The following is a 245831-nucleotide window of genomic DNA, read 5'->3' on the forward strand; positions in this document are numbered from 1 at the left end:
GGATCCTACAGAAGCTCACCTAAAATCATCAGAAGAAGAAGGAAGCGTTCTGAGAAATTTAGTTGACAGTATCTAAGACTATAAATAGGCTTTTAGGAAGCCTGAAAGCTCCTATAGCTTTGCTTGTTATTTTAAAATGTTAATGTCATTTTAGAGCTCATGAAAGACATGAGATTGCTGGTGAAGACCTGTCTAGCCACATATAGGATCAGCAAGAAATTCAGGTTCTTCCATCCCATTCAGCCTTGCCATGAAAAAAAGACCGGCTCATGGTAATTTTTGGTCTTTATTAACAGTTTAGCCTCCAGGCTCCCTGATGGCCTATGTTTAGTTTGAGCCCTGCTTTGTGATACTGATATGTGTTACCCGGAAACTAGACTGATATCAGCCATTTATTTCTTTCTTCTTATTTTACACCATATTGTTTAGAAAATAATAATAATAAGCTGCAGTGCCACAAGAAGAACAGAGGTTGAATTTACAGAATCTCCCACTATGCCTCTAGTTAGTATGTCTGCATAGAACAGCTCAAAAAGGATGCTTCAGAAAAGCATGGATCTTTTACATCGTCTCTATGCACTGGACAGTGAGATCAGCACTTCAGGCTGACAGTTTCTAACGAATTCCTCTTGTGTCTTCTTGACTCCTTGTTCCTTCTTGACTCTTTGTATCTTGTTTCCTTGTGGCTTCATCCACCATTCAGTGCCCCTCCCCAGAACCACACACTGAGACCCTGACTGGCTATGGTCTAGTTATTTGCAGGTTTTTACCCTTTACTGTAAAATTTGTTCATATTAATTCCAGATAAAAGGAAATATATATACATATATATATTATTTGGGGATAATATGGGGGGTTTTGTATTATTTTTTTTCTTCAGCTTTTATAATTAAAAAGCAACCTAAGTTGTTTTCTGGGTTGGATGAGTCAGATTGAGCTGATAATCATTAACACTGCATTAGAATACTCCATTAAAAAAATAATAATAATAAAGTACTTCTTGTAAACATCCGATTTAAAAAAATAAATAAATAATAATGATAAGAAGAACAACACAGGTTAGAAGCTGACAGAAATTATTAACAATAAGGTCTTTCGCATAGAAATAGGCTTATTACCATGCAGTGGCAGCAGCTGGCAGGAGCCTGGCTTCATGCCAGCAAACTGTGTCATCTTTCCACCTAACTCCAGGAAAAACACCAGCAAGACAGGGTTGCATTCGCTTCTCAGTCTCTGCGTTCTATGCTGTCACTGACCCCGGCAGCAGTCCCGTTCATGTGTGTAAAGAGTATGTTTCTAAAAGGGGAAAAAAAAACCTGTCAGTTTTGCCTTTTCAGCTTGTAGACCTGTGAGCAAGGATTGTGGGCTGCTTTGAAAAGATAGAAGCAGAAGGGTAGGGGGATGTGTTATATTATGTCTTTGAAAGCTAGCAGGGGCCACTCAGGAAGGAAAGAATAAATTAAGTGCAGCTACATAGAGATCTTAGTTCAAATCGGGGTTGCTACAGTTTGGGGGAGGAGAGAGCGTTGTTTGGTTCTCGTTGTTGTTTTTTAGTCAGCATAAACTTACCCTCTGCATGATGCACGGCACAGTGTTCAGGTCCTGAGTCTGCCCACACTCAGATGTTGAATCACACTTGTGGTTTGCTGAGATCTGGTGTTCTTTGCTTCCTCTTATTTTTTTCTTTGCCCAGGACTTTTCCATGTGATTGCACTGTAGAAAGTGCGCCACAGATTACATGGACCTCAATCAGGTTACAAGGAGAGAGCACAAGTCTGCATTTAGGAAACCATCTTCGGTCCCGATAGGAATGACTTCAAACATTTGACCTTCAAACGTTTTTGTTATTGACTTGGTAAAATGTAGGATCAGATGCTGCAAATGTCAAGGCTGTTCACTTTGCTGGGAGACAAAAATACTCATAATTAAAATAAAAACTGAAGCAAAAGAACCCCAAACATTCACTACTTTGCAGGATCAGGCTTGAGGTGTGGAAAGCACAATGTTAGCAACCTGCCGCTGTAACAGTGATTTCTGCATTTATTCTAAAAGGCCAAATTATGTAAGATTTTGCCAACTGTAGTTAAATGAGGGTGAAAAATACTGGCTGTAAAAGAGGTGAGTGAAACGGCCTGTGAGGCTTTATGGGGAACACAAAAATCACTACTGAAATCATGATCACCCTTATGGCTGAAAACAATGACCTTTGCTGAAAAACTCAAAGGTCTGGAGCACAGTGCTCGCTGCCTAGTCCGATTTCAAGTCAATCGAAGGAAGCAAAATACAAAGGGAGAGGTCATATTGACTTAGTGCAACAGTCTTAATGAATCTGGCTCTCCCTTTTGCATTTCCAGTTGAAACATGAACTCAGTGGCTCGTTCCCTTCCTCCGTGTGCTGTTTCAAAATACACGGGTAGAGGGAATAAGCTTTTGCTCAGCTTGATCCCTGAATAGCAGTGTGCTTAAACAGAGCCTGAAAAGCAGTCTTTTTATTTTTAGCAGCAGTATTTTCTAAAAGGAGCTGTTGTTGACAAGAAAAGCCACTCATATTTGAATACGAAACACTTACAGCACTTTAAGTGCGAGGGGAAAGGTAAGCAATTCTATCCAAAGCATTTGGAAGTCACAATCAATAAAGAAGGGACCGTGAAGGATTTCTGGACAGGAAATATTTATTTACTTCTCCAAAACAATTGCCCTGTGCAGACCCAGAGTATTTGTTTGCATGGCTGCAGCTCATAGGTGCAGCAGTCACGAACCAGCACCCAGCTGTATAAAGCAGTGCACAAATGCAGATCAGAAAGACAGGCTCAAATCTAAGAGAAGAGATGACAGATGTATGCAGACAGGTAGCTGGAGGACTACAAGAAAACAAGGTGAGGTTATAATGTTTGAGTTCTTACTGCAAAACAAAACTAAACAATACAATACAAAAAATACTGAAAGTTAAAAGGATAATATTTATTTGTATGTTTTTAAAGCTGCTGCTCCCTCCTCCAGCTCCAGTACTGCCACAATGTCCAAATGAAATAAATTCACCTCTTAATAATACCTGAGCAGCAGAAGTAGCCAAGGGTAGAAGTCTAGGTAAAGACAAATGGTTAAAGTTAGTAAGTACTTAAAAACCACGACAAGCAGGCCTTAAAATGGGAAGTGTCAGGCAAGCTCTTAATAACAGGTAATGCTACCAGCCCCACCTATAATTGCTGTATTTTGCTCCCCACCCTCCAAATGTCACTTCGTTTCCATCAATTGCAGCTTTTCTCTGGGCACAGATGGTGCCTTAGCAATGTCTGCACACTGCCTCACAAAAAATGGGGTGACTTTTCCCTCTGAACCTCTCAGTATGAAATGACAAGAGCACAAATAATAGCAATAATAAGGAAAAAGGAGGTCCAGCTCTGCTCACATCTAGCTGCGCCGATGCTATCATATCCACAGTACGGTTTGAGGGAACCTTGAAAGCCTGCAATGTAGAGGGAAAAACGTACTGAAAGGAATACATTTACCGTGCATCATACAGTCCCCATTAGGAGATTTTTATGATCATATTATTATGTGCTTTGTCTTCAAACAGAGACTTCGCTGGCTTTTTCACCCATAAGCAAGAAAAAATACTCGGCATATTTGTTATCGGTCTCTTAGTTCAGATTTTCTCTCTGATGTACAGCTGCTTCATTTTGGTTCTCCATTCCAACAAGACATATTATTGTCACCTTTCCTGTAACAATTTCCATATGCTGCTGGAACTAGACAACAGTCAAGAATATTACTATGAATCTGAGAGAGGTGCTTGTTTAGAAGGGTTTTAGATGTGTAGAGATGGTCGAATAGTTGTGTTTTGACATTATTTTACACCAAGTGGATTAGAGGATTTTTGTGAATTATATCGGTGCTTAATAACCAGATAAATATATTCTTTTTCAGACTGCTTGCTCCAGCTATTTGGAGGGGCTCAACGACCACACAAATCACTTGCAAGCTGTTCCCACTTGCTGAGTGGGTATGAGATGCTTTTTTCAATATCTGATGAACGATGAGGAAATAATAAGGAATTTTAAAAACAAATCTATGGGATGAGTTTACAAATAAATACAGGCTTGTGAGACAAGTTGAGGAAGCTTTTGAGAGACAGTGCCCCAGTGAATGAGCTCCTGTGTACTTGTAATAATGTAACACACAAATCACAGTAAACCAAGCGTGATGCTTTGATTCGCAAAAATATGCAAGAATATCCTTTCAACTATCCGATCAGTTCTATAGCGAGCCCTCACGCTACCAAAAGGTCAGACTCCGAAAGGGTTAAGTATTGACTGACAAGAGGATGAAAGGAAAAGCAACAGAATGTAGGTGTATAAAGGTCTTGGGGGACATTCCTAAAAGTCAGCATCGGTTTTTACATTTCTTGCACAGGAGCAGATATGAATTTCAAATAATGAATAGACTTGAATCGTCTGTACTTTTCAGAAGTGTGAAACTCATATTTAACTGTGTCCGTGCTGAACACTTTTCTCCTGTTTTCTCCTTACGCTTTCATTCATTTGAGAATTCATACCCAAATTCATCAGTTTTACTCCTTCTCACCCATTTTCTCCTGCACAGAAAAGACCCTGGCACTACATCTACAGCCATTAGCTGCATAACGCAGCTGCAAAGAAACAAACACAGGTGATAACTATTAGTTACCCAGAGGTGACAGTATGTTAGAAACAAAGGAGTCTGAGAGCAAACAAAAATAACAGGTGCCACAAAAAAAAATGGCTTGCAGCCCAAATGCATCAGGCAAATGCAAGGGGCTGGGAAGCTGGACAGGGCATGCTGCATGTTGCATGTTGCAACAGAGCTGTGGTGGGGATGATGGCACCGTGGTAGGGCTCTCTGTGGTGGTGGCCCAACAGCAGACTCGAAGGGTGAGGGGGCGAATCAAACAGGCCCCTGGCAATCTGTGCTCCGTTCTCCTTATTTAGGGGCAGGATGTTTTAGGAAGGGAGAGTCTGCTGGCAACCTGATCCTCCCTCCGGTTGTGGGGATCTTCAAAGGAGATGGTGCTGGCAGCTGACATCCCCCCCTGCTCCTGCTGCCTTTTTTTTTCCCCATTCACTCTGCAGATGCCTCCCCCGACAGACCTCTGACCAGCTCCTTCTTCCTCCTCGCAGATTGAGTGTGTTCCTGTGTGAGGTTTTCCTACTGCATGCCATGTCCTTGGTGCGTGAAGCTGCACAGACCACCTTCAAAAAAAACAGTAACTTGAAATGTTGCACAGCCTCTAAATGGGAGCAGGAGCCTGGCAGTTGAGAATGGTGATGGCAAACACATTGATATTGTGAGGATAAAAGAAATGACTTCTGAGAAGGAGCTCGCTGCAATCTACCCCTGGTGCTCCCCAACATATGATAGTGGCTTCATCCCTGCCCCATAGCACTTCACACACACAATGATAAATACATCAGCTGGCAAGTTGTCAGTGACCTTTCCCCAGCTGTGTTTCTAGAGGGCAAAGTTGGCACTGGCCTATGCCCACTTGTGTTTCCAGAGGCCTGGGTGCCAAGAATTATGCCCTTTGCCTAAAGAACCTTTGCAAGCCATCCCTGTATGGTTGAGGTACAGGGAGAGTTTGACTTTCCCAACCCTGCAGAAAGGCAGAAGAGCTTGAAAACCGTGAATCCATCTCCCAACCCCAAACCTCCAGCCATGCAACTCCCATACAATGAGACGTGGCACAGTGCTTTGCTGGGTGGCTGCAGGGACTGTGGGGTGACACGTGTACCAGTGTGTGTGTGCTGCCATCCCACCAGTCCCACAACTGCTGTCTGACCAACTTCACTAAACGATGTTGCTGTAGAAAGCAGTATCTAGCCCTTGGAATGGTTTCAGTCAAACCACACTTATCTGTCAGCACGCGTGAGGAGAAAGGTGGGTGGAAGGAAAAAGGCAAAGCCAGCACAGCAGCAAATATTGACATAAAACAATAGCAAAACATTATTGTAAAACCCACACAAATGAACGGGTGAGTCTGTGGATAAGCACAGCCCAGGCGAGTGCTTCAGACTCATGCGTTAATGTTATGTTTCCAGGGCTAAAGAATGCACTTGGAAAAACACAGCCTGTGTAAGCACAGTATGCAGAAACTGTGATGAGGGAAATTCAATAAGAAGTGTCACTTACAGTCATGCAGCAGGGCAGATATTACTATGCATAATAAAGTGCGAACAGGCTCGGTCTTTGTTTTTTGTTTGTTTGTCTGCCTGGAATTTTTTTATGGCTGTTTATTTTGTTGCCTTTTGTTTTGTTCTGTTTGGTTGTTGCAGCTGTTTCTTGTTGGTTTGTTTTTTTTTTTTTTGATTATTTATTTTTATCTGGGGAGCTTCACTGGGAAGCTTTAACTCTCAGCAAACTCCTTCTCGATCCGGTGCTGGGAACCTGGCAGGATGCGGCCCACATTTAACATTCACACTAATGCTTAACCTTGAGTCACAGTAGCCCACATTAAAAAAAAAAAGTCTTTGCTTAGTCATACAGCAATCAAAAGTAGCCAGTTGCATCGCCTGCATTGCGCATGCTGGTGTACACTTAACTACCTGCTTTCCTCCTGAGATGGCTGAAATTTCACTTCCTTTATTTCTTTTTTTTTTTTTTTTTTCCTTTGTTTGTCAGAATGTTTTATAATGGAAAAGTAAATAGCTTGTTTCCATTTTTTCCCCTATTACATAAATCAAAAGGTATAATATGTCTAAAATAATTTGCGTGCTTTTCAGAATAAAGCTGTACATAATTCCCTCCATGTTATGTCTTTCTGTGTAAAGTCTCTTTTCTCAAGCTGCTTTTTTCCTGTACTGGGCTAGGGCAGAAGCAGGCAGTGCTGCCCATCCTCCAGGCCTTGGTATCAAGGCTTTGGTCAGCTGTGATACCTCTGTTTCCCTTCAGAATACCAAGCAAGCCATAGTTCTGGGTTGACAGAGACTGTATGGAGCATTCCACTGGCTGCCTAAATACTCCCAAACCTGCTTCTCAGTCCTGCCGCAGCTTTGATTTATATTTTCCTGTCCCATATGATAAGGTCCCAATAACCCAAGTATGGTGGGTGCTGAGGTACTCCAGAAGCAGGATCCAGTTGGATGAACAAATCAAGACACTGACCCAAACAGTGTTCCTCAAGGGCTACTTCTGAGTAATGGCACTCACCTTTTATTCCTTTAGCCAGGTTGTACCATTGGGTTTGGATCAAATTCCCCTACCAAAGTCACCTGTCAGCAAAATATGATCACCCCTTGAGAAGAGGAATGGCATGACAGTGAAATAGTGGCACAACACATCTCTTTAGGTGGGGGGGGCTGAGCATACAGAACTACTCATTCATGGCATCAGCATTACTTCAGGTGAAAGGTAATACTGGGCTGTGCAAATACAGGCACAGGAGTTTGCGAAAGCACATTTTCCCTCCCCGTGCTTCACATGCAGAAATGCTGTACTATTTACTCATTTGGATGATGACTAGGAGACACATTACCATAAGCATTATGGAGATGAATGCCTCGAATTTAGGAATTCATGTCCCAGTTGTTACTCCGAGAAAATAGCTGTGGACATGGATGGAAGCTTAGCTCAACTAACAGCGTAAAAATAAGATCTTGGGAGCAGATGTGAGTGAAGCCACAGAAACAAAACAGGAGCGTGATACAGAAGTAGCAACAAAAACAAAACAATTTTCACTAGCGCTGCATTACCATCTTTCGTTAATGGGTTATATGTTTTCTTTTTCAGGCAAAAGGGATTTGAGACATGCAAATTCTAGCATAAGGCTGTGTTGAGCAACTATGCACTTGCAGGTGAGTAATCCTACTGACCTCTTCCTTATGTGAGCTCGGTACAGTCACTGGCAGCACTGGGCTGAGTGCACCATCTGTACCTTGCCTTGCTGGAGCACAGAAGCTTCTCCTGGGGCTCCCATCACTGCAAAGCCACTCCGATATACAGCAAGTGTGTCCTGGGAAAGGAACTGGCTTGATTAGTTCTCAGCCTACACACCATACCTTTTTCTTTTTCTTTTTCTTTTCCTTTTTCTTTTTCTTTTTCTTTTTCTTTTTCTTTTTCTTTTTCTTTTTCTTTTTCTTTTTCTTTTCCTTTTCCTTTTCCTTTTCCTTTTCCTTTTCCTTTTTCTTTCTCTTTTCTTTTTTAAGATCACAGAAAGAACATTTCAGTGTTACTCTATGAGAATGATCGATCTTTTGAAACGCGCGCGTTCTCTGATTACATTTGAAAAACATTTTTTAAAAAATGAAAAAAAAAAATGAAACTAAAAGATGAAAAATGAGCAGTGTGTATTCTAGCAATGAAAAAACAAAACAAAACAAAACAAACAAAAAAAAAAACAAAACAGAAAAATTAGCACAGTTGAGCCCTTAAATCTCCTTTTTGCCAGGTTTCTGACATTGAGGTCTGAAAAGAGGAAAAGGAGAAAAACCACCTTGCTAGTTCATCCACACTAGCGTGCAGATGAGAGCAGCTCACTGGGCTTTACATGACTTCTTATCTTCGTAGTCTGGAGAATGCTGCAAGATGCTACGGGTGCCTGTCGGTGAGGCAACTCAGAACTGGCTCCACAAGCACTGTGTTTACCAGAGAAAACAGTAAAAATCTCTGCTCAGTTCACTGCACATTGCACAAGCCAAATGGCAAAGAGATGTAGTTTTTTTCTGTGCTCCGAAGTAAATGGCAGTGCCAACACATACAAGTGTGCATCTGTTACTAATGAGGTGTTTACAGCCCCTGCCTCGCCAATTGCATGTATGCAATACCTCAGCCCATCTTCACCTACAGGGCTCTGGATAAGGGACAATAGGTGCAAATGAACATACGGACATGCATTATCTCCTCCAGCTTGGACACGACTGGAAACCTCTTTAAATATTTTTAAATGCCGCAGCTCGCTACCAGGGCTTTAAAATCCTTTCTCCCACTCTTTGCTGATGGTTAAAATGTTCTGGGGATGGGACAAGATGTTTATAATCGCAGGACATTTCACTCTGCACTTTGTTTTAGCGTGTGGGGGGAATAATAATTGTATTCAGACTTGAAATGGCTTGGGTTACGCAGTTCAGAGCACAAACACCTGCAGCAAATTAATTTGTTGTAGCACATTTATTATCTCATAGCTTCTCTTTAGGCTGCAGCTGTTGCTATTATGTTAATAATGTTTTTTATCACCACTGTATACAACAGGTTATGGTAATACAGAAATTTTGGGGCGAGAGGTGTTTCTTTCTTAATGTTATTTCTCAGGAAAAAAAAAAAAAAGAAAGATGGGGAGAATATAACACGTAAGCATTGATCAGGCATTTAGCTCTGCGTTTATTAGCTGATTTGAAAGAGAATGGGCAAGAGAAATTAGAAAAGAGTAACAATAGACAAAGATGGCGCGTGCAGAATTTGCGAAAGCAAAAAAAAAGAAGAAGAGGTGGAAAAAGAAAGAAAGAAAGAAAGAAAAGACCGAACACCGCAGTGCTGGGGTGGTGAGTGTTCGGGTGGGGGCGGGGAAAATGCTGCAGTTTTCGTGAAATAATAAGGTGGAAAAAAAGGCATACAAAGAGTAGGTTTTTCATTGTCTGTAAAATATAAACACAGATGAATTCTGTCTTTGGTTTGTTCATGCTTTTCACTCTGCACAGCAGGGATGTTCTTAAGAAGTTGCCCTCTGCGAAATTTCACTAAATGGAAACCGTGGACCCTGCATGATGCGATTATAATCACACCAGCCATTCTTTTTACATAATTTTTTGTTTAAAATCCAGTAATGCTTCTTGTTTTTAAAACATATATCTATATCTCTACGTGCATCTAAACCGGTGCTGGTTTACGTCCCCTCAGCAAAGCGCAAGCTGGAGCTATAACTGGCTGTATCCCATCCACGAATCTCAATGGACTCAAAAACAATATGAAAATTTTTAGCTGACAAGAACATGTCTGCTGCCTGCAGTCACTGCAATAGCTCACCATGTTGCCTACTAACCAAAAGATCAAAAATTATCGATTTCATGGCGCTGCGTGCTTTGGATAGAAAAGCTACTTTAAAATTTGCATTATTTAAGAAACGAATTAAGAGAAAAGACCTGTGTTTTAGAGCACTTTGGAAGGCAAAAAATGGCTTTATGTTTTAATCTGATCAATGATTTACTATAATTCTATTATTTTTAGCAGCTGGGGTCTGGAAATGATTTTTTTTTTGCCGATGAATTTAGGATTTTGCCGCAGTATACATCTGCAGTCCCAGAATCCTCTGGTAAGATAATCCCTCCTGCGATGGGGAAACGCCTTTAACCTTTTCGTGAATGAAAAATCTGCAACCATTTTGAAATAAAAAGGGGGAAAGAATGATGATTTCTAGGAGCCGGAATGAAATTTACTGTGAATCGAAAGGACAATGAAAGGAAAACATACTGTAGTCGCGTTGTGTCGGTGGAGCTTCTAGCCGTTGTCTCCATCGCTCAAACCCTTTCTTCCATGGTGTCCGTGTATACGCCTGGAGAATGGCGTTACCCGTACTGCACGTGGGCAAGAGATGGAGAACCACGATCGGAGACAGATGGAGCTTCCTTGCCAGGAGTGCAGAAATGCTACAACTGCCATTCTGCAGACCACAAGGAAAATTTTGACTGCAAGTCATTGATTTTGACCAGTGGGTTCTCAGGACTACCAGGCTGCATTAGGATAGCCAAGTACCCAGGTAGTGAGAGGTGCTTACAGACCGAAAGGGAAGAGGAAATTTTCTGAGGCATAAAGAAAATGCAGAGCCCGAGTCCATGCACAGCCTGGTTGGAGATTTGTTCAAATGAATCTCCAGCCCCGATATTGTCGTATTTTCAGACCACGCAGTAATTAAGAAAGATTGGTCTGTACAGAAAAAACAACAACAACAACAAAAAACCCAACAACAACAACAAAAACCAGGCCTTAATAATTTATTATCTTATGTTTTATGACTCCCTATTAGAATGAATTACTCAGAATTAGTGGCCTAAAGCTATCAAAAGAAACATTATCAACTATCTTTTAAAAAACAGATTTCTACAACTCTATACAGCTCTCTAGTTAAAGCACAGACAATTAAAGGGTTACGAGCCTGAGAATCAGTGGTTTCTTGTGGCCAAAGTTTGATTAGGAGAAAAGGCGGCAGGTGTCACACCTCTGCTGCTGCCATTGTTTCCCCTTTGCAGCCAGCTTTCCTGCAGGGGTGGCTGAGCACCACTGCCATTGTTTTAAGTTAGGAATAGGAGACCCAGAACGATTACAACAGGCACACGGAGAGATTCCAAATGAAAACTCAGGAGCTGAGAAATTCTTGTCAATGACAACATTTTTACGAGGACCGATATTGTAGATTTCTGTTTACCTTGATCATGCACTCAGTTTTGAATATGAAACCGGTCTGGTATTCATTTGTTTGGTTAGTAGTAATTAAAGTATATGTGTTGGTAGATGCAGTGCTTCATGTTTATTCTGTTCCACTGCGTCTGCTGCTTAATATGCCAGTAATCAGATATTCTGATGAGTAATGCCTCAGCTGCTAAATCAGCTGGAGACTTTTTCCATTTCTGAAGCATACCTGATATATAAAGTCAAACTGTTGTAGACGTTCACATGCACTGAATTAAATATATATATATATTATATCAAATTGATGACCAATGATAATTCTATTTCCATGCTTGAAATATTCAGAGTACTCCAATTTATGTCAATACAACCAGATGTTTTCATCAGCATCTTCTACACTAGCTTACTAATATTTTCAGTGTCTCTCTTTCCTTCCAAGTGACCCAGAGCTATACATAGTCTGATTTCTTTTTTTCCCATATTTAGAGAAGAGGGAATTTTAACAAGTACTATTTTGAATTTGGCTATTCCTCTCCCTATAGAATATTTTTATCTTTTTCTTCATTAAAACTGACCCTGAGTGGCACGACTATTTGTTTAACAGAGCAAAAGCACGCGTATTAATAAACTGCGGTTCTCAAGTATATGGCAGGAGCTACATCGATTAGTCTCGTATCTCAAAGAGTGCTTAAATATTGCAGACATCTCTGTTCTTTTCCACTTCGTGCCTGTACGAAAGAGAAAACGTGCTGCTTTTTCTTTTTAACATGCTACAACTTTACTTTGCTGGAAGAAGGTTTCTTTTATTTATTTTTTCCTCCTTTATTCATTTATTTCTTTTTTAGAGAGGATCAGAATGATGTAATTATTATTTGTTTTGCTGACAAGTGAACGTATACACTTTATCAGTGTCTGAAAACAAATATCTGTGGTTGATTCTAGAGCACGTTCATAAGAATATGCGCAGTCAGAAGCCAGTAACGCGTGTGTTTTTAAGATCCTAACAGGAAATCAAAGATTCAGGCCCAGAGCCCTGGATGTTTCTCCATAATTGGTAATTTTGCTTTGTCCTTACATTAGGCTACGGCCACTCATTTGTTACCACGTTTCTTATAAACACAGCCAAGCGCGAGGATTTCAGAGGGAAAGGTGACCAACTAAGTTTACCTTTAGCTGTTTGTTATTTTTAATGGGCTTCCTGCTTTCTACAGTGTTAGAAGTTGACGCTCCAAAAGCAGCGCTAAGGATGTTTAAAAAAGAAAAAGAAGAAAGAAAGAGAGGGGGAAAAAAAAGGCTATAACAAAAAGATTTAAATCATTATCTTTTAAAATTTAACCATGAAGCTCTCCTTTGCACTGAGGATTTCTTACTGCAGGGATACACAATGGACACGTTAGAAGACTGCTTGACCTTTTGAAAAAAAAATATATGTCTGCAGCATACTCGTCTAGCATATAGTCACCAAAACAAACCTATTAAAGTATAAAAGAGCTCTAAGGAAACTCCTGATGCTGCATATTCACCCCCAGTGCTTCTTGGAGCGGGGGGAGAAGAGCAGAGGAGGAAGAATAACTGGGATGTTTGTGAATGCTCATGGAAGCTCCACGCTACGATATCCAATATAACATCTACTCTTCTATTTTTGATACCGGACCGTAAAATACTATTTTTAAAAAATCACAAAATGTCTATCAGAGAATTTTAAAATTGAATGAAATCACATGATAGAGTTAATTAAAGCGACACCATTTCCAGCAATTAAGATATTAGTTTCCCTGGTGTAGGTTTGTGGGGTTATTTTTTTAAGCCACGTTTTAGAAAATGGTTAGCTCCCTAACAGCTACCAGTTTCAAAGCTGAAATTAACCAAATTTCTATCACCAGTGTGCCTAGATCTGAAAGCAGCCTAATTATTCCGCAGTGAAACAAATGCAGATTAAAATGACAATGACCCACGCAAGACTAAAACTGAAAATTCGACAAGAATCTAGCACTATGCGCTATAGGTGTTCTGATTTTAGATATCTAAGTATACGTAAAGCTGCATGTTTAAAACCTGTTTGTAAAAAGGCTAGTTCCAGTAGTCCTCACCAGGTCAAAAGAAAAGCGGTCCATGGTTCAGGGGCCAGAAGATGCTTGCCATACCCCTCCCGCTCCTGCAGAATCCAGGCTCCAAAAGCCCCATCCTTGTGGACCTCAGGGGGTGGGATGGCACACAAAGAGGCTCTGAAAGGTATCTGGGACCATGCAGTGAATGCATCAAGGGCGTCTGACTGATTCTACTGTTGTTATCAAGTACCCAATGGAATTGCTTATAGCGAATTTGGCAGTAATACCCTATAGAAGGAGCACTTTGTACTTATATAGTAACTTTGATCCAGGCATCTAAAAGGAGGGGTCTGTCATGATTGCTATAGAGGGCGAAACAGAGGCAGACAAGATTTTCCCAAGATTGCACAGGGAAGTGGCTGCAAAACGGAGGTGGACAAAGAAAGTAACTCTTTCCCCCATGCCTGTTTTTAACACCCCAAACTAAACTCTAGAACATTTTCTTGTACCACAACTGGAGTCAAACTTCTGGAGTCAAGAACAGCACGCTCCTTCTGCCCATTGCTGCACACTTCCATGGCACCAAGCACCACTCGATAATTCCCCTGGAAGGTGACCAGTGTTCACAGCCTGCTGGCTCTGCACTGCCAGCGTTGGCTTTGCCAGCTCTTGCCGCCTCGGTGCCCTCATTCTTACCCTCCTTTTGGCCTGCGGAGCCAAAACAGGCATCTGCCCTGAGAGAAAACACTGCAACAAACGAAGCTGGATGCCTTGGACCTCCAACTTCAGGGATGTCCAGGCAACATTTCACCTCTTACAGTGGGGACCTGCGGGTGCCCAGAGGCTGACAGGGAGACACCGCTGCACGCCCTGCAACAGAACAGGAAGGAATCAAAGACGATTATTATTAGAGTAACTACTTCGAGAGCCATTTTAATGGGACAAGCCTCCCTGCCCTGTACGGGGTGCGGCCCCACAGGGATGGGAAGGGTGCCCGGGCCGCCTGGGAGGTTGGGGCGTGTCCTGCGTACAGCAAACCCCCTTATTTTTTATTTTCACCACAGGGAAGAATCCCATTTTAAAAAAGCACCGATGGGAGCAAGTTGACGTGCAAATCGCTGTAGAAGAAATCTGTCGGCGTCACTATGCGGGCAGCAAACTTAGAGCCCCGGTCCCACCGCCCCGCAGCCCGCGCTGAGGCGCCGAGGCAGGGCCGCGCCCCGCGAGGCCGCGCACGCTGAGAGGAGGCAGCCCCGGTGCGTTCCCGTGGTGAGGAGCGGGGCTGGGGGCTGCTCGCTTCTTTCGTGAAACACAAATAAATTGCACAACGAGACACTTGTCTTTAGCAGCCGCTTCCTGGAGAAAAACGCGAGGCGCGTTTCCGCCGACGCCAGCGGAGTCAGCCCCCACCCCCCCCCCGCCCCAGCTAGGCTGTGTGAATCGGGGGCGTGCGTTGCGAAACGTGCTTAAAAGCCAGGAAAAATATGTATATACTGAAAATAATCATCTCCGTACAAACAGGCGGTGCAAGGACTCAACCTCCAGGCTGATCCCCGCGGCCGCACCCCTCAAGCAGAACTTCTCTCGCTCGTTCCCTTCTCCCCCACCTCCAGAGCCCAGCGTCCCAACCGCCGCCGCCGCCCGCCCCTTCCCTCCTTCCCTCCCCCTCGCTCGCTCGCTCCCTCCCTCCCTCAGGCGGCTGCTGCTGCCGCCTCGGCCTTCCCCCCCGCTCTCTGCCGCTGCTGTGCCGCTTCCCTCCGCCGTCTCCCTCCGCCCTGGGAGCCGGGCACTATTTCTCCTCCCCCTGCCCTGTGCGCTGGGTGCCTGTGGAATGCTGCGCGCTGGGCCCGGCCTCGGCGGCAGGATACATCCATCCCAGCGCTCGCTATAAGAGCCTGCTTGTGAGCGCCGCCATTTTAAGCCTCTCTCCCGGTTCGGCGCTGGGAGTAGCAAGCAGCGGCGCTCGGGGACTACCGCCGCCGCCGCCTCGCACGGTTGCTACACGGGAGGCAGCGGCGGGGGACACAGCCGGGAGCGAGCTGAGCGAGGAGGAGGGCGGTACGAGGAAGGAGTGACGGATCCGGCCGGGATCGCCCGGGCGGCAGCAGCAGCAGCCGGAGCCCGAGGGGACGCTACGCTCTCGCCTCCGTGCCACGGTAGTGCCGCTTCATCCGGTGGGACCTCGGGGCGAGCCCTTCCCTCAGCGGGGAGCGGGAACGAGGGGGCTTCGCTTGGGAGGGTGGGGGGCTTTGGGTGGGGGGGGCGGAAGGGGTCGGGACAGCTGCGGGAGGCGGCAACTGCGGCCCCCGGGGCCTCTCGGGAAGCGCGTCCCGGGGCGCGGGGCGAGGCTCGGCGGGCCTGGGGCTTCTCGGAAGGGTTTTTCGGTTCTCGGGGAGTCCCCGAGCCGCCGTCGTGGTGGTAGCGGGGTGGGGGGCGGAGAGCCGTGGGTTCGTTCGTACCGAGTGTAATTAACTAATCACGGGCGCTGCAGACTGCAGGAGGTAGCTGATCTACTGCCGCGTGGGTTTTCGGTCTTACTTGCGTGTCTGTGATTGCCGGAGGGCTTACGCTGTTCATGGGGGTCCGCGAAGTGCGGTCGTAGCGTCAATTTGTGACACCCTGCAACCGGGGGTCCCATCTGGGGACCACGGTTACCCCCAACTAAGGCGCTTCGAAACAACTTGGCAGTCGCTCCCAGCAGTGTTTGGGGCACTCATTTCCGACTCCCCGTGAAACGGGAGACCCGGGTGTGCCCGTTCCTGAAAAGCCGTCTTTTGTGCACACGGTCGGTTGCTCCTGGGGCAAGTTTCTCAAAAAGCTCCCCAAATCTTGGGTTATTCTCTAGCTGAAACTCGCAGCAGGACGTCGTGCAGTTGATTGGATTCTCTTTTCCCAGAAGAGATACCAGCGGTAGAGGTTTCTGGGAAGGGAGGACAGGCTGTGAAGGTACCTCGGGCGGGCTGTGACTTCGAGAGCAGCGGTGTTGATCTTTGCAGTCGGCTTTTACTTCTTGATCTCTTTCTCGTGGAGCGGCCATTGTTCTGACACTCGGTACGTTCCAGACATCTGTGGTCCTCCCATCCCCCAAAGTATGCAGTGGTGAATGGAAAGAGGCCGGGCTGGTATGCTGAGGTCGGGGGAAGGAAATCAAGGAGGGGTTTTAGTAAAACAGGATCTTTGTGTGCTCGGAATAGGGCAAGGGCAGGCTAGGAAACTACCTGGACGTGTCACTATTTCCTTCATTCTAAGTTCAGAATTACAGAAGATAAACTCTTCCTTTAACAAATTTGCTTCTGAACGGCAGGAAGGTCCTCCTGCAAGCCTTTAAAACTGCAGTGAGGATGAAGCTCATTGGTGTTTGTAAGGTTAAGTTATAACGTGAATTTCAATAACTGACAATGCAGGAGCCTAATGTTAATCTTGCACCCTTTATAAAAGATGCTGACAGCTGCAGTTATGTCTGTTGCAGAATGGCTGGTATTGCTGGAAATGAGCTGCTGAAGTGTTCAGGAAAAGTCTTAAACCTCTCTAAATTCAGCCACCACAAGATGAATTAGATCAAGTGCTGGGCTCTTCTGGAGCCCTAAGGAAATATCACTGTTCTGTGGCTGTTAGTTCATAAATTTGTTTAGTTACGAACTGATAGACACGAGAACGTTTGTGTTGATCTGTTTAGCTGCTTCATTTCAGAGTGTAGGGAAGAAATCAGTAAAAACACCCTGATGGAAGGACAATGCAGGAGAGCTTGTAAAAACAAGGGCTTGCTGTAAAGCAAAGCTTGATAGGGGGAAAAAGTCGACCCATTCTTCAAATGTAGCCTTCTGTTACATCTCCTGCAAACCAGGCTTCCTGTTCTTACCAAAGCAATAAATGGGTTGGGCTGCTTGCCTGGTACGTTCTCATGAATGCTTGCATGTTGCTGTAACTGCCTGGTGTGTCAGTAACCAGCTTATCAAATCTCAGTCCTGAAACCTCACTGCCCTTCAGAGATGAGGCTTTCTTTGTATGGTGAATGTTGGTTTTCATGACTTAACACCAACAGAAATTTGTGTTTAGTTTTTCAGAGCGCAGTACTTAAGTGAATTCATTTGTAAAGGAGAAAAGTCAGTTTTGGTGGCCTTCTAAATGACATTTGGAGTAGAGAGGCACATAGCAAGAAGGGAACAGGAAGCGGCAATTGTAACCATCCGTCTTTTGTGAATGGAAGTCTGATTGTGCTGTCTGGAACTTACGAATAAAGATGTTTCTGTGGAATACTGTCTGGTAGGCAGATTAGTGTGCAAACACAGCAGTAATCAGAATCACTCCTGTTAACTCAGTTAAAGCTGGTAACACAGGGCTTGCGGTGATGATGGCAGCAAAACTTGTTCTGTAACTCTGGCAGACTGCGTACTGCGGCAGGAAAATCAGGACTGACCTTACTTATCTTAAACATCGTATACTTCATAGGGCCTGATAAGACTTGGTGAGAAACTATGCAGGCAGCTGGGACTTGTGCACGGCTCCTCAAGCATGTGCCTGCAAATCCTGAGTCTCCTGCCTTTCTGGGTGGCTCTGCAGGAGCTCCAGCTTAGCTGTGGCACCGTGCTAATTCTGCAGACTGCGTGGCACTGAGTATTGCATGCAACTTCCTTGTCTGTTCAGGCAAAATGACTCCTGGTAAAAGAGGGCAGGGCACTATTGCTGGCTGACTTTTTGGCTAAGCATTAGAAGGCTTGTTTTGGGGGTGCTTTGTTGTGCGATGTACCCACTGAATTGGTTAGAGTTACCAATGTGAGTAGCTTGACTGGTTAATTTTAATGTCTATCTCTGATACTATATTCTGAGCTAGAATTTTCTCTAGGCTGTGTTGGGACTATAGTTAATATACTTCTGCTGTGTGGCCTGTGTTGTCTCTTATGGGATGAGGAAGCAAATAGCCAGAAGTTTGTTTTTTTGCACTGACATAAAATTCATGTGCAAGAGAGAACTTCTAATGCCTTTTGCTGGTACTGCGTGGAACCCCACTCTGATAGTGTGAGCAGGTGAGAAGTACTCGCAGGTTAACTTGGGTTTGATTCAAAAGCAAAATGTGTTCCATGCTTCCCTCATCTTGAGAGGTATAGGTGCAGAAGTTTCTATGTAGCTTTAGTTGCAGGAGCTTTTAACATTTAACACATTTCTGTTTGCTTAAGAAGAAAACCCTTATTGACTCACTATGACAGAAATGGAATGTTCATTCTGCTGGTGAGATGAACTCTGAGTTCTAAGGAATAAATTGATCCATTGAAAGGCTGAAAGAGTTAATCTAGTATCCTAGACTCCTGCTTTTAAAAGATAGCATGAGCTAGCTGGAACTCACTGGAGCTGGCAAATGCCACACGTGTGGTTTAAAGGTGTTTGCTGGAACTAGCATTTGTAGGTTGACTTGCTGTGCTAAATAGATTTGTATAAATTGGAGAAGTTTGCCAACTCCGCAGCAAATGTAGCAAGTATTCCTGTATTGTCCTGGCAACAGTTCAGGTGCCCTCCAGTGGTCAAAACTCTAAACATCCTAGAGGTGCTGATAAGTGCTGTTACATCGTCAGTTTGTGCTAATTAAAAGTGAGCTGAGTGTAAGTGTGTTTGCTTCGGCAGTGCTTGTTGCAGTGTTGTAAATACTTGTCTGTTCTGACAGATGGGCTGAGGCCACCAGTGCATCTGTGCACTTTCACAAGTTTCACTGGTGTCAGTGCAATTATGACTAATCGCACTGGTTTCTTAAACCTGAGGTTAATGTTTAACATCCATATTTGGGGCTGGCTATGCAGCTGCGGCCAAAGGAGAAACTAGATTATGGTTGGATACTTTGGGAAGAGAGATACAGTGACAAGTTAGAAAGTATTTGTCTGGAAATAAGTTACACTCTCTGCATAAGAAACTTCTGTAATACAGTGTCAGTCTTATTATTGATACATGCTATCATTAACTGTGCAATTACTGTGTGTTTTTTACATTCTGGGTAAGAAGTTTGAGAGCTGACAGTGGGCTGTTACTCAGCTGCTTTAGTGTTAAATGAAATGTGATGTGATTGTCAGATTTCTTGTAGACTGTCTCTAAATGGTTGTCATGGCAGGCTTATTTTCTGTCTGCGACTACTTAAGACTTAAAGAGGATGTTTTGTCCTGGCTGCTGCTCTTTCCACTGAGGGATTCTTAATTGATAAAAGCAGAGGTATGTAGACCAGAATCTACAAATTGTGCAAGCCGTTTAGTTGTACTGCTTGCAGACTTTGCTATGGGCAAAAATGCTGGCCTGTTCCAAACTGAGGAAGGCAGGGGTACACAATGTTAGATGACAATTGCATTCCTCAGATTCAAGGAGGTGACTTTCTAATCCGTGATACGACTTCTTAGTGCTTTGTCTGGTTGTGGAAGTACTCCAGCGTAATGAATGCTGCATGAAGGCCCGCATCAGAACTGGTGAGCACGTTGAGTCTGTTGCTGAGCAGAAGTGACTAAGTAACTGTTTTGAGGTTACAGGCATGAATCTGTGGTGCTTAGTTGATTTAAACAATGAAGACAGAGTAATTGGGTTGATAATGCAAGTTCATAACTAGATTAAGTTCATAAACTTGGAACTGTCATAGCAGTCCTTTAATGCTAGGCTTCAAACGGTTGCCACATGGTTGGTGTACATGCTATGTGAAAGCTAACTTTTTTTTCTGTGCTGGATGTGTAACACTCAATAAGTAGTTGATGCAGTCTCTTCCATCCTATCCTAAATGTTAAGATTATCATCAGCTCCTCTTGGACAGAGGAGTAAGAGGCATAGATACTTGAGCTAATGTGGACTACTGTATTAAATTATAGTATTTTGCTAGTGCTGCAGTGTACTTGCCAATGTAATGCTCTCTAAGTCATTGCTTTCAAGCATGAACTGATGATTTCAACAATCAGCTTGATCACAGCTGTTGCTTCTGTCTCTTGGAGACAACAAAAGTCTTTATAGAACACAAATGAAATCCCAGTGCGCAGTGTAGCTTTGAGAAGGTTGCTTTGGCTGTTCCATTTGTAGGTCTTGTTAGAAACTGTTGCTGTGCTTTCCATGATTTTTTTGAACACAAAAGATGTTAACAGACCTCCTGCAGAATAACTGTGCTGTGGATCCTAACACACTGTAACTTCACCCAAGTGATAAAATCCAGTGCTATCAGATTCAAGGTACTGCAGCAGAAACATTCCTTTAAGTGTCAAAGTTTGTGGACTGGGGAGGTGCTGTCTTTGCACTGTCAGTTACATGGCAGGGCATATATGCAGGCTTTCCAGTAGCATGTGGAGTTTCAAAGTTCATCTTTTAAAGTGATCTTTTCGGCTCAGTGCCCTGATAAGCTGAGTTATCTGTTGATACAGTTGCCTTTTGAGATTGGTCTAATGCTATTCAAGCTCCCATTTTTACGTGTTTGGACTTATCTTAAGTGTTTGTTGGCTGACCAGTAGCTCTTAGACCAGTGTGGTGTTCATTTACTGGAACTTTTAATGGGTTGTTTTTAAAAGGGTGCTTAAACCTTACTGGTTGTGAAGACTGACTAACTGAACAAATTGCTTGGGCCCCTATGCTGTGTCTGTTGCCTAGAAGTGTTGCTCTTCAGATCCATTCAGCTGAAAGCCAGTTTGGCAGTGGGAGCTCACTAAGTCTGTTCTTGATGCATTCCCATTGCCTAAAGCCCCAGTCAGTGGCTGAAATTGTTCCTTCTGGGTGGCATTCTTCCTTTAGGGGGGTGAGGAGAAAGCACTGAGTGCTACACTGTAGTCTTAGCTGCACTCAGAGCTTGATGTGCTGTCGCAGTTAATCCTTTGACAAGCTGGGTGGGATGTGATTCTTCACCAGCTTGCTGCCTCTTTTAGAGGGGAAAGGTATAGCTGGTGTGAGTGTCCTGTGCCATCAGATAATTAGCGCTGTATCTGGCTGTATGTGCAGCTTTCCTGCTCCTCTGTGTGAACATAAGGCTGCATGGATTCAGGGAGGAGCCTCTTTTTCTGGCCTTGTGATCTGAGTCTTTCACTGCTTTTTTTTTTTTTTAAGTCTTAACCTAGTTCTTAGCCTAGTCAAGACAGCTAGATGCCTTGACTTGAGCTCTGTTAAGCACTTGTAATTAACTTCCTTAGAGAAATAGAGCAAGAACAGAAATATTTGCCCGCTGTGTGCTTTAGGTAATGAGCATATGCATAGAAACTCAGTGCTCTTAATTGACCTTAGATTGCTGAGATGACTGAAAATAGAGTAGCATAACACCTCATTTTGTGGTGGGGCATCACATGAACTCCTACAAGAGTTAGTGTCTAGAGGCCAACCTGCTTTTGGCAGAGGGATACAGTAAAAAGCAGAGAACTTCTAGTGAGCATTAGCTGATCTTTGTGTATGTCAGGTACCCCTTTCCCATTTTAATACTGCCCGTGGGTTACTTGAGCTTGTTTGTTACCTCTTTCAACATGTATTAAGGATATGTAAAACTTGACAATGTCAAACTCTTTTGAGGGAGGTCACTGAAACAGATACTACTTGGGTTTCTTAACTTCCTGATGCTTACCTGAAGAAATGGGCCCTGAAGAACAATTTTCTTCAGACTTAATGTTTTGTGTAGTCTGTGTTCAGAGTCAAACTTGTTGTGATCTGATGATTGAAATCAGAAACAAAACATCACCAATGGCAACTTCTTCCTCTGTGTAGGCATCAGCAGAATGTGTTGTCAGAGGTATTAGAGCTGGATGGTCCTGCTATTGCATTTACATGCAATATTGAGTTTATCAGTGGATTGAAGTATCATGTGTGTGCCCCGGTGGCGCAGCGGTAGAATTCCCGTCTGCAACACCAGGGGGCCCGGGTTCGAATCCCCCCTGTGGAGCAGGGGGTAGAAGTGCCGCTCTGCTACACAGAGGGCTCGAATCCCGGGAGTTGGACTCGATGATCTCTAAGGTCCCTTCCAACTCGCACAATACTATGATACTATGATAATACTATGATATGATCATTCCTTAGTAATGGGTGGGAATGATTAGAGTTCATGAATGCATTTGCTTTGAAGGCTAGGGTTGGTAAGGTGGGTTCAGTGCAGTTATGTGCTGCAGAAGGAAAGTTAGGTTTCCTGTCACTTGGTAGCTCTCAGTTGTGTTTTTTCTTAAGCTGTTGCCATAGTTGAGGTTGCTGCATCTTAGCTACTTAACTACCAAGGCTGCTGTGACTCATGGCATGACATTTCTTGGGGGGATTGTGTGCTGGATGAGAGTTTCTACCACCTAAACAGAAAGACAGTTCATGTGTTCTAGGGCTATGAAGATGCATTTTCCTTTTCACAGCAGTAAAAAAGGAATGGTGTTTCCCCATGCTGTATCATTTGACCTGTTTATTTTTGACGTCACTTATTAAGTTACTTCTGTTTACTTAAGATGTCTTCAAATGACCCATAACAAAACATTTTCACCTGGTATTAAATCAGCCTGCTTGAATGACCTGAATCAAGTCAAATTAATATCCTGACTCCCAATATGGATAAGGGTAAATGTTAACTTCACTATCCCAGATTTAGTCTGTGAGAACAAAGTAGTCTGTTGCTTTGTTTAAATGTGATTACTTACAGCCCTGAACTGCTGTTAGAGGCAGTTTTTCATTGAGATCCATAGCAGTTTTTGTCTGTCTGGGTCCTTAAACTGCTGGTAGGAGGAACAATTTGAAAAACTGAGGTTTTTCAGTTCAGAAGCCGCTGCTGATACGTGACAAATGTGGCTTTAATCAAGTCCTGCCAGTACTTGGCTGTGACTCAAACTGATCTGTTTGTTGCAAGCAGTTACCACAAAGATGGTTACTCTTAGAATTGTCAGGGTGACTGAGGTCTGCAAGTGTCGCTGCCTCACACAGTGTGGGGGTGCATTTACTACTTGGTTTGTGGATATGGAATGTATTTGAAGGAAATTGTGTTGTGGTTGTTTTTTGTTTAACTTTTAAAAGGATGTTTCATGCTAAGGATTTCCATTAAATAACTTAACTTTGTTATCTGTTCCTGCTCTGAAATAAAGATCTACTCATTGAGAATCAAGTCTGTAAACCCAGCTGTCATTCTTACAATGAGCTTCTGAAATTCCTTAAACTACACACAACCTGTACCCCTGGGATTTCTTACTGACCTAAGAGAGCACCTCATACATTAAAACTACCACCCCCAGAACTCAGTGGAAGCCAGAAATTGCCCAAGTTAAATTTTTTGTGTCCTCTTTGAAAGGATAAGGGAGAAGAGGATTTTTCCTCCTGTTGGGATTGGGAATAATGAGAAACTTAAGGCTCCAAATATGAGTTGAAATTCTTTTACTTTGAAAGATACCAAATGAAATCCATGTAGATTGAGAAGACTCAGACTTCCAGGGCACATGTCAGTTTCCCAGGCATCTCCCTTACTCTGAAGTTTCAAGTTGAATGCCAGTATCCAAGTGTTATTCCTTTCCACAATTGTTTTTTCCTGTAGCTATTTAAATCAGTTCTTAAACCAGATTTTTAAAGAGAATCATAGAATCTCTCAGGTTGGAGAAGACCTTAAAAGATCATCAAGTCCATCTGTAACTTAACCATACTACCCTAACTCTAACATCCCTCTGCTCAATCATGTCTCTGAGCACCGCATCTAAATGGATCTTAAACACATTCAGGGATGGACAAAGCAGGTAAACTGATGGGATTCCCCCTATGGAGGAGGAAGAAACAAGTTTCAACTTGTTCTAGGCTTCCTGTTCATCAGTTCAGTGCTATTACAAATCAGTACTGAAGTGTGTATCTCAGTTGGATCGTGTCTCTGTTCTACTAAAAGCAGTAGAAATAGTCCTGCCTGCTGCAAGGTTGTGTAGTTGAAGTTAAAACTAGTGAAGTGTGGGCCTGCTTTTCCTTGATAAAAATAAAAACTGGAGGAAAGAGTGAAGAAGTATTTTCATGCTTAATCTGGTAAAAGAGGCAGATCACAAAATTAGACCTAAAGAAAGCTTCCAGGAGAAAACTGTTAGCACATGTACTTCTTCACTTGTATGTAGGTGTGAGCCGTGATTTTTAACGGCTGCAATTTCATTATGAGATGAGGATTTGCTTGTTCTAAGAAAGTCTTTGTGACATTTGGTGCTGATGGTTAACTTAAAGATGCAGCTCTGTAGCCTGTCCTAGATGAGATGCAGTTTGGGAGAGCATGGGCAGTATGCTTTAAATAGATCAGCTGATGGGGATACGTCAGACTTCCTTTCCCATGTGAGGCTTTCCAAAATGCTGCTTTCAAACAAAAGATTTCTGGGAGACTTCAAACCTTTGGTATTCAGCTTGAGCTGTTACCCAGTTTGTAAGTTATTACATCTGTCAGGTGTAATTGGAGTCAATTTTAATGAAGGCTTTCTGTTAAGATTAAGGCAATAACCTTGAAAGAAGGTGGAAATATACTGGCTGCAAATACGAGCTGTTATGTAGGCTTGCAGATTGACAGTGAAAATGAATTTATTTTAGATAAAGTGCAGAAAAGGTGCAAATGGTGTTGTCTTAATGTAGCAGGCAGGTAAATACCAGGCTGGTACTTGCCTCTTGCAGCAGGCTTTTCTCCTAATGCTCTCCATATGTAAGACAGCAGAAGTAAACAATGTTGTGTGCTTTGTATCCTGGTGGATCTGCTTCTCTTTATGAAGAGAATTAGGTTTCATTGGAGCTGATCTATTGTTTACCTCCTTGACACACACTGTCCTTGAAAATCAGAAGTTGATACTGAAGCTTTATTGATCGTTAAAATATTCCTTATCTTTATTCCTTGAGAACAGAGAAACTTTATTACTCTTCCATATTACGAGCTATCAATTTCAAGTTAAGCTTGTTCTGCTCATGGAAGATTTCAAATGCATGCATGGGACTGAGGGTGCCTGGTGTGGTGCAGTGCCTTCTTAATACTCTTTGTATGAGAAATGTGGTACGTACTCATTATAAAAGTCCATCTAAAGCTGGAGCTGATGGTGCTTGCTAAATGAATTGATGTTGTCCCGGGGGAAGTTCATAAGAGGCTAATAGAACTAAACCTTAGTAATGCCATGTGGATATTTGTTGTGCATAACATAATACTTGGAGGAATTCAGGCCTGAATTTTGAGCACTAGGCACTCCTTAAAACTAGTGAGGGCTACAGCAGTTGGCTATGGTGCAACATTTGTCTTTGAAATGCAGTAAATCCTTTTTCTTCATGATGATTCAGATCCATGTTACTGACTTTGACAATGTAATGTTTCTAGTCCTGCCTCCTTCAGGAAACCTGAGGAGGAGCTCGACATAAAGGAGCTTTAAGATCTTTGTAGGGTTGGGGTTTTTCTCTTTGTTCACCTTTCCCTCAATGTTCCACTTCCTGTCAGGAGAGGTAACAGCACAAACCTTTGCACCTCGGCTGGGGTTGTTGCTGTCAGAGGCAGCAGCTGGCCTTAGTGATACACACTAGGAGGAGTCAGCAGCTTGTCTGGGCTCTGTTCTACCCCCTGGTAAGAAGAGAAGGGAGTGGGAAGCGAGATACTGAAGAACGTTCAGTTGCAGAAACCCTAAAAGCAATCAGAATGTACTGCTTTTCCCTGGCTGGCTTTAATCTGTGGTTATTTTTAACTTTGAGGATTAAATCCAATTTCACATCTAAATTAGGAATGCAGGATGGAATTGCTGGGGGGCTTTATGGTTGTATGAAATGCAGATTAGGAAGTTAGAAACTTTGAGGTGCGGCAAGCAGGCTGATCTAAGGTCAGTGCTTCAAAGTCACACTGTATCTGACTGATAACGCACTTCTGAACACTGCACTGTTCTCACTGCTCACCTGCAGGTGTTCTTCAGCTTCATTTTTAGATGTTATTGCCATGCAGTGCCCGGTGTGCTCTGTTGGATTGGTACCACTGCTCATTTGATTTCTTTAGGATGTTGAAAGTGAACCATTTCGGATTGCAGTTGCTGTAAATGAGCTGCCTTCCTTTGTGCAGAATTCAACAGTAGAAGGAAGTGACGTGCATTTCCCAGAGCTCCCTATTGCGTATTTGAATGTGAGGTGGTACTGACTGTCTTGGTGCTCTTGGCTGTTCATCTACTGGTGTGTCAACTTTGGAACTAATCTGGTGATCGTTTTCTTATTAGCAAAGCAGGAAAGAAAGCTTAAAATCAGCATAGATTTTTTTGTGCAAAGGATCTCGGGCGTAACAGATTACCTTCAGTACTCTTCTGCTTCTTCATGGAAGGTGTTAGTGGGACTGGCATGGTAACACATGAGGCTTGCGAGGTGCTATCAGGATGTTGTATTGGTGAAGTGATAGTTTGAGTTAGTTTCCCTTTCTTTACCAGTGCTTACTCCCGAACTTTTAGCGGCATCTGGAAAGAATTGCTTTGCAGCATTTGAGGTAGTGGCGGGGAGAAGGATGTGGAATGCATGAAGCAGACTGAAGCGGCTCGTCTCCTCCAGGCTTCAGTAGGATCCATTTGGAAACATCAGCGTTTCCAACTGCTTAGCAGCATATTTACTGTATGTTGTGCTGTATCTTAAATCAGCTCCGTGCTGTTTATCTGCTACAGAGGCAAATCTGCTGTCCATTTTAAGAGCCTGAATAGGGATGCTGCCAAAAATGGTGGGAGCGATAAGTCAAGACAGGCAGAACTGGTGTTTGTGCAGCAGAGTAGTGAGTTTGCTCAGGAGCTGCTTGGGGTATCCTGCAAGTAGCTCAGACAGTGAAACACAGCCTTTCCTCAGCATTGCGTAGTCTATTTACTGAGAGCCCTGAAACTGCAGGCATGTCTTCTATTGAATTACCATTTTCTAAAAGCTGCTCCTGAAGGGAATCCTTAAACTGCTAAGTCTGTCTTTGTACAGACTTTATACAAATACAGCGTCAGATGGACTTTGTTCTCCTGACACAGTGCAGCAGACCTGTCCCTGCCTTTACTTCATTGTCTAGGAATGTTTTGATCAGCAGAGCTCTAACACCGAGCGCAGACTGAAAGCTGATTGCTGGAAGAGATAGTTTTGCTCTCTTCACTAGTTACCACTACAAATGTTTCTATTTGGCTAACTTCCAGAACAGGCTGTCATTGGCCCTGTGTTAGTGCTGGAAAAAAACCACTACAATAAAACTGATATAGACTAGTAACAGAAAAACCCCTAAAACAATGGTGTTGGACTGCAGGGGGAAGGGGTGCAAATGAAAAGCATGACAGCTCTGACTGACCCATTGTGAAGCAGCAGCCTCGAGTTTCTCCTTCAGTGTTAATGAGGAGACAGCTACAATTGTATGGTACAAGTACTTTGGTAGTGTTTGGTGATATGAAATGGTGGCGCATATGTGATTTGGTACAGCATTTAATCATAGCTCAGCCTTCCATGCTTTGGATTTCAGGAAAAAAAATAGTTAATGTGTGCAAGCAAGAATTCTTGATTTTTGAAGACTGGTTCCGTTTCCTATTTTAAGTTCACAAAAGAGTGTTTTATATAGAGAGAAACCTTTCTTCTTGTGGTACAGGAAGTGAGGTAGGAGGTTCAGTTACGAATTTTTCTATCACTGAAATGATAGTAGATTGCCTTAAATGGTCATTAAGCTTCCTTGGCACAGATCCTTATTGTAGCCCCATATCAAGCAGTTTTGCTAATATCTTCAGAGTGGTTTTCTGAGAAGGGAACAAGCAATTCCAGTGTTTAGCTTTTGTCTCTGCAGCACATCTAGGCCGTGTAATGTAATGTCTGTACTTCATCTTACACGAGGATAGAGAAGTAAAAAATGGCTCTATCATGGTCATTTTTCACTTGTTTTTCTCTTGCGGCTTTAAGGAAGTGAATGTATCTTACATATAGCCTGCCAGGAAAAGTCTACGTGATATATCTCATTCTTCTGTGTCCATAGGGGGGTTGCTAATTAGCACTGAATATACTCACTTTATCAGTGATGTGGCAATACGTGCTTAGCTTTAGCTTGCAGTTCTACTGTCAAGATATGAAATCCTGTCTTACTAGCTCTGATTAGTGTTTAATAAGTTCTAATCTTGCTCTTTTTTAGAGTCTCTGAAAGGCAGCAGGAAAGAGTTCTGGGAGCACAGCAAGGAACATGGCAACCCAAGGTATATAATTTATTGCGCTTAATTTTTTATTAGACCCTACCAGTTGTAATAAAGAAGAGTTAATCTGGCTCCTTACTTTCCTTTTTAACTTTAAGTTGCTTGAATGGAATAATGCCTACTGTACTGCAGCAATTAATACCTTACCACAGTAACTTAAGCCTGCAAAAAGAGGTTTGTCATCGTAAATGTTTTGAATCACTTAAGTATGGCCAGGTACCTAATCATACGATGTGGAAAGGAAGCCTTTAAGCAGCAGACTAAGTCATAACAACAGTGATTGCTCTGTATGCTAGTCAGGCTTATAGATGTCTGCACTGTTTTGATATAACGCCTCCATTTAAAATGGCTGTCTCACTTTCTGTGCTACACTCAGCTGGGCTGAGGTAGTTGTTTATAATTCTTGATTTTACTGTAAAATCCTAGTTGTTTCTTGAAGGACTGATACATGCTGCGACTAAACTAAATTGTTCAATGATTTCTTACAGCTGACTTGATGGAGTTGGATATGGCCATGGAGCCAGACAGAAAAGCTGCAGTCAGTCATTGGCAGCAGCAGTCATATCTGGACTCTGGTATCCATTCCGGTGCCACAACAACTGCTCCCTCTTTGAGTGGCAAAGGAAATCCTGAAGAGGAAGATGTGGACACAACTCAAGTCCTGTATGAGTGGGAGCAAGGGTTCTCTCAGTCCTTTACCCAGGAGCAAGTTGCTGGTAAGGCCTTCTGTACTACACCAGCTTGTTTAGATATGCAGCTTAATAATACAGAAAATTAAATACTGAATCATTATTAATCTAGAAGAATGTTATTCCTGTTTGAGATAAAGACATACTTACCTTGTTTTTCAGATATTGATGGCCAGTATGCAATGACTAGAGCTCAGAGAGTGCGTGCAGCTATGTTCCCTGAAACACTGGATGAAGGAATGCAAATCCCATCCACACAATTTGATGCTGCCCATCCAACTAATGTGCAGCGCCTGGCTGAGCCATCTCAGATGCTAAAACATGCTGTTGTTAATTTGATAAACTATCAGGATGATGCTGAACTTGCAACTCGTGCAATTCCAGAACTGACCAAACTGTTGAATGATGAGGACCAGGTAAGTATTCTGTATTTTGTTAACTATGGTCTAATGTGCCTACAGGGATTCTTTGATGTCCTTATACTAAAAGCTTTCTTTACCTACTCCTGTAGGTGGTGGTAAACAAGGCTGCGGTTATGGTTCATCAGCTATCCAAAAAGGAAGCATCTCGCCATGCTATTATGAGGTCTCCTCAAATGGTATCTGCAATTGTACGTACCATGCAAAATACAAATGATGTGGAAACGGCCCGTTGTACTGCAGGCACACTACACAATCTCTCACATCACCGTGAAGGCTTGTTGGCAATCTTCAAATCAGGAGGCATCCCCGCATTGGTTAAAATGCTTGGGTATGTGGATTGTTGAGACAGTAGTTTGTGTCTTTGAGCTGTTGCTGGTAGACGCAGATATCATCAAGCTTTTCCTTTTATAGGTCTCCAGTGGATTCTGTGTTGTTCTATGCCATTACAACTCTTCACAATCTCCTGTTACATCAGGAAGGAGCTAAAATGGCTGTCCGTCTGGCTGGAGGGCTGCAAAAAATGGTTGCCCTGCTCAACAAGACAAATGTTAAATTCTTGGCCATCACGACAGACTGTCTTCAGATTTTAGCCTATGGCAATCAAGAAAGTAAGGTAAGTGCTTCAGCTCTTGAAGCTCTTCTAGATGAGCATGCTTGCTAATGATGGCCTTAAAAGATCTCGTGTACTGATGCCTTTTTCTGAAACCCGTGTCAAGCTAAGGATCTTGACAATTGCTGAGCAGTTTGCCAGTCAGTCCTGGCTATGAAAGAAGGATGCATTGGTGGAAGTATTCATGGTCACGCAGCAAGACTTTACAGAACTGGCCATTAGTAGTTGTGAACAGCTTTTTTTAGAGATCTATAGCACATGGTTTGTGCAAGCCAGCCTACTCACATGACCAGGAAGTGACAGATAAGTGCTATATTTCTACTGTCTTTTAGCTGATTATTCTGGCAAGTGGTGGACCCCAAGCTCTAGTAAACATAATGAGGACCTATACTTATGAGAAACTATTGTGGACCACAAGTAGGGTGCTGAAGGTGTTGTCAGTCTGCTCCAGCAACAAACCTGCTATTGTTGAGGCTGGTAAGTATGTTCCTTGTACTTCTTTTCTATTTAAAAAAATAAAGGTATCCCGGACTTCAGAATCAGTACATTCCATACTAACCAGAACAGAAGCTGCCAGCATTTGGAATTAAACACAGTTGGTCTTTTGATTTCTAACTAGTTCTAGAGGCCTTAAGTATTTTATTAAGTCTGCTGTGTTATTAGCATGTGCCTTCATGGCCGAATGTTGTCAGAATTGTCTCCTTAGAACGAACATACATTTTAAGTCAATGTCACAAAGCGAGTCACAGCTTTTTTTCTTCCTATGTAATGAAAGGTTGGGGTCTAGGCATATTGGGATACTAATCCAAAGAAAGAACCAGAAGGTTGTTAGATGTTGTGAGAAAAATTATTCCATTTACAAGATGAGTAACGGTGTGTGACAAACATGTACCATTATCTTCTAGGTGGGATGCAAGCTTTAGGACTCCACCTTACAGATCCAAGCCAGCGCCTTGTCCAGAACTGTCTCTGGACTCTGAGAAATCTGTCAGATGCAGCAACCAAGCAGGTAAGTGGGCCGGCCTTCTAAGGGATCAGGATCAAAAGCCAACATAATGGAAAAGGAAAGAGACTAAATATTCTTCTTTTTGCAGGAGGGGATGGAAGGCCTTCTAGGAACTCTTGTTCAGCTTTTAGGATCAGATGATATTAATGTTGTGACTTGTGCTGCCGGAATCCTTTCTAACCTTACTTGCAACAATTACAAAAACAAGATGATGGTCTGCCAGGTTGGTGGCATTGAGGCTCTTGTGCGCACAGTTCTTCGGGCTGGAGACAGGGAAGACATCACAGAACCTGCTATTTGTGCGCTCCGTCACCTCACCAGCAGACATCAGGAAGCTGAAATGGCTCAAAATGCAGTTCGTCTCCATTATGGACTCCCAGTGGTGGTTAAACTGTTGCACCCACCATCACACTGGCCTTTGATCAAGGTAAATAAATTATGGTTGATGTCTGTCAGTGCTGAAAATCAGTGCTTTTTTAAAATATAACATTAGCTGAGAAAAATACTGTGTTTCCAAGGCATTGGAGAATGTAACTCTCCTGATGGAGAGGATACTTCAAATGAGCAACTTTCAAGTTGTTTCTTACAGAGATCCAACTGTTTGGGACCATCTGATTTAATAACAAACATACGCAGTGCTAAATAGCAAACACACCCCTTATGCTCTCTTATTCCTCATCTCCTTTCTGAACTGCAGGCTACTGTTGGATTGATTCGCAATCTCGCTCTCTGCCCTGCAAACCATGCCCCTCTGCGTGAGCAAGGTGCCATCCCACGGCTAGTTCAGCTGCTGGTTAGAGCACATCAAGATACCCAGCGACGTACTTCCATGGGTGGGACGCAACAGCAGTTTGTGGTAAGTGGCCACCAGAGCTACAATTACCTAAGTAGCTATTGTTTTAATATTTGCTCTGGTTCATATTAGTCTGTGCAATCTGGTAGTATGTTGATTATGCTAATCATTCTGCCTTGGCCGATCTAAAATGTTTCTGAATGCTACAGTTAGTAGAAATACTGGTTTTGCCTACCCTGGCAAAGAGAGTAGTTTGTTATGAGGGAGTTCCATCCTTGTTGGAACTATGGGTTTTGGAATGTCATCACAGCTTAATGTATATTTTTTCATGCTTAGAGCTGTATGAGTACAGCGAAATTGTCCAGGCTCCATAATTAACATACCTGGTTAGTGTGGCAGGATCAGTCTTGATTTTTCCCTTCCTCTGTTAGACACGCTGACAAAGGGGAAGTTACATTAGCATAGGCAAATAGAAGCAATACCTCCTAGTACAGGACTGCAGTAAATACTTGCAAAGGCAAGCCAGGCAGGGCCTCTTCATCACTGATTAGCACTTTTGAACTTAGGAAACAGCCAAGCTAATTCAGCTTGGGGAAAAAACAACAGTGTTGTCAGATGTTAAGTTTATAATGAACTGGAAAAAAAAAAAAAGAGAACACAAGGAGATGTGCCATGGAGGTGCTTCACTTACTGAATTTATCTGGATAAACTAGGCCAGGACTTGGCAGGGATGGTTAAGTTTGAAGGCCAGCAATAGGCAGTGGGTATTGAGGCAGCTGGGGGAGGGATGTGTGTGCAGGAGACTGGCTGATTCTTTGATAATGATCAGCTTGTTGACGGTTCTTTTAGAAGATAATGTTCAATATTTCAGCTGAAATACTTTTTCTTTCCCTGACTTAGGAGGGTGTGCGCATGGAGGAAATCGTAGAGGGCTGCACTGGAGCCCTGCATATTCTTGCACGTGATGTTCACAATCGAATTGTTATCAGGGGTCTAAATACCATTCCACTATTTGTGCAGGTAAGCTGGAGCTCAAGAAAATGCTGTAATACATACTAGTATAACTGCTCCAATGCCTTGTTGGTAGAACTGTTAATTTGCATTGTACTAAAGTTCTTTTCAAGCAGAAGAGTTAAAATAAACCCTTGTTTTGATTGCAGTTGTTGTACTCCCCCATTGAGAATATCCAGAGAGTAGCTGCAGGTGTACTTTGTGAACTTGCTCAAGACAAAGAAGCAGCTGAAGCAATTGAAGCTGAAGGTGCAACTGCCCCTTTAACAGAACTACTCCATTCTAGGAATGAGGGTGTTGGTAAGTGAACTTAAAATTAAGTTTCACACTTACTGGAAAAACTGAAGAATTAATGTTGACTAAATTCACTTTATGTTTTTAATAGCAACATACGCAGCTGCAGTGCTGTTCAGAATGTCTGAGGACAAACCACAAGACTACAAGAAGCGACTTTCAGTTGAACTGACAAGCTCTTTGTTCCGGACTGAGCCAATGGCTTGGAATGAGGTGAGTTGTCCTTGTGTGAATGGTACCTTGGGGAGACTTTAAAGTCTCTCCTCCTTCCAGTAGTGAAGTGTAGATGCCATCAGCAGTATGGATTCAGTTTTACACATGTCTGTAGCTTCCTTACTCTCTACATGTTCATGTTCAGTGAATGTGTGCTCATAGGTTTGTAGAAAGTGATGCAAGCTTCAAATGTGTACTCTTGTCCTAGGGCAGAAGTTTATATGTAAACAGGTGAGACTGACAGTCTTGGGAATCCATTGCATAGGGCAAGAAACCTCTCTAGAACTACAGACTTGCTCAAGTAGAATAATGAGCGAGTAGCCTTAGAGCTGCTACTTTGGTGCTTTCTTTTCAGATATGAAGAGTCTAAAGTTTCTAAGTCTCATTCTGCTCTGTGTGTAAGAACTCTGTAGGTCTCTGTGCTGCTTCTCATTTGAAAGGACAGCTCAGCAGTAATCTTTAGGAATTCCAACCAGTTATTGCAGGTTGTCTAAACCTGATGAACTGAAGATAGGTTACAAGCATAACCATAACACTATCCTGTAAGGACTCTTAGTTAGCAGACTCTGTAGGACTAAGAAGCTTGGTGTGGGTATGCCACTTTATGTTCTCATTAACCGAGAACTGAGCTCTCAGACTTGGAAGTATTTGCAAGCTATGACATGAAGCTTTTTCATGCTTATAGGCCAGTACAGTGAATTGAGACTGAAAACTGCCAGTGGGGAATGTTTCACTAAATCTGTCTTCCCCCATATACTTATTTAAGTCTTACCTTAATAATAGGTAGTAGCCTTTGGTTTGTAGTATTTCAGTGCTCACCTCTGATTTCCTGAAGTCTGTATCTATCTAACGTGTTATCATGAGAAATCAAAGCAAAAATGGTGCATCTCTTTGAAATACAGGTTGTTTCATTACACTACAGACATGCAATTCTGTAATTTGACAAACCAGGGGAAGTGCATTGGGAACTAAAAATGCTGTTGCTAGCTCAGGAATCTCTGTCCAGCTGACTTGTAGAGACTGGGTGGGTGTACCAAGATAGTGCTCCTTGAGCTGCCCCTTCCTATTTGTTCCCAAACAAAAGCCTTGTTCCAAGTGTCTAAATGGGGCTGTTAGACAGTGCAGATGCTTGCGTAAAAAGACATTTCCAGTTCACAGAAGTGTCACTCTGGAGCGTGCAGTGCGGAAGAGTTGGTTAAAAAGAAAAGGATTTATGGCAAGCTTTAGAATTTCTTAAATTCAGTTACTAATGTTGGCCCAAAGACCTGACATGAAAACTGTTCTGTATCTTTTTGTGCACATCTAGACAGCGGATCTTGGACTTGACATTGGTGCCCAGGGAGAACCTCTTGGATACCGCCCAGATGGTATGTCTGTTCCATTCCCCTTGACTAAGCTAAGTTGAATAAAGTCAAGTCATTGACTGTAAAGGAGAACTGCAAATGGCTGAAGAGTAAATTACTCCTCAGCAAGATATTGCAAACTGACAGGCAGATGGGGAGCTGCCAGTTCAAATAAGCAGTTTCTGCAACACCTCTGGCTGCACCGAAATGGGAGCCATATGAATGTGTAAAATTGGTGTCGCTTGTCTGAGTCTTCCAAGAGAATCTCCTGCTGAGCTGCTGTTTCCAGAAATCTTTTAAATCCTTTACAGATGGACTTGACAATTCCAGAAGTGCAGTTTTTCTTTAAAACAAATGTTGGTATTGTGTATTTATTAGTCTTTAAGTGCCAGTAGACTGAAGTCTATCGCTATGGGTTCTGAGCTATTTTTGACCAGCCTTTCAGAAGAAAGTCTGCAGCCTTGTAGCCCGGTTTTGCTGTAGTATTGTTGAATTTCAGTACTGTTGATTGTGCAGACTAATGGCTTGGCTGGAATCTGCTCGTGCTTCTGACTGCAGTGTGCTTTGTCTGCAGAATCACACGGGAAGGCTGTTTCAAATGATGGAATAGCCATTAAGGGTACGCAACAGATCGTTTTGAACTTGGCTGAACTAGAAATACAATTAGATGGCTACAACAATCTTCTCACACACATACTTGCAGCTTCTGATGCATCTAACATCGGTTAACATTATGCTCTTTTTCCCTCTGCCACCTTTAACTTTCTTAGATCCTAGCTACCGTTCTTTCCACTCTGGCGGATACGGTCAGGATGCCTTGGGTATGGACCCTATGATGGAACATGAAATGGGTGGCCACCACCCTGGTGCTGACTACCCAGTTGATGGTCTGCCAGATCTTGGCCATGCCCAGGACCTTATGGATGGGCTGCCTCCAGGTGACAGTAATCAGTTGGCCTGGTTCGATACTGACCTGTAAATCATCCTTTAGGTAAGAAGCTCCAATTGTGAATTTAAAAACAAAACAAAAAGAGAAACAAATCACTGGACTCAGGACATGGTTGGCAGGGAGGGAATGGCTTAAATGGGTCCCAATGTGACAGAATACTGAGGGGGAGGGGAAAAAAAAAGCTCTGGAGACGCGCATCAGTTTGGATTGTAGGAGTGTATGATTTTCTGCCGTGAGGTGTGGAAGTAAGTAACCGTAATGTCTTGAGCATCACCAGCTTCACGCAGTCTTTATGTTAAAATACTTTTTACTGAGGAACACTGACATTTTTTTTCTCTTTTCCTTTTTTTCAGCTGTATCATCTGAATGAACTTGCATTGATTGGCCTGTAGAGTTGCTGAGAGGGCTCGAGGGGTGGGCTAGTATCTCAGAAAGTGCCTGACACACTAACCAAGCTGAGTTTCCTATGGGAACAATTGAAGTAAACTTTTTGTTCTGGTCCTTTTTGGTCGAGGAGTAATAATACAAATGGATTTTGGGAGTGATTCAAGAAACGAGGAATGCACAAGAATGAATTGCAAGATGGAATTTATCAAACCCTAGCCTTGCTTGTTAAAAAATTGATTATTTTTTTTAAATCTCTGTAATGGTACTGACCTTTGCTTGCTTTGAAAGTAGCCTTTCTTTTCGCAGTAATTGTCGTTAGGGTTTTTTTTTTTAAGTCTCTCGTAGTATTAAGTTATAGTGAATATGCTACAGCAGTTTCTAATTTTTAAGGATTGAGTAAAGGTGTAGAACACTAATTCATAATCGCTCTAACTGTATTCTGAATAAAGTGTAACATTGTGTAGCCTTTTTGTATAAAAAAACAAACTAGACAAATAGAAATGGTCCAATTAGTTTCCTTTTTAATATGCTTAAAATAAGCAGGTGGATCTATTTCATGTTTTTGATCAAAAAACTTTATCTGGGATATGTCTGGGTAGGGGCCAGTAAGAACTGTTTATTTGGAACCTTGTATTGGACAGTTTACCAGTTGCCTTTTATCCCAAAGTTATTGTAGCCTGCTGTGATACAGATGCTTCACGAGAAAAAATGCAGTTATAAAATGGTTCAAGATTAAAGTAAACTTTTAATTCGCTCTGTGTCAAGTTATTTCAGACTGTGCTGACAGGATCTCTCCAAAACCTGTTCTCAAATTGCGCAATGCTTTTGCTACTTCAAAGGCAGAAACCAAGAACTGCTCCCCTTCTCCATCCTGCTTGGGGGCTGCTCTGTCCTTTAGAGCTCACAGTTAGAAACATAGAGGCTTCCTCCCACACTATATTTTTCCCCTTGAACAGCTGCTGCTCTGCTGCAGGATCCTCAGCAATGCAGCTATGCTTAGTGTAGTGTGCAGGAGAAGGTTCTTCACTTATAAGTGCTTTAACTAGCTTTAACTCAGCCTGAGAGAGGTGAGCTGCATGCAGGTCCTTCTCTAGAGGCAGCACCTGTGCTGTTCTAATCTATAGACTGTGCACATCTGCACTCTACAGCTGTCACAGGCCTCTGCCCAAAGCAGCAGCTTGCCAGCAGAAGATCATAAGGGGAAAAAGCTATAAAGGAACACAGTTCATGATAGGGAACACAGCTCGTGATAGGATCCCAAGGAGATGAGAGTGTAGTAAGCTACAAAAGAGTGCACTCCTTCACTTCACAAACTGCAGCTATGCTGAGGTCTCATTGAGTATCTTGTGCATTAGTAGATTATTATTATGAAACGCTTCACCAAATAATGTTAGGGATTTCTTTCCTTTTTGAAACCCCCAGCTCTAATTCCAGCTGTCAAGCTTTGAAAAAGGACTAGGTACAGTGACAGTAAAGGTTATGTAAGAAAGCAATTCCAGTGGAAAGTACGAGGTGAAGTCAGGCTGTTTACCTTGTTCTGTTGGCTTGCCTCCCCACTTGGAGAACAGGCTGTCCAAGGGTGGGTGGTATCAGCAACCCAGGAAGGTCCCTGCCTTCTAGGTGAGGCAGCAACACGTAGTTGTTCTGACACACCAGTGTCATGAAGGAAGTACTGGGCTTAGCTCACTCCAGCGATGTGGCAATGAAGGGGATTTCATTTCTCACACGCTGTGACATCTACCAGTTCTAGAGAACTACTGCTGGATTTTATCATGTGGATGTGGCATGTGCACACACTGCAAAGTATTTTTAGTAAAGAGGTATTGTCTAATGCATGTCACCAAACATAAGACAACCCCTTAAACTGACCAGCCGAGGCCCTCAGCTGATCAACAAGACATACACAAGCATTTCTAACACCTTAAAATAGTGAAACTAAGCTGTTTATTTGATTTACACTTCTCACACTCTGGCTATCAGGTACTCGCGCTACGTCACGCAATGCCAGCAAGGTGAAATAGAAATCATGAATTCACCCAGAAAGAGCTTGAAAAAAGGCTGTTCTTTCTGCAGAAGCCAAAGCCGTGCCTGTGCTCGGACACTGGCTGGCTGGCTGAGTTAGGTCTGCTCTGCTTGTGTGAAGATGTTGATTCAGGACAGCGCTGAGCATCACACCCAGCTGTGCGTTTCAGTGGCTGGTCAGAAGCAGTTCACTTGGTCAGCTTTGGATTTTCAGGTGCCACTGTTCTCAGAATTTCAGATGCCAGGGATGCAACAGCAACATCAGCGTGAGAGCTAGGAATTAAACAGAGTGACAGACAGCTCTTACATATTCACAAGGGAAAACTTGTTCAAATCCCACATTTGTCATTATCGATGCTGGAAAATTCTCAGCATTGCCCATGGAGTAACTTTAACCCCGTTTTCCTGTTGAGCAGGAACACACAACTAGTGGTTTTGTCCTGCAGCACGTCTTGTGTAAAAATGAGTTCCAGTTTGAATTCACAGTAACTGCTGCCTTGCTCAGTCTCCTCCGTGAACGAGAAGATAGATAAAATCTATCCTGTCCCCATGGATCATACGCACGCACGCACAGCTTGACAGGAAAATGACTCCACTTCTGCTTTCTCCCATACAGAAACAAGCAGGTTTTTTAACAGGCTGCCATCCTTCATTATTAACTCAGGAAGTACAGCAGTAGCCCAGCTTGCAGCTTCCCTTGTTGCTAATGGCAAACATCCGCTGACACCTCATCTTCTGGGGAACACAAAACTGCCCATGAAATCCTGGTAATCGTTACACAGCATAAACCAATTTCTGACCAGAACACTCAGTTGAAAAAAACGTGTTGGCAACTGAGAAATGCACTGCTAAAATCCCACATTTTGAAGTTCAGATTGAATTCTACCTCCCTATTAAGCTGATGGGCTGGTTACATACCAACCAGCTGCCTGTTCTGACTAGCCAAGAATACGTAACAGAGTTTGGCAAGAGGGAACTGTACAAGGTGGTGGGAGAGCACCGAGAGCAGCTTGCTGCCCAGCTGTGCCTGTGCCCTGTAATGGCACTGCTTGCTTGTTGTCTTCCTTCCGCTGCGCTGAAAGAGGAGAAACCGGTCTGTGAAAAACAAGCGAAGCAAAAACACGCCTCACCCACTCTGCCCTAGTGATGGCATGTGGGTGGCAGGGCCTGGGAGTTCAGACTGCTCGTGTTTCCAACTCAGCCTCAAGTTCAGAAAGGCTTCTGACCAGGGTTCAAAGCACAGGTGAGAAGAGGAGGCTGAAGTGAGTAGGTGACAGGGGATACTCTAGGGAAGATGGCACATGAGCGGGAGTTTGTGGAGATGGCATAAGTCCATAATGTCTATATACAAAACGGCCAGTTGGCTAACGTTGACTGAGCATGCTAACATTTTCCTGTCTATTCTGTAGGCCATTTCTCCATGCTTGAGTCCTTCACAGCCCCCCAAGATGCAGGCTAGATCCCTCCCAGGCTCCTCAGCAGGTGAACGGACAGGGACGTGCACCCCTCAAAGAATGGGAGGAGGGAAAATGAAATCCATGAGCTCCTGGGAGCCTTCCTGCCACTGCTACAGGCAGAGGAGCCTGACCTGTCCTAATAATATCAGAACACTACGATTTGGTCTCCTGAGCATCTTGCGTCAAACGAGAGAGACTGCTGCTTATTTTGGACTCCATAGCATGTGGTTTTCGGAGTACAGAAATGTGCAGATAGATAGATAACAATTAGAGGAAGTCAGAGAGGCAGACTCGGAGCCAGCTGGTGGATGGGCTGTGCAGTGCATCTAGTGCTGAAATGCAACGAAAGAGATTGAAAACGTGTTCTAAAACAAGACAAAAAACTTCCTTCCCTACTGTCACACTGCTGTCATCTTCAGTGGCGATGCCAGTGTCTCCCTTAGGGAGCGCTGTCATTTTATGTTAGTTGGATAATTTACCATATCATACAAAAAACGTGAGTCAGCGGCTGAGGGAGACTCAGGCTGTTCAGGATGGGCCTGGTGTGTCCCAGCACACAGCTCCTCACACTCACCACTTCCCGATCATTCCCTTTCTATTGACATCCCTGCTCCCAGCGCAAGGTGACATCAAAGAGTCAGCCCAGACCACCGTCTGTGTTTGGGAGCACAAAGAGTACAAAGAGCACTGCACAGACCGACTGTTTCAAGAACTGATCTATAAAATACAATCTCTGACTTATTTTGACCAGGAGCAAAATGCAGCTTAATGACAGAAAACAGCAATTCGTTCATCTGTATATCCAAGGGGGGATTAGGTGAGGGAAAGTCCAATAGAGAGCAGCTGAGGCCTCCCAGTGCTGCTGGGACCAGCACCTCTGTTCCTGCAGAGGAAGCCCTGGCAGTGCCCGCAGCCTTGTGCCTTTGCTGGGAAGCCACAGGTATTTGCAAACAAAAGCATCTCTGTTCATTAGCTGCATATTTAGAAGAAAAATAATAATAACAATAATAAAAAATAAATCAGTTTGCAAGCATATCAGTTTGGTTACTTTAAAACAGGGCACAACTACCGCATTGTGCATCTCGCCCACTGTGCCAAGAAACACGGGCCAGTATCCGGTTATAAAAGAGACTGATTGTTTGAAATGAAATAAAGTAAAAAAAAACAACAACCACCACCCAGTTCAACATGACAGATGTGCACCAGCACGGGCTGGCGGTGCAGCTGACTGTGGCCAGACACAGCTGGGATCAAAGCGGGCCACAGATCTGCCACAGAGCCCTGATGGAAGGGGCCAAGGGTGGAAACCTGAGGGGCCTCTACTGCAGGAGGCGATGCCGGGAGAAGTCATGGCAGACAGGAGGCGGAGAGCTCCCATCCTGAAAGCCCCCGAAGCCTGAGGGGACGCACCTGGTGGGCTGGGCCAGGCTCTGCAGAGTGCAGAGCAGAGCATCACCATCACTCTTCAGGCTCTCCGAGCGCTTCTCGTTTGAAGTTATCTGGAACGAAAAGAAAGAGGGCTTATCAAAGGCAGAGAAAGAAATTCCTCTCTGTCATTTTCTGCGGGATAGGGAAGAAGGAAACAAGTTACAGCATTTGTTACCCTTGTAAATGGAATGTGACATTAAAGAGACCCGAGAGAAAAGTCCCTTTTACTAAACAAGGCTGAAGTTTAGGCGCAGGCTGTCCAAAATGTCGCAGCTTAATTAACAAAATCCGTTCTTTTTCTGAGCGCCTGTATATGTGTGAGTTCACACATCACAGTCCGCCGACCCTGATTTCATTCTTAGGACCACTGCAAATACAAACCGCATTGATTCTGAACTCCAGGGGGACCCTGGGAAAAACCAGCCAAGCCTGTACCAGTCTTAACATCAGGACACGTAGGATTTTCTCTGGTTGAAAGTCACTGCAGTGGTAACAGCTGTATTTCAGTTGTTTCTTGCCGCTCACCGTTCATTAGGAATATTGCCTGCTTAGGGCTGTCTCCTACAGAGCACACTATGAATGACCCAGCCTGTATGTCCTTCAGTATCAAGAACATCATCAGTTCCTGCTTGCAAAGGTAAGTAAATATTGGCCAAACAGAAAGGAAAAGGAGAGGATCAGAGCAGCTGGTTATTTTGATACCGAAGGAGTTAATGCCTGAAACAACAAATTCTAATCCCAAAATCTGGCAAGGACTTTTAAGCTTTAGCATGCCATGGCTGGTCCTATTTACCATTGATCAAGCAACAAGTCTTTGAGTCTCCCTCTTAAATTACCTGAGAAGCTGTACTTAGAGCTGCCATTCCCACCATTTATCAGCAGCGATTCTCAAACACTACAGCTGTAATCAGAACATCCTGTTGTTAGCAGGAATAGGGATCTGTCTGCAGTACACTAAAATCTATCTTGTGCACTGGGGAAAAAAAAAAGAACAGTGACCTCATTACCTAAGTATAAATCATTAGTAAGTTCTGATTACATGTTATTGGGCATTTTTACTCTCCTGAGGTCATTTCTGAACCCTTTGATGTATATTTCAGCAATCCATCATATTTCAGTAATCCATTTGTCTTGAATTCAAATCCCAAAGCTGCAAAAGATATTTTGTAATCCGAGTTCCGAATCTCAGGACCAAGGCACACAGCTGTACCAGTACGGCTGCTGAGAGAGGGAACTGCTCCAACCAAAAGACACAGCTGTTCCTTCCCAACGCGGGCTCCTAGCCTCTGCTAAACACTTCCAACCAACTCTGAGGTACCCCTCATGCTCATCCCCCCCCATTTACCCCACATACTTGAAGGAGAAGAGGTCACAGGAGAACAGTCACTGAAACCTGGGTCACGCTTCATGGAGTTAAGATGTCAAATACAGGCTACTGGTATCTCTAGTTCTAATAAACTATAATGCTTAGGTGCTGAAATCTGTATCACCTCCGTGGCATTACGCATCAACCATTCAAAACACGTTCCATTATAAAACCTTATACCAGTTTTTGTTTTGTTTTGTTTTCTTTTTCTCCTGATTCTGAAACACTCTACTTCAATTAATGAGTTATTCTTATGGAATTATAGGATCTGACTACAAGTTTGCCTGTGTTGCAGCATGCCTTGCGCCATTATCATCCTAGAATCACAGAATGGTTTGGGTTGGAAGGGACCTTAAAGCCCACTCAGCTTCAACTCCCTGCTATGGGCAGGGCTGCCAACCAGCAAGGTCAGGCTGCCCAGAGCTCTATCCAGCCTGGCCTTGAGCGCCTCCAGGGATGGGGCACCACAGCTTCTCTTGGCAGCTGTGCCAGGGCCTCACCACCCTCCAAATAAAGAATTTATTCCTAATATCTAGCCTAAATCTCCCCTATCTAGAAAACACTGCAGTGATGCATTGCCAGCAGTGCAGGTGGCACCCCAAGGCAGGAAGTGGATCAGCAGCACTCTGCAGACCTCTCAACATATTAAAAGATTGCTCAGTTTTTTGTCTTCATTTTGTTCCGCAGATAAAAATCAATTAACACATCAAGCTGTCAGCAATCAAACTTTTAGGAGCCACATGTTCTTTTCATGTATTTCATTGACTTTTTCTCCTTCCCAGCACTTCTGTATCCTTCATGCACACCAGTTAGAATATTAACAACTGCTTTAATAATCTCTTGTAACAATGCTGATTTGTTAGGGCTGGCTATAACACATACTTGATCACATAATCAATAGCTGTTCCATTAACTTCAAATGTAATTAAATCTCAGTTTAGTCGCACACTCACTGCAATTTTAAAAGAATTTCAGAAGGACTTTTCCTTTATTAAGCTAATAATCATTCTGAAGCTTTCCTTTCCTCAGTTCTATTCAGCAAGGATGAGTCATAAAGAATTCCATAATTGATACATAAAGATCACTATTTACTTACACTTGAGAGAAGCTGTCCAGGTATTGCGGGGCTGCTGAGGGTGAGTGCAGGAAAGGAGACAGCATGAAGCACTCAAAGGAATCATAGAATCATAGAATTATCCAGGTTGGAAAAGACCTTGAAGATCATCAAGTCCAACCGCAGCCTAACCAGTACCCCATCTCTAAGAAAAAAAAAAAAAAAAAAAAAAAAAAAACAAAAAAAAACCCAACCTCTGCTAAATCATATCCCTGAGTACCACATCCAAACGGCTCTTAAACACATCCAGGGATGGCGATTCAACCACCTCCCTGGGGAGCCCATTCCAGTACCTAACCACCCTTTCTGTAAAGAAATTCTTCCTAATATCCAACCTGAACTTGCCCTGGCGCAACTTGAGGCCATTTCCCCTCGTCCTGTCACTTGTCACTAGTGAGAAGAGACCTGCCCCACTCTCACTGTAAGAACCTTTCAGGTACTGGAAGACGGCAATAAGGTCTCCCCTCAGTCTCCTCTTCCTCAGGCTAAACAGCCCCAGCTTCCTTAGCCTCTCCTCATAGGGCTGATTCTCCAAGCCCTTCACGAGCCTCGTTGCCCTTCTCTGGACCTGCTCCAGTACCTCCATATCTTTCTTGTGCTGAGGTGCCCAAAACTGGACACAGTACTCGAGGTGAGGCCTCACCAATGCCGAGTACAGGGGCAGGATGACTTCCTTAGTCCTGCTCAGCACACCATTCTTGATACAAGCCAGGATGCCGTTGGCCTTCTTGGCCACCCGGGCACACTGTCGGCTCATGTTCAGCCGTGCATCAATCAGTACCCCCAGGTCCATTTCCTCCACACAGTCCTCCAGCCACTCCGCCCCAAGTCTATAGCGCTGCCTGGGGTTGTTGTGGCCGAAGTGCAGGACTCGGCATTTGGCCTTGTTAAACCTCATTCCATTGGCTTCAGCCCAGCTCTCCAGCCTGTCCAGATCCCTCTGTAGGGCCTCGCTACCCCCAGGCAGATCCACACTCCCAGCCAATTTAGTGTCATCTGCGAACTTACTGAGAGCGCACTCAATGCCCCCATCGAGGTCATCAATAAAGATGTTGAAGAGGACAGGCCCCAGCACCGACCCCTGGGGAACACCACTTGTGACCGGTCGCCAGCTGGATTTAACTCCATTTACCACCACTCTCTGAGCCCGGCCCTCCAGCCAGCTCCTTACCCAGCCGAGAGTGTACCCATCCAAGCCACGGGCTGCCAGCTTCTGCAGGAGAATAGCATGGGAGACAGTGTCGAAGGCTTTACTGAAGTCCAGGTAGACCACATCAACAGCCTTTCCCTCATCCAGCAGATGGGTCACTAGATCATAGAAGGAGATCAGGTTGGTCAAACAGGACCTGCCCTTCATGAACCCATGCTGGCTAGGCCTGATCCCCCGGTCATCCCGCACATGCCGCGTGATCTCCCTCAAGACTATCTGTTCCATAACCTTCCCTGGAACCGAGGTCAGGCTAACAGGCCTGTAGTTCCCTGGATCCTCCTTACAACCCTTCTTGTAAATGGGAGTCACGTCAGCAAGCCTCCAGTCTTCTGGGACCTCACCAGTCAACAAGGAGAGCTGGTAGATGATGGAAAGCGGCTCGGCTACCACCTCTGCCAGTTCCCTCAGCACTCTCGGGTGGATCTCATCCGGCCCCATGGACTTGTGGCAGTCCAGCTGGAATAGTAAGTCTCTGACCGTTTCTTCCAGAATCACAGGGGGGCTAGCGTGCTCCCCAGCCGAGACTACCAGGTCAGAGAGAGGAGTACCCTGAGGATAACTGGTCTGACCTTTAAAGACAGACGTAAAGAAGGCATTCAGAACCTCCGCCTTTTCCTTATCCTCAGTGGTCACATTCCCAGCCTCATCCAGTAAAGAGTGGATATTCTCCTTTGTCCTCCTCTTACTGTTAATGTACTTATAAAAGAGTTTGTTATTCCTTTTCACCCCGGCGGCCAGGTTAAATTCGAGCTGGGCTTTTGCCTTTCTGATTTCACTCCTACATATCCTAACGACTTCCTTGAATTCATTCTCAGTTGCCCGTCCCTCCTTCCACAGGCGGTAGATTTTCTTTTTCTCTCGGAGCCTCAAGAACAGCTCCCTCTTCATCCACCCCAGAAGAATGCTTCTGTGGCACTGAGGGACACGGTTAGCAGGCATGGTGGTGATGGGTAGGTGATTAGACTAGATAGTCTTAGAGATCTTTTCCAGCCTTAATGATTCTGTGACTCGATGATTTTTTGCTAACGAATTGAGAAATGTTCGATTCTCGTCCTAAGAAACTTCTACAACTCAGTTCTCAAGAAAACATGGAAACCTAAGAGAATTACTTTTCTTAAGGCCTCTGGTTTTACCATACTTCCCCTGATTAGTCATAGCTCACAATTATTGTTTCTCAGAACTGAGTTAAAAATGACCCTGCAGTAAGCTGCGCTGTCACCATTTTGAAGAGGAAGGTATCATTACAGAGTCACAGAATACCCCGAGCTGGAAGGGACCCATAAGGATCATCAATAATTCTTCTGCAGACCCTGTGAAGCAATGGCACACAGACAAAATCAGGCCACTTCATAAATGTTCTTTCACATAAACTTGGCTTTCTTTCCCAAATGTGGTTCGATGTTTAAATCTCAAAGTGATGCTTCTTACTTCTGCCTCAAGCTTTAATGCAGTTAAGCCATTTATCTTGCAGAATCAATTAGCTGAGTTTCTCACTCAGCTTTGCTAGCGATGGGAGCAACCACTGATAGTGCATGGGCTGGTTTACCAAACACCAGATATTCACAGGTTTAGCATCACAGTGACAACAGCACGTGCCCAAGCACTGCATGTCGCAGAGGTCCGTAGGTCCTTTCTGTGAATGGTAGCTGTAGCTTTGGCTCATGCTGCAGACAGAATAACCACATTACTTTCCTGTGCATTAGCCGAGGTCCTATGTAGGACATGAACAAACTGAACGAATGACATGGAAATGCAGCGTTGTCAAAGCATCACCGTAGCCAATGTGACAGGCCGGTGAGTAAGTGAATGGAATGGCATCACTGGAAATAGGGCTGGAGAAGAAAATCTCCCTGTGCTGCTGATCGCTTGTGCCCATCTCAGGGCATTTAAAACTTTTTCTTCCAGTCTGACTCCAGCTATTTGCAGGCAGTGCAGGAATCAAACAAAGTGCATTCCTTGGTTTGTCATTCACCATTTGTGGACAGTAACACTCAGACACTGCCTCTTTCAGAGGAGTGCTGTAACCAAGAATATGCTCAAGGAGGGATCAGTGGATGTGGGAGAGCTCACGAAGGTGGCCGCACAGTGCTGATGCTCACCATGATGTATGGGATCTCATATTAAGGACTGAGCACCTTTCTGACATCCACCCCATCAGAGCAGGCTTCCTTGCTACTCTTCTCTCTACAAACGGTTCTACCGCAGAGAGACAGACGGAATGCATGTGGGAAGAACAAATCAAGTCAGACGAGTTATATTTACGTTACTAATTGCCAACTCATCTGAACAGACCTGAGCAATGTTGCTGGACCATAAAAACAAGAAATGAAAGTTACAAATGCATGAGTGTTCCAGGTGTGCTTTGGCAAGCACTACTACAGGCAGGGACTGCAGACACAAAGACGCTGTGGCCTTCAGATCCTGCAAATACATGTGAAAACAAGCAGGTATCTGTGACAAAAAAAAAAAACAACACCCTACATTAGATAGTTTAACTCTGATTTTAGAATTCAAAAATCCTTTTTTTTTTTTTTTTTTTCTTCTTTATGAATAAAATTCTTGTTCCACTGAAGTCAGCAGCAAGCTCCATTTGACTTTGATAAGGCCAAGATTTCACTCAGCGTGTTTTGTTGTCTTGTAATTCGTAGATGTGCAGGTTTATTCCAAGCTCAAAGCAGTTTCCACTGCTAACTTGCAGACAGCCGGGCTCCAGGCAGGCTGAGCACACTGCCTCAAGGGCCTGCTGCTCCCCTTCTATCACTGTTAATTGATTTTGGAACTGAGGTCGGAATTGGATGATCTTTGAGGTCCCTTCCAACCCAAGCCATTCTACAACTATGATTTTGAGTGTTCCTCGATGCCTTACACTTTGATGCTATTTTCGGCCCTACAATGTATGCATAAGGCACACGAAGGCACGCTCCATGACTGCTGCAAAGTTATAAAACTACCCACTCTGAGGGCAAAGCCTAAGCACTAGAGAAGCCTTATAAAACTCCAGGGTAATTAGTGAACTGAAGTGTGCTCCCAGCCTTGTGTGAGTTTTTTATATTCTTAGTGGTGGTGGTGCTAACAGTGCTCTCAACTAATTTTCAGAAAATACAGAATGCCTTTATAACCCAGGAAATAGACACTATCACAGCTTCTATCCTCTGCAACTGAGTTCAGAATATGTGACTTAGTGGAGTTGGACAGGGCAATCTCTTTACATCCATTAGAACCAGTTGGCCACAGCGACTCCATCAGCAAAAGTAACCCACAGTCCTGTCCAGCAAATGGTAGCTCCAAGATGCCAGAGAAGACTTCCACATAGTGTTATAGGGTTATGTCACACGTAGAATCATAGTAACATTAATGTTGGAAAAGACCACCAAGATCATGTAGCCCAACCCCAACCCATCCCCACCAACCACATCCCTCACTGCCACATCTACACATTTCTTGAACACCTCCAGGGACGGTGACTCCACCACTTCCCTGGGCAGCTTGTTCCAATATGCACGGCCTGTTCCACAGTGCTCATTAGAAAGCCCAACATCAACATGACATTAAAAATAAGCACTTGCCACTGTGTTGCTGGTGACCTCATCCACAAATACAGGCTCATCCATCATCTGCACGCTGACGGCTCCACAAGGTATCACTTCAGAATAATTTCAGTCTGCCCAAACATTCCCTGCTGGCCCCAAACATCAGCTTTAGCAAAAAGGGCCACGGACAGAGCTTGTACACTCTGTCAAGTCCCTCATAGATCTCACTGTATCTGAAGAGACACCTGCTGGTTTCATATGAATTCCCCCATACAATAGAGGAGGCATCTACCATTTATATTTTCCCGTGAAACCACAAAACAGTCTGACTACACAGTTTGGAGTTATACCCAAACTTGATGGATATATGCTCCACAAGTTTGGGACGGACTCCTTTTCTGGACATAGCAGTGAATACAACTGACCCCAGATCTTTCACTACCATATTTCATGCTATGGTGGTTCAAAATAATTTTGAATGTTTCTATGCTTGTGTGGGTAAGAACCTTTACTACAGATAGCTCATCTTCTCACTATTAGGAAAAACAGTGACACCCAGAATATATTGGAAAGTGCTGACCTTTAAATAGCAATTACTACACAGGAAAAGTATGCAAGCAACCAAGCAAGTACCAATTTCATAAATGCTTACACATATCCAAGGACGCAAACACTTGAGCAGTCATGCCTGTGATGCATAAAGGAACTGACTAAATCCCTATGAACTGCCAAGCACTTACAACTCACTGGAGAAATCTGAGTTTTAATGCATAATCTCAAAAAATAAAAATATAATAAATAAAAGAAACCCAAGAACAACAACCAATAAAGCTGGTCCTGCTTTGAAGTGCTCCTCATAAAAATAAAGACTACTACGCCATCATGAAGCCAAATTCATATGAGTGGACACTGTCAAACTGTCCTTGTACAGACCTGTTGGTGCAATTCAGGCTTCCCCTGGGCAGAATCCTTTTGTAGCACTAACTTTTGCTGAGGATGAAGCAGAAGAGCTTTGTGCTCACATTGGTTATCATCTGGATACAGTATCCCAACAACTAAAAACCGGTACAACCTGACTTTGAGTTTTAGATTTACCATTCCAAGAATAGAAGGAATACCATGAGCTATATTAAAAATAAGATAGAATATGAAAAATGGATACTCAAAGAATAAAAAGATCAACAAAATCTTAAAAATCATTACGGACTATGAGTTTAAGCTAAATATTAAAGCATTAAACATTAATTCCTTCATAATCTTTATAGGCTTAGTTTCTATGGACACATAAAACTTGGGACATAAAGCCCTTGAGTTTTTCTTTTAGTACCAAAAATGGATAGTCCTTTGCACAATGTAAAAAGACAAAACATAGGTCTGGAGAGGTTTTATTAGAGGAGAAAAGCACCATTATTTTTATGTTTTGTATAAAAAGCAACGGGATACGTAAATGACTGAACCGGGATATAAGTCTCTAAACCATCTATTTCTGAGGAAAATGATGCTTTATGTAATGGTTCTATTTGCATAACATTGTAAAAACGGTCATAAAAACAAATGAACTTCTAAAATCTGTCTGCACATTGTCATGTGACAGATGGCTCTGGCTGCCTGGCAGAAAGCAAACAGCTACCTACTTGGTCCTCTCTGACCTCAAATGGAATCATTTTGGTCTATCCACTTTTTCTATTTGTTTGGTTGTTGTTTTGTTTGGTTTTTTTTTAAATGAGTACAGTTGAATTTAGGTGTCTTTACAGCAGCTGGTAAGTCATGCATGTGCAATTACAGAGAAGAGGTCAAAAGGAAGGAATAGCAATGAGCCCAACAGATCACACGGCTGAGCAATCTCAACAGAATTGCTCTATGTAAAATTACAGTGCGCCAAAACACCAAATGAATCCAGCAATGCTTCTGTGCCCACAGAAACAACAAATTTGGTCTCCGTAGCAAAAAACAACAACAGCAAAACAACAGTGATAGTCACTGGGAATTATGCTAGCCTTGAATGATGAATCAAATAAACAGGTAGCAGGTTTCAGAATGTTTGGCTTCACTGTACAATCAGAAGGAAAACATCTGTCTGTGTGAAAACAGAGTGCAGTTCTCGCCTCTGACCATGACAGTTCTGCTTTCTGGATGGCTCCTGTATCTATTCCTAACCATACTGGGCTCCCAGCATCCCGACATCAGCACAGCTAATCCCTAGAGATGGCTCTCAGAAAGTGAACACATTTCCAAAGAAGGAGGCAAGAAACTTTTCACAGGAACACAAGCCCAGAGCTTTCCAGCCGCTGCAATGAATGCTTCTCCTTCTTGCTGCTCTCTGAAGAGCAGGTTCCATACTTGATTTCCCTTGTTATAAGAGATCATCCAGTACAGACTGACTGAACACTTTAATGTCAGTCATGAAAGATCACCAAAATGGCAGCCCAACTCCGCACCCAAGGCAGACACCCACGTTTCCAGACTTGCGCTACTCATTCCAAACAAGCAGACTAAATAGAATTAATGCCTCCATATGCCAACTTGCAAGTAAGAGCTTACATCAGAGGTCAACGCTGCTCACTGCAGTTCCCCCTGCAGAAGAGCACAAGTTCTCTGTCAATCACATTCTGGATGTCATCAATATTAGCCATTTTGTTCCGTTTGGACTCCATACACTTCACTCTGAGTACTGCCGGTTTAGTGCTATCAAGCAGCTAGTGATCTCATAATTTCATACCCAATTTCCTCTTCATATCTCAGCCCACAGGTATCCACACTTGGCTTGATGACCACATTCATCAGTCATGAATAGATTCCTGAGAAGCTTTCCTGTGTCAGTTCACTACGTTCCAGGTTCTTGCAGTTTATGTATGAAAGAAATCCTTGCAGCAGCCCCCAACATAATACCATCTTCCTGTTCTTTATAGTCATATTTCAAGATACAGAAAAATGTAAACACTGCAACTGCACAACAAAAGGGCCCTAAGACAAGGTTGAATGATTTAGAGCAGAAACTTGCAAAGAAAGGATAAATCACCTTTTTTTTACTCTCAGTACAGTGCTTTACAGTCACCTTAATCTCTTCTTATCAGCTGACATTTCCAACACATGCAAGAAGTGCTCTTATTATGCTAGGGAGCAAAAAGGATCAAGCTCTTCAACCTGGCAGTCTTCTATCACCAACAAAAGTGAAACGATACAGCAACTGAAGGTCCAACATGATGTCATTAACCAGTGACATGAATGGTAATATACTGTACTACTGTTGATAAAAGATGTCATGGAAGACCAAGGTTCATTTTATTTAAGGACAAACTCAAGCTGCTGGTAACTCATCCCTGACAGTTTAAAAAGAAAGGCAGCACATGACAACTCTGCATAAACACTTGATGGCAGATGGATGAAGGGAGGGGCTGTGCATGCAGCTCATGGGCATGGGGGATATTTCCTTCTGGTGTCACTGCCCAGCTGTGATCACCTAAGTGGGAGAAAATAAGGAAGTATCTATTGCAGTGTCAACAAATGAATAAAGAAATTATAAACTAGCTACTTAAACTGCTCTTCCTCATCACACAGAAGTCTGTCTGGTACTGAGTTATCACAGATACTTATCTTCTGCATTGTGTATTCAAACAAATTTTAGCTAAATTTAAGCCATGCAATTGAGTAAATAATCAATCACAAGCACTTGAGTTTAAACAGTTTAAGAAATTACCAAGCACTTAGCTAGAATGTGACATCCACATACACACCCACTAAGTTGGCTAACTTAACTTAAACTACCACTGATGGTGATTCACAATAACCCATTGCATTCCATGCTGCGAAAGACTTGGGAACAGCAATCAGCTGTACTGTATCAGGCAAGAGAGAATGAATTTCCAAGCAAGGGGACAACAGCTCCTTCGACATCTGTGCCTTGAGTGTACTGTGATGGAAGTTCTTATTTTGAAAGCTCTGTAAATGTTAAAGTTCTGAGCTACCAGCAGAGGAAAGACACTAGTACAACATTTTCAGTGCACCTTTATGTTTATAAAACACATTCAAATTGGAATTAGTTATGTCATCCAATAGTAACACAGTCCATGGGACTTGACAAATGAGTCTTGCTGGGTTTGGCTGCCATGTCTTTTGTTTGTTTGTTTGTTTATTAAATGGTAAAAGCCACTGCCCTGGCTGACTGCCACATTTCATTGTCAGTGGTTCTTGTCCCTGGAGCAGGAACAGGAGAATAAGATCCCTTCCTATCTCACCGTGAGCTCACAGATCTTTGCCACTTAAAAGTTGGAGATTAAGAGGCAGAAAACTAAGAAGACAAAGCTTTCTTGGTGAAGAAACAAGTGCACAACAAAGGGAGAATCTTGCCTTCCATAGACACAAATGGTGCAGAACTGCCAAACTAAAAAGCCTTTTTTTCCTATAGAAAGGAAACAGTTTAATTTGGATAGGAGAACATTCACTGGAAGACAAACCGATCGTTTCTCTTTGTAACTGTAATACAACAAAGACTGACATCATCATTTTGATGCTTATCTTGAACAAGCAGCCTGGAAGGCAATGTCTAATAAGAAAAAAATTTAGGAAGTGACTTTTATGTAAAATTGCCAAGCAAGTCCTATTGAAAAGTATAATAAATATGAGCCCAGCTGCTGCGGCTCAACATTAACCAGCTTTGTGATGCATTGTTTGTTTGGCCATGAGATGCTTGCTGAGACAAGTTAAACTTCAATCTTGAGTTGTAATATTAAGTCTTTCAGGGGGAAAATTCTTCTTTGTAGTTTTTGTTATCTCAAAATACGTTATATTTGAGTATCAGCAGATGAACAAACATTCGCTTATTTTACACATGCGTCGGCTTTTTGCTTTTATCTCGTGTGTGAAATTGGTGCTCAAGAAATGGATACCACTGGCTAAAAGCAATCCTAATGAATGCAGGGGTTCTGAGAAACTTCGCCCACGCAGATCAGGCGGTGACCCTTACGCTCAGCTTACAGCGCTGCCACTGCTGCAGCCTTGGCTTCAGCTGAATAGACAATCCTATCGAACTGTGTACAAAAGGCTGCCGACGGCACAGCTTTCAGCTATGATCTAATCAGGATGTGAACTGGGTATTTTCCCCCTCGTTTTCTTTGTGACTATGAGAAGAAAGTCGTCAAGTATTATTATCACTGCTAATACACACAGTATCCAAACACAGGATCCAAATACAGCATTTAGAATGTTATAAAGCAGTTTGTTTTCTCCCAGGGGTTCATAGATAAAATCCTCCAAACACTTTTGCTGATGGGCAGCTAATTACATCATTGTTTTCAGTTTGATCTTACACAACTCCTATGAACAAGGTGTGCCTTAAAATTAGACGGTGCGGTCCATTTGCTTAACCTGATTAGGTTGATAATTTAAATATTAACACTGTTACGGAAACGAAAGCAGGCATCCTCATTAAAAAGAAGTCATATACGCTCATGTTGTGCTCTTTTAAGAAGACAAGACTTCATGTTTTCAGACTGCAAATGAACATCTGGATCTCTGCCACACGATAATGCCTTTTGCTCCCATACCCACAGTGGCAGTCAATTTGATAACTTTGTCCTCCAGGACAAGGTAACTAACTGAGTCACGCTGCAAACTTAATCATGTCACAATACAAAGCCGATACGATGATCTCATCATTTTTCCAGGTAAAGTAATAAACTCAACTTCCTATTTACACTGGAAAAAATCTAACTTTCGGCAAATATCTCGCAAAGGCCCTGACCATAAAGTACACAGAATAAGTAATGTGATAGGCACGCTGTTAAGGAAAATATTCATGTAAGCTAAATAGTGGAGTTTTGAAGTTTAATCAGATCTACGATCCTTTCTGGAAAGGTTAAGGTACCTGGAAGTTACACTGATGTCAGGTTAAAAATAATTTCATAGATTAAAGAAAAGATTTATTGCTCTATTTCAAGCACTCAAGCCAATCTAAATTAGTTCATTTTGAAGCATGCAGAAACAAAATCTAAAATGACTAACCCTGACTTAAAAAGAATACCTGTCTAATCAAAGCCCCTAGCTCACCTGCTGGAGGTTTTTTGTTGTTGTTGGGGTTTTTTTTAAGATCTAGCAGGGAAAGTTTAATCTTCTAAGAGTTGCTGATTGCTTCTAAAGATTTGAAGAATGATTGAGATTATCATTCTAAAACAGCACCCAGGGGAACTGGGTGGATCAAGGGATTGTTAATGAGATATCAAGTCTCTCACATCCACACTGCTGATTTAAATTCAATCCAAGACAAGGATCACCCATCTGGTGGTCATCTGATGATCTGCAAGAGAGGTGATATTCTTGCTCTTACATGTCTTAAGAACACTGAACTGCCAGTGAATTTGACAGTTTGCAGTGAAACCAGGGAATGAGCTGACAATGAGAATAATTAAATTAACTTTTTGTCCCTCAAAATAGTAACATAAAACAAGGCACTGGCTTGCTGGATCAGATTTAGATCACAGTTACTTTCCTTAAACTGCTCATAATATGCATTTCAGACTCAAAGGCTACTTAGGGAAAATTGAAATGAAGTATTTCAGTAAGGTAAAAATTACTAAGTTCCAGGGTAGACATACTGGGTTTTAATGACTTATAATTTACAGAGAAGCCATCACTAGATGAGAATGAGTCAGACAGCTTCCCATTATGGTTTTCTGAAGGAGTAGTCATTATCACATGTCAGCTGCTCATAATGTAGCACTCTTCAGTCTTCGCTCATTTCATAAAAGCAAACTAATCATTTCCAAACATTTATTTACCAGTGAATTTAGATTCTTGCTTCACTTATAGATTATAGTAAATATATCATTTTAAAATACTTAACTAATCACAGCTGTTCTACATATCTTTGCTCAAACTATTTGCAACTCCTAATACTATGATTCTTCATTTATTAATGGGACTTACTCAGAACAGATGAAATGCATGACATATATTACTCTTTCCTGACTACTGGACTGGGTCAGACTAAGAGTCCACCTCCCAGGCCTAAAGCTCTTTGCTTCCAGTACATGACATGGCTACTCATTTCAAATGGCTACAATGGAAACCAAGCCCACAGCAAGCACATGGAGATGGACTGACTTACCTGCGTATGAATCAGTGGGTTGGGCACACACTAATTGATGCAGCAGGAGTAGAGACTCTTCCCTCAGTCAGCCTTCTTCCTTTCCCCCCTTCTCTCCCAAAAATACTCCTGCCACCCCTTAAGCCAAGGCCCTTCTCCCAGCAGGAACCTTCCTCTCAGCTCTATGGCAATTACTTCCCACCTGTAGGTCAGGAAACCACCAAAGCATGGAATGGGAAAGGCTAGAGAAGTCCTTTGTTGAGTCTTCCAAAGGATCCCTCTACTGACTTCACTGCTCTAATAGGGATGCCTGTCTCTTTCTTTGATAAGCCCCAAGAAAAATCCAGAAAAAAAATGCCCCTTAGTCCAGGAAGAGGTTAATACTCTTCTAAATACTCTCTATATACTGAAAGGCACTGACCATCCACAGGTGTCTCCGTTACCCCTCCACAAGTCCACCACAAGCTCATGTAGGTTCTAAAATGTCACCCTACAGCAGGTTTTCATAGCAGGCCAAAGCTACCCAGCATAGCAAGACAAGTTTCTTAGTCAGGGGTGAAGAGCAACACCACAGGGTGTGAAAGAGGACGCCTTGCAGGAAGATACTGGTGATTTTCCTTCTGATTCTTTCCTACTCTCTTCCTCTTGTGCACTCCCTGACAGCTTCTGCTCACCCCTGGTTTTGCTGGCCCTTGCTCTGTAGGCACACACATACTTGTCTTAGAGGACATACTCCATACTTGTCTTAGGGGATGAAAATGGCAAGCATAATTCACAGGACGGAAATGGGGGACAAGGTTCCTTCACATTATTACAGAATTAACACTGCCATCAACACTTCTCTCAGTGTTCTTGGGGAAGCCTTGGGTACAGTACTCTGTGAAATGGCTGGTGAGAACATAGAGCTGACTGTTTGTGGCCAAATTCACAAGGTTTGGCAAGTGCCCAAATAAAGAGAATCCATGAAGAGAAGGTCTACAGAGGAAGCCCTTTTGTGTCATATTTCCTGTGGTCTGTAAGAGGGGTGCCACCCTCTGCCAGGAAGCAGCTAATGTGCGTCTTGGTACCCTTCTATGCACAGTCTGGAAACCCTGCCCACGGCTTGGGGGGTTGTAACTAGAGGATCTTTGAGGTTTCTTCCAACCCAAGTCATTCTATGATTCTATGATTCTCCAATTCCTCAGTCACGAGCGGGATGTTTGATCAGAGAAATGTGCCCCAGGACAAGGGGTCTTCCTGGAGCCAGACTTTGCCCTCTCTTTCCTGTCCTTCTGTACCCACTAGGATGGGTAAGGCAGGTGCCTTCAGGCTCAAAACATACTGCACCAGAAGCCAACTTGCCACAACTAAGTAGCCTTTTTCACAGTACTACAGTAGGCGGACTGGCATACACTTTTGCTGCATGCCAGCACCTTTCCAACAAGAATAAGGCTTATTTTTCTTCATATCATGCGAGTGAAAATTTCCAAAAGGCCTTTACAAAGTCCACGTTCTCTGACAAGGTATTGTAAAAAATGACAGTAGGCTAGTCCTTGCCAAAATTAAAAGCCAGTGACCACTACAGAAAACAAACAGCAGTCCAAGAGAGGTACTGACCAAGCCAGAGGGAAGCTTCTTACCCACTTCTGGTCCCATGGACACTTCTTAGACAAGTATAATACAAGCTCCAAAGTTCGTATAGTTAGGGTGATTTTTCTCTACATACGTTATTCAGTATCTGTCATTACTGATACGATACTGAATGTTATCTGCAATTCTGTCATCCATTCAAACAGTATTTTGTCTGCAACTCTTCACAGTCAGTCTTATTTTTAAATAACTCTCTATTATTAAAAACCTTTGTCACGTTGCTGTTCATCTCTTTACTTGGGCAATTTATGAACACATTCCATAGCAAAGATCTTGGTGGGTTTACGATAGTAATTCACATTTATGGTGAAAAAATAACCATTTATTATTTCCTATCATTTAAGCTGTTATCAATCTTGAAAAGAGCTTTGTTCTTTCCTACAGCAGCTTAGTTGCTTTAGGAGAGACCTTATGGAAAGCCTTTTAATAATCCAAGTCTACAATATCAAATAGATCACAACTCTACACAAGCTACTGAGTCACTTGGAGGATCTGAAGAAATATGAAATTCGTTACAGATGTGATACTGACTATTACTTAAGGTGTCATATTTACCTTTTGTTTACCTGCCCTTTCTTATTATCTTACCTACCAGTCCTGTCTTTGAAAAGTCAAAGAGTTAATTGTTTTCAGATCCCTGGAGATTTATTGAAAATTTTAGTATAAATGATGATTTTACTTGATAGGTCCTTATACATAAAAAAATGATTGAGATGATAAAACTCTGTAACTGTTATTAGCAAAGATCAGAAACTCTGTGAAGTGAAATTTGTGGCATAAGACTATCCCTCTTCAGAGGAATACTTCCTATGTCAGCATACAAGATGCATCTTTGATACAAAGACTTATCAGTTTCTCAAAGCTTTGTAGATAGCAATAAATGGCTACTTTCATTGCTGACAATGTATTTTTTCATTTGATGAACTGATACACCATTAAAAAGGACTGTCTATGACCACGAAGAATGGCACTCTTGTCTCTATAATAAGACAATTATTTGAAAAATATACACATCAGGATACAAACCGGATAACTGACCGTGATAGTTAACTCAATAATCAAATTGCTAGAAATACACAAACAAAACCCAAAATTATCTCTTCCTCAATGTTTATAGACATAATAATTCCATAAAATATAGAAAACTACAGTCATTTGGAAGTCCTCTTCTGGACATCATGCCTGGAGGTAAGCCATCTCATCACCTTGAAATGGTTTCTTACGATTTCTCTTGAAATCCGCTCTGGATAAAACTCCTGCAGATAAGACAGTAATTAGTGATTGTGTCTGTTCGTTATCACTTTTCCATTAAAAATTTTTGCATGCCAGAGGGACTATCCTAAGACGTGACACTCAGTGACACTCCCTATGAGGCACAGCTTCTGAATTGGCTCATAAAAGTCAAAATGAGAAAAGATTTTGAAGAGCACGTTCCCATGCATTTGTAGCGCATTTATGACAAGCACACAAGCATAACTAACACATCTAGCTTTTGAGTCTGAGAACAAATTGTGGGTGTATGAGTTATTGCTTAATGAGAGTACCACTGAGAAGTACTTTAAAAAAGGATAATAAGGCAGTGCAGAGGACTAAGATTCATGAAACTATTTATGAGAAGAGGATAATTTTGTAATGGGTGTGGACTGTGGGAGTTTTCTGACTGGATGCTCAAAGCCAAGAAAAAAACAACCCTTTCCTCTTTTTCTAAGTGAAACAAAATCATCTCCTAAAGACATCGGGTAAATGGAAAAACTGTTGCTGCTATAAGACATGCAAGTACATTTAAACTAGGATATTACAACATTTAATAAGCAGAAATCCCAGTTAGGAGTTTAGAGAGGGATACAGAATAAGAAATGTAAAACTATAAAGTGCTGCGGATGTATCTGAAAACACAACCACAATACTCATGAGAACACTGTGCTTACAGAGCTAATAGAGGAAAATTTGCATAATTAAAAGGCACTGATAATTTTCGTAATGCAGGTGTAGCAGTAAGAACATCACTGCGTTGTAATTAGGAGAATTACATGTCAGTCTCATTTTAAATTGGACTCAGAAACTTCAGACATGTTAGTGGCATTTATATGAGTAAAAGTTACCGGAACAACCATATTTAAAACACTAATGGGCAACTAACCTTTAGTTCATTAGCTGAAAAAAAGAAGACGGTCAAAAGTATGCTGCTAACCAACACTTGAAGGAAAAAGAAATTTCTCTAGACACTCTTTGATGATGTGGGACTGGAAGTGCTAAATTAGGGAAAATGTCAAAGAGTGGCTGGGGTGTGGAAACAGAGGGCTGGCTGGCACACAGCAAAAAGTGCAAAAATCAGACTGTTAACAAAGAAGACTCATGGGTGAGGCTGCCCCAAGAATAAGCTGGAAGCTGGCAGTGGGGAGGGAAGAGGAATCTGGCTGAAGGCAGTTATGGCCTTATGGCCTTCATCTTTTTATTTCGCAAAAATGGGATCTGGAAAATCGAGGCACAGATGGAACTGAATTTGGTGAGGGATATGAAATAACAAAAAAGAGTTTATTTAGATACACTGAGCAGAAGAGACAGGCAAAGGAGCATGAACCCCTCTGATAAGGGGAAAAGGGAGAGTCGGTCTCCTCAGTCATAGAGAAGGCTGAGGTACTTAACCAGTTCTCAGCTCATTTTCCATGGCCAATGAGGCTTCCCATGCCTGCTGTGTCCCTGAGCAGGGGCTGGGGAAGCAAAGTCCTCCCAGCATATGAGCAGAGCAATTCTGAGACTACGTCATGAAGCTAAATGTGTACAAGTCTATTGGGCAAATAACGCGCAGCGCAGGGTTCTGAAGGAACTGGCTGATGTGGCTGCAAAGTTGCTCTCCATCGTATTTGAAAGATCATATCCATCAGGCAAAGTCCCCCTGTGACTGGAAGAAGAGAAACTTCACTCCCATATTCAAGAAAGGGAGAAAGGAAGACCTGGAGAACTACAGGATGATGAGACTTACATATGTGCCTGAAAAGATCATGGAGTGCTGCGCTTAGGTTGTAGCAATCCCAGACTGAAGTACAAACTGAATGGAGAGAACTCATTGAGAGCAGCATTGAAGAGAAGGACTTGGGGGTCCTGGTGGACAAAAAGCTGGACATGAACCAGTAGAGCGCACTTACAGCCCAGAAGGCCAACTGCATCCTTGTCTGTATCAAAAGATGGGTGGCCAGAAAAGCAAGGGAGGTGATTCTTCCCCTCTACTGTGCCCTCATGAGGCCCCATCTGGAGTACTGGGTCCAAGCATGGGGCCCCAGTACAGCAAGGATGTGGACCTGTTGGTACAGATCCAAAGGAGGGCCACAAAGATGATCAAAGGGCTGGAGCACCTTTCCTATGACAATAGGTTGAGAGAGCTGGGCTTGTTCAGCTTTGAGAAGAAAAGGCTTCAGGGAGACCTCACTGTGGCCTTCAGTACTCGAAGGAAGCTTACAAGCACAAGGAAGACTGACATTTTATAAGCTCTGATAGTTGCAGGACAAGGAGGAATGGCTTTAAACTAAAAGAGAAAAAATTTAGGTTAAGGTGTTACGAAAAAATTTTTTACTCAGAGGATAGTGAGGAACTGGCACAGGCTGCCCAGTCCCATCTACATAGGCATTCAAAACCAGGTTGGAAGGCATCCTGGGCAGCTTACTCTAGTGGTTGGCAACCTTGCTCATGGCAGGGCAGCTGTAACTATATGATCTTTAAGGTCTTCTCCAAGCTAAGCCAAACTGTGATACTATGATTCTATGAAAAAAAGGACTGATTACTGGTTAGGGTTATCATCAGAGTAACACATTCCATGGAGAGCAGGCAGAATTTAAAATAGGATGGCACAGTTGGGAAAGGATTATCCAGTGGATAGGGAACACCAGCTCACTGGCTCACAGCTTTTCCTTTCTCTCCTTACTTAGGATGAACTCAGATCTTGGAAACTGAGACACTGCCTATGTTCAGGTTTGCTTCTATGGCTGACTTACAGAAGGTAACATTTCTTTACATCCCCTCTTCATAAAAGCCTGTAGCAACAGATGGATTTTGCAGCACAATCAACAACTTCTGACCATCAAACTAATGGGGAACAGACCAGAGACTACAGCAATATCAGCACTGGGAAAACCTAATTAAAAATGGCATTCATATTTAATCAGTGTTCCACTATTGCACAAGGACAGAGGCAGCACCTGATGTGCCCAAGGTATGTTCAAATCAATAAATGAAACTTCAGTCAGGCAGTTTGTAATGTGGCCAAGTGGTCAGGAAAACCAGTCACTTGCATTCAACAGCAGAGGTCATCGAGCAGTGAAACCAGTGCTGCCTCTGAAGCACCGCATGGCCCCTAAGCTGAAAGGCAGAGGTGAAATGTCTCTGAAAATCAGTATTTTCTATTTGGTTTCACTAGTCAGGCTGAGGTTACTTAGTGCCTTTGACAGTAACATTGAACCTGATACACACACACGCTGACTTTTAGATATGAATTCTATGTATTCACAGATCTATTCATATTCATATAAAGCCCAAAACACCAGTTATGGAAGTAGTAATTTCAGTTATTATGTAATTGATAAATAATTTTGTTATTTAAATTGCAGAATTATTTTGTACCTTGGCTATAATACCCCATACTTTTCTAAATATGCCTCACAGGAAGTTTTCCCCATCTTAACAAAATTTGGAGATACTTTTTAACTCTACTGAAAGCACTTAGTCACATTTCCAGCTGCAGACTTTTAAACAGGAGCACGGAACACACATATGTGAGAAGGGAATCACACATTTTAAAGAGCTGGCTAAAAGTTGGCGCTTTGAATTTTGCCCTAGTTGTTGATTTGATTCCATGAGACCACGAAGAAGACCAACCAGTGGGAATTAAAACATTAGATCACAATAAATCAACAGACATGAAAACATTAGCTCAGGCATTAAATTTACATTTTCCAGACCATTGGCTCTTGTGACCCAGAATATACTGGGAAATGTGAAGTTCTGCTGTCAGTTCTGTAGCTCAGTTTCACTTTAGCCTAAAGCAGCAATTGTAAACTGCAGATTCTGGCTTCATTCTCTTGCCCCACACTGTATCATACTTGGTTTTAGGCATGTAGGTTTTGGTATGTAGGAGTGGGGAAGATGAGGACCTTGCTCAGCCTCAGAGGGGGCTGATGCACTGTTTAAATGGTAACAGCAGCTGCTGGGGGACCATAAAATCAGCCACAGAGCTGCAGGAAGCTTTAGCACACTGGGTGAGATGGGAAGTTTCAGACATTTCATTTTCTAATGTGGAAGAAATTTTTAACAAGCATATATTGAGCTGCCACTTGTAGAAACCATTTCAAGCTTCTAAAAAACTCAAACAAAAAAGAAGCTTCAAGGTATGGCAAAAAATGCATCACCAGAACAAAAGTCAAGTTCTTGACATGAGCAATAACTTTTCAGAAAGGTAGCTTAAAAAAGAAGTCATCAGAAGCTTTAAAACTATAAGCAGGTGATAGTGATAGTATCTCTTGGTAATCTTCCAGGAAACTACAGAATAGCTTAGGAAAATTTAAACCTGAGGCAGAAACTTAGAATGAAAAATCAGAGCACAGTCACTCCAAAGTTATAGTTACACAACTGCTACACAACTGTACTAGCCAGAAAATGTTAATAATAAGCAACCATACATGTCACATTGGGTACTGACTATGCCAGAGAGGAAAAGAAGATATTTTGCTATATTTTGGCTAACCTGCTTTTAGCATGCTCTCTCTCCCTAGTATCACCGCCACATTCCACTAACTCTGTGCTGCAGTACATGCTTTCCATGGCTTGCTTTTTTTTCTCTCCTCTGTCTCCATATTATTTCAGACATCACACTAGAATAACACCGGCAACCAATGTTTAAACGCGTTCACCGCTATCACAGTTTCAATAGCAGTGCACAAAGGCTGTGGTGTTGCATCCTACCCACTGCCATTCAGTCTGCTCAGCTCCACCACACTGCCCTAGTAGGACGCACACATAAAAGTCCTTTTTGATATCTGAAGTGAACAACAGCTCTCTCAGACCTCTAACTTCACCTCTCTTGCAGAAAATTCAGATAAAGAAAAGTCAACATAACAAGCAAGTTTGTGGTGGGAACATTGCCCAGGCACTAAAGAATATTTAATGTTCTCAAGCAATAACAAGTTACGGAACATTTGTAGTAATAGAAACAGAACATGATAAAAATACAGACAGGTTTTGGAGTGTTCCTGTAATAAATTACCACCTATCTGTGATCAAACATCATTAATGTAAGAATATTCTACAGACAAAACTTCAAATCCATTCTCACTTCAGCTGGCATTGACATAACGAGGCCTTGCCCCACAAATCATAGAATCATAGAATCATAGAATTACTCAGGTTGGAAAAGACCTTGAAGATCATCAAGTCCAGCCGCAGCCTAACCAGTAGCCTATCTCTTAAAAAACAACCACAAAACAATACCACAACAACAAACCTCTGCTAAATCATATCCCTGAGTACCACATCCAAATGGCTCTTAAACACATCCAGGGATGGCGATTCAACCACCTCCTTGGGGAGCCCATTCCAGTACCTAACTACCCTTTCTGTAAAGAAGTTCTTCCTAATATCCAACCTAAACTTGCCCTGGCGCAACTTGAGGCCATTTCCCCTCGTCCTGTCACAAGTCAGTAGTGAGAAGAGACCTGCCCCACTCTCACTGTAAGAACCTTTCAGGTACTGGAAGACGGCAATAAGGTCTCCCCTCAGCCTCCTCTTCCTCAGACTAAACAGCAAACAAATAGAACACATGCCCTTTATGTGACATACAGTGAAGGTCAACAGGTCTTCTGATAAATGGGGATGGTAAGGGAGCTGTAACCTTTCAATATACAAAAGGTGAAGTCTGTAGCATTTCTTTTTCATTCAGGGTAGCCATGGATCCAGCTTAGGGGGTCTGTGCGTTGAGCCTAAAGCCTGGCTATTAGAAGTAAGATAGTGCACATCAAACTGGTCACTCAGGTAATCATAAACTGTGTCCTTTGCTCTCTCTACAAGAGGTCTTACAGTGTTAAGCAGCACAGGGCAAGAGTAAAGATTCCTCCTCTTAAAGAGATGAAGAGAGGTTTCTCTCCTGATGGAAAGTTAGAGGACATCCGGGTTGCCTGAGCTACATCTGCACTTTTCCATGAGGCTACTCAAGGGTGGGAGCTCTAAAAGCATCCTCACACACACTGTGTGGATACTGTGCTACTGGAGGTTAGGAGTTCTCCTTGTAGCTTCAGTTTTGCTGGGGCTAAGTGGAAGAAGCATCACTTTCAGAAGTTACAGATGAATGCCCAGGTGGCCACCCCTCACCAATCCATCCAAGCAATGCTGAGGCACGGGATTCTGCCTTCTCAAGACTCTCTAACCAGATTGTTTTCCTTTGGGATCAAGTTACTCATATGATGATAATGAGTTTCTTGAAGAAATTTTAAACAATAAAACAGTTATTGCAGTTCCTGAGATACTGGATAGGTTTTAAAGTCATAGAATAAGCTTGATTTAGTACAGAAACTTTCTGCACTGGATTTACTTTTAAAAATAGCAAAATTAAATCCACAGAGACTTCATCCAGTAAACAGAAACAGATATTCTTTCTCCTCAGAAATCATATCCATTAATGTTAAATCACACACCAGAGAACTAAATCAAATATTAACTTTAGTCAAATATTTAAACCTATACTGAGCAGGAAAAAGTGTGATCTACTCATGTTAGTGGCTTGTTCTGTAATACATAAATTTCACTAACGAAAGCAAGCAATTCACTTTAGTCATTCATTCATTCCCCTAAACAACAGACTTCTAATTTTGTCAAGATAAATGAAGGAGTAGGGCTACAATTCTTGTGGGGTAAATTTAATAACCTGTTATAGTAATTTTTGATTTTGAACCACTGTGCCCTACAACATAGGTATTGGCATTCAGCATGATGTCAAGTGTTTATTTTTGCCCTATTAAGGACTCTTAAGTAAGGATGACAGAGCACAAAAGAGCACATTCTGAAAGGTTTCCTTCTCTTGACCTGCATCATTCAGGAACAATTCTAACAAACTAAAGCCATCCACACATCAAAAACTTCTGGTAGAACTATGTAGCTTAAGTGGGACTTTCCAAAGCATCCTTTTCACTGTAAAAGATCATTTTACCTATTCTACTTAGGGTAATTGGAATCAGGATGGGAATATGTTTTATTAGGTAAATAAAATATCTTAATACTGCCTCAGTAAAAACAGAAACTGGGCAGGTAACTCACATTTCTATAACAGCCTCTACTACTATTATTTCCACTGAACCAGCGGTCAAAGGTCTGTCCCACAAGAACAGGGCCACAGCCTGCAAGGTGAGGTACAGATATATATAGCAAGCAATCTCAGACCAGTCAATAAGTATGGAAAACAAACAAACAAAACAGTACTGGAGAGTAGAAGCAAAATGCTGTATCAAAATAACCTTTGTAATTAGGTTAGGAACACACTCAAAGTCAGTTCCACAGATAACTAAGCCAGAGCAACTGAGTGATGCAGCATCTATTGTTTGTGTTCACAGGCAAGTCACCACTGCACAAGGTACGATGATACACATCATTGCACCTTGGCACTTTTACTGGAAAAAGCCTATTCCTGACTGTCCTTTACAACAGCTTTGACATCAGCAGAATGATTCTTAGTTTACTCTAGCCAGGTGAGCGTCAGACTCTATATGCTATTTTCCCCTATTTCATCAGTAACATGTTTTAACAAGTCAGGTGTTAGAGGATCAGATGACTCTGGGAGAATGGAAGGTTAACAACCAAACAAAGCAACAACAACAATGAAAACACAACAAAAACAGTTTCAGTGTTGAAGGATAACAGGTATTTGAATGATAAGATTGCCACCATTAGTTTCAAATATAAAAATCCCTAATTTGCAGCAGGACTGAAAAAACATCAGAGATCATACTTTAAAAAATGTCCAAAGATGGCTGCTCTCTCCAAGCAAGAATGAAACTAAAAAGCAGAAACTAGGTATAGACACACCACAAAACAGAAAAGATAACTGAGAAGTGCAGACTTCCAACAAGCCATGGAACCATTATCACACACTCTCTTGTAAAGCTGTAAGTCCTTCAGATCATATTTCTCCATCAGTGACCTGAAAATGAGTCACCATCAAGACCTAACTCCAAACAATATCACCTGCCCACTAACCAGACAAAAGTGACTACCAATTTCACTCAAAACCAACTGTTCATTCTGAAATTTATCACGTGCACATAGGCTGTCCAGGGAGGTGGTGGAGTCACCATGCCTGGAGGCGTTCAAGAAACAGCACTGGTCAAAGACACAGTCAGTGGGCATGGTGGGAATGGATCAGTGGTTGGACTAGGTGATCTTAGTGGTCTTTTCTAACCTTAATGGTTCTGTGACCCTGTGAAAGCCAGGCTCTGTGTAGGAGGCAGAAACAATAGAGGGCAAGTGTGCGGGGAAATTCATATTCTGACATGTCACCCCTACTAATTACCAAGCAAAAACAGAGGGTCCTATTTAAGTGCACTATGACAGAATGTACCACTGAGCTATAGTTACATTACAGAGCTGTACAGTGAGGCAGGCAGTGCAGAAGGGTCTGATGGCTCAGTGAGCACAAAGCAGCTGCTTCAGCTGCCAACCATCCATCCCCCAGCCCTTGCTGTTTCCTGTGGGGAAGACACACAAAAGTGGGAGTTTCAAAGGCAGCCACAGTCCTACAGCTCTGGTTACTGCTTTGAGATGTGTTTGCTCGCTTCCAGTTACACAGCAAGTTGATTCTTCATAATTTAGATTTTAATTTACTTTAAAACTCTTGCCTTCAATATAGTTAATGAGTGCAATAACAGTACAAAACGCGTATTAGTCAGCCAGGACACCCACGCCCTGGGTGTGTTATAGCCCTCGGCAGCGCTGCTGCCCCAGCACACCTCGGTGTATGCGCACTGGCTGACAAAAACACACCTTGTTGTGTGTTACTGCTTACATAAGACAGGACTTAGCAGATGTAACTGTATATTAATGACACGCCTTGATACATTGTTAAACTGGAAACCGTGGCTGTGCTCCATCAGAGGTTTAGGTGTGTGCTGTATTACAGGGAGCAAAATTAATTAAGAAATACTGTGTTCTTACTGGCAGACGCTGAGAGATACGCTGGGAAAGAGACGGTGCTCCTTGCTGACCTACATCAAGCCAGGTCTGGGCCACCCCACAGAGCTTAATGCCTCTCGGACACGGTCCCTGTCCTGATATGAGCTGCAGTGGCACAATTCACATGGATGGGATGCCCATCCTCAGTGGGCTGCAGGCTCTCCATCACTGTGACACAGCCTGGGCAGGAGACGCTGCCCAAGGGGCCTATCCCTGTGTCCAGAGAACATCCCTATCTTGTGCAATCGGAGGGTGAGAAATGAGGGAAGGGCCCTGGCCAGCTCCTCCCGTCCCTGTTTCCTAGTTTGCTGAGGGCTTCCACTCAGCCCCTGCTGGCACCAGGGAGGCGGCAGGAGCTCGGCTGGGCCTCCCCCCTGACGCCAGCCCACACACAGGGCTGGTTGGAAGCCATCACAAAACCAGATCGTTAACAATGCTGGCAACAGCCTTCCCACAGACACGGTTATCCCGACGAGAAGTTGCCTTGCCCCAGTGACTTCTTTCATCTGAAAAACAGAGTTAAGGTGGCTCTACGCTGCATGGTAGAGGGGGAGGTTTCCCCAAAAAGCTCTGCTGGAAACTGCACCAAAGTCTTTAGTACAGCAGGGCTGGCTTCAACAAAGCTGTGCCAAGTGACGTCAGCAGATGATCCAGTCACTGCTGTTTTAATTCTGATTCATTGCCTCAGTTTTCGATATCTTACACTTTTTCTCAGGACACCAACTAAGATCTTCCTTTCTTTATAATTTTTCCCCTTTAATGCTTCAAGCTTCCTCACCAGGAACGTTTTACTTCCAGCCTCCATCAGCTATCCCACCGGCCCCTGTGCAAGAAGTAAGGTGTTAATTAGGGTGTTAATGGCTACACAAACACCTTTTTTTCTTTTTCTTTTTCACTTCAAGGAAGAATCGGAGCCTGCTGGAAACTCGGCATCCCTCACAGAAGTGTTAGACTGCATAAAACATTTAACAAATCACACCTCTGTTAGTCAGCACAGGATGTAGGTAGTCTTTGGCTTCCAGCAGCTCCGAACTATAATTCTTTTGTTTCTTTCTTTTTTTCTTCCCCTCTTTTCACCTTTTATTTGGAACTATTTTGTTGTGAAAAACGAGCTACAGCTTTTCCTGCTGTCTTTAAATGGCAGAGTATATTTTTAATCTTTAACATTCCATGCCAGAGTGTGTCTTCATAAGGAAAAGTGCTACGTTAGCGCTGGAAGCAGAGCGTGGTTTCACAAGGCAGCTGAGCCAACCTTGCATCCTGCTGCTGCTGAATGAGGCTTCCTTCCTGCTGAGCTTCCCAGTGCCAGTCCACAGTTGTGCTGGCTCTGGCACTTGTCTGATACCTCTGGGAGTTCCACTCACTCACAGTACTGACGGGAAACTCTCCACTTTTATTTTGCCAGGTTTACATTCTGCCAGTTGGGTGAGCTGAACCATATGGAAGGGGAGCAGTATAAAAGAGTGGGGGAAGTAGTGGATAGCATGTACCTGGGACACCTTTCCTTCTGACACCAGCAAGCCGCTAAAATGGCTGGGGCATCTTGTGAAACCTCACCCTACAGGCATGGCTTTACTAAATCTCCTGATACAAATTAAGTTTGCTATTACAGAAAGTAATCAGAAAGTAGTCATCTGCTTTCACATTATACCGTTTCAGCTGTCTGAAGTGGCAGAGAACTACCAGGGGTGGAAGGTGTTTTTCTCAGGTCAGCAGCTTGCACTGACACTGCTTCTGCTCACGTTGGGGTAGAAGGTGACATAAGACAACAGCAAAACTACATGGCAGAGCTAGGACAGAAGAAAAGAGCCAAGGAGATGAGTGAGCCCACTCCATTTTGGCTGTGGTATGACCTTATGACTTGCAAAATCACACCTAGCAAAAAATATATACATAGGCTGCTCCAAAACTAATGCCTCTTGTTTATTTCCATGGAAAATACAACAGGTACAAAGAGCACAAGAACACTATTTGATGGAGAAAATTCTCAGCTACAAAAGGCTATTCTTTAACACTGACACCACTATTACCTATGCATTTTCACCCGCAATAAACAAGAGTCTGCCTGCCATGCTCATAAAAATCTGCACTGGTGGAGATGACCCACTGTTGCCACCACTGCAATGCACCAGCCACCACTTCACTGTGCTTCAGATGTACTTCCATACCAGACACCATTTTGTCAGACTGCTGTACAGGAACCTGTGTTACTGTTCTCTCAGCCCGATGAGTTAATTGTGACCATTCTTTGTACATTTTAGCACAGAATCAGCAGGGCTAGCTCAAATCACCCGCAGCCAGAGAATATTTTGGTTGTTATCTAAACATAATTTTTGTAGACACCAGGTGGATAAAAAGCCTTACTTCCAATCCTGCAACCAGAGCTCAGTGAATAAGCCCCAGTAAGGGCTTGGCATCACACCATGCTGAATGCAACAGGCATACCGTAGAGTTTGTCTTCTTAAACCAGAAACCTCTGTAAGAGCAGTGCGATGAGACCTTGGAGTAGTGTGACCTTTGTAGCCCAGCCTCACCTGGACACTTTGCTCAAATGGACAGAGGAGTATTTTTCCATTACATCTACTCAAAACATATTCATATGTTTGGCTTTTGATTACTCAAACCCAGTTTTTGTTTTTACAGAAGCCTACAGAAAAGATATTACAAAAAAGCTTCAGATTCAATTTACATAAATATCTGGAGTCATAAACAAGACAGGGAGTTCATGATGCCTGGATACATTAAGAATACAATCTTACGACCTGTTTCAGCTGGGGCTGCTGACCTCTCCTATGAAAAGCAGCTGAAATTCTGTAAGTTCACAGCTGAACTCTGGTTCACATTTAATTCAAACTTTAACTAATAAATCTGGATCATTACCTCATCCTTACTTTTAACTACTACTAATAAGAAACTTTATGGACGGTTACACCAGACAAATTATTAAATATTTCAGCTATTTTCTAAGTGAAATGAAATTTATATGTGTTTCTCTGGTCTCCATCTCCTCTCAGAGAAATGAATGTACCTCTCTGTACTGGTCTTACTTTATTTCAACAACCTGATAACTCATCTGTTCTCATCTTCTCAGGATTCAGAATAAATCAGTACGGGCTCTTAATCGACTCTTTCCTAAAGAATACCGTCTTCCCAGATCTAATCTCTTTGAGTAACTAAACCCTTCAGGTCTTTGAATCATTCTGGTTTTGTAATATTTTCCTGTAATAAGAAAACCAAGACGCACACAGTGCCTCCCGTAACTCACATTCTGACATCTGTATTGATGCAGGGTAAACTGCCAGTGTTGTATTTGGACTAGATTGTTCATAGACATGTGCGTATTTCACTTCTGAAGTTACAGAATTGTTGATGTTTCTTAAGAAATTATTGCTCACTGAAACACTAAGTTAAGAAAAAACATCGAAGGGGAAGGAGGGAAAATAAATTCTCTCTGAAAGAAGGTAATTACGCAGCTAAATGTTATCTGCAGAGAGAAAGAAGATCCTAAGCATCAGTGAGCCTTGTCAGAGCTGCTTTAATGTGCCTGATTTTTCAGAAACACTAACCCACAATTTCTTGACATCATAAATTACAAGCTTCTGAGAAGAGTACATTTTAGGTACAGCTTGTCATGCACACGAAGTCCTTGCTGACTGAACAGAAAGACGTTTCTAATGCTAATAGAATAGGCTGAAACAATCCTTACAAAATATGTCGCATAAAAATGCCCCAAAATTAACCTACTGTTCTACAGAGTACTCACTGCAGCTCCAACTGTGGTTCCACCTTAGTTCCCAGTGTCCATTATTAACTCCACCAGGAGGGCATAAATAATTGGCAAAACAAAGCAAGAACAAGAGAAAGTCTTCAGGATCCCAGAGCTATGGAAAAGATCCAGTTTGATCCAAGAGGATGGAAAGTGATTAGCCCAAATATTTTGACTAGAACTAAGTACAGGCAGGCTGGTAGCGATGGACAAGGAGAAGGCTGAGGTACTCAACATCTTCTTTGTCTCAGTCTTCACTGGCAACTGCTCTTCATACTCCCTTGAGTGAATGGGTCAGAAGGTAGAAACTGGGGGAGCAATATTCCTTCCAGTGAAGAACAGGTTTGCTACTAGCTGAGAAACCTGAATGAGTGAGTGCTGAAGGAATTAGCTGATGTAGTCATTGAGCCACCCTCAATGATTTCTGAAAAGTCCCTGGTGTCTGGATAAAAGGGAATGTTGCACCCATTCTTAAGAAGGGTAGAAAGGATGACCCAGGGAACTACTGCTCTGACAGTCTAACTTCCATGCCAGGTAAGGTCATGGAGCAGATACTGGATATGAGATTGTACACCTAGAGTAGTGTCAGGCTCAGTGTCTGGATGGAGATCAGTCATGAGTGGTGTCCCTCAGGGGTCTGCTCTGGGACAAACACTCTTTAATATCTTCATCAGTGACATCAACAGTGGGATCAAGTGTACCCTCAGCAAGTTTGCAGGTGTTTGCAGACACTCTTTAGTAGGGTTTGTTGTGACAAAAGGGGGGGAAATGGTTTCAAAGTGAAAGAGAGGAGATTTAGATTAGATACAAGGAAAAAGTTATTTACAGCAATAAAGGTGGTGAGGCAGTGCAGCAGGCTGCCCAGAGAGGTGGTGGATGCCCTTTGTCTTTGGAGACATCCAAGGTCAGACTGGACAGGGCTCTGAGCAACCTGATATATCTTGGGGTATCCCTGTTCATTGCAGGGGAGTTGGACTAGACAGCCTTTAAGGGTCTCTTCCTGTTCTAAAGATTCTATGATTCTAAATACTAATACTTCGGTGGCTTCCAGAACGAAATATGATTAATGGAGTTTAAAACCAAATATTAGAGAAGGAAAATAGATTTCAAGTTGTTATGCAAACCAGACATTTTCTATGCAAATTCAGTCACCAAACGTCTATATTCTGAATTTTAAAAACACAACTTAATGTCTTGAATGTAAATGGCTTTGTTTTTTGTTTGTTTGTTTTCTGGATGTTGTGCTAAATTACTGTGTGTGTATGCAGTGTGTGGGTGGGAGAGATTGGCACAGAGGGACACGTTCCTGTAAAAAAAAAAAATGTTTAAGGGCATGACTAAGAATAAGAATATGGCACTTTCAGTAAAATGGAACTAATACTGTTTGTAAACATATCAATGTGCAAATGAAGAGGCATTTCTTATTAAGTGGCAAAAACATTTGATTCAGCCTACAGTCGGCTGGTGTAACTGGCCCCAGTCTCATCTCTCTCTTATTTCGAAGCGCTGATATTCTCTCCACTGGGAGAGTGCCTCACAAGTCAGTACGGATAATCTTCAGACTGGTCATCTGAACACATCCTCACTGTTAAGTCCTACGCATATTCCATTATTTAATAAAGTTTATCTTAGACATAGTGATCAAAAAGGTTGTCTCCTGTAATTCCTATTCTACTAAGCAACACAACAGCTGTTGAAGGTCTTTTATATTTATACAATATGCTAGATCTACTATATTTCTCAGTTTTACACATCTGCAACACAGAATAATGAGAGATAGATAGAGACTCACAATGCTTTGCTAAACATGGGAGGTTTTACTGAAACCACTCCATAGTGGCTCACTGCAGCCCTGACTTTTTCTTGCTAGTACAAAGTAGTATTTTTCTATGTATCTGAAAATTAGAAATGCCGAGCTTGGGGCCTAAATGGGCAAGACAGCAGGCAAACCCAAAATCTACTAACTTCAATAGTATGCAGGAGTTCCCCACACCTGGCATTTTTGCAGTAACACAGTATAGCTTTCAAGCATGCACAAACTGCTGCAGCCCTGCAATGTCACTGGATTACTTGACTTGACTTGTATCTCTCAGTCTAGTGAAAGTAGGAAGTGCTTCAGTAAATAAGAACCCCAATTCATGCTGCATCTGTACCTTGGAGGATCATTATGTAGTTAATTTTAGAAAATAACAGCAGAGCTCTGCTACCAAAAAGCTGTGAAAAATATTTTCTCACCATATCTATGCAACTACAGCTCAATACACAAATTATCTCTTGTTTGCATCTCAGTTTTCACACTGAGATGAAGACATTTCAGCCCGAAATCTACTTGTAAGAGACAACGATATTATTGTTCTGTGGTGCATAGAATTTGTTGTATGCCTGACCTGGAATAATTTTTAACTTTACATCCCATGAAATACGCACTGAGACCTGCCCGCTGTAATAGCGTTATTTCATTCTGCAGGAAGACACCAAACCAGAAAGGAGTGTAGAGGACTGTGCTAACATTTGCTGACCTTTTGAAGTTTATTGCAACCACATTTTTTCTATTTCCTTGAGATAACGGCACTATAGATCAGCACATGCATTTGATCTCAGTGGTCACTTTGAGTGTAACAGAAGGTTAGTTCCAATCAATTTAATCTCCTTCCACACCAACAGTCTTCTAATAATTGAACTGAGAAAACTTACTGTCCTACAGTATATATAAGGAATGCTGTTCTATACACACCTGTTTAACACCTGTCTGTATGCCTCTTTTCCATTCATCTGTATTCTTCTACATTGCTCTTTAGTATAGCATTATTTTGCATGCTGAGTTTACAGGATTAGGATTCAGGAATTAGATTTTGATACTACCACTGCCTGTCTTGGGTAAAGCAACCAAAAATGCTCAAATATAATATTCTGACCATTTCAGAACAACCAGCATAAACCTCATTAAGTAATGCTAAAAATGAATTTGTTGCCTCAAGATGATGGTGTCTTTTGAAAATCCTAAGGCTCTCAAGGCAAAAAATAAAGTAAAAAACACTTGGAAGTGACATTAACAGAAAGCAAATCAGTTTCATTGGTAAAATGATCAAACCCAAAAACTACCTGCAAAAAAAAATAAAATTAAAAAAAAAATTGACAAATGAGCATGCTTCCAACACACAAGGCTGTCCTTTTGTAGTATAGTACAAGACTTGGAGGGGTCTGAAACCAGTGATGGTTTGGGCCTCACCCAAATTTGGAATTTTACAAGAAAAAGATCTGAAATCTTGGCTTAGATTCCATTTGTCACCAAAAAGTCACACCAAGTGTCTGCTCCACACAATAATTCTTCTCATTCAGTTTTGCCTCTCCTTTAGCCTTCACATTATCTCCCTCTGTGCACAGCAGAAATATGGTCTGCTTTTTGGTGGTCCTGTGTGGAGCCAGCAGATGGACCTGATGATCTTTATGGGTCCCTTCTAACTTGATTCCAGGAATATAAAACCACCAATCCTGACCTATTAAAAACATCTCAAAAGTCATTCCAAGCACAGCGCATTAATTGTAATTATCAACCAGAACAAAATCTTGTGAGATGCTTCAACGACTTCCAGCATAACCAAATGCACACTCACCACCCTGACCCAATGAGAAAAGAGAAAAATATCCTATCACTTGTAAAACTTAAACTGCAGAACGGCCAGCAGCATGTAACAACAAAGCAGTCCAAGAGCACAGTCCATGTCACTCCTAGCAAGTTATGTGCACAACTGAAGGCATGCTATCTCATGTGTACACAGGGAGTAGACAGCTGGATGCTGTGTTACGATTCCAGATGTGCTGCTTTCATAGTTTTCTGTTTCCAGGAGGAGATTAAAATATGCTCATATATTCTCATAATAGTTGTCTTGAACACCCCTAGAAAAGATTCTTTATCTACTTCTCTCCTCAAAGCTTTTTAATAGAGTGTCCTTTCTTCTCAGGCGGCTGAGCAGCAGCACTCCTGCCAATTTCTCTAGAATCTAATTCAACAAAAACACAAGGTGTGGCAGTCTGAAAAACGCTCTGCAGCAGCAGCAGGCCCTGACTTATGTTTTGACACCGCTGCCCCAAGGAAAAGGTAATGTGCAAGGTCTGTGGGCTTGGAGGAGAGATGAGAGCTCCCTTCCTTGCATCCTGCACCGTGCATCGCCATCTATTGTTGGGATCAGTCAGCGTGCGCACCGGAGCTGGAAGTAGTTGAAGGCTGTAATAAATACTTTGATATTTTATGTTGAAAGGCAAGAAGAAACCATCTTCACTGATTTACCAAAGGGTGAAAGCTGACTGAACAAGTCTGCATATGACCTTGAGCAGGGCAGACAGGTGGTTTCAAACGATTACCTCAATTAAACACTGACATTCTACAGAGATGCCTTTCTGATAACTGGCTGAATGATACCACAGGGAAATTTTATCCTGCCAGAAAGCCAGTGACCTCTCCAGTTTCTACTTGCAAAGATATATCTGCACTTGAATAATGTTACATTTTGCATGGAAACTGCCAACAACAAAAAAAAAAGAATAATAAAATGAAGACTTTCTTATAAAAAGAGACTTTTTTTGGATTAACAATGGAAATAAGGGGAAGAGTTTGAATATTATTACAGATCCACCTAATTATTAATGTAGATTAGCTGGTGAAGTGTGTTCTCCTTGATATAACAAGCCCAATAACATCAACAAAACAAAATCAACCAAACCCAGGGCTTTGAAAGCCCCAGTATTAGCACACTGTTTATAAACAACAGCTCGCTTTCAATTTGACTCATTTTCGTTAGGGATAAAGGTTTAAAACAACTAAAAATGAAAGATTAAAACTTTAGTGCTAAAACTTTTTCCCTCTAAGGCCACTTCATTTGCCTGGTCCCTTTCACTTCCTGCTCTTTTTCTTTATTCAATAAACCAGTGTTAGTTGAATATAAATAAAAATCTGATTCATTATTTAGGAAGGCAGATTCGACAGCTTCAGATGTATGTTCTCATTTTTTTCCTTTCCATACAGTGGTGCTCAGCCTCTCTTTTTTTCAGTTGATTCAGTGCTGTGAGGTCAATTAGGTAGATAGACAGGATTACCTTAAATATTTTTCAAGTATGGATTACAACATTACAACTGTAATTCTTCCCTTCAAAATTAGAAAGAAACTGAACTGAAAAAAAATATAAACAGCTACAAAACGATGCATTTCCTCTCTTGAAACTTCTAATGCTTGCAAGAATGTAGTTTACTGAACAGACACCACTTTCAGTAAAAGAGGAACATTATATAGATTTATAAATGACCACTGAAAATCAGTTTTGGGACTCATGTCACATTCTACCAATGTTTGTTTCTATTTCCTCAATAGCTGTAGGAAACGAAATGCTGCTTTTGAGTTTTACTACCTGTTCCCAAGTTTGAACCAGTTCTGCATCTTAAATTAGCCCAAGCATTATAGAATAGAATCAGACTTTGGCTGTGATATGACAGCACATAGCCTCCCTCTCCAACAAAGCTCCAAATCTGCACGTAACTGAAGGCAGAGTTTCTTGGGAGATATGCACAAACTCATAACGCAGTACTGCTCTGCGCTCTCTCCTTCATTACTACCATATTTGAGTGCAAGCACACCCAACATCAGCCATATTTGACAGCAGAGGTACACTTTGGAGGGTTAAACATAATTCACTGTAATAAAATAAAAATATTAAAGAAAATAGATGGATTCCACTGAGAAGTAAAAGATAGGTGTGTATCATGACTTAGCTGATGCTATTTAAAATTCAAGCTTGCAAGAACTACATCTAAATCACACTGTGTTTCACTAACACTGTCCAGTTGCTTTTCTCCTTTTGAAAACCACGGGGTGCAGTTGCGCTCCTTGGATATTGTGCTTATCTCATTTCTGTACACTGAAGGACAGCAAAAGTCCCTCCCAAATAACTGCTATCCAAGGTTAAGATCAAATGCTTCTGTATAGAGATGCTTCACTTTTCTTTTTTCTTGCCTCTCCTCTTTTTTCATTCTTTTCCTTAGATCTCAGTTAGTTTTAACCCTATGATTAAACTGCCATTAGTAAGTGACTTCTATAACACTAAAAGTAGGGGGTTTTAAGCCTCAGTTTTCAAACGTGAAAACATAAGAACATTTGTGGCTTCTTCCTTTGCAGCTTCACAGGAGTGCATAATGATTATTATGAGCTATTCCATGTTTTCAAATTAATAGCCAGCTTTAAGCAAAAGCTGAAAAGGTAAAAATGCCATTAGAGGGCAAACCGCTGAGTGTTGCTCACTTAGAAGCTTCTGCCCAGTGGTCTGGGGGACCAGAGATAAATTAGGAAAGTGCCATAAGGAGACGACTATGTACTGCATAGTATAATTCTAGTAAGTTACTGACAACTGCCGCCACTTAAATAGAAACACCAGAACTTCTGCCATTAGAATATCAAGGTATTCTTCAATAAATTATTTTATATAAATGAAATAATAATTGAAATAATAATCCGTTTAAATCAATGTCAATGATATCACATTGAGGTAAAAAGAACTGATAGGATTATGTCATTAACGTCACAAGTGATAAATCCAAATCACATTCACAAGCAATGCTTGGCATTTAAGCTGAATTTACATGCTTCATAAAGAGCAGCAAGACCTTATGGTACGTTGGAAACTTTTCTCCAAAGGGAATAACAGCAGAAGTAAGAAGAAGCAGATATATACAACTTTCTTCAACTCCCGCCCCCCACACAAAAAAATAGGGTAATTTAAACGCTACATACTTCCTAAGCAAATAATAGTTCATAATTTTTCCATAAATGATGGTTGTGGGGCTGGGGGAACTGTGCAAAAGACCTTCTGACAGACATCAGCAAGCTGAAGATGAGAAATATTGCTTTCTATTAGGACAGCCACAGGAAATCAATTAAGCACAGGTCTCCCTCTCCAAATTAACAAACCTGACGCCTGTGCTTAAGGTCTGAATTTTGATGGTGACCAAAGTCCTTGTTCGTTCTTCCTGCTTCTGCTCCACAAAACCAGGCTATGAAAAGGCAAAATGTTCAAATTCATGGGCTATAATTCTACTTTTATGCACAGCGATGACTGTGAGAAATTAAATCCCTCAGACAGAAATACGGCGGCTGAAACAGACATGCAGTCAGCAAGAAGGCTGTGTCAGTCACTACCCACCTTTTCAGAAAGTTCACACAATATCAAGGCATGCAAATAATGACAGAAGAAATCTACGAAATGCCTGTGACCAGCAATTTCTCTAACTGTTTTGGAGAGCAATGCAAACCATATTAACACAAGCTAATCGCACTGGTTGTCCCCTCTGCATGCTGAGGATAGAATGGCCTAATTTCACTCCTTCACTTCATTTCAGAGTGCTCCAGATCCTTCTTTTATGTGTTTCTAAAAGAACTTGCTCATGGCTTCTCTATGCTGGACCACATCTCTAGGCCAGGAAGAAACAGAGGCCCTGACTCTTCCTCCTTTTCCCTCAGGATGCAGTGTGTCAGCAGGGCACTAAAGACAGATGAACCTTTTGCTTTTTTCTCTGTAGGTTCTGAAATACACCCCATCCAACTACAGGAGCTGGAAAAGGCTGCGACCTCTCCATACGGCATACCTAAAAGCCAGGGGCCATGAAGCAGCTGACCCTAAACAGCAGGAGTACCAATCCCAAAAATCCTTATACACATGAACAAAGACCAACTATCAGCCTGCAAAAATCACCTTGTAGAATGACAGGTTTAGGAAAGAAATGCATGCGTTCTGCTTCTCACAAGTCTCAAGTTGTTTATTTTTAGAGCTACCAAAATTGTCCATTAAAATGAGAAAAATGATCTACATAAATCACCTTAGGAGCTATTCACAAACAACACATACTGCAAGAAATTTATGTGCATATATATATGTGTGTGTATATAAAATAAAGAGATGGAACAAGAAGGTTTTTGTATAACGTATATAAAATGTATATATATAATTTCTTATAGACTTCCAGATCTAATTCTTCAACAAAGATGGTACCAGATATATTTTTCTTAGTGTGTAGTGTAATCAAACTGGTTTAGACATCTTGAATAATGAAGACACTGCTACTATTATTATAATGTCATATAAAAGTAGGTAAGCAGCTGTAGTCTAATAAACACACAGCTGAACAAAGGAAACTGCTGACAAGTTGCAATCTTGTTTTAATGTAAATTCTCATGTGTTCACATCATATTTTAATTGTACACAACAATAAATAAGCTTCTGTCACTAGCAGTTTCTCGTAAGTGGGCTAATGCTAATTACCCCTCTATTTACAACCACATGCTTTTAGTGAAAAGATTAATGTCAGGGAAAAAAAAAAACCCAACATGAAAATAATGAGATTTGCAAGTCATTTGACTGGCAGAAAATATTAGTTTTCTTCAATTGATTTTACTAGTTTTATATGAAAGCTGCGACAACTCTTTCATAAAACACCTCAATATTTCAAGCATTAGATCTAGTAATCTATTAATTATGTAAGAAATGTATAACCTGTTTCCCTAACTTTCTCTCCAGGATTGCTGCGCTGATGAACTGAGGTTCAAGATGTGCCACTCCAGCACCATCTCTGAATTTAAGAGCTAGTCTTACATCTGGAAGTATGTAATTAAACACAGACAACAGTTTCCTGTTTAGTCTGTCCTTTGTTCTACAACCAGCACCTGTCCTGAAAGCAAAGGGGTGGAATTGAATTCCTTCAAGCAGAAAAAATGGCACCCACTGACATTCTCCAATGCTTGTTGAACATTTATGGAGTCCAAACATTGGATATAAGTACATGAGGCAGTGGGTGGTGTGTTTCAGTAGTGGCAAGAGTGGGTCACCTCCACTGATACAGATTTTTCTCAGTGAGGCATGCAAGGTCTTGTGCATCACTGGTGGCAGTGCATAGCTAATGGTGGTGACTATGCCAAATAACAGTGCTTCATAGCTGAGAACTTACTCTACCATAAAGTGCTCTTCTGCTTTTTGTATCTGTTTTTGTATCTGTTCCATGGAAATAAATAAGAGGCATTATTTTTGGAGTGACTTACATATCACTGAATCTTCTGGACATGGCTTCAATTAAAGTTGCCAGAACTTCTCTAATCTCACTAATAATGTGACTATGGCTAGAAAATGTCTCTAAGAAGACCTCATCCAATGATGATGCTATAACACATGGTTGTTCCAGTGTCTCTTCCCTCCCCCCCCCCCAGTCTTCCTAAATACATAAGATCTTAATAGAGCACAATCCCTGCTATGGACATTATAAAATAGAAGTCCAGATCTGATCACTTCTTCACAGGGGCTGGAAGTAGCACTCATGCCCACTGCAGGGCAGAGGAACAGAAAGGTACACAAGGAACACTACCATTTCCAGTCTCCCTGCTGGAACAGAGACATTGCAAGCTGAAACCCGTTAAGTTGCAGGGAGGGGAGAGCTGGGCCAAAGCAACACTGCTGTGGGGACAGGCTGTGCACAGCGGAGCACAAGATTGCTATCATTCTAAAATCAGAAGCTGTACCAGCCTCAAAATCAATCATGTCCCATATTGCTTGGAAATCTCATTCAGAACTTCAGTACCGCCCATGGTATTTAGTCTGTTTATCATTGCTTTGTATCTCACACCTCTAATAGTTTCCAGGCATTGCTTTCTCTCCTCCTCACATAGACGCATTCAGCAGTAGTCAGTGTTGCTCCTTACACATTCCACTCCACAGCCCTCTGCACCCTGACTTACTCCCAGGTGTCCCAGAGTCATTAACTCACTGTCAGAGTGATTACATTTGCATTCTACTTTCTCATCCAAGTCAAACTAAAAGTTTCATCATTTTCGAAGTCCCTGAAGTGCTTTACAAGCTATTAGGCAACAGCTGAACAGAACAAGCTTGGCAGATTTACGTTTGCTTTCTATTATTTTCTAGTAGAGATAGACCAATTTGGTTTGCCTCTTTTCAAAGCCATTTGAACTCTGTGGACGAAAAGATTGAATAGATCATTATTAGGTTCATCATCCATCTAAAAGAGTTTGTTAAAAAGGGAGTTAAACAAAAGACCCAAATGCAGGGTATAAAAACAAGCAAATGAACAAACAAAAAAAAACCAGAAATGAATACTTTTTGTCAGGATTCAAAAGAGCCAAAAATTTGGGACGGGAAAAAAGAGCAACTTTCTGTAGGCCTGATATTGAGGAGTCAGTAATCAGCGCCTTCAAGGAAATTCTATTTCCTCTGGAATCTCTAGAAAGGAATTAAGGTATTTCAAATCCTATCTGTCTTAGAAACTTTTAACTGTTACATAAATGGAAATGCTGAAAGTAAGAGAAGTTATCATTTAATGAGAAAATTGTAGAGGATTACAAAAAAGTGTATATGCTGAAAGGTGTACACTCACAAGCACACAGCAGTATGCTAATGTAATTACGTACTCTTGAGATCATAAATAGTTATGCAAAATTAAAGTATGAAACTGCAAGAAGGGGAAGAGGATCTTGTAGGAGCCTGCAGTGGTCAAAATTAAGATGGGAATAGATCTTAACATTCTTGCTCCTGCACACTTCGACATCAATTCCCACAAAGCTTTCCAGTCTCATTTAACTGAGAAAGAAAAAAACAAAAACCATGCCCAAGCCTCAAGAAAGGTCAGGAGCATCTGGTTCAGGAACTGAGCAAAGAATCAAAAACATGTGAGTAGAGGTGGAAATCATGTAGGACAAAAAGGCATGGGGAGCAAAGGATCCTAATAAATATAACGATGAAGGAGCAAGGATATGATATTGAGACTAAAAGAGTCTCCAAAATCATTCATTATTAAATAACATCACCTTTGAAATGCAATATGCATTACATCTTGGAATTCCAATTACATGAATAAATTGCATGAGCACCTCTCTGATGTCATCAGAGATCCTCAGTCCACTCGAGCAATCCTGAGGGCCTGCTATTTCTTAACTCTTTCAATGACAGCTGTAATTTGCTTTTCAGCAGCAAGAATTTTCCTCACCAACTCAAAAGAATTATTGCTATACTAACATAGTTGGAGTAAGGCGTATCTGACTGATATACATGGCCCAAATTACTCTTAGACAACTTATAGTTATGGACTTTGAGAATAAATATTGCGTGTCGTTTCATGAATATAACTCCATTTATATTGCAAATACATATAGTGCAATATTAGCTCAAAATGAGAAAAGGGGGCACAGATCTTTATAAACAATTATCCCTTTAAATCACATACATTAAAAAATTGCTTTTTGCCATATTTAAATAGCAGTAGCATTTTAGAGAAAAGTAGCAGTGTGAGTTAATATACTCATTTCCATGGGAATGATTCGATCATAATAGATTAACTTGTTTTTGTTTTTAACTTTGACATGATTTGTGTAGGCTTGTTCTCCAGTGGGAATAAGCAAAATGCACATTAATCATTGACGGGTCCTAGGTATTATTTTCAGGCTGATTTGATGCTGCTTTCCCAGGAAGCTCTGCAGAGCTGCTCTGCTCAGGCACACAAGCCAGCAGTACATGATACAGCTTTTCTGGGACATCCTGCTGCTTCATCGCCCCATGCCCACCATGAGAAGAAGCTCTGCCCAGGGCATATTTCATTTAGCCCAGGGAGGGGCAGGTTCTGATATTGTTATCATACAATTCCAATATGAAATAAATACATGCTTTACAATTACTGTGGGTCTACAGCATAAAGATCAGGCTTCTATCCATAAGCTGCAATATTATGTACTTCAGAACACGTCATTTCAACCCACCAATATATAATCGGGTTATGCTCTACAATATATATGCTCTATATGTAATTACATATACCAGTATTTTCGTTAAAAATAAATGAATAAATAAATAATTGCTTCAAATCATCAGAGCAATTTGATATCATAAAATGTCATGCATCTGATGATCCGTCTTTTGAATGATCATTACCTATCTCTGGCAGAGGTATACTTTTATTGATGTTAAAGGATATGGGTAATCAGTTGCTTTTCATGAGAATTCTTTGCTCTCAAAATGCCCCCTGAAGGATCTAAAAAGGCAAGCTGTGTAAGCAGAGTAGAGCTGGTATGCAGATTATGAGACATTCTTATCATCATGTGAACTCATCAACCAGGCATTATATCCCAGGGAAAGCATCTGCTGTACAAAATTTAGGACAGTAATTCACGGTCCATAGAACATCACATTACCAGAAATTACATTTGTTATAAATGTGTAATTATGTTCATATGAAAACATTACATTTTAATAGTTTTAGGAAAGACAGCACTAGGCACTTCATAAAAGTTTAACTAGTAGAATCTTCATACTTTAAAACGTGGAGGTTTCATCACTGAAGATGTTAGATTGAATCACTGTTTGGACTGGGGAGGGGGGGCAAATTATGGCAGTAATCTACTGAGAGCCTAATCTCAGTGCATACAAATGCTATTTTTAAACACATCCTTGTTTGAAAACACTTACATGAATCACAGACTTATCTGAAATTGTGCAGCATCATGTTCATAAAGCTCAGATATGGTTATTATAGCTAGGGATTAGAAAATGAGTACAGGCCCTCTGATGGGGAACCTGAAAAGTATGCACTTACTGTTAGTGAATATGTCAACCAGCCACTAGGCTCATGGGGTATCCAGGGAAGTTAAATGCTTTGTGTTCTTTCATCGCATGCATATTATGACTGACGCCTCTAAAATAATTTTCATCTTTGATTTTTCCAATAAGCTCTAAATCCTTAAACGCTGCCTTCCTTTGACCTCATATGGTCACATTGCTTGGCCTCCTTATCAAGACTAGCATACTTTTTTTTGAATCTGTGTCATATTTTTACTCATCATTTCCCCCCAACAGCCTACATTTGAAATGCCCTATGAATCTATATCTCCTGTGCCTCACTCATGTGCTTCAGAGTCCCACACATCCTCAAAGCTTGATGTTCAAGCTCTGTCTCCCTCTACAAAATATCCCCATAAGCACCTGAACTACATTCCCTGTTTACCTGTGTGCATACACTACATCAGTTAAACCAAGCTCTTTGTGACCTGCAGATTTGCTCATGACATGATTTTTGAAAACATGAGCTTCTCAGTTGCATTTCAGCCTTAGAAGTTGAAGAGAATATGAATCCAGACAAATCCAATGTCATATTAAGGTACTGAAGTTGAAATATATGCAGAAGTCAATAGATAGAGACAATGTGAAGAAGAACAAGGAAGTGCTGAAGTTTAATTAAGAGGATGTGTCACGCCCTTTGACTCTGTTCTTGCATTAGGTCATTTAGAAGACAAAAGAAGGACCACTGCTTCCCAGTAGAGGAGTTAATTATACTAGATTTCTTCCCAGTAAATGGTAGTTAAATTTTACTTACAGTGAAAATTTTACCTACATACTGAAATGCAATGAAATACTTCACCCTTGGGAAATGTGTTACATGAATAGATGCAATAAGAAAAGGAGATTTTGTGGAAGGTTTCACAATAGAACTTTTCAAGATGTCACAAAGAACCTGGTTTCTTTCTATACTTCTATCCCATCTTCAACACAGGCAACCAAAAATTTTCTCAGTTCTAGTTTCTGGTAATGGCTTCACACTGAGACAAAATAAAGACTAAGGATTTTGAAATACAGCTGTGACTATTAAGGTTTAACTTCAGAATAAAACGAATATACTTCAGCATTAGCAGTCAGGAGCAATGAGTTACGCTCCCATTCTTGCTTTCACGGAACTGAACACTGCCCAAGTTTTATGAATGATGGTCATCTTTGTGTCAAATTATTTCCTGTTTGAGAGTGTTGGTGTCAGGCAGTTTCTTATTTTGAAGACAAATAGCAAGCTGGATTGCTCTCTGGAGCAAAAAATGACTTCTTACTGTGTTTGCACTGAGTTTACCACAACGAGGCCCTGTTCTACTGGCAGTAAAGTGATTCAGTTTTGATAATAATGATAGCAGTAACTACTGCTTATATGCTCCCATTAACAGACCCCAGAAAGTATTAACATTCCAGCTGAGAAAATATTTTTGATAATTTAATTGTATCTTCTTACTGTTGGTAATCTTAAGCAAAATGTTTCCTGGTATCTATTATTTCTAATGTGAGGACCATTAAATATTTTACAAACATTAAGTATCATAGTAGCCTATGCAGGTAGTAGAGTAAACAAAACTGCTACAAGAAAGAAAAAGCTTCAAAACTAGTTTTTGTCTAGCTTTATACTAGAAAGATATCAGTATCAAACAAACACTAAGGACAAACAAAGGAAAGCCATTAATATAGACCTCTTTTTAAACTTCTGAGCTGGGAGCAGGCAATGTCAATATATGATTTCCTAGCAAAGCAGGTGTTTATCTGTTTGATGGAAATAGTTAAGTGCAGTGTGCTCTCCTTGATATGGAGGAAACACTTCACAGTTATATATAAACACTGACAGCATATTAGTCATTGTAGATGTGTAAATGCATAAAACAAAACAGCACCTCTGGATTATGACAACCATGGCTATTCCAGGCATATCATGAGCTGCAAAAAAAAAAAGGGATCTATATCATGTCAAAGGTTAGAAGGTCTAGTAGAAGACCCAGGAACAACCTCCTTAATCAAAACTTTCTATGCTAAGCAAACTCCTACATGCTTCCAAAAATGCTGGATCAATTGCACTTTAGAAACATCTTAATCATCCAATTTTATGCATCACTACTTAATTTTCTGATTTTACCACAGGTTATAATAGAACAGACTCATGGAATCCAGTTATCAGCTGTGGAAAGAAAAATCCCATCTTAGATCCGAAAGTTGAAATTTTAATTCTCATAGCTAAAATTCCTTAGCACTTTTTGTTGAGAATACCTCAAGTTACAAACAAAAAGAAAATAAGCTGTGGTTAAACATGAATGTAGGAACGCGCACCATATGACAAAGGTAGTCAGAGCAAGTGTACTCAGAGAAGTGCAAAATTTACACAGCAGAAGAGGACTCTGATACAGGCAGAAAAATGTGATCCTATAAGCCTGGACAACATTGCCTCTTCTAAGAGAAGAAACAACCACCTGGTGCTTTGCACCAAAAAGATGGCAAACTTTTCTGCTATCAAGAGTGATAAGATAGGGGAAGATAAGAATTCCAGGGGTTGCAGTAGTGACTGAAACTTGCTGCCCATGGATATCCATCCTGATTAATTTCATAAATCATAAGTACTGAAATAACTGAAATACACCCAGAACACTGCACTCAATAATTCTGGTTAGCTGAAAGAGAGATATGGTAAAATGCACAGGAAGTCAATCAGAAAGAGAAAACACCTAACAAAATTCTCTCGGTACCCAAACAAAGTAAGTCTGAATACTGAAATATTCTCCCTTCTCTTCCAATAAGACATTGCCAATCAAACACAAGTTTCAAAACAAGGCCAAAGTGATTTTTCTATTAAAAACTAAAGCACCAAATGACTCAGATAAGCTGATCATTTATGATCTCACTTCACTGTTCAGTAAACAATAAAATACAGCAAAGGGGCTGTACCACAAGAGGGAAGTCGGCCTGCCAAATGCTAGATTTGTTCAAATTATACTACTTCTATTTAAATCATTCTTTAATTGCTGTTTGAATTGATGTGTAGGCCTAATAATAACTGCTGTAATACATTTTAGCTGTAAACACCATGTACTACTTCTTGATCAAAGGGCAAGCAATGGCCCAGATGAGTGGTTCTGATTCCCAAATCTCCATGTTGGAGTTATAGAGTTTCTTTTTAAGAAGTTTCATTACATTTTATTTCAGTCAGAACATAGGCAAAATTCACCAAGCTGTATTTAAAAGCCTGTTTTGCTGCTATGTTAAAGCCAAGAGGGCAGGAGGTGGAAGCGCACCTTCCTCATTGCCCATAGGCCCACTGGACAAACCTGGGAAGGGGTAGCATGCAGGAAAGCAAGTAGTCCACCTCCATTGCTTTATGGCAGAGACTACAAACAAAATGGTTTAAGGTTATCAAGCAACAGCACTGCACAAATGGCTTCCCTATCTGCAGTCTCTGGAAATGCACTCAAATTTCATTAAAATCTGTCCATACTTATTACGTGAAGGCCTGTGAGGGGTTTGTAAACAGGGGGAGTCTCTCAAGTCAGAGGAAAAGGAATAAAGAAATGAAGTGGCATTAGCCTTATCATCTGTCTTCTTCAGAACATCGTGAGAAAGTCATCCTGTCTAAGACAGGCATGAAGTGTGTTTTCTTCTTGGGGGAATCATTAGTTGTTTACATCTAATAAAATGCTTCATCCTACCCAAGGATGTTCTTTTACTGCAGATGAAGCCACTCAGAAATGTTCTACAATGAAGAGATGCAAGCTTGCTAACAACTTGAAAATAAGCGGTATTAATGAAGGGAAGAAACTATGTGTAAGAATGATGCAGATAGTATGAAGATGTATAATTTCAGGAAAATATATCAACAGCAGGTGCACTTAGTGCAATACACATCAGTAACCCGCAAGTGAGTATGGTATTCAGAGTCTAACAAGGATCTCTGTCATAAAATCAACCCTAAGAGCAATGAAATAGAAATTGCGTCAGTGAATAGTTCAAGTAAAGGTATTCTTAAAAGATTCAGATTAGGAGAATGATGTGTAAGAAGTTTTTCTCCTGTTAGCTGAGGCTATTTGAGAGAAGTAGACTCTCAGAGCAGAAGTGTCAGCAGGCTCATTAGCTTTATAAACTGGAAAAGCAGACCGCTGGGAATTGCAACACAAGCACCTCCTTGTGGCACTGAACACTCAGAGCTGAAGATGCAAAAGGGACACTGAAAACCTCTTGGGATTTTGCTTTCCTTTCTCTGAGGCAAGCTTTGCACAGATAGATGTGCAGGAGTGCGCTGAGGAGGAAAACTCCATTAAGAAATTCAACTTTCAGAGGGACTGCAGAGTTGTTACCCCCCTATCATACTGTATCTCTTTTCAAGATCTACATATCTTTCCTCAGAATGTGTAATCAGTGATTAAGGTAATGAGGACCTAAGTCTGAGTACTATCATAGCAATTTTTAACAAATATATGGGCTTCGTTCATAGTGCATGTACTATGGTTTTGGCCTTATCATCTTTCTACACAGCCTAATACAATTTGAGAAATGCTCCCACATATCCCCCATGGGGTATCTGACACACAGATCACTTTTTAAATGTCTTAGTTACTCAGAAATAAAGGATGAGCTATTTTTTGACAGTTATGATATGCAAATTAGTGAAAATCAGGTTCTAGAAAGAAGATCAGAGGGAAAAAAAGTGTGATTTAGGTGGAATTCAAATACACTTTTTGACAAGTACTTAAAGTAAAAGTCACAGAACAGAAGTTCACTCTGCACAGTGAGCAGAGAACCGCCTGTTAGAGCCTGATGCTTACTCTTTTTTTTCTCAGAGGGATTTTTCCCTATTGCCAGATAAAATCTAAAAAAAAGTTGTTTGGTTTTTTTTTTTCCTCTTGTTTTGAAAGATGAAACATCTTATTTGCCTGTACCAAGCCACAATCTCACACTAATTACGTGCCCAGTGAAAAGGCATCCACTAGTTCTAAAAAGTCCTGGTGATAATCACTTGCTTTTACATTATACCTAGATGTTGATTTGAGCTGGCAGGCAGACATTCTTTCTGTGGGGAAAAAGAAATGAATATCTTCTGAGTAAAGTATGCAGAAGTTGAACTATATGCTTCCCCCATGAAAATCTCTCCCACTTCACAAAGAAGTACTTTAATGCAGGTGATTTACTGGACCGTAGCAAGATACATTATATTCTCACAGCAAAAATGCAGTGGTAAGATAGTGATTTCCACAAAGGGCAGCAGAAGAGGCTTCCAAAACTAAAAGATGAAACAAGACCAGTCTTCTGACATTGCTGTTCAGTTACACAGATTTCACTAAAAATGGGTAACTGAATAGCAGTATTGTCTAACCTAAGATGAAGAAACCAGAACTGGAGAGTTAGCAAAAGGGTTGAAGGAAAAAAAAACCCACCTGTTTCCTTGACTCAGTGATTTTATTCAGTTTCTGTTCTTTGTATCAATACCAGTGAGAGAACATCCCTGAAAAATACTGGTTAACCTGGGCCTGACAGAGTCAAAACCTTTGAAAGCTAGGAGTTCATTGTAAAAAACATAGAGAAGATGGCCAGTGCTGCCTCTTTAAAGCTTTTCAATGATCCCTTCTTACACAGTTTAAAAAGTCAGCTGAAAGTACATTTTCTCTGCTTTTAATTCTAATGACTTCTTTTGACAATAAAATCATTTCTTCATAATCCACAATCTACAGTGACAAATGGGATCCACGCAAGGGTTCTGAAGTTGCTGGCAGAAGTGATTGCCAAGCCACTTCCAATAGTATATCAGAAGTCCTGGCCACACCAGGGAGGTCCCAGCTGACTGGAAGACAGAGAACATAACGTCCATCAACAAGAAGGGCATGGAGGAGGACTTGAGGAATCACAGGCTGTCAGTCTGTGCTCGGTGCCAGGGAAGGTCATGGAGCAGATCATCTTGATTTGCCATCACATGGCACATCCATGACTATAAGATGAGAGGACTTGCTCACAATGGGTTTGCAAAAAACCTGACTAACCTGATCTCTTTCTACAATGTTGAACTTATTGGACAAGGGAAAGACTGTGGGTATTGTTTACATGGACTTTTATAAGACATTTGGTACTATTTCCCACAGACTTCTCTTCAAGAAACTGCTGATGTCTGCTTGCAGTGTGCTGTTTGCTGGCAGGATGGCCAGGCCCAATAGGTCGCTGTGAATGGAGTTACATTTGGTTTGATAGCCAGTCTGTAGTCTGTAGTGATATTTCTCAGGGGTCAGTACTGGGTCCAATTTTGTTTAACATTTTTATCAATCAACTGGACGATGGGATCAAGTGCACCCTCAGTGGGTTCACAGGCAACACCAAGTTAGGCAGGAACTGCTTGAATGTAGGAAGGCTTTACAGGGATCTGGATAGGCTGGATCAATGGGCCATGTGCAGCTGTATGGCATTCAACAAGGTCAAGTGCTAGGTGCTAGGATCCCAACAATCCCCTGCAGTGACACTGGCTTAGAGCAAAGTGACTGCAAAACTGTGCTGAGGAAAAGGATCTGGAGGTGTTAGCTGACAACCAGAAAAAGGTTCTCAAAAAGAAAAAAAACTCAAAAAGGGTCTGTTCATGTACCTTGCGTTAATAAGTAACTGTACTTAGATTTCTTCTTGACCTAGTCTGGCCTAAATCTGTATTTCTGTTTACAAATGAATATAACAAAACTGTAGGGCAAAAATCAGTGTAGAAAGTGCTTCAAGAAGTTTATTTTGTTCTGCAGTCAACTTGCTGGACAAGTCTGATAAATGAGAAATGATCGCATTAGAAACAACACATCAGCTTCGTCCAAAAAAAAGCTTACTGGAGGCAAAACCTCATAAATTCCAGTAGTTAAAACAACACAGAAATATAAATTTCTACTTCATCAAGGTTAGACAGTCTTGTTGTATGCTGAGAATTTCTCTGAAGTGGTTTTAAATTGAAGATTCTGATATTGCGAGATGCATCTCCTATAGCCTTCTGGAGATACGTGAAACTCTTGGACAAAGACTAGCTGCTCTTACTGCTATACTATTTTCCTACTACCAGAAATACATACCATAAAGGCAGCTATATCATAAACACAATATTTTCTTTTTGTAATATCCCTGTCTTGCGTAAGCAATACCTGTGTTTCTAATATCAAAGTCAACATGATCACATATTGAAAAGATGCCTTCTACAAGCACTGACTGGCAAGAATAGAAACTGGTGCATTTAGTGATTCTCCTATTAAAATATTGCTCAGGTATGAGCAATTTATGAAAAAAAAAATCAAAAAATACCATTCAAGGCTTTAAAATTTAGCATGAACGGATGATGTGGGTTGAATCCTTGCTGAATAGATATTATACTTCCATGTCTTTTGTGATTATGACAAGATAATCATCCTCTCTGAACAGGGCATTTTAAGGTTTAGAGAAATAATGTACGATTTATTAAATAATCTGTCATATTATCTATGAACCTTGCTTCCAAAAGAAATCCTATGATCTCATTAAAGTAATTACAGAAAATCTGCCTGATATAAATAACAAGTACCAGCATCACTGGTATACAACTGATAGAAGAAAAAACCATAGGAACTTCGAGTATTCAAAGGGTGATAGTATGGCTTTGTTCTCTTAAGATAGTTAACAGACATTTCCATGTTAAATATCCTGTGTGCAGAGTCAACTTTTGAATCACAGCCTTTGAAATGGAGGGAAATGCAACCACTCTGTAGCTATGCTAACATGAAATGATCTGGATATGCGTATTACAACCTCTCTTCTCCTTTCTTTCCTCACATTTCTTGCCTTTTCCTCTTAAACGTTATTGCAGAAAAGAAGCTGGAAAAAAAACCCAAAACTCTTCTAGCCAACATAGCAATTACATAGAATAAAAAGCAAAGCTAGAAGGAAAAAAATAAATAGGAATTGTCTTAAATATGTTAGCTTTCTTTTGTTTTTAGAAGAGCATGAACAAATAAAGGAGATGAATAATCCTTAGGATGATAACACGAATGAGAGAAACTACACATTTTAAATATCATTCCAATTTCAGTTTACTATATTTGTGCTTCTTCTATGGAAAGACAGGGTTGAGCAAAACTGGGAGCTTGGTGAGAACAATCTACATACAAACGAACCTCAAACACAAATTAGAGTTTTATTTGCCATGAAATCAAACCCTGTGCTTCTGAGCAACTATTTAACGATACAAAGTTAATTCTTCCAGAAGGCCTTCAGAAAACTGTTTCAGTACTTCATGAAGCTGAAGCACTAAACAAATATATAAATAACGTGAGTTAATTCAATAGCTGAGGAGCAAAGTGAAATAGGAAAAACTCAACAGTATTTTCAGAATGTTTAGAAGCAGACTCACCATTCTTTTTATAATTCTCAACAAAACCTTCCGATGCCGTGTATCTCTTCTGGATTTCAGCACTTCGGCAAAGCTGTCCATGTTTTCTGGAGACATGCTCTCCTGACTGCCCCCTCCGTACAGCTGAACCAGCAATGATAAGCACCGTGAAGCATTCTCAAATATTTCAGTATCTTCGCTGGGAAGCTAAAAATGAACAAACAAAAATCAAATTCCAATTTCACCCCTCCCCCCAAAAAAAAATTGCATATCACTGGGAATTCAGAAGGGTATTAACATGAACACTGAGGCGGGAAAGAGTTGTCTCTAGTTGACTGACTCAACATTCCATTAAACTAAGCTGTATTAAAGTGATGAAAATATAATTAAATTATATCTACTCTTAAGCAGCAGTATAACTGCGCCTTTGTTATAATGATATCAAATAGCAATATCTATACCTACATCGTAAAAGCACTCAAAAGGCTGCTCCCAACTCTGCTATTTTCAGATCATATATTTAGCTTTAAAATAGAAGCAGTAAGATCAGAAAGTATTATTACAGTCATGATATCTAGTCTTCTGAATAATGCATACTGTAAAACTTCATTTAATTATTTCTAAGCCAAGTTCATAGCTTCTGGTTGAGGCAGAGCACAGGCTATCTTGTTATTTAAAGGATTTAAGAAATTCACAATAGCAGGCATATTTTCAGATTGATTTTTTTTTTTCCTTTTTTGTGAGCTCTTTTCTGAATTCTAGCTTTTCTGTATTGCTTTGAGACTGGACATTGGAGCAGGTCCTAGCAATGGGACAGAGAGAGGAACTCTTGGGAAGCAAAATATTGGAAAACATTCAGGGATATGTCTACTAGGCATCTTTAAATGACCTTCGGGTAGTATGACAGCACCGTCATTTATATATTAATATACATAACTTATATAATTCTTGAACAAACAGTCTGGAAATCACAAGCAGAAAGATTACATTATGCTTGGTTTTGGCACTGGAGGAATAACACCAGGAACACAATGCCTACTTTTGGTGCACCCTGTACACAAAATAACTGTAGAAATTTCTTGGGAACAGTTAAGAGGATGAGAGATTGAGTTGGAAAACCGAACAGATTAAGACTGAAGGAACTCAATCTATATAGCCTATCAAAGGGAGGGTTGAAGGGCACAATGACTGTATTCTTTTCCTCAGTGTGAGGAAAAGAAGGCTGAGGATAGGTTAATTTCTATGCATGGAAAAGGACTGGTAAGAGATGATGGCTCAAAACCTTATCTAAAGCAATTCAGATTAGAGGGATAATTTGATTTTCTTTTTATTCCTTCTTTCTTTAATAAAGGCAATTAGACACTGAAACAACTTCCTCAGAACTGAGACAGATTCTCCATTACAGAGAATTTTTATATGACAATAGTCCTTTTTTCTAAAACAATAATAATTCTAAAAAATCCGACATCTCGTGTTATAAAAGATAGTAGGCCAAATGATTACAGTGGCCTTTTCTGGCCTTACAATCTGTAAACAGAACAAAACATACCACTGCTTTTCTTACCAATAAGGTATGGAAGTGTGAAAACATTTTATTACTCCAACTCAGTTTCTTAATTCCAAAAACATGATCTAATCACAAAGAAGCTGTACTACAGTATGGTTACAGCCTACCCTTACCAACAATTATAAGGAAACTATCTGTCCAACCATTTATATAATATCCCCAAATGACTCCAGTAATGATTACTTATTTAATCCGAAGTATGGACTTCCCCAGTTTTTTCATTTTAAGGGAAACCCATACAGTTACTTTAAATAATCTGGAAACATATCATCAGATGAATACTCCTTAAATACCCACACAGCAGATCCCCAGGGATCTGCATGCAAATTCAAATCTGCTTTCCATTAGCTTCACAGAACTGGCTGTTTAAAATAGACTGAACTGAGATGTAAGCTCTGAATACATAGCCCCAAGACATATCACATTCTATTTGACCTAGTGCTATGGAAGTGACAGGACCACAGCAGCTGTTTCCTTCACATCTTTGCTGCATGTTTTCACTTCATTTCTGTCTAGGTGATACACATTTGATTGCTTCTCTTCCAATATTCAGAATTATATAATAATATCAGCAACATAAATAGGAAGGCTTAAAAGGGTGAAAAACTACAAACAGTAACAAGCTTCATAGCTCTATTTATATCTTCAGTCCTTATCAAGCCAAAAAGAATTCTGCTGATCTCACTGGGGGTTTTGAGTTTACTTTTACCTCCACCACTGAAGAAAAATTTGAATAGAAAAATGAAGGGAAAACTACTTTCTTTAATGCATCACTCTTACCCCTTTTGAAAGGGGCACTCTCTAACTCACAACTGGGTAAGTCCAGACAGGTAAACTAATAACTTCCTCAAGTCATGGAATATGAACTATATTCAATTTTCAAGTGTGGTTTGTTGAATAATTGAGAAAAAAAAAAAAAAGAAAAAAAAAAGAAAAAAAAAAGACAAATATTAAAATCATAAGCAGTGAACTTCTGCACATGTTACGTCCTTGCCCTGGTGCTGCAGTGTAGGTTAGCTTCCTGAGCTCCATAAGCACGGATTTCCATGCATAATCCATAATCTCAGTAGTCACACTTAGAAGTGAGATTTCTTCCCAAGGTATTTTATCTGAGATATTCACTAAACATCAAACTGAGGAAAAGTGACAGTCTTTGCAGAGGACTGCTCCTACAGAACCTTGCACGAAGAAGCACAAAATGGTTTTGCTCGCCTCCTCCTGGCATGCCCAACCTTCTACCACTGTTGTTGCTGGCCTTTTTCCCCACAAAAGGAAACAAGAGAAAGAAAGACTCTAAAACTCTCCTTCCAGTATGTCTTGGCATCAGACGTTCTTGCTCTTTACAAGTTATCAAGCTGTCAGCAACCATCCTCCAAACCCAGCCACCGGCATCACTCCAGGCAGGGTTCACACTGTTTGCCAGCTGTGGCATAATGCTGTTCAGTCTCAAATGCTAATAACATCCTTCATCCTCTGCTGTATTTCAGGCACTTCTGCTTTACAAGAGACCCTTTGAGCTTTGGTGTTACCTATAGTTTAGGGAGCAAGTTGCTGTCATCCTGGAAAAGCGTGGGGTAAAACACAGCAAAGGTTTTGAAAGAAAAAGACAACAATCTGGGATCAGAAAAGACAGGATTTACTCTGGAGTTGGCTGTGAAGCATTAGCCTACAGTCTAACCCATTAATAATCAAGCACGGGGAGGAACCCTCTTCAGCAGTGTACTTACATAGAGAAAAATGCTTACGCATACATGCTGATAAGTCCTACCATTAGACTATTCCTGTAGTAACAAGTAGAGATTCAGATGCTGCGTTATAAGCTGGTATCCTGAAACGTAACACTGACTGCCTGTCTGCAATTATGTTAAGGGTCATAAAAAATAGAGGGTCTGAAGAAAATTGTTGGCATGAACAAAAGCAGTGACTGAAAATATCATAAATAAATAGAGTAAAGCAATGAATGAAAATCCAGCTTTCAAGCATATAGTATCTCATGCCTAATAGAACAGAAAAGCTAGAATAACAATGCCAGACAAAAGAATATGGATGGTTGGTCCATCTCTTAATAAGCTCGAATAATGCCTTCATTTTTCTAACCACAATTCAATTTGATATGAGGAAGCATATTAAAAGTCTAATGCATTTCTAGTTTTGTTTGTTTGCTTTTTTATGGCAGTATCTACTTAAGTTTTATTCTCTGAGGGGAGAAGAAACGCATGAGAAACAGGAGTTGTAACTCTTGGAGAATAGATCTGCCCCCCAATATTTCATAATTACCAGAATGAACTCTAGTTGGCTTTCATTTCTTTTTTTGCTTTATCTTTGAGGGGATTTTGGATTCAGCAAGGTAGAAATACCACTGCTCTTTCTCCATGCAGCTGCTAATATTTTGGGCTAGCACGCACCCTGAAAAAACATTCAGCATCCTAAAATAAATTAAGGAATGACTGAAGTCATCCTTTTTTGCTGTTCTACAACTCAGAACTGTAGGTTTGTTTGTTTGTTTGTTTGTTCAGTTCAAAATTTTAAAATAATGCCTCAAGACAAGATTTTTGTGCAAAGAAGATTTTGTATTACTTAATTTTTATGGCCGATGTATAACCTCCCATTAACAGGCTCATAACGTAAAACTCCATTCCTAAATGGAACCTGCTCTCTGTATCTTAAAGATTAATAGGCTGAAAAGCAGGTTTCTTCTTATTATACATCTATGCTTCTGTAGTTTGTTGTCAAAAATACCTTCATTTTGGGCTCAGTTGAAGTGTGTTCATGAATTGCAAACCATTACAGGAAATGTGTGATCCTTTTGGCTGAAGTGGCAGTTTTCACACCCTAAGAGTTGTTACAGCATCTAATTTTAGAGCTACAATGAAACTGTCTGGATTACCCAGAGGGGACACTATTTCAGCGCATTAATGAGGTTAAACACAAAGAGAGTTTATTACAATAAGAGATAGATATTCGTTGAATCATTCATGAGGTTACAGAAAGTGTGGTACAGGAATCACCATTGGGAACTACAGAGGAGATGATTCTACAATCATCAAACAAAATGGAAAAGCAAAACACTACTATTAAATCTGCTACCTGTACTGTTCTTATTAGTAAATACGCGCAGTTTAAAATTAAAGTAATATGTTTTGGCTTGGGGCAAAATTTTTGTCCTTATGCCTCAAGGAAAATAATTTTTAAAACAGTGAATTTTCATTTCATATTAATCAAGCCTAACTGCTGAGAAACTAAGTTCCTATTCTTAAGTTCTGTCCTTTTAACAATATATGCTTATTTCCTCTGTTTTGATTGTTTGGTTAAGATAACTTCATGAAAGAGAATTTTTCAAATACATTCCAGAGACAACATTTCAGATACAATCACAACAATATCACAGTGAGGTGTTAAGGGATAACCAGATGGTTTCACCAAGGGCAGGTCCCCCTTCCCAAACTAATCCCATTTTATGATGGTGTAACTGCATTTGAATAAAGAGCCACTGATATCATCTATCAGTGCTACAGTAAGGCCTTTCACACACTGCTCGGTGATATCCTCTCCAAATTGAAAGGATATGGATTTGATAGGTGGGCAGTTTGATGGACTTGTTTAAGATCATACCCAGAGAGTGGCGGCCAATAGCTCAGTGTCTGGAGTGAGATCAGTGACAAGCGGTGTCATTCAGGGCTCAGATCTGGGACTGGTGCTCTTTAATATCTTCAACAATTACACCGATGCTGAGATCAAGTGCACTCTCAGGAATTTTGCAGGTAATGCTAAGCTCCTGCTGAAAAGGACCGGGGGGTACTGGTCATGAGGCAGCAGTGTGCCCTTGCGGCCCAGAAATCTGACTGTATCCTGGGCTGCATCCAAAGAAGCATGGCCAGCAAGGCAAGGGAGGTGATCCTGCCCCTCTGCTCTGCTCTGGTGAGGCCTCACCTGGACAGAGGCGTCCAGATGTGGAGTCCTCAGTAGAGGAGGAGAGACATGGATCTGTTGGAGTGCATCCAGAGGAAGGCCACAAAAACAATCCAATGGATGGAACAACTCCCCTGTGAGGACAGGCTGAGAGAGCTGGGGCTGTTCAGCCTGGACAAGAGAAGGCTCTGAGGAGACCTGAGAGCAGCATTTCAAGATCTAAAGGAGGATTGGAAGAAAAAAGGGGACAGTCTATTTAGCAGGTTCTGTTGTGACAGGACAAGGGGAAATGGCTTCAAACTAAAAGAGAGTAGACTTAGACTTGCATAAAAGGAAAAAGTTCTTTACAACAATGGTGGTGAGGCACTGGTACAGGTTGGTGGAGAGGTGGTGGATGCCCCATCCCTGGAGATGCTCAAGGTCAGACTGGACAGGGCTCTGAGCACCTGACTGAGCTGTAGGTGTTCCTGCTCACTGTAGGGGAGTAGGACTAGGGTCCCTTCCAACACAGAAGAATGGATGATTCTGTGAATGGATTACACAGAATATAAAGCTATGTCTTCCCACTCCAACCACAGAACTGTCTGTATTCCCATGAAATGCAAAATGAAATACTTCACAGTCTGAAAGATTATCATTCTGCAGTTATTTTCATTATTCATTGGCAAGTATCTTTCAAATTCTCTGAACCTGTGGTCCAAGACACAGCCTTAGAGCCAGGGGAACTCTGAAAAAGAATGGACCTAGAAAAGATTATCTCATTCATCCATGTACACAGAGGTTCTGTATTTGTCCTCTTTATGTTTGCACGATTAACTTGTCATTCAACAGTAAAACCCAGACATCCTCAAGATAATAACCAATTAAAAATTTCACTAGTTACACTACAATGCAGAAGCCTATTAACAGAAGATGAGGAAAGTTCTTTCTCAGCAGACTGATCGGCTCAGACTAGGGGTCTGCATCTAGGATATAAATTTATAGAGAAACAAAACTCCAGTTTATAGTTACTGGCAAGGTAATACAGCCATTCCAGCTGTCTGAAAAGCTCATTCAGTTTACAGGAAGCTACTATTTATAATCTGAGCCCTCTAATCTAGCAGCCTAAAGATTGCAGTATGCTAAGAGTTATGGAAGCCCATGTAATGAAGGACACCATGTTATTCATCCTCTGTGCTGATAAGGCTGGCTAATGAATATTCAGAAGTAAAAGTTTGTTCCTTTTTTAATTATGAAGTTCAAAGAAGTTTCCGAAAATCCAAGAAAGTGATTTGAAACGTCAGCAAACATTTAATTTTCAGAATAACCACTACACAAAAATAGTCGAAGGTACTTTATGTGTTCCATAATTACTGCAAGTTTCAGTATAATAATCAAATTAGATTTATGTTCAAGTGGAGAAATGTAGACAAAAAAAGCTAAGTTTAATTAACTTTTAAACATGAAGCTGCTAAGCAGAAGACTAAATGCTCAATTTATTCTCCTCTTATTGATCAATTAATGGCAGAGCGATCATGGGATTAAATATTGAATTCCCTGTATCTGCAGTGTTTTCTGCATGACAGAATTTGTAATTATTTCTTCTTTCACGTTCTTAACAACCCCAAAGTTTCATTTACATGCAATCTCAGTTTCCTGCACTTGCTTTCCTATGCCCTATGTGATAGACTAAATCATAATTACAGGAAGGAAAAATTGATTCCAAGTTTTTGACATTTTCAGGCTTAACTCCATTGATTTTTGAGGGATTATTAGGAGAGATAAATACATCTTCAAGAAAATAAATAAATAAATAGACAAATCAATGGGGCATGGAACAATCATCCACTTGAGGGATATACATATCAATGAGGGATAGCAATTATTCAAGGTGACATAAGAAACTATAAATATGTTAAGAAGAGTAGGAATAGTAAACTAGAGGAAAAAAACTGAAGCGATGGTTATTTCAGAACTAAAGACATACTTCACCTGCTGAGAATGAAGTTCACAAAGAATCAAATGCCTCAAAACAAAATAAAAGTTCATGAAGCCTTGCTGTTCAATACAGAGCACTAATACTACTGTTGGTAGTGCCACAGAACTTAAGCTTAGGTAGTTCTGTTAGTGGGGCAGGGACCACATACCATCTTGAGAGATCCACAAGACTTAATTTCAGTGCTGCCTTCAGTTGACTGTGCTAGCAGCAGGACACAAGAAGCTGGCCACAGTTAGGCTGGAGATGGGTAAGGTACTGTAAGCAACAAGTACCAGTATGTTATAAAGGAGTAACTATGTGCAGAAGAATAAGAAGTTAGTATTTACCAAATGCAGTATTCTTCTCAAAGGATAAGCAAATTATTGGACTGTAGGATGAGTGTGAGTCCATGATGTACTGGTACACCACCCAATCAGCTGGTGACATTTCCCAAGCATGGCTGTTCTCTCTCCAGAGTCAGTACACCTCAATGGTAGCAAATGCTTCCCCACAAAGATGAAGTCAAAACCCAACCCCTGTGCTAGGACACATAGCATTTTAAAAAAGAAATCCTAATGAATTAGCATTTAAAATAAATCAGCAATTTCCTTCTTTCTCACAGTGCAAACACATTCTTCATACCTTTCATACTCTGTTGTGTTAAGAACACCTGCAGTGGCAGTCACTGAGGGTAGCTCTAAATCCATGCCACAGCTTTCACTCTAGCCCTTGCATCTGCACACAAAAGCACCAGGAGAAACACTGCAAAAGCGGTGCACTAAGAATTTGTGCCTATGAAAATTAATTGAAGTATAAAATATTTTAAACACCTGGATCCTAACTAACTTCCCAATATTTATTCCATTGTTCAGACGTTTACTGACTTAACAGGAAAAGTTTAACACGCCTCAATGGGTGATGGATGCAAAGTTTAAAAATCCTAGATCAAATAACTTTCATAAATCCAATAAAGCACATGTATATAAAGAAGGACGTATATACAAGAGAAAGCCCCTCACTTCTAGATTATCTTTAACAGAACTTAACGCCAAAGAAATGAAGAAGTACCAACACGCTTTTTACCTTATGTTTAAACAAGCAGATTGAATATAAGGGCAAGTCAGAATCTAACCAGTACATGCTAAGAATACAATTATCCTATCCTTTAATTACAAACTTATATTAAAAAAAAGACTTCCAGGTGGTACAGGCTGAGTAAATCCTGGCCTCTAATCTTCTGTTCTTTAGGGAGTTAATGTAATTTAAATTTATGTCTAACTTCATTTTAAAGGATCGTTTACATCTTTTCATGTCTTACCATTTATCATATATAGTGATTAAAAATTAATAGAAAGTAAATTAAATGAATTGATAAAGATTAAATACTATGCAGTTGAAATTCAATCACTTTGTTTCAGGTCATTCAGTGAACATTTCCAGTAAGTCTTTTGATTAAAATAAATTCATCATAATGCAAAAGTTAATAAAAAAAAGGTACCGTACTTTTCCCCAAAATAGAGGATGGATAGTGCTAAAGGTACCAAAAGTGCTACAGATATTTATATCACAATCTAACCTATATTTAGGTGGAAAGGAACAATTCAGAGAAGACTGGAGGTAGAAGAGAATACCATAATGAATCTGAAATGCCTCTAAGAAAAATGACACAGAAATGATAGCGTAATATGCCTCTGTGAAATCCTCACATACCATTTTCCTTGCTTTATGTTGAATAAAAGGCAGAGTTAGCATACCAGGCCCCTAAAAGCCCTGCTTAACTCAAGAAGAAGCATTCCTCTGCTCTAAGCTATCACACACACAGCCAATACAAGTCTCTGGCACAGCATGATGGAGTCTGAGTTGGTGGGATGTGTCAGGGACACTATAGCTCTCCGCAGAGATTTCAGTGCAGCACTCTGATGTCTAGCAAAGCCTGAAAAAAACAAACCTGAAATAGACTTAAAAGATGACTGCAGGCCAGTAGGGACCAATCCCAATTCTAAATCATTCACGATCATGTGAGAATCAAACTAAGCTTTAAAAAAAAATCACAGGAAGCTCAAACCCAAGAAAATAATATTAAAAGTGACCACTCGTTGCAAACTAATTTGAAGTTTACTGACAGTTCCACTGGTAGTTGTAGTTGATTTCTAATTTTGAATGTAATCCTTTCTCTGTGCGTTAGTCCATTCTTTGGGGTTACAATTTGCCTGCACATATTTATCTCACCCAAGAATCAGGACCCTGCCATTGCCCCAGTTCTACATTCTGGATGTCACTCGTAGTCTGTAAGTTGTTGTGGCCTGTAAATCCTGCAAAAAACTGTAAATGTTTTTGTCTTATGTTAGATAGAATCTTAAAAGCAGCAAAAACCTGTCAAACACAGCTCTAAGATGTTGAATTCAGTTGAGTAATTCCAACTTCAGTGACATTCCAATAGGCTTCCAAACAAGCAAATTCTCACCAGTTGAATAAGCAGGCTAATTAGGTCCGTCAGGGGTTTATTGATAAGCAGAAGGTCTTCAGCAGCCTGTGTGTCCCCTCCTGCGCCAGACTTCTGTGCCTTAATAAGGTGAGGGGAAATAAAACAACAAAACAGCCTCAGTGACTGTTCAGTTATGAGAAACAAATTAGGTTCATTAGGTGGTTAACTTTTGAAGGAAAGTTTGAAGGAAACCTGTATATTCCCTGTGACTGCAACACTGAGCACAAAGCAAAAGCGACTCACACTATCACACCTATTCTGCACAGGCTGAATATACCCACCTATGTGATGTTTATTCAGCTAAATGATTTGATCTGTATTCTCAAAAGATACTTCCAAAGCCGTAGATGTTCTATGTATTTGCATTCTATTTCAACAGGTCTGTCATAATATGAAAGTTCGCTCATTTTTTTCAACCATTAGGAATAATTTTAAGTGCAACTCAAAAGAAGAAAATCAAGGCAACCGAAAGGTTATGATTCTCAACAGCAATGTCCACCTTTGCCCTCCCGACTTGCTTTGCATCCTGAAATATTCACAATACATAAATAGTTTAAATTATTTTTGATATGAGAATAATAAAATCTGAAAGTGTGATAAGATCTGTTATTGCTTGGAATTCTGATCATTGTCTTCCCCTTTACTGAAACACACTGCCATCCCAGGCAGTGCTAGTATGACCCATCTGTGCCCCAGGGTACCAGCAAGGCCTGTTTGCAAGGTTTTTCATTTAACTTCCCCATCTTGCAGCAGCTTTGGATTGTGACCCTGCAGAGCCTTGCTGCTAGAGAAAAACTTAAGTATTTTATCTAGCGGACACATTCAAAATTCATTTTGTATTGTGTTTCATTTCGAGTGTTATCCTTAAGCCATCACCCAGGTATAATAACCAAGGATTTTTGTTTGGTTAAGTGAGCACAAGAGCAGGTCCCCGGAGGCAGGAGACATTACTGCTGAAGCTGCACTGTTTATTTTGATGGGCTGAACACATAATGCCTTTCTTCCAAAAAGAGTTCAGAAATAAAGGAGCCCTCAAGAGCCATTTCTCAGTAATAAGATACATTGGTATGTCCCTCACTGAGACTCACGACATTGCAAAAGTCCAAGAAGGGTAAAAAGACACAGTGCATAAAAGAAATTAAATAAACGAGTGTTTATAGTAACCTAGAAAGCAAAGTAGGTTGTCTTCACGTTAGCAAAATTGACAACAGCTTTTTCTGCTCAGTGTTTGAATCAAAAGTAAGACATCCTCAATCAGGGATATATGAGTGGTATATTCTTAGTGTCCTTGAACAGAGAATAAATAATACTCACTAGAGGAATTATACTTTACATATATAAAGGATGTACACCACATTTAAACCTACACTAATTACTAAACAGCAAGTCTACTTCTCAAATGCAGCTACTGCGGATCATCTGTAGAACATGATCTGACAAAACTGCTCCAAAACAGATATCCCAATTCACCTTAGTACTATTTCTATTACAATACATACACTTGGACCACAGAGGACAAACTCTTGAACTAAGCCAGATATAGTTATCCATGCCATCCAGCACAAAGTAGTGAAATTGGAGGGAAGTGTGCTCTCACGTTTTGCCCACCCTGCTGGATAAGGCCATCACTTTATATATAAAAAAATAAAAATAAAAATTCAGGTGGACAGTGGCGTCACCTGCACAAGTCAGCTTAAGGCCTCAGCAATGGCGTCATGAGAAAACTTGATTCCCTAGAGCTGTTCTAGCAGGTATCTTACTCAGAAGATCCCTTTGAAAACAGTCAAAGAACATTTGTTACCATTACCGTGATCCATTAAGCGACACGGAGATAAGGTAATATGCTGTAGCTGCATGGTAAATAACAGTCAGCAACTAATCACTGTCATTCAACAAAGCATGTGTACTGAGGTAGCTGTAGAACCCACAGTAACCCAATGATGACTGCTGCTGAGACAATTATGTCAAGGCAAGTAATATCACCTCAAAGGTAATTTCACAGGGGTACCGGGCAGAGCAGAGCCAGCTGTCTCTTAGCCATTAGCCTTCCAAAACAAACTAGATTACTTTGACTGAGGTTGTACAAAACTGGAGCTGGAGGTTTATCAATCAACTGCTGAATTCATGTAAAGTCAGAATTAAACGTGGCAATGAATGCATAGATTTAAGTTAGAATTAATGTGTCTAAATAAAAGTAATGAGTTTCACTAATATTACCAAACTGTGTACAAGGTCATCTCTCCTCATATGCCCTCCAATATAATTGGCCTCACAGCACTTGCAAAGAACACAAGTACGGAGCTTGGCTTTCTCTGATTACATAGACTGTTGCTAACAATATGACAATCAGCAATTAGCTTACAAAATTTGATTACCAAAGTGATTCTTACATGCAAAACCTGCTGCTAGAGGACTTGAAAAAACCTAGGTAAGGTACCATCAGATCTGAAGTATGTTTTTTCAACAACGACAAAAAAATTCTCAGTGAAATATCTGTTTGATTACAGCTGATTATTTAATTCTATGTAGGAAAAAAAAAGGTCAATTTTCAATACTTACATCATACCTTAAACTTCCTTAAAAAAGCCCACAAGTATAAGGAAGGCTAGTGCTGATACACAGTACAATCTGGTTGCCATCTTCTGATTCTCTGTCCTTCAGTTATACTGGATGTAAGAGCATTCTCTGTTCTTTAGTGGGAAATGAACTTGTAAAGGACTGTTTATAGCCCAAATAAAGTGGTTGCTTCCAGCTGATGAACTACAGTAATTCAGTGGATCACTTAAAAACAATGCAAACATTGCCAGCTTAGCATCATATCTAAAAAAGGACAAAATATTTTTCCTGTTTTGTTTTTAGAAATGTTCTGTTCAATTTCTTTGATTAAGTATCTTTTTGTGCTCTGTTTTTAAGGAAGAGGAAGACTTCACTGGGAGAAGCAGCCCTATTAATGCTGTATTTTGCAGTGGTTCAAAGAGAAAGTTAAAACACTAGCAACGTAAGCACATTGATGCACATGCAGAGGTTATATACTCTTCAAGCACAATAATCACATCTGATTTATAATGAAAAGGTGCTGCTTTCTAAGGAGTAATTTTTTTTCTTTTAACATGAACTGAAGAAAAAGACTTTGAACTACCATTGAGAAAATGCTGCATTAAGCTGTTTGTGGAGTAGAGAAATGGAGCATGCAGCTAAGATCTGTGTTCCCAGCACCGTAAGGCTGAAATGAAATTTCTAGCCAGGCAAATGCACACACAGGGGCAAGCAGCTGAAAATACATGCTCTTCTCTTTCCACCAAACTAAAAGTTTAATGAAAGGAGAGTAGTGGTAAATTCACCGATAACATAACAAGAAGGTATCTATAAGAAATGTTTAAGTTGGTTATCACCCCCAGGAAATGAACTCCATACCTGCAAAGCCTGGCGCACAATGTTTGTTGTGTACATCAGCATGCAGTGCAAAATGTCAAGCAAGGACAGCAGCAGTGCATTTGCTGTCTTGGTGCTGCTTTTATCATCTGCTTCCAAGTACAGAGCCACAGTTTCTATTAGGAGATTACAGACGTGAGGAGCCAGTCCTATGCAGACAGTGAGACAAAAGGAAAAAATAAAGGCTATCAGGAAAAAAAAAGACAATTGTGAAGGTAGGCCAGATAAAAATAGTAGATTAGCAGAAAAACAAATTTCATACACAGTGAATATTTATTAATGTTCCTTTTCCCCCCCTCCATTATTATAATTGCTGCCTCCTTTACCCTATTGGAGCAGCCCATAAAGACAGCTAAGCTGATACAATTCACTAACTGCATAGAGTGTTATGTAACACTCATTAAACAAAAATATATCAAGAATCCCAAACTTTTCCACAGCACAAAAGAGACACACATCTCCTTCACATCACCCCTGGTCACAAGAACCAGACGGTTCTTCCAGACTGGAACAGAATGAGACAGCAGCTACATCAAGATTGAAGCCTGAAGTTTTCTTTCTTAATTGGTCTGTCAATTGCAACCTTCCCCATATATTTCAACTGTTTAATTGAACAGTGTTATGCGCAGTATGAAATTGGTATGGAAGATCATTACGAAGGCAATACCAAATTCTACACCTAAAATGCACTTCAGACCCATCTGGCTGGTGATAGTAAAAAGTTTCCTGAAACTACATGCTGCCTTGAAGATTTTTTTGAGCACCTTTGGTATTCAATAATATCACCTCCTGTAGCTTGCTTAACCCACAAATCAATTCACACATCAGACAATCAATATCAAGAAAATACCAACTCAATTCAGAATCCACCTTACTTTCAAATACAAAGTAACTGAGTTTATTATATTTAATCTTAATCTTGTTCTTTCAGGATTTCATAAGGAATGAAATACACTTTGCATCTCACCCAGAACATAATTAGTTTGTAAACTACCTTCCTTTAAATTAGCAATTAATTATGCTCTGACTTGGGCACACATGTCATAGCACTTTAACATCTAAGATTTTAGTCCCAAACTACCAAAACCAACAAAAGCGAATCTATTCCTCACTGATGAGACCGCTATGTAACATTTCCTTTTAAAAGTAATTGTTTGTTTGTTTGTTTGTTTACAATCATCAGTACAAAAATAAGTCATTGCAAAATACCCTGTGCAATTACACCACTAAGCTTTTGCTGGTAGGCAAATCTATGGGGTGACTATTTTGCTTTGAAAGCCTTCCCCATCAATTACTTGAGCTTCCACAAAAAGTGTTCCTCTCCTATTCACCGCCGTTAATACATCCCTCAGGAAATTAAATACAAAAACATTCATTCAGAATACAGTTACAGGTCAGGTTTGTTAAGACTCGCACTATTATATCTCACATCTTTGTGTGTTTTTATGATTACCAGCACTGTTCTCCCACAATAGTTTGACTGACGGACTACAGCTCAGGCTGAGCTTTGAATTTCCTGGGTTTTTGTCTGCATGAACCACACTCTCCAAAATGTATCAGTTTGATCTTACACATTTAATTTCCTCCTCCTTTTTTAAAGTACAGTTCCTGCTGCAGTTCCAAACACTTCACACACAAATGAGATAGCATGCAGACAACAGATTTAAGTGATGTCACCAATACCCACCAAGAGGAGTATAAACAGTATGTCTGCCCAACATAAAACTTGTGGTTATTCTAAGCCCTTTTTTTAACCTGCCTAAATTAGAAGAAACCTAAGAAAACAGCCTCTGCAAAGCTGGTCCCTATCAAAGCAAGGTCTGCAAAATTGCCTGGGAGGATATGCCCCAGTACACCCTATTTCTCTCTGTATATGACCACAAAACCCACAGCCACATCAAAATGAATGAGTCATCCCTATTTCTAGATGGCTTATACATAACCCTTAAGATGGAATATTCACATGTACTTAGTTAATGAAAGCATCAGAATTGGCAGATCATACACAGATAGATGAATGTTGACATATGTACAAAAATATGTACGTTAAATTTGGAGTTCTGGGGAGAAAAAACACCTTTGTCTGGGCTTACAATACTCTAGGAGTCCAGAACCCATCAGAACTTTAAAATAAAGACATAAAACATTGGTGCAGTTGCTCCTTAACATGTTGCATGATTCATACAGAAATCCCATAAATGCTTGATTCCACAGATAAAAATAAAACTGACTGACCTCTTGCCAAGTAAATAAAGTTCCAGACATATCCTTTATTGTGTCAGAGCAAAATCAAAATTGGAGGCCATAATTGCAGGCATGTAAATACACTCCTTGCTTACACCACAGGACAAAATACATATCCTTTGTCCTCAAAAAGAAAGTTGGGAAACTGGTAGTTTACACTGACCATGACAAAATTCAGTAGAAACTGAATGGCTTTGGACACGAACACTATAGTGAATTTACTAAAAAAGCCATTATAAAGATCAAGACAGATGTGTCACAGCATTTTAAAACTCAGTTCCCAAAACAGATGAAAAAAAAAAAGAGGATGTAAGTCTAAGAAAAAGGAAACCATTCACTGTTCAGTAAATCAAAATGTAGAAATTGCACAGGAGTTTCATAGCATACACTGAATTTCTGACAGACTTTACAATCAGTTCAAGAACCATATGCTTAATTTACAATAAAGCCATCATTGCCCAACTTTTAGGTTTGCCTGGGTCACACTGAGCAAACAGGAATTGCCATGGGCTGCATATAAAGTACATAATAAACTTAACGTATATAAGTAACAAAACTTATTTTAATGTATTCTTATTATAAAAAACAGGAAGCAAAAACAAAACAAAAAACAAAACAAAACAATACAAAACATAAAACTAGTGGGATGTTTGAGCTTGTTTCTGTGAAACTAATGCACCAGCCTGGTTCAATGGCAATGGTTACCATTCCTAGTGAGCTCTCAAGGTGCTCATCAAAGACTTCTGATGAAAGACTACTCTTCCTGTGCGTCACATTTGACAATAATTGTTCACAAATGTACATGCTGCCAAAAAGTGATGATATGAATAAGGTGTGACAGTGAAGTGAGAGGTACTTCTCTCTGGTAAGACAGGGCTTTATGGAGGTCAGGTAAAGATACATGAACAAATTTTAGTTCATGTTTAGAATGTCTGATTGCAGCTCTATACATTCCATGTGGAAATTTGCAGGTATTGTATTTATGCCAACCAAAAATGGAGTCACAAATATATTAAAGAAAAAAGATATATGTTTTTTTGAAATCTTGAAACATATTCTCAAATTTCTTTATCAAAATGGAAAGCAGAGCTGCACATTCGTCACTGCTCACAGGACTGTGTTTAGCCCATGTGTTAAAATTCATTAAATTATCTGCCGTAACTTTAACATGTCATAACTGAAGTTTCGTTTCAAATGCTGTTGCTATCTGAAACACAGAACAGATAAGCTGATTTTCACCTTGAAGACACACATTTAACTCATGTAAATAAGCAGCCAAATCCACCAGAAATGCTAAATCTGTGAGCCATTTTTCATCTTCACGTGCTGGCACAAATTTTCCTTTAGATTCCATAAAGGACTTGGTTTCACTTTGTAAAGCCTTTTTAGCATTTTACCCTGACTTAGACACCTTCCTTCAGAAAAGTAAATGATGGCCCAGTAATCATTATCCATACTTCTAATGAATTCTTTGAATTGGTGATGATTCAGTCCCTTGGACTTCATGAAATTCACAGCTTTAATGATGACTTGCATGACATGACCCATCTTTAAAGCTTTCATACGTACATCTTCTTGATGTCTGATGCAGTGATAGTTCATCAAACCATTGCTGGGGCACCATTAGTAGCTATACCCAGTATGCTAACAAAGCTTAAAGAAATCAGCTTTAATGTATTTTTTGTCTGCTTTGTACATATCATAGATTTAGTTCAGTCTTTCAGTGGTGCTAAAAAAAGCCATTTCTTCAGTGACATTATATTCATTATCAGTATCTCCAATGCAAATGGTAAGTAGAGTAAGTAGCATCAGTATTTTCAACTATCACCAAAGCATAAAATTTGAAATCAGCAGCTCCACTCTCTAAATTTTTTTAATAGATCTTCTTATTTCTCCTGTTCACCTGGACACAGTCTGGTAAGACATACAGATTTTAGAAAAAATGATTTTTTATGATTATTATTTTTTAATCAGGACACATTATATCTGCCATGCTTACCATACATTGCTTAAGGATTCTAATACCTCAGTGTATCTCAGCAATACTTCTCTTTGTCAAAAGAAAAGTCCTAGTGACAGCTTACATGAGTTAAATCATTTCTTTCACCTGGGCATTTCTAATTAACAAAGTAAAGTTTATTAATTAATCACACCTTTTTTTTGTTACCCTATTAAATAGCAAATGCCAGTAAACAAAAAGATAAAATATCACATCATATCGCTTGTAGCCATAATTATAGTGCATTAGTCATGCCTTACATTAGATAAAGTAAGGAGGATCTCCAAAACACAAAACCTCAGTGTAGTTCAAATGTTGCTGAAAAGAAGACAAAAGTTGGATTTTGTATTGGAACTGTGCAAATTACCATAGCTGGAACTAAAAAAAACAAAACAATGCCTGTCCCAATTGCAATCTGAGATTAATAACCTATGTAAAAAAACAGCATCCAACAATTCCTAGCTGCAGTGCTACAGCATTTGAGAAACCCAGTGTTCAAAGCAAAGAATTTTTCTTGCCCAAAGAGACCTCTGCAATATACTGAACATGCACCTAATAGGATTTTATGAATGTGGTCTGTGATGGCTATGTTTGTGTTTTACAGATCTTTTCAAAAGATAAAAGGAGCCTTTTGGCCCATGTTACTGCTAATCGGACCGAATGTGTCGTGATACCTTCCGGAATGAAAGCTGAGAGGAAACATTTTATTCTCAACTATTAGCAAGATTGATAAAGGAAAAGAAACCTTCACTTCCAAATCACATGAAACATCAAAGGACTGCCTAGGAAGCAATCTTCTAGGCAATCCTTTCATGCCTACCAGCAATTAGAGCATTCAACAAACCCGTCTGCTTCTAGCTGAAGAAAATGTTCGAGCAGGTGCACTTCCTTCTAACAATGCCACCATGCAGCCAGCAGCAAAGCCCTCAGCCAGGCAGAAAGGTTTCTCTTTGTTCCTTTCTTCACGTCTCTCTCCAGAGAGCTGTTTTTCCCATTTGTATCACATCTACACAACTGAATCCCTGGGGATCTCATGGAATATAAATTCCCTACCATTTTCTTATTGGGAACTTGAAACTGCACTGCTGGACTAACTAGAAAAGATATTAATCTTTTTACTATCAATTATAAAACTAAAAGCTATTGCCCAGAAGGAGCACATGACTGTTGTCTGATAGGTTCTTTTGTACAGGAAAGAGCTCCTCAGTACCTGAGCCCTTAAGATAATCCATCATGTCATAAAGATTCTTCGCAAAATCTCATTTACCTATAGAAACTTGGACTTCATTTGTATTCTTTTCATCACAAGCTGGGTACTCAAAGTGTTTTCTTATGAAAAACTGAAAGCAGGAACCACGTATTTTTAGAGAAAAAGGCATTTTTCAAGAGGCTGATTGTTTTTGTTTATTATTCCTCACTGTCATTTATGTCTCACAGACTTTTGCATTAGTATTGTAATACCGCTGAGGGAAGAATAAATGAGGATGCAAAATTAGGTCACCTCTGATTTCAAGATTTGGTGAGTGATGAACATCATAGCCAGCGGAAAGAAGTCAGAGCAGCTGAATATATTAATTGCATGACTGCTGCCCTGAAAAATTTTCTTCTATTGTGATCTTAAAAATAAGTAGCATCTAATGGAAAAAATATTGCACATGTTCCAACTGCTGAGACAGTATGAATGAATTTTGTGAATGAATTTTAACAGATCACTAAATTAGAGGAACAAAAATTGCACTGGAACTGGTCACATCGCAGTGGCCAAGGAAGTCCAGAGCTTTATGTTGTGGGAAGTGCCCATGGCTCAACTTTCCCTGCTTACGTGGCAGGGAGGGCACAGACTATGATGCCAGGCAATATCAGTCAGTGCAGGAAAATGGATATTGTAAGGATTTTGACAACTGGGGAAGAAAAGTCAATCATCAGCTTTAATACAACAAGGCTGAAAGCAGACAAGGAACTATTTATTATCCTGAATGTGGGGGTGCCTAAGAGAAACGCACACCTGACTTCCCAGAGGTAGGATTTTCCTGTTTTGAGTCAAGGGAGAAGACATGAGATGGCTCTTCTACACTTTTCCAGGACTGGCAATGTTTGGGGGTTAGTGTTAGATGGCAGCTTAGAGGCAGCATCTTTCACTAGCAATAAAAACAATGCACAATTGATGACTCCCCAGGAAGCCATGACAAATTCCTCTAAACCAAAGAAAATCCTCCCAGCACAGAAATTTGCTTTCTTCTGAAGTCTAGCCTATGTAACTAACATGCAGGTGATGAAGACTAACGTGTATTTAGAACAACTATCTAGAGATAGCAAACAACTTAATTATTCTCTCTTTAAAAATGTGCATATGTATTAGGAAAGATAGCAATAACTCAACTTAAAAAATCTAGGAATAATAAAATCACACACTGCTGAGTATGCTTGAGTGATCAGTAAAAAAGCTGTTAAACATAAAAAATATACCAAGTAGGTAAGACTTTGTTCTATGTGAAAGACATGGTTAGAACAACGTACAAAGAAAAGGGGAATTTCTGATAATAATAACTGATCCTTCGGGAATTCCAGATTTGCTACATCTCTTTAAAAATGAAAAAAATAGGAGTTTTCCTATCTTAGAATCTCATTAAGCTTTCTTTAGCAAAACATCAACAGACTTCAAGCTTTAGTGTCAGACTGACTCAGTCGTACGATAATCAAATCAGAAGAGATAGCCAATGTTTCTGCAGTCGAGCTGACAGCACACATGGGTGTATAACATCAAAGTTTTGAAGGCAGGGAATTTTGGTTTTGAGGTTTACTGAGACAGTCCTCATTCCTAGGAGTATAACTCACTGACTGTGAACACACAGTTGCTCAGCAAGGATGTATGAAGGATCAGAAAGTAATATGCTTCCCAAAATAATTACAACAACATTCAAATGCTTTCTGGTATGATCAGAAAAAAATATATATGCAAAATTCATATGAGAGAATACTGCATAACCATGGACTATAATGATATTCAGGAGGGTCTTTGCCGAGTGTTGACAGGATATTAATAGTGCCTCATTTCTGCAGTCAGGTTTGATTCGTTAGGATTCCACACTCAACACCATAGTCTCTAGAAATACTGTTTGCTTCTTACATTCTGTAATAGCTGAGAATAATTGGTCATTTACAACAAAAGGAGAAGTGAAAAACATAATGGAAAGGTAGGACCCACTGAAAATGCACATATAGCATTGAAAGGCTCTTATTAGAAGGGATGAGCCTTGTGGGACTGGATATAAAAAGGAACATTTTTTTTTTAAATTATTTGTTGAAATTAAACTTTTGCTTTCCAGAGATGAAATTTAGTACCCAGCAGAGCCATAAGAAACACTGCCAGCCCTGTCACTAATGCATGTTATGTGCATCAAAAGTAGAATGCTTTTTTGTTAACTTGGGAGCATAACGCCCTTGATGCATGCAAAATCGAGTGCTGCCATCCGAAGAGATGAGTGTCAATACAGCAGAACACAAAAGTAAGGCTGCCTGATAAGTTATTTATTTTGTAAACAGCTTTGTTGACTAAAAATATTAGTTCTTCCCAGATGTTTGCAAGTGAGCAATTGTTGGAGGTTACTCCTCTACAAGTGTGTGAGTGCCTGAGGAGTCTTCCAATTCTCCTTGGCATACAGTGTTACGTTTCTTTACATTGTTTGGAATGGGCAGCCTACATTAACCTATCTCATTCAACCTGAAGCAAATTCACACTCAAGTGGCCTTTCTAGTTGGAAGATCCAGGAAGGAATGGAGGTGAACATAAGATAATGACCTAGAGGAAAGACATTTGAACTATTTCTGTCCTCAACTGTGCATATATTAGACACATAACATGTATTCTGTTCATATAGATTTAGAAGATTTTGTTGATACTGTTTTTCAGTATGTCGGTGCTTACAAGCACAATCTTCCATCATAAGTAAAAAAAAATAAACAAAACACACAAAAAAAATCACAAGTCTGGTCATCTGCAAACTTACTGAGGGTACACTCAGTCCCCTCATCTAGGTCATCAGTAAAGATATTAAGCAAGATGGGCCCCAGTACCAACCCCTAGGGGACACCACTTGTAACAGGTCACCAGATGGACAAGTTATTCCACAGCATGGCATAGACTTCAAGTTAGATCCTGATAAACTCCATTTTATACCTTCCATGTTGACAACAACAAAAAAGGATCTCTTAGTTTTGAAAGACACCTTGAATGATGCTTAGGAGCTTTTCCAAACAGCGTGTTTTTATATCTGCATCATGAACAAGAACGTCTATCAGGGCACCTAATATTCTGAGAGGAGAGGCAATTGTCTTTAAAAACTCCTTTCAAGTCTGTCTGACACATCAAGTGTTGCTCCTCAGCTACATGGAAGAACTTTTGCTTGCATGCTGTCAATCTCTATATGGCGTATGCTTTTTATAAAAACAAGGGCACAAAGCCCTCATATTAAAGGCAAAACTAGACACAAAAAAGATCTTTACTAGATTAAAATCTGCACGGTTCTTCTTCTTTTTTTTTTTTTTTTCTTTTTTTTTTCTTTTTTTTTTTTTTTTTCAATTTTTAGATCAGGAAATCTTTTCATTCAGGGAGATTCTGAGTCAGAAAAGATTCAGAAAAGCATTTTGATTTAGTGCCCAGACAGATCAAGCCTGCAATAATTACTGTGTGATAAAATACAGGGGGAATTTGTATCCTGGGCTTAATTTAGAACTAGAAATTCTTCTAAAGAGATTGCTATTTTAATAATAGACTTCCTGTCACATAAGATTAAACCCTGTTTATCTGCTTCAAGAATCTTAACATACCTCAGCTTTGGCATCAACCTTCCCTTCTACCAAAATCCTTGAGAGACCCCTTTAAAACTTACAGAGCTGTCTTTCTGACAAAACCTGTACAGGCCAGAATGGAACAGCCTCAGAATACCGATAGGGCACTAAACTGTTGTCACAAGCTGACAGCATTCAGAAGCTTTGAACGACATTACGAGTGCTAATTGTTCCAGCTATTGGTCTCTCAAAGTCTCTGGACTGAAAGCGATAAGGACTAATGAGCAGGGGCTTCACTACATTCTCTCAAGTTTTCAAACACTTTTAAATTGCAGAAATAACATACAGTTGACAAATATTCCCATATATCTGTGGCAAAGTGTAAAAACTACATATGTCCCCACTGAAAAGTCATGCTCTGTGAGATATTAAATATTTATTCCTACACTACTCAGTCTATTTACTTCAGTTTTCTGCAGGATGAAAATGTACAGAGTACAGATATTTGCATTTTACTTGGATTCTCAAGTGCCAGCCTTTTGCCATTGTTACTGCTAGACCAAAGGCCAAAAGCAAAGGGGAGAGTATCCACTGAGTGCCACTTACTGCTGCTTATCGCAACAGAACTGAAACTATGCCACAGTTTCCTGTAACATCCTGCATTATTTATAACTTAACTATAGAACAAAACTGAATGCTGACAACAGGCAACTGTAACTGTCCAAGGTGGCTTCGGTGTGTTTACGCTTACATGATCAAAGGGCCTAAAACAGAATTCAGGATGTCTCATCTGGTTTTGCGACTATGATCAGACAAATGCTCTTGCCTCAAGCTTACTTTGCTAGCTCCACTGTTTTCTGAAGTGCTACGAAAACTCTGACCAGCAGATTCTCTTCAGATTTGCTGTCATCTGGCCGTAACACTCAGGCCATGTCCAATTAACTTTCTAATATCTAACCACAGACTCTTCATCTCAGAGGTCACTACTCTTTTAATTAAGTGGTTCAGGTTTACGTGTTTTTCTCTTTGCATGCATACCTGCTCTGTTTTGACAAAACCACAATGCTCAACTTTACCTCCAGGATCTTTGAGCTCAAACACATCATACTGTGATAACACTGCCATTTCAGATGGCACAAAAAGTGCCTTCTCCAATACTTACCACTACAACCCAATACTACCTCCAATACCTAGTACAGTCTAGACCAGCGGAGGCTTTACACCAGCACAGCTACTTGACCCCAACTAAGGACTTCAGAAGTAGGCTACAAAGTGAAAACTGGATCTACTGAGTCTGGATCCATGCCAAACAAAAGCAGATCTGGAAAGAAGAGTGGAGGAATTAATATCTGAATCAGGACTGTCAGTGAATTACGCGAGAACTGGGAAAGCTGCAGGAAGCAGACACCAGAACGGAGAGATGTATCTTATTAAGTTTTTGATCCGAACACATGGGCTAGCTGATGGGCTAAACCAGGGGGTTACTGCAAAGGTTGTCATATGCCACCTTCTAGATGTGTTACTGTGATTATGTCATAAACATGACCATAGGCACACTCTCCACTAACACAGATTTTCTTGCAGGGGCTAGGTAGAGTTCCCTTCCAGTTTTGGTGCAGTCCAGTTCAAGAATCTGGCTGCATCCAGGCTGGTCCTGTAATACACAGACTAGTTTGAAGCAACTGCCTGACCCATCTCTTAGGCAGGTAAAATCTTGTGAGGAACACTGTTCTTTCCAAATCTTCTGTCAAAACCTCCAAACCTGTCTTAATAATCTGCTCCTTTAAACACTTTATCTGCTTTTTCCTTATCTTGTCTACAACTTACAGTGTAGACAAAATACTGTCTCCAAATTCATCTTGTGCTGCTCTCTGAACCATATGCTCTCTTAACAACATTTGGTATAAGTTCTGACAAAAACACACAGTAAATAATAGTCCAAAAGAGCTTTTCTTGCAAGAGAAATAATGGCAACAACCTATAGTTCCTATCATTCTGGGTTCAGTGATGGGATCAAAATATTCAGTATTTGTCTGTGTTGGAGAGGATCAGGTAGTCTATTCTGCAAAAAAATGTACTGAAAAGACTGTCAGGTCATCATGTTTTTTCAGCTTCTCTGTAATGCATATAGCAGCAGTACTGTTGCTGTCATCTAGAGGAAGAAGTCATATTTCATAGCATTACAACTGAATAAAAACTACATGTCACAACCTGGGCATAATAGCTAGAAAATGTGATCCTTTAAAAGTGTGGATAAATCTATTAACAACACTATGCAGGATTTTTGCCAAGTCTCACAGGAACAGGAGTGAGTGGTTTGAGTAAGCAACCTGCATTGTGATAAGCAGAAAAGAATGGTCTTCAGGATAGAGAAGACAAAATGAGACTAAATGGATGCCAGTGAACAACAAGTTTCCACCTTTATGTCTCCTTTCAAAAGTTGAGTGGTAATGAAAAACAAACAAACAAACAAAAAACCAAAACAGCTCTTACAATCTCCTAAAAGACTGAAAGAGCAAAATATAACTTGATCCCTTATAAAGATATTTACTTTCCCCCCCTATTCTTAATAAAAATTCAAAGGGTACCATTGCTTAACTAGTGAGAGGACTAAAAGGAATGGCCTCAAGTTGTGCCAGGTTGGACATTGGGAAATACTCCTCTGAGTGCTCAGGTACTGGGATAGACTGCCCAGGGAGGTGGTGCAGTCATCAACCCTGGAGGTGTTCAAGAAATGTTTAGATGTTGTACTGAGGGACACGGTTTAGTGGGAAATAAAGGTTATAGGTGGAGCGACTGATCTTGAAGATCTTTTCCAACCCTGGTGATTCTATGATTCCATGTATTACTTTTCCTTAAACAAAAAACAAAACAAAACAAAACAGTTATCTAGAATGTGAAAACATTTATGGAAGCCTTTAAATCTGAAAGCCTGAACTGCTGTTTAGTCCTTAGGTCGTCAGGTATTTGGACCTGATGGATCTTTGTAGGTCCCTTCCAACCAAAGTACTCTTGGAAGATGCTTTAAAAGAAAACTCAATTTTCCACTTTCCATTTAGATCTAGTACTCCTTCTGCTTTAAAGAGAAAATTATTTCAAAGTTCAGTTGTCCACAACCAATTTAAACAGATCATTTTGTGAGACCCTGCTAAAGAGTCTGTTCCTTCCTTCCTATAGCCCTCTCTCTGATACTGAAGTAGATACTGAAAGGCCACACTTAGGTTTCCCTAGAGCCTTCTCCAGGCTGAACAGCCCACCCAACTCTTCAGCCTTTCCTCATAGGAGAGATGTTCCATCCCTTGGATCATTTTTGTGGCCCTCCTCTGGACACACTCCAACCAGTCCATGTCTCTCCTCTTCTGAGGACTCCACATCTGGATGCAGTACTCCAGGTGAGGCCTCATCAGTGCAGAGTAGAGGGGCAGGATCCCCTCCCTTACCCTGCTGGCCATGCTTCTGTTGCTGCAGCCCAGGATCTGGTTGGCTTTCTGGGCTATGAGAGCACATTGCTGGCTCATGTCCAGCTTACCATCCACCAGTACCCCCAGGTCCTTTTAGGAAGGATTTTGCTCCATTCTTATATCCCCCAATTTGTACTGACAGTGGGGACTGCTACAACCCAGGTGCAAGACCTTGCACTTTGATGTGTTGAACCTCATGAGGCTCCCCTTGGTCCACAGCCCCAGCCTGTCTTGGTCCCTCTTGATGGTATTGTCTTCCCCAGGTGTGTTGACTGCATCACACACAATTCAAAGACCATCTGTGCACTGAATAGATCAACCCTGTTTCAAACGGTGCTTCTTTTATAGCAACTGAAAAAATGAACTTATTTCAGTAGGATCAAATAACTGCATCCGAAGACAACCATTACCCCATGACAGAGTAATGATTGATGTAGTTTAATTTTGTGTACAGTACTTTGTACCTTTCCAACTTCACACTTACCTCAAAATGGCAGTGATGTAGTGCTTTCATACTGAGACAATAAAGCAATATGAATGGTAGAACATAAAATAAATGATATCTCTACAATCTATGGTACAGTGACTATATTCCAGCAGGGTCTCTTTACAAATATATGCCTACATACACAATTTCATCTCTTAATACCATCTTTTAGCTCACTATTTATATCTGGAAAGCTACATGGGGATACCAACATAATTAGATTTTCATTTATTATCTGTAACAACTTTGTTTGTGTAATCAATATTAAACTTGCAGCTAATATGACAGCTACAGTTCTACCTAGTTACTTACTGTCTCTCAAGCTGATTAAACCCACTAGTTCTAATATATGATTTGGGTTGCACTTCACGAGAGTACTGGCATGGATGTCTAATGATACCGCCTAAATCAGACACCAGGAAAAGTAGCATCTAGAACAAATGCAAAGAAGATAACCTCTAGAGGAGAGCAAACCCCATCATTTATGTGGCTAAGCGGGTGAAAAAGTGCTCAGGCTTTAAGGAGTTTTGTTTTCATTTTTTTTGCAATCCAGAGATTTTCAACAGGCAACCTTCGGATAACCACATCCTCAGAAGCAAAATCAATGACATCTTAACATTCAGAAGAATCACTTTCCAGTTTTCTGTTTCCAAATATCACCAGTCACAGTAATCACTTACGCCTTATTTTATCTAGGAATCTGAGAAGTATGAGAAATTTCTATTACAGCTGGCACACATACATACACATATGTAGAAAGCTGAAGTGTTGAAGTTGCTTTATGAATTGAACTAACTTCCCACCAATAAACTAAGCTGATCAGCTGTGTTATTAAATTTTTACATGTGCCTCTTAGACTAAAAAACTGTGGATTTAGAACATTTTGAACATCTTTTTGTTACCAGGCCTTTCCACTTCCATAATTAGGTGTCAACATGAGGTACTCCAGGCAGTTTCAGTCAGCCATGCTGCAGGATGGTCTGTGTGTCTGACTGTGGGGACAATACCAGCACAGAGAAGGACAGTTCTCTTTTACAGAGCAGCACCAGCAACAACCTGCTGAACTTCTATTAACTTATTTTATCCTTTGAAGTCTTAGCAAGCGTGCTGTGACATTTTGCGCATTATGGGTACGACTCTCAACAACAGGCTTGGTTCTGCTTCAGTGGCATAACTGTTTCTCACTGCGATTACAGTTGCTATTTTCATCCTTTTCAAATAGCTGTATTGTTGAATATCACAGGAAGACACAGGTTATTTTACTCCTCAAAGACCCTGCTACTACCATGCTATTTTGACATGATTTCCAGTTATCTTTTATGATACCAAACTTCTAAGTTTAACGATGTGGTGTTATACATTTGCACCCGACTGACTGTCATTTAGGGTCAGAAAAACATGTCAGTACTGTTAAAAACATTCTGAATTTCATAATATAATAGAATAGACTTTTTCAGGCTCAACCACTACAGATTCTCATATAAGCTGTAACTCAAACAAATGTAGTGACACATGACTATTACCTTTTGATGCTCATAGTCACATCTCTCTGCTCAAGAGACAAAACAGTAACAGTAGTGCTGGCAGAGAGCTGTGTAAGGCTTACATCCTGCATGGCAAGGGCTGTGAGCTGTATTTAGCTCCCAACTGCAGCACTTTCCTGGCAGCAACATCTACAACTACTCCAACAGGGTGAGACAGTCTATCCACATTTATTTTCTGTACTTCAAATTCATTTCTTGAAGTGAGAGCAGTTTTTTTCCTAGATGTTGATTAAATACAGAAAAACTATTTCTGTGTTCTTACTCTCATTGATTTCCCTAACATTTTTTCCCTGCCACTCCATCTAGAATCACAGTATCCTGAAGGTAATCACAGAATCCTAGAATCCTCAGAGTTGGAAGGGACCCCTGAAGATCATCTAGTCCAACTCCCCTGCAATGAACAGGGACATCCGCAGCTACATCAGGTGTTCAGAGCCTGGTTCAGTCTGGCCTTGAATGTCTCCTTGAATGCCTAAATGATCTGACCTATGCATTTACTCAGGACACTGTACAATAAGCAAACAAAAAGTACTTTTAGTAAAAAAAAATAAAAATAAAAGAAGTTTTCTATATTCACACAGTGAACAAAAATTCCTATACTGCAAGTTGCACAAGTTCTTTAGGAAACTTCTGTTTTCTAGAAATAAGTCATAAGAAAGACTCTTGACAATAAGGACTTGCACTTTTAGTAGAAGCTCTGTTAATGACTAAATAAACTAAAAATAATCCATATAGTCATGTTCATTTAGTATAAAAGCAATACAGTAAAAATAGCCCAGTCATTTTACCTACTACTTTGAACACCCTGTATCTACAGGCAGGGATTTGTTCTTTGCAAGGCAAGGAAGATGAGCAAGTGGCTTCAGAACTGGTGTAAAGGTGTGCTTGTTTTTTGCACAGAACAAGTCCATTTGTTTGTTCTAAGCACAGATTTGTTTAAGTAATGCATTTTATAGGTTTCTGTGACTATCACCTTTCCTTTCTAAGCAGACTTCCACTGTAAGAGAAACCCACAATCCTTTCTTTGACCATGGTCTTAGAGTCAGTTGAGAGAAAATACCATCTTGGAAGGAAAACCTGAAACTTTGAAGCCAGCCACTCCAACAATTCACCTATCTTCCTAAAATCAAAACTGCACACATCTTCTCAACACTTTCTCAGTGCTTCACAGTAGTTCAAACTACTGCTGTACAGATGAGTATGGCAGGGATAATCACGCAATGATAGAATGGCCTGGGTTCAAAAGGACCACAGTGATCATCTGGTTTCAACCCCCTGCTACATGCAGAGTTGTCAACCAGCAGACCAGGCTGCCCAGAGCCACATCCAGCCTGGCCTTGAATGCCTCCCAGGATGGGGCATCCACAACCTCCTTGGGCAACCTGTTCCAGTGCGTCACCACCCTCTGAGTGAAAAACTTCCTCCTAATATCTCACCTAAACCTCCCCTGTCTCAGTTTAAAACCATTCCCCCTTGTCCTATCACTATCCACCCTCGTAAACAGCCATTCCCCTTCCTGTACTCCCTTCAAGTACTGGAAGGCCGTGATGAAGTCTGCCCAAGTCTTCTCTTCTCCAAGTTAAATAAGCTCAGTTCCCTCAACCTTTCTTCATAGGAGAGGTGGTCCAGTCCTCTGATCATGTTAGTGAAAGATCTGAGTTGTTAAGTTCCTGCAGCATACTGTCTAATTGAATACTGACAATTTAGCATGTGGGAATGAGCTGGCTAGAAACTCAGAAGATATTACAAAGAAGTTCAAAGCTGCTGTTAAGAAACATACTATGGGCAGCAGATTATTAATAAACTGAAGCTGAAATGCAATTACCTATAGGGTAATTTAAAGGACATTAAAGGTAAGGTAATTTAAAGGACATTAAAGGTAGAAACATATCCTCTAGAGATCTTGTTTGAAAACTTCGGGTTCTACTTACGGAGCTCAGAATTCATTGTTATTTACCTGTCACTAAGGTAAAAATTTGTGTTTGTTTCCCCTTCAACAAAAAAAAGAAGTTAGATGCTGTTCTCACAAGTGCTACTTTTTGGATATGCAATATTTAACAGACTTCAAAAATACAACACACAAAGACACTTGAAATCTAATCAATCTCCTGACATTTGACTAGAAGTCAGAGCAGTGAACCACAAGTTGTCAAAGGATACTTCACCCATGAAAGCTGATCTCTTTCTTTCACGATGATCAAATGAATTATGATGATTCGAATACAAAGTTTAATTGCAGATTTTTTCCTTTTTAATATTTGTCCCTGTATCAAGCACTTACCATGCTTTCTAAATATGTTTTGTTGTTCCAGGTGTCAAAATGCACAGTTTCATTTTTACTTTCATTCCCGAGATTCAATAGCATTAATACTTAAGGAATAAAGCTTAGCATTTGCTGTACTATATAATAGAAACTGTTTTCAAACATCCAGACACAAGTTCTCTGCTTACTTTGCTAGTGATGGTTGTTTCACAGCAGGTGCCAAACACAGAATTTAAAGCCTGGAAAAGGTCACTCAGTTCAACTTGTTTGGGCTGAACTTTCACACACACATAATCTCCTTATAAGACTATTATGAAAACATATTTATAAACATCTTACAGAATATAATGAGATTCCAAAAAGCCCTAAAAAAAAATGTAAACTCACTGTTAAGTAATACTGGGATGCAAACAATTTATGAGATAACCTTTTAGTTACAGTGGAAACCCTTCCTGAAGACAAAATTACTTGGAATTACTTCTACACATACTGAAAAAAGCTGGATCTTGATAAAGCAGTTGAAGCATTTGAAACATTTCTACATTCTAAAATACCATGTCTAAAGTCTGCCTACAAGCAAATGCTACTGATACAAACATTGGAATGGTTAGTTTCCTTGACTTTGAGTATGTTCCAGTATGTTCCAATATCTCATTTCCTACAGATCTGCATCTTGTTTGTCTGCCTATCTGCACAGCAGTAACTTGCCATCTTCCCCAGTGATGACTCCCATTCCTTATTTCTAAAGCCTTGGTACTGCTCTGCCTTACATCACCTAACTACGAGGATGTGCTATAGCGGGAGTGAGTTCCACACACTCACTGATCCCGTAGCATCACTGCACAGCTTCCTTCCTCAACCACTGACCAACAACACACTGTTGAATTTAGTTGTTACAAACTAAAAAAGAAATAATACTGTTTTAAAATTAGGCTTTCTCATAGCCACTTTCTTTAGATTTTACCTTAGGAAACCGAGGATGTAATGAAATCCTTGGTATTTTTTTACAACCTAATTTCCATAGGTATTGGCCAAGAAAGCAGGTTGTACATTTCACATATTTTCGATTTTCTAGCTTAGGAACGTGGGGAATTAGAACTCCTTTCTTTCTCCAAATGTGCAAGTACATTTTTATTGTTTCACATGCCATGCATCACATTGCTTTGTTTGCTGTAGGTTAGCCAGGAACAGATAACAGATAAGCCCACGCTATTACCTTCCCTCAAGCTATGGCACTAACTTGGATCTCTCTCTTTTCTGGTGATTATTACAGAAGGCACATGAAAACTGTATATATCAAAGTAGCTTAAAATTGTCCAATGATTTCAAAGGATGGGAAAAGGGAGAAAAGAAAGAGACTTGTAGACAAAGGGAAAAGGGTAAGTTTCACATTCTTAGAAGATCACACTAAAAATGACTGGTATTGTCTTCATTTTTTAGCATCTTATTCCAACTTTTCACAAGAGACCATATACTAATCCTAGTCTATTTACTGACTTCCACTCTCAGTAATTAAACTGAATCATATAATTCCCCTCTGATTGTTAAGTAGAAATTGTTGTTAATGCTAACAGAACAAATGTTTAATGGCTGATAATACAGCAGAGCCCATTTTAAATTCCCTTTGCAACTTCAGCTGCATATATTATTGTCCTTTTCACCTTTAGACATTATTATATGTATTACATTAACCACTACATGAAGACATAATTCGGGGGAGAGATAAGTTAATGCTAGACTGCCCACTCTTGAGAGAAGGAAAAATCACTGTCACCTGACCTTGCTCCTTTGAGTGGAAGAGAGCTACAAAGACTAAGAGGCACAAAAAGAAATAGTAACTTATCTCTGAAAGGTGTCTGCAGAAAATACTGTTTTCTTGGCAGCTGAAGAAAGGCAAACAAAGAATTGGAAAGAAATCCTCATTGCTAGTGTCCAGACTGTAGAAAACTAAAGCTTGGCAGGACTTGCCCCTTAACCTGAGCTCCTAACAATGTTCAGCGTGTATTTAGAGTTTTTAGTTTCTAAAGCTCCATATACTCAAGAGTTGATGAACATACTGCAAAGGTGAAATAAGGGAAACTGACACAATTCACCATTTCTTTTTTATAGAAGAATAGCTCATGAATGTTGACTGCCTTAATTAACAGCCTGAACAAAGAGTGCTAATGCGAAGGAATAACATGCACCTTCAGCAAGTTTGCACAAGTCATCAAAACGAGGCAAGAGGTTGATGCATTGAAGGGTTGGACCAACATTCAGAAAGAGCTCAGAAAGCCAAAAAGCTCAAGAAACAGACTGATAGAAACCTCTTACAGTTCATTAAAGGCAAATACATAGTTCTGTACTTGGGAAGGAATAACTTCAGATCATACTGCAGACAGATGCTGGAAATACACACACTGTGTGCTCAACCCTCCCAGATGTCCTGGTGGCTCTTCCCTGGATTTGGCTCTTGTTTCACACTATCCTGTATTTTGAAGCATAAAAAAGAATGCAGTATTCCAGATACGATTCCACAAGTAAAGAACATAGAATAATAATAACTTCCCTCAACTTTCCAGTTATCATTTCCTGTGGCAATCCAGATTTGCTTTCATTGCTGCAAAGGCACCTGCTGACTCATATTCAACTTTTTCATTTGGTCCCCAAGATCCTCTACAAGAGAGATCTTAATGCCCATTTTATTAGCTTGTGCTCTTTTCCCTCACTCTCAAATCATTCAAAAATGATGAAGTTGAACACCAAAGATGGTGGTAGAGGATGTTTAAGGTATTTTCTTGTAGTGAAGTATATGTAGTGAATATGTTCTTGTACATATTTAGTTGGCAAATATAGCTACAAAAAGCCTTTCAGTTTAGGCAGAAGAATATTTCTTCCAGTTCCATTCAAAAAATGTCTTACAGTCTACAGCAGTGAAATCAATAGCTTCATAACATTCTTACCAAGCATTCTAGCCAAATTTCAGAAGTTCTTCCCTTGACAATTATGCCCTTAATCAATAAAGCAATGACTGAAATACAGGTTTTCAGTACTCTGAAGAACAGCCCAATAGGAAAAGGGATGGGAGAAGACAGGGATATTTTACTTTAAACAGATTATTTTTGGCTTCTGTGCTGTTTTACCTAGTATGCTGAAGTTCAGTGACTCAAGTTTGTGTTGTCCAATCACTAATAGTCTGAACACATTACTGAATTTTTTTTGACATAGCACAAGGAAAAGATGAAAGACTTCAATAATGTTTTGAGTCCACTGCCTTCATATGGCAATTATCATGATAAAAGGGATGCATTTTATTTTTGGAGCAGATAAGACATGAGAGAGCACTGACATACTAACAGCAGCAGAAAAAAGAACATGGGAGTTTGCTCTGTAAGGCAGTAAAGTGAAATTTAGGAAATGGTGTCAGTTTTGCTATGCTGTTGAATAGTTTTGCACATAATTTGCCACGCAGAATTGCAGAGCATATCACTTTGAGTAAGATATGCCAGTTATGTGGTTACAGTGCTTGTAGGGCCTGAGATAACTTTTCTTTATCATTGTGCAGCTTAAAGAATGTATCCTGATGCAGCTCAGATCTGCTAGCTTAGAATCAGATCAGTGCCAGCCCAATGCACAGTACATGTGCCCAGAGGAAGCAAAAGCAACACTTACATCTAACCCCCTATAAGCTTTCAGTGGTTTCAAGGATGATAGGCAATTTGCTGAGAAACAACCAAAACACCATAACCCTACAAACCATCCCTCTCTAACTTGTTTACATTTCCCTTTTCTTCTGGCATATGATTCTCACACAACTAAATCTGGAGTGGATCTGTTTCAAACAGAAGGAAGGAAAACTTTATTAGCTACAATGTCAAGTTTCTGCTGGAACTCTGCCCTTCAGGGCAAAAAGAAACAGGAACCCAGATCTCTTACTTTCTAAATGAGTGCTTCATCTGCTGAGGCAATGATGAAATTGAGGACACAACCACTACTGCAGTTCTTCACAAATTTATATGCTGGTGTGTGTTCAAATTCTTGTTATTTTTTTAAGAGTTTTTAATGCAGATTCAAATCTTCAAATCTGCATGGCAATATCAGTGTTAATACATAAACCACTGGTTACGTTTTCATTTGGTTCCTTGTCTGATCTGAACTCTAAGGAAGTGACATCCCCCCTCTTGTCCCCTGATTTCCTCAGTCTTTTTGTAGACTTCTAAAAGGTTTCCTCTCAACTCAGAAGAGATTTAGTTGTTTCTTTGCCTAGCTACCCAAATTTCATTCTGGAGTATTCCATATATTCCATATATTCTTTGCCAGTAGCATCACATCAGTCCTTGATTTATTTTGTGCAACTGCCATTATAGATCTGTACTGCTGGCTGTCAGTTACTTGTTAACTACAAGTAGAAGTAAAGTTACACAGACTTCCAACAGTACGATCTTTCTCTTCATTTTGTAAACCAGAACCAAGCTGTAAATAAAAGGCATTTTCAAAAATAAAATACAGTGAAAATGAGATGTAGAATGGTTTGTCAAACAAGGCTGCAGAGTTAGTTTTGTCTCCATCCCATCGGTCCTCACAGCTGGACTGGAGCACTAGCCTGCTGTTTTTTTTTTTTGAGACATCCAGAATTATTATTTAACAACTTCTCACAGTTTTGAACAGTGGGAAAATTAAGGACTTGCAGAATCCATGCCTGCATTCTGCGTTGCTATAGTTATCTAGGTCACTCCTTTCCAAAGCCAATCTTCATAGGTAAAGTGAAACTTTAAGTCAGTAATTATTTTATAACCACGCTCTGAGGAACAGCTTTCTGGAAGTTAAACTTCCAGCCAAAACTGGTAAGTGAGGTAGATGAAGTGGGGTGTGCTATCAACCAGTTACAAAGTGATTATTAAACAGTCGCTATAGAAGATAAATATATACAGGCCAAAAATCTCATGCAGTGTGAGAAAACACAACAGACTAGGAAACATGTATGAAGTAGAATAACTATAAAGGTAAAGAAGACATACCTTCTGCAAAGAGTAACATCATATTTGTGCTTTTGTTAGCGACCACGTTATTCAGTAAGGCAACTGCAGTTTGCATCGTGTTCCCTAGTATGTTGTCTTGGTGTTCCTGCGATTAAAAAATAAAAAATATCTAGTATTTATTCTGAAAGGTTAGTAAAAGACTACTTCCTTCCAAAAATGAAGTAACACAAAAGCATTTCTCTCTCAGTCCCTTGAGTTTCAATGTTTAAATACCAGAAAACTTAAAAATATCAACTTCTTGCAGCCAAATATAAAAAATTTCAGCCAAAACTTTTTCCCCTTTCCTTTTAATCAGAAGAATTCAGAGTTAGGTGTAAAATGTCAGGACTTTTTAAAACACTACTGAGTCTTATCAGTCTCTAATCTCTACATATTCAGAACATTTCCCTTTATACAATATTTCTTTTAGTAATAGTATTAATTTTACTCATCAGTTTCAGCTTCATAACTGAGAATAAGCCATAAAACTTACTTTTGTAACTTTTTGTACACTGTCAAATGTATAACATTAATTCCATAATACACACCAGGTGTCTTTTTCTATAACTACTTACATCACTCCCATCATGTCTTTCTTATGCTTGAAAATTGCTTCAGTGATATAATTCCAAGACTACACAAATAGCAAGCAAGCTCTCAGGATCGCTAAATAAATTTCAAATGAAAAGGGCAGATTTAGGCTGGACATAAGTAAGAAGGCTTTTATTTACAATAAGGGTGGTGATGCACTGGCACAGTTGCCCGGAGAGGTGGTGGAAGCCCCATCCCTTAAGAGATTCAAGGTCAGGCTGGATGGGGCTGTGAGCACCCTGATCTTGCTGTCGGTTCCCCTGTTCACTGTAGAGGTGTTGGACTAGATGGCCTTTAAGGGTTTCTTCCAACTCAAAAGATTCTACAATTCTATGACTCTTTTGCTGTTGCTGTACGTAACACACCTACATGCTTAGCTTGAAAGGAGTGGATGAGACAGTGAGAACAAAGCATTTATTTACTCATACTAGGCACAGTAATAACTCACATCGCTTCCAAATATCCAAAATAGGACAAGCTCTTCCAAATCTGAGTCTAGATATAAATATCAACCTGAATGCATTTAAAATCTCCCCAGGAGGCTCAGGAAATTTTTCAGACTAACATCCTAATAGAAGTATACATCCAAAGTGAAAACAACATTAATAAAAAGTTCTATTTCACATATTGCAGCTTTTTTTTTTACACGAATCTTCACATCCAGGCTCCCCTGCCCAATCAAATCTCTAACATACTGACATTACTTGATTACTTCACTGCCACAGAACATGCTGTATCTTCTGAGCCATATCCTGAAAGTAGTCCCTTGAAAAAAAGCTCAAATTTGAAGTTGAACAAGACAGAAGATTATTGGTCTAAAGTTCAGTGAAGTATCTCTGATGACAAAAGCGACTTCAGTCCTCGAGTACAGTTGAACAAACCTCCTCCCTGAAAGTTTCCTTAGAAGATGAATGCCAGTGACCAGGATGTTTATCTTCTGCAGCTCTCTGCTCAGGTACTTATGGCCTTCTGTCTGAGATATATTCTTGAACACAGCAGAAATTTATCCTACTTTGGGAAAATTTTATTGATCATCTAAGTGCCACAGCTTCTGCAGAATTAGCCTGACTGACTGCCAGCCAGCAGCAATCACAAGCAACACGTTTTACTATTCTTCCAAGATTTCACTCCAAGTCAACTAATGAATGACATCCGTAGTTTTATAAGCCACTTTCTACATAGGTTCATGACTAAGCAACAGCACTGCATTTATAAGAAGCCATGCTACCCAAATCCCTACCTGTGGCCATAAGAAATGTTTAAACAAGAATCTTCTGAGTTTAATTTCTTTCCCAGCCTAGTGAAATTTAGGATACTGTAAAGTGTGTACTCAGTGCCTCTTCAAAAAGTACTGTTACAATGGTATAAAGGGTCAAGCTATGTGAAAAACCAATGCTTTCCTTTAAACATTTATCAGTCGAAGGATTTTTTTATAGGCAGAGGCTCAGACATTTGCTTTGAGGGAATTAATTTCTGCTGCTGCACTCAGAAACCAAAATTAAATGCAATTATTTACTATAAATACCATGAAACATACATGATAAGGCATACTGTATTAAAGGATGAAGAAATATATAAGCATTCCCAGCCTCCTATTCAACTTAAGGCCCTAAGAATTTTCTCTTTCTACTAGAGCTCTTCAAAGTGTTATCATGGCAAATGATAAGAGTGCAGTTTCCTACCAAACACTAGAAGAATATATCCAGGATCTCCAAAGTTCTGTTCACTTAACATAGCATTTAGAGACGTCATTAATGACCCCTATATTCCTATGAATGTTTTAAATACAGCCAGATATATTTGAAAGCTATGTTGGAAAGCATAAACACCACATTCTTCAGAAGATAAAGCAGGAAAATAGAGAAGAGATACCATAAAGAAATAATACTAAAAATAAATTTGAGCTTATTGCTTACAGATAGCTGAAAGGTAAGAAAAACATTTATTGCAAAGACCAACGTATTCACCTGTTAATCTATCATCACAGTATCCTCTTAACTCTCAAAAAGAACATTCAGAACACAATACCTTCCATAAATACAACAAAAACAGTAATTAAATGACAATGTGTTATTCAACCCAATTATACACACATACATTGAAAATATGGAATTAATAAAAACAAAATACTCTAGATGTGCCAAAATAAGAGATGACTCATATTTTCATTGCAAGAATTTGCTACTGCTTCATATATTCTTGAATTAAACATTTTCTAGTAGAATTTCCCTTTGAAATATGTGATCATAAGAATAAAGTTGGTAGTTGTTTGCGATAGCAATCTTTTGCATTTACCAGGTTACTCATGTTAAAATGAAGCCAACTTTGCTTTTAGTGAAGATTACACTACACAACTCCCTAGTGAAAGACTGACAGTGAAGTTGTTACTTGTACTAAAACATACACAACAAAAATCTACATTACCCTAAATACATACAGACTAGCATTCAAGACGTAAATGTATACTGTGGAAGCAAAACAGTCTCTTAATGAATAAAATAATCTTATAAGAAGTGTACTCAGCTGGAATACTAGAGTTTTCAAGTATGTATCACAGATAAATTGAGACAAGATGCTGGGTTTCAAGAAGCTACAGGTATACTTTACTTACCTAAGTCATATTCTGGTTGCTGCTAGAGTAGTTTTTAAAGGTCTATAAAAAAAACGTAACTTCTTTATAATCTATCAAGGAGCAAAGCTGATCTAATTTATGTGCACAGCACCACAGGCTGGATATTTAATGAACAGAGCACTTGACAGCTTTAATAAAACATAGCATTTGCCAGCAAAGATAATTAGAATTGAAGCAGCGAAATTCTAGTGTTTGGCAACACAGATGAAACAACTTCATTAAAATGTACAGCTTCGGCAAATGAAAGGCAGGAAAGCACTGGACCCTGAAGAATCAGCCTTCTCAAAACTAATTGCTTCAGTGCTTAAAAAGGACAGCTATAAAATATCAAGGGCATAACAAGGAAATACTAGTATAAAAAAAGAACCACAGAAGATAAATCAGGCTTTTCAAATGGGACTGTGCTGCGTTTAGGCCATTAAACTTTTCATTCTCATTTTGAAGGGTTGTATGTTAACAAAAGACATAAGTTGAAGTATTTTTTAAAGCCAGTTCAGTAAGAGGGTATGAATTAGCAAGGTGGGAGTATGAAACTAAGATACTATAGCTTAAAGCTATCGTTTCTCTTCCTTCTAGTATATTATGGCAGTGTAGGTAGACTACAGTATTTTAATCATATTTTAGATAAAAGATCAGATAGCAATCGTGGTAAGAAGTTACCAATTTGTGAGATTTCACATACATGCCTTCAACTCATTCAACTAAGAATCTAAAGAAACAAAGGCTCTAAATGCTACTTTTGCAGATATGATGTAATTAAATGTAAGTGCTCCACAGCAGCACTGTTCATTCAGTGTAATCTGAGTGATTAACTGTACAGGGACTCTTTTTCCCAAGCCTACATATGAGCCATGAATGTGAGTTAGGAAGAAAAAGGACATAACAAGGAGGAGGTTTGATTTTTCATACGTGAAACCCATTGAAAGGTGAAAATTGCAGAAGTGAACCACATCCTAACTACATTTACTAAAAGAAAGAAAGAAGGAGAGAGAGAGACAGAGAGAAAGAAAGAGAGAGAGAGGGAGAGAAAGAAAATAGAAAGAAAAAAGAAATCACAGAATCATAGAATGGCCTACATTGGAAGGGACCTCAAGGATCATCAAGTTCCAACCTCCCTGCTGCAGGGTTGCCAACTGCACCAGATCAGTCTGCCTAGGGCCCCATCCAACCTGGTTTTGAACACCAATAACAAAGCTATGGTGTTGAAGTTTGTTAATCACTTTCACTGAATCAAATTGTGATGGGGGTGCAGGAGGGGAGCACAGAAACTACTGATCTGATTCAGTAAATTTAATGTACAATCTTCAGCCTAATATTTTGGACAAAGGCACAGGATGAATTTTGTTGCTACACAATAACCAGCCATGCAATCCTACATTCACGTTTACAGATGAGGTGAAAAGCAACTCTGCAGAGAAAATCTCAAAACTACATGCCCTTCTTCTTCCTACAGAGCATCCACAACACCTTAAAGCTTCTCTTTCTGGTTCTGAAAAATGAAGGGAAAGGAGAACATGTTCTCAATGGCAAAGTTCTTGACCATCAACAGAGAGGGTTTGAGATTCCTCTCTGCAAGTAGTGCCAAACTTATTTACATCAAAGAAACTCAGTCAGAATTTCCTACAAGAACATAATTTTCTTCATGATCTAGAAAGGACTATAGCAATTAACCTCCTAAGCATTAAAGACAGTGTTTGTGAACAAAGCTTTTAAAAGAAAAACTGGCTCTGAAGAGTGTGGAGAAAAAATCAACATGGATATCCTACTCTAGAGGATGACACTTTCTCCTATCAAGGAAGATCCTGGCACTCTGGAAGTGCTCATGCTTTGAAGCAAAGAATCCCTCTAAAAGTAACTGACACCACCAAAGCAGTAATGCCATATTTAGTATCCTATATTTGTAAAAGCCATGGAGACTCTCAAGTCTCAGCAACATGTTTGATCCGCAAACTCACTTGGGAGCTGCAACAAGCCCTTACACCAAGAAGCTTTCATTTCAAAATATTCATTTCTCAGACTTACATTTTCAGCATCAATACAAAGTTACTTCTCAAACAACTTCAGAAAACAGACAGATACCAATCAACTGATGTTCCTTTTCCACACAGACCTTGCTTTGATGTAAATGACAGCCTCCTTGACGCTGTCAAAGGCAAGAAGCTTACATGAGTTTGGGGAATTTGTTAACGACGTTATCAATTTGAAGAACACAGATTCATTAGACTTATCCAAAGGATCATATTAAAATTTTTGACTGGGAAAGTTATGAAGTGTTCAGAATAGAATCTTTAATTTAAGTTACAAGAAGAGACAAATCCTGATTAGGAAATATAGGATAGGGCACTAAAATAAGAAACTCGTGTCAGACACAGAAAATGTTTCAAATCTCTGCTGAAACTGGACTCCCCATGGATTTCTACATTGGTCTCCTATCCTCTGAGTCCCCTAATCCATCATTAGCTTTAAAGGAACAGATCACTTGTCTTTTCTCCCCTGGAGCCCACTCACTTCTCTATACCTAACTCATTGCTAAATTAGTAGTCAAGACAGAAATTGAAAATGACTCTGTGATTATACCGCCCATGGAGGTGTGCAAGATCGAGGCTGAAATACCAGCTACATTTTCCTTAACAACTGGGAAAAAAAAAATAAAGAAGGAAAAAAGAAGAAAAAAGTAGACTTTTTCTTTAAAAGCAGAAAAGGGAAAATACCCATTGTTCTTAATCTCAAATTGAATATATCACTCTTCACATTCACAGACTACCTTAAAACTCAGCGGTGCAGTAGAAAAAGGTGTTGAGTGTGAAGTCACGGGCTGACAAAGTAACACAGAGAAGTTGAACCTGTTTGAATGTGGAAAGGATGCATTTTCCTACATGAACTTAGTTTAGTTGAGGGAAGATGTCAATCACAGCAGGAAAGGTATATTTACATACGCAAGTTTTTATTTTACCCTTTGTTTTATGCTTTCTGCTCTTTAAGTACTATTTAGTTCAAAGTACATTTTTTTCCATAAATTCACCCTTACATAGTAAAAGCAAGAGAAAACACTGATAATTTTTTTAATTCAAATCACATTAAACTTGAAAAAATAAGGAGCTGTTCCAATGAAAGGAAACATCTGCTGAATATTCTGTTACTGAGATGACGATCTTATTACCTGGGGAAAAGAAGACTGAGAAGGGATCTTATTAATGTTTATAAATATCTAAAGGGGAGTGAGAGGCAAACAGATGAGGACAGGCCCATCTTGGTGGTGTGTAGTGATAGGACAAGGTGCAGCAGCCTATAACTTGAACACCAAAACTTCCATACAAATGTAGAAGAACTTCTGTATGGTAACAGTGACGAAGCATTGGAACAGGCTGCCCAGAGAGATTGTGGAGTCTCCTATGGAGATATTCAAGACCCACCTGGACACCTACCTGTGTGACCTATTGTAGGGAAACTACTTAAGCAGGGGTGTTGGACTCTTACTTCTTGCAGTCCCTTCTAACCCCTGCAATTCTGTGATTCTGTAATATAATTATTTCTTCATTTCTGTAAGAATTTTGAATTTAGGAGTTATCTTAATATCTAGTCTGAAAGACTCTGGGTAAATTCTGACTTCTTCTCTACCTTTTCAAGGCAGCCCTTTTAATCCTAGACACCTGTTCCTCAGGGCTTTGCATTTTCATAGAGGGGTGTATTTAGAAAACAAACATGTTTAGCATTCAAACTACGAGCAATCAGTACTTCGCTCAGCCCTAAGGATATATGCTGCATGCACCAATGTTCTACCAAACTCAGCTCCCAGCCCCTCCCTCTCAAGGTACTCTCACAGCAGCAAACCACACCTCCTGTTAGCCAATTTCCAAGCACCAAGCCACCAGAAAGGAAACAGGTGAGGGCAAACAATGTTTCTCAGTGAACTGACTGGCAGAAGTACTGAAAAGAAATGCTGCTAGCACTATTACCACACAGGACAGTGTGTATTTCTTTCATGTTCTAGCTGTGGGCTAAGACAGACAAGCAATTATGGTCTGAGCAAGCTATAATCACACTATGGTACTATGTAGACAAAGCAAGAGAGATTATAAACTGTTTGCTAGCTGTATATGAAAGCTACATCTAATAGAACAGTGGTTAAGCATCAGTAGAAAATTGCTAAACAACTACTTATCATCATGGTGCTTCTTGTATCATTATAGTGTAGCATCAACTCTCAACAAGAAAGTTATTTAATGAAGAACGAAATTCATACATACCCCACAGAAGTATCACAGAGAGATTTTATTTGGCATGACTTTTCTTTAATATCCACAGTCAAGGGAAGACGACCTTCTGCCAGGGCCCAACACATAAGTTATAACAACTCCCTTTCAAATCATCAGTCCTCTCCCTTCATGCTGACACTGCAGGAGGTTTACAGCATCTCCTCCATTTCAGCACTATTGTTTTCAGAAGACTTAACAGCGAAAACAAGCTTCAGTAAGATCAAGTAAGTGTTTGGGGTGTTTGAATTAGCAAATTTAGGGCCATAAACATTAGAAAATCTTCACTGTAATCAAATTATGAAATATTTATAAATCCAGGAAATTAAAAATATTTTTTTGTGTGTGTATTACAGTATCTCTGTGAAATACAGGGAAAGGTTCTGTGGAAACTCTGGATTTTCTTCCTCCATAAATTTGCAGTATATCAACTCTACTCTCAACCACCTCAAGTTAAGGCTGGTAAACAGTATATATGTTACACAAATACTTTTTACACCCCATGTGTCACAGTGCTATTTGGTGCTTGTTCAACTCAAAGATGAATCATCATCATCATCCGCCAAGTTGTGTCTAAGCAGCCTAAGGAAAAAGATCTGGGGTGATAGTGAAAAATCAACAATCTGAACCCACTTGAATTATTGTACTAGAGCAAAGATTCAGAATTTGAAGTCGAGACTAGAATTTATACTAGTCCTAACCGTGTGTAATACACGGTTCCACAGTGGAACTTCTGATTAAAGCCCTCCCATGTGCACTGCACACGTGTCTTTAAACTGAGGACAACATGAAGTGTTTTTGACATCTCAGTGTCAGATTACAAAAAAAATCATTTGTGAAATCTCGGCTAAAAGACTGCAGGGATCACAGGGACCAGAAACCTCATTGCTATCAGAGACACAAGAGCCACACTTGTGAACAGCTGGAAGGTGCAGTCTGGATTTATAGCCTCAGCCACAGAAGTTATACTGTCCAGCCACTGGAATTCATTGATATTTGAAAACAACTGTTTCCTTAGCTAGCAGTGGTCCGTTAGTAATGCTGACTGTGAAAAAGCTTCTAAACAGAAACTGATGAGAAGAAAGTTAAATAGAGAAAGAAATGATAGTTAACAAGGATAAAAATAATAATCAAATCCAACTTTCAACATAGAGTTTATAATCGTATACATACGTGGTAATAGATTACTATTCTTATCAACTTAAAAGGGTATCTGCATTTAGTAACCAGTGACAACATCCACGTTTCCACAAAGCAGCTACTATGATATATAACTCACAGACATAAAGCACTAAAAGTCACCTAGGAAGAAAAGGCAGAAAATAAAAACAGCTTTGCTAAGTAAACAAATAGGGCCTAGCACAGTGAATTTTGTTGCCTAAGTCTTGCTCCCATGGTGGTAATCTTGACCAGTTTGCAAAACTCGTGGCACAGATATTCTCACAGCCCGACACAGTCAGCTGCTGCTCCTTGGTACTATCATAGCACTCTGTGTATAGCCCAACATAAACTAAGCATCACTTCCAAAAACTCTCACCCGGTTCTGAGTCAATTGCTACACTTCAAAGAGGAGTAAGGGTACAACTTTGGGTTTAAAAGCTGGTCCTAACTCAGATCTACAAGAATACAAGGAAGTAATAACAATTCTGCTTAAAAGCATTTGCAAAGCACTATCAGCTGCCATGATTTAAAAGGAAGTAAACTTCTTGCTGCCACATATGTTCTTACCCATAACTTATTCCCTTTTGATCCATTTTTTAATCTCCCATACAAGATTCAAGAATGAATAACATCAGCCAAATAGGAAACTCTTCAAAACAAGCCTCGTTTTTTCCCTGAGGAAGTTCTTCTGCTTTTTATTATTACTGTTATAAACAATTTGTTGGACTCCTCTTCTAATCTGCACATCTTTCCAAGGCAATCTACAAATGATTTATTTTAATTTTCTTCATATTCTCACTCCACTCACTCCAGTGAATATCTATTTAGGTGCCTACTGCATCGATTCAATAAATGAACTTCAGGTATCCAGGTTTGAAATTTGGTACAGGTTACAAAAACAAATTCTAGTAATGATACAGAGATACTCCAGTCATCAAAGCACGTTGTCTTCCAAGCACAGGTTGCACTCACAAACCTTCCTGCTTTTGGTCATCGTTCAGGACGTTACTCCTGGAAATACAGGAGATAGATACACTAAGAAGGCACTGCAGACATGGTTTCTTCACGCACCAAGGAATGTGAGCTTTTCTTGCCCCTCTACTTTGTTCTTTTCAGTAGTCAACAAATACTTAATGATTATGAGAGAATTGACGTCTGTTGCTTTACAAGAAAGAAAGAAACAAAATGCTTATAATATATGCATATATGTACATACATACACACATTTTCTTGTCAGTTATTTTAACTATGATGCACAACACTCAAGTGAAATGAGTTTAGCGATATTTGCACGTGTATCATGTGAGAGTCTGTGACATTTCAAAACAGAGCCAGACTTCCCATTTCCTCTGATGTTCAGCATTTCAGAACACATTTACACCTCAGTGTCCACACTGAGACACTCCCTAACTTCTCACAGTATCTGCACCCCACAGTGGATCACAGTCTCATACAAAGCGTACAAGACTGAAGACCTTTTGTTTCACACAGAGGGTGGTGACGCACTGGAACAGGTTGCCCAAGGAGGCTGTGGATGCCCCATCCCTGGAGGCATTCAAGGCCAGGCTGGATGTGGCTCTGGGCAGCCTGGTCTGGTGGTTGACAACCCTGCACGTAGCAGGGGGGTTGAAACCAGATGATCATTGTGGTCCTTTTCAACTCAGGCCATTCTATGATTCTATTTCTCCACATTATAAGTGAAAGCCTAAAAGCCTGTGCTAAGAAGAAAAATTTAATAAACACAACTGCAGTATGAGATGGTGAGAGACGCAATTAAAACATCATGCCTGGTTGTGAAAATGTTTTCTCTGAGCCTGAGAGATCCATTGCAAACCATTCCCTCTGGGTGGTTCTGAACAAGGGTCTGCACTTGAGCCCTTCCCCTGAGACATTCCTCATTAACCGAACTCTCTCTCCACTATCTGCATCCCTAACATTTTGTGCATAAATCTGACCTTGAGCTCAAGGTGATTTCATCAGAAAAACCTACATCCTAATTGGAATAATATCACAAAACACATAACCCTACAACCTCCTCCTTCCAACACCACATTCACGTCTTGAAAACCACGGAACCAGGACCAGCTCCCCACAAGGGAGATGCTACTGCTCTGCCCACGCTATCTACAGACAGGGTAATTTTATTCCCATATGAGCTCACAGCCTGAAAGGAGCTGGATGCTTTTAGATCAAAGTAGCATTTTGATGCTAAGAGAGAGACATAAAATACCATCAGGAATTGCTTTTATTATCACTAGGGGCCAGACAGAAATTTTATCCCATATACAATGTCACACAATGTCCCTCTGCACTATAATAGGAAAGAATATAAAATATATATATATATCAAATTGCACTACTGCAGTAAGATAGCACAGAAACACGTTTCATATGAGCTCACTAATATATTGATTTTGTTAGGTGCTTGTAATAAACAAAAGAGTTAAATTTTAATTAGTCATACTTCATTTAAAAGTAATTACGGTTATGACATTAGTGTTTTACTTCATTTCACTCCAACTACCCTCACAAACAGCTATTCTCACTGAAAAACGTGTACAATAGATGTGAGAGGAACTTAAAGGCTGAAAGAGGAAAAGAGCTAAAATATATCAGACAAAATGGTAAATGAAACTTTAAGATAAAAAAAAAAAATAGAAAAAAATAGAAAAAAAAAAAAAAAAAAAAAAAAGCAGAGAAGGAGAGTGGTGTTATTAGCCATTTTCATACCCTAATGGAACATGCAACTTTGAGAGTGGGTCTGTGGCAAAGAGCCCAAATGAGGTCTGAGAAAGGATAATGTACCTTTAATGATTGAAATAGCAAGAAAATTAAATCTAATCATGTTTCATTAAGCATACTCTAGCTCCCATTTTTACTAAATTATTTTATTATGATTTCCCAACTGTCTGTTGAAATAACCTTTTACAGCAATTTAATTCGCCATCATAAACAAGTCTCATTGCTCACAATGAAGTCCCCCGGGATTAGTGCGAGGAGATGGATAACCTACGCCTTGCCAATCCTGCAGCCAATAAGGTAACCACTCTGGGAGACAAAGATTTTTGTTTTCCTATTTGTGGCTGAGATCATTAAGATATAATTAGAAATGTATTCATGAGTAACAGAGCTCCTGTTACGGAGATGCCATTCACCCAACGAGCATCATCTCTACCAGTCTTTAATAAGGAGGGCAGCAGGAATAATCCCCACTTCTCTCTCTGGAGAGTTCTACATTAAATGGACTGCATTAGACATCCCTCTCTCTCCCCCTTTTTTAATGGCATCTTATTCAGGCATCCAGCATTTTCTCAGACTCCATTGTTACCATCAGAACCACTACTCTGTTTGCTTTCAGCAATATGCTCCTGCAGTGCCATCCAGATGTGAGCCCTAAAGATAGCTACGTGCCCTGAATGTAAATCCTGCTCCAGAACTTCTTGCAGGGCAAACAAATGTGGGACTTTGCAATATTTAGTTGATGTAAATAATAGACTGCCTGCAGAATAGTCCTCAGCTCTCCACAGCAATGAGAGGAACTACTAGCCTCTGTGCACCTCCCTTTGCTTGCTGCTTACTTTACTCAAATGAGTAGAGTACCTCAGAGAAATATGTTTTGTCCTTTTACACAATTTAATTCCAAGCTTGATATCTAATCACCTGACATTGCAACGGAAAATTAGAAGCAATGTCATCCACCAAGCACAGCTTACACAGCTGCCAGAGAGATGAATGTAAGTTTCTCAGAATGCAGAGCATAAGCTGTCAGTCACCATGTTTAACACCACGATGTTCATACAGATTATTGTTTCAGTTGGTAGGCAGGAGTTTGAAAGCAACCAAGTAAAAGAAAAAAGGAAAAAAAAAGGAAACCATTCTAGGGCACAGTCTTAATTTCTGCAGCCATATGGACAGTAAAGGACAGCTTGCTGAATTCAAGCAAGGGGTAGGAATTGAACCCTGTAATGGGCACAAGGGAACTCAAAGACAAACCTAGAAGGAAAAAAGGAGGTTGAAAAAATATCAGCTGACTCCTTGAGACTATGCTACTGTTTACAGTTATAATTAGGAAGTTACAGTGGGTAAACTAAGTCTGGATCATTGCAGGTTTAATCTTTTTACATATGTTTGACAATGGATCTATTTTAGCATAACAGTGATTTTCAAACTTACCTATAAAAACACTTCATAACACAAAGTATATTTATCAATCAAGTAACATAAGCCACTGAGTAATTGACTAATTAAAAACAAAGTAAAAAGCAGAATATTTAAGGTTCAAATTGTATTATTTTGGGGAAGATCGACACTCTAAAATCCAATTATCATCCCTCAACAGGAACTCTCTGAGAAGACACTAACATAAGGAATGCATTACACATGACTGAACTCAGACAAATTTCCAGGTGAATGATCAGAGTTCAAAAGCATAAAATGGAACCTCTGCCAGCCAGAAGCCATTCACAGACATCCAATATTCCCTTGCAAGCGCTATTGTGAAGCACACAGATACTTATTACATTAGTCATCAAAATGCAGTTGGTCAATAAATGTACAGTCAGCAACTGCCACGTTCTTACATCAATATTTATTCAGATGAGAGCAGGAGATACACCACCGTTATTTGGCAGAAGAGTGTTAATGTCACAGTAAAATCTCAGCCAGACCATCAATAACTCCCGTTCTGTAAAGTAAAGATCTCAGATTTCCTTCAGTATCTATTTTTTTACATGCTTTCTCTTTGCCTTGACAGCTTCAGGAACAGTAAATCGCCAGGCTTCTCTTAATTAGAGCGACAGGCACAAAGTCTGGAAGGTGTGAGCTTTTGCTTTAATGTAGCTTTAACACCAAAAAGAAAAAAAAAGAAGACATAGGAACAAATCACTTTGGGTGAATGCCTTCATTGATAATGCTTAAATTCCAAATGATCCATTTAAAATGTCTATGGGATGGTCAGGATTTTTCCCCACAGTTTCTAAATCACAAAAGATGCACCAGATTCTAGACTTGCAAAGTATCCTGTGTTAGGAAGATGTGTCACTCACACTCTCCTGCTCACAAGGTCTGAAGGTGCCTCTTGGAGCCATCTGTGAGTAAGCAACTGGCTGTGCTGATGGAAGGAAGGCTGCAGAGCTGCACTCTGGCCAGCCTTGGGGCATGCAGCAGTTGCAAATGAGCTGCCCTGTTACACTGGAACATGATTATCACCCTCCTCCCTCCCTTCCTCTTCTCCAGGGCTCAAAATCAACTACATATCTCCTGTGAGCAGGCACGTTTCTTCTCTTATATCACGATTCAGCATGGAGAGCAAAGTGCTGAGATTTCTAACACAAATGACACATTTATTTATTAGTTTATATATATGAGAGATGCTCCAAGAGTAATACCTCCTATGTTATTACAATGGACCACAACATCAGAGGCAGATACTGGCAGTATTCCATGTTGTTGCTGTGTGCCACATAGCAGCAGAGGGACAGTCTGACAAAATTGCATCTGACATGAAAGAGCATATAAAGCAAAGGTGCAGAACTGAATTCCTCCATGCAGAAAAATGGCACCCATTGACATTTATGGACACTTGCTGAGTGTTTATGGAGAACCAACAGTAGATGTGAGTACCATGAAGTTGTGGGTGATGCATTTCATCAGGGTCACATCTACTGGCTACAGGTTCTTACATGTGCAGCACACAGCTCATCACCAGTGAAAATGCATGGCTAGTGGCCATAAGCATGTTAAAAATTGGAAGAAATTCTCAGCTATAAAACACTATCAAATAGTTATGCCCTGCTCATCGTATCTATTGTAGTTTCTATGCAAATAAATAGGAGGCATTACTTCTGGAGTTACCCACTGTGTGCATACGCACGTATGTAAGTAAAGTAGTATTACAAAATTACAAATGGATTACAGGAAAAGAACTAAATAAAACACGTCCAAGGTGCAAGCACTGTGATACTGATAATGGAAAAAAAAAAAAAGCCTACAGAGCAGTAGGTGAGAATTACCAATTGCTGATGCAGTCAGGTTAGGGCCATGGAGGATAAAGGATTGATAATTTTACTCACAGTGGAACCAGCTAACATTCCAGAAGATTAACTACTTCTGTGGCATCATTTGAATTAAAAGGTAGGAGAAAGCCAGCAGACTAAAAGGGGAGATTTAGACTGGATATAAGGAAAAAGGTGGTTGTTTTTGTTTTGTTTTTTTATAGTAAGGGTGATGATGCACTGGCACAGGTTGCCTAGAGAGGTGGTAGAAGCTCCATCCCCGAAGACATCCAAAGTCAGACTGGATCAGGTTCTGAGCACCTGATGGAGCTGTAGGTGTCACTGTTCACTGCAGGGGAGTTGGACTAAATGACCCTTAAGGGTCCCTTCCAGCTCAAATGATTCTATGATTCTAAATGCTGAAGAATATTCAGTTTGTGTCTTGGAGGGAAGGGAGGTGATTGAAGTAAATAGAAATTGGGAAATATTCTGAAAAAGTAACAAGAATGATTGAAAGTGTGGAATAGCTTCAATTTTAAAACATTCAAGTAATAATGGCTTTTTAGTTTAGGTTTTAGAAACTGGATGGGAAATTTTGAGATTTATAAAATTGGGAATAAATCTTCATGCACTTATGTCAGTGATCACATATAATCCCTGCTGGAGTTAAAGGGCTGAAGAAGAGCTTATTATTAAATACTCTACTTGCAACTAAGAGTGAGAACTTGAATAGGAACTTTATGGCAAAAATTGTTTGTCAATTCTCAGAACGTCTGTTGATCTGTATGTAATTCATGTACCCATTAACATCAGCACATTTGAATCCAATCAAATAATCAGCACAGACAGAAAATTACCCTCGTAAATCAAAATTAGCACTGCTTACTCTTAATCTGCTAATTTAAGAAAGAAATACTGTTCCTTCAGAAAAGAAGTCAGTCAGTTTAAGTCATTAAAGATAATCTGGTTTCACACAGAAGTAGGAATGGGAAGACAACCTCCTATAGTTAATAGCTAAAAGCTTAACATACTAAAAGGTTCCCACACGTACTAGATGCCTGTTTAGCCCAACAACCCATTTACAGCACTTTGGCAATTGCAATCCTACAGCTCAAACCAGGTACACAGAACACTCTCCAGCCTCCAGGAATTCACAGCCCAAGGACTTCAACCCAGAAGCAGTTCTATTGAACAGAAATAGATCTCAATGGAGTTTTCTTCCATGAACTTGTCCAGCCTTCTGGAGAACTCACACACCCTGAACTTAACCCTACAGGAAGTTGCATCTGTTTTTGTCATTTTTTAAGATACCAACCGCAAGTTTTCTTTAGTTCTTATAATGCAGTTCTTATTTAGACAATACAGTGAGCAGGAATACAGTTCCCTATTCACCTCTACAAGCCTCTCACGACTCCATGCTATCATACTTCCCCCTCAATCATCACCTTTCCAGATTAAAGTCTACCGAAGAATAATTTCTTCTCCAGTTGCCTGTCCAGACCTTTGATCACCCACATCCCTTTTCTGCACTTTTTGCAGTTCCTTTGTAACCTTTCTGAGGCAAGAAACCTGCAATTCATGGATGGATTACCACAGCACAAAGTTTTTCAACATAGCAACATACTTCTTTCACTTGCAGTCCATAACGTCCAATTGTTTCTCTGACCAGGGCCAAGCATTAAGTAGATGGTTTAGATTTTTTTTTGTTTTCTAACCACAGTATCTCATTCCAGACTGAGAACAGCCCTACATCACTGCCTATGTAGAGTCAGCCCTGCCAACAGCAGAGACACTGCTCAGTGCTTCAGAACACGTAGAGGTCTCAGGGTTGCTCTGAAAATTAAACTGGAAGTGAGTGTCAAAAAATCTTGCAAGGATTTTAATTACAAAGATGTGATATCATGAAGGTTATGCACAACACTTCTATTTTTAAAAGCTGCAATAGGCTGTGATGAAAGATTATGTGAATACTAAAGAGCTTTACGACTACAGAAAAAAAAAAGAAAAAAGGACCAAATACAAAACTGCTGAAGAATCTGGAAACTCTGCACTGTGAACTTTATAAGACTTTAAATATTTATTGTAATCTGGAGAAACACAGAGAGAAGAGACCTTGCACACCAGTTGTGTGCCTGTTCAAGTCCTGGGGCAGCCTTTGTTGGCAAACAGTCCTGCCCCCTTACTGCTGCTGCTGCCCTTCATCAAGAAACAGCTCAGTACACTTCTGCTTTGAGTTCCCAAAGCTAAGAAACCAATCTGATCAAAACAAGATTACAAATTAAGTGCTCATGCAAAGATCAGAACCTACTCTCATTCAGTCAGAAGCAGACAAACAGTAACATATTTTTCCTGGAATAGTCTAGGCAGGGGAACTTTCTATATAACCTCTTACCATAAGATGAAGTTGTACAAAATACAATTCAAAACTATAATTTATAAAATATTTATATATAATAAATACAGTAAAAATTCCTTTTAAGGGGAAAATAATAATGTATTTTTCATATTTTATTTTAAAAAAACTTTTGAACTATGTATGGATTGATTCAAGCCATCCCCTACTTAACATGAGGAAAACAGGTTTTTAAAGGACATCTGAACAGCAGAGAAAAAGAATGAAAAGATTTCACACGTTACTTTAAACAACTATTACTAATTACTCCTTCATTTCACTTCTTCTTTTTGTGCATAGTCTTCTTCTAAACAATATAATCTGTCTCAGTACTTATTTCAGACATTCTACACATCTTAATTCTTCAAAAAGTGAAACACATAAAGATAGGTATTAATTGACATAAAACTAGGCTTGTTTTCATCCACTATCACACTTTATTGCTTCCCTATAATCCACTTACAGGTCTGCCTCAATGCCTACTGCACTTCAAGAATCAACCCTTCCTTCTAACCTCAGGGAGAACTCAACATAAGAGCTTTCTCTACCAGCGTCTCACAAACAAACACAAGGAAAATTATTCATTATGGATCATTACAATAGCGTTTTAGCTTTCATGAGATGTATACACTGGAGAGTATCCTCCTGAATATGAAAACGTGCTGTTATTTGCTGGATTAAGGTAGATCAAGCAAATGAAGCTATGGTACATTAGGAGTCAACAGCAACATCTATTGGAAATGGTCAAACTTCAAACTATATATACGAGGAGTTAGAAAGCTCTTTTATTACAAAATGTTTGGATATTTATATATATATTTTTAAATGGAACGTGTTAATAAGACAGCAAGAAACAAAGTTATGCCAGAAAATGACATGCACACAAACTGCACACATTTCTCATCCGTTATGTATGTAGGTCACTCCAAAAGTAATGCCTATTTATTTCCATGGAAACAACAACAAAGAGCGCAATAACGCTATTTGATAGAACAATTTCTCAGCATATAAAACACTTCTTCAACAAAGGCATCACCACTGCTTCACGTTTTCACCAGCAATGAACTGTGCAAGCCTGCATGCTGCATTTATAAGTCTGCACCATTTCGTTTTCTTCAATGGAGAATTCAAACACTGTCATTCCACCGGCTGCCATTTTGACTCTGGCTCATAGTGGTGATGCTATGTTTTGTCACCAGCAATGATGCGATTCAGGAAACTGCCATCTTCAGCCTCATATTGGTTCAATAGGTCCTGAAAAACTTGCATACAGTGTTCTTTCTGTTCCTGGGTGAGCACTGGTGGGACACATATGGAGCAAACTTCACAATGTTCCAACACTACCATCGTTGTTCCCAACTCACTGAAGTCAGTGTTCAGCTCCATACACCACTCTTTGGTCATAATCTGCTGATTTGCACAGATGAGCTAATTGAGATATTCTTCATTTTGTGGTGTGACAGCTGTGGATGGTCATCCAGAATGTGGCTTGTCTTTCACATCACTGTCACCACTTCTGTAATGCATAATGCACCACCCACTGCTCCACTGTGCTCACAACCAATGTTTGGTCTCCATAAACATTCAGCAAGCATCAGTGAATGTCGCTGAGCACCTTTTTTCTGCATGAAGGAATTTAGTGGCAGACCTTTGCTTCATCTGCACTTCCATGTCAGATGCCTTTTTGTCAGACTGCCCTCCCTGCTGCCATCTATCACACAGCAATGAAATATAATATTGGTGGGAAGGTTCAGCCTCTACTGCCACTCCACCAACATCCACCTTTGACATCAAGGGCCAACATAATAAAACAGGAGGCATTACTTCTAGGTCAGCCCTTGTAAATGCTGAGGATGTAAGAGATGCTCTCCTGGTCCAAGTAATCATACAAGGACAAAGTAAAATCTGGAAATTATTTTTCAAGATTGTCTAAAACCAGCAATAGCGAGAGATTTCCCACACACCAGACATGAAATCATCTAGCCTGCTGGAAGACCTTCTCCTAAAAGTTAAGAATTGCAGGCCATTTCTGTACCGTGATGCTTAACAATAAGCCAGCAGAACCACACAATACCAATGTCTATCAGAAAAACAGACACCATTTACCAGCACTCAGCAAGTCTAAAAATACATACATACATATATATATAAACGGGCCTGTAGAAGAAGGGGTGGTATTTCAGAAAAAGAAACGGTGCCTGTAAGTTTGAATTTGTCCTGTGAACTTGACAAGAGTGTTCAACAGGAGGGAGGGGGGGCAGAAAGTAACAAAAATACCAACCACAACCACAAGTAAACCTGAAAACCTATAGGAACAGAGGCTTTGATTCCTTAAGCATATTGCCAGCTTTGCCTAAGCTAGCAGAAGTACCCACCAGAACATTATGGTGTTACCAGTTTAAATACAATGATCATGTTTAGACCATTACCAGTAATCACGTTCATTTGTTTTCCCTTAGCAGTGACAGCATCAAACAAAATATATGGGAAAAATTCACTATATTTGTGCATGTATTTATAAAAGAATTAACAATTTGAGGTTCAGAGACATAAAACTTACATGACATCAGAATCATTGAAAACAAACAAACAAACAAAAAAAAACAACAACTCTCATACCAGAAACCTTAATTTCTGGACTACAAAGAAAGAAAGTAACGGCAGCACCTGAATTCCAATAGCCATCCCACTTACAGAGCAGAAACCATTTTGCAGTGCTGTGTGCAGTGAAAAACACGAAATGATTTAGCAGCCTGCTCTACATTTTCCAGTTTGACGGATCATAAAGTCTCTTTCTATTGAGAACACACAAATCATTTAATCAATCATGTTACTCTCACACCAATTATTTACTCACATGATTACAGACTCAAAGGATTGAATTTGATCTGCCCTTAATTATGCTAATTAGGCTTGATTCTTTCTTCATCAAAGCTACTGCTTCTGGAAACAGACTCGTTCATCTTGACAACTGGCACACAAAAATAGGGAGTGTCCTCATCCAAAGCAGAGACTTGGGACACCTCTAAATTTCAAGTGCTCTAATGAGGATACAGAAAGCATTTTATTCAGTTTTGCCTTCTCTCATTGGGGATCCCTCATTCTCGGTCACCTTTATCTTAGTTAAGAATTCGTTCTGAACTCCATTTAATGCCCAGAAAAAAACAAACAAGCAACAAAAAACCACAACACCAAAACAGCCATATGTAAGGTGCCTTCCATAACGTCCAAGAGTCCCATACTCTTCAGCAACGTTTTAACTCTACCCTAACAGTCCTGCCCCACTGCCCGTCTTGGATGTAATTCACAAAGGAATAGCACCATTAGTAGAAGATTCAGTTGGCTCAAATAAGAGAAATGAGAGAGGAGCAAAGCCAGCAGAAAATGCATCGTTACTTCAGCAAGTCCACCTCACTTACTTGAAGGTTAAAGCACACAAGGAATTTACAAAGTAATTGGTGAAGAACTCAAAAGCCCAAACTTATCTAGGACTACTGATTTGGATCCAAGGCCAGAGGATAGTTAACATATGTAATTAGGGGGTAGGACACAGTACATGCTGGCTACCATGCTAGGAAACATGCAGTTGTTGTGTTGTTGGGTTTTTTTGGTGGGGGGGGAAGAAGATGGACTTGGGCAAATCAAACCACAGAACTACACACAGCTGAAGGCACCACCAGAGCTTTTGAGTCTAAACCTCTGCTTAAAGCACCCTGTTGAAGCAGGTTGCTCAAAAACACCTAAAGGGATTGTGAAAGTTCTGTATCCCATACTACAACACCAGACAAATCTTAGGGTTATGGTTACTTCTTCAATGATTTTTAAAGAGAGTTTAAATGATAACAATGCTATGGATCCTGGTCACACTGACCTGTTTGGGCCAACTGCTAGTGTTACAGTTATTATGGAAGAATAAAAAGTACCAAAGGTCCTAGATCAGCTGTAAATCATTGTGAAGATTCTCTGTGGAACATTCTTTGGACAGCTGGAAAGCTACAGACAGATCTGCTCACACAAGGCACTACAGTGATTATTTTTCTATTTCTCTTTCTTTGAAGTGCAATATGGAAATAGCAACAATCACATTTACTACTTCTGAAAAAGCACAGGTCTGCACACCTTTTACCACTTCAGTGATTTCCTTCTCCTATATGCTACAACTAGCTTTAAAATCTTACTACAGCCTTTTATATATTCATATTTATTATCTATAAACATATTGTTGTTCTGGGACAAGGTAAGAAAAGCCACCTGGAAACATTTATGAATATTGTTTATACTTGAGTTTTGTTAGATTGCCTAGCACTGAACATAAAATTTAAAGAAGGTTGTGTAAGCATAAACACTAAAAATATTAGTGTCTAGCAATTGAAAGCAATTTCTTTAAGATGAAACTCCTTTCCCATAAAAGAATATAATGCTAAGAGAAATGGTGACAACTCGTTCAAGGACAGGATGGATGTGGTTGGCGACCCTGCGCATAGCAGGGGGGTTGAATCTAGATGATCATTGTGGTCCTTTTCAACCTAGGCCATTCTAAGATTCTAAGATCTGCTAGCCTAAAGTAAGGTGGGAGTGCCTTTCTGAATTGCTGCCATGCACTGTAGCACAGAGAAGCCTTAAGCTTTTTGGCTACAATAAACATGTTCAGGTTCTATCATCAGTTACAATTATATTTAAAAGCCAAATCTTGCTCCACTAATGTTAACAGCCAAATGCCTACACAAAGGAAATTTTTTGACCTTTTTATTGCTTACTCACATGCAAAAACACTACTTGTCATCTAAGATGATAAGGGAAAAATAACATACAAGGGATTCTCATTATTAACCACATACAGAAATGGTTTTTCTACCATGCACTTTGCTTGTAACAGCTTCGTTGCTAGGAGTTAAGCAGCTACACTTCCAGAAATATAACTGCTAAGAGTTCATTCTGTACACGTTATCATTCAAGTGTTAATAGTTGTGGAGGAAGATCGACCATAAAGATTACTAATCTGACTTAATACTATCCAAATGCTTACAGAAGTACAGATATATAGAACACTTCCCCCGAAATGAGTGATAGAAAAGATTATCAATAAAAAACTACCTGCTTTTGAAAACCCATTTCTCTGGTAAGGTTGTGCTCCCTGTTAAAAGTTTTTCAAGAGAGTTACATTTGGACATTTATTTCCAAGAGTACACATCCTGATCTGCAAGCTTCTCCCTTCCAAGCATATGTTACTTTTCAGTCAACAATCTAGTTGATGTTGGTAGTTTCAGGCATCTTTAACTAAAAGTGCTTAAGCAAGTTACATGGTAGAAACATTTCTAGAGAAGAGCCATAATATATTCCTTGAAAATCAGAAGTTAGCATACCTATTTCCTTTTACAGTGTCTTTTATGAGCTTTAGGAATACAGCTATTCATTTGATTTAATGTCCAAAAGAGAATAAATATAAAACCTTACTGAATGTTGACATGAAATTCTACCGAACTGGTAAGAAGTGTTGGTTTGGAAGAAGAGTTGTACCACACTGACCTTTAAGGCATTCTTTATGTGCAGCACATTTGTTTTCTTTAAACTGTATCTTTTTTTTTTTTTTTTTTTCCTCAAAAATCACTGAAAACAGGTAACTTCTAAGATGGTTTAACACTTTTTCACTGATTTTCCATCTTCAAACATCAAGTTCTTTCAAAACAAGCAACCATTTTGCTTTATATCCATTAGAAACAAATTTTGGTACTTTTACTTCCAGAAGTCCTTACAGATTACATGAAATCCATTCCTAGCCTGTCACAGCAGTTTTATACACTCTACCACAACATAGAATTTGACCACCTAAGCTAGTAAATTGTAGGCAAAGCACATAATTCAGGAAGTGTATTTCACTATTTCTTATTACAGCATTGAATGCACAATCAGACACAGAAATATCACTGAAAAAGCTAACAAAAATAAATGCCATTTCCTGTTCTTTTAAAACAGATGTTGCTTAACTGTTCCCAGATCACTTCAGGTTTGGTTTGGTTTTTAATAGGAGGCTGAAGCTAAATTAAGTATTGTGTATGACTGCAGACAGGAGTGATCTGTCAACAGATAGCACTTAGTACCGGTATCAGTCATCTCTGCCAAGCACAGACCTTAAAGAGTAATATCAGCCAGTAGTTCATTTACAGCCTATTGAACAAAATGCCTATCAGCATGAAGTGCTAAAGCTCATATTGTTTGCCATATTCACTACTCTAATTCTCTCCAGCAGATGTGCTATGTATCCTTATTAGGGCAAAACCACCACAACATAATTCGCTTTCTTGAAAAGGTGCTACCCAAATTAAGCTGGGGTCTTTTGGTGGTTAATGCTGGTTTTTATTTGTTTGAAGCATGAATATATTCAGCTAACTTTAACATAACATTTTTCTCTGTTATCACATCTAGCTCATGCTCCCTTCTTTGGAACAATTAACTCAATTTTTAATTGAAATTACATGAAAAGTGAGCTAAGTACGCCTTCCAAGAGGATCACTATCTGCCAGAACAGCAATGCATTTGGAGCATTTCTTGTTTGAGCACAGGTTTAATTATTTACAAAAAAAGTAAAACAAATTTCTGATGAAGATGTGGACTTGCTGGAAATTTTTTATATCAAATGCATAACCTTCATAATGGTATTTAATAATAAAACACCATTTATGAGTACGGTAACTTTCAATCTAACAAGCAAGTAATTTGCATTAAGGGCTTCCTTTTAAATCCAAATTGTCTCACTTTTCACGGTATCGCTGACCTTTAAGTACAGAATGTTGCAAAAAAAAACCTTTTGACAACAGAAGCTGAAGTCTGAGATGCTGAGATGTTAATACACAGGAAATTTTAATAGGATGAGCAGAGAATGGGCTACTGGGCTTTAAAAAGAGGATACCACTGAGCTTCCAATCACAAGCACCATTAGCTTCAGTTTTTTAACTTATCAGCAGAAAAACAGCATTTCACCAACTAGATGGAATTTCTTTTCTTTAGGCAACAGCTTAGATTCAGATAACTGCAAAGGAAAGCCATATAACACTTATGATGTGTGAAAGGTTCCTCCCCAGCAGCAGATAAGAGCCACTCAGAAAAGCAATATAGCACAGAAAATAATATTGATGTCAACTTTAGTTTCAGCTACTTAACAAAACAGGGCTAGCAGTCTAAAATACAAACACACATATAGAAGAGTATTAATGATAGAAGAGTATTTCCAGTTCTATCAACCAGATGAATGTGACAGCACGCTGATATCCAAAAATATTTTGTGTATAATAAACTGTTATTTCAGATGATCACATGGTGAAATAGAAAAAGAAAAGGAATACTAAGGTTACAGTAGAAAAGAGTAGTAAGAAAGTATAACATATTCCACAGCATCCTCTTCTGCTGTAATCCCATTCATTTCATCAACAGTAGTATTTTCTAAAAAATCACTGCAAATGTTACTATTCTAAAAAATCACTGCAAATGAAACGAGAAAGTTCAAATGTTCAAATATTTAAAACTAAAAATGGAAATTCAAAGTTGATTCAGAACCACATTTACTCTGAATATGACTGAATTTCAAGAATGATGCAATAGGAAGCATGCAATTCATGTGCACTGCATACATCGCTCATATTTTGTATTCATCAGGAGCAGCCTTACATTACAGAACACTTACCTGACAAGTTCATGAGCAAATGGGCTTGAAAAAATAAAAAAGAGTCTGGAAATTATCATTGAGGAAGCTATTGGATAGAACAGGACCCAGTTTCCAAACTATCCCAGCTGCTTTCTTAACACATCTGTTTTGCCACATTCCAGAGGTGCAAATACAGAATTTTACTTAAGAATAAGGGTCATTAATTCAATTTTTCAGAATTTGATTTGGATAGAAAACAAACAAAAAAAAAAAAATGGAATTTTTACCTTATGAAAGAATTGTTTTATACAAGTAGCCAGTGAGAACCATATACATGCTTACATTTAGTAAATTTTTTGAACTGATAGATGGTTCACTATCAACAGCTTACAAATATGCCTTATTTAGCTTACTATTTTACATAATTGGAGATATTATATATATATATATTAGTATATTTAGACATAAAAATTGTTCTTACCAAGATGACTTGGAAAAGAGCTGGAAAAAGATGGTTTTCTTCCACAAGGCTGTAAAAACATATTTTAAGATTTATTTTAAAAGAGAGGAAGTGAATTCTTTTTTAATGTACTAAACACATAGAAGGAGCAGAATAGTAGAATACGTGTTGCCAAAATCTGTGACCCCAAACCTCAGTCTTTGATTAGCTTCCAACAAAGATGAGCTCCCTTTCAGCTATTAAATAGAAACAGCAACGTAACACTACTTTGGAAATTACTTCTAGATCTGCTTCACTGATGCAATTCAAGTGAGTGGTACAGTAAGTAAATTAGTATTTTTAAAAGGCAAAAAATGATCAACATTCAGAAATACAATAGTGTACAGGCTATGAAATAGTCACTGTGCATCATCAACTAATTTGAACTGAGAGATCCACAGCATACAATGGGAAGTGATAAACACACTGTGTTGTTTTTTGAGGCACGCTACATTAACTAACTTCTCAGATTTGACATATGTTAACATATGACACACTTGCAACCACTTCCCTTCAAAGAATTGAGGAGAGGTAACCCAAAAGAATTCATTTACATTTTCCTGAATTTAAAAACCTATTCAAAAGAAAGAAGAATACTCTCAAAAAATGCATGTTCCAAAAGCTTTATGTCTATGAATAAAGCACACGTGTATCTCTGTCACAAACATCATGATGACAACAGAATTATAGGTAGGTCATTCTGAAAGTAACACGTCCTATTTATCTTCATGGAAATAACAACAGATACAAGGAGTACAGCAACGCTATTTGACAGAGCAAATTCTCAGCTACAAAACACTACTTTTCAGCACAGTCACCACCATTAGCTGTGCATTTATGTCAGCAATGAACAAAAGCCTGCATGAGTGAGGACACATAAAAGTATGTATGCACCGCTGCAGGTGACCCAGAGTGGCTGTTGCCACTGCTGAAACGCACCACCCACTGCCTCACTGTGAGCAGGGATTGTGTGGAAAGCAAACCAGTTCACTGAGTTCACTGTTCTGTGCCCTTCCACAACAAGGGATTCTGCCTAAGTGTTAGGAAAAACAAACAAACAAACAAAAATTGCTGGTTCTCAATGAAACTACTAGCAGAGCCAACTTTAAACTGCGAATATTTAAATAGGAAACGAATTTCTGAAAGTTTATAAGTAAGCGACAACAACTTCATTCCAGTAGTTGTTGAAACCACAATTCTTTAGGCCAAAGTTATAGGTAATAGCCAACATTAGACTCAAATGGCACTGATGCCAAAGGAGGTTAAAAAAAAACACAAACATTTGAATGCTAAGGAAAAAGGAAATAGATTCCTCCCCTTCAAATATACCAAAGTATGAGAACACAGGAAAAAGAATATTCATCTAAGACCATGGATGATATCCACTGGTACATTAAAAAAGCTGGTCTAAAGATCTTGTCAAAGATCTCCATTGGAAGCTTAAATAAATTAGAGCAGCATTCAGATAGATTTATTTATTCTTTTTTGGTGAGTCCCACAGAATGAAAACCCACAACTGAAATGGAAAGTTTCAAAGTCATCTCACTGCTATACTTCCATGTCATGCCCTTCAGTAGCTGTCCAAAGGAAAGAATGAGCTAGCCATTGATTTTTAAGAAATATTACACCAAGACACAACTCACAGTAGCATCTACCACAGAATACAACAGGGAGAAGATCTATCAACTTATTTTTAAGGGTCCCAATTTTTTCAGAGTCAATCTTCCTGAACAACATTATGCGTCACTTCCAGTTCCTAACCTTTCTTCATAATTGTAGTTTACATTTCAAGTGACGCATGGGGCAAGGAGGAAAAAAGGATAAAAAGAGTGTGCAGGTAGAAAATTGCCTTGGATGTCAAGTAATTGGATTTCTTAAGTAGTAAAAAAAAAAAAGTGTAGAAGACCGAAACTGGAAATAAACACAACAATGAAGATCTCATTTTAAAAATCAATCAATGTATCACCATCATACAATGGTATTTTAAAGATCTTTCAAAAGTATATGATTATACTGTGATTAGTACTAAAAACAGGAAAGGCTGACTGATCCTCATAAGCACAGTGAAACAAGATTTGAGAATTAAAGTAAAAGTACATCTTAACTGTAAGAAAAATATTTGAAGTAGGATATTTCTTTCAAATATCTTTGCTACCACTGTCACAGGATATGAAATTCTAGGAAAACACTTTTCAAGGAGCAGAACATGAAGATCTGCACTTAAAATACTGATCCACAACACTGTTGGGTTTTGTTTTTTTTTTAATTGCGTATTAGCAGCAAAACCATTAGTAACTTTCATTCATTGTGTAGTGAAAGAACATAAGTACTATTACAACTCCTGAAATACTTTAGCATAAGCGTCCAATCTACTATTCTTGAGTTTTAGAGGGCTGTTTGAAGGTAAAGAAGCAGAATGATAGACCTTTCTCAAGTTCTCTGTTTTAATATTACACATAATATATTACACATAATTTTCAGATTTTTCATTCAGATAACATAATTCTGTAAAAGATCAGGATATATATCATATGATAAATTGACAGCAGGTTAGACAAGTGATTTCAACCATATATATTTATACACATTTCTAAAGCCCTTTAAAAAAAATAAATTGTTCTTTATACATTTATGTGCCCCAATACTGACTGAGATTTCCGGCCAAAATATTCCTTAAACCTAAAATTAAAGTGCACAAAAATAATTTTAATTGATTTGATGTAGGAAAAGAACCTCCTCAGACAATTCTGCAAAACCTTTTAGTCCTATTTGAAAAACATAGTAGTACATTAGCAACTATTCTCTTGCTTCTGGCCTTCTGTAAGTAAGCACTCATACCAGTAGAGGTATTTGTTCAAATAAGGACAGCAAGACTGAATTATTATATAGTATAATTATTTAACTAATTAATAATTTAACTAATTAAACTCAGTGGAAAACTAAGTTTTTACATGGAACAAAATATTTATTGTTTTTGTTCCTAAGAAATTAGAAATGCAATACTTAATATTGCGATATATAACAAATTTATAACAACTTAGGAATAAAAACAAGAATGAAGATGAGAAAATACTTATCTGTAAGCTCTAAACGTAAACACATCCCTTCCCTAAAATACTGAACAACGTTTTCAATGCACTAAATAAGAAAGGTAAAGTAGGTTTGTGTCTTCAGTGTAATTCTTTTGAGACTCCTTTCATCTTACATTTCCTGTAGATCATGACACAGCAAAAAGCAAGGAAGCAGCAAAAGGACATTATTATACAGCGTTGTTTGGATTTGTTTTAAAATACGGTCTACAGTATTTTAAGAGTTTTAACATATTTCTCATACACACGCACACAAAACTCTTACTGAATTTGAAACAACAACAATAAGATTGACTAGGAGAAAATGGAAGAGAGTGGGCAAGATGAAAGCAAAGGTCCGACTTCACACAGCAGAGATCACTTCTTCAGGCAGTTGAACAACATTGATTCCAAATATTTTCAATTCCTATGAAATGCCATTCTATACAAAACATTGATGTAGGTTGATTTAGCAAAAGAGATCAGAATATCAGTTTAAGGGTTAATAAATTAGTTTACCAAAAGGAATCAAGAGTGCTAGTCCTAAAACTTTCCATGTTAACTTCACTTGGTGCGCAAACAGCCTTTTTTCCCCCTCAACAATCCCGCTTCACAGAAGAGCAGGAGTCACAATAGTTTACTTTTATCTTCACATCCATCAGCTGCAAGGACTTCTTCCTCAGATTTCACGTATATCGTTTTAGATTAGAGTGCACTAAGACAAAAGTTGCTCATTATGGCCTGATAAGCAACAGAAATTTGCCAAACAGGAAAAACAGCTAAAGATAAGTCAATAGACACTGTGATGAAACTGAAGGAGAAATAAAAGGGAGAAAGAAGGTGGCCATACAACCACCTCAGATGCAACTGCACATGCCCAGAGAGACATTAGTACATATTTTCAAAAACCTCATTAATAATGAATATATATGTCAATGAATTGCATATGTATGTTTTAACTGTTTAACTGTAGAACTTGAACTGTAAGTGTGTGAGTCTGATTCATTAAGTTGCAAAGTATGTATCATGAGGAAAAATGGTTCTACCACCACGTGGAGTTACAGAGCTTTCTTCCCAGACTTTGGATGACAATACATTGAGAACCATTAAGGAATATGTAAAGAAGAGTCATTAAAGTGAACTTAAGCCATCCACTCAAAATTAGGAGTCAAATCTTAATTGAAAAAGAGTATCAACAATTCGACTTCTCACTTCTGTAGAACCTGCAGTTCTTGCTTATGCGATTGCTTTTAACTGTTCTTTCTGAGAAGTCTCTAGGATAGAGACTCTAGGAAATATTTTGGAACTCACTAAAAATCCAAACCCATTTTCTGTTGCCCAGAGAAAGGGAACACATGTAAATCTATTTGGAGCTGGAAAAAGATCTTGGTAAATACAAAGCTTAAAATACATACATACATATATATATATAATTAATACTAGCTACATAGATTTAAAACAATCTGTAAGCACCCGACAAAATTTTAAGCAGGTAGTGCAACACCACTTAACATTATGCTAACAAGGTTATCTTCCAGTTATCTGAAGACTTCCTCCATTTTAAATAAAAAATAAATAAATAACACCTATCACTTAAAATACACCATTTGTCTTTAAAAAAGGTAGCAATGAAAAAGAAAAATGTTGAGAAGACATTTGGGAAGAGTAGCACTTCTATAATGGATCTGCATGGGGACTTAAATGCTTTCATGGTCCTAAAAGTTCCAGGCATAAAAAAGGAAGAGAGACTGTGTGTTTAAAATCAGCTATCAGACTAATCTAGCCAATATCCTCCCATCCTTCAGGCTCAGAAATCAATATCCATTTAGGACTTATAGTTTCATGTAACAGACAGCTATATCCTCCCCTCCCCCCCCCTTCTCCCCCCTTTGTAAAATGAGTATTTTCAGTGTTTTGTTTTTATGGGTACCAAATGTCTTCCTTAGAATTGCAGGGAAGACCCAGTTCCAACCTCTTCTTTAGGCTCAACCTCCTTTCTTCAGAGATTTAGCTATCCAGTAGCCTGTGTTCTCCCCACAGTGGGTTACATTTCAACCTCTCTTTGTGATGCTGCTCTACTTAAATGAAAAAGAATTAGAGCTCTGCAAAACCACACAGAAGGAGAATGACTTTGTCACCTGATTTTTTAGTTCATCTCCTGATAAAACTATATAAATTTCACCAGGGATTCCAGTTGTAATTTAAAGAAATGCAACAAAACTTTAAGTATGCAAAATCTGCAATATATATAAATATCTATATATATAAGCACTGAAATCCATTTTTGTAAACCTGGACCTTGCTGTAAGTGTACACAATTCATATGTTCCCAATGGAGAAAAAATAAACAAGGCTATTTACATCCATTCCTATAATAAATAAGCTTGGATGTGTTCAAACAACAGTATTTTTCTTTGTAAGGAACACAGCGTGATTTGCCTTAAATTGAGATGTCAGTGGGAGAGGTTATAGAATAGCTTAGTAAAATTTACAGAGACATTGTAAGAATGAGAAAGCATTCATTCAAGCACTGGGAAAGAACTAAAGAAAACAGATGAACTGTGATAACATATAGGTAGTTATGTGCCTCCTCACCTAAAACTCCCTGCTCCCATAGGAAAGGTTTTAAAAGGCAGAAAACGTGACATTGAATACAGCCTTTAGAGAAAAGTCAGATGTGAGGAAAGCCCTCAGTTATACATACATTCTAAGCTGAACAAATGAGTAGAGACTATTTTAAAGAACAACAGTAGTAGGCAAGCACAGAGCAACAGACAAGACACTCATTTTAAAGCAACAAAGCATAAAATCCACAACACATCTTCTAAGAAATCAGTCAGCATGTGGGCAAAGGAGAGCTAGTCAATGCAGTATCTTGGACTTTCAAAATGTATTTTATAAAGACCAATACCAAAGGCTCTTAAAATACAGACAGGACTGTTCAGATTGCAAAACGTACTGTTAAAGTCAAAAGCACGCTAGATATCTATGAAGTAGTGTGACCACCCTTTCCAGTGCATCAAGTTAAGCGGCAAACTCCAGATTAAACAAAGCCAAAGGAGAGCCCTAATGAAAACAAAACAAATATTTCTATGCTGCTGGTTATGCTATGGAACATCTATGAATGTTGATGCTATTTGTCAAGTATCCTTCTGGAGACATGAAAATGAAATGACAGTAACTGTTATCTACAGAACATGTCTTTCCCAGGACTTCTGAACCGACAACTCACAGGTGGCAGAGATCTTGCAGAGAACATTGACACATACCCGCCTTCTTCCTTGACTTCCATGTTTTAGATTTGCCTCATGCTGAATAGGCAGTTTGAGGTAGAACTGTGTTTGCAGAAGCCTAGAACTCCAGTTCTACTATTCTGGCCAGCCAACCCCTCCTCATTATTCACTTATTTTTTAATTTCTATTTATATGCCAAGCATTCCCTACTGAAATAAAAAACAATTGAAAATGAATGGCATTTTCTCCTACTTAAAGCTTTACATTAAAAGAGCAAATATGTGAGCCTTACAGTATGACATCTTTGAACAACTGACTTAACAACAGTAACATCAAAGAGTCACTTCACACTTTTAAAACAGAGAGTCAGCAATTGATCAGCAATACATAAAGAGGAAACAAAATTACAGGTATAAGGTTAATAGCTTTACTAAAGGGAAACTCTAATAAAATGCAACACAGGAGCTGTGTTTTACATTAAAGATGGTGATTAATATTGCAGTCAGTACATGACTAGACTATGAGAACTCACCTGCAATAATGAACTCTGACCACTGGCTTTGACATGAATTGCAGTGATGTGTGAGTTGACAATAGAGTTATTAGCTGATGCTTATTTCCAGAGTCTATTTCTGGGTATGTCTTTCTGCCTCAAGTTACTCAGTAAAGCAGCACATATGCAAGTCTTATAACAGAGTATAGAAATCACAAATATCATATGAGTTCTTTGCTGTTTTGTATCAGTATCACTTATGTAACAAAAAAATAAGGTTTTCTATAGCCCTCTTTTCATAGATGTTAAACTAATGCAATAGAAATCTTGTCCAAAATCCACACAGATGTTGCCTAAAGTTCTAGTAAAAACGTATCTCTCAGTCCATCTACGTTGTGATTTTCTCACTGATGTTGTACACATCTAAAACATAATTCCCACTGTTCAGCTCAGTTGGACTAGGCCCTGTAGGTTTACCCATTATCAGAAATACTTCATACTATTTTATTCATATTCATTACCGAAAACACATTTAAAAGATCAAGTAATTTAGAACCTAATATATATATTTTAAGCTAGCATTTCAGCCTTATATTAGGAAATTAAAATGGCTAATGATCAGAACGAAGTACTTTTAAAGCATTTAACATAAGCATATATTATTTAATTCACGAGGAAACTAAAGTGATGAAGTGCTAGCCCTCTAGTGTAACAGTAAAGAAAATATAGCAAGTTCAAAGACAAAAAGCTACCAGGTGCTTCTTAACTTAACCAAAAGTTAAGGACTAGAGGGAATGGTTTCAAGCTGCGGCAGGGGAGATTCAGGCAGGACAGTTCAAGCAGCGACTGGATGTTGTGTTGAGGGACATGGTTTAGCTGGAAAATGTTTCTTGATTTTCCTTTAGTCCATCATAAACCCCAAACAGGTCACATCTTTAATTTTTTGTCTCTCAGGAAATGACTTCAATAGAGAATACTAGAATGTGCCCCACTATCTGGATTATTGTCTGATGGCAATTTATGAGTTTCAGCTCTTGAATTCAGGTAAGCATGAGCTTACCTGTACAGCGTCACATGAGAAAAAAGTGCTCAGAAGTTATCTAGGCCAAACAACATAGAAAAGCATATGGCACACAGCTTTCTACTGCTTCTCCTAAGGGCGCTCTTCCTGGACCTTGTCTCCTTTACAGCTGCAGCACAAGATCAATTGTATATAACTGCAAATTCATGGTCTTTAACATATTTGTACATAAAAGTTTCATTTGCATTTGTTGATCAAGTTTTAAGGTTTAGACCTGTAGCTCTATAGTAGCATTTTTAACTGAGCCATGTGAGCATCAGTGTTTCCATAACAAAGCTTCAGAACCTGCCCAAACATTGATGACTTTGAGTTACAGGTGTGCTATACACCTTTAGCTCACCTCTTGCTTTCACTGTATTTACCTTACTGTCTTCCTTCTTTGCAAATAAAGACATCTATTATTTGAGCAAGCAATAAAAATCAGATTAAAATCAGACTCTGCGGTTTCAAGTCTAATAGCTTTCAGATATATTCTTGTCTTAATTTTCCATCTACAGACAAGTCAAGTATCATTATAAGAGAACACACAGAAAAATAAAGCTTTATCTTTGTATATGGTAAAGTTACATCTTCTAACTTCACCTATGAGACAGTCAAGTTAACCATCATTATCCAGTGTAGGCTTCCTGAAATAGTTCATTTAAAAGGATGCCTAAATTCTTAACTTTTTAAATTATTGTTAAGAGTGAATATGAGTCATACTAATAGAAGCTAATATTCTCATCAACACTTACTACTAGGAAAAAAATCCAGCAATATGATCAGTACACTGGAGTGCATCTGCCTCTTCAAATGCTAAAATATGAATTCCTCAAATGTTCATGTCTCTATTGGGAAATGCATAGGAAGAAACTGAGGATGATGGAAAAAATGAAAGAGATAAACATGAACAACAAGGAAGAAATATGGTGAGATTAAAGAAGAGAGAGGGAGAAAAAGAATGAATGAATTAGTTTAGCATATCTGAGAGCAAGCTATCTTATGGCACAAACAAATACAATAATCCTCACCCTCATCCCAATTCACTCTTATTTTGAAATAATGTAATTTGTGGCATCCAAAAATAGCAGTTAAGTACTAATTTAACTTTTTGTCATTTTTCAGCTATCTTCTTTTCTACCACCACTTTTCCCCCCATTTAAATGAAATCAAAAGAGACAGCCTTCATCTTAGAAAGACAGGTATCATGGATGGAGTATAAACTTAGAGAAAACAGACCTGATGAAAAGTGATCCTTCATCACTATCAACAGTACTAAAGTACGTGTCAAGTAGAAGACATTTAACCCCAAAAGATTTGTGCCCAGTTTTACTCCAACTTCCCATCACAATAACTGTATATTCTTCCCACATGCCTACTGAAAGGCAAAAGAGAGTAAATGTTCACTGAGCTACACAGGTAACCACTTTTTAGCCACCAAATCAACATAAAATCAATTGTCACCTAGTGTTCATTACAGCACATACATGTTTCCAGCTTTCTTTGGTAGAATTTTGTGAAAACATTAAGATATGATGCATTTTTGTCACAGGTTTGATGTATAGGCTAATTTCAGAGAAGCCAAAGAATCTAGAAGACAACAAACAAGAGAACTGCAGAAACTCTTCTCCCTTAGAAATCTAGCAAAACAAATTATTCAGTGAAAGTAAAAGTGGACCAGTAAGATACGAGAATGATCGCTGACGTGTTATTATGTGGATAATAGCTGATCCTTAGATAACAGCACCGAATACAGTAGTATTTAAAATTATTGGTAGATTATTAGATATCCACAGTTATCTTTAATAATACTAAGAAATGAACTTTTCCTGTCTGCTGTACCTCAATGAGTTAGCATCCATTATATTAAGTACAATGTCAGACTCACAAGACCTCAAATAAAGAGTATTCATTAGACAGAGGAAGACTGCTACTATCACATCCAGTGTCCTGGTTACAGAAATAGATTATTGTAAAAGAATTAGAATATCTTTAGGTTAACGCTAAAAATAGAAAGCTTTACTATTTGTATTAAGCATAAAGGTTGCTGTAGCATAAATAGATTGCATACAATAAAAATAGAATTAAATACCACCTTCTCTGTATTCAAGCTTTTTAAATCTCAAGCAACTCAATTTCCTAGTTGATTTTTAGTCTACTCAGTATACTAAAAGCACCAAAATAACACCATAAAAGATGAAAAATGATGTTTTCATCTTCTGCAATAAAAGCAGTGGGAGAACAATTAAAATTCTTTTTTGTATGCTTTTACTGCTTTCAATCTTGTGCTCATTTTAATCAATCAAAACAAGACAGCAAGGTATGCAGTGACTTCTAAACTGTAACACTATCAGACACCATGAAAAGAGAACAGTGAATGCAAGAAGAACCCAGTTTTCTGGGCAGATCAGAGGAGATGAATAGTTATGTTCCCATCACAGCCTAAATAACCAAACAACCAGAAGGAGACACTAAGATGTCTTGAAACTTACTGAGTGTACCTACACCAAACATTAAAATGGATATTCAGGAACTTAAAGAGGATAGCAATACTTGCAGAGAAACTAAATATCTTTTAAGTGACTTCTATAGTATTAAAGTTATCAGTTAAAATGTTTTTTTTCTTTTTAAAGTTAAGATTTCTATGATTTTGTTTTAATACAGATTTAGCATACGAAATATTAAAGACAATCAGAACTATATAACCTTATGGCTTTTGAGCTATTTTCACGTTCTATCACAAATATCATAAACGTTTTCTAAATCTTCTCAGCGTCAGCCAATAGTAATAAAAGTGAGATTTATGTCCTAACTGAATAAACTACACTGAAACAGAAATAGCACAGCAAAGAACAGGTAGTTATATCACCTCACAGAAGCAGGGCTGTGTTCAGTCAGGGCCACCAACAGTTTCAGAGCATACAGCGGTACTGGGTCGGGAGCCATCAGGATATTCTCATACCTGAAGGGAAAGAGTGAAGCAACATTTTAAAAACACACAGTCAAGAGCTGCATGTTAGTAAATTGATAACATTATGAATGCAACATTTTCAAATATCCACATATATAATAATATATATAATATATAATAATAACCACAATAGAAAAGCAATACTAGAAATTTCACAACATAATGAAGCAAGACCAACTTAGAAGCAGGATTTAAAAACAGCTTTAGATTAACTTTGAAAACAGTGTTAATAGCACTCTGATTTGTACAGGAAAGAAATCTAGAAGGCTAGATGAGATGTGGCACTTTCTGGCCCCATCTCTCATCTGGACAACTCTAAGAAAAGAAGTGTGAAGCACTCCAGCTCCACATTCTTGATGCAGCCTGTGGGAGTTCCTTCAGAGAGGCAAATATTCCCACACAAGCACACAGCCTACAAGCAATGCATCACAGCTTCTCTGTATTAGCCTAAATGCACTGCCATAGACCTGTAAAGCACTCACATGCTGGAGAACCTATTATCCAGTCCAATGACTAGACAATGTTAGCTTCATGTTTCCAGCAACTAGAATTCCTCCTTTACAATCAACAGATTTCAGCTACTGAAGGAATACTATTTCTCACTGGTGATTAAAAATTCACTTTCCTCATAAAATAAGAAAATACTATGATGCATTAGTAAACACTGATGCTGGAACACTGCATACATGCAACACATACTACTACCAAGCATAAAGAAACTGTTTTTTGTTGTGGTTTTTTTTTTTTTTTTTTTTGCAGGTTCTACAACTAGATTTTCTGAGATAAACAAAGATGCTATATAGTGACTTAGGTATCAGAAGTCTTCTGCTCACTGAGAAAGATAAAGATTTAGCACTCAAAAGCGTTAATTCTAAGCAGTAATAATGCATCAGGAATGCTAACTTAAAACTGACATTACTTGTTTTATACAAACATGTACGTTTATATAAATACGCTTGTTTTTTGTTGGCATTTGTTTTTTAATAAACGTACCAATATTTTCCCCAAATGGAGTCCACTTTAACAAGTTTCAAGCCATCTGTGTATTCCATCTGAGACAGATGACTACTACTCTGCACACTTAGCATCATAATTCCCTGGAGTTCAAAAAATAAGACTTATTTTTCCACTCTGTTATTCTATTCTACTCTGTTATATATATGTGCCCCAAAGATAACATTGGAAAAAATATAGAAGGTGCCAAGATCTAACAAACCAAGTACCACCTGAGAAAACACAGATTACCAAAATGAATGTCTTAGCAATTAATGTAAACACATTTCCTGAATAAAGGTCATTATCAACTACAAATACGTGAGTCTACTGTGAAAGGAAAACGTTCTTGCTATAAAGACTTTGTTAAATGAATGAGTTCATCCAACGATTTTCCTGCCACTTCAAAATGCAAACTCACTGAGTAACAGCAGTTTCAAAGAATTCTCCAAACAATATGTACTGCACCACAAAGAGTTATTTAGTTATTCTTCTCCACAAGTGACAAGTGGACCTAAAGACTGTAAAATACGGATTCTCTTAAGCTCTTAAAAAGGACTAAACATTTTATCTACACATTATCTCAAATATCCAATATTTTGTACCTTTTTTTTTTTTTTTTAAATAAATACATTCCTGTCATTGTCTCAAATTAACTGTGTTGAAAAAGTAGGAAAATTAATAACTAAAAGAGAGAGAGAGATGGCATTTGAATTTCTGATTTTAAAAGAATGTGGATCTGAAATAGAAAATAAATGAGCAAAATACTTTCTATAGAAGAAAGTTCCATTTTGGTTATAGGATGCTCAGCAAAATCACACTATTTTATTTGAACAAAACCCTGTGAGGAAGTTAATCTTCTGATCTTCGAATGTACAAATATTCCATGGAAGAACTATCTTATTGATTGTGCAAAGATGTGGGAAAAACAAAAAAAAAAAAGTAGTACTCACATTTCTGTCTCACCTCAAAACGATTACAATTTATACTCATGCAGAGTGACCAAAATTTTTACATTTAAACAAATTACATTGTTAAGCTTAGATGCCCCTCAGTGGTTCTCAGTTCTTAACAAGCAGGACTCCACAGAGTGCCCACAAACAGCCATTGCGTTCCTCCTCTCGTCTTTTGACTGCTTCCCAGCTGAGTCACATTCTGTCACATCCTTTTTCCAAGAACAGAAAATCTGAACAACTTCAGAGAACACCTTTTCAGTCTCCAAACACGGGCCATCACTCTCTTTACCTCCTATCCCAGAGTCTTCATGCAACTCTTACTTCTTGAGGTAGACCTTTATGTTATAACTTTAAGCATAAGTCTGAGTCTAATCCTGCATGTCCCTCTGTAGTTTGAAGCCAGTGCCTTTTGTATTCAGATAAAAACTCTTCTAAGAACTGTAGACCATACGAGGATTCATTCCTACCTCCCATAAATATTTTCTGATCCATACTTAGAACACCGTTGAACAAAACTTATCTTTAGTATCTTCTTGACATTCAAAGCAGCTGATTTGATCTCTTGGTCTCCTAATTTCTCTCAAATCAGTTTTGAGACTGTCAAATCAAAACTGACTTTTCTTTTCACAAGAAATCCATTAGTCTTTCTATGCTTTTTGTTCCATCTGTTCTTTCTTGCACTGACTACCTGCTCCCCAAAGCTGAATGTATTCACTAAGCTCAACATACAAGTTCAAGTAAACAACACTAGTTATTTTTTCTGAATTATATATTTTTACTGAGCTCCTAAACTAGAGAAAAATTTGTTTATAACTAGCTCCAATATACTTCAATTATCATAACATTAAATCTTTTTAAGATAATCTCAAAATGCTTTTCAACTACAAGTACCATCTCCACCGGTGACATAAAGGAACTGATTAAGGAAGTATTTAAAGAAGCTTGGAACCAAGATTCTGAGCTACTCCAAGACCCTTTTTACACATCTAGAGTACACACCCAAAGATACATCACAGCTGAATTCTCCGAAGTACAACAGCACTGAGATTCAGACTAGGAATGTCTGCCACCCAACTGAGCTAATTAGCAGAGGAAACAGCAGTACATTGCTTGTTTTCTTTCTAGTTTGCAGTTAGGATGACCCCTCCCTCAGTTCAATGAGAAAACATTTTATAAGATGGGCATGTCTTCAAAGGGCAAGTTTCAAAGCAGACAGAGAACTTGGTCTTGTTTGACTCAAAGACTCTTCCCAGTCTGAAGAAAATTATCTGTCGGCTTTTAATAATGCACAAAACTCTATTCATAATATTTCTACTTTCCATTGTAATCCATATTAATAAACGCCATGCTTTTGAGTGGAAGATACAGTGTGAAAAAGGTGTAAAAATAAACTTCCCTATACATGTCTACAATTTCCTTCCCATTCTCTCTCACAAAGGAAACATTACACATCTTGCATGTACTGAACTTTAGTCCTCTGACTGTAAGAATGTGAGTGAATTAGCAAGGGACAGACTCATTTACAGGGAAGGCACCAAGTTTTTGATCATAATCCAGCATCCATTCCTCCACCCTTCCGCCACTCGCTTAATGTAAGGGTGGGGAACAATTTTCTCATTTAGGGCAGCTAAGTATTGACAGCTACTAACTTCTGAGGACCACACATTAAAATACACTGTAATGTTATCCTGGAATAGTGTGCAAGATGACTGATGGCTCATCTTTACTGTACTCATCCTATGTCTGTGTTTTCTCTTTCTACTGAGATGTTATCAGCTCACAGTATACACACAAATAACATACAGAGCTCTCTTTATGCTCACCTGCAAGTCATTTTGAAATAACAGGCCTCATTTTACCACATACCATATAAATCATGTTCCAGGTCACAGCTGGCCTACAGGTTGAGTTTTGTGGACTGGGGTAGGGTTTTATTCCTGCTTGGGGCAGCAGGAAGGGCAGCAATTTAGAGGCAATAAACTTTGAGTGAATCATGGAGGATTAATCCATCATGTTCTTTTCCCCTTTCCAAAGTTATAAGCCATTCTGTATGACCTCTGAACATCTTCCAGGAGGGCATGGTATCGAAAATATAGATGTTATTGAGATATTGCAATTTCATCAGTTGAACAGGGAGAATATATTTAAACCACAGCTAGGGAAACTTGCTTCACTACAAGGGTAGCCAGAGGCACAGTATCACCGAGATGCAAAAATGAGTGTCAGATAGAAACTGTGTTTGTGGTATATACTACCAAGTACTGAACAAACCTAGGAGAGAGATGCTGCTGAGCAGAGAACTCTGACAGTAGTTAAAAGCCATTCCTCTTTTCATTTTGCCACTTAAACACAAAACTGGCACTTAAAACAAATATGCAGTCCAAATGGATTGAATATCAAGTTTTCTCCCAACTGAAAGAGCAATATTGTACTTACTGAGGCAACAATGAATCTCTAATGAGAGACAGAAGCTTCCTGTTTGAGTCGAGGCTCTCCTCTTTCTCCTCAGCCATAGCCTTGTGGTTTAAGAGTAGTGATGTGGTTTCTGAGAGCAACCGCAAACTGAAGAGTCTCCATTCCACTTGAAAATAAAAGGTGCCAAGAATGTGACCACACTGAAGTTTAATTAAAACAAAATGTGGAATTCATGGAAACTGTAGATGATGTGACCATATACTTACCATTCTGACTGTGGACCAAAGAAACTAGTGGTGGGAGGATACAGCCTTCAACCTAAAAGAGAATCAAAAAAATCTGGCTTAGATTATTCAATCCACTGACAGAGCCCTTAATCAAAGAGGTGAATAGTCATAGAAAATTGTCAATAATCACCCTTATAAAGCGACAAAGTAAATTTTTCCCTGGTAAGCTGTTGTAAAGTTACAGACAGTAAAGTACTTACACAGAAAACAATAGTGAGTTTGGTAGAATTTACTGAGAGTGAACTTTAATTTAAAATATCAGATTCAGTGTAGATGTAAAACAAACAAACAAAACAACAACAACAACAACAACAACAAAAAAAAAAAACAAACGAAAAAGAGTATGGGCATATCTACTAGAAACTAGAAATCAAGTGGAGGGAAGAAGAAATATCAAGCAGGGCCAGTGGCGCAATGGATAACGCGTCTGACTACGGATCAGAAGATTCTAGGTTCGACTCCTGGCTGGCTCGGCAGCTCATTTTGCCCAGAAATGCAGTCATGGAAGCCCCATCTGTGGAGACACTCAAGGTCAGGTTGGAGCAGACTGAGTAACCTAATACAGCTGTAGGTGTCCATGTTCCCACTGCAGTGGAGTTGGACTACATGACCCTTGAGCGTCTCGTTCAACTCAAACGGTTCTATGATCGTAAGAAACATCCCTCTTAAAGAAGCAACCTGTATACAGCTAAAAGGTATCAGGAAGGACTTACTACCGCTAATGAAATATAGTTAAGCTTAGTAGAAAGTCTTGATAAAACTTTTTCCATTTGGATAATACATAGATTTCCAATAAAATTAAAGTCAAGATACAGAGTCAAGATGGGAACTATGGAGGAAGGAAAAAGAGTCAGTTCTCTATTAATCATGAGTGTACTCAATTACAGATTAATCATATACCATAGTCAGCTTGGTTCCATTTGAAATCAAATCAGTTTTATATATTTAAAAATACATAGAGTACTGTATGTATATTACCTAAGAGAATACATCACTAAATCCTAAATCATAAGTGAAATAATATTTAGACTAGACAAGCTTTAGAGATCTCAATATGGAGGAGAAGCAAAAAGCTAAACAGCTGCGTGGAAAATTGGATTGACATATTTCCATATGACCACAATGTCAAGACATTCACTGTAATAACTTAGACCTGATCCTTCATCTAAGACAGCCTTTAGATCAAGTAAAAAGCCACAATCTGAAGAAAACTGCTTATCGTACTTCTGGGGGCCTGAAGTAGAATTCAAAAGCAAAAGAAAAGAAATACTACGGAAAATACTGCTCATTAATTCTATTAATTCTAGACGAGACAACTTGAAAGGATACTTCCTAAATTCTCGAGGATAGCCAGTTTCCCCTGCTTTGTAGACGTAAGAAGTTTATAATCAAAATACAGGCTCCTTGCTGCTCATTAATTATCAATTTAGATATTTAGCTGATATCGGTTTGGGAAGGTAAGCATCGTGGGTACGCAGCTTACCTTTGGAATTATTTATACAAATAAAATTACTAGATAGACTTCTACTACAACACAAATAGGACTTGATGCAATGTATAGCTTATAATTCCCTGTGTGTTTTGATTTATTGACTAACCTCTAGAAGATACAACTCCAGAGTTATGCAGCTACTATAAACAAAATGCTAGAGAAGCTTAAAACATAATGAAAAGGGGTTGCTAAATGAAATTAGACTCCAGTCACCAGTAACTAGAGCCATTCTAGTTAATTAGTTGGTGGTCTCTGGTAAACGAATCCTCGACTTTAAAGGAGTCATTTAGTCGTTGGCTTTTTTTCACTTCTGAAAAATCTACTAAAAGATGACTGACTTTCAAGAAAAGACGTAAAGGTCTCTGCTTGAGGTGCGGCAATCAATCTTCTCTTGCAAACACAGATAGCCTTTGTACCCATGTAGGTAATAATGTAGCATAGATGTAGCACTGATGCTTTTGTAACACATTATCATCTTGAAATATTTCCTGGTCCTTCCAGTTAATATGTAATGAGATGAAAAAATAAAACTCCATTGCACTGCAGCAGATCCATTAGTATAGGTTTCTAAACTGCTTTGCAAACAGTGATTTATCATTTATATAACAAACCCATGAGGGAAAAAACGTATGCACTTCAGGTCATTTAATCTAAAAACCTGTTCAACCTACTGCAAAGCTTCTCAAATGAAAAGGTTAATTTAAGCAGTAAACTAGAAAAGAAAAGCAAAAGAGCATCTCTAATCTGTCTGAAGCTATATATGAATGTGGAATATTAAAAATCATTTAGCAGCAGCATTAACTCAGAATTACACTGATTAAGATGGCAGTACACAGCAGTATGATATAACTTTAATTTCTGTGAACTTCAGTTTTCATACAGTATTAACAGTAGTCCTTCTACACAGGTCACAGACTCGCAGAATGGAAGGGGCTGTAAGGGATCTCTAGAGACCATCTTCTAGTCCAACCCACTAGCACATGGAATCCCTTCTGCACAAATTCTGTACCTCAACCGTGCCTTATGAAAAGGCACTTCTTTATTTTAAAACATCTGTCTAGTTACCCAATTTGATACCCAGTAGAAAATCATTAATATTTATTTTGAATTCATCTTTCTCATTCCATCCATTAATTTTTGTACTCCTCCTTTCACTTACAAGCTACAAGCTGAAGTTCCTTTCTATTCAATCCCACCCTGCATCACCAAGATGTACTTTTTCCATGTTCCCTTTGAGAACAATTGACCACAACTGTATTCAACATCCAAGATCTGAAGGCATGATGGACTTGCCCTGGCACAGTGATGTTTTCTGCTTTTCTCTCTGGTCTTTTGCCAGTCACTTCTAATAATCTAGTTATCTTTCCGATTATGGATGAGCATTAAGTCACCATTCTCATAGAAAAAACTATGCTAAAAAACAGAATAGTTACAAGTAGTTTAGAACCTGACATTATGTATGCATAATTGGAATGACTTTCCTTATACACATTGACATTTATCAGTATTGAATTGCATGTCATTATGTTATCCTTCCACTCAGTATCTTGAAAACCTTTGCAACTCTTCTGTCAGTTTTAGTTTTCACTCCTGCAAATAATGAAGCAATATCAGGCAGCTCTCTCACCTCACAACTCATGCCCTTCTCTTTATTGCTTATAAATAGCACATGCTGTAACATACCTAAATTTTTAAAAGTAATCTGTATTCTTTACTTCATCATAAGATAAGAGGGAAGGTTTACTGGTGGATTTTAAGAGTCTTTGGTGCATAAGTGTTAAAAGCTTTTTGGAAATCCAAGTTTAGCATCCAAAATCAGAACATCTCCTTAATGTAGATTCCTGCAAGAAAAACTCCACAAGCAAGGCCTGAGCACCCAGTAGTTTTTTATTATTGATATTCCACATCACAACATCATGTAATGCACTGGGAGTTAAAGAGTTAATGCTTCAGTATTCAATATTCAGTATTGTATTGTCAGTATTTCTGGGTACCTGGTTCTCAGAAGAAAAACCACATCTCCCAGAAGACTTCATTGTTCCGTTGTCATTTTCTGAGCAGTTTTATCTTTCTCTGTGAATGGAAGTTATGAGGCTGCAACTTATTGGTCATCTCTGTCATGTGTGTTGCCTAACCTTGCCTTCAGCATTATAGTAAGGCCTTTGGTTTTGGACATTCTTCTTTATTTGATTTATTAGCTTTGATTCCAATTAAATTGTACTGTATTGCTATCTTGCATTTCAGTATCATATTTAGTACATTACTTTTCTCCCTTAGCTTGTTGCAGCTATTTTGCTTTCAGGCAATCTTTTCCCTGTCCCTCTTCCCCTGTCTTGGGGCATGGGTCCATGGGTCCTCCCTACCCCATTTAGTCAGCGAATCAGGCTGAATTGGCCTCAGATCACTGACAGATCTGTAGGAAGCAACGTACAATTTTAACAGAAATTCTTCTGCAAAGTCTCCATATTTCTTTATTTCTGAAAAGAGAAAGAGTGAAGCCACAGTTTCATAAGTGTTTTAAGTTTTCATAAGTATTGTAAGTTTCCATTAAGTATTCAACCACTCCTGTGAGAAGGCTTGCAAGAGACAACGGTGACTGCAGTCTTTTTGTCTCCACTGTTCAGGCTATGTTAGACACACGTGACTTGCATGCCAAATGAATGTTCTTACTTTGTTAGTAACAAAGAAACATCACTTCAGCTTTTACTCAGCCTCACCAAATGAAGTCCAAGCCTCACAGAAATCCGGAAAAGAGCAGTTATAACTCTGCAAGGGCCTGCAACAGAAGGATCCAATGCTAGCACCATTTATGGAAAGTACCCTATGACAGAGTATTGCACATCCAACAAGGTATACTGCACATTCACACAATGTATACACGCAATCACTGTGTGTTAATGAACAAGCATACCATCAGTCTTAACTGTTATCACTTGCAGCTTAGGGTATGCTTAGATATGGAGCTTAACCCTCTTCTCAAGGCCACTTGCGTCAATACAGCCAACATTACCAGCCTAAAAAAAGTCTCTAATGTGCAAACAATTAGAGATCTTCAGATCAGTGTTTACAGACAAAGCATTGAGTTCTGGTGTAACATTGGGTGGACTGAAAGGGCAAGCAGGTTTAAAGCCTGGTCCAGCAGTACTCCTGAACCATGCCGTTCTCCAGTGAAAATCAGATCCAGGAATTAATTTACAAGAAGAAAACTATGTTATCCATTCCATGAAGCTACCCTACCCAAGCTAGCAACAAATTAAATACATTATCTTCACAGAGTTTTCTAGAGGTCAGTTATCCTTTCCAGTACGCATGTTTAGTTTACAACTACTGGCCAACATCTTCTCCTAATCCACACTTCAAGTTAAACGCAGCAAAGCAAAGACTATCAACTTCCAAAACCTTTGTTCCAGTCACATGTAAGACCCACAACAACTAACATCATCTTGACATTTATTCTCATTAAAATTCCACATACAAAGTTGCTGCTGAGATTGACCATGGGATTAGGATCATGCTGCCTTCAGACTTCTCTAAGCACCTGCTGGAGGGCACAGCATGATTCTCAATGTTTTTTTTTATATTCCCAGAAATCTCTCAGACTGTAATAAAAACAATCTAATGAATGTTAGAATGAACTGGGGAGAAGGATGACATTTCTGCAATTTTATTATTTTGAAAAGTCTTCAGAAATCCAGAACATTTATTGAGATCTTTTTTTTTCCCTTTTTTTTTTTTTAACTTCAGGGAAGAGACGGCTCTGACTGATTGACTCAATACGTCAATTAGTACAGAACTGGTTTCACACACAAGAAAAAGCCTCATGTTATGTGGATTAGCTTAACGGACAGAAAGCCACATGGGGTGTACATTTTTAATCTACTTCAAAAGGGAAAGTGATTGATGAAATGCTGTATAATATGTCCATACAGTTATGCCCTACACTGACAAAATTAAGGTGTCAGTAGTTAGATGAGAACAGCTTGCGGATGAAGAACAACACATTGATGCTGAATCAAGAAAAGACTAAGACGAGCAGAAAAAAGCACTTGCTGAAGTTTCAATCCCTCGTGTTGTCATCTTTGGTGAAAATAATAACTCTTATATTGTCAGTCAGCAGATTTCCATGTCACACTGCTTTTCCCTTGACTTCTCATCAAGCAAATCATCAGGCTTATGGTACTTTTATTTAGGCTCAGTTTTTAAAAATAGGTTCTAAAACCTTCAGGAGGAGAATCACTGCTGACAACTTTTGTCTAAACTACAGGATAACTTTTGTGATTCAGGTAAGAGATTATCTGTGCGGTATATAGAGCATTCTTGTGAGCTAGTTAAGAGTATTGAAAGGACTCCCACAGAAACCAGCTGGCTGCTGTCATGAACCTCATCACTGTTCAAAGAGAGCTGAATTACCACAGGTCTTTTTTGGGGGGGGGAAAGAAAAATATAAGTGATAAGGTTGGCATAGAATTCTTCCAGTTAACTACACCTGAACAGTTACTCAAGTTTTAAAATAGGTATTTATAACATTTACTATGCTCACTTTTAAATAGCTTTCTGCTTTACATACAGGGAAGAAACACTTGGACTTGTGTTGGTTTACAAAATCACTGTTCGCGTTCCACTCCAGTCTACAGAGATTATTTGTTTAAACCTCCATCAGAACATTTGAGTACAGAGTTTTGTAGAAAACGTGCTGAGTCACTCTTAGTGTTTGCCTCTGCATTTTGTCAAAAATGCACACAATTAAATACAAAACCACTGCTGGACACTTTACCTCATTTTCCCTTGACTTTACCATACTTAGCAATATATAATTATCAGTCACCACAGAAATGAGTGTTCTCACAAACTTTCTTGAGATTGATGTTATTTATGAATTTGATAATAAAATCAATTACTCAATCTTTGGTCAAGACACAAATAAAAAGACAAATCAAACATGAAGTAAAACCTAGAATAGGCACTTTTTCTCTTCCTTGTATTGGGAAAGAACCTGAAATGCTACTCTTAAACTCTTCTTAATTTACACAACTTTGCAGATAATTAAAACCAGATCTGAATTGAAAACTTATTGGTTTTGCTTGTTTAAAATAGCTTCACTTTTTATTCAATTCCCTAAATTTAGGAAAAAATGCATTTCATTTCTATTGGAAAGTTTAAAGAACTGTCACAGAATGAAAAAAATACATCCTCTCAGTAAGGTGATGGCTTCCCCCCTGCCTCACTCATAAAACACCGCATGTAACCAACTTTTATCTAAATGAGCAATCTAGGCTTCAGAGATCAGCCTAAAAAACACGTTTCTCTCCGGTAAGAGAATATCCTATTAACTGCTGTTACACTTAAAATATTGATCTGGAACCTTGAACATGTCTTGCTTCAACTTTTTTAAAAGGCACTAAGTTCCGCTGGGTGTTGGCATTTATATTCATAGATTCCAGTCATGCTCAGCGAGCAGCAATTAGAAGACATCCCTTGAGTAACAGCATTTCTAAAAATATTCTGTATGCATCACAGAAGATGAAGCACTTCTTTCCTCTAAAGTAATGTAAGCTGTACATTCAAGTATAATTAGCACACTAGACTTCGTAAATAGTATTAAACTAATTACAGTTTGCACCACTAGTGGCAGATGTGGTTAGAGATTATTAATTACAGCGGACAATTTTGAATTTAACATCCCAAATTGAAAGCATTTTTTCCACTTTATTTTGTGTCTGAATGGCTATTTGCTCAGTGTCAGGAGGGCTCTTAAGCCAGGAGGATTTACAAAAATGAACAAAGTAACAGCTTTTATTTTCTCAAATGGAGAAAAAAAGTTGTTCATAGACAAGGATGCGGTTATTTAAAAATAAATAAATTTCAATACAGACTTATTCTGAATCAGGAATGTGCTACATCACTGGACAGACAGGCTGTTTCATCTATCACTAGACCAGGGGTTACTTAAAAGCAAGCAGGACAGTTATTCCCTAGCTTCAGTATAACTTTGTGTTGAATGTTATCATGGGAGTAGGGGAGGTAAGGTTATAAAAAGTTGTCTCCTTGATGCTGTTCTTCTAGGAATAAAAGAAATAAATAAAACCAATAAAGTTTCAATAGGAGCTAATAGAATATGCTGACAAAAGGTAGTGCAGTTTTAGTAAATGCTGATAGACTTCTATTTAAACAATGGTGCATATTTCCATCAATACAAGTCATGCTGATAACCCACAGAAGTTTCTACGGTCAACCATTCTACTCTAGCACAACCCCTAAGATTGCTCATTCTTAACTAGCACAACTTGCTAAAACAAAGCTCATCCTGACTTCAGTGCTATATTCAGTATGCCCTTAACCTAATTTCTGTACAGACATACAAATTTCAAATTGAACTAAATGTCCATCCCAGTTATACCTTCAGTGAGAACTGTCATGGTTTTATGATTTTTGGTTACTGGTATTCCACATCATAACATCATGTTAAAGTGGGAGTTAAAGTGTTAATGCTCCAGTTCCAGGTACTTGCCCAGAAGAGAATAAGAACTACATTCCCCAGAGGGCTTTACGGTCAGAGAGGAGATAGAACACCTGGCAAGGTCACCTGATGGGGTTTTCTCTTTGTTGCTCTTCTCCTTCACCCCTCCTCGCTGCTGTCCGTCCCGACTGCGCACATCACTTCAGTATTACTGTAAGGCCTACAGCTTTCAGATGCTCTCTCACTATATTTGATTTATTAGCTTCAATTCTTCTAATTATATTATAGTGTGTTATCTTGCATTCCGATACCATATTTAGTAATTTAGTTTGTTTCTCCCCATATCACTGCTGCTGTTTTTCATTATTTTGGGGTCCCCTGTTTTTGCAAAGTCCCTCCACCTCACCAGTCACAGAACTGGGCCAAACCAGCCCATCAACCATTGACAAGAACTTATGAGCAAATGGAATAAGTTACAAGGATTTGTCAGTCAGTCAAGTCTTTAGACTTCCCATTTTGCTGACAATTATTTCCCAACACGATTCTGATTCTAGTCAGCCTATCTCAAAGCTCAAATTAATTAATGAATTAATTCAAAAATTGGGAACAAAACATATTCTTAGTGTTACGCAAGGCTTAAAGTACACGGATTTGGTAATTACAATACAATTTTCAGTAAGAAAACAATAAAGTTTAAAGACATAAGAAAGCACACACTACAATGATAACTCATGTAGTTGCTACAAACTGTTACTCTTGCTGATTTCAGCAGCAACAGAATTCATGAAGTGGAGTCATCAACCCTCAAAGCTGGTCTTTCCAGCTTTCTTTTATCTTGAAAGCATAATGGCAAAGTGGGAAAAATTCAACTAATGTGTAACAACACACGTGCTTATAAAATCAGGTATGATATTTATTTGAAAATATTTTTAAGAAGTGTTCTTTCTGAATCTTAAGCAAATATCCTCCTCATTCTCTCTGCAATTCCTAAATACAGTAAACCAAGTCTGAATGTCTTACATTTTGTGAAAATAAATTTCTTTCTACAATTTTTTGTTGCCAAATAGAAACACAATACAATTCAAGTATATAATATATAATAATATAATAATTATTATATAATAATTTAATATATATTATTATATACTTGAATATATTATCAAGTATATAATAAGTTATAATTCAAACAACTTCTATTTCTTTTATCACTGGGATTTGGCCAATTACCCTGCAACTACTTTATCTGTTGCCAGACTTACAGTCAAGTGATGGACTGTCAACAAGGCAGGATGCAGTGTTATTGCTTCAAATGTTGATAAAGTATTCTTAATCAGTTCTTCTGATGCAGCTGGACCTATTAGTAAAAAACATTACATTTCTTTAAAAAATGCAACATCTACACAATGCCTACATATAAAAGGGTATGGGTTAACTTACCTATTGCTCCATCCAAATTTGTTTCTCCTGACTCTATCGATCTGATAAAATTCTACAGAAAAAAAGCATTTATTTCAGAACATGACAAAAACAAAAATTAAGAGGCATAATCACTGAATAACTGCAAAATGAAACTGAGTAAATACAAAATACTGATGCATCTGCTGTTCTCTTAATAATTTAGATATGAAAGACAAAGAGTTCATAATCTGGCAATTATAAAATAGTTTTTCAAGTCTTTAATGCTGCTGGACAGCTAAACATAGAGTACAGTAAGGATCATTACTTTGACTCATGTAAGGAATGACAGCATTTTCAGCCAAATAGGCAGTAATTAAATGTCTTACTTTATTGTTAACAGAAAACTGTACTTTCTAAAAAGCCTTAGAACTACCTTCAATATGGCTATGCTAAAATAACTCACTAAAAAGACCAAAGATTCTCCTAGAAAATGCAATTTTCTGTTATTTGTACATCTTTTTGATCTCTATGGCTGCTATGCCTACTACAGATAGACTTGTACACATGAGTACATATAAAAAGGCAAACCCTTCACCCTTCTACTAAGTATCACCTAAATAACTCATCATTGAGGAACAGGAACAATGAAGTATTAATAATCTTAGAAAAGTAAATATTGTACAAGTACACCCGCTATTCCTTTGCCTTTTAATCTTGATTTCATTCTCTATCTTCTACTTTTTTGCATAGCTGCCTATTTAACAGGAGATGCAAAAGACACGATAATGACTCTTGCTAGAGAAAGAAAAAGTATCAGCCAAATTTATCCTATGTTCTTAGTTATTTACACAGTATTTAATATACAGTGAATGCATTATGTGGATACATGGCAACACAATGGATAACACTTTTCCAATTTTCTATGTGCAAATATTCCTGTGTATGTTTATGCGATGTAAAACATTAAGAAAATGATTGTTCTGAAGCACTTATTTCATACTGCACTATCAATTAATACTTTTTTTTTTTTTTTTTTTTTTTTTTTTTTTTTTTTTTTTTGTTACATATTAGAACAGCAGAAATGCCTATATGGGATACTTTTCCTCTCTATGTAACAGACATCTAAAGGATTCTTCTCTGATTAGAAAGTCTGATAGAAGTTAACTGTATATTTCATAATATAGAAGGAAGTCATAAGAAGTCATAAAAACAATTGCTTCTATAAAGCAGCAGGTGTTTTATCTTCCTAATCATTTAAATAAAAGTATCAGTTAAAATCTAATTAAGTTGTTCTGGAAGAGAGCAAATCATACTGTTTGCTCATTTAAGACCACTTCACTTACGACCATAGCGTCAAGACCAATTCGAAAAAATCAACACATTTGGTGCATAAATTGTTTTAGCTACTTTTGCTTATTTCCTTAATATCCTACTACAAAATTAAGACCAAGAAGAAGGTACATTTATATATTATTTGGGTGTTTTTTGAGCAATGGAGGGGAACTTTGGGTATTCTATGACAAGCACGGCTCCCCTATGCATTCCACTGGGAGTCTAATATTAGCTGTGCCTTTGGGGCAGAGCAACTCTTTTCCATGTCTATTTACAGCTGAAAACATGAAAGGACTGTCCCAACTCCTTCTCAATTTCTTTTCATGGGAGCACTGAGAATTACAGTGATGATAGAAATAACTTCAAAGTAGTAAGAAAAAAGATATTTCTCAATGAACAACAGTTGCAGGAAAATCAATACTTTTTTTTCTTTCCAAATGCCAAGTACACATCTTTCCACTCCTAATTGTTTCTCACTGTAATGAGTAAGATTTCTGAATAGATTAGAAAAAAAAACAAAAAACAAAAAACACCTTGAAGGACCAGTTTGCTCAAGACTCAGAGGCCTCAAATAAAGCACAGTACTACTAGCTGGTACTACCAGCTGAAGATTGAATGTCCTTTTATGGATGTCAGTGGGAATGCTGGTAAGCAGAGTTCCAGAGTAGACTGCTTCCTGGTAGAATTGGTAGTTACTCTTTCAGAATTAATTACACAGTCACATCAAATAGACTCTGATTTCATATATGTTTTTCAGTTTTATTACTTCCCCACAATTTTTATGCATAAATTGAAATAGTAACTTTAAGTTCCTGAATTGCCTAGTTTGATGGAGACAGAACACAGGAAACAGTCAGTCAAGTAATTTTCTTCTCCTTGATCTGCAAGAAGAGCTGCAGTAACACAATTAGCCTAATTTCCTTAGTCAGTAGTTCAAGTAATTCGAAGAAATGTCAAAAGAAAACTTATGTTGTGCTTGGTCTACTGTACCTGTACCGCTGACAAAGGGATTTCACCTTCTAAAAGGCTGATCCAAAATCATTAATAAATCTACTTGCTATTTACAAGCTCTTCATAGAGATAAAAAGATTTTCTAATTCAGTTTCTACATTTTTGCACTTTATTCTAATGCAAAAGCTTCTCACTGACCACAGGTCCTAGCCTAATTTTCTTGGGAACAAAGTCAAAAGAGAAAGAGAAGTGAATATGAACAGTAAAATTTTACTTAGTTGTTTGTGGTGAAGCATTTCTTCAGCATGCAATTGTGGAAGTCAGTATATAGCTGTCTTTTAAAAACGTATGTACTTAAAAGTATTTTATTTATTAACTCTGATAGGCAACTTTAGAAGTCAGCTTTTTCGTCACTCAGCAGAAACAACTGCTTTATACACAAAAAACACATTACAATTGTACTACTTCAATTAACTGAAGTTCTAACTGTCCCATAAGATAGTACGTTTTCCATCACTAACGTCATAAATATAGTTTATAGATGTTACAAGACTAATTTCTTGTAATACTCAGCTTTTCATCAACAAAATATAGAGAAAAAGTACAGGCAACCTTAATTTATGTCTCATTCCTAATCAGTTTCAGCAAAATTTCTAGAAATAATATTGTGTGCAATTCAGAGGTAAATCTACTGGAAAAAAAAAAAAAAAAAAAAAAAAAAAAAAGCACACAGGAAATTTTCAGTGTATCAGAGATACAGTAGTATCTTTCTATTTGAGCACCAGGTAGCATATTTTCCCTTCAATTCAATACATTACTAAAGAAAACACTTTCTGATGATATATGTAGCTTTCAACAGAAGAGAACAGAAGACAGTTGAACAGAACAGTTCAGTTAGAAGGGACCTATAAAGACCACTGAGTCCAACTGCCTGACCACTTTAGGGCTAACCAAAATCTAGGAGCATGTTAAGGAGGGCACTGTCCAGCAATGAACCTGTCATGAGCACTGACAGGCATGGTGCAACAGCCACCTCTGCAAGGAGCCTGCTTCAACGCCTGACCACTCCCATGGGACATAAATGTTTATAATGTCCAGTCTGAGCCTCCTTTGATGCAGATCTGTGCCATTTTGGCACATCCTGCTACTGGTTCTCAGGAGCAAAGCCAGCACATCTGTCTGCATCCCCTCCTCATGGAGCTGCAGAGAGCACTAAGGCTGCCTCTCTGTGCAACACCAGTGCCATCAGCCCCTCCCTCCTCAAAGGATACACCTTCCAGCTCTGTCACTCTCCTCTGGATTTTTTCAAGTTCTTTAACATCTTTCTTATGTTGTGGAGCTCAGAACAAAGGATGCAAGATGAGACTGCATCAGTGCTAAATACAGTGGGAGTTTCAACTGTTTTTACCAACTGGCTGTGCTGAGTTTAATGCACCCCAAAATGGTGTTTGCACTCTTGGCTGCCAAGGCATACTGCTAGTTCATGTTGAACCTGCTGTCACTATTACTATTCCACAGTCTATACTTGTGTCTGGCATTGCTCTGTCGCAGATGGAGAACCCAGAAATTAACTTAATATCACGCCACTGAAGATTGCTCAAAATCAAAACTAAACAAATGGATTCAGAATGAAGATGCCTCTCTAATGTATAAAGTTAATGTAACTTCTTTGCACTGAAATCCCAACATTTTATGTATATGCATACTTTGCAAACCCCATTTAATTTGGATGCTTATACTCACAAGTAAGGTCCCATAGTTGAAAAGAAACTCCTCTGTGACAACGCGAGGACGAAATACCTATTTGAATTTAGCAAAAGTTTAAAAAATTAGAGTAACCAAACATCTTATGACCACAGAAAGTAAAAAGTATTTCACAGTCATGTTGAAAAAGAAGGCAAAACATGCTTTTGCTTTTATCCTACAAAAACAAGGTTACATTTTTAATACTGCTAATTAGCTGAAATACTCATCAATAAAATCACACATTAAGTTCTATTTGATCCATGCTGATCCTAACCAGCAGAAGTTAGATTTTTAGTATCTGAAGGAGTTTAGGAAAAAAGAAATCTACCTGAGATGTCACAAGATGAAGCACTACGGGCATCATGGGAAGGCACATCTTTAGCTGTTTGACTTGAACTGTCGATGGGTGTTTGCGTCCAGAGACATTAGTTAAGGTATTGAGAATGTCACCTACAGAAAACAACATTTCAGACTGATCTAACGTAATTGGTTTACTCAACAAAAAATGAGATATAAAGTACTTCTGTTGCAGTATCTCTCTGCAAGCCTATCTTCTCTCTCCTGATGAAATTTTGTGTTCATGTGCATGATGATAAAATCAGGCTGACCCAATGCTTTTATTTCCTATTTAGTTTTCAGCCAGGTCAATCTCCTGCTCCTGCTACCAGGGATAGGCACATAAATGCTACCTCTGGCAAACTGCTGAGGCTAGAAATATGAGGCAGGAGTAGAAACAGAGGTGAAATTGGCACCTCTTGGCAATGTGGATTTATACTGGCTTTCGGTGATTACATCAGTATTACAACCACTGTTGAAATGCTATCAGTGCAATTCAATTCCATTGAAATCAAGGGCAAAAGTCTCATAACTTCCAGCTGACCAAGAGCTTCACCTAAGTCAGTGACATAATGCATCTTTTTCCTGCAGCAATAGTACTACCAGAGGAAAGAAACAAGCAACCTCCTCATCTTCCTAAAAAGCCCTCAACTAGCCATGAATGCGTACACACAATTTTAACACCGATGTAAGTTACCTAAAGCAACAGAACTTTCCATGTCCTGATAGAATTAGCAGCAGGTCAAGTGATGGAACTTCGTCCATAACGAAACACAGACATTAGAATAAGGGAACAATATTCTACATTCAGTAGTGAAAACTGTACATCAGATGAGAAGTTACGTTGTGTTACATTACTGTTTTAGAAATCCAAAACTATGTCTGTAATGAATAAAGAATAGGAAAAGAAAAAAAAAAAGAGAGAGAGAGAGAGAGAGAAGTCAAGTCTTACATGTAAAGAAAGAAAATCTAATCCTTTTAGTCTGAAAATATGATAAGTCAAATCCTGTCCCGAAAATACACTTCCTACATGTCTTCTCTAGCAAGAGAACTATATAAAACTGTAAAAGGGAAATGACATACATGTAAAACAAATAAAGGACATGATTCAATATTATAGACAATTTTCATGCCAGACCAGGCCCTTCCTTTGAAAGCAAGTCACAGAGTTTACTCACATTGACAAATAACAATGCTTTTCTTCTGGTTCCCTGGAGTCCAATTTTCAACATAAGCAATTAAATTTGGTTCTAACAACACTCAGCCCTAAAGATTCAAATCATTCTATAACATACTGCTCATAGAAGTGCAAATATGTAAAACGAAGTATTTCACCAACACATTTTTTAATGAATTGCAAAACCGGAATTAACAGATATCTCTGTGGTTACCAATAGTCACTGAATCATCATAGTATCATAGTATCGTGCGAGTTGGAAGGGACCTTAGAGATCATCGAGTCCAACTCCCAGGTTTCGAGCCCCCTGTGTAGCGAAGCGGCACTTCTACCCCCTGCTCCACAGGGGGGATTCGAACCCAGGCCCTTCGGTGCCACAAGCAGCACTTTGTACCACTGCGCCACCAGGGGCACACAATGAATGCCTCATTCTGTATGTTCTAATGTCTATATATTCACCAGATGCACCAGTTTTGATATACAGCAATTTTAATTCTTAGTTTGACATAAGCAATTTACATTTATCTTCTAGAATTAGGTTAAATACCACAAATACCAAAATAAATTTGCTTCCACACCTACAACAACTAAAAACTTAAACACAATTCACAAGATTGTAATTTATTTAATTTATTTCAATGTATCTTTAATGGAAATTTCTACAATTTGTCGATCTATTTGGTTTATAGCTACCTCTGGTGGAAGAAGATGGTATCGGTAAGAAGCTTAAATAAATGCATATTAAAAACTAGCTAGGATTAATTCTAAATCAACAGTTAAGCTGCTTTTAACTGTTCCACTTTACAGATCTTGACATTTTTCTTAAGAGATGATAATTTTTACCTCCTCAAGCAGAACAGGATCCTTCATTATGGTCTCAAAAATAGAATGCAAAAGCCTTTGACAGATACGGACAGATAACTTAATAAAAACAATCAAAAGACAAACCTAGATTGAAAAGGCAATTTTAATGTAAAATTAAGCTTGAGATATCAATTTTCCAAACAATCAAACAATGTGTTAATTTTCTACATCAGTACTAGAAAAAATAAGAAGGAACAAAAATAAAACTGCAGAACCGCTGCTAAAGAAATAGATGCTTCGTTTTTTGATAACAGCAGTAACTGTGTATTTGATTTATACCACCCTTCAGGTTCTGAGACTTCCAAATCCTACAACGTACTCAACATTTGAACCTGGCATTTAGTTTGAATCACCTGTTTGCAACAGGGCAAAAAAATTGCACTGTTATAGGAAGCAGTTTCTTTTAAAATAGCAACATGACCTTTGCAGTTTTACCATTTCATTTTCAATATTCTGGCAATAACGTAGATGATGAAAAACAAATCACCCATCACCACACAGGAAAATAAATCTATGCTTTTTTTTTTTTTTTCCCACGCTATTTAATGACAAGCCATACACATTCAGGGTTGGTTTAGTTCCATTCCTCTTCTTGAAGATTTTCAGTATTCCTTCATTGTCTTGCAATTTACCTTTCTTATTCTGTTCTCTGGGAGATTCCACCCACTAGAAGCTTTAATATGCATTTTAATGCCTATGATTCAGATTAGCCACACCAATCTCGTATTTTCTCCTTCTTTCCTTCCTTTTCCCTCTTTCCTTACCTTCATCCTTTCCATAGAAATTTTCCAGAAGAATCCCCTGAAGTTTAAGTTTTTTACACACACTCACAGATATGCTGCTATGTCTCTCCTTGCTCTGTTCTATATAAAGCAAGTTTGCTTTTAGGTTTTCCTGGAATATCTTTAGAACACTGATAAAACTTCTTGCACAATTGGGCCCTTCTCCTGACCGAGTTGAACCTTACAATCCAGATTCCAATGTAAAATATCTGATCATGACAAAACTAAGAAACTTCATGAAGTTGACAACATATAAATCTCATACAATCAGAAAATTCAATCTTTCCATCTGTATACGTAAGGAAATACATAAGCAATTCTCAAGGGAGCGAGTAAAGATAAGATTTGTTCAGCTAACCAACTCAGCTTACCTAGAATTCCTGGCAGCTCCTGTACAATGTGATGGATGAGAAGATCCAGGCATTTTGACATGTATTCATTGCCGCTTTGCTGCTCTTTTCCTGCTGTGGTCTTTCTGCTGTCTCTTTCAATATACATCACAAGCCTACATTTAAGCACGTGCAAAATGTTACCTCTCATAATACCAAAATGATACTGTATGAGTAAAATACTACTGCAGCATGCATTTCTAGTACTTGTGGTTATGATCAAGAAAAAAAGCATTTCTGAATACTCATTTTATTTAAATGTTGGGGTTTTCCCTTCAAATAAATAAAATTTTAAGATAAAATGATTGTGTTAAGGAACAACAGAAAAGTAAAAGATACTGTGAATGTAGCTTTACTAATTTAAATGAAGATACAATGCTAATATAACGAATGAATTTATTAGGGATAGAAATTGACTTAAATTTGAAATATGTGACCAACACACACACTGTAAGCTGAGACTAAAGACAGTCTTTTCCATAACGTAAGAATTCCAAGAGCCAGAATAATTTAAGTCTATGTAATAATTGATCTATCTTTCAGTCAAGAAAAATCATACTAAATTAATAGTAAAATAGCCCATTCAAATGTTATAATTACCGAGAATGGCTATAAAGAAACAGATAAAAAAAAGAGAGAGAAGTCTAACTAGCATTATACCTTTCCTCTGGAAATATGATTCCAGTTTTCTAAAGACAAAACCCAGTGCTTACATTCTAACTGACAAATGCTGTAAAACTATGCTGTTCTGCAAAATGACACTTTTCATAGTAAACTATGGTAACCAATTTATTAGCCATTGGCTAACTTACAAGAGATTGCTTTAATAACACACCTATAACAGAATGCTTCAGGCAATATTTTAAAATACTCATTTGAATAGACAGAAGGGCCAGATTTTCCTTTAGGGGCCTAATATTGACATCTCTGTTTCACACTCAAACTCCCTGGGGGTCTGGCGCACAGAACCACCAGTGCACTGGTGACTGAAAGCCATGCTCTGGATTTTAAGAACTTACTTAATATAATCATTTTTTCTTACACACTCATCTTATAATCAATTCTCATCTTAATTAACCTTCCTTAGGTGAATACAACAAAACTGAAGGATCAGTAACATAAATTTTTACGCTAGCAAGTGTGTATTTCCACTGCAGAGATTATCTACCCAATTAAGTAAAAGTTAGTCAAGAATGTGTTTTGCAGGATCAGGTCTCTATAAACAGTGCATGACTGCTAAGGAATACTACAGCTCACCTTATCCTTCCTGAACTCTGTTACAAAGATGAAGACAGGGAAATCACCACTCAATAACACTTTCAGCTGCACGTCCCATGGATTACGAGGATATCTCTGTCATTTTAATACAACTTCCAGAGATTGCAATATTACAGTGGCTTCTCATTGGTGTGGTAGATGAGAACCACTTGATAATCTGACAATGCTTTAAATAAAATTTTCCTTCCAAATGCCTTACGTTTTACATATATACATATATATATACATATATATATGGAAGAATGTTTTGAATTACAGCAGTATAAATGACTCTAGCCTTTCCAAACAACTATGTATTTTATGCAAAATCTGCCTGTGTGAATTCATGTGTTTGAAAAGCTTCCAGAAAGAAGAAAAATGAAAAAACAAAACAAAACAAAAAAAGAAAGAAGAGAAAAAGAAAGGAAGAAAGAGGATAAATTGTCAATAAATTATATTGAAGTTCTTACCCTTCACATAATACCTTAGGTATAGATAAACAAATATTAACCATCAGTATGGGACAATGGTCAGACATTCCTCCCAACACACAGCTCAGTTGTATGTGCTAGAAGAAGCACATAAAAATGTGTAATGTTCAAAAAGTTGTTATAAAATCATCATGCATTCTCCACTGCCCAGAATGCATCACTTGATAAAGCATTTTTAGATGTACAAGAAGATGCACAACAGTGAATCTTGTAACCAACACTTACTCTTCACAGTCCACAAAAATTGACATGTCTACAGATTCATTTGTGAGTAGAGGAGTATAAAATGACAGCACTCCACAAGCTGTCTCCTCACAATGGTTTGATGGTATAGCTCCTTATAAATCTGCCCTTATAAATCCAGCCCATTGACTCCAAATACACAGTTCTTCTCAAAAAGCAATACAAGATATAGGAAAATCATATGTAGTGTAAACAGTTTATATATCATTATATTAATTATATAATATTATATATTTATATATCATTATATATCATTCCACAAATGAATTCAACAACACAAACATTCACAAAACATCATTCTGCTTTTAATGTACCTATACTGAGGAGATTAGGTTATATCACATCCTAAGATGAGGAAGGTACATGACAGACCTTTTTATTTTGCACTCCCATTATAGCAACAACTCACTAGTGCAGTACTTATTTGCCCCAACCAAAACAAAATCTGCTCCTTGTTTATCCTAACAGGGACCATCAGTTACTTTTAAAGACTCTCCTTGTAAGTCAGAGTGGCTTCCCCTTGGGAGTAATCATCACCTGACAACAAAGACAAAACACAGAACTCTTTTCTTCATATTCTCAGAAACAAAAAGATCCGCATTGCACAGAAGATAGTTCATTCCTAAAACACTGACTCCAAAACACAACGTACTGAAAGTGACTCACAGACAACTTTGAAACTAAGTATTGCATCACTAATCATAAATTCCATTGTTGGCTTACCTTGCTTGACAACTGAGTAGCAACATTTCCCTGCTGTTTATTAAAACTTGCAACAGGACCAGAAATACTTTTGCTCGTATGAAAGTTGAGGGACTTTCAAGTAAACGAATAATTGTAGTCACAAATTCCTTGGTGGGAATAAACAAACAAACAAACCCATTAATATTATCTTATATAAAACAGTTACTTGCATTATACTTCCCTGTATACATTTAAAATTCCCATTTTTCCTTTGCATTCTGTATTAGTATGGCTCTTTTCTCATAGCAAATAAAAAAATCCACAAAACACAACTAAATAAATTTTGTCCAAAATAGGCCACGTAAAAAGCTGCTCTGTTTAATTTCTCACAATCCTTAGCAAGAAAATACTATCTGTTCTACTGTGTCCAGAATGGACTAGAAGGCATTAAAAAATACCTTGTCTTAAGGATGAATATAGGTTACTTTTACTTTAACATACTTATCTCTAAGACCAATGGATTTTCAGAACACAGATATGCCTCAGCACCAATAAGACAAAATTGTTTACCTACCAATTCCCATACATGCAAGAAGATAAAATGCTGGATATAATTATGGCTACATCAGGTCATAAATGATACCATGGAATAAAGCAGACACCCAGTATATGACTGCATGTCGTATATAAAGTTTTAAATCCTGCTACAACACACATTTAACATGATAAGTGTTATTCAAACTCCCTCTTTTGCTGACAGAATAACTTTTCATCAAACTAAAAATCAAGACCAAACAATTCATTACAGTAAAGTCATGCAATGCTTAGCTGGAAGAAAGAACATAAGTGTAAAACCCAGCCAACAAGCCATCACATTTTACCGTGACACTATTTAAACTCTGTCTTCAAAACACAGCTTGTCATCAACACAGATAATGGTAAAGATGTCCCAGAAGAACAAGCTATTGATTATCCTACTAATTATTTCTTGTCTTTCTGTAACTTAGTTTATAAGTAGATACCGTTCTTCAATCATATGGTTGATGACACTAAACTGCATAAAGTTCATACTTTAAACAGCCCAGTTGTTCATGGAGCAGGATTTGCAGCTCCTCCAGTGTGAACCTGAGCAATAGTTGTTTAAAAATGATACACAAATAAGAAGCAAAGGTGAAAATTTTGGTAAAGTGGTGTTTCAATTTACTTATTATCTTTTATTTTTTTCTTTTTAATGTATAATGCCACACTGCCTGCTAATGCAAATGGACCTGAAAGACCAAGCACTGCGGCAATATGACACAGATAGATGGACCTACAGGCCAAAACACATCTGTGGTTTTATTCCCTGTGGTTCAGAAAGCAAGAACATTCCCTTGCAGGGGTTGCAATTAAACATGCAAATAATTAAAATTAGTTGTATCAAACTTATTATCTGACTTATGTGAGAATTCTCTAATGATCTGGCTTAAGATATGAAAGTGATGTTTTGTAATTTGCTTTTTCATCTGGTCTTAGGACTGCCAAACACCGACAGTTTATCCAAAGAAAATATGCAGCACAACTTTGCTGACCCGCAGAATTCAATAAATCAGAAGAGGCAAAAATTGCTGAAATACATATATATTAATTATTAATTGTTGCACTGCTACGTTGTTCCTCCCTTGCTCACAACTGTTTGATGTATCCATGGATACTCTGCAGGGTAAGGACACTGCTTTCATTACCAGCTACCCTACCACAATAAAATCATGATTTTATATAGGATATTCTTAGTGATACTGCAAAACAAATTTAAAATAAATCATGAAAAGCAATTAAGCTTCTAAACTGGTTACACAAGGGGAAAGCAGACAGTTATCTCAAGAAACTGTGAAGATGCTATAAGTATTTGTTGTTTACTGGACTATTTTCTAATTTGCTTCTTGTGAATTGCAAATATATCCATAACACTGTAAGTTAAGAGTTAGATGGGAAAATAAAAAGTACAGCAAAAAATAATAATTCAAAGTTACAAATCCTTTTGCAAGGCCTGTGTCTGTTAGTTTTTGCCATTTCATGTCCTGAAGTGCTGTACAAAAGAATCAGGAAGAAGAGATACTTTGATCTTAAAGACTCGCATTGCTGAATTATGAGGCTATGATTTACACAAGAGGTGACTGTTACCACTAGCATGCACACTCAAATACAACCACAAAAACAGAGATGGTAGTTGATATGCTTTTTGTCTAAACAGCCACCAAAACATGATGGTCACATAAGTGGATCCAACATGCAGACTTGTGACTTTCTAGCAGCAGCAGGTCAGTCAAGTTTGTGCAGACTTACTAAAATGTCAATTGTTTTTCATTCATTCAAAGGTGATATTTGACAGCTAGACTAAAGTAAATTTCCTTTTTATCTACTGCTATAGTTTTCAAAGATGTTTGAGTCAAGTTCTTTCTCCACATTGTTTTGTTGTTGTTTTGTCTTCAAAACATTGAACTATAATAGAAGATCTCTGTATCAATGAGGGATAAAAAAAACCCTTTAAGCCACTGTAGTTCCCCTAAGATTTATATTGGCACAGATGTCTACAGAACAGCATTTTTCCTTTCTATTCTTCTAGTTTTTATCTGATGAGTGTCAGGTTACAGAACACATCACTCCTGATGAAAACATGAGCTTTAATTTTCCCTCCTTAAGTAGAGGTGGATTTATATTTTTTTTTTGGTGAACTGCACAAATGTACTCATGAAAATAAACATGGAATATTTTGGTGATCAAATTAGAAAGCTTTTGATCACCCTGGGAGAAGAACACAGTAAAAGCAGCTCTGCAGAGAAGGAGTCAGATGTGCTGGTAGATGAAACACTTCACATGAACTATTTGTGCCTACAGTCCAGAAAGCCGAAAGTATCCTGGGCTGCTTTAAAAGCAGCATGCACAGCAGGGTGAGGGAGGGGACTGTCCCCCCCGTTCTGCTCCTGTAAAGCTCCATCTGCAGCCCTACATTCAGCTCTGGGCTCTCAGCAGAAGTACACGGAGCTGCTGGAGCATGTCCAGAGAAAGCTACAAGGATCCTCAGAGGCCTGGAGCACCTCTCGGATGGAGACAAGCTGAGAGAGCTGAGGTTGCAGAGCCTGGAGAAGGCTCCAGGGAGACCTGATAACAGCCCTTCAGTACCTAAAGGTGTCTCCAGTAAAGCCGAAGACAGACTTTGTCATGGGATGTAGTGACAGGACAAGGGAGAGTGGCTTTAAACTGAACGGGACAGGTTTACATTGGATATAAAGAAGAAATTATTCTTTATTCTTTATGAGAGAAGCTGCCCAGAGAGTCTGTGAATGCCTCATCCCTGGAGGTGTTCAAGGCCAGCCTGGATGTAGCCCTGGGCAGCCTGATCTGGTAGGAGATGCCCCTGCACACAGCAACTGCACAGATCTGTAAGGTCCCTTCAAACCCAAACCATTCTATAACTCTATGAACTCTTCCAAAAATTATGTTAGAACCTACACTATATTAGAAAATGCATTAGAACTGGTAGCTTTATTCAGCAACACTAAGAGGAAAACTGAGTAATTAGAATACCGATTTCTGCAAGACATTTTGCTTACAAATTGGTCCAAGTCCTTCAAAGAGGGAACAAAGTAGAGCTTTAGATTCACTCAGGACATATATTTCTTTAGAATCATAAAAAACCCCTATGTTATGGTCATGCTAGAATTTTCTAGCTGCATTAGGAATATATATGCCCATAAATATCAGCTCTTGAGGATCTGAGAATAAGAAACGTTATATTCTTCATTATTCACATTTTCAACAAACAAAAATATAAAAATAACACCTATAACCTATTACATGAACAAGTAGTAATTTTCTATAAGTAGTCATTTTTGGAGGACATTACGGCGGCCCTTTTTTCTTTCTAATAAAATATTAAATTCAGAGTTCTTAGATTTGAGAAAATCGAGAGATCTATCCCTAATTTTCTGCTATTCAGGTAGCTAGTTGTTACTCAGCTGAACATTTTGAAAACACAAAAGCACTACCCATAGGAACTTTGAACTTCCCATTAGTGAATTTCCGTGCCACTAAATACTATTGAACTGAAATCAAACCTTTTCTTGCATCAGCCTCTGGAGATGAATTCCACACGACAACATTGCAGAGAACATGGTGAGCATGTACTGCTGTATTTTGCATATTCCAGTCAGCAAGGAATTTAGTACAGCTGTTAATCCCACTTTCTCAATGACACTCTGGAAAGCACTGGGTGAATAACGAGTAATTCTGCATAAAGCCTACGAAAGCAAAATAGAAATATTATTATTTAATAGAATTTAATAGAGTTTTTAATTAAGAATTCACACCATTTCAGTCATAAGATAAACATGAGGGGAAAGGATTCCTGTTCGTTTGCTTGTTTAAGAGAGCTGGAACTCTTCTAAGCCTCCATATCCCATACAGCTGAAACAGAAATCTTTGGTACAACAACATCAACATCAAGTAGAGTCACGTTACTCTCTCCCTCTCTCCAGAGGATGATGATGATGCAGCAGCATAGTCCATGATTGGAACTTATATCAATACAGAATGTAGGCAATAATAGGTAATAATGCACTAGAAAGGGGCATGGGTAACAAAAAAAATAATAAAATAAAGAGATGTCACACACCACAGTAATTCTGGTCACCCATAAGAGATCTTTATTGTACCTTTCTATTTCTGGATGCTCTCTATAATCTGATACAGAGTATATTACCTGAATGTCATCCAAAAGAAGGTTGCACTTTGCCTCAGCTTATCTACTTTAGATCTAAATATTTGTTACATAACACTATTTAGTACAGCAAACACACAAACTCTTTTACCAGATGGTAGATTTGGGAGTGTTCAGTGTACACTAACTTAGCTATTTCTTAATAAAAATTATCAAATGGCTTCAAGGGTAGATTAGCTTTCAACTCAAAGTATCTCGTAGCTTTCAATGCTTCAGGAAGTGCAACTTTCATGATACTGTGGCTTTTGCCATATCCAGGTGAGGAAAATATGACTTCTCACACACTTTGTTTTCTTTGGCTCAAGTGCAGCATCAGGACAAGAAAGCAGATTAATTATTTGATGTGAAAATCTGAGTTGGTTTTAGACAACTTTCTTCTGTGAGCAGTAGTCGATATCATCATTTCTTTGCTCTCTCCTAACCAGCTATATTTAGAAACTCAGTGCCCATTCAGTAGCAAGTTCTCATTTAAGAGGAGGAAAAATAAAAAAGGGATTTTTCTTAAAACACAGGTGTTCAGTCTCAGTTTTTATGTACAGCAATGTCTGTTTCCCCAAGGATACAATTCAACCATTCATCTCTAGTCTGAGTTCTCAACATACGCAGGTCCAAGGTATTCACTAAATGTATCCTTGAGGCTCATATTACCATAAATTGTTGAGGCCCAGAGACAAACTGTGTCAAAGCAAAGGAGCAAACTGTGACACTAACATAGTGCACACAGAGTTGCCAGCACCTTAGTTCCCTGCTACAGACTTAGTCAAAAAAGGGGTAACTACACCCAAAACACCATTAGGCAAACACCTCCAGGCAAATCTTGCAGAGACATGGCTGCCTCGTAAGACTGTATCGCAGCTCCAGAGACAGCACGAAATCTCCATCCCACTAACAGCAAAGGGTAGAAACTTTACACTCCTGTCCTCACTGTGTGCTCTGTTGAATGACTGAAATGAACACTGCAGAAAAGCAGACTGAGCCTTATATGAAATAGATTCATCTATTTCATATGAAATAGAATCATCTGTGCCCCGGTGGCGCAGCGGTAGAATTCCCGTCTGCAACACCAGGGGGCCCGGGTTCGAATCCCCCCTGTGGAGCAGGGGGTAGAAGTGCCGCTCTGCTACACAGAGGGCTCGAATCCCGGGAGTTGGACTCGATGATCTCTAGGTCCCTTCCAACTCGCACAATACTATGATACTATGATACTGTGATAGAAGATGAATTCTCATAAACCACTTAAGCAGATCTGCATTTCGAGAAAACAGAAGAGATAAGGGGGGGGGGGGGGGTTCGAATTGGGGAGGGGGAAGGTAGTTGTGCAAGGATCTGGAAATTATGAGAACAGGTAGGAGTAAAGGAGACCTCACATCATCCTCAGTCAGAAGCAGCCTTTAAACAAGAAATGATCGCAGTGACAGAAAGGCATACGTAGAGCCTCTCTACCAATGGATGGAACTTTTCCATCTTTGCTCTCCATCCAGTCTTAGTGCATTTTTTCTCCAAGCAGCCCCAGCCCTAACAATATTTATGCTTTAAACATTGCTTTCCAGTCTTACCCTACTATATAGTACCTGGATAACATTCATCCTTTCAGAATGCATTCCCTGAGTCTCAAATTTGAGAATGAATGCTTTAAATGCACCTGTGGTAACCAAGTCTCAGAAGGAAACTATTCAGCATCAATTATTTAAGAAAAAGAAAGAAAACATTTTTGTTGATTTCTCCCATTTTTTTCCCCCATGTAAGTGGCTTATGTTTCAAGTAGTTACTTCTCCAGCAGAAGCTATTTCCTAAGATTAATAATTATTTTATAAAAAAAAATTAGGATATAGCTTTCAATATACTAGAAAAAAAATCTTGCTGCTGAGTTTGTCAGAATGTCATTTTGGCATCTTACTGAATTATTTCTATTCTGAGCCTAGCAAAACAATAAAAGATCCCGTTTTCCTATTATGTTTACCTAAGGCAGGCTGGACTACCCCAAAGCGAGCAAAAATACTGAAACACAATCCTCATTTGCCACCTCTGACAGGTAGGACAACGCAAAGTGTCATTTCTTGACGCCAGTGGCTGAGGACTGAAAGTCCTGATATATTTTTGTTGCTGATTGAAATAATTATAAGTAAAATCCCATAGTGCCTTACTGCTGATATATGTCGCAGACAACGTGCTAACTGCAACTAAAGATACAGTGCACGTTTCTTAACATAAATGCATTTTATAGTGAATATACATGTCAATCAAGAATACATTCTTCAGGATAGATTTAAACAAGGCAGGAATGACAGCACAGTAAAACTTAATAGGACACATTATCATATGCAGAATAAATAATACCTGCATATCTGTGGCAACGATATGCTACAGGGATATTTTATGGACGTAGAAAATAAGTAGCATGATACAACATGAGAATACATTAGAATGCTACTTCAAAAAAATTCTATGTTACTTAAATCTCTATAAACTTCAACTGGGAAAAGATCGAACCTGTATTAGATTTCAATATCAGTTGGTTATTTGAGTGTTTTACAAAGTTAAGATTATATGCTCAAACACCCCAGCTGTATTTAATAAATAGCCATGATTTATATCAGGTCTTGAATAATAACTGCAATAAATAAAAGTTCAAACTCTTGTCCCTTTGGTGTTTAACTTCAAAGTAGCAAAAGGATTAGAGGAACATCTTAGAATATTTCACTTCAGAAGGCTGCAGCTCAGTTCACTTCTTATGCAACAAACAGTAATTACGCGTCAAACATTCTGAAAAGGCAATTCCCCAAAAATAGAAGGGAAAATCCAGTTACAACATCAGACAAAAAGTGCACTTATGTGAAATGACATTAAAAAAAAAAAAGCAGCCAAGAAACAGGGCAGCTAAACAAGTTTGGTCTTTTACATCACACCTCATACTCCTGTAGTCCTTCTCCCTGCTGCTTTCATTCACATCTCACCAATATGATGACCTGGAGTAAGTCCTGCCTCTAGCGTGACTATAAGCTTAGTAATCACCAGAGTGAGAGATGCAATCTCCAGTAAGCCTGTGCCTTCACAGGAAAAAAAAAATGTTGGAAACGATGCTTTTCTTTTCTTATATGCTCCTTATGTGCAATATTTACACATATTCAAGCACAAGATACTAGGGAGAATTTTGCCTCAGTAGAACTCTGAACACACGCAACTTGGTCATCTCTTTAAATGGATGACCTGATGCTGAAGCATGGACTTCTAAGGATCCTGGTCTTTCCTGATAAATCTAATAGAAAGAACATTCAACAAATCTTTTTATTTAGGGAATCCTAGTAATTGCTGCTGTCATAACCTTAAAAACATACCTTGGTATTAACATATGCCACCTATAAGAGGGCATGGCAGAGTAGCTCCTGAGAACAAATAGGCTTTTACAGCAATGTTTTTGTTTTGTTTTTTTATTTTCATTTTACATGAAAGTGAAAAATAAATTAAAAAAAATAATAATAAAAATCAAGGGGCAAGCACTTGGTAAAAATGACAGTATCACTGTAACACTAATGAGTGCCAACCCAGGACTGTCAGTTGATTCAGTTTCAAAGTACTATAAGAATACGGTAACTTACAGGCTTCTATAATGTATATTTTGTCAAAAAAAATGTACTTAAAATTCAACACATTCTCCCTGTGTTTGAGCAGTTTATTTCCCGTGCAAGTGTTTGCCAAATATTGACCTCAACACGCCTTTTTAATAAATAAATGCATTTTCTAACAGTATTCTTTTCTACTGTTTATTTCTTCAGCCATGCTTAGATGTTTTTACATCTTCGTTCACTCATTACCTCACTGCTAGATGTGTCTATGTGCACACTACCACAGCAGCAACTTTACCATTTTATATCTGCAAAGCCACCAGAAACTCAGTGAGCCTGAACACTATGCAGGCAATCAGCATCCAGTTATCACATCTCATTTAAACTGCGTCAAATTACTGTTCAGTCCTGAAATGTTACCTCTACTGGTTGCTACAGCTTTTGTTTTGTAAAGAGGAGATATGGTTAAACTCACAGCTCTGGTAAAAAAATGTCTATCTCACCAATCTTTTTGTTCCAAACCTTTTGTTTGCACATCATAGCTCTTGGCTTGTCATACTACCAACTTTATACTAACTTTTAAATACTTCAGGTGAAGACTAGCCTCAACAATTGTACAGAAAGTAACACAATGATTTCAAAAACATCTTCTGAGCAAGTATGTTATAAACCAAATAAATACTTCTTAAGTAAAATACATTAAAAAAAAGTAATTCAAAAGAATTTCTTGATTCCTTGAAAAAAATGAAAATTTTCAAATAAGAGTCATGACCTCTAGCATAGGAAACGTGTTCAAGAAAATGATTAATTGCCAAGACTTTCCATATACTTGTTTCCAACACAGGTAGCTATACTGAGTATCCATTAAAGGTAATGTCAAGGAATGTAGATCATAGAATCATAGAATTATAGAATTACTCAGGTTGGAAAAGATCTTGAAGATCATCAAGTCCAACCACAGCCTAACCAAACCATCAACATGATGTAGATCATGTAGATCAACATGAACAACATGATCATGTAGATCAACATGAACATGTAGATCAACATGAACAAGGGCAGTTCTCACTTTATAAGGCACTGCCGCAAAGAGGAATAAAAATATGAATCAAAATGCTGTAGGCCAGCTAACTAACACATCTCTCTGATCCATCTTTCAGCCCTTTAAGGCAGGCTATATTGGTCTCTTCTTACACTAAGTAACAATAAACTGTATTCAAACGTGCTCTTACCAGTTATTCAGTAGAACAGAATACACAAATACACACAGAAAGCAGGCTCAAAAGCATTTTCATTTCATTTCTATTTCAAGATAAAGACTTATATATCATGAAACAACATTTCTTACCGAAACAGCAGTTATTTTCAAGGAATCTATAGTAGAATGTGTGAAAAGGTACCATAAGACAGGTCCGATTTCTCCTGTAATAAATCCTTGGGCATAGCTGGAGAGAGTAGTGCAAACATTTTCAATGATCTTTGCTGCCAAATGATTCACTATCCGGTCTTCCTACAGAAACGATGGAAAAGTAAAACGTAAATATTTGTAATGTTTCTGGCATGCTTATAGGCTAGTTACCACGTCCATGTTTCATTCAATGTGCATTCCTTTAGTGTGGTTTCCTATTTTTGTTTGATACTTGACAAAGTTTGTCGTAGGAAATATGAAGTTCTGACAACAATATGTTTACAAATTCAACAACCCTTGCTTTCTGTCTCACTATAAATAAAACAGTTATACTTGTATTAACTTAATACAAAATATTTTTGCTCCAAATGATCATAAAATTAAACGTTGCCACTGAAAAAAAAGGCCTTGTTACATAAGAGATGTTCCATGATCAGTGTTTCTTGAACGCATGTGTGCCAAAATGCATCACTGAAATAGTGTCTGAACAGCATGACTATGAGAAGTACATTTAGATTGGTAGAAATAAAATTAAATAATTTTAACTCTCCTTATTAAAAACAATGACCAACTTCCTGGGATAAAGAAAAAGGCCTTCTTATAACGCCACTTATTCCAAAATGCTCATTTCTTCACACTGTGAAGCAGATAATCCTGACCAATGTCAATGATAAACCACTGGGTCCTTTTTGCTGCAGCAGTTCCTATATTCTCAGTCCTGAAAGCTATTTTTAGTTATAATCATGTCATTCATCTACAAAATCTTCTATGCAAAACCACTAAGTGTTTCTTTAATAAAAAAAATAAAAGTATGCATGCATATCTCAGGTAGTCTGCAAGCACAGCTGTAGTACCTGTGTAATACTACTCAGAGTTCAATTCTACAAGGAATAAAAAGGAGGTCAGAGTAATAACAAGACATCAGCATACCACAAATGTCACAAATTAACTTAATTTAGATCACTTAAAAGCAGTCTTTATTTCTCTCCCTCATGTCTTTTTTTTTCCTTAAATGCTCCTTTTAATATCTCTGGCTTTGCTCAGTTTTGTTTTTTTTTCTTCTGTTATTTTTTCCACCTTACTTCCATCTTTAACTATGAATAAGTGAAGTCTTTCAGCAATGTCTTAAATTGCACTCTTGAGTTCATCAGGAGTTAATTTTGATAAGAGAAAGACAACCAATTTAATTTGTCAAGTCTATCTTAGTCTGGCTTCACATATAATTCATCACAATATCTAATGGATTTCCTTCTTATACTAATCTCCACATTATCCTGCTACCCTTTGGATTTCTGATTTATCTTCACAAACAGACTCACCAATGTCTGTGAGCAGTGATAAGGAAACTTTTCAGAAAGTGGTACAAAAGCCATCCAAAAATTGAGAACGTATACTTCATTAAAGATACATTCAGTACTCATTCCTACTCCAACAGATACACATTCTCAAACACAGACACTGATGCACAAGTATTTCAAAAGTCCAGAATAATGTTGTTAAAGAGGTTCTTATCCATCATTTTTGTTTTAGTCCTTCATGCTCTCCCAAAGAACTACTGCTCTACTCAAAACATGTAGAAAAACTACCAAAGCCAAATCTCACTTAAACCAATTGTGTTCTGCTGTAAAACTCTACTAACCCCTTTGCTCTTCCTTCTGATTTACAGCCATAAAAGCAAAGGAGGTTTAGCCTTCTGTTTTTACAGTTTTCATTACTGCAATACACTGCATCAACTCTGCCTATTAACAATCTAGATACATATGCATGTTTACCGACATTCAGCTTTTCAAAACTTTTTAATTTAACTAACAAGCATTTAAAATCTATTTTTGCATGAAACTTGTCATATTTTTTTCCAACAGTTAAGGTAAAAAATACATAGATTAATCAGATTAATTATATGAATTTAAAAATCAAATACATGCTTTGAATCTTAATAGTCAAGTTAAATGTTTCCTACATACTAAGTGATTACTAAGAATACTAATTGAGTCCCCATGGCTACTTTGAACAAGTGTCAACAATTAATATACTCTGTATATAGTCCTGCTCCTTTGGTTAGAAGAAGGTCAAGTATGTTCATAATAAACTAAAAACTCAATGAGGCTTTCATAATAATTCCATTTACTGCCATCTGAGATTGTCCATCTTCACTCCTCAGAGATCTATTTCTGAGTACTGCCTAAGCAACTACAACTTGCACCATTTTCTGCTTAATTAGCTCTCCAGAATAGAAATCTGACCTAAACTAATATTTGACCTCAAAACTAAAGGACTCATCCTGTCAAGTTATCAAGACATAAGTTATGTTAGTGAATTTAGAAAACAAAAATCTTCAAAATACAAATAAACAGATTCTGTGTAACTGCACCTAATCAAAATGTATGAATAGAACTGTATCAAAAAGAAGCACTACTTTCACAGTTTTAGATTTAGATATAGTTTCATAAGCTGCACTGAAAGACAGAGCTTCTAAATTTAAGTCATGTCAAACACTTGCAGAAGTGCCTGTTTCAGTCAGTCATGGATGTTTAGCAAAAAGGAGCCCTGAGTAAGAATGCAAATATAAGGGTGGTAAATAAATAAAAGATGTTATTATTTTTTCATATTAAATGATGTGTAGAGAAATATGTTTAGTAGAAGTGTACTATTGATAAAAAAAATGGAAAAACTGACTGAAAATCCCATCATTTTCCTTAATCAACTTCCATATAGTTCTTCCTTTAATCAAAGAAGCCAGATAGAATAAAAAAAAAACTATGAATATAATTTAAGGAAGTAAATTTGTATCATGCTAAGCATTCATTATAGCAGGAATTAAATGTTTGGTAAATATTTGTTATCTAATGCCAAAGGAGGAACATGTAGAAAAATGAACATTAAATACATTTTGTGGAAAAAATAAAATATAAAAAGCATTCCAACATTGAGCTAGAAAAGAAGCACACAATACAGACTATCACTTTTTTATTATAGGTAAATCCATAAGTAAACTACAGAACTTATATCTAAAGGAGTTAGAGTGATGAAGAGTATATAATTCAGACTATATGACTTCTGAACTATAGTTTATCCCATACTGTCTGAGAAAATACACAAGGTTATTCTCCAGTCCAAATTCTGCCTACTCCAAATTCACTATAAAGGAACAGCTCTGGCTAAGAAGATACAGTAGAAATCATTTCTGTGATTGCTTTGCATGTATTATTGCCCTATGTGAAATAATGGCAGTCATATTTTGAAGTTAGCTTTATTAAACTTTCTCATCAGATCAGAACCAGAAACCTTTGATTCACATCTTTGTCCCTCATAAAGGAAGATAAAAATGTCCGCTAAATTACATGATGAGAAACTCTAATTTAAAATCCTGTTTCTGCAGCACCTAGGAAAACACATAAGACAAAACTAACTTTTTAAAATTTATTCACTATTTCTGATTCAAATCCTTTTTCCAAGTGCCTTGCTTAAAATGAGGCACACTACTGTGAGCAAGCAAGACAATTAGCTAGAGATATCTATACTAATTCGTCCATGCAACTATATTGCCTGTATCCTTTTCCTAGGTTGTATGAAGCAATTACTAAAACTGTTGCTAATGTTGGCTTATATTCGCAAACCTTCCTATTTAAGCAGAAATGGACAGATACCAAGCTCCTGTTTCAGTGGCTCCTTCCTGCCTTCACACAGGCTTAAAAGGAGGCCTACATGTAGCTCCTGGATTCATCATCTAGTTTGATAGCTTCAGTGTGGGATTAGGTCAAAGCAACATAGTCCAAGCCAACATGAAACAATGAAAGTGAAAAATACAAACATCAAAAAGCAATATGGATGAGAACTACGAACACTATCCAAAGAAAAAAAACAAACACCAAAAACAAACAACAACAACAACAACAAAAACAAAAAAAAACAAGGTTTAAGTGAATCTTGAGGGGTAAGCATTGAAAATTCATGAATAGACAGTCTTTCACAAATAAATACATCATTAAATAGCTTCGGACTAATGTACCTTAGAATAACATTTTACTTTTAGTCATGAACTCCAAATACTCTGTAATACAAACACGGTTGTGCGTATTCTTGATCATCTGAAGATTTGAAGATGTTAAAAATGCATCTAGACCTTTTCTCCATTAATCACAATCTGTAGGCAATAAAGATCTCAAAAAGAAAAAGAGGGAAAAAAAGGTACTTCTGTTGCTTTCCCCCCTCCAGCAACCTCCGTCATGTTTTCTGCCTTGAGCTTTGCCTTGGGCAAAAATAAAGTCAAACGGTCTCATGTAAACAGAAAATGCCAATCCCCTACTCCATTCTTTTTCACTTTACAAAATGGAATTATAAGCATGATTTTTATTCCCATTCTGTAACACAACTAAGTCAGCACCAAGAAAAATTAAGATAACAGTATAGTGTACGTAGTACTATAAAACTAATCACTACTTTGGAGCTTCGATCACTAATAACCCAGTAGGATAACAATGCAGATTTGGAAAACTGTGTCATACACTTTAAAATCAAAAGTAAATCTCATTCAAAAAACGCACCATACAGAAAGTAAATTGCAAGAAAATACTATAAACAGTCAGAACATCTCATAAGAAAGTCACAGCATTACTAAATTTACAACCGGTCATTTTTATTTACCATTTCCCAAAACCAAGCAACAGAACATAAACGTTGGATGTACAGAGAAGAACGCTGAATTTTTGCATTCATCTCTGCTTAGGTCATGGTCTTATCATGATTATTTAAATTCAAGAGTACCTTGGTTGACAAGGTACTGCAGTGCTGCAGGCTACAATCCTCACACAATGCCTAAAGGGTTATTATAGTGGAGAAATTCTATTGAGGACAATGAAAGCGCCTTACCCCTTCCCGAAGACACCTCATTAGCACAGTGTAAGCCGCCGAGGGAACAACCAAGCATTCTCTGGGGTGCTCTTTTTTTACCTCCTGAAATGAAGCCAGCAGCAGAAATGATTAAATTATTAAAAATTAAATTAAAAAAAAATCACAATAATCTCAGGTACATAAATGGGTAAGATATTCTTAATAATGTTCGCATTATACACACTTCAAATTATCATATGCTAGAAAATATGTTAAATTTCAAGACAGTATTAACATTTTATGTTATTTCACATGCAAAGAAATTGGCATTTTATTAATTTCCTTAAGTGGTCTCCAAAATCCATTAATAGAATTTGTCCGAATATTTTTTAGTTTCATTATTTCCTTCCAATTCACACGCAAAGAGTGATCCTGGGCTTCTCTCAATCATTTTGATTACTTCAGAAAGGGACGACTGATTGTGAAATGCAATTAAATTTACATCAGATGAAGTGCAAGTACATGTTCCTTAAAAAGTAGAAAAAGTATTACATTATATAACATACAAGGACAAGAAACCCTTGAGAACAGAGATGACAAATTCGCTTCATTTTTTACCTACTTCCCATAGTAATATTTTCTTTATGAGAAATTACATATCATTTGACGGCCTTACCTTGCTGGCTATTAGATAAAGAAGCTCCCCAAGAGCTGGTAAAAGGCATTGTTTCAATTTGCTATTTCTGAAGTTCTCTCTGATGAGTTCAGTTAGAAGTAGAAAAGCCTAAAATATCAAGAAACGATACAAAAACATGTATAATTCTTCCTCAAGTAAAATGCATCACTAGAGGTTACAGCAGCCTTATCTGAAATGCCACCTTAATGATATACGCTTCAAGTCTGCTTAACAGCCATTTGCAAAGGATTTAGTAAGAACAGAAGGAAAACTGTAATTACAACACATACGTATTCAACATGGACAGGAGTACAATACGTAAATAGCCTAGGTGATAAACTGACACCATCAGTTTACAAAAGCTGTATTCACAAAATGCTGTATTTTGTTTAGATATTAAATCAGAACATACAAACCTCTATAATTTTCCTTCCCGGAAAACACTTTTCCACAGACATTAGGTTAAAATCTGGCCTACTTGATTAATGTCAGGCTCAGTCTCCAAAGCAAGAGACCATTTAGCTATCACAAGTTAAACTGAAAAGTGTCTAATCTTCTGTCTGGGATACAATCAAGCCTCCAAATATGCTCCCTTATGTAGTGAGCATATAGCTACAGAAGGCAGCAGAGGGGGCAGTCCAACAGACTGGAGTCCAACATGGAAGCGCGTATGAAGCAAAGGTGTGGAACTGAATTCCTCCATGCAAAAACAATTGTTCCCACTGACATTCACTGACACCTGCTGAACATTTACGGAGACCAAACCATGGGTGTGAGATCAGGCAGAGGGTGGTGTGTTTCAGCAGGGATGAGAGAAACCTGAAAGACAAACCATGTTCTGGACAGCCAAGCACAGCTGTCACACCACAGTGTGTTTCAATAAGCTCATCCTCTGCTACTGTTTTTGTCACTTCATACTTAAACAAGTTGATGATTTAACGAAGTTTAAACTAACCTATTTTCTTTCCTGTGCATTAGGAAAATAAAGAAAACACCTGCAAAAGAGGCAGTCAGATGTACAATAAATGGCAGCTTCCATTTGAATAAAAGAAATGGATTGTTGAACAGGAGAAGATCTGAATAAAGTCACTGACTGACTTCTGATAAAACTGTTGAATCTTTGTTTAAAAAAACAAAACAAACTAATAAATGTATTGCACGATATTTTTATACTGATTACCTCCATTCATTTTTCATAAGTTTACTCATTGAAGGTAATTTAAGTAAATGCAAATATATATAACAAGAAACACAGTTACCAGAACCCAAAGATCTACAGAACTGCTTGGGAGAGCTAATGCAGAAGGCAATGAACAAATAATTACCACATTACAGAGAATACTTGCTTTTCTGAAAGATGTTTTTGGTATTTTAAATACAAATCTGTATTTACTGTAGACACATAATACCACCTCTTTAAATCGCATACAGCCTAATTCTAGAGAATGTGACTACTCTCTGTTCACTGAAAGCGATTGAGTAATCAAACATTACTCAAGAGCAGAACCTCATGGAGCATGTCACATCCTGATCAGAGAGTTTGTGCTGTTAGCCCTGCTTAAGCAGCAGAATTTCATTTGCCCTCTGCAACAGAAGCTATGCAATGGGAAGTCACATTGCAACATCTATACTACATGCACAATATAAACACATTCATTTAGATCGATATACTACTACAGAAAGAACTCATGGTATATATTTTGACGATGCATATTAAATGTCCTAAAAGGAGGACAGCAAGCTATTTCATGCTATGTTGTATACACTAATTATTTCTGTTCCTGATAACAGTGATTTTTAACAGATTTAAAATACTTACTCATTCTTCTACGAGGAAATGAATATAGTGTTGTATGAGAACTGTGGAGCTTTCCCCTACAAACCTGGAATCTTCTGATTTGGGTAAGCAATTTTCTACCCTTTTTTTTATAGCACTTTCTATCATTACACATCTAGTGAAACATCTTTTTTCATCATATTGATCTGTCCAATTGCTGCAAGTGTAAATAACTACATTAAAAATAAATCTGTCCAGAGATTTTGATACCAGGTTTAAGCATAGTATTAATTTTAGGCAAGTGAAGTTTATTAGCTGGAAAAACATATATATATATATATATACACATATATATATATGTACAGAAAAGCAAATTTCTGTTAATTGCCCAGTCAGACCAATAAGATTCTTTTCTCAGCTGTAACACATTCTTTCCTTTCAACCTCTCAACATTTTCCATTTCAATGATGTAAGTAATAATGATCTTCAAGTCTTACATCTGCTAAAAGCATCGTAAATTTAGTATAGTACTTAGACCTCTTACACTAGCTGTCAGGCTAGATGGATGTAGCATAGCTTTCATAAGAGAAAAAAGATGCTTGGTTCATATCTGGATAGACAGTCATTACCTTCATTTACAGCCTTAAGTGTGTGAGGTTGGTATATTATCTGTAGCAGATTCTCAACCCATTTCAAGTTACAACTAGAAGTTTCCCTGCAGCCTTATCAGTCCAGAAGTGAAAGTTATAGCATATTCAAAAAGAGGTAATATTTTATACTTTATAATTTAAGTGGCAGCATTCAGATTTACAATATTTCTCCATTTTTAATCTGTTAGTATGAATGTTGGCAAGCATTAGCAGAAAGTAAAAAGTTATGTTTGTAATTCTGCAAACCCTTACAGAGATTAAAAACTGTCTGTGCCTCAAATATACAGGAAATTACTCCTCAGCTTTTTTTTTTCTTGCAAATAGACAAACATAGTGAGACATATGCAAGTAATGCCATGGAAACCTCAATTTCCTTGGAGAAAATAAGTCTCAGCAGGCCGAGAAAGTACACTGTACACAATAACTGCATTACCGTTACTCAGAAATGAAACTACAGTTACATTTACTCTAAGTACTTATTTCTAAAATAGGATATGAAAAACCAAGAAAAGACCAGTATTCTCTGTAGATCTCAAACACATTGCCTACTTTCTTCTCACTAAGATGCATAGATAAAACATTATAGGGAATAACTTAAGCAGGTGTTGGATCTAACTATTCCTTTGATTCTTTACATTTCGGTGAAATCTAATTAAATATCCAGTGAATGAGTGGCTTGACTGAAGAGAGCAGTGACAGGACGAAAACAGTTCTGTCAAACTTTCCTTTGGGGCACAGAGAGAAGAAGAAAGAGTCTGAAGATGTAATATAGTCTAGTTTTACAATTTTTACATTCAATACAATAAACTGGGTCACAGAAGATAGAATCACAGAATGACTTGGGTTGGAAGAGGCCTCGAGGATCATCAAGCTTCAACCCACCTGCCACAAGCAGGGATGCAAACCTCCATATCTATTTCTGGACCAGGAATATGGATAATCAAAGGGAAATCTGACTCAAGACTATGAACACAGCATAAATAGTTTTCAGAACAACAACAAAAAAACAACACAAAGAAATGTACAACATACTGCACAATTTATGCAGGAGTATAACACATCTAAGGCACAGTATGTATAATGTTTCTTCAAGTGGAATATCATGCATAAGTTACTGAATGTGAGAAATCCTACTTTCATGCATTTTATGTAACTGTTATAAGAAAAGGCCTTCGCATGGAGCAACTAACCTAAATGCAAATGGAGGTTCCACTAATGCACTTTGTAATCAGCTCAAGATCCCAACTGAAAACAACGAGACACAAGCATTAGGAACTATCAAGGATGTCCTGAAAGTAACTCCTCCCACTTTATTATGTTAGCCCATAACATCAAAGGTAGATGCTGGTGATATGGCAGTAGCGCTTGTACATTCCCTACAGTATTCAGTTACATGTTATTGTCATACAACAGATAGCAGTAGAGATGCAGTGTGACATGGAAGTGCATCTGAAGCAAAGGTGTAGAACTGAATTCCTTCATGCAGAAAATACTACACTCATTGACATTTACCAACAATTATATTATATTTCGGGAGACCTGTAATGTGACAGAAAACATAACAAGACAGCAGAACAGCAAGGTCTTAGTCTACAGCAAGTGAGGATAGGACCTGGGAGAGGGTGGATTCTGGTTCCAACCCCTTCCAGTCAGTCAGTTACATTGCATGCACCTGAGCTCCCCTGGGCTGACCTTGCCTTCCCACCAGGTGCTCAGTCACTGGTTCAGTCTGTGACTTAGCTTTTCCACTATACAACCAACCAAAGGATATTAGTACAGTGAGAATTGGACTGTGCGTGCACCATTTTCCTACTGATGACACCATCATAGCACTCCAGTGGTACAGATTTTTATGAGCATGTCATACAGGCTCATCACTGGTGAAAATGCATAGCTACCAGTGGTGACTGTTGAAAAATAGAATCTCGTAGCTGAAAAATGTCTCTATAAAATAACGTTCTTGTGTTCTTTGTAACTGTTGTAGTTTCCATGGAAACAAATAGAAGGTATTACTTTTGGGGCAACCTACCTAATTACAAACCTGTTATCTTTACTAACAAATCAAAAATGTACCAAGTCAAAAATGAGCAACAAACAAATGAAAACCACCTGTATACAGACTTCAGGATTTGGTTTATTTAGAAAAAATATATATTTATTCTTCCTATTGTGAGAGATGTACCACAGTTTAGGATGTTCATAAACAACTTCAGTTTCCCCCACAAAGTTTGAAGCTTTTTAATGATGAGAAGCATCACGTAAATGTGTTTGCCTCAAAAAGAACAGATAATCTGTTTTCATTTTTGCCAGTGGCAATGATGAAAAGGATTACTCAGGTCTCCAAGAAGAGAAGGGTTCTTGAGTTAGGAGATTTCTGCCTTCAAAGCTGCAGTCAGCAACTATCAGCTGAAGATTTACATCTAAAAATGCTAACCAGAGTTCTATATATCAATCTTCACAAAACAAGATTTGTTTGGAGCATCTAAACAGGTAGTTTTTACTTCTGCATATTCCTCTGCCATTATTATTTACATGTTTCTACTGTTCATTTGTGCCTTTTAGAAATAATACATTTCTGGATTTTTATTCTTTTCATTAACTGCATGTAATATACTTTGGATCATCTTTTGCTTCTGGGCAATGTGTTTATCATCAACTTGAATTAGAAAACCATAGTGAGGACACCACTGAAGTTCATCAATAAAACACTCACGTAGAGATGCTTACATTTATTTAATTGATCTATGTAGAATATCTCATATTTTTTAAAAAACTATAGGCACTGAGTATTTTCTATGGTTTTTCATTAAAATTAGTACCTTTTATTGAGGGAGGCTGGAACAAATGATCTTTAAGGTCCCTCAGAACCTGAACCATACTGTGATAATGACAAGTTCCTTCATTCTGCTCAGTGAAGGAGACAACCAGACCCCCAAAACAGCTGGTTGAAATTTCTTAAAAAACAAATGTGCTTCAGGCTAATGTTCAGCTATTCAGAGGAAAAGCTGGTGGTACAACAAATATACAATTGATCTTGTACAACACTGAGGCTGCTTTGAACATCTTTTAGTGCCGTAATCAGAAGACAGCAGGAAACTGAAAAATAGTAATTTCAGACTGGTGGTTGCTGAAAAGCCTATCATAGAAATTTGTGGTAGCCCAATTGTGCCAATCAAGCAAGCACATGCTTTAGAGGGAGAAGCTGGATATTCTTCTCCTACTGCTATCTACAGTTTGATATATTTGCAAACAAAAGACATAACAAGATGGAAAAAAAAAAGACTACATTCATTCTTCAAGATACATATACTTAGTTGAAAGAGACAGACATTTCAATAACCAAACTGAGTTAGCTAACTCAAAAAGAAAAGTATAAAATAAATAAATAAATAAATAAATAAAAATAAATAAAATACAATCCACAGCTATGATAAGCTTTAATTAAAAATAATAAAATAATAATAAAAAAAACCTAATACCCAGAGAGTATAGAATGACAATAGTGTAAAATATGACTTTATTACACTATGGAAATACTAGCAAATTTATGCTAGGATATAGAAAAGAATTGTACAGATATGTTTTCCAGAATTAATGGAAGAAGTCATGTTTCACGTCAAGAAGGTTATGCATGAAATTTTTTTTTAGTCTGGTCTCTCATTCACAATAGGAATTCAAACCTCAAGATTCATTTTCTATATGTGTTCCATGAGTCTGCTGATACCCGTGACAATGTAAGAACCAAAAATATTTCACTCTTTTCACAAACAAAAAAACCCACATTGTTCTTGTTAGGCTATTTCAGGAACACTATACTCTGCCTAGTTCACCTGGCCTTTCAGGCCCCATGCACATGTCTCATATCCATTTCTTTATAAAGGAACAGATGTTGGTTCTGCACTTAACTTGTATGAAAAAATAGGGGGGAGATACTGGGACATCACACATTGCCAATGCCCTAGACACAATAAACTTCAAAAAATTATGCTAGGAATGTATTTTTCAATACATAAAGTTATTTGATTTGTATCATACATCTTTAACGTGTTAGAAATATGTTAGATATTTACATATTGACAAAGGCTTTGTTTAGTTTCAATTAAAAAATGAAACATCAGAGAAATATACTGTTTTCAACCTATTCATTTTAAATTTTACTTTATTTTTCACTTTCTGTTCTGCAGTATTTAACAACAGCATGTCAGCAAAAGTAACAAAAAGTGAAGACCAATTCTATGCACAACACCAAAAATTCTAATGAAAGAACATATTTAATTTACAAGAGGATGATAAATTCTGCTCTCTTGCTGCCCCATAATGCACAACTATTCAGAACTCCTTGTTTTGCTGCACTGTTTTCATGAGAACTTGGAACAGAATATGTGCTGTTAAATCCAAGATGTAGCATAAAAAGAAATTCGGACAATTCTTCTATCACATCTGCCTAATGGAGGAGGGAGGCGTAGACATTTCATCCTTCTCTGAAATTGTTTGAAATCTCTCATTCAACTCTTACCAAACATACTAAGAGTAAAAAAAAATACTCAATTGCCTGGTTTTTGTGAAACATGTCAAAACATAATAGCAATACAGAAGTAAAATAAAACAAAACTGTGCTACAAATCCTTTTTTCTTAAGCAACAGAAAATGCATATATGAAAATATTTTGAATGCACTAAGCACAGAAGGTCAGAAACTACTCCATTAAGTATCAAAAAACATTCTCCTAAACCAAGGACTTTCTGTTTATATGTCCTAGGAGCAAAGAAAGCAACAGGTGAAGACAGTGAATAAGACAGTAGCCTTTACGTATCTAAGTTTAAAAGTCAAGCCAACTGCAAGACAGACATTCACAAGAAAGCCAACTCATTTAGCTGACAAATCTGCTTGGTAGCTGTTCATGTATCCCTACTGCATTTTTTACATGTAGATCTAGCTGTTTAAATACAAAAGGGACTGCAGCTAGTAAGTGTTCTCAGTGCTCCAGAATTCTTATTCCTCTGTGAAACAGAACTCAGTGCCCTCAGCGCCCCACTTTACAAAGAAAACTAGGAGGTGTATTCCCAAAGGCAGCTTACCAGGAAAGTTGCTTACAGTTTATTTGTTAATATCACATTCATTTAGGATAGCTGACAGGCTGACTCTCCGCATTTTCAGTGCTGGAGGGTAACCACCCTTATGCTTTCATGAAAATAACTGCAGGTCACACTAAATTGGCTATACAGAATTTTGTGTCCGTGGTAAAAAACTTAAAATGCACATTCTAAGTTTTTACACTGTGTATACATACGTATAACATATGAAACGCTCTGAGAAATCACTGCATATTTTCCATTTAGATTCCCAAATACAACAAATAAAAACCTCATGAACATGATGCTGAAGGAGGTACAAACTAAAACAAGTTCAACAAGAGCCTCAGGAAAACCCAGCTTACTGCCACACAGCACGTACACAACAAAGGTAACTAGGTGCTATTCTTCAAGTAATCATCATTTTCCTCTGTAAGTTAACTGGAACTGTTTATCACCTTAAGATAAAGTTAAAAAACATAAATCCTACTCAATACCTTACTATTTGTACTTATCTTACTTTAACGATAACTACTAGGTCACAACATTTCATTACATATTTCCTGCTCTGAAATGGAAAAAAGGAAAAAAACAAGGATGACCTATCTACCCTCAGAATTCTGGAGCAAATTTAGTCCTCAGTATACATTAATTCCTGTTAACATTAAAAGAAATTACTGATTAGACAGCTGCCATGCAGGTAAGCTCCCTTCAATTGAAGTTGTTCTCCTGCAAGAGCTAACTGAGAATAATTTAGGACATATGAATAACTGGAGAATTAAATACAGAAGTATAACTTCTACATTATTATTTAGTGATTATTTTATAGTGAAAAATAACTAAAATACTACTTTTAAAAGTAAACAAAATATTTTAATTAAGCAAGACTTAGAACTCCCCACTGTACATTTACATTACAATGGACAGAAAGAAAAAGGAATTACTAGAATGTCATAAACAGCTTGAGCTGCTGCATTTTACACCACATACGATTGTTATTTCACTCTAACAGTGAAATACTGAGATCTTCGGCTTCAAATAGTCTATCTGCACTGCTAAAGTCATAATTTACCAGCATTTTTGTAAGAACTGTTCTATCAACTGCAGTAATATGCAAATAGTTAACTAAGAGAGCAAATGACTATGTAATATGAAAATATCGTGAAGAGGCCCAAGGTGCACACCCACCACTCAGCAACAACCAAACCATCCGTGCACTATTAATGCTGTGTCAAATGACACCACAGTATGGGGAAGGCAGTGCTGACTCAAGTCAAATAGTTGTATCAGAATGCATACAGTGCCTAAACACAGCACTCTGAACAGTGAAGAATGTGCAGCCGTACTTTCCATTCTGAGAAAGGAATTTGATGATAGGTTTCAAGATTGACAAAAAGACCAACAAAACTATGTCTGTGACACCATTTTCTGTTGGCATAAATACATTCTCTGTAAATTTTCAAATGGAATATAAAGAGCTGCCATCAGATACTCAAATCAAAAACTGTATTGTTGTATCTTTAGAAAAAAGTAAACTTATCTGTCTCTGTGAAAAGAGTCAATTACATCTCCTTTACAAAGGTACACCTCTTGCATTCTTCAGGCAATTAATCCGGGAAAAATCACAAAAGTGATTTAATTGTGCAATCAGCTCTGTAACTTCTGTTACCAAACTGAAATGTTCTTATTTTCTACTACTAACTTGGTTTTGACTTCAAAAGTAAACCAAGCCTAATTAATTCAGATTGATAGAACTAATTTTCTGATGGTTAAGAAAAGAATCTTCCCACAAATATGGTAAAAAAGATTCTTAACAGTTGGTCCAGCAATCCGGAATTCCCATGTAAGACAGATTTGTTGTCATTAACATTAGTTATATTTGTATTTCTGCCTTATTAAACTGCTCAAATACTCTTTGAATTTCTGCCAGCAGAACCTAATTTACCTGAGAAATACTGATCTTTTATTTTCTCCTCTTCCTCCTTTGCACACTAGGCAAGCAAATGAGTTAGAAACATTGGACTAAATTGTTCATAATAAATTCCTTCAATTCATTTTTGAGGTTGGAAGCTTATTAAAAGTCACTCAAAAAAATCAAATGTCATCTGATTGGATCAAAAGTATCAGGTGACCATCCTTGTTATGCTAGAAAGATAAATTTTCATCAGAATCATTTTGCAAAACAGCAGACATGTGTATGCAAATATGCAAGGACTCATGCATACGCTGTGATACAGCTTATGATTAGGGTATATCTACTTCCTAAAGCTTGGGTGGTTTTTTTTTCCCATGGGTATTATTTTTGCATAAGAAGAAACAGTATATCTTAAGCTAAGTGCCATTGGAGGAAACAGACAAGGATAAACTCAAATGATGATCAATTGTGAGAAGATTTCAATAATCCTTCTACAATAAAAATAGCAAAACTAAACAGGTTGGAATAAAAGTTCAAATAAAACCTTCTATTTTAATTTGAATCTCCTTGGAGTACAGGCAGATGTGTATAGGCCTAGAAACAGGAATAATCGGAGAGAAGTCAGAAACAGGACAAAGTCAGCATTGTGTGAGAATTTTAATGAGAACAAACCGTATACCTATTCCAAAAGTAGAAGGAATCAGACTAGCTAGAAAAAGGGACTGTAAAGCTAAACCTATAATGATGCAGCTATGCTGTGTAAGTTGTACAAAACAACTAGCAAATTGTATCACAAGAATGAGAAAAGGCTCAAGTTATATGCAGTTTCACCTTGGATGAAAACGCATTAAGATACTCTACTGCTATGACAAAAGAATGACGTTCTAAGCTCAGTATTAGAGACATTCTGCCATTCTACATGGGATATCAAGTTCATTCATTTGCACATGGAGTTCCATAAGCCAAAGGCTTCGCAAAGAAACTTGCAGATAAGAAAACTGTATTGCAGGGTCACCAAAACCTCTCTCAGCAGAGCAGTGGACCCATATCTGTAGGAAAAAATGCATAGCTATGCCTTATGACCTAGGGGTCATAGTGCAAGACTGATATTTCCACTCAGCAAATTTTAAAGAGAGAAACAACAGGAAAGATTTTGTCTCCAAAAAAGGGTGACAGAAAGTGATTCCTTCACTGGGGAAGACTGGTCCTTTACCTGACAAAGAAGGTCACTGCACCCTGACACAAAAGCATTTGGTGAGATAGCTTTATGATCTCCTTGAGGATCACTAAAATAAAAAGTGAAGGCAAATATTTTACATCAGAGTAGATGTGCCTATCCAGAGAGAAACATCAAGTATTCACAGAAAAGAAAAATCAATAGTTTCTTGTCATCAGTAAGATAAATTAGCCATAAATTAGCAAGGTTCCCTAACTTGGGAAGATTTTTTCTCCAAATTAAGGGTAAGCAGATTTTTCTAAGCACAAGCAGTTAATCCTGTAAGAACCACTTTCAAACCCTAAGTAGGGAGCTTTAGTTCTTTTACTAAGATAACAAGGAATAGATAAGAAGAAATTATATTTCTGATATGTAAAAGGCAGCTCCATTGGAAAAAAAAAAAATAGCAAAAAAACATTCACCACAACCATCAGTAGGTCAGAAAGGAACTGATCTTCAGCAACTGCCTCAACAATTCTTATTGCAGCTGCCAGGTAAAAGAAATTGCACAAAATGTCTTCATTCTGACTTGAAGAATAAATATACAAGAGGTCAATTTCTTTCATATCCTAAGATCAGTCACTCTTTTCTATTCTATAAAGAACTGTTCTAAAAAACACATAATTGGAAATAGACCAATTGCAAATGAATTCACATTAAAATATATCAACAGTTTTAGAATATATGAGCAGTTCCACTGTCATATATATCTGCCTAGACTTTTCCAGCATATGTTACAAGAAATAGTAGCTGACTTGCAAATGCAAGTGTATTTTTGTGTTTTAGTGTCCTCTAGTGGTTACGTATGTAACAGTGTTTTTCAGAAATCATATTAAAAACAACTGGATGAGTGAATAATGAAGTAACAAAACTACAAAGGGATTGCAATGCAGCAATAACAGTGGAAAAGAAACTTAATAGACATAGCACAGCACACACAGGGGCAATGGTAGTTCTGCATTTTCATGCAATTCTAAATAGACTTTTCATACTTGAAAACAAAATACGTGGGCTGCGGGAAAGACATCCGCAGAGATCAAGTCTGCTCAACAGCTGTCAAAAAAAAAGTAAAATTGTTAGTAGTTACTAAGAACAGAATGGGAAGTAAGCAGAAAATCAGCTACCAGTAGATAGATCACTTATGTGTCTGCTTCATATTAGAGGAAGCAGTCTTTGGCACCAGACTTAAAAAGGTAAAACTGGGATCTGGAAAAAGAATGTAAAATAGGAAGGAGGATCAGCAATATTTTAAGAGCTTCAGCATGAGGAACTAATAACATTAGAACACTTCTATCTGGAATAGAGATGAGCAAAAAAATAAATAATAAAATAAAAGAAAAAAGAAAAAACATCAAGCCTTAAGCTTCCCACTATAACTCATAACTGACACAGGTAAGATGAACATGAAAGTTTGTGCTTCCTGCATAGTGTTGCATAGCGTAAGAACCAATGGGTCTCAGAATGACCCTACCAAAGGCAGGTTCACACCGAAGAATGACTGGTGCCTCACACAGCATATTGTTTAACTGCGCAGTCTCTTCCCTATGGATTCTATGGACGGTAAAAACTTTTACAGGGTTGAGAGAACAAGTAGATAAATTCAAACACCTGGCTCAGGAAATCCTAGAGGTGCCTACAGCTAGAGGCATACAGCATATCTTGGAGAAACAGGAGTACATACTTGCATTACTCCCCTGTGTTACTCCACATTTCCCGTATTTGCCTCTGTACTACAGAAAAGTTAAATTAGCCTTTTGGACTGAGACAGTTGCAGCAACCTTAGCTCTTTTAGTAAAGGACTATTTTAGAGCTTACCATTCAGGGATTGTATGTTATAGACTGAAGTCCTAAAGAACTGAATTACACAATCATTTTAGATTATTATGTTGAGATCAAGCTGTGGATAGTCTGAACATTTCCTATATTACATCAGCCATCAAGAAACTTCAGCTGGAGCATCAACAGGTTCATATAAGAGGATAAAATATACTATATTTTATTACAGTATACAAGGTTGTTCAAAATTAGTTGTTTTTATTTCTTCTTAAAAGCAGAGAAAACAAGAAAATAATTCTAACTTTTAAAAAAGCAATACACGATATAAAATAGCTTACAGTCCCAAGGAATGATAAACTAGCTATTCATCCAGTTCTAGAAGCTTGAGGAGGGCAGGAGGGAATCAAGACTGCAGACCAGAAGTTACTACACTGAAGACACTAAAATATTATAATTAGTTTTTTTTTCCTTAATCTAGTCTTATAGGCATTCTAAATTTTTTTTTTTTTTACATTGAGAAATTATTTTAAGAGGGAAAACTTGTAATACCTGTCACTAGGGCAAGCACAGCAGTCACCTTTTGAACAATATTTTAACTCAAGCCCATTATTTTCCTAATTAGGGCATATAAAATTCATTTTAATTCATGTAAGAATGGAGTCAAAGCAGTACTGAGAACTAATGTTTCTTTCTAGTCCCTCAGTGTCACTGGGAACACATTTAATTTGCTTTTTTAAGCAAAGGCAGATTTCTAAAAATGCTAAATTATATTTGTAAATGACTTTTAGAAATGCAAAATAACCATAATTCTTCTAGATAATGAAATTACAAAGTGCAATATTCAGTAAAAGGGGAAAAAACAAAACAACAAAAACACTGGAGTTTTGACCAAAAAAATAAAAATCCATAACTCCATTGCCAAAAAAGTTAGCTATTAACCATTAACTGCATTTACTACATACCACATCTGCACAGTGTGAAAGCAGATTATCTCTCTGCTCTCTACCGCATCCTGAGGAGGGCAAGCAGAGGGCGGTGCTGGGCTTTTCACCCAGGTCTTTGAGAACAGGACATATGTGAACAGCGTAGAGCTGGGCCAGAGGAGGGTCAGATTGGGCACTTAAGAAAGTATTCTCTACCACAAGAATAACAAAACACTGGAATAGGCTTCCCAGAGAGGTGGGGCTGATGCTCTGTGCCTATGAGTGTTCAAAAGATAATGGAAAATGCCCCCAGTAACATGCCTTAGCTATTGGGTAGCTCTGGCATAGTCAGAGAGATGGAATCAGTGGTCTTTGAAGGAACTTACAATAGTTCATTTAATCTTGTATTTTCAGAGTGGGACAAGCAGTTGTGTTTCTCACATTCAAATACTGACTGTATCTGACAAAGCAAAAACAATGTCAGCTTCACAGCTTAAACAGATACTGAAAAGCAGATACTGTTACGTTGCGCAGTGTGTATGTACCACGCATGAAAACAAAAACAAAACAAATAAGACCATATTAATTATCCTTCAGTTTGAGTCAGCTGCTGAGAATTCAAAATGAACAGAAGATTCAAAATAGTTTTCATCTCCACAAAAGATCACTTGACTTTTCATTATACTCATTCTTCAAGAGTTGAGAGAAAACTCAAATGAGTCCCAACTCCATTACTTCTTATTAAGGGGAAAAAACATCTGTAAGAAGCAGTTGTACTATTTCTATGCTAATAGTGATTGCATTTCAGAATAGCAAAATATGTCAACACTTTCTTCGCACACACATAGAAAAAACAGAAGTATGACAGTGACTACTTGATGTTCTGTAAAGGAGAAGAAAAAAATGGCTGTGATTTTTCATACTCTAACATTGCCAGAGTTTTCTAAATATCACAACCACACCTACACAGAACGAACACACAGGTTAACGTATTTAATTGAATTATTTCCCCTTTTCACATATGCAAGAAATAAAGTAGTCAAAATCTGACATACAAGTAAAAGCATCAACACTATTAAAAAAAAATGAAATGGAAATTCACCTCAGACACAGGTATATTTTCTCCCAGCTCAGATGTGTGCAGTGCGAGCAAACCAATCACTCGAGCCACTTTAGCACGTCTGCATAAGAAATACATTTTTTTTCAGGTAAAGAAAAACTGTTTAAAAAAAAAATACGTCAGAAAAACAATTTATATCCTGCCTACATGTATTTTGTACAGATTATTAAGGGCAAGAATTATTTGATGTGCTATTTACGGGTGAATTTTGTCCTTTTGTTTTTTTGATGTACTACAGTATTCTGTCTGCAGTTCAGCTTAATTTAGCAATAAATTCATGCAAAAAGATATGCTTTTACCCTTCAGCAATGAAGAATGGAGATTTATCAGTCTTGACAGTCATGTTCCCACTCAGTTTTCTTAATACCAAATCCCTCCCAATAGATTCTTATAAGCATTTTAGTAAAGCTGACAAAACAAAGATGAAATGTATAGCAGCGAATCAGTTTTAAATGCTTCATTAAATAAACAAATAAACAGTATTATCAAGATTTATTAAATAAGCAGCAGAGGGCACTATCACTATCACCTTCAAAGATTTCTAACATTAAAATAAAACTACCAGTAGAAACATTTTCCTATCATTGAATGGCTTGGTTTATTCAGCAATTTAAGTAATACTATTTGATATAGTAAGTCATATAGCTTTCTGGTAAAATTTTAGACATTTAATATAAACCTAGGTCGCAGAAATGTGCAGTATATTAACTCAATGCCAAAAAAAACAAACAAGAAACCAGTTTTACGTACGTCATCTTGGCAATCAAGTACCACAAAGGTTTGAACGGTCAAAAAAACTCCTCAAAAACTCCTTAGTGAAATTCAGTAGTAATTTCATACTTGAAAAAATGGATGTATAATAATTGTTACTTACATATCCCAGTTGGTGGCGGCACGCAGCTGCTGGATAAACACTGGAAACTATAATTTGAAGAAGACAAGCAAATTTTAATGATATTGTGATCTGATGTATTCCAGTGATTAAAAAAATAAAATAAAATAAAAATAAAAATAAAACATACTAAGAGTTATTTTAAATGGTTTTGGATAGCATTTGTAAAATAAATAAATAAATAAACTCATAGGTGAACGCTGTGGACATTGACCAACATCTAAATTAAGAACAGAGTTCCTGAGTGTAAAAATGTCAATTTTTTCCAAAATTCTTTTCTTAAGCCAAAATGATAAACATATACCAGCATGTGAAAGTAAGCATTGTGTTCTTTATGAGTACTGCTATGTAAATGAAAAACCGATGCTTTCATTTACAAACATACATTACCATGCAGTATTACCAAACATTTAAGAAGTGATATAGTTGCCAAATGCTAAAATAATGATTTGAGAGTTAATGCACAATCAGCACTTATTTCTAAAGTCTTCTGCTAATTGACAATTCAGTTATTGGATTATTGCAAAAATAATTAATAATTCTCCAGTGATAATAGGATACATACTTACAGCAATTCTCCATTAGGAAAACAGACATGGAATTCAATACTTTCTTTTTTTATCCTTAACTTTCATTTTTCTTTACTCCAGTAGCTGTTTCTTTATGGATTTTTGTTTTGTTTTTTAATATAACTAAATGCAGTTTGCTTATATTAACTACTATGCCAATGCTACTATGCCAATGCTGCATAAGACATATTGATTCCTTCAAAGCTTTATTATTTACCAGCTGAGAGTTAATTAGCCTGCTTGCAACTTCCTTGTGGACAGCCACAGTACAGAAGTAAGACAGTAAATTCAGTTTAGAACGTGCTGTTCCTGGATTCTTCTCAGTGGAATCGAGCAATGCACATGCTTGTTGCAAGAAGTCGTTCCAGTCCACATCTTTCAGAGATGACAACTTCTCAGCTAACACAAGAAGCAAACAAGTCGTTAAAGATCTTTTATGTTGTTTTAATACACTAGAAAGTAACATCAGCATGAATAAGTAAGAAAATTTTAATCTAATCAGAACTTCACTATTTCACGCTGTTTCTTTACAGCAAAGTTGAGGTAAAAAACTAATGAATGTCATCAAAATTCTCTCAGAAGCAATTGCAATGAACCTACAATACTTACTAACATTAATATAGACAGTTCACATTCCTCAATTCAGTTCACATTAGTAATCACACATTTCCTCAGTTTTGGTTAGTTACTTACTAATAACTCATCTGCCATCCTGGCATGTCCAATATAGAGTATCTAAGGATATCCTTTCTATCTATTTTATATGCAGATAAGGCACATAACTTGTGTCTGTAATGAACAGTTCAGGTTAGCAAAGTTGAAAGGCAGTATGAATTTCTGCTATTTCTCTTTTACTTTTTTTTTTTTAACAATAAAGTAAAAGTGTTGAAAAGCAGCAGCAAAAAAAAGCTACAACTGTAGAAGAGTTACAACCACAAAAACAAAAACCTGTCCCTTATTAAATAAATACAGACAATAACAGCCGAATACATCAGAATGCCAGACTGATAGTATAGATGATTAAATGCAAAACTAAATGAAATAGCACTTGCTCAGGTATTTAAACATGGCCATTTTTGTCTAGGACATGAGCCAGATTCAGAATGTTATCTGTTACTGCAACCTTGATTAGGGGACATTCTATTCTTTTCCAACTATCAAATTACTTTAAAGTATAGAGAGTCAATTTGTTAGAAAAAAAAAATAAACAAGGCACTCTGTCTAGGTAGAGGTGCTATCTGAATTCTAGGAGTACCTGCTTGTCTAACATCCGTCTTCAAGCACTGTAAAGCCTAACAATACTGCCGTAAATAGACCAGAGGAAATACTTACCAGAAATAATAGACAAAACAGAACAAAAACGTATCCACAAATCAACACTGCCCATTGGGAACAGTTCACAATTATATGTAGGTCTGCCAAAGCTCTCAAGTATCATAGCTCATCAACGCTACACATTTCAACATCCTGTTTTCTTTTGCTTCTTTTGTCAAATCTTAATCTGATTGAGTACCTCAGAATTTTACCAAATAAATAAATAAATAAAAACCTGCTGTTTTTCCATGCTAAAAGAGTGTTGTCTGTCTTATTTTTTAAAGCTTTTAAGCACGGCTTGTAGGAGGGCACAAGAAAGCTATATATGTATATAGCTGTCAGCACTTGAAAATTCTACTCATTTTTGGTCTGGTTAAGAACATAACTTTTGCAACTTCAACTTCAGGAAAAAGTTATGAACTCTCCCCTCACCTCAGCTGATTTACAAAGGGAGGCTATCAATCTTGTGACAGTTACACCACTATATACAGAACAAATGTTCCGGTGTCAGCAGATCCATACCTGAATATGCTGGTATATGTAAAGCTTTTGAGTCAAATCTAACTGGTGCTTGCTTCATTATCTGGAGAAATAAACAACATCACAACTAGTTTTAATGCATTTCTATAAGTTTTTCAGCCATCAACATAAAAACAAAGACACAAAAATAGTGCTCTATTGGCTGTACTTATTCCTGGGGCATTTTTCAGTACTTGAAAGGAGCTTACAGGCAGAAGGGGGACTGACTTTTTACATACATAGCAAGTGGTAAGACAAGGGAGAACGGATTTAAACTGAAGAAAGGAAAGTTTAGGCTAGATGTTAGGAAGAAGTTTTTCTGAGTGTGGTGAGGCACTGGCACAGGCTGCCCAGAGAAGTTGTGGATGCCCCATCCCTGGAGGTGTTCAAGCCCAGGCTGGATGGATTCCTCGGCAGCACAATCTAGTGGCTGGCAACTCTGCCCATAGCAGGGGGGTTGGAATTAGATGATCTGTAAGGTCCCGTCCAAGCCAAGCCATGCTATGTTTCTTACAACTTCAGACCTCCTTTTCCAGAAAAGCAAGTTCATACTTTTTAGAAATATTATGTCTAAAACTTAGAGAATTACATAAGTTGTTCTGCAAAAGTTTAACACCTGAACTATATAGGCTTCATGGACAGCTTTGTTTTCTTTATACCATAAATACACTCAGCTTTGTTCTCATTTAAGTAATAGACATTAAAGCAAATTATCAGAAAACAAATCTACAAAACCAATGAACACAGCATTTAATAGATTCTGTCTTTGTAAGACATTATTTAACATCATTTTACAACCCCAAAATAACTCTATTCTCCAAATTAGCAATACAATAGGCCTATAAAAGACAGCCAAAAACTTGCATGAGAGCTTGCCAGATGACTGGGTGGAACTGCTTTAAAATTTGAATTATAAAATACAGGAAATGAGTTTCACCCTGATTAAAGATTTATCTGCAAAACTAGCCTCACCCACAAGTTCCTGACTCTTATGTTTTATTTTGCTCTACCTTTGGATTGTCAATGATTGGCATTACGATAAGATCAGATTCAGTGTAAATGAGCTCCTTCAATGCTGACTCCATATCCTGCTGACTTGAGTACACATTTTCAGCCTAGAACAAGAACAAAATTTTCTGAAACACTGTTTTGCACAAAAGAAGAAAGTTTACACTTATTCCTGTAATACTTCACTTAAATATTATGCCACAGAGTTTGGTCGTGCAAACAATATATTCTAAATTGTTTTTTAATTGTGTAGTTATTGGTAGGTCTGGACTTTGCAACTAAAAATTATGAAAAACATAATTTGGTGGAAAAAACAAAATGGTGGAAGAAAGACAAAACTCTAAAACAAACAAACAATCAAAAATCCCACTTGCAACTGAAGTTTAAAATGTAGAAGGATAAAAAAAGATAATCTCACTCTTTTATGCACTGAATTGAAGGGAAACTAAACATTTTATTTGACTCCGGCACTGGAAGCTTTGTAAAGATTTACTTTTTTTTTTAAAATATTTTAAATATTTTTACACACTGAAGAAAAAACTACTGGAGGAACCACTCTTGTGTTATAATTATAGAATGAGAAAGAAAGCTGCCTTTGTTGTAGACTCCAGGCTAAAGTTTTGATTGTGATTATATCACTGCCTCTTAATTTTTCTACTCACCCTTGTCATGCTTGAATCCTTTTGTGGAGAATTTTGGATTGGGGCAATAATAACATCAGTTACTTCTACTGCAGTGCTGGTTCTAGGAGTAGGACGAGAACTTCAAAATAAACAGAATACAGATTAAGTCTCACTGCAGGCCACTGTTGTGGGGTTTTGTTTGTTGGTTTAGGGTTTTTATTTGTTTTCATTTTCAAGCCTCACAGTAAACTTTGAAGGCTAGCAGACAAAAAAGTTACATTGTCCACAATAACAAAACACAATCTTTGTGTCTTCAAGCGCATCTTGACAAAGTTAGAATTCATCCATCAGTTAGAAATAAGAAACTTTCTGGGTTTGTTTGATTGTTAAATAAATGTAGTTTGATTGTTTTCTTGTCCAGTCAGGCCTCTGGAATGGATGCTAAAACATGACTAGCTCGTTTCCTTGTAACAAACAAAATGACAACTTGACAAAATTAGTAGTTAATTGTATTACTCTCTTCCGACTACCAAATCTTCGTAAGATAATGGGAATAAAAAGCAGCCTCATTTTCATAAATGAATGTGAAGTGGGATTACTTTTCTTTTTGCTTTGTTTTTTTTTTTTTAACTGTTTCACAATTAGAAAACAAAGAAAAGTAAGACAAGAACACCATATATTAGCAATTTTAATGCAGCTGATAGTAAACTAATCTCTTTGATAGTGTACCTTAATTCATATCAAAGTGTTTAACTTGAGAACCATTAAAACTAGCAGGCCAAGAAACACTGATTCTATCAGCAACATAAAATAAAAGTGCTTTCTTGACTTCCAAAAAGTAATATCGACACCTAGTTGCAATTTAATAAGAAAAGCAACTAAAAAATACAAATATTAGTCAGAACTAAAGATGCTCATTAAAGTCAGCAATCAAATGGTCAAAAGTTCTCATTCTCATCCTTATTTAGATTAAAAAATTGTATCTTTTCTGCATTTTCAACTGTAACTTAATTTTAAAAGTTAGAAATAAAGCGTTGCCTAAATATTCCCTACTAGCTACATCTAACTATATTAAGTGTGCTAATTTGGATCTGCTTGTAAGTTGAAGAAATTAAATTTCCTAAACTCAAAAAGCATGATTTCTAGCCTGGATGAAAGACAAATTCAAGGTTCCTACATGTATCAAGAGATGTTTGTATGCATATATATGTATAGCGTGTACATATATACAGATATCTATATATATGCATATAAGAGATGTAAATATATTTTTTCCAAACCTAATTGGCATCTACATATGCTTGAAGAAAAAAAGAGAAAAAAATAAAAAATAAAAAAAAATCACTTCAAGTTCTCAGCTTGTGACTCAGTTTAAAACAAGACAAGAAAATACTGTATTGAAGTAGCTGAAATGAGTGAGATCTATTCCCTTTGCACACACGGAAGTTACTGCTGTGAAAAGCTGATTAACCTTGGTCGTCAGGTAAATTTTGGTGCCAAATGACAGGCCAGGAATTCCCTTCCATATCTGTACTTTAGAATTTTAGCTTTAAGAAATTAAATCATTCAAGCAGCATCTAGTACAGCACTTAGTAATACCAATAGCTTGTGATGAAAAGTGGCAGGCAGAATTTATTAGTGCATTTCAAGCCGTACATTTCTTTTATAGCTAGCAAAACCACATTCAAAGCAAATTCTCATATATCAAAAGAAAGAAGTTCTCAGCAGAGTCTTATGTTTAGGCAAACAGTTAAGAAATCAAGACGCCTATCAAAATCACTTCCAGAAAGCCAAAAAAACATTGCTTTAACTGCACAAGTTGTTTTAACTGCATTTCAAGTGTGTCTTAACTGTTAGAAAATTCAAAAGTAAATACTTACAAAATATTACAAATAAAACAATAAAAAGCATCTTAAGAGATTGGATGGGGGGGTGGAGGGGGGATGAGAGTGGGGAAGGGCGGTTTCAAGGGTTTTCTGACTGTTCTTTTGATTTTCATACCTCAGAAGAAATATGGATTCATTTGATTCACCAGCTGCATTTTTGGGGCGCAATTCAGTCGGATTTTCTACTGAAAAAAGAACAGAAACTTGCATTTAACCGTTCAAATAAACAAAACAGAGGGAACAAGCATGCTGGTGAGACCAACAACATAATTCAAAGTAACATAATGAATATTACCTATTTTGAAAGAATTGCTTGGTAACTTGTTATCTGCTCTTGAGGATGATAGGTTTTTACAAGCATCTTCTGGCCCCTTGGTATTCCATGACTCGAAGTCTTCATTGCTGTTTAATAAGACATATTAATTAAAAAGATTTAAAAGAAATCAGATGGATCATACCCATTACTTATTGCAACCATTAACATACAATTTAGCTGTCATTCTCATAGATCATCCTCCTGTTTTAATATGAACTACAAGGACTTTTTATATTGGTAATGGCAATGATGAAAATTTGTTTTTGAGCAAGTAACTTGGAGAATATTAAAGAACTCTCTAGCTCCCTTAGTACAACTGTCAGTGAAGAAATTAGGAATAAATTTATACCCAGGAATATCAGAGTAATTTTGGAAGTTTCAGAGACTGCTCAGTCTTCAGAGAAAAAATTCACAACCAACATACTTTCAATACCAAAGCCTGTACCATGCATTAAGATCAATAATTTTGGTTGGTTGGTTTTGTTTTATTAACCTGTTAATAGCAAGTTTTTTTGCCTTCGCTTCTGTATTTTCCTGTACCATTCTCATGGAATTGGTTCATATAAACCTTTCCTGTGGACCTCATATTTTGAAAGAAGTACAGATCTTATTTTGCTTGTCAAGACCATGTCCTTGATTCTTCACGTGTGCCAATTACTGCCTTAGTGAATATTTCAGAATCATTAGAAGACCCACAGAAGTAAAGTCAAGAAGTCCAATATATTGTGAGTAATTATTCTGATTCTCTGAGAATTGCTCAGCAATATAGTAAAGGTGGATCTAACTCTCATCAATATTTTGAATAGATTCTAATTTTGTGATATAAACTTGAAATCTCGATTATTTGCCCTGGTGATAAAAGTAGTAATAAAATTAAAAGACAAAGAGCAGCATCTTAAACTAGAACAAACATTAGTAGCAAAAAATCCTGCAGCACTGATACCAGAAATAGGGATTGCAACAACGTAATAGAGAATGTAAAAATAGATAAAATACAGAAGCATGCGGCACTCTAAAATAAAGTTATTTCTATACTTGTTCCCTGAATGGAACCTGAAATATCATTCAAATATTTAGAACAACTGATTGTTTATCAAAAACAAAAAAACAAACCTCTATATGGAAACTGACAAATTAAGTCAGTAAGATTAACAGACATTTTGAAGAAGCCAATTGTATAATGTATAAAGACAATTTTCACAAAAGGGCTGGGTGTTTCTGCGTATATAGGAATGCAGAATATTTCACATTTAAATATAAAAGCATTAGATTAATGCTGCATGCTATAAACAAAGAATATGGGTCAACTACATTCACAAGGCTAAAAAAGCCTATGATGATGTGCTAGATAGGTTTTTTGATGACTTGATATTAATGCATAAAAACAAAGATGAAATCAACTCCTTTATAAAGGTTCTAATAAAGCTTCTGAAGAACAGTATTGTAAGTCAAATTACTGTTCATCACTGTTATATAAACAAAAAAAATAGCATTCCATAGCAAGAAGAAATTAGTCTACAGAAAGCAAACACTCTCTCACACTGATAGGATACTGTAGTTCCTAAGCACCCCAAACTGCTCACTGGATAGTGTAAAGCTTAACTCATCAATTATTTAACGAAATTAAAATCCTAAGCAAAATTCAAAGACTAAAAAATTTACAGGAAAATATTTTAAAACTGTACTATTTATTTCTTTGTTCCCATGTATAGTAGAAGACATCTGCTAGAACATTAAGTACCTTGAGCCCTGGCTGTCTGAAGAATCACTGTCAGGATGGCTAAGGGAGTCTTTCCAGAATGGATGTTTCAATATGTCTGTCCAATTGAGCCTTTTGAAAAGCAATAGACAAACTGAAAAAGCAGTGGCAAAGTACAGCTACAAAAGCATATCAGGCTAGGTTCTGAATCCAGTGATACTACGAAGCAACTATTACTGTTCTTAGCTGGTATGTGGTCAACAAATAAGTTATACAATAGACAAAATGCTTTGTCTAAAATTGAAATGGATCATTCATACAACACAGAGAGATGAGATTAAGGAAACAGTTCAGCCAGTCCCAATATTTACATTACTCTATAAACAATTACATTATAAAAAAAAACAACACTGTAATATCTATAAATTAAAGTCTTATAAAACAAATATTTCCATTGCTCTGGAAAACCAAAGCCATCCACGTTTAAAAGCTATCATACCTGTTAAACAGTCACCTATTTAACACCACACACAAAAACAGAAAACCATACAGAATTAATGTTTTGGTTAAATAAAGTTTTGCGAGAGAAAAACGCAAGATCTCTTCTTTTATGAAGGAGAAAATTATTTTTTTCATTGTCACCAGGTAGTATCATAGTTATTATTTTCTCCCAGATACAAAAAAGGAGATGGAAACAACCAGTTTACCTCTTCTGGGGATCCTTTTGAAGCAATCCATAAAGTAAGCTAACAAACTCTGCGGAAGGTTTCTGAAAAGCAGAACCTGAAAATAGAAGGACTTAAAAAAATAAGAACTGGACAACAGAATCAACTGTCAACTATGACAAAGTAAATCAAATCATTATCTGAAGATGACAGTAAAGAATTTTTATTTAACACCAATTTGACCTGGAAAAAAACAAAGAACACATCAAAAACACTAAATATGAAGTATTTCTATTAAATTGATCTTCAAAAAGATGATGAAACAACAAAACTTGGTCAAGCTAATTTTTTTTTTAATTTATACATTTATTATTGTATTTTTATATATTCACAAATTCATATATTTTTATAGTTCATATAAAAAATATGAGCCTTACCATCATCATATAACTATTAGATTAAAACAGAGTAGAGTTGAAAATTGTGCTAATTGAAATTTAGCCTAGCTGTAGTAATTTTAGGAAGACTGTTATTGCATCCTGTTACACAGAGGTTTCCAGAATTCTTAGCTAAGAAATACTACTTCTGAGAGCTCAAAATCATGAAATACAATCAATCAATTTGCTTCAAAATAAAATTTCCCTTACAAATGAAACAAGTAACAGTTTTAACTCAACAGGTTACCTTTCTGCTGTACTACTTTGAACTGAAATTAGAAACTAATGAAGCGCCTCCATGAATACCACTGATGCCTTGAATAACAAATTTCCAAAGTCCCATCCCAGAATTTATGTTTAATCCTTTACACTAAATGATGTACCTGTTTTATCAAGTGAAATGTAAACATTTATCATTAACGAAAGATGTTCATAGCAAAGGAAGGGCAATGGTAACATACACTTGGGACAGCTAAGCAATTCCTGCAATCAGATTCAGAATAAACTCCGCAAAGCAAACTGTTACTATTGATTCATTTTGTCACATTTAACAAGAACAGAACATTACCCTTTGGCCTAGGTGGCAGTGGATCTTCATATAAAATCTTTTCAATTAATTCTGAAAAGTTCTCTGAGAAGAATGGCGGTCTTCCTAGAAACAAATGGAAGTTCATTTCTCAGGTTACTCAAATTTCAAAATGCAAATACGATTGTCGATGCAATTGTATATAATAAGCTCATTTTCCTAAGGAAACATTCAAAGCAACAAACATCTTTGATCTGAATTCTATTTTAAAGGTTCATTTAAAAATAAATCCTTGGATTAAATTCTTCTACCATGAATAGCCGAAGATACCAAGGACAGAATATGTTCTAAAGAAAACTTGAGGTAGGCCATCATGAATGCTCTGTATGAAACAATAATGAGACAGCAGCCAAAGAAGGTCAAAGCAGAGTACACTGATCCAACGGATCTGTGTATTGTCTGAGACTTCAGAATACTGCACAGTAATTATTTTGCATTGAAAATTTCCTTCCAGCTACAGGCAACGCTAACTTTATCTGCAGGAAAGCCAATGACTAGCTTTAGACTAGTTAAAAGTTGTCTCCCTCAAAAGTCAAATTATGGATCCAGGGTTTAATACTGAAGAGATTAAAAATGGAACATTGTCCAAGCACAAGTACTGCTACAATTTTAAGTCCTGGTATCTTCGGAATACAGGTTGGTTAATATCACTACATTTGGAACTTAGTCAGAAGCACAATTTTATAGTATTACTTCAGTTGATCGCTTTATAAGCTGTTTTTCTTAAGCATACTTAATGCAGCTCCAAGAAATTTTTAAAACCTCTCTTAAATTTATCTGTCTCAACTTCCCTAAAAAGTAAAAAAGAACTTAAATCGGGATCACAAAGTAGGTTTCATTATCATGGATATTAAAGAAATACACAAACTTACAACCTGAGAACATTTCGTAAAGTAAACATCCTAAGGACCACAGATCACTGGACTTGGAGAAGTCTTCTCCCTTTATTACTTCTGGAGCTGTGTATAATGGAGAGCCTACAAAATACCATACAAATACACTCAATTGAACATTTATCCTGTAGAACACCTAAAACTCCACCTCTAACTCACTGAAGCGTAGAAAGAATCTTCACTTACAGGTACGAAACATGAGATACCAACTGTAATTTGAAAATATGCTCACTGGTGTTGTAGGCTAGCAAGAAAACTCCAAGAGGAGTGATTCCCCAGAAAGAGATCCTTCCCCAGTGGGGGTCAGCCCTTAAACAAAGATTAGGAGAGTTGCAGCCAGGCTCCAACCCTTCTGGTCACAAAGCTGAATTGCCTTCACCTGCACTCCCATGGCTGACTTTTTTCCTTGCCTCGGGTGGTCAATTAGAGGTTCAGGCTGCGATTCAACAGTTCCCATACAACTTTATGCTTATACTTTGCTAACATGATTAATGAAAGAAAAAACTGTTAGAATAAATAAGGTCCATAAATTAGATCATTGATCTAGTTATACCTATTCTAAATACTAACTAGTTTCTCCAAAATCCCCATAAAAGTTACAAAATCTCAGCAAAAATGTAAATTCCACAATCCTTTAAGGAGCTTATTTTGGATTTTGCTACCCATTTTAGTTATTTTAAGTGAAAACAGGTTATTAAACATATATACATAAAAGCTGATTTGAAAGGTAACAGGAAAGAGACTACATTTGCATTTATTTCTGGAAAAAAACACAAAACAAATCCTGTTCTTGGCCTTCATAACTGCAGTAGCTGCTATCTGCAGGAGACAGCATTGATAAAGCTCTTTTTGTTCCCATAACACATTGCCAAGATTTCCAGTGTTCCAGATAATAGCAACTGCTATGATGTCTCATTATTTGGGAAACAGAGGTCTCCGAGATGCACCAAGGCACAAAATATTGAAAGATTCTGAAAAGTAAAACCAAAATTCTACAGCTTTTTTATTTAATGAAAATGTAGCGCAGCGGTTGTAGCCCATTGGATTTGCATGGATTTTTCTGCAGAAATTAAAGCACAGTAACAGCTTTCTCATACTTCAAAAAGAAAAAAAATTATGTAAATGGTACTGAAACAATCATCATACTGGAAATTACTTGGACCATTTGCAGCAAAAAAGTAAGGTGAAAATCCTATGTCAAAAAACACAAAAGCCATTCTTTAAACTATTGTTAAATGGATACAAAATCTCCAATCAAAGTAGCAGGAGTTGGGTATAGCGCTTACTGAACTGTGCTTACATTTAACATAAACTTAATGGAAATTAGTCCTAGACCCTTGAGAGACCATCTGCAGCACATACTTTTTTCATATATGCTAAGTACTAAAATTATAATTTTGACAATTAGGAAATCAGCATTTCTGAAGCTTTAGTGATTTTCTTATTTTTATAATTCTACTACTTATACTAAATCGGTCATATGTGAAATGCATCAAGGACCAAAAGTAGTTCACAGATTTTTATTTTTTTTTTTAAATCCACATTAGTTTTCATTAAAAAGTGAATTTGATTAAGCCTCCTTAGCAAACCCAAATGAAGAATTAGCATTTCCAATTCGCTAAGTACTTTGAGCCGTTCCAGATTGCCTTCATACATGATATTTGCTCAGGATAGAAAGGCAGTTTGTATATTGGACGGTACGAGATGTCAATTGCAAAAAGCAATTTAAAATAATCCAGTTATGGGGAAATCTTACATACTATGTTATTTTACAATTGCTTACATATAAGCTTCAATCCAAAAATATCATGAAGTCTATTTAGAACAAGACAGAAAGGTAAGCAACTGTTAATCTATCAAACATTGTATGACAGAAGTACATTTTTCCAGTGCTTAAACTGTCTTAAGAATTACGACTATATACTTCTAAACAGTTTCTCTTCTTTCTCCTCACTTGCTGGTGTTGTTCCCTCTGTGTGTCACAGTCCCTCTTAACAATCTTCCTCAACAGCAAAATTTTTGTTCTGAGCCTACTTGGGAAAAAAAAAATCCCCATATGCTGAATAAATAAAATCTGCTAAAGAAAACTTGCATCTCACACTCACAGGCCAACACACTAATATTTACAAATGTTCACATAACAGAATTATTCTGTTTCTGTAGGAATGTAGTAAGCCACATCAGAATTTTGAACAGCTACCTTCTTTCAGTCTTCCCTCAAAAACTGTGTAGAGCGTCGACTTCTCCCGCTTTCATTCTGTTAATTTTAGCTAGTAAAAATATCATACCTTGAAGTCTGTTTTTCAGGTGTCTTTGTGGAGCACTTTCAACAACATCTCCTGTATCTTCAGATCCGACTAAAGTGAAAAATTCTTCCAAGTTTTCTCCATCTGCTTTAGCCAAGCAGAAGTTATTGAACTTCAAAGTGCCAGGCCCTTCCAGCAGAATCTAGAGGAATAAACATAATCCAGCATACCAGCTATTAACACTGGTGTCTACACTAATTTCCAATACAAACTGTATTAAATCACAATACTTTAATCATTTAAGTAAATAGAGACGATCACTGTAATATCTAAAAGCACTGAGAAGTTTAAGTCAAAACCAATCACCAAAAACAGCACATAAAGTGACAACACAACCATTAATGGTTCCATTCACACTTTTGTTCAGACATTATTAAGCTGAAATGAATGGTGATGGACAATGTTAATGTAGAAAAGCAAAAATAAGAGTTAAAGTAAAAATGTGTTGAAAAGTGAAAGGACTGTAAATGGAACATTGGTTCATTTGAGGCAAAAAAATAAATAAATATGATTTTGTTTTTAATTTTATGCTGGATAAAAAACAATTTTGATAATGATAATTTTTCTGCAGAGTCAGTGATTGTTTTCCTAATTAAAACCTTTATAATCCCACAAAAATTGTCTGGAAAAAATCACTCGGATATGGGGAGAGGGGAGCAGGAGGAGAATTTTGCACTCTGTATTCTGTGTTCAAAAAAGTACTTTACAGTTTTTACATTTTTTTTTTTTTTAACACATTCTTCTTCAGAAAAATACAGAGGCATTTCCATTATGTTTTATTTACATATCCGCTTCTATTTACCTCTCTTTTACCCACAAATGACAGAAACCAATCATGACTGTGCAAGCCGCTCTCTGTAATTTTTCAAAGGTCTTGGAGAACTGGGGAGGTGCCTGAAGACTGGAGGATGGCCAATGTCACCCCAGTCTTCAAAAAGGGCAAGAAGGATGACCCGGGTAATTATAGGCCAGTCAGCCTCACCTCTGTCCCAGGGAAGGTGATGGAACAGCTTGTGCTGGATGCCATCTCCAGACAACTGGGAGAAAAGGAGGTTATCAGGAGTACTCAGCATGGGTTCACCAAGGGGAGGTCGTGCTCGACCAACCTGGTGGCCTTTTATGAAGATGTCACTAGCTGGGTGGACGGGGGGAGAGCGGTAGATGTAGTCTACCTTGATTTCAGTAAGGCTTTTGATACGGTCCCCCATGACATCCTTATAACAAAGCTGAGGAAGTATGGGATAGATGAGTGGACGGTGAAGTGGATCGAGAATTGGCTGACTGGCAGAGTGCAGAGGGTTGTCGTTGGCGGTGCGGTGTCTGGCTGGAGGCCTGTGACTAGTGGTGTCCCCCAGGGGTCTGTGCTGGGTCCAGTCTTGTTCAACATCTTCATCAACGACCTTGATGAGGGGATAGTGGCCACCCTCAGCAAGTTTGCTGATGACACGAAGCTGGGAGGATTGGCTGACACGCCTGAAGGCTGTGCGGCCATTCAGAGAGACCTGGACAGGCTGGAGAGCTGGGCAGTAAGAAACCGGATGAGGTTTAACATAAGCAAGTGTAGAGTCTTGCATCTCGGTAGAAATAATTGCATACACCAGTACAGGTTGGGGGAAGACCTGCTGGAAAGGAGCTCTGCTGAGAGGGACCTGGGCGTCCTGGTGGACGACAGGTTGGCCATGAGCCAGCAGTGTGCCCTTGTAGCCAAAAAGGCCAATGGCATTCTGGGGTGCATTAAAAAGAGCGTAGCCAGCAGGTCAAGGGAGGTGATCCTCCCCCTCTTCTCTGCCCTGGTGAGGCCTCATCTGGAATACTGTGTCCAGTTCTGGGCTCCCCAGTACAAAAAAGACAGGGATCTCTTGGAAAGAGTCCAGCGGAGGGCCACAAAGATGGTGAAGGGCCTGGACCATCTCCCCTACGAGGAGAGACTTAGGGAACTGGGTCTGTTTAGCCTTGAGAAAAGAAGGCTGAGAGGGGACTTGATCCAGGTTTATAAATACCTGGGGTGTGGGAGCTATAGTGGTGAGGCTGGTCTCTTTTCAGTAGTGCGTGGGGACAGGACTAGGGGCAACGGGCTGAAACTCCAGCATAGGAAGTTCCGCACGAATGTGCGCAAGAACTTCTTTACGGTGAGGGTGACGGAGCACTGGAACAGGCTGCCCAGGGAGGTGGTGGAGTCTCCTTCTCTGGAGATATTCAAGACACGCCTGGACGCCTACCTGTGCGACGTGGTGTAGGGAGCCTGCTTTGGCAGGGGGGTTGGACTCGATGATCTCTAGAGGTCCCTTCCAACCCCTATAATTCTGTGATTCTGTGATTCTGTGAAGTCCTACAGAAAACTCAGACAGAAGGGCAGCCTGACCTCTTACAAATCAAGACCAATAATAGAATTACTGTTATGCAACTGGCTTCCAATATTAGGTAATTCTCTCAAAACCAGTACAATGTGAATAAGATGCTGATTACATACAAAGCAGTATGTGATATCCACCATAAATAATTCTTCTTGTTACCTTTCCAGGTGTCAGCTCACAAAAGATAATCCCAAGGTTATGAATGTGGTGTAAACCAGTAATTAAATCTGCACCAAATTCTCGCACTACGTCTTCAGGTAGATGTTCATCTTGAGCAATAACTGATTCTAGAGAACCACCTGAAATACATGTACACATGGTCAGAAAAGGAATTACTTGCATGGCATTTGCTTTATATGCACAATGACATGATGAAAGTCTTCCAAAACTTTCAAGTAAAAAATCATTACCAATACACATTAAAAATATCAAAATGTATAGATAAGAAAAATCTACTTCCAAGATCATGGAAGAATCACTACAATTACACTGAGTGCATGACTTTAAAGAACACTTTCACACTGATTTATTTTACAAAGGAAGAAGAAAGGAAAACATGAAACTCATACGGTCAAAATGCAATAATAACCCAGTGGGTTTATTCAGATGCCTTCTGCACAAGACTAAGAAGTACCAAGATTAGGCTGTCAGTATCTGTGAACAAGCAGTAGAATTAATGAGACAGAATTTCCCACCGAATTCACAGACAATAAAAATAGTAAAATTCCAGAGTCCTGGAGCTCATGGAGAAAGATAAGAAATATTTTATTGCAAACCACATAATATTTTCCTGAGCTTCTTTTTTCCTCCTTTGCTTACTAATTCATTTCAGAGAATACTGAGATGCTAAGGTTTTTCACCACACTACTCTCCAAATTACTCAGTGATGCTGAATCTTAAAGTTGCTCTAAGTCTTTTTACACTGTTTATAAAAATCAGTCATACCTTTAGAACCAGCCTCAGAATATATGACTTAGTTAAGAATTTTCCAACATTTTAACACTTTCATAATGTACTTTATGCATCTATATACATATACCAGGAAAAACTTATAATGAAATCAGCAACACAAAAGTATGCTACATTGCCACTGCGAAGCAAGTATCAAAACCAGTTTTCAAGGCTCTACAAAATTAGTATGAAATTCAACTCTCATTCTCTTTACATTTGCTGCTAAGAATGTCTTGAAGCTAACTGCTGTAGGAAAACAGCAATTCTAAGCGCACAATGACACAAGTACAATTTGAGGCAGGTCAGGCAGAAGCTTTATTAACTATGACCACAGTGAGAGAACATTCAGGGAGTTTTTTTACCCCCCCCCCCCCCCCCCCCCCCCCGCCTCTCCTGCCCTCCCAAGTGAATGCGGAGACCCACTCATACACTGTTTCAAAGAAAAGAGAAGTGAGGAAAAAGTCATATAAGCATTAAGAAAGCCAGGCGTCCACCCTTGGGAGAGATGAACTCCAGCCAAACATTTACAGGCTAACTAGGCCAAATACCCATGCCCGGCAGGGATGGGCTCCATAAATTGCTTGCTAACTGCCACAGTTCACACTATAGTGTGTAGCAATTGGACATCCATTGTTAGCTTAGGTCAGACCTGGGGATTGAATACAACCCCAGACTGCTAGCTGTTACTTGAAATTAATATCTTTTTAGTTAGGATAAATTTCTTTGCCAGTCCTCTCTCCAATCTTTAAGAACTTTATCCCCACACCGCAATACTGCAAGATACAATACACAATAATTGTTATTCTTAACAATAGAATGTCCGCCAAATAAATTACATACATGCCAATTTGTTAAACTAGGCAAATAGGACACGGCCTTGACATCAGCCAACTAACTTTAACTGTAATAACTGAAAGAATGACCTGACTATTTTTCAGGTCTTGTAGCTTCACCCATAATTCTAGGTAGCAGTTTGTAATATTGGCTCTTACTATTTAACAAACTCCACATATTAAAATATTAACATGCTTCATTTCCACAATTGCCTTTCTTTCTACATGGAGGAAAGCATACTTATTATCTTCTGCTTAAGACATACAGTCACAATTGAAGAAAGCATTAAAAGAGTTCTTTAAAAATCTGATGCTAACCTACCAAAACACCATTAATTACTAAATACAGCTTTGGGCTACCAGTGCATCCAAATTAATGTCTTAACATCATTATTTCCTTACACAAATTTTAGATAACTAGATTCCAATTACTCACAATTCGTTGTTAAGTTCCCCTAGCTATTAGAAGCTAGCATTATGACACCAAAATTAGTATTTCATATACACCGTGAAATAGAAGAGAAATATGAGTTTGGTGGATTTCTAACATTTTTAAGCACAGTCACATATACATAACCTGATTTAACTTTTCCTCAAAGATTGAAATACGTATTTTTTATGAGAAACGTTTATTATTAAAAAAAAGCCTTACAAATATCCGTAATATACATGTATATTTATTTTTTATCCATCTGAACTTTTTACCTGTGCATAACTCCATTACGAGCCAAAGATGGTTGCTTGTTTCGTACCATTCATGAAATGTCACTATATTCTTGTGTCTGATTTCATGAGTCAGACAAACCTAGAACAAAGTTTGTCACATTATTAATGGAGAAAAATATCTTCTGTATATGGATTGGAGGAGGACTGGGGACAACACAGCTTTATGCTGGATCACCTATTCATTCCTGTGCCTAGTCCAGTACACTCAGTAGTTAAAAATTCATCTCCAACTCAGATTAATTTTACATGTCAGTTGAGAACAGATAACTTTCCTCACAGACCTTGACCTACTGAACCTTTTTCAAACATATGACAGTTTCTCAGCCAATCAAACAGAGATAATATAGATTTATGAACACTGTTTAACTTGTCTGCATCGCTACTAACAGACTGTAAATGAGAATTTGGAGTCAAACTTGGACATCTACTTTCTTTTTCATGGAGAACACAACTGTGAGAAAATATGGTAAGTATAATAAGGGGAAATAAAGAGTTTTTCCCCCTCAATCTTATCAGGCCAAAGCAATCACTGTGAGTCTCTGAAAGTCTGTATTTCTACCGCACCTGCATAGCCTCATGTCTACAGAAGTCTCTGAATCCCGCCAGAGCCATATGGTACCCCTATGGACTTTCTAAGAGCAATATGCTTTGAAGGGAAAAAAGGTTTGAGTGGAGAAGATTTATGAATCACCAAATAAACGATCACTAAAACAATGAGAGGGAATATTAAACTAAATTTATCAACTGGAAAAATAAAATATTTGAAAAGCTTAACTGTATCAGTTATCATTTTTTATCCAGAAAGCAAACGTTTAAAACTTTGCCAAGCTTTTACAAAGCAAAACTCATCTATTTACAATACTATTCTTTCATAAAAAGTAATTTCTTCTTAGTAAGAAGAATTATTATTTACCAGAAGGCACTACTGTGACTGGATTTTCACAACTGATAGAAAAATAAAGTAAACCACTACACAAACACTTATTTTTATAAAAGTTACCTTGACGTATCATAGAAACAGTAAAGCTGTAAAAATGAGTTTATTCAAGAGCACCGCTAGATGAGAGAAATAAACACTTAAGCATTTGGCATTTTTCTTTCTGCTATGAGAATTTATTTTAAGTTTGATCTTTTCCCAAACTTAGCAGGTACTACTTACCCAGTTTGTTATTTCAGCTCTTTTGCATTTATCAGTGCAAAGAATGGCAACAAAATTAATCGTCCCCTTTCTTCTTCCTTTATAAACGATGGTCTTGTTTCCTCTTCCTATCTCTTCATAAAGAATGAAGTTCTCCATACTTAAGGATGCTTTACTGGTAAGGGATTGGAAACATGATATTTTCTTAAGACAGATAAACCTTTAAAGGAAGAAGGGAAAGAAGGGAAGAAATCAAATGAAAGAAGCATTGATGCATCACATTTACTCTCCCAATTCTTAAGAATAGAAATCATGTTTGATCTTGCTGGAAGGATGTAAGTACTAAAAAGACTTGGGAAATGTGAACAAAAGGTTGAATAGGTGACAATTTTCCACTTGCAAAGCTATTCACACATTCCACAAGTAACAGGTGAGCCAGTAACTACTGATTCTAAATCTTTTACCTGTAAATAAAAATCGTGCTACCAAACTGAAATGTTTACGTTCTACATAAAAAATGCTGGATTCAGGAAATTATTCTAAACTGAAAGCCTTATCAAGTAAAATTGCCATTTCTGCGTGAGGGCATACCGGGCAGATTTCCTCTGCAACTTTTTACCCTGTAATTTAATCCTGATAGATGACTGATTTAATCAGCATAACCAGAAAAATGAACAAAAAGAACCCCAAAAAGAACAAAAAGAATGGGGATTAGCATTCCTAACAATAGTAAGATGCACGTAGCTTTACCAGTTATAGGAGTTGGCATTAGCAATTTTTTTTCATGGATGGAAACAATTGATTTCAAAAGCCTTGTAAATGCATTGACCAATTGTGGGAGTCAAAGAGTTCCACAAGAAAAATTTAGTTTAGTTTATAACTACTATTTTTGTCTCAATAATTTTATATGGTTTAATTTCCATAGTGAAACAAATTAAACCTTTGTCATCTGTCACAAACGTTCCAAAACCAGAATATATTGCTACCTAGTACTCAATAAGCACCTTACAGTAAGTTCTTCCAGCTCCCAACCAACTCCACAATCAATGCCCAGTTCTTCCAACTAGCAATTGAAATATTTCACAGCCATCTGGAGTTGCTTGTTCTCATCTTAACACCAACTTCTTTCATTTTGTTTGTAAAAGACTGTTGTTTTCTCTTCAACAAGACCAGTTCTCAATGTAGTTACCTGACAACCACAGAAAATAAACAGCATATTGCAGTGGATAGTGCAGCAACAAGGATAGAGAGGAAGGCTGGTTAAGCAGTGTTGTTGCCAAATGCCTAATTACAAGCCACAAACTCAATTTCACTAACTTTCTTGAGACACAAAGCTCAAATGACAAACTATACATCCAAATGAGACCAGAAAATTCTCAAGTCTTTGGATAGAACATTATGTGAAACACTCCTGCAACACACACACCTACATCCACAAACACCAAGTGTAAATTAACTTGATTTTATCTCACAGTAAGCAAAGAGCTAGGTATAGCTGGCATAACATTAGAAGGTACGTCTTTTTCTTCCAGTTAACTGTGAAAAAAGATGGGCAATTATGCAATGACCAGTTTGCTAAACAAGGCAGAGAGGCAGGAACAGATGTAGGTCTCTACTTTCCTATCACTGAACTATCCCTTATGTTCTTCTGGAGAACTTGAAAAAAGACCAGAAAAAGTAACATCTTCCTCTACTTCACAAAGATGCCAGAACAGCAGAGAATATCAATCCATTGCTCACCCATGTAACCGCTGCCCCTTCTTATTCCTTTTTTCCTAAGAACCTTTCAAACCTGACACCTGAATCTCATCATATTATAAAAACATTACACAGATGGAAGATACCTTCATGACAGTCCTAAGAATCCCACTCACACAACAAATCATATGAATGTACTGATATGATGCGTGATATTTCCAATTGTCTGACAGAGCAAGGTCAACGACAAACGCATGCTGGGACCCAGTCATCGCGGTCATGGGGCAGGGAAGCCTTGACTGCTACCTCATGACAGGCTATACCTGCAGATAAGGTCTCAACAGGCAGCTCTGCGAGAGGCTACAGGAAAGAGCGCAGCCGTCTCCTACGGCAGGCCTTCAGCCGGGGTGCCTAACGGGGATATGGCACAGCGGCAGCTTGCACTCACGCTTGGGAGCTGAGGCCCGGCAGCAGCGGGAAGGCGGGCAGCTACTGGAGGACTGCGAGACGACAACGGCCGTACCTGCAAGAAAGAAACCGCCCGCCATCGCGCCGCCATCGACTGAACCCAGCGGATCGCAGCACGCCCCGCTGTGGGGGGATATGGATGTTTCCCGACGGGGAACCCTGCGCCACGCACCGAAAAGAAAGAGTAAGGAGGAGAAGAACCAGCAGAACACACGGAGTGACTCGGGAAAATGGCTTGTATTTTTCGTATCCTAGCAAGGAAATGCCGCAAAGCACCAAAAAGGCCTGCCCTCTCTCCCCCGCACACCGCTCCGGTGGTCGCCGCCGTGACCCCGTCTCCAGGAGACCGGGCCGGACGCCGCAGCCGCTATTGGGCCGCAGCGAGCCCACGCGAGGCAGAGCGGGGCGGCGAGAAGGTGCCGCCCGGTTGCCAGGCAACCAACAGGCCCGCCATAACGTTCGGGGGCTGCGGCAGCTGGTGCCGTTATTCGGCGCGCTCCGCTGGGAGCGCGATCCGCAGTTAGCGACGTTGAAGGCGCTCTGTTCCAACGTTGGAGCTGCTGTCACGGCAGTTTGTGAGCGCCCAGCGGGTGGATTCGCAATTACCACAAAATTTAGCCCTCAAAACGTCCATTACCTCTTAACAGTTTTAAGCCCAGCGGTCCATTTCCACATGGTTTCATGAAAGAAAAGATACACTGTCGTTGTCAGGAAGGGTTTGGTGTTTCAAGTGTTGCTCACAGAATCACAGAATTATAGACATTGGAAGGGAGCTCTGGAGACCATCAAGTACACCTCACTGCTAAAGGAGAGTCCCTTCAGCGGGTTGCAAAGAAAAGCGTGTAGATCAATTCTGAATATTTCCAGAGAAGAAGACTCCGTGACCCTTCTGGGCAGCCTGTTCCAGTTCTGTGTCACCCTCACAATAAAGAAGTTCTTCCTGTGTCCCAGTTTGTGCCTATTGCCCCTAGTTCTGTCACTGGGCACTATTGAAAAGAGCCTGTCCCCATCCACTTGATTCCCTACCCATTAGATACTTACAAGCATTGATAAGATTCCCCCTCAGTCTTCTCCAGACTGAACAGTCCCAGGTCTCTCAGATTTGCCTCAGAAGAAAGATGCTCCAGGCCCCAGCTCATCAAAACGTTTGTCACTGTTCAGCTTCTCATGGGCTTGGTAGGGAGTCTACAAATTGATGTGAGGTCAGTGCTGAACACAGACAAGATTTTTGCTGTTCTATTCAAATTACTGAGCTGGGAAGTGCTGAAAAATATTACGTGTGTATGTGCAACAAAATTGATCTTTTCTCAGTAATCTCAGATCCTGTCCCATTTTGCAGCATGATTTCAGCGAGTTGACTACTAACAAAGCCACAGCTTTGAAACTGTCCAGCTCTTCTTTTAATATATACGAGTAGTTGACTAGATATAAATAAAGTGGATATATAAATAGAAGTCACCTAGTTTCTTCTAGTTGACACAATGAAAGTAAGCTTTTGAAGAGTGATTTATTTAGAGTTTCAAAAGCTGTATGTACTGTCTTTAGTTTTGATGAGGGTGACCGATATAAATCAGAAGGAACAGAACATTAGCTCAAGCACATAACTAGTTCCAACAGCAGTGTGACACAGATCTTAGGAAAGCGTTTTAATTGAATTGTCCTTACCTAAGAGGACATAATAATAATCAAGTTACTGCCTTTCCTTTAAAATGTCCAATGTTTTGTCCTGTGCACTGTTTTCTGCTAAATTAACCCAGGTTGGGACTGGGTTTTTATGCAAGGGAGACAATTATCTCCTTTTCTGAGAATGAGGCGGTATAACATTAACAGTCTTTTGAAATCTCCATGTAACAGTGGCCATAGCAGTACTGAGCACAGGGAGACACCAACAAGATGCTTTAATAACAAGGCAGAGATTCATGAAGACCATTTAATTTGAAAGTCTATAATGAAGAATGTTCAGTGCAATTAAAAGCAGACTAAGGGGACTTGTTGATTCATACCTCCCATTTTTTCAGTTCATCTTAGCTAGGATCTATGGGGTTTTGTGTGTGTGTGTTATAAACACTTCATTACATATTTGTATCTTTCTCATTGTCCAGATGCATAATTTCAAAATACTCCAGGCTGGGATTTCTTCTCTTTGTTAAAAGAATCCCTTTGGAGTAAGAATTGGGAGTTATCCCTTCAAAAATGTCACTTGCTTCCTGTATAGGAATTATCTTGAATAATTAACCTATATACAAATATAAATCAGAGGTGTAATTCTGCAACTCTTATCACTGGCCCTTTTCCTACTGTTTTTATCTGTTACTGCTTCGACTGCTGGTTACCGAACATGACTTCAAGCACTGTATTCAACTGCAGGAAACTTTTCTGTGGGAATAATTTCAGTATTGAGGAATGGAATGCTAAATATTCCATTAGCTGTTTACAGCATTTTAAAGCCCTCTGCAAACTCTACAGCAAACTCAGCTTTGCTACTTACTTGCCTAGCTATCATAAGGGATAGTCAGATGAAATCAAATTCTTGTTCTCAAATAAATATATGATCTAATTTAAAGTAAACTGAGATCTCGTGATTGGAACTACGTAGTTCAGGAATGCTTAAACACTTCACTGCTGTGTCCTCAGTGAGTGCTGCGGAAGCTTCTGACATTCTGCCTGGTTCCTAAAAGTCTGACTAGTTGCCTGTATTAAAACACCTCTTCATCTTTTGTTTCCCGTTGGTAAGGAACTGTTATTTAGTTTGTTTGATGCCTGCTGAAGACCCTATATACTTCTGTTTTATTTTGCTACATGGACTAGAATTTCTCCCAGCTCTGACGATTGTTCATGTTCTGTCTTCTCAGTACATGGCATTTCCTACTCCCTTTAGCTTCATCTTTTCCAAACTGACCCCCCTTCCTCTGAGAGTTTCTATTCTCAGTGTTTTGGGTAATTATGACTCAGTTGCCTGTATATAATCTTATGTTCCATTTGCCTTGACAGTTTTGTCACTCCTGGGAAGTACACAGTGCCATTCTTCTGGTCTTAGACCATTCTGGCAGTATGATGGATATGAACATGAGCTCATCTTTATCTCGTGCTTTTTATTCTCATATTCTTTTCCAGCACTCCTGAAACTAGCACGGACTGTCACTGTTTGAGGAAAACTTTGTGTGCTTTTCCTATTTCTCCAGTTCTGTGGTAATGCTATATTGCTTGTCTTACGGTTTAGTCATCTCGTTTTTCTGGTACAAGACTGCTCTCAATAAGGAGTCAGCTCTACTCAGTGGTCTTCCTTGAAGTTGTTAAATCAATTCAAATGTTAATGTTTCAGTATTGTATGCTGCTGATGTTTGGGAGTAGCAATGATTTTTCAAATTATTTATTTTTGAGATTTTTCTTTTTTGGAATTTTTTTTTCCCTGTCAGAGAATTTAAACTTTCCATTGTGGAAATCTTGCACAGCCCTTGCCAGCCTGTTTGTTTTCTTTGTGAGGCAAAAATTACTAGCAGTCTCTTATAATAAGAGTGCTGTCAGCCTTGCCTCACTGGATCAACCTGTAAGGTCACCTGTTGTGCACGTATAGCATGCTTGTGTTCCCTTTCTCCATTATGCTTTGTTTATGTCTAAGGTTGGAGAGAGAGATGATAAGATAATCTGCAAAATCCAATACTACCAGGGTTAATACCTTTAGGGGCAGGCATAGTACAATCTACTTTTACTTTCTCATAGTCATAGTTTCCTTGGTTTCTTTCTCTGTATAAGATGCTGGAGTAGAAAACATCCTTCTCTTATTTTTGTCTGTGTTTAATTTTATCTATTAATAAAAAGGGTCTTGATTCTGATGAATGACCACAGCTTCTAACAGGTATTCCTTACATCACATTCCTGAATATCATCAGAGGTGATGATGACTTGTGAGGTTGGCTGGCAGAGCTGATATTCTGCTGCAAAATTCACTTGTAACAATGCTTTCAACACCCAAACCTACGTGCTGGTACCAGTGTATGCTAAAATGGCCACTTTTGCTCATCAGGAAGGCTGAATAGGCCTCATCAAAATCTTGCTTTTCGTTTCAGAGAGCCAGTAACACCAGGTGTCAGCAGAACAAAAAGAGGAAGCAGAGCTATTCCTTTCTTCTTAGATCCACTGCAGTTACTGAGATACACTTCCAGGATATGATTTAGAGATAGTTTATTTTTCAGATCATTAATACCTGTTTAAATTGGCTTGTTCTCTAAAAGTCATCCACTGGACAATCATAACTACAATTAGGATCTTCATCTGGCAAACAAACCAGAGATTTCTAAAGCTATTTTCAAATGCTTTTAAAGCAATACTGTATTCTTCAATTGTTTTACAGGGACTATAAAATAAATTGTAGAGACAGCAAGTGAGGAACATGCAAGGAAAACATCAGCATGCACACTCCGTATTGAGTGCACACTGAAGCCTTCAGAAGCAAAACTGAGAATGAATGTGGTGAATATTATATAGGTATATAATTGATAATATATATATTTATATTTTTATTATATAAATGATACTATATAAATATTACATGGCAATCAAGAAGGGAGAGGAAACTGAGAGAATAACGAAACAGTGCAGAGAAATATGGGAAGCTTTTTCTTCAATGGTAACCAGATACTTCAAGTGACAAGCTTCAGAATTACTAAGTGGATGAAGTGAGACAGCAGTAAGAATACAACAGAGTATGCTCATATGTACTCTAGGGCACAATGCAACAAAAAATCATAAGGAAGATTTGGTGCAGCAACTCAGAGTCAAATGCTGTCATATCCTGTGGCCAGCACAGACGTGCAACACACATACAAGAGGCTGGTAATTCCTTAGTCCCAAGTTCTCAACCCTGACATGCTCTCTCCTGGGAAGCTGCTGGGATTCCTCCTCAATCTTCTCTATATAGCATCTGCTCTCCCTTCTATGCTGGCAACCTCATTTTTGTTAGGCAGATCTCATCACATGAAAATACGTATTAACTTATATGCTGTTGGGACATTGGGTATAGACAAACACAGAGATAGTCCAGCCACAGTATGATATACTGTTTTAACATGAGGTCATCTGGTTATAATATACAGAATTGTTTCATAATGAGAAAAAGGCATAAATTTGCTACATACTTCTGTGCAGTTCAGATTTTCTTCAATCCTTTCTCAGAGTAAAACTTGTTAAATAGCTGTTGTTGATATTCTGTGTATGCACAGACCTTTTCAGAGCTGTAGTATTCAAGTAAGTCAGGTTTCCCCATTTGGAACTATTTAGCCTGTGATTCATGAACTAATTTCAGCTTCTTGCAAATTGGTTGTACACTTCATATGCACATTGAAAAATAATATTTTTGTTCATAAAGAAAAATGTAGGATTGTCTACTTTGCTTTTGTGTAAAAAGCTGTTTTTTAAACACACGAAAATCACAGTTGTGTAAACGTAACTGAAGATGTTTTAGTTTAAAAGCTACAGCTTCAAAGAGCTATATGGAAGAACTACGCTGGGCATTTTGAAGAAGTTTTATCTCTATTTAAATTAAAGTGTCTTCTTGTGTATATACAGTGCACATTGCTGCCATTTGTCCCACTGTTAGGGACTTGTGTGCACTCTAACATGACTCCTTTCAGTCTCAGCAGCATCTCAAATCCCTGTTCCCTACAGATAGGACAGATCAATTGGTTCTTCTCTACCAAACGTCTGCAGTCTTGCAGACTTGTTTCTCTCTGCTGTTGGTGTGGATCTTCAGTCACTTTTTGATCTAGTTTTCTCTCCATCTTTCTGTCCTCTATGTGTTTCAGCACTGTATTTTTGTTCTTGGATTCTAATGCCACGATATTTTTGCTCTGTGTCTTCCTCTGGCTTTGTGGAACTGAAAGCTTGTATATTTTTTATCCTGTACCAGTCTATCTTCACTTTCCTTCTCCTTCTTAATCCATTCTTCAAAGCACAGACCAAGCTCTGTTCCTCAAAAACACTTCCCTTTCACCCTGACGACCCTTCCTCCTCACTGGTTTCTTGGGCTGATGTTACACATTATTATTATAATTAGTGTTACTCAAAGGGTGGTTCTGCCTCTTGTTTACCACTGCACAGACTTGTTCTTTCTTTCCTGCAACTTCTGTTCTGGGACTTTATCAGAAAAGTATCCTTTAAATCCCTCTGATTTACTTCACAGTCCAACCCAAGGGTCACATGTATAGAAGACTGGGCACAAAAGAAACAGTGCAAGTGAGGGTGAGAAGTGGAAAGGTAAGGGTTATGTCTAGGGTAATGCCCAGGCGTGGTATTTCTTAGCAGTAGCATGAAGTTCCTATTTTCGGGATGAGCTGGTTTGAGAATACTGACATGATGTGAGTGCCATGCTACCAAAGGAATAAGGTCTTCCCATACACGCAGTTTCATCTCTTCCTTTATGTTCCCTCCGGATACTCACATGACCTGAAGGAGAAACTACTTCTTTCATTAATTTGGCAGAAAATATAGAAAGAAAACATTGGTTCTGTCATGCTGATGAACTGAATCGTTACTCAGCAGAGGCAGCCCCTGGAAAACCCAGCCAGTGACTGCCTGGTTCCTCCATGAAGCCGGGGAGAACAGGCTGCTCCCTTTAACAGTTCCCCCTTTTCTGTCACCCAAGTTCATCCCTCTGTGTCTTTGCACCTGGGAACCACTGGACCATTTCTTCTTATGGGTTATCCACGTATATGTAGCTGCGGTTCACATACATCATGTGCTTCCTGATTCCTGTCATTAGCATGGTTGCAACGTTCCTGCCTTACAGCTGTAACCTCAGGCACAGCTCTGGTCTTCCTCACTAGTAAACAGTCCCTCCAACAACAGACAGCTAGAAATGGTGAGCCGTGATTTTCTCTGGTTTGCTTTGTTTTACG

At 38.5% G+C, this 245831-nt stretch overlaps 2 protein-coding genes and 1 non-coding gene across 8 annotated transcripts; 2 read left to right on the top strand and 1 right to left on the bottom strand.

Annotated features, from left to right (window-relative positions):
* Nucleotides 1-15433: 15433 nt before the first annotated feature.
* Nucleotides 15434-36978, top strand: CTNNB1 (catenin beta 1). 2 transcript variants are annotated; one of them, XM_072327363.1, is made up of 16 exons: nt 15434-15573; nt 28450-28510; nt 28996-29223; nt 29359-29612; nt 29708-29946; nt 30030-30231; nt 30561-30705; nt 31134-31237; nt 31323-31661; nt 31932-32090; nt 32928-33047; nt 33188-33338; nt 33424-33545; nt 34852-34912; nt 35659-35879; nt 36191-36978. In XM_072327363.1, the coding sequence occupies exons 2-15, from the start codon at nt 28498-28500 to the stop codon at nt 35865-35867; spliced, it is 2346 nt and encodes a 781-aa protein (XP_072183464.1). In that variant the 5' UTR covers nt 15434-15573; nt 28450-28497; the 3' UTR covers nt 35868-35879; nt 36191-36978. The 2 variants fall into 2 exon arrangements, with proteins under 2 accessions (XP_072183464.1, XP_072183465.1); XM_072327364.1 differs by lacking the exon at nt 15434-15573 and adding an exon at nt 16336-16469.
* ULK4 (unc-51 like kinase 4) lies at nt 36951-239237 on the bottom strand. 5 transcript variants are annotated; one of them, XM_072327360.1, is made up of 38 exons: nt 239111-239237; nt 238919-238993; nt 236794-236992; nt 235614-235713; nt 233284-233423; nt 230753-230912; nt 228447-228548; nt 227554-227637; nt 226591-226666; nt 225926-226015; nt 224164-224270; nt 223984-224053; nt 222022-222121; nt 221362-221466; nt 220355-220415; nt 218736-218917; nt 217932-217978; nt 217040-217118; nt 202609-202716; nt 201972-202055; nt 197043-197204; nt 191470-191652; nt 187412-187539; nt 184680-184813; nt 181478-181599; nt 181147-181203; nt 177160-177211; nt 176982-177076; nt 167753-167804; nt 167508-167652; nt 163021-163113; nt 152280-152328; nt 127138-127243; nt 105337-105503; nt 101902-102000; nt 92026-92211; nt 41114-41202; nt 36951-38519 (listed from the first exon to the last, which is right to left on the bottom strand). In XM_072327360.1, the coding sequence occupies exons 3-38, from the start codon at nt 236929-236931 to the stop codon at nt 38435-38437; spliced, it is 3837 nt and encodes a 1278-aa protein (XP_072183461.1). In that variant the 5' UTR covers nt 236932-236992; nt 238919-238993; nt 239111-239237; the 3' UTR covers nt 36951-38434. The 5 variants fall into 5 exon arrangements, 4 of the variants coding, with proteins under 4 accessions (XP_072183461.1, XP_072183463.1, XP_072183460.1 ...); XM_072327362.1 differs by lacking the exons at nt 238919-238993; nt 239111-239237 and adding an exon at nt 238994-239064 and having other exon boundaries at nt 223984-224050; XM_072327359.1 differs by lacking the exons at nt 238919-238993; nt 239111-239237 and adding an exon at nt 238994-239064.
* On the top strand, nt 168174-168246 carry TRNAR-ACG (transfer RNA arginine (anticodon ACG)). Its single transcript has one exon. It is a non-coding gene; the product is annotated as a tRNA-Arg (tRNA).
* Nucleotides 239238-245831: the final 6594 nt, after the last annotated feature.

The sequence above is a fragment of the Excalfactoria chinensis genome, chromosome 2, assembly GCF_039878825.1.
Source record: "Excalfactoria chinensis isolate bCotChi1 chromosome 2, bCotChi1.hap2, whole genome shotgun sequence".
Classification (NCBI taxonomy): domain Eukaryota; kingdom Metazoa; phylum Chordata; class Aves; order Galliformes; family Phasianidae; genus Excalfactoria; species Excalfactoria chinensis.

Excerpts from the sequence above, each read along its gene's own strand:
- ULK4 (XM_072327360.1), bottom strand. The coding sequence starts at position 236,931 with ATGGAGAACTTCATTCTTTATGAAGAGATAGGAAGAGGAAACAAGACC. Across the intron at positions 224,054-224,163 it reads AAGCAATTCTTTCAAAATAG|TAGAAAATCCGACTGAATTG; the intron begins GTAATATTCATT and ends TTCTTTTTTCAG. Across the intron at positions 197,205-201,971 it reads TGAGGTGTCTTCGGGAAGGG|GAAGACCGGATAGTGAATCA; the intron begins GTAAGGCGCTTT and ends TCGTTTCTGTAG.
- CTNNB1 (XM_072327363.1), top strand. Across the intron at positions 29,224-29,358 it reads TACCCAGGAGCAAGTTGCTG|ATATTGATGGCCAGTATGCA; the intron begins GTAAGGCCTTCT and ends CTTGTTTTTCAG. Across the intron at positions 31,662-31,931 it reads CACACTGGCCTTTGATCAAG|GCTACTGTTGGATTGATTCG; the intron begins GTAAATAAATTA and ends TCTGAACTGCAG.